This window comes from Copidosoma floridanum, unplaced genomic scaffold (genome assembly GCF_036245765.1).
Source record: "Copidosoma floridanum isolate Cflo_tuat_1 unplaced genomic scaffold, Cflo_Japanese_pri ptg000027l, whole genome shotgun sequence".
Lineage (NCBI taxonomy): Eukaryota > Metazoa > Arthropoda > Insecta > Hymenoptera > Encyrtidae > Copidosoma > Copidosoma floridanum.
The window spans coordinates 13,612,616-13,900,973 of NW_028321904.1; the positions used below are offsets into that span (position 1 = coordinate 13,612,616).

General features: G+C 35.1%; 3 protein-coding genes, 1 long non-coding RNA gene and 1 pseudogene across 4 annotated transcripts; 4 read left to right on the plus strand and 1 right to left on the minus strand.

Moving 5' to 3' along the window:
* Nucleotides 1-8,111: 8,111 nt before the first annotated feature.
* Nucleotides 8,112-9,347, minus strand: LOC149373790 (uncharacterized). Its single transcript, XM_089595714.1, has one exon. It carries the CDS (start codon nucleotides 9,345-9,347, stop codon nucleotides 8,112-8,114), a length of 1,236 nt encoding a protein of 411 aa, XP_089451840.1.
* A 16,010-nt stretch (nucleotides 9,348-25,357) lies between these two features.
* On the plus strand, nucleotides 25,358-26,663 carry LOC111643564 (uncharacterized). Its single transcript, XM_089595715.1, has 2 exons — nucleotides 25,358-25,813; nucleotides 25,866-26,663. Exons 1-2 carry the CDS (start codon nucleotides 25,358-25,360, stop codon nucleotides 26,661-26,663), a joined length of 1,254 nt encoding a protein of 417 aa, XP_089451841.1.
* A 926-nt stretch (nucleotides 26,664-27,589) lies between these two features.
* LOC149373791 (uncharacterized) lies at nucleotides 27,590-27,961 on the plus strand. The gene has a single exon (XM_089595716.1). It carries the CDS (start codon nucleotides 27,590-27,592, stop codon nucleotides 27,959-27,961), a length of 372 nt encoding a protein of 123 aa, XP_089451842.1.
* Nucleotides 27,962-107,827: 79,866 nt separating this feature from the next.
* Nucleotides 107,828-227,157, plus strand: LOC149373792 (uncharacterized). The gene is made up of 3 exons (XR_016293304.1): nucleotides 107,828-108,147; nucleotides 155,997-156,176; nucleotides 226,974-227,157. It is a non-coding gene; the product is annotated as an uncharacterized LOC149373792 (long non-coding RNA).
* Nucleotides 227,158-282,805: 55,648 nt separating this feature from the next.
* The window catches only part of LOC106644259 (inhibitor of growth protein 4-like), a 15,603-nt pseudogene continuing 10,050 nt past the window's right edge, over nucleotides 282,806-288,358 (plus strand).

The following is a 288,358-nucleotide window of genomic DNA, read 5'->3' on the forward strand; positions in this document are numbered from 1 at the left end:
ATTTTTGCAAAAATGAGTTTCTAAGCGCTTTTCAGGTCTCTGATCAAGATTTATTTGTTTGTACATTCAATTTGAAAATGGCGTATACAAAATTTAAAAATTTTTTTTTTGGTTTGCTCCATATAAATGAGTATACAATTTCTTTAATTCAAAAAATACTACATATTAATCAAAGATGCCTTATGATGTTGTGTGTACAATAATTTTGAGAAAAATTATTCTAAGCTTGAAAAAAATTACTTTATAAATTTGTCATTCTTCGTTTACCTTCTGTCACTATCCAACGAACTACACAAAATGGACAAAAATATCTCTCTTTAAAATAAAAAATTATTTTTTTTTTTTTTAAATAATAGAATTTCACTTTTTTTTAAACTGTCTAATTTATTTGTACCTGTCTATTTTAAAGATAAACTGAATGTGACTTAAGTTCCCCCAGTTTCAAAATTAAATATTTTGTGTATAAAATACTTATGAAGACAGTAAACAGTAAAAAAATTTTTTTATGTTTTACTTGACTTGAAATACCTTATACGACCTAGGTTTTTCTGCTGTACATGATTATTTACCAAACATACTATATTCTAGTTGGTACTTTTTATGCGCTTTTTTAGAATGAACCTCACTGTTTTAAAAAATATAACGAAATTAATGAAAAAAATCTTACTTTTTTTTAACATGTGTTAGTTAATTTTAACGGTATCACAGAAATTCTATTTCAGACATTTCTGGAATTGAGCAGTTTAGTGCTATACTGCTATTTTTGCTAAAAAAAAAAGAACAATACGATAAGACAGGACCACAAACCCCACGAAAAAAATGACGCTCATACTGTGACGTATTCCTTGTATATTTTGGGCTACTGGATTCAAATCCGTCGAGCATTTTGCTCCATCGCGTCAGAATTTTTCGGGAATCGGGAAAATATGTGAAAAATCGATTTTTCCAGCTCACCAGAACGTTACTCTAATTTGAAACAAAACAAATATGTACTAAATCATTGAAGTATAAACCATAAGTTAGTCAAAACAAAAACCACTTAATTCTTACTCTAAGCAACCCTTACTGACCCACTCTGCCCACCCCTAAGCAAGCTAAACTATCCAACCCTGGAAAAAGCTGGATTTTTTACTTCTGTTCTTGAAAGAAATGGAGTTTTGAGCCATGAGCAGGCTAATTCTCCTCATTCTAACTGGATCTAGCCTCTAACCTCCTAATCTTTACTCCAAGCAACCCTTACTGACTAACCATACCCACCCCTAAGCAGGCTAAACCCAACCCTGGGAAAAAATGGATATTTTTCTCCTTCATTTTTATGTTAAGCAAAGCTAGAAATGGTCAACTTATCTAAGTTTATAGGCATTTATTTAATAATCTTAATCTGTTTGTACTATTTCATCGTTTATAGTTCAGTTATTCTAAGCAAATTTTATAACAATTCAGTAAACTCGCTCTTAGTTTAATTCAGGAATAACCAACTTGAAGGATGCTAGTCCCTTACTTTTTTTTTTTGTTTTCTTTTTGTATTTTTATTTTTTTTTTTCATTTTTTATTTTTTTTATTTTTTTTTTTTATGTATTTATGTCTAGAAATTTTAAATAATAAATGTTATAAATTAAAGGAAATGATTGATGATTAAGGAAGGTTATCTGTAAATGGAAGCTATTCTTTTTTATTGGAATAACGTGTTTTTTTTGTTTCGAATGATCTTCGAATAGCTTTTCTTTTATGAGCTCTATTGGTATCTGGCTGTAAACACCATTAGTAGTCTGCAAGCTTGTTTTTATTCCACACTTCCTGGTATCGTCTTTCAACGTCTTTGAGATCTTGATGAAATCTCTCACCCTGTTCTTCACTGAAATCACCTAAATTTTCTGGAATGTATTTCACGTGAGAGTCAAGAAAATGCAATTTTAAAATCCGTTAAGTACCACATGTCTTGAAATGCGGTGACCATATTTCTTACTTTCTCTGAGTATTTTGGATTTTTTCTGTTACCTTAAAAAGATGTGCATACCTCTTTGTAGCTTTGTCAAGGAACTGTTTACTTGTCTGTCATAATATCTTCGAAATTCTCGTCATTCAAAAGGGTTCTGATTTGTAGACCGTCAAATACGCCTTCTTTTATTTTTGCACCAGAAAGACCAGGGAATTTTTGGAAAAGATACAAAAATGCATTAGTATTTTCTTTTTTTATGACTTTTACCAATTGCTTTATTAAACCTAATTTTATGTGAAGAGGTGGAAGTAGTACTTTTGCAACAGGTAATAAATTTTCTTTTATGATATTTTTAGATCCAACTTTCAAACTGTTTCTTACAGGCCAATTTTTTTTTTTACGTAATGATCCTCTCGAGCACGACTATCCCATTCACATGAAAGCAAAAAAATTTTGTAAATCCACTTTGATATCCTTGTATGATCGTCAATATTTTTAAAGCTCTACATAACAACCATTTGTGTTTATTGTATTGGAATTTAGTCAAATAATTCTTTAAACTTTCATATTCTTTAAATATAGTTGAATGTGCGACTGGTAAAGGAGCATACTTATTTCCATTAAGCAGTAAAACTGCGTTAATACTCCTGGTAGATGAATCGAGAAAGAACTGCCATTCATCTGCTTCATATTCAACACACTTATATTCATTTACTAAATTTGTGACATCGTTGCAATAAACTAAATCGTTTTCTCTAGAAAAATATTTTCAAAAAGAAATATCCCTGTCACGATAAAACGAAACTTTTGTTCTTTCAGTTAAGCAATTTTTTTCTATTAACCTTGAAGCTAAAAGTTCAGAGTTTTCTTGGTAAACTCCTAAATCTCGACATGGGTCACCTAATTCATCTTGATTTAATTTTCCACTGGCTGGATTCTCTTTGTCTATTGGTTTGAATTCAATTGTATGCGACTCTGCAGTTGTTGTATTAAACATTTTTAATTCTTCCTGATTTTAAGAAAAATTAGATGATTCTGATTCAACCCGTGGATTAAGGATTTCTGAACTATTAACTTCAGAAAAAAGTTTGAGCTCCTGTTATTTGCAGTTATTGGTATTGGAAAAAATACAGACGACACTTTTGGATACACAATATTGCAAATATTTTTTAAATTGTAACCGAAAATATTACAGGAACAGAAGTAACAATCTGTCAAATGATTACTCAGATTTCTCCAACGCATAGGGACTGAAAAAGGTTTAACATTTATATTCCCTTTTGCGACCTTAGAAATTTAATTATGACAACTACTGTATATAACATGAGGAGTCAAGTCGTTAGCCAAAGTTTCCTTTGAGATTCCAAAGCATTTTTCATAATTTTTTTTTCCATCTGCAGTGCATGTTTTCCTATTGCGTTGTAATGTGTAACACCCACATAAAACGCAAAAGCAATCTCTATTTTTACAGAGAGACATAGTAATCAAAGTATTTTACAAGTAAAACAAATAAAAAGAGTCAAATTTTTACACACAATACTAATGTAATTTGTAGGTACTATTTGATAAAACTAAAATAAAAAAGAAACACATAGTTGATTTTGAATTAACTATTCAGAAAACTTATGAATCAAAGAAATAGTTTCATGACATTATAACGTTAACAAAAAAATGTTCACAAATAACGGAAATACAATATAAGCTCACAAACCCAAATCCTTCTAATCCTAAAATGTTAACTCTAAAAGCTAAAATGTATAAATCACTCTGAGTAATAAACACTAACATTCGTTAAAACTAGATATAAAAACGCAATTTTCAAATTTACTTATATAAAATCGAAAAAAAGTGCATTAAGCTTATGGTAACATATTAAAGCTCACTTAAGCAGCTCAAAACATCACAGGATTCTGATGAAAAATAAACCAAAACCCCCAAATATATTTAAGTCATATTTACCAAGTTTTTGCATCTTTTACTTACCAATCCCCAGCGTACTTATAAAATGTGTTCGGTAAGGATCAGCTACTTATATTAAAAAGTTGTATTTTTTGAACAGAAAAACAAACTAACTCACTTTGCCTAGGATCAGATGGATTAACCGCTTAGAGTTTTAAAGCAAACAGTTTTAGCTTTCAACATAACATATTTGAGTGAAAAAAATAACTTTTTTCAGGGTTTAACATAAGTTTGAGGTTAATACAGATACTTTTAGAGGATAACTAAAGTTAAAGTTAGAATAAAGTCGTCGGAAGATAGAAATGGTACCCAAGAATAGCCTGCTTGTAGCTTAATATTCGTATTGTTCAAAAACGGAAACAAATAAAATTGGTAAGAAAAAAAGTTAAAAACAAGCTTTGACCAGGGTTCTGTAAGTTACCATGTTTAGCGTAGCATAGAGTGGGTTAACAAGGGTTGCCAGGAGTAAGGATCAGGTGTTTAGAGCATCGATATAGTTGGAAGAAAAAAGGTAGGCATGCTCAGGGTCCAAACATAATTTCATTAAGAAATACTATATGATACACGAGTGGGATAAAAGGGAATGTCAGTTCAGACCTCGCAAAAATGCAGTTCATAGCAATCGCGAGATATGGGCTGACTTCCTTTTACCTCTTGTGCAATATACTAATTTTTTTCATCAGTAGGTTTAAAATGACAACGGTCCCGTTCTACTCCGGGAGTAATTTTGGCCCTTTGACGTGACCATGATAAAATAAGAAATAAAAAATTCAGCTTTTCCCAGGGTTTGATGGTTCAGCCTGCTTAGGGGTGGGTATGGTTGGTCAGTAAGGGTTGCTTGGAGTAAAGATTAGGTGGTTAGAGGCTAAATACGGTTAGAATGAGGAGAATTAGCCTGCTCATGGCTCAAAACTCCATTTCTTTCAAGAACAGAAGTAAAAAATCCAGCTTTTTCCAGGGTTGGATAGTTTAGCCTGCTTAGGGGTAGGCAGAGTGGGTTAGTAAGGGTTGCTTGGAGTAAGAATTATGTGGTTTTTGTTTTGACTAACTTATGGTTTGTACTTCAATGATTTAGTACATATTTATTTTGTTTCAAATTAGAGTAACGTTCTGGTGAGCTGGAAAAATCGATTTTTCACATATTTTTCCGATTCCCGAAAAATTCTGACGCGATGGAGCAAAATGCACGACGGATTTGAATCCAGTAGCCCAAAATATACAAGGAATACGTCACAGTATGTGCGTCATTTTTGGAGGGGGGGGGTTGTGGTCCTGTGTAATCCGAAAAAATGGGACAATCAAGATGAAATAAATTTTTTTAATTAGTTGTTAACAAAAATAAATTTTCTGAATTTTTTTAACGTTTTTTGTTAATGTTTGTTTTGGAATGAAGAGGAAAAGTATACATAAAGTTGCAACCGACATTCAAAATCTCGTTTTTTTCCTTGAGTATTGAAACATCAACTTTTTTAGCTGCTGTGCAATACAAAATTTACACGTCATCACAAATCATAATTTAAAGATGTACAGTTACAAAAAAGCGATAATTTAGATAAATCTCTTTATTAATTTTTTCACAATAATACATCTAAGACAAACTTGTTTTAATTAATACCTGGAATTTTCAAGAGACAATAAAAGATATTAAATTATTTGTTCTTTAAAATAATTATATTTGATAAGAACATTGTGAAGAGAAGCCAGAAAGTTTATCTCAAACATCTTCTATCAAATAGTCCAATGGACTTAATTCTAACACGCAGGGGATATTAAAAATGAAAATGAAAATTATTTATTGCTAAAACAAGAATTTTAAAAATGAATTTAGAACGACGAGCAAAACCGTTTGTCCGAAGCTACTTAAACTGAATAACCCAAAAGACTGAAATCTTATAACAACAAATAATTAAATTGAAAACTGTTTATCGTCAAAAATAGTATACAATCAAAAAAGTTTAAGGACAAGGAAAAAATTCTCGGTATCGCAAAACAATTAACCTTTAGCTATACTACTGTTAGGAATAATAAAAATAATTACCCCAATATACACATAATTGGGTTACTGTGTGATATTTATTTGGGTGATTACAAATGTTTTTTCTACTAATAATGAGGCTGATAGTAAAAAGTTTGAAGCTGAAATTTTTTTTCTATTGCTTATGATTGATTTTGACAGTATATGTTTTTTCATTGAAAGAGGACTGCATATAGCTTGGCTTGCATCTAAAAGTTATAAAGTATGACTATACATAGTTTCGGTGTGACACTATATGTACTGCCAGTATGCATACTCATACTTTATAACTCTCACGTGCAAGCCGAGCTACAAGGTGCCCTTTGCTGGCCAATTTTTTGATACTCCCTTATTGTAATTATTATCTGTTACCAGAAAAGTATTATATTAGGATATTGAGCTAAGGCACTTGTTTTAATTTTAAATTATCTATGAGAGTGTAATGAAACGTATACAAAGCTTCCAGTACAATTTTTAAATTATCGTAAAGTATTTTCATGTAGCACATTGTAAGTATTATTAACTAATAAAAATATATTAAAACATTTAGATATATATATACGCACATACATATATATAAATGTTTATATAGACACATGTAGGGGTTTGAGTATTTGTATCTACCAGTTTAAGTTCTGAAATACATCAAGAGATACCTTTCTCATTTAAACCAAAGAGAATCCGCCTGCGTATCACTTTGTATTGCATCTGACATTTTAATTCTTAGGAAGCAACATAAAATTTGCATTACAAAACTCAAAGTAGAAATTGTCCATACAGTGGTTATTGAATAAAAAATTTAGATTCTAATCGCCATTTTGTATCGATCATTTTTAAATTTCATAATATAAAAAATATACTCGTAATCAGAGACGAAAAAGATCGTTTGTAGTAATTTATACGAAAAAACGCAAATTAAATCAGAATTTTTAGTTTTCGGCCGTCATTTTGTATCCGCCATTCTAAAACTGTATAAACAAAAAATAAATTCATGATCAGAGACCTTAAAAACCCCTGAAAACTAATTTTCGCAGAAATATTTTTTTTTTAATCAGTTTTTTCTGTATTTCCCGATTTTTTGAGGTTGGGGTTTGGACTCTTGAGAAAAAGTGGCAGTGACACTCCAAAGCTTGATACATAAGGAGCTTTTAAAAAAAATGGCAGAATTACATTAAAAATTGTGGTGTCAGTAGATTTTTGAACAAAAAAAGTGCTTTTTTACCCACTGTGCGGCTCGGCGTCCAGTGACTGCCAAGGAGAGTCGTCAGTTATATCAAACTGCGGCAAAATGGGTTAAGAAATCTTCGGATCCGGGAAACGCCAGGATAAAGGAGGATTTGTTGGATGAGCAGTGCCTTGATGAAGCATATGCGCAAGCGACAGCCGAGTTATGGGGGCTCAATTGGCGTTGTGGAGAATCGGGTACCGAGACTGAGGCCAACAGACTTCAATGGAAGAAGCTGCCATCAAGGAAGCACTTGGAGCAGCCGAGGGTACCTGGGAGGAAGGTTAAAGTTAGAGTTAGAGTTATTTATTTAGTACTAAGGACTCAGGGGTCCTATATAGTACGGTAACGTAATTACAATTATATCTGGTAAAGAGACAAATGTATATTAATAGTATAATATGGAATGCAGAACATAATACTTAATAATAAGATTAAAATAAATAAACGTAAGTAGGGCAGCATTTACGCCTTAACGTGATACCTGGTTACGTAATAAAACATTGAATACTAAAAAGTGAGTTGTGCAGCGGATAAAATGTGTAAAGCAGGACATCGAAGAAAAAAAGAAAATTATAAAAGCATTAATAAAAAAAATAATAAAATAATAATGAATAAAAAAATAATAAAAAAAGTGTAAATAAACAAACAAATAAATGTATAAAAACAATGAATAACCTATGGATACGAAAGGGACTAAGTAAAAGGAAGCAAAATCACTCTAATAATTACCGAAAAATCGCTGTAAACGAATAAAAATAACACTAAACAGCAATCAAACAAACAGAACAAAATTTTAGAAACGCAGTACATGATGTCAAATAGAGTACACTAAAATACTTCATCACAAACAAATCTCCAAGCGCCCTGCAGAGTGAGGGTACATCTGATCACGATGCAGATAGATGCTTCTGAAGTAGAACCTTGAAGCAAGGTTGATTAGTGTGTCTTCTAATAGTTGTAGGCAGATCATTTCAGAGTTTAGCAATATGCATTGTAAAAGAATGTTTGTAACACTCAGTGCAAGCATGTGATATAATTAAGTCCCATTCGGAGCGCCTCTTGCATCCCAGACCACCAGGAGGCTGGAGAAATAGTCCATCACGCAGATACCCTGGTACTCCCTGGCGAAGTACTCTGCCCAGTAGACAAAGGTGCAAATGAATACGGCGGTCTTCGTAGCTGGGCAAATTTAGCATCCTGTTCGGCTGGGGTGATATGTTTTTATATCTTGATGCCCGTGAAAAAAAAAGCAGTGCAGCGTTTTTACAACGTCGCAGCTTGATTCTGAGCTCAAGAGACAAATCCAGGAATAAACCAGGGCAGTAGTCCAGGTATATCAGTAGTAATGCCGTAACAAGCAGGAGTCTTACCAAATGAGGCAGGAAATCACTACAATTTCTCAGGCGCATTAAGGCTGCATAGAACTTTCTGATAGTAGCGCAAGTCTGCTGAGCTCTCGAAAGTGCGCTATCAATAGATACGCCTAATATCTTCAAGCAGTCTTGGTATGCGACAGCGCACTCCTCAATGTGGACTCGTGGAAAAAAATCCTTCCACATCTGACCAATAAAATTTCTGGTGGCTATCCAGAAGGTCTGGATCTTGCCAGGTTTCACTCGCAGATAGTTGGACTGGGCCCATCCCGCCAATGCTTCAAGATCAAAATTGGCCTCGCTGACAATGCAGGCAGTCTCCTTAAATGGACTGCTTCTCCAAATTGTAAAATCATCAGCATATAAATGGTGGGCACAATGGCGCAAAACTAAAGGCGCATCATTGATAAAGAGTGTAAATAGCAGTGGGCTGAGTAAACACCCCTGCGGAACCCCCGCCATCCTGGTCAGAGGTCGGGAGCTGGTGCCACCAGAAGAAACAACGACCTGAGTTTCGTTCTCCAAGAAAGAGTGAATCCATACCGATGCAGAGTGAGAGAAACCAAGCGTCAAGAGCTTACACACGAAAATATTAACGTTCACTAGGTCATCATCAATCTGCCGCAATGCCACAAACTCGAGGAGCTTAGAGAGTGCACACGTAACACTGATCGATCTACAATCAGCAAAATCACGCAGAGGAAAGCGTTTAGGTATGAATCTTACTGTGGCGGATTTGCAGCATGATGGAAAAACCATCGATTGCAAAGAGAAGTCAAATACGTGAAGCAAAACGGGTAGTATTGTCGGCATGCATCCTCTTATCAAAGACATAGTCAAGTCGTCCGGGCCCCTTGCATTAGACTTCACAGCAAAAGTAGAAATCGTTGGCCCCGGACCCCAGGCCAGGAGCTAACTCAAGGCACGGCGAGGTGGCGGCTCCGTCGTTAACCGCAAAATACTTGTACAAAGCATCGACATCAATGGAGAGACCTCTGGCGTAACCGGCCTTCGTACGCGTGCCAAGCTCATCAATGCAGCGCCAGAGTTTCCCAGAGTCCCTGCAGTTTACCAGCTTATTACGGTAGTATGAACATTTGGCGTTACGTACCTTAGTTTTTACCTGGTTACGCAGTTGTTCAAAATCGGATAAAAATATATCTCTGCCTGTTCTTCTGTAAGCGGCCCATGCTCTGTTGCGCCTAGCAATGATAGCTCTGATTTCCGGGCTAAATCAAGGCGTGGGTCGATTTCTGGGCGAATAAGTCCAATAAGGGGCATGTTGGTCATAGAGCCCAGTCAGAGTGATGGTGAGGAAGTCAACCTTATCATTAACCGATCGCAGTTCATGCAAAATGTCCCACTGGATGGCAGAGAGATCGTGTCGAAAGTCCTCTTCATTAAATGAGGTGAAATCTCGGTGATAGATGCCCCTCACCAATGGTTCAGACACCGGAAAATCGAACTTCGACATCAATATATCGTGTCCGGTGATATATGGAACTCAGAATTGGACACTTGAGATGACTCTGGAGCAGTCGCTGACACATATATAGTCAATAGTTGTATGTAAAGATTTAGTGTAATGTGTAGGGCTAAATAACAGTGGCTCAAGGCCAAACGCATCAAAGAAGCTGGTGAGTATTCTTCTTGACGCGGAGTCTGTAGCCCAGTCAATGTTGAGATCGCCAATCAGTAGAGAGAAGTCACACGCGTGGCCGAAGTTCAGAAAAACTTCTTCTACGTCAGACCAGTGGCCGCTTTTGGGGCGGGGGGGGGGGGCTGTAAACTACTCCTAACAGTATTAAAGTGTTGCTGAATCGTAATTTTATTAGCATGTACTCCGGTCTCACCAGGCTATGTTGCTGAGGCAGAGAGCGTTCAAAAATTTCGCCACGACATGAGTCACTCACGTACGTGGCTACACCCCCGCTGATCTTCCCCTATCTATCCACGCGTAGTAAGTAGTAGCCCGGCACATCAAGAATATTGGAGTGTCTCTCGGGCTTCAATCAAGATTCACTGATGGCTAGAACGTGAGAAGCATAATAAATGATAATTTGCCTCACATCTAAGTAATGAGATTCCAGCGATTGCGCATTCACGTGACCGATTTTAAAAGTAGAGGCACTATAGGGTGCCATCATCAATCGATGATATGATTCGCTCTATTCGCTTGCGTAGTAGTGGGCATTTACCTTCATCCGTGGCTGCATGTGAAGTGACTAACAACTTATTCGCAAAACAGTCGGCGCAGCACACCGCACTATTACGGGTGCACTGTTTAGACTCTCCTGCACAGAATCCGCAGCGAGAGGCAGCATTACAGTTCCTCGCAATGTGACCAAACTGAAGGCACTTGTAGCATTGTACCAGAGAGACATGATCATCAAAGCGACATGCCAGCCAGTCGATGCTGATTCTTGCACGTTGACGAAGTGCCGCTCTGACGGACGGCTTAACTTCAATAACACACGACCGCGATCTCTTACCGTCACGTACAGGATACAAGTAAACAACTTGAATGTGTTGAGTGGTAAAGTTAGTAAGGTTTTGATCAAGAATAGAATCAACAATGTCTTCCTTGTCAAGTTCTATCGGAATGTCGTGCACAATTAATCATGGGTTTAATTTAAGGTCCGGCTTAATTTAGATGCCAGCCTCCGTGAGTGCCGTGGAGCCAGTGAGTGCTGAGGCGTCCAATGACTCACTCTCGATGATAACAGAGCTCTCAGGCCCATAAAGCACATGCTTGTCCATGTACGTCCATTTTCAGACTTCGGGGATTTATAGTACGAAGGACAGCTTCCTTGGTGGCTCTTGATGACGGAAAATTCGGACGGCAATTTTCGATCGGGCCAATCGTCAGCCGTTTGGTTTGTTTCACCTTAAAAGGCTTGCCAACAACCAGCGAAATTCTCGACACCGCAGCAGCACCGCACGTGTGTGACAGAACATCCACGAAAGAGAGGCTCCCAAAGCTGGGCTGGGAAGCAGTGGACATAAACTTGGCCGCCCTCTCAATACGCTGGCACGTATCCCAAATTACAGTGTCACGTGCATGAACTGATTGCTCTGTGTGTAGTTTACACAAATAGGCGTTAAAGATTTTAGTCAGCGCATCAATAAAGGAGCTTACATCCGTTCGAATGGTCTTTCTTATAGCTGTTTCCTTCTCGCTCGCGCTCTTAATCAGTTTGTTTACCTCAGCAGCTGATAGGAGAGGGAAGCGCGTATTTTTATCGTCGCCATCAGTTCCATTGGCAGCCTATCAGAGCGCAAGCGCTCCAACTGCCGTGGCTATGAGGACGCCTAATGTTTTAATGAGAATAGCCCGGAGCAAAAATATCACACCAAACAAAAACAGAAGCCGGAATGGGCGTAATGAGTTAACAACCATACAGTGATCAAAGCGCCATTGACACGAAGCCAGCAAAAAAGCACTCACTCAAGAAACCACCAACACTCATTGGTACACAAATAATAGTCAATTATAGAAAAAATCAAGAGCTGTCGTAGACGTGCGCGCTCATCACGACCTCCCGCCGTACTCGGTATCAGCCGAGGGTACCCGGGGAGGAAGGTTGAGGATGAGGTGGATCGTGCGTATGAAAGAGACGAATTGTCTGACCGGTCACGACTCCTTGCACCATCAGATGGTGAAGGCTAGACACTTGTCTCTCCTCGCTGGTTGCGGATGAGAGTTTTTGCTGCGGAGTCGACGGGAACCCGAGTCCCCAGCCCTCAGAGCCGACAGTTCGCAGCGAGCTTCCGCGGAGCCAGCCCATCTCTGATCATCTATAACCCTGTTGACAACCTGCGTAGGAGACCTCTAAACCCCCACCCACAAGGGGAAGGCTTCCAATTGCCGAGCGCTAGGAACACGCAAAATAGCGCCCGAGATCAGTGTAAGCAACAGCCTGGGACTGATAGACCAGAGAAGAGGCGCGACAATCGGTGGGAAGAATAACAACCCCGAGCCAGTGGGCAAGCGTTGAGCAACCAGTCGAGCTCGAATAGCTAGAGTGAAGCGGAGTTCGCAGATCGGTGGGTTAATGATCGGAATAGGCAACGCACCAATAAATTAGAGCGTAGTCAAGCTGAGAGATTGGCTGAACCATGTGAGAACCGAGCCTCGAAAGCTCTCCAGAATTGGAAACTCCATTTCTCGGGTGAGGATAAGGGTAAAGACACGGAGGATTTTCTCGAGAGCTTAGAAGACTGTTGCTTAAGTGTGGGCGCCAGCGAAAGCGAGTTTTATCGCGCCGTGCCAGTGATCTTGTTTAAAAGACCGAGTTGTTGGTTTAGAGCCGTGAGAAGCGAGGCTGTAACATGGTGGCAGTTTAAGCGGGCGCTTTAACGACGATTTGTGAGCGAGTATGACGGAGAAGATTTGTTGGACGGTTTGCGACGCCAGACTCAAGGAAAAGGTGAAAAGGTAAGCGACCACGTGACCAACATTCGGTATATCGTGTCACGTTTCTCAAGGCTGCCGTCCTAGAAAACGGTCACCGAAACGTTGTATCGTAACTTACTTCCGGAGTATCGTAAGGCGATGAGCGGGCAGCTCATAATGTCGCTTGAGGACATCCACGAGTATGAGCGCCTGTGGGAAAGACAAAGAGAGCTGGAGCTACGTCAAGGGCCAAGCTAGCGGGAATTGCCGAGGAGAACCCTAAGCAGGTCGCCGCTGCTGCGGTTGAGACACTGGGCAACAATAAGGGTGCTAAAAGGAAGGGACCTGGGAAGCTGCCTGGAAATTAAGATCTTGCCTCTGCCGTGCCTCCCGTGCCACAGTGGTTGGTGCCAAACCCTCCGTTGCCAAGCCCGACGATTGTAGAGCCAGGCCCGTATGTGTCGTACGCAGCCGTGCAAGTGACACAACCTAACGCTGCGAGAAATAACGGAGCGCCGGCGTGGACCAGAGACCAATGGGTATGGCTATCCGTGCCCCAGCCCAGTGTGAGGGGGGACTTAGGGTCACAACCCACGATCCCGTCTCCACCTGCTACCACCGCACAGGCAAACCCGTTCCAAGTGCTTGGAGAAAGTCAATCTAGCGATCGTCAGCGCCCTGGGCCGTTTATAGGTGCCTGTTTTACGTGTAGTGGCGTAGGCCATCGGTCGGCCCAGTACCCTGAGAGTCTATTCTACGCTTGTCAGTAAAAGAGCCACATGTCACGCAGTTGCCCTAACCGACCCCCTCGTGTCGAAGGCGCGGTCGGGGGCGTGATGCCGCGGAATGTGTATTGCCAAATCTGCAGCCTTCGAGGTGTGACCTTTAATTCGTGCAGCGTATGCGACAAATTACGTAAGAGTCTGGGAAACTGGCCACTAGGGGGCCAGTAAGGAGCTTGTTTCCTGGACCCCCAGGGTGGGACGTGAGACGACAGCGAAAAAAGCGTGTGAAGCGATAAAGCAAGACGAAGTGAGTGCGAAAAATCGGTCAAGTGACAAAAAGCGTAGTAATCTGACGGGTAATAGTGGTAGTATTAATATATTCGGAAAAATGCGGAGCACACGGATAGTGAGCGATGAGATAAGCGTTAAATCTAATTCCAATTCAGAAGACGTATGTCTGAAGGATGTTTGCGGATTGTTTAAAGAGTATAACGAGGCTGTAGGCGTGATGTTAGGTGGTGACGTACTGAGCGAGCTCAAGGGTACACAAGTCACGAGTTGGAATTGGGACTGAAAAAATATTTGGCTGATGCCTCGTGGGGGGAGAAGGTGTCGCCCGGAAGTGATAAGGAAATTAAAGCGAGCAGAAGGACGACAGTCTGTGGGAATGGCCCAAGCCAGTATCGTGGGACGTGTTGAAAAGCGAGCCGTCGAAGGTATATAAAACCGTGGACGAGATGCTGCGGGATAGCGTCGGGCAAAGAGCGGCCAGGATCAAAAACGAAGGCCCACTAGGACGACGTCGACGTCGCACAGTGGGGCAAATTGCCAAAAAGCTGGAAAAATTTTAATTTGTCAAGTTTCGAATTTGCCATTTTTTATGATGTTTACTTCTTCTTAATACTCATGAGCATATAAATCAGTTAAAATCATGACCCAAAATAATTTGGTCTCAAACGTATGCAGCTTCCAAGTGAGTGAATTTTGCTATTTCTGTATTTTTTCGATTTTTTGTGTATTTTTGTTTCTTTAATTGATTGGAAAATTTTTTGGTTAGATTAAGCCATTAAATATTTTTTTTTTTTATATTATTATGTATGCCATAAAGAGTCAATTTTCTTATTAACTTATAAAAATAAGTAAATCTTAAGGTATTTTATTTTATTTTAAAAAAATGGATATTTAGGCAAATATTTAAAGAAAACGTAGAGAGTCAAACAGGTTTTTCTCAAGCTTTTACAGACTCTCTAGCAATTTCTTATACCTGAACATACTTAGACAGTAAATCCATCAAAAAATCTTGTCCATATTTGCCCCTCTTTCAATCCGATGAAAAATCATTTCTTAAGTAAGTGCAACAGTCCAAGGGCTAGATCTTTTCTGGTGTACAACCAGTCTGCACCGGGTCAATAAAGGTTTTTTTAAAGTTTTTCTTAGTGTATATTTTAAAGCATAATTCGATTGACTGTTTACAATTTATTTAGAATGGTACATGTTTTTTTAAACGCAATTGCTTCAACAATTATAAAAATAGTCGAAAAAAACAAAATTTTTGTTTCATACATTTTTTTCTAAAAATCTGGCATATTTTAAGAAATAACAGTTTCTTATAATGTTTCCTAAAAAAGCTGCTAAAGAAAGTTATAAATTTTTTAAAGTCCCCAAATAGGGCATTTTTTATCAACTGTGATTATTAATATCTTTTATAAGAAGCATTTTACAGGAAAGTATCAAGAGAACATTTCTTTTTTAAATGGAGTAATAAATCAGAAACATAAGTTTTTTCAGACGTAAGTAACACTTTTTAATATTAAGTAAAATAATTGCCTTTTTTAAACAACCACGTACCTTAACCGACACCACACTACTAGATACAACCGTGTAACTTCGAATTTCGCGCTGTTCGATTAGATTAGTACTAGAAAGGTGAGATACAGTTGATCAGTGCAAAGAAATAAATCCATCAATAATCTACTATAATATTATTGTTATAAGTAAAGTGATACTGTTTTGTCCATTGTTTATTTTCCGTACATATATATACAATTTAACAGTGAATAAAATAAAACAGTCTGAACTCCATTATGCTTCCTTAAAGACCACTGGAAAATCAACTGTCGAAAAGATAGTCGAAAATATACAAAATTTAATAAATAAATTTAATGTTTCTAACGATTGTTTTACAAGAAAAACTCTTGAAAGACAAACTAAACTTAAGATTTTACAACAGATACAGTGAAAAATGAATTGCATCAAAACGTAATAATAATCGATTTTTTGTGAAAGAGCAAGACTGGTTAAATACCAAGATAGATTTTATATTTAATAGCCACCCACTTAAGTTTAATTTAGTCTTTTAACATAATAAGCATTTATTATTATCATGATTGAATCATAAAAAAAGAAGAAAACGCAAAAAGAGAAAGAAAATCAAAGTCATTTGGCGAAAGTTCTGATCGTAGTAAAAGACAGAAAACAGAATCTCTTCGTAGTTCAAATAGTAAAAATGCGTTAACGATCGCAGCATCAATGGCCCTACGTTCTGATGGAAATAACGCTACTGCAAAACTGTTAAAGGAAACTACAAAAGGTTCTCCCAATCGCGCAAAAAAAATTTTAGATTCATGGGAAAACTCACATAATAATATTACTCAGTGTATGCCTGAAGAGGCTGTTATTTTTTATTGTTAAAAACCGCTTTACTAAGCAATAATATATAGATTTTATCATATACTTATAACACTAACTTGTGGATATCGCTTGATAAAGTCGTTTTTTAAAAGCATTGCTTGGAAAACGCATAGCGATATGTAATGTTGTACTCTTGGTATGACATGCCTCCAACGGTTCATAAGGTAACTATTTTTTTTAACCTCATTAGCAGACTACAGGGTATAGAGCTTATGAACCATGACTCAAGTTCGGAACAACTGGAAAAGCTCTACATTTTTCAATCTACCGAATAGAACTGAATTAATTTATCACTAATCTTAACTTTGACCTTTGTACGTGTCGGGAAAAAATCATATTATCTACTAACCTGTACTGCGTTCCAGATTTTGATTCATAGCGCATCAGTGATACGACATTGCTTATTACCTCTTGATCGATTTTTAGAAGAAGTTCAAAAAACTTTACACAAGGTTACAAAACTATTAAAAAGAGAGAACAGAATGAAAATGTCGCGTACTAATACTAACGAATATATTATTCATGTTATTCTTTTACACTTGGATCCTCACATTTCATTTTTAGAAATTAACCATATCTATGAAAAGGTCAAAGGCCAGTAAAGCTCCTGGTCTTAGGTTGATTTTTTGCCGGGACTGGGAGCACACCAGATTGGGGAAAAGACGTTGGACAATGAAGGGGCGCTGTAGTAGGTGTTAAAATAAAATGACACACAACACTGCACTTATTTAAAAAAACATTAAACACAACTAAATTACTTTATTCAAGCAAATAATAAAAGGTATTAAATGACCTAGAAATCACTTTTGAGCGTATTGGATCGAATTACTTTAAAATAGAATTAGAAAACAATCGCAGTAGATGAGAACTATTAAACTAGTTGTGAACAGAGAGGCAAGTAATAAAACTGAATTAACAGTGGTGTTCAAATAACAGAAAAGAAAAAGATGGCAGAGTTATGCCGGTATACGCGTGGGCAGCGCAACACGTGAAAAGGAGCTGCAGGAGCAAAGACGGTGAAACACGTCTGTCCGCTAGCCATGTACGAAGGAGACTGTTCCGCACATCGCATGTATCAGTGCACACGTTGCGCAGAGCTACACTCTCACCCATGTATACACGCACGCATACATCTAGTCCTATAGTCACACGCTAGAGTCTCCTAAATAAAATGCAGTTAGCTAAGGCGGTTTACATTTCGTTTAATGCGCCCAACAAAACCCGATAAAGACCTTGAATTTCAAACAACCTAAGAAAACAAAGAAACCATTTTCAACAGGTGTTTTAAGATTATTAACAGATATGGGTTGTATTTTAATTTTGATTTCTTTATTATATGTCTAGAAAAATATCATTTAGGGGTAAAGAGGGTAGATTTTCGTATGTTTGATACAAAATTCGTAATCAGCGACCCCAGAAACCTTGAAAATGGTACACAACTTGATAACTGTATAAATTATGTCATATTTTGTTTAAGGGGTTGGTTTCTAAGGGGTGAAGGGGTAAATTTTCTTATGTTTGATATGAAATTCGTAATCAGTGACCCTAAAAACCCCTGAGTACTGAATTTTATGTCAATTACTTAATTTTTCGATTTTTGGCCAGCTTTTTAACGATTTGCCCCACTGTGCGTCGTATCACCTTCGTCAATCGGGTTGTTTAAGTTTTCTAACGATGAGGAGTGTGCTAAGTTTGCTGGGGGCTTGCATGTAGGGCTTTTCGAAGAAAATATTGCCGTCATTAGTGAACTTAATTGTAACTATATTCGCTTGTCGTTGAGAGATTACGTTTACAAGGCTTCATTAGATCCAGGGGCTACCTCCTCATTAATCGGGCCTAAAATGGCAGAGAAAGTTGAAAATCGCCCTTGCTGAGTATCTCTGCGATGCGTATTATGAATGCGAGGGTAACTAGCGTACTGAGGGTGCTAAAGGCACAAATCGACATCGGATCGGAGGGGGTACCTTATATTTCAAAGTGGTGCCCATCATCGACCAGGACATCCTATTGAGGATAGAATTCTACCAAAAATTTGACGTTGAGGCTTATTTTGGGAAAAGACTATGGTGAGCGAGCAAATGACCATGGGCCTTGTTTGTAGGAGGGAGCGACGAGCCCGAAAGAGTGATTTTCATGGAAAGCGCCAGTATCGTGGAACTGAATATTGAGCAACGAGGTCGAGTGAATAAATTAATCGTGCAAGTGTTATCGAAGGCTACGGAAGCATCAGAGATAACTAGGCTCACCAAGCATATTATTCGCGTCACCGATCGCAAGCCGATTCGACATCGGCTGCGACGCATGTCGACTCAGATGCAGGAAATAGTGACAGAGGAAGTCGAGTGGATGTATAGCGAGGAGATAATTAAGAAATCGTCAAGCGATTACAGTAGCGCCCCAGTGATGATAAAGAAACTGGATGGGACTTAGCGATTTTGCATCGACTTTCGTGACTTAAATAAAGTTACGACTCGTGATGCCTACCCTCTGCTGACCATGGACTCCATTCTAGATTGACTTCGTAATGCACGGTACTTATCTAAGATTGATTTACAGTAGGCGTATTTCCAGATACCAATGGAAGCCTCGAGTAGAAAGTTTTCCATGCCAGGTTCGGGGCTGTGGCATTTCCGACGAATGCCGTTTGGCTTGACCAACGCGCCGATGACGTTACAGCGGCTCATCGACGTGCTTTTTGGGTCAGACTTACAGCCAAACGTTTTCTTGTATTTAGACGCTATAATCATAGCAACCGACGATTTCAACAAATACCTGCGTTTTTTAGAGATAGTCTTGCGTTGGGTAACTGAGTCTGGTTTAGCGATTAAAATTGAGAAGTTTAAGTTCTGTTTATCGCAAATTACCTACCTGGGGCTTATTTTCGATAAAGACGGATTGCGGCCCGACCCTAATACGGTTGCGCTGGTACTCGAAAATTTCGCTCCTGGGGATGTTAAACAATTGCGCCGATTTTTGGGGATAATTGGGTGGTACAACCAGTTTCTCGATCGCAACCTAGAAATAGAATTTCCGTTTGTCAAATTATTGCGTAAAAAGCAAGCGTAGGAGTGGGGAGGCGAGCAGCAGAAAGCGTTGGATAAATGAAAGGGGGCTTTTACAGATGCACTGGTATTAGTGAGACCGGACTTTGCCGAAGGAACGGATTTGTTGATAAATCCGATCACGCATCGAGAAAAAAAGTGGTGATTAGTAGTGACGGATAATTGTAAGGAGCGCGTTATGACCGACGCATAGTGGAACGAAACGAGTTTTTTTTCCGGAAATGAAATATCTCCAAGACGAATTAAACAATCTTAATGGTTCTTTTCTTATCTAACAGCTTATTTAAAACAAAATATAGAAAAAGTGGTTCGCATTCCAAACATCCCCTTCAAGAGGGTGAAACCAACCCTCAAAGTTGACAAAATACCAAAAAAATTATGTAAAATTGATATTTTTTACTGTAATTGTTACATATCGACAGAAATTGATTAAAGAGACAGTAAATGTTATACAGGATACACAATGGGTAGTGTAAGTATGATATAGTGTGCCAAAACAACCCTCAAAATTAATAAAATGAAATAAAAATTATTCAAAATTGACATTTTTTACTATAATTGTTATAAATCTCCAGAAATTTATTTAAGCGGAAAAAAGTGTGATACGAGATCTACAATGGATAGTGTAAACACTTTGAGTCAGAATTTGGACTTTAGATTTTACTAATTCTAAAACCGTCAACCCTGAGATGCACCGATCATACATATAAAATTGTTAAATGACAAATGCTATTGTAAACCCTTTCTTTCGGTGATACAGAATTTTTGATGTGTACATATTTACACTTCAGGATAAGTAGTTTAATAAGATGTCTTTAGTGCTATTTTATTTAAAAAATGCACGTCTTAGCTAAAAAATTGATTAAATTATGTCCCATTAATTTTAATTTATTTAGATCTTTTTTTGTGTGTGAAGCTCTGCTAACTATTCACGTACTTCAGAGTTTATTTTATGTATATTCTTCGAAGACACAGTATTAACTATATGTTAAATATAAAGTTGTTAGTTTAATAAGAGTATTATAGATCATACGTCAATGTTAATGTGAATTGTCCATACAGCTTATGTTTTTTAGAGGTCACGCATCAGTTAGTTACAACGGTTTCTGTTAAAAAGTGCACTATAATGTTATCGATTGCGGATAAGGCTACATCTAACATACTTGAAAATCGTGTGTATGTATGTGTGTATGTACATATTGCAACGGTCCATTTTTGTTAAGGGTGGTTTGAGGCTAAATAATGGCAGACAGAGAAGTTTAGGGTGGAGGCAACTGAATAATGTCAAAACTCAATGGAAGTTTTGATTAGCTTTGCAATACTTATTTAAACTTAAATGATGAACGAAAAACAAAATATAAATCGTATTCTCAGCTCCAATACTCGATTATGTATTTCAATAATCAAAACTCATTTCCGATGGTTTACAGAACAATAATTAATGCCACATAAATTAAACTTTGTGTGTTTCAAGAATTGAAGAATAAGTTATACAAATAAAAAACGTCTTGTATTCACCAATAAATTTGTAAAAGGTCATCGCATGATCAGATAAAGTAATCAAAATTTAGACTTAAAAAGTTAAAACAAAGAATCGCACCACCTTGGATTACAAGAAAAAATGTATGATTGATTCATGAACACTTTTGTGGAATCTTCCCGATATATCGCCTCTCGCAACTACGTAACCCTTCTCGGTCAAACTTAGTTTTATTAGAGATAGGCTTTCAAACTATTCACTAACAAGAACTCAAAACACAACTCTATTAACACAAAAACAAAAAATAATAAAGGGGAAGGTAATTTACCTACGTCTAAAATTATTATAGATTAAAATAATAAAAGTAATATCATCGGAATGCACCGCGGCTCATACTCTACAGTTTTGATATATCGAAACTGTATATTCAAATCAAAAGAAAAGAAAAATCCAGAGGCAGCGTACACATACGGCCCGTGCCACTGTATAAACCACATAACGAGAGTGTCGTTTACCCGATCAAAAACTCATCAAATAAAAATAATTCCCAACAAACGGAAACTCCCCAAGAATGATAAAAAAGCGGTCGGAAAGTGACCTCTCGGTTGACTAAACAGCCGGGGATTTGAATCTACCAACTTAATGGTCTCAGTAAGTGAGATCAACGCTTATCATATACTATCCAAAAAATAGAAAAAATACTCTGCTCCTACCAACGACTCGAATAATTATTTTCAGAGAAACGCGACGTCCGATAAAAAAAATACAAGAATACACCGAGGATCCTCCTCCAAGTCAAACCAATGCGCACTGAGAAACTTAACACACAAAGAAAATAGCTTTCCTTCGTTACTGGTTGCCGACTCAGGACCACCACTTGGTTAAATCAATTAAGCAACCAGGGAGACTTTCTGTCCTGAGTCTAAACTCATAAACAAAAGTTGATGAGAAGACAATGCCAGAATACGAAGGAAGCACTAACTATCTTTCAACCGTGCAGCAGTGTGTAGTTATGCCTTTCGCTTCTCTTGGAGAGTTCCGGTGGCAGACAAGAAGTGCTAGCTGTCCCACACGGATCCCTCGTTGATCCCTGTGTCGTCCCCTTGGGCTCGAACTGCCTACCCGAGCTCTCTTTAGCGAGCTCCTCTTCAGCGAGGCCCGGACCACTACCAAACGCCGCCGTCATGATGCGCGTTCCTTACCAACTCAATTCTCGCGCACTCCCCATGCTAAATTGTCCCCCAACGCTCTCGTGGACACACCCACATAAGGCACCCTTATATGCGTACTCTCAATATATATATATAAATATTCTTAATCAGGGTTTCTATGATGTGTAATCACAGATCTAGCAAGTACACGTTGTTTAAAAGCGTTTGTACCTAGGTAAGTACACCATCAGGTATAAGTGTTGTTTTAGTACACTTTTCTAAAGTGCATTGCCATCCCTGTGTACAGGCCGTAGTAGTATGAAGACTAAAAAGGCGTATAATGGCCTTCATGCTTACAAGGCCATAACTGAGAGTGGGATTGTCGGTTCTTACCTCCAAATCACCTTCATCCTTACGTTGATTTCAAGATTCGTATATCCGATCTAATTGGACGTACAAGAAGTCAATTTCAAGTTAAATTTAATTATAAGTAAGTAAATTTTTTACTTTGTGCATGTAAGTCTGTGAGACAAAAGGCAAAACAAGGAGAGCTAGCTTTTTAGTTAAATACTAACATATACACGTTAGAATCATTCGGATTGTGCTGATTCCTCGACAAGGTTAAAGAAAAGTTCTCAAATTAGTCGGCTACCAAGTGCACCCCTTGACACTTTTACGGTGTGTATATATACGGTATATATATATATATATATATGTGTGTGTGTATAAAATACACTTGTTGTTCGAGGTGTATGCGTTAGCACACACTAGGCTCGGATAGGGTGATTGGGAAGACACAATAAAACACAATAAAATTAATCAGCATAAAAATAACAACTTTTAATGTCACTCAAAGGCCAAGAAAAATCACAGTTAATATTCACAAAAATAGTAAAGGTCAAATAATACAGGAGAAAAGAAATAATGTCTATAGTCTTAAGGCAATGAACTATTAAAATATATAAAAGCGAAGAATGTAGAAAGAAAAGAGTCAAGTTAAATAATACAATATGTAAACACGCACTGGCCTTGAGCTCGCAAGAGAGTTTGAAAGTTACACGAAATAAATGTGAAAATAAAAGCAGTGATAGAGTATAAGTGATTGAAATATTGATTAACTATAAACCACTGTCTGTGAAAACAGAGCTCGCGGTCCAGTCAATTGGCCCAACCACGGCGGCAAGCAGGCTGTGTCGCTCACGGCCAAAGTTAACGAGTGGTATAGACGTGGCCCGGCTTTATCAAGCCGCCATTGTTGCAATGATCCGCCGACAGCCTCCTTGTCGGCCATCTTGTCCGCTCAAGCGCGTTGCCTGCCGATTCGACTCGAATTGTCGACCCCCCTAACACCGCCAGCTGTGGCTCGGTGGCATATTCCGCTCAAGCGTCGAATACTAATGTTTTGGAATGGACGAAGGCTGGACCGCGCTGTTCGGTGCTCAGTCGGCTCTCGCCGAGATTGTTGGCCACCTGGCCCGCACCATTCATGAGATGGAGCCAGCCCGCTGGAGCTCGGGTATGGTAGAAGTAAGGTTGGAATTGCTCGGCAGATATTGGGGCGATTTTCGAGCCAACCATCTCAAGCTCATCGAAGCTCCGCCACCGGAAAAGGCGTCTCGGTTGGTCCAGCTGTACACTGACGTGGAAGCGCACTACCTCGACGCGCGGTCTTGCCTCCACGACGCGAGAGACTCCCTGGCGCCGGCACCTGTCCCTCCCGGGCCATTTCCGGGCCCAGGGAACCCGGCTTCGAGCCGTGGGCCTCGCTTGCCGAGAATCAGCATTCTGAACTTCTCCGGGAGACGAGAAGACTGGGAGAGCTTCCGTGATCTCTTCCGAGCGCTGATCCACGAGGACTGCCAACTCACCAACGTCGAGCGCCTGTTCTATTTGAAGTCGCTTGCTCAGGGAGACGCTAAGACGGCCCTCGATACGGTCCAGGTAGCCGAGGCCAATTACTCTACGGCATGGGCTCTGCTTGAAGCGCGCTACGAGCACAGCCGCCTTCTCGTCCACGACCATGTCACAGCCCTGCGGAACATCAAGCCACTCAGTGACGAGTCCCGCGGGTTGCAGAGCCTCTTGGACACCCTGGAAAAACATCGCGACCAGCTTCGCGCCTTAGGTCGTCCCGTAGCCGGCTGGGACGATTGGTTTGTCTCGTGTGGAATGACTGGCATGGATCCAGCGACGAGGCGTGCATGGGAGGAGGAGCTCCAACGGTTGGAGAGTACTGTTTCCGGCTCCGAGGTTGACGTCGCCACATTCGCCACCTTGACCGACTTTCTTCGGCGCCGTTGCCGCGCCGCCAGCTCTGTCGAAGCCTCGCAGCCCGTACGTCCCTTCAGCGAGACAGCCGCACGCTCGAACTCCTCGACATCAGGACGCAATTACCACGCCCTCGCCACGAGCAACGATACGCCGTCGTGCCCGGCATGCCATGAGGGCCATTATCCCGGGCGTTGTGCGCAGTTCCAGGGGCTTGATGTACGCGCACGGAGGGAGCTCGTCTACCAGGCACGGCTGTGCTTCAATTGCCTCCGACCCGGGCACGCTGTGAAGTACTGCCCCTCCCGGTCGGCTTGCCAATATTGCCGAGAGCAGCATCACAGCTCACTGCACGATGGTGCCCGTCGCCGCCGCTTGGGACGGCCCGACGGCTCTACATCATCAAAGCAGCCCCGCACGGACCCGCTCACCTCTTCATCGGGAGAGCACTCGACTGACGCGTCACCTCAAGCGTGACTAGCCGTGCTTCCGACCGCCCTCGTTCATCTGAGCGGTCCTTCTGGTCGTCGAGTTCCGGCCCGAGCGCTGATCGACGCGTGCTCCGAGGTCACCGTCATCTCTGTGACTCTCGCGCGCCTGGTCGGCGCACGACTAGAAACCATCGAAGCCAGCATCTCCGGCGTCGGCGCCGAATCCGCCGTCCGGTCCAGAGTCCGGGCCCATCTCCGCCTCGAGCTTCAAGAGCCCGCACCACCGGTCGCGCTGATGGCGCTGTGTTTGCCCAGGCTCGGCCTGGTATCCCCCTCCACCCCGCTGCACCTGGAGGCGATCCGGCAGTGGGCTGACTGCGAGGGCCTCGCCGATCCTTCGTTTGGCAAGCCACAACGCGTCGACCTCCTCATCGGTGCCGACTACTACCATTTGCTGCTATGACCTGGCTACACTCAACGAAGAGAAATCGTCGGGCAGCGCACAGTCTTCGGCTGGGTATTGGCAGGCCGTGCCGTCGGGCTCGCTCCAGGTACGTCGGCTATCTGTGCAGCCGCCCAATCCGACGTGGCTCCGCCTTGGCACAACGAGCTGACCACTCTGCTACAGCGGTTCTGGGAGATGGAGAATCTTCCTCAGGCTCACCGCCGCTCAGATAAGGACATCGAGTGCGAGCGTGCGTTCGCAGACCACCGACGCGCCGCGGACGGACGGTACATCGTACACCTCCCGCTGAAGGGTAGCGGTTCGCTTCTTCTTGGCGACAGTCTTCAGAGCGCCAAGGCCTCCTTGGCAGCCCTGCAACGCCGGCTTCGGCGAAGCCCCGACATGGCTGTGGAGTATAGTCGATTCATGGCTGACTATCTCGCGATGGGCCACATGCGCCCGCTCACCAGCGCTGAGCTTGCAGCTACAGCTGGGCCCGTCAATTACATCCATCATCATGGCATCTGGCAGCATGTTGACCGCGGGCGCAAGCTCCGAGTAGTCTTCAACGCGTCCAACCCGACTTCCAGTGGCCACAGCTTGAACGACGTCCTCCACGCTGGACCCAGACTCCAAGCCGCGCTCCCATCGGCACCGCATCGCGTTCTGCAGCGACATCCGCATGATTTTCCGGCAGATTTAGATCGACTACCGTGACGTCGACCTGCAGCGGATCGTCTGGGCTGCCGATCCCAGCCAGCCTCCAACCCACTACCAGCTGCTCACTGTGACTTACGGCGAATCGTGCTCGCCTTACCTGTCGCTGCGTACCCTCCAACAGCTATGCCAGGACGAAGGCCACAACTGGCCCGAAGCTGTGTCAGCCGCCCTGTGTGACCACTACGCCGACGACTTTCTCTCTGGGGCCGACGACGTCACCGCGGCTCGGCGCCTCCACGACCAGCTGAGTGGGCTCATGAAGGCCGGCGGCTTTCCCCTGCGAAAGTGGGTGGCCAATGTCCGTGAGCTGCTCGACGATCTGCCTGAGGACGTCCGCTTACGTCCGACCTGGGAGCAGCTCAGCGCTGAAGGCCTCGTCAGCGAGCTCGGGGTCAAGTGGGATCTACCGTCAGACTGCTTTCAGTTGACGCCTCCACCACTCCAGCCGCAGAGCACAAAGCGGACGATGCTCGTGGTGCTCGCGGGTTTGTTTGACCCATTCGGCTGGCTCGCGCCGATCGTGTTGAATGCCAAGCTCTTGCTCCAGGATCTCTGGCGCGCCAGACTGGGCTGGGACGAGCCTGCGCCGATTTCAATGACTAGCCAATGGGCGGCATTTACCGCCGAGCTCCAGGCCATCTCCACCTTCACCTTGCCGCGCTGGATCGGAGTCGGGCCTTCTTCCGAGCTTCACCTGCACGGCTTTTCGGACGCCAGTCGCCGTGCGATGGCAGCCGTCATCTACTCTCGCCTCGCGCCCGGGGCTGGGCCGGCGCTCTGACACATTTTTCTGGCTCAGACGAAGCTCTCGCCGGTTCGCTCGCTCAAGCCGGCGCCAGAGACATTCGCGCGCATGACGATTTCGCTCCTCGAGCTCCGCGCCGCACTGATTGCCGCCAAGCTCCTGCGGGCCGGTGCCGACGAGCTACGCGTACCTGTCGACCACTGTCACGCATAGAAATCCTGCCTTCGAGCGTCTGGCGATACGTGCCGACCCAGTCAAATCCAGCCGACCTCGCGATTAGAGGTGCCGACATGACCGGCCTTCGCTCGCAGCGCACTTGGTGGGAGGGCCCCGCTTGGCTCGCCGAGGACGTCGACTCGTGGCCCCTAGACCCACTCACCGCACTGAACCAGCATTCATCCATCTGCTGCGTAGTGCAGCAGCTCGACGCCAGCTACCTCGAGCAATTCTCCAACTTACGCATGCTACTAAGCTTCCTCGTACGCATTCGTCGATTCGTCCGGAGCCGCTTGGGCAGGGGCCCCATGCTTTCGGTCGCTATACCTCTTACGCCGACCGAACTCCACGACGCTTTTCTCGCGTGTGTACGCCTCAGCCAGGAGAGATCATTATCGGCCGACCTCCAGTGTCTTCGACGGGGCGAACGTCTGCGGACGACGAACCCCTTGGTACCGTTAGCAGCCTTCCTCGATGACGACGGGATTCTGCGCGTCGGCGGGCGGCTCAAGCATTCGCCGCTGACCTTCGAGGAGCGGTACCCGCCGATCCTCAGCGGCGCCTCTTCCCTTGCTTCCATGGTCATCGCCTGGACGCACTCTCGGGCGCTGCACGTTGGATAACGTGTCACCAGTGCCTACGTCTGTAAGCGCGCTTGGCTCCTCGGTGGACCCCGGCAGATCAAGGCTCACCTCCGCAGGTGCGTCGTCTGCATCCGGCTGCGAGCACGACCGGCGACTCAACTCATGGCCCCACTGCCGTCGTCCCGAATCTCCCCTTCTCGTGCTTTTGCCTGCACCGGAGTGGACTACGCCGGCCCTTTCCATGTACTCTCCGCCAGAGGACGAGGAGTCCGGACCACGAAAGGCTACATCGCCGTTTTTGTGTGCCTCACCACCAAGGCCCTGCACCTGGAGCTGGTCGGCGATCTCTCAGCTGCGTCCTTCTTGGGCGCCCTCCACCGATTCGCTGGACGCCGTGGTTGGCCCGGCGAGATATGGAGCGACAACGCGAATTGCTTCCACCGCGCTGATGTTGAGCTGCGCGATGCCTTGCTGACAGCCGAGCTGGACTGGGGATTGGTCGCGGGCTCTCTCGCCGATCAAGGAATTGCTTAGAAGTTCATTCCACTGGGTGCTCCTTACTTTTGTAGCTTGTGGGAAGCCGCCGTCAAGTCACCCAAAAGTCACCTCCGGCGCGTCATGGGGTCACGCCATCTCACCTACGAGGAATTTTCTACGGTGCTCGTTGGCATCGAGATGGTCTTAAATAGCCGACCACTGACACCGCTATCTAGAGACACTGGAGACCTCGATATTCTCACCCCAGGGCACTTCCTCGTCGGTGGCCCTCTTAACTCCATCGTTCTGCCCGGCCCCCCTGCGGAGAGCTTGGATGCGCTCGCCCACTGGGAGCTCGTTCGGGGGGTCCGCGCCCAGTTTTGGTCCCGCTAGAGCCGAGAATACCTCAACACACTCCAACAGCGGTCAAAATGGACTACTCCTTGCCATAACTTCATCGTCGGCGATGTGGTCGTCCTCCTCGACGCTACACTTCTGCAGTCCAGCGGCCAATGGCCGATCGGCCGTGTCATCAGCGTCCACCCGGGAGCCGACAGCTTTGTCCACGCTGCTACCCTCAAGACGACGACTGGCGTGTACGAGCGATCCATCACCAAGATGGTCTTGCTGCCTGTGTCGGCGCCTCCCGCTGCTCCGCCGCCTCCAGAAGACTCCCCGACCGACCCCGGTTTGGCGGGCGGCACGTAGTTCTTCGATCCAGGATCGAGGCGGGCGGATTGTTTGGTTTCGCGCCCGAGCGCGACAGCCGAGCGAGGCGCTGCGTGCACTTCCGCCATGCTCACGGGCTTCTGCCTTGCCGGGAGCCGCCTCTGCGTTCGGGCACTTGAGCACTGCTCTCCGAGACGACCGGACGCTTGTCCCGCTCACACTGACGACGCCTCTCACGCTGTAATTAAGCCTCTTGTACAATATCTAATAAAGTGTTTTATCGAACAGCACTGATATAAAATAATTGATTGAAATATTGATTAACGAAAAACAACTGTCTGTAGAAATACACAAGAGTTTCACTGAGTCTTGCTGTTGATAATCACTGGTAGTTCGATGAAATGAACTATTTGGGCTGGTCTGCAGATTATGCAGTGAGTACCTTAAACAAAGCACTAAGTGCACTGCACTGCACAACTGAGTTTTGTCCACTGTATTGAGAGAGTTGATCAGAAAATTTACACTAGAATTTAAGGTGATGTATGCACCTTTGAATGCTAGAGTTTGGCAACGTAAATTTAGAGAGTCTATCTTCGACGAGAGCTGAGTATAATCTGGCGCTTACAGTATACAAAGCTCGCCGCGTGAATACGCACTCACACCTGCAGCGCGCCAAGTCGACCAATTATGATTGCCTACTAATCACCACTAGCTTTAACGTAGTCCCCAGAAACTTTCTCTTGGATCCTTAAAATGTTTTTTTTTTTTTTACATAGATACCCTTTTTACCTTTATGTCTGCGCCCACATCGGGTAACATCAGAATAACCGACTCACATAAAAATGAGATAAAATATACATTGATACTCGTTGGCTTTGACAAGGACAACATTTGAGGCTGGACTATTGCGTACAGGGAGGCATCATTGCTGAAGTTATATATAGTTTCGAACCGATCGTTTTTTAATTGACTAATGAGAACACTGATAATAATTTGATTCTTGGGTCAGCAGTTAATAAATATGAGTTTTGTTAAAAAAAGACATATTATATTAAAAAATAGTTGAATTTATAATGTTACGAACAACTTTTCCCGTCAAGACTGTTGTATTTTTTACAACTGTATTTTTAATGTGTTTTGATTTATAGAATGCCCAGGACTTCAAGAAAAAAGAAAGGGGGTTTCAGAGGTACAAAGTGTTCGACCTAAAAAATTAAAAAGGCTGCTCAGCACCAAAGGTGGCAAAAAACGTATTGTAGTATCTGATGCCTCTAAAACAGTTTTACATGACCGAGCCCACGATATTATTGAACTGGCAGGAAGTGATATAAATTTATTGAAACTGTATTTACAATTATGTAAAAAGCGGAGTAACTTGCAAGAAACAGTTAGTCTAAGTAAAAGTGTTTCACAAAATTTTCTTGTCAAACATTCAAATGAATCTTCCTTAGCATTTTACCTTAAGAACGATTACAGTAAAAAAAAAATATCAAAATTTACGTAAAAATACAACATCACTAAACGTTCTCATTTATCTGCCATACGTTGAAATCCGTAAAAAGATGCTTAAATGATTGTCTAAAGATATAGACCGGTCATTCTATTTTTAACGTAACGTTAATTTTTCGTAACCGATGTACAGTAAACCAAAATATTTAAAAAATTGGAAATTTTCCGTAGAATTCAATGATGTATTTTTAAAATCACTGACAGTCATGGGTCTTACCCAAAATTGCGGCCAAAGTTGGTCAAGACCACGTTTTTGCGTTTAAAAAATAAAATATGCTATGGAGTAAAAAAGTTTTCTACAAAAATTGTAGAATTAATTATTACCGATCGACCTAGCCCGGTCCGGTGTTAAAAAATTGTGAAATGAAGTGGTAATTTAAAAAATACCGTTACAAATCGCGTTTTTTAAAATGCTTTTATCTCTCATAAAAAAAATTTATAATGAAAGTGTATTCCTTGGCAAGCCTAACAAAAGTGTTTTTGAAAATTTGACAAACAATAAAAAGTTTTTGCAAAACCAATTTTATCGAAATAAAAGAATTTTTTTTAATGCCAATAAATTGTTACGTACGATATGCTAGGCATATCATACTAACTCCCCCTGGTGACCACGAAGCTACCTTATCAAGAGGGTACTGACGGGAGGGGAACGAGGTAATATAAGGCCCAGCAAGCTTCAAAATCGAGAGAACGAAGGGAATACTCGGGCAGACAGAGAGAACGAAGAGAAGACTTGCACAGACCGAGGAAACGAAGAGAAGACTCGCACAGACGGAGAGAACGAAGAGAACACTTGGAGAGATCGGGCAATTAATTGGGAACACACACGCGTCTTTGCCTTACAAATAAGTATCTTAAATAAAAGTCTTTAAGGTTTCAAGGTTTTGATCGTTCTCGCGAAGCACCTCCTTATTTTTTGGTTAACCCACGTGACAGTTTTGGTGCTAGGTGTGGGGTTTGGTAAGAGTCAAAATTTTTTTTTGCACGCCGAGAAGCACACATAGTGCAGTGCCGCGAGAATACAACGATTAAAAATCGAGGAGCCGAGAAGCCGATCAAAAAGGACAGGAGCAGTCATATTCTGCAAGCGACGGTGACATCAACCCGCAGGAAAACAGGACTAGGACACCAACTGCTGATAATCACAGGATCAAGGATCAAGGAGACAAGCGGTGAGCGCTGAAAAGAGATGATTTTCAAAATCTTATTTCTACTGGTGTGCATATCAACGAGAACGTAAGTTCATTTATAACAAAATTAACTTTATACCTTTCTCCCCGGGAAAAAGAGCGAAGGCACTTATTAGGCGAAAATAAGGTCGTAGAAAATTGTTGTTTCTGGATTTATACTTATTATCACGTCCGCTCCCCGTGTTTGGCGTTTTTTTTTCTCACTCTTAGAACCCGAAGAGAAATCGAGCGAGACAACAGACCTAAACAAACAGCAGATTAGGAAAATTTGGGCATATCAAACATAAAACAGAGGGAATTTACAAGTAGGCTTCTACAGATATAGGAAACATTCAAAAATAATAATATAATAATAATAACCGGCACCTATATACACCACTAATTTTATTATTATAATTCTTATTAACAAAACAGACTGCAGATATTCCCAAAATAATATTTCTTCCTAGTTATCACTAAACAAAGAAAGGGCCAAAATTAAAGAGAGCTAGTAAAAGACGAACGCTGCCGTTTTATTTTCTTATCTCGCCTGTCACTACTCTTTCCACCCGATTATTGTTAAGCTGTGACACAGGTAATTAAATGCAGCCCCGTTGCTAGGAGAATAAATACACCTTATCAGAACCAAAAAGGAGGATACGACACATAGAAATACATATATAAAATAGGAAAAAAAAAGAAAAAGAAAATAGAAGGAAAAAAAAATGATTCATCTACGCGACACTATCCATGAGTCAGAGAGTGATAGCGAAGGCCCAAGTAATAATATGACGGCAGACTTGTACAGGCCAGAGCCCAATAGTAAACAAAAAAAGGAAAATATGACGGAACGAATGTTGGAATTCGAGCTGGAACCCGAGGGGTGCGAGAAACTAGATGCCCTGGACGAAGAAACAAAAACGATTGTCATGAGTTTATTTTCAAAGATAAAAGCAAAACTAAAAAGAGCAGAGGAAGTGAACGTGCCACATGAGCCAAACACTGAGACCTGCCGAAATCCGTCACCGACGATAAGGGATCAAAGGGATATATTGTGTAACACAAACGCAAACACAGGACGTATAAATAAAGAAATGGACCCTATTTCTGGCGAACGAGTCATCGAGCGAAGCTTAAGAGAAACTGAAGAAATACGTGGAACTCGAAAAAATAAAACAAATATGTTATCAACACAATGGAGCATGCCAGAGAAACAAGAGTGGCTGATTCACGTTACACCCCGTTACGAATATCAAGGCACAAGAAACTCCGGGACGAGAGACTTACATGCTCAACAGCTGTGGGACGGATTAAGAGATATGAAAAAAGAACCTGGAAAAATAAAGGGATTCGTGTCTATGGCAGCAGAACCACCGTTGACTAATAATTACACATACTGGACCGATTTTAATGAACATAGGGATAGGGACAATATAGCACCAACCATGGGCCTACATACAGAAAATATGCAAGCTACAGGTAATCATAACCATCCACGCAGACCGCAGAATTTACAACAAAACATTCTGCCCACGCTCAGCCACATGGCAAATAGCATTCCGTTCTTCGACGGCGACCCAATCAATCTGCCGCTATTCGAAAGAATGGTAAGAATGACTGCTCAAATGATCGGTCCAGAATATGAATTATTTTTCCTTGGAACCATTGCAAGCAGACTAAAGGGAAAAGCAGCTGAGCATTTCGCGCCTAGGTTGGCTTTATTCGGCACGGTCCAGGAATTTCTTCGGGAACTTTCGAACAGATATGGGAGTATACATAATTCGGACACTTTAATGGCACAATTGAAGATAATCAGACAGCAAAATCGGAAATCGATAGAAGATTACGGTGGAAGGGTACAACGATTGTATAACAGGCTCACGATGCAGCACGATTCGAATCCAAGCTTACTGCCGATTCAAAAGCAGGTCCTAAAGGAAGGCGTGGAGGCAGAAGCAGTCAAACAATTCACATATGGAGTGCACCCAACATACAGGTGCAAAATCACAAGCTTAAATCCGAGGACTCTCTGTGAAGCAATCATAGAGGCATTAAAAATAGAGAGTGACCTCAGTCTACGGCACGCATTACCAGTAAGTGCACTGCCTGCATACAATAAGGCAACAACCAAGCGAGGGCCACTAGTAAACCTAGCAAGTAAAGAGGATAACACAACAGAAATCACTAACGGGGCACAAGGGACCGCAGCAAACGTAAAACGCTGTATATATTGCGACGGCTGAACCGGGCATTCAGTCGAGGAATGCCGAAAATTACTAGCAGTAATCAATGACAGAAAAACTTCGCGAGACAACGGAAGAGAGTTAAAAGGAAATTGCAGTTATTGTCAGAGACCAGGACACTACGCGAGAGACTGTCGTTTACGTATGCAAGACATAGAGGAAGAAAAAAGACGGCGAAACGAGGAAAATAACCAACCCGTGAATAATACCCATACCAACAGAAATGCCTATGATTATAGGGGTAAAAATGATAACTATAATAACAATCATTACAACAATTACAACAGGGGCTATAATAATGGCCCAGCGGAACAATATAACAGGAATAATAATTACAATTATAGGAATAATAACTACAATAATAGAAATAACAACTACTATGACAGGAATGATTACAATAACAGGTATAATAACTACAGCCCTACAGGGAGAAATTATTACACCAACCGCGGCTACAGTGACCAGTATAATAACAACAACAGGGAATCATTCAACCGTTATGGGAACAACTATAAAAATCAAGACAGTAGGGACGGCTATAATAGGGACCCAATTAGGCAAGAGCCGCCACGGGATAGGGGCCCACAGCATCGAGAAAACAACGCATACGGCCATGACAATAGGAGGGACGTACTGGCAGCTTTAAACTCGCAAGATGTTCGGCGTGCTTTCCAAACGTCGGGCATCAACTAGAGAAAGAGATAGAGGAAAGTGTGTCTAGTGAGGAAGAATGTGTGAGAGAGAGGCCGCAAAAGACGGAGAAAGAGATAGTAGAGAAGAAGACGCACAACGACAGTCCGAGTACTTACACAGTGCAAGAAGAAATAGAAAGTAATACGGCACAGCAGGATACCACTCCGATAAAACGGAGCGGAAAACACACAAGAAGAGGCAGGAGAGCCCGCAAGAAAAGTAATCGGACAAAGGCACCGGACACACATGTAGATAATGATGAACCCAAGCTTTCAGAGCGTGACGAAGAAACAGAGCAGCTACCGAAGATAACTATAAAACTCGCGAGAACAGGGCATATGCCACCATCGGTCCAGTTACAGGGACCACAGTTAAAGAATGGAAAGGCGACTTTTTATGCGGATACAGGCGCAGAGATTTCAATTGTAAAGGTTAATTTTCTAAGCACAGACATGCTAATAGACAGTAGGTATAGAGTAGCTATTATCGGCGTGACTCACGGAGCACGCAAAACGTTGGGCACAGTACAGGCCGAGTTGCACGAATCAGAGTGCACATTACATGTAGTCCCTCATGACTTCCCAATTGACGCGGAAGGAATCATAGGATGGGATATTTTTAAGCGATACTGGGGCCAGATAAGCGCCGCCGAGAATACGATTAAATTGGATAGCGTAGAGATACCACTGGTAAGGCCGGAGTGTTTTAAAATACCTGCAAGATCGAGGCAAATAATTTATGCGCGAATAAGAAAAAGCAAAAATAATTCAGAAAATGGCTGGATACCCCTCCAAAAAATGGAGGAAGGAATACTGTTCGGGAACTTTATGGCCAGGAATATTAATGGTAAAATAGTCGCAGAGTCCATTAATACAAGTAACGAAATAAAATACGTGCCTGTTCCGGAAGTAGAGCTGCTAAAATATGGGGAAATTTACCGGAAGCGGGCAGAAGATGTCGAAGGGGACGATGTCGAAAGCTTGGAGGAAGCAATGATAAGATTGTTCGATAAAGAAAAAAGAGATGACAAGAAAAAAATTGAAATTTTTACAAAAAACGAAGGGGAGCTAGAGAAAAAAAAACGGGTAGACAAAATAATGCAACTCGGAGTCTAACGAAAAGCGCATAAGGCCCCCACCTAAACCACCACCCCCGCCGGATCCTTAAAGCAACGGTAAGCCATTGACTGAAGAGAATACAACGACGATAGTTATAACAATATTAATAATAATGATAGTAACATTAATAACAACATTGACAGAAGAAATACTGGATATAAGAAAAATAAAGCTAGTATACCGACATAGTATATTGTATAGGAAGACAGAATAAACAGAAACATACGTGTATAATACATATATATAGCGACAAGCGTTAGTTTTCATGAATTCGCGGCCCTCGGACGAGCCGCGAGTGAGCAACAAATCATACGAAAAGAAAATATGAAATAAGTGATTACTGCGCAACCAACAGATATTCTGACAATTAACCCACCCCTTTGTGGAGATAGACTATTGTGAAAATACGTACAAAAATTCAGATTTCTAAAATTTTTGCGGCCCCCGTACGCAGCGCGAAAATATGACAAAAAGAGTGGGATTAATTAGGTTTACGATAAAATTTTTTTCGTGGCCCCGGATGCGCCGCAAACTAGATATTTACATACGTTACACTTAGATTTGTAAAAAAAAAAACTACAACTATAATGGATAGGTACGCATGAACAAAGCATTAATAATATTAATCAATTGTAATTTGATGTAACATGAATGAAAAAAAAGCAAAGCGAAGTAGGAGCGCGTGTGGCACTCTCTAGTGAGTAGACGTACTCAATAGGAGTAGAATTAACTCACAGGCCAAATGTACAAATTACGCATGGTAAAGACAAATAAAAAGGAAAAACAGACGTATAAGCTGACATATACTTGTAAATTAAAATAATTTTATTCTTGATTACCCGATTGACTTCATTATTGTAAAAAAAAAAAAATATATATAAAAAAAAAATTTTAGCAATCATTGTTAGGTAAAGAGAAGCATGGAGGAATGATAAAAAAAATAAATAAAACAATTTTAGAAAAAATAAAACTATTTTTTAAAAAGGCCCACGAGCCCACGTCAAGAATGAGAGATTAAACCTCTTCTTTTTACTTCCTGCTATCGTTCTCCATTAGAAACAATCCCACTCCTACCATCATGATATACTGATAACCACAACACCTGAAACGCCACACATAATCGTAACGGGATATAGAATTGACTACCATGTCTAAATTAACGAATAGCCCGTTCGTCAAACTGTCCACCTCAAAGTTAGCATACTTTTGCAAAAAACTACATGGACCAGTACTTAATCGTTCATGTAAGGGAGACTCAAAATGATGCACCCAGATCACCGCTCGACGATCGAGAGGAATAATCGACCACACCCAATGTGCGGCAGTGTTTCTGAGAACTTGGCCATCGAAGGACAACGTTACTAGGCCATCCTCATTTAAACAGGGTCGTCGATATTGGAGAGAAGGCATACGAATCTACAACCCGCATACTTAACTGAAAAAAAATAAAAGACGCTTGCAATCACATAAGCTGTCACTTACACAACGACATTGCGCGGTAGTGTACGCAAGCTGCTCTTGCTTTTGCAAGAAAGAAAAAAATTAAATTGCATCCATAAGGACCACACACGGAGATTCTACTGGCGCAAAAAGAAAAAAATCACGCTGTGACGCAAGTAGAGTTGAAGCTCAGCTTTGAGAACTCAGTCGCCACGCAAACATCTTAAAAAGCACACTTTCTCTAGACATTAGAGAGGAAAAATGAAAGCTTTGTTGTTGTAAAAAGAAAAAAAAAAAAAAAAAAAAAAAAAAAAAAAAAAAAAAAAAAAAGAATATCGAAAAAGCAGCGAACTAACTCAGCAAATACGTCTACGGCGTCAAGAGTGGTTGTTGACAAAAAAAAATACCCTTATAAATCCTTTCCTAAATCTGACCACATAAGAAAAGAGATTAGAGGAGTATGAGGGAAACATTATATAAAAAAATGTATGGGTGAAAAGTATTAGAAATATGTACGATACGGGTCAAAACTTCACTGCCAGAAAATGATTTTTTTTTAATTCATACCTCCAAGCTTGTCTCGACCAAAAAAATATACTAGTAAAATGTAAGGCAACCAATCGTCAAACTATTTGACTCTACAGTGTTCTTGAATATGTTATATGACCCCTCAGGTAAAATGGAGTGCATTATATTATATCCGACTATTCACAAACCTAATAAGCGACTTATATGCGCACGTAGAGCCGATGCGAAATAAAAGATAACGTAATGAAACATATTTACGATGGAGAATTTTTTTAACTAGGATTAAAATACCCACATTGACAAAGACACTTAAATAAATTACAACAATTGTACAAAAAAAATAAAGAAAGAGAATTAGAAGATGTACGTTTATTATTATATACTTTATATGTGAGAAGAGAGCCACACTCGCAGCTCAACGCTAACCAAATAAAGGGGAAACATAAGAGAAAGGGTAAGGTACATACGGTAATACATTTAAATAAATACCTATCGATGAAGTATAAGTAGTGTTAGGACAAGTATTTACCACAGAAATTAGGGTTGGTAACTAATAGCCAACAGCTTTATATATTACAGGATTAATCAATTTGGCATGGGGCTTCTTTTTCTTATGTATAAGTGCCTTCTCCATCGGGGGGGCCCTACTACTGATATGTTATAGAATGTTCACAGGAAAACAAAAGGTTCAAGAAGAAGCACGAGAATTGGCAGTAATTCAAACCACACCGACAGTAGAACTCAGAGCAGAAAGGTGACTGCGATCCTCTAGACGGATACTAGAATTGTCGGTGACCAAAATTAGAATTCGTGAGCCTCGGGGATGAGCACCGGGAGTCGCTCGACTATATTGGAGGGCGCAGTCCGAAGGATGAAACTATCAAACTAGGAAAGAACTTTTTTTTTAAGTATGTAGTGTCGAAAAAATCACTGTAAGTCAAAAAAAAAAAAAAAAAAAAAACTGGTATTTGTAGCGATAATAATAATAATAATAATAAAAGTAATGTTATAAGTATAATAACAACAAATACCATTTTAACAATAAAAAAATAAGAATGAGCGCCGGGAGTCGCTCGGCTATACCGAGGGGCACAGTCCGTAGGACAATAAAATTTTTTCTTCTTTTGATGATAAGGTTGTACGTAATTTTTTTTCTCTCTTTTTTGATAAATAAGCGCAAGTGAAAGTCTAAAAAAAGAAAAAAAAAAAAAAAACCACATTGTAAAACCACACTCAATGTCAAGTACTCGTAAACAGAAGCCCGCTTCGCGGCAATTCCATATATAATTGTAATGTAAGGCAAAGCGCATACAAAAACAATATTGTTATACACTTAGTACACGATGAAAGGAGACTGAATGATTATGAGCGAAAAAATATTAATGTAAAGGGAACAGTGGTTCTCTAAAAGAATGGAAGAATGAGTGTAGGGTACTAAACTACATTAACAACACAAACAACAGAATACAATACAGCACACACACGCACACTCGCAACAAATCCACAGGCTCAGTACCGTCAACATTGGAAAACCAGCGTCGTCGAGGGCGACGACGTTGCGGCCTCGGACGTGTTACGTACGATATGCTAGGCATATCATACTAACTCTCCCTGGTGACCACGAAGCTACCTTATCAAGAGGGTACCGACGGGAGGGGAACGAGGTAACATAAGGCCCAGCAAGCCTTAAAATCGAGAGAACGAAGGGAATACTCGGGCAGACAGAGAGAACGAAGAGAAGACTCGCACAGACCGAGGGAACGAAGAGAAGACTTGCACAGACGGAGAGAACGAAGAGAACACTTGGAGAGATCGGGCAATTAATCGGGAACACACACGCGTCTTTGCCTTACGAATAAGTATCTTAAATAAAAGTCTTTAAGGTTCCAAGGTTTTGATCGTTCTCGCGAAGCACCTCCTTACCTTCCGGTTTACCCACGTAACAAAATCGTAAACCCGTGAGTTTTCATAAACCTTTCGGGGCTTAAAATTTTGTTTAATAGTTGCCGTAGTATGTTAAATTACTGCGCGCTTTTTCAATTGATCAGTAATGTACAAAAAATCGGTCTAAAAATCGTCATTTTTTTCCATAAAAAAAAAAATTAAATATCTCAAAAAATAAAATACCATGCAATTATCGTTATTATTATGTAATGGCTAGTATTTTCTGTAAATTTACACAAAAAAAAATTAACTCTTCGACCTTCTAAAGCCAAAAAATTTTTTTTTTTTTTCATTTCTGTCGTGTCATTTTTCAATATTAAGGGCTTAAATTTACATGAGTTAAAGGTTACTACTTACAGATTAAATAAAAAATTTCCAAATTCAAATCAGCCATTACTGAGCGCTGGAACTTAAGTGACATGAGCTGATCAGGACCGTGGCAGGAGTACAATAGCACTATCGGTGGAGTTGGTGAGATCAAACTTCCTCTGAGTTTCTCTTAGTTATAATGCTTCTGGTTCTATTCGTGTTAATTTATTAGTAATTTGTGATTATTTAAGTGGCAAAGTAAATGACTATAGTGCTTGGGTTACTTGTAATTGCAAAGGAAATAAGAAATAGTTTTTTTTTTTTCAATTCGTGTATTTATCTAAAAAAACGTTAAAAAATGCGTTATACAATACCAATATTTTTGTTTTTTTACAGGTAATTTAAATTCACTTTTGCTGCTACTACTATTTTCACTATAATATACAGTAAGTTCTGATGTGTCACTATCACTGTCAACAATGTCGTCATTTACATTTTTATTAACATATTCTTTGTTGTCTATAGCTGCTTCTGCTATATTTAGCTCGTATAATTCCTCGTCAAAAATATCTTTAATAATAGGAGTTTCAATATTTGTGCAAGCTTCGTTGTCACACTTTGAACATATACTTGAACATTTAAGTCCATGCTTTCTACAGCTGCAAGTTTTTTTCTAAATCCAGGCCCACATCGGCAGGCTAGTGTTTTTGAAATGTCTTCTGGGATTATTTTATCAGAACTACATATGGGGAGCAGATTTGTGCCATCTATTTGTCAACCCCATCGTTCTGGATTAAGTGAATTTCCAAGCCATGCTTGCAGTTGTAAAAAAGTGCGATAGGAATGTTGAGCTGCAGCACCCTTAGTAGGTGGGAGATTTGCCAAGTTAAATGATAATTTAGATGCAGACTTTTTAAACTGAGCAAACCTTAAGTCACTCAGAGTACCCGTGAATTTTTTTGTACAGTATAACGTAAAAATTATTTTGCATTCAACTTGAGCAATAACCGTGTGCGGAGTACTTTTATTGTAAAAAACTTTGAAATTTTGGAGCAGCTCGGGTCGCTTGTCAAAAACTTTACAAAATTTATTTTTGCCTTGTTTAAAAAAAATAGGAGGTTGTGTCGCAGCCTGATATTATATGTAAAAGTCCAATGAAGTTTTTTTTAATGTGGGTATTTAAAACTATGTGTACGCTACTGTATACCCATAAAAAATAAGCAGACGCCTCAGGTTAAGCCACAGAGGACGCCGAGTTGCAGGTTTCCCCTCTAACGGTACTCTGCTGCGCAAGGTATCTGTGTTTACGACAAGCGCCAAGCTGTTACTGACTTCCCAGCGACGAGGAATGATACGAGCTAAATATTACAGAAGCAGCTATAGACAGCGAAGAATATGTTAATGGAAATGTAAATGACGACATTGTTGACAGTGATAGTGACACATCAGAACTTACTGTATATAATAGTGAAAATAGTAGTAGCAGTGAAAGTGAATATAAATGACCTGTTTACAAACAAAAGTATTGATATTGTATCACGCATTTTCTAACGTTTTTTCAGATAAATACACGAGTTAAAAAAAAAAAAAAAAAAACTTTTCCTTATTTCCTTTGCAATTATAAGTAACCCAAGCACTATAGTCATTTACTTTGCCACTTAAATTATCACAAATTACTAATAAATTAACATGAATAAAACCACAAGCATTATAACTAAGAGAAAGTCAGAGGGAGTTTGATCTCACCCACTCCACCGATAGTGCTAATGTACTACTGCCATGGTCCTGATCAGCTCTTGTTACTAACGTTCCAGCGCTTAGTAATGACTGATTTATATTTAAAATTTTTCTCATTTGATCTGTAAGTATTAACCCTTAACTCATGTTAATTTGAGCCCTTAATTTTAAAAAATGACGCCACAGGAATAAAAAAAAAAAATTTCTCGGCTTCAGAAAGTCGGAGAGTTAATTTTTTTTTTGTAAATTTACAGGAAAATACTAGCTATTACATAATAATAATGATAATTGTATGAAATTTCATTTTTCAAGATTTTTAATTTTTATTTTTATGGAAAAAAATACCGATTTTTTGCACATTACCGATCAATAAAAAAAGCATGCAGTAATTTAACATATTACGGCAACTATCAAACAAAATTTTTAACCTCATAAGGTTTATGAAAACTTCCGGGCTCATGATTTATTGGCATTTAAAAAAAATTCTTTTATTTCGAAAAAATAGGTTTTTGCAAAAACTTTTCATTGTTTTTCAAATTTTCAAAAACGCTTCTGTTTGGCTTGCTAAGGGCTACACTTTTACTAAGTATATCTTCTAAAGTTTTTTTTTTTCAAAGAAATACAAGCGTTTTAAAAAAGCGATTTTTAACGGTTTTTTTAAATTACCACTTTATTACAGAATTTTTGAACATCAGACCGGGCTAGATCAATCGGTAATAATTAATTCTACAATTTTTGTATAAAACTTTTTTACTTTAAAGCATATTTTATTTTTCAAACGCAAAAACGCGTTTTCGACCAACTTTGGCTGCAATTTTCGGTAAGACCCGTGACTGTCAGTTGTTTTAAAAATAGAGCATTGAATTCTACGGAAAATTTCCGATATATATTTAGGTTTACTGTATATCGATAAACAGCCGAAAAAATGTTGAATGACCGGTCTAACAGCGCCGTATCTAGGAATAAAGCTGTAGTTTCTTTGCAAAGTTTGCTCAATAAGACTGTTGAGCATCTGTGTAAGGTTGTTGGACTTGATTGTGAGGAAAAGGATCTGGACAAATTAGTGTTATTTGTAACCGTAGGATTTAACAGCTCTGCTTACCATACTAATGCACATCAGAAGTGCGATAACCCTGAAAATGAAATATACAACAGCTCGAAATTGTCATTATTTGTAACAAGTATACTACTTTTAAAGCTAGACTGTGGTTCCAGTGGTAAGATTTATTTTCATTTTATAATATTTTTTATTGACTGTATCTTAATATTATAAGATTAAAAAATTGTTCGTCAATCGGTTAATACTGATGACTTTATGAAGTATATTTCATGCAGATTAATAAATTACCTAAACTATTTGTACTTTATTTTGGATTTTTATATAAATAACTAATGGTATATAAGATTCAAAAATCTTTTAAAAAAGAAAAAAAAAATTTAAATACAAATATAAATAAAAATTAAGCCCTTACGCATTTTAAAGTAACAGTGAGCTAATAACTCAAGAAAATGATAAGATGAAATGTCACGTAGCTACAAAAAAATATTTTTTAAAGCAAAACAAATATACAGTGAACTGCTAATGCTAATTAAACTCTGAACACTGGCTTTTGAGTATTAAAAAGTTATCGTTTAATTTTACACTTAAAAGACTGTGTTGATCAATACTTTCGCAGATATAAATTTTTAGCTGAATCCCACCCTAGAAAGTATTAGATTTTGTTGGCTGCTTTGAATCGCCAAAGAAAAAGAAAATGAAGAGACAATTACCAAAGAATTTTAAAAATTAAAATACAAAATTTGAAAATCTGCAAACACACTTCTTTACTCTATTGAACATAGCAAAGGTATCAGTAAAATTTGAAGCATTTTGAACAATGTTTGATAGAAATGCCTTAATGCGATCGTTCGAAATCCAGCAATAAGAAAATGTCCCATTAGTTTGTGCTCAAACCATCAGTTTGGAGATAGAACAAATAAATTTCTACCAAAGACCGTAGCATCGGAGTACGGAATTGGTTTGCTGCATTGTAAGATCAAGTGTTCTGATTATTTAGTACATATAGCCTATAGAAGTACGATTACACCACCTACGTGGAATCATAGATCCTCTAATGAAGGTTTGTATCAGTGTATGGTATATATTGTTAGAATAAGCATTATGTGTGCGTAGTACGGTTGTTAAAAAAGCAAACTATTCGGTGAGAGATTAAAAAAATATTATATTAAAATCTAATTTAGTACAACTACCCAAGGTATTTTTTGATAGCACACATTTTATAAAAAGTTCTTTTCAGTAAAAAACAGAATGGTTTCCAAGGTACTTCTGTAGGTACGAATGTATTATCAGATATATGAAAGTAACCATTTTAAACCGTTTTTTGTTGTTATCACGGCCATTGTTTGCTACACTAAAAGTTGCTCTTTGAATTAAAATGAGAATTAAAAAATTTTTTCATATTACTAAGGCTTATAACAAATTCACATGGATTTAATATAAGTGAAAACACCATTTTCAAGTCGAGTCATAGTTTTTTGTCTGAAATGGAAGAGCGAGATATCCTGCCATTGTTTATTATATTTAATAAATCCATTTTTTTTTCTGTGCTGTAGGAAATTAAAAAATAAAGCCTTAATTATTAAAGTGTACTATGAAAATTTGTATATAGTATTCATTTTCATTCTCGTAACTTGACTAGAAAATACATAAAACTAATTACATTCCGTACAACTTGTATAAAATGTAAGCATCTCTTTGTTAAACACGTTTTATCTTATAATTATAAAACTGGAGTAGCTGATTTACCACAAGTATCACTTCTTGGCTGATCTATTTATAAAAAGAAATTTATATTAAAAAAGTTTGTATCATGAAAACTTTCTGATAGAATAATTTATTTTTCTGACTTTCATCAGAGTTATAACTTTAACAACTCTTAAACTGTTGAGAAAAATGAGACCTTATTTACTTTTTGTTTAATTATAAAAAAAAAATACTTGAATCTTTAATTTCCAGACCATCTTCCAGTGTATACAAAAATCGACAATTGATGAATTACTAACTTTTAAGTTTTTCATATGTTTAATGGCTGTTCGATATCAATAAATTTTAGAAAATTTTTTCTTATGCATGCAGTTAAAGCATTGGTTAAACAGATGGTTATTTACGAATGTTTTTTCAAAAATTTTTTTACTTAGATTTTTTCTGCATTGGTTAAATCTGCTTGGATGTACTGAATAAGTAATCTATGCACAAATATTTAATATTCACTTTTTTCGTAGAAAACAGTAATTCCTCGTAACTAAAACAATACACTCAAATATAAATTTGAAATTTGGTCCTTTTAGAACCTTCAATGGTTATTATCTTCCCTCATGTTTTCGTTTTATAATAAATTGTGCAAATTATGTGATAATACAGATATATGGGTAACTTAGACCAATAAATAAATTTTTGCTACCGATTCTTAAAAATCATAGAAATAATATTTTAATAAGAAAAAAGTGTTCTCACTTTTATCAATGTAAGGGATTGTTTGAATGCCGTTATCATATTTTTAATACTCTTAACGCAATTTTAAAATAACTACGTTGACTTCACATTGATAACCAAACGAAACTTTTCGAATTATATTTTTCATATTTGTCAATGAAAGCTATACTTACAAATTGCAAATTAATATTTTCATTTTATATTTACATATTTTTAAATAATTGTTTCTACCCTTTTACGTCATTTTTTCTCTAAACGAGTGTACATAATTCAAACAAACATACGCTTAGTTCACTTAGTTAAATAATTAATTTTCCATACAATTCCCTTTACTTTAGACTAGTCAAGGGTTGTTATAACCCCTAATACCATACTTACATTATGCATTGTGTGTACTGTGACGTACTTCCAGTCTTCTTATAAAATTTCATTAGATTTTTAACGATTACAGTAAAAAACATCAATTTTAAATAAAATATTCTAAATGTTATTAACTTTTCTTTAAGGGTTGTTTTACCCCCCTAAAAAATATTTACACTATCCATTGTGTGTCCCGTACCACTCTTTTTTTCGCTTAAATAAATTTCTTAAGATTTATAACAATTACATTGAAAAATGTCAATTTTAAATAATTTATTTTATTTTATTAATTTTAAGGGTTGTTCTAACACACTACATCATACTTACTTTACCCATTGTGTATCCCGTATAAGATTTATTGTCTTTTAATAAATTTCTGGCAATATATAACAATTATAGTGAGAAATGTACATTTTAAATAATTTTTTTGGTATTTTGTCAACTTTGAGGGTTGTTCTTACCCTCTTGAAAAGGATGTTTGCAATCCAGACCACTCTGGTTAGTATTACTGGCAGGAAATGTATTATGACGTCAAAGGGTTTGTAATAGCGTGCAAATTGTGCTAGCAGTTTAAATTGTTACAAACAACTCCTGAAGGGTTACTGAGTAAGCGAATCGTTGTAAGGCTGTGGGCCGTTGTTGCGTCCGATCTGATAGAATTTTTGCTGAGTAAAAATGGTCATAAATACTGGATCGTTCTTCAGGATTCATACACGCGTTGTATCGAGTCCAAGCCGTTTTTTGAAGCCGATGGTAAAAGTGTAGCGCGAGCGTTGGAGGAGCTATTTTTGTTTTGATGGGAGACGCCGGAATATTTCCTTACAGACAACGGACGTGAATTAAGTAATAAGTTGATTGCCGAGACTTTAAACAAGTATGGTGTTCAGCATGTTTTCACACCTCCTTACCATGCTGAAACCGATCTCGTGGAGCGAACTAATTGGACTTTAAAGCAAATGATAGCTGTATTTGTTGGCGCTGATCATTGCAACTGGGATCTGCATGTGCATGAGTTTCGCCACGCAGTTAACACTACAACTTGGGTGACGTTGAAAGTTTCGTCGTTGTTTTTGAATTACGACAGAATTCTAAAACCAGTAAAAAGTCTGCGCCGAGAGGTCAAATCTAAAGGGAAAGTCGGGCGGATTTTGCCGCATGCGTGGGGGGGGTGGAGTTGAGCGTTTGGATGCGTTGCGCGACTTGGTGGCTAAACACATCAAAGACGCAAGATCAAAACACGAGAGGCATTATAACCGTGGGCGTCGCGATGTGCGTTTTAACGTATGCTTTTTAAATAAGGAGCGCGTTCCATGCGTATCAGACATCAATCGATATATACTCCCGCGAAGGTAGCACAGCGCTTAGGAGAGGTTTTAAATTTTTTTGCGTCTATTGTCTTCTCTTTTACTTATTTTTCTCTAGGCATAAGTTCGATGTTTAAGTATCCAACAAGCAAGAGTCACCAACCTAGGGATCAGCGGGCTGCCAGTTAGCATACCTGGATAAGTAATCGTCGTTTTTTTTTACATTCTTTTATGTACCCTTCAGATGTCTTTCAAAGTAGACCGAACACTCGGGGAACTATTCGTTCTATAAGAAGGGAATATGACGAAGTCATTTTTCTTTTTGTCCCCTGTGCCGAGATGCGTTCTAAAGAGAAAAATTCATAAATACCTACTACAAAACTAATCGAGACCTGGGAAGGAAAGCAAAAGAATGTATAGTCCTAGTTTATAAGTGTCTACCTGTGTAATTGCATGTTATAAAATATTTGTAATTACCGTGCCCTTGTACTATTCTAGTGTTTCTTTATCGACAAGGAGTGTATGTATACATATATATCTGTATGAAGCGTATGGACTGTAAATTGCGTCGGGTTCGAGTGTGTGTGAATAATGTTCTGTCGGTAAAATTCGGAAGTATGTATGCAGATATAGTGCGATAATAGGCGAGGCTGCACTAATTGGTTAGCTTAACGCGTCACTTATGAAGTAGCATTCGCGTGAACTAGAGCTCTCGAGTTATTTGCGATTTCGATAGCTGAGTGAGAGAAAGAGAAGAAGAAGCAGACTACGACCTTTTTCCAAGCTGCCCGATCTCGCGCCTGCCGTCACGCTCCACTCCACCACTTCCGCCAGCCAGTATCGGAACCCTGACATGCTGGCCCACAAACCAAAGGACGTCGACGACGCCGAGGACAAAGGCTGACTTCGACAATATTCCTGTCACTGAGGCAGTATCGAGGGCACGCAGCGATGGTGACCCGGAGGTAAAGTAGCCTCGTTGTGTCCTAGTGAAAACCGTGCGGGAGCGTGTGTGTGTATGTCCGTCGAGGGTGTAGTGCCCGAATGAGCTGGACGAGCTGGCCCCCGAAATCGCAAGGTGAGGAGAGCGAGAAAGAAAGAACTGTGATTGTCGTTCCACGTGCGTTGCGCTTGTTCGCACCGAGATCTCCGGGCCTGGATGCCCGTGTATGTGATCCTGGTGTTAAATATAGTGATTCTTATTATTGAGAATAAACCGTCTCTGCCTTTTTCTTTGCGTATCAAGTGCATGCCCTTTTCTGACAACATCGTTTTTAGGTCACGCCGATCGTTTCTCCCTAGAAAAGTAGCTTGATTCCCGACGGGCTACTCCTGACGGGACCACCTCTAGGTGAGAGTCTCCAGGAGCCGAGCTGGTTTTGGCCAAGCCGTGAGCATCGTTAAGCGGTGGTATTTTTGCGTTTTAGGTGCAGTGCCATTTGCGTTGTTTCCAGTGTGACCATCGGTGAGTTATTCAAGTATTTTTGTGCGTTGCTTTGCGACCGCACAGGCCGTGACACCATACGTGTTGCAGGGCGAGAAAATGCAACGTTACAGACTGTCACTTATTTGAATTTACTTGTTTGTCTTATCGCTTTCTAGAATCTTCAAACAGTGAAAAAACATGATTTTTGTCGATATGCTTTATATATTTATGGTAGAATTAGCCTCCTTTATTATAACAATAATAGCTGTATCGAGAAGTTTTAATACTAAAATTAATAATAAAATCACTGTAAATAAAAAATGTCAATTTTACTATACTCGTATCAAGATTTTTCTAGCGTCAAATTTAATAAGACATTGAAAGTTGTTTTACCCTTTAATTAGTTGCCAGAAAAATCATTCCTTTTCACTATACAAATAGACATACTTTTTAAGACGTGGGATACTACCCAAAATACTAGTGTAATTTTGTCTGCAGTTATATTTTCTGAGTTCTAGTGTTTTACACACCAATCAGGGATGTCGTGGATACGAAAGCCCTTTTATGCAGAAGCTGCTCTTTCGTGCAGCAGACGAATGCCAGTTTTTAAATGCATGCACATACACCTAAGTACATACAGTTGCATATATGTATTGCGAAAGCTAGTAGAGAAATACATTTTTTGTTAATACAAGCATAAAATCAGCATTAATAAGCTATCGTCTATATCAGACATCACTTAATAAATGAAAATAACAATGTTCCTCCCACTTTAAATGGAAAAATTATGTAAGGAATAAAATAAAATTGTTTCGAGTTCTTAGGTTAAAAGTTATACTGTATTTTTAAATTTCGTTAAGGAAGCTTTAAAACAATCAGTTACTTACTGTTTGTGATGAATTGTCAGTAGTGAACTTGAATTAATCTTGTACGTAGTTTTTTTAAGGTTTGGCTATAGTATTTATTTTTTATGATAGGCATAACAATCACGTTACAACAAACTTGAAAGGCTTAGAAAATTCATAACTCAAACTTATGAGTTCATTATAATATTATTGTATGCTCTCTGGACATTTTAAATACCATTGCAGAAGATTTAAAGAAACGTATGTCAAAGATTTGTTTAACTTCTAACGATTCTTTATTAACAGTAAATTTATCGAATATTAACTGATCATTTCAAAGCATTTTATACAAAAACAGAATGGTGTTTTTGTATAAAATGCTTTGAAATGATCAGTTAATATTCGATAAATTTACTGTTAATAATGAATGGTTGAATAATCACAATGATACTTAAATAAATTACAAATTGCGTACAGCTCAAGTAAGAAATTAACTGAGTGAACTTAAACTTTTATCAGTCGAACAATAATGCGATCAATGTTGGTTTTTTTTAAAGACTTAAAATTCGAGTGAATAAAATACTTCACTTAACTTATTTACTTGAACACTTAAAATTAATCTCTGTGTATCGTTGAGTTAAAAAAAATTTTACAACCCCGTATTAAGCTTTGTCCAAGAATTTGCTGATTTAAAATGATCGAATAATTTTTATATTTTTCATCACAAAATAATTACTTAACTTCAAACATTATTTATAATAGTTCTTTAAGTATATAAATTCAACTTAGCAGTTGGCCACTGAGTAAAGTGTGTGTTGTATTCAAAAATAATTATAACCCATAATTTAGATACTCATGACATATTTATCTCACTTGTGAGCTTCGGTGGCTTAGTAGTTAACTTGCTAGCCTTCTAGTCGGAGAAACTCGAAGGGACGTGGGTTCAAATCCTATTGAAAATTATCGAGATTTTTTTTTCGGGCTTTTTCATGAAATGAGTATCCAGGATGTTGAAAAATCACTTATTCGGTTTTTAAAAAACAAATACTAAATATTTCAAATGATATCTGAATCTTTAGGGGCCTCTTTTTTCAAAGAAAGCCAATGCCTGGCCAGCTCATCGGGTAAAATTACTATTAATTTCCAAGAGGATCGGTACAGCGAGTTAGATGGTCTATTGGAAATGATCTATCTATTAAACTTAATAATAGCTGGGGTATGCTTGAGAATTGCTGCATCCTATAAATAGTGCCTAGTAGGATAGATGACCGAGTCAGGGATTTTTGCAAGGAGCCCGCATGAAAGACTCGCATACTTAAGGAAAATGAGGGTAATTAAAAAAAAGGAAGGTAGGGATAAGGGACATAGGATATGTAAAACCCTCCAGTAAGGATACGTGGAATCTAAATATACTTGACTATTTATTTTACTTATCACGTAATTTTTCTTCTCTAACTAGAAGAACTATTGTTATTTCCTTTTATGAAATGATGTTTAGCACTATCGATAGTTTATTTATGCAGATTTTATACTTTTATTGCATAAGAAACTTACTCTTGGTATTCCGATCCTTATTTACTCTTACTCACAGTATGCTTTACTTTGTAATCATTGACTTGGCGTTGTGGTGTTTGGTTTCAGCGAGTGATATATATGGAGTCGTATTAGTATGTTATATGATCTATTGTATAAATTTTTGTCTAATAAAATGCAGTAGTAACGTATGAAGTTTTAAGTGCGCATTCACAATGCTTTAACAAGTTTCGGTTGGGCATCTAAAAGACCAATCAAAGCTTTACCTAATTATTCTTGATTAGCACAAGTACAATGTAGTACAATAATCATACAGCAATTAAGAGAAATGTCCCTATTATGACTATAAATTTCATCATACTCGCTTCTTTGATTTTTTTTTCTTAACTGTGAGCTTTCACAGTAGAAATTTTAGTATTAGCTAGTGCGCTGTAAATTTATCATTATTATTCTAATTTTTAAATATGGTTCTTAATTGTTGAAATACTTAATTTTACAAAAAGATTATAAGATCAAAGTTAACATAATTATGATTGTACTTATTGTTTCATACTATGTCCCTATTTATGAAACTTTTTAAAAAACGTAAATTTAGTATAAAATTTTAAGAAAATTAAAGTTTTTTCACTTGCACAACACTTTTTTATTTAACAATAATAATTATATCGTTTATTTGTTTACTAGAAGTACATAAGTTCCTCGTTAAAGTTTGGTGTAATACGTACGGTTTGCTATAATACGTACAGTTCAAAAGATAGGTTATGTACGACTTTGTCCCTATTCATAGAATTATCTTTAAAATTGGTCAATTATTGTGTAAAATGGAATTTTTCTTGTGAATTCAGAAAGATACATAAAACATACAACTAAAACAATTTTTTCATCGAGTAAGTTATACAACAAATACATGAATTTCCATATTCCATAAATAGGGATATGTTCCACGAATAGGGATATTTATTTATAATAAATATTGTAATTACTGATTGTTTAAATTTTAATGTACATTAGTGTGAGTTTATGTTATGATATAAGCAGATTATAAAATTTTTTGTAGATTGCACGCGTAGTTCTAGTTTTGCAACGGTAGCTTTTTTTAAAAGAAGGAAGTTAGGTCATGCGATTGCAGAAGCAGATGAACAGCTCGATGTTTAAAAATTCTTGAGCACTTGCATCGATAGTTCTCGAACGGGGCTGGGTATTTAAAAGTGATAAATGTTAGGATATAATACGTGAGATATTACAGTTCTATACATGCATGATTGTACGGCATCGTCTACATCCACATGCTCTTAAACACTGGCATACATATAAAATGTGCGCAGAGCTGGCATATCGGAGCTTTCTTACTATACGAAGGCTTAAAAACCTTTAAGTATCAAGTAGTGGAGCTAGGGCCTAATTCACCATTTTTATCAGCAGTAGTATTTAGGGAAAATAAGTTATGTGATACATTTCTAACTAATCACAGGACTCCTTCAGCCCTATGCTGATCCTGTGATTAGTCAAAATCTCATGATTCAGTAACATTGCACCTGAGAAAGCATCTTCTCCCTCAGTAAGAAACTGAAAAGGCAGACAAAGTCAGTGAGTTAGGCCTTTCATAAGTAAAGCAAATTGGTGAACTCAGTTAAGACAGCGCTAGATAGAAGGGTCTCCTAGTAAGTCATTAGCTTCAAAGCAGTCAGAAGACGATCTTGAGACCGCCTTTGACTGGTCGATCACTGTTTAAGGTTCCTGGGATGTTTTATCATATACTTGTATATATATATATATATATATATATATATATATATATATATATATATATATATATATATATATATATTGTTAAAAGCGGCCTTTGGAGGTGGGCGACTTTGAACAGGGGGGTGTAGTTGGGAGGGATCGGAGTCACTCTCAAGTGTCTCAAGCCTTTCCTGTAGGTTGAACAACGATAGTGGAACTATGTCCGATGTTGTTGGTGTAGTGGCTCCGTTTAATTCCTCGGTATCCGACTCATAGGAGAGATGTGGCGATTGAGCCGTGATGCGTAGAGGCCTTAATGGGTTGGTCGCCAGGTTGACCAATGGTTTTTTTTTTTTTTTTTTTTTTTTTTTATATTACAAATTTTCCATAGAACCTACCACCATCTCTCCTACCCTCGCCGTGGTCTCTTGGACTCGCCTCGATGATCGTCTCTCGATCGAGAGGTCTCGGGGTTTTGGAGTGGGGGTAATACCTGGACGACACTCCGGATCAGTGGTTTGGGATCCTCCACCACCTCTGGGCTTGTAGCTGGTGAGGGTGTACTGGGTGGAGGTGGTCGTCGAGAGACAAATGTACTTGGTTTCAGTGGGGTGGTCCGAATCCTCTGGGTGGGGTCGCTTCTATGCTGGCCGGTGGAAGGAAGGGTTGTACCTTCGAAGAAATCCTCTGGGAACTGGATTGCCACGTCTTGAGTTGCCTTCCTGGGTTGGAACTCAATGGAGGTGACTACTGCATATCCCTGGGAGATACAATCGTCTATTTGTTTGCCCGGGGTCAACTGTCTCCACTCCTGAGTTACAGGGGGGGAGGTCATGAGCACCCAAAAACGAAGATGGGACTTAGGAAGAGGTTTTGGTGGAAAAGAAGTTGTAAAAAAAAAATTGTCTTGTATTGGTACCGTGATATTTATTGAATATGTACTTAAAGCAATTTTGAGTGGCTTAGGAGATATGCAATACACGTATTTGCATATCTCGGATCGATACAATCAGTCGTCGCACAGTCCTTCTTATATACTTTACTCCGCTTTCTTACTTGTGATTTTGGTCGCCACCTGGCGAGCGATAGGTGGTACTGTGAAGTACTAGTTGGAAGTCGGTGCTGCGCGCGAAAGTTCAAAATTCAAATTTATGTTAAACGATCGAATTCGAAGAAAATAGTTATTAAATATATAATAATTATTACAATAATACCCCTGACGGTAACAAACCCCCCCGTTTTAAAGAGTTTATAATAAATTTGTGAAAGCAGTGGCAGAGCTACAGGAGTCGGAGAAGTTATCACTCTCGATATAAATGTTCACGGTCATTCATTCATCCATTCTCGATTGACAAAGGTCCGCGGTTTCCTGCACACTCACACTTATACTACTTTATTCAATGTCTGTACACATGTTTCACTTCACTTCACTTATTATTTCGTGGTCGCAAATTATAACGTTGGCTTGGCCCATCAGGACCTCCGGGTGGTGGTACTGAGACGTCACCTAATTCTTCTGAATTGTTTCGGAATGGTCTAGTGGACTTATCCGCTCTGCTTATTTTACTAGCATTGGTTGTCACAATCTTCGGATCAGATCTTGTAGAGGGCTTTGGGCCTGCGGGGTGCTGTGAAGTTGTCGATGCTGGCTGGTCGAAGGGTGTATTCGGACGTCGGCGGTGGTCGGTAGCCTCTGTGTGGGCGAGTTTGAGTTGAGAAACGTGAAGTTTCGTAGTAGCTCGACCCGTAGAGATTAGGTAGACATCCCCTGCCATATGGGTTATGATAGGATAGGGACCTTCCCATTTTTGTGCGAAGCCGGCACAAAACTGCTCTGGAGCCCTTGAGAGTGGGTGGTTACGTATGTAAACCAAGGTACCTGGTGGGTAGATAGGACTCGGTTGACCAGTCGGGTAGTGTTGCTTCTGGTACTGCTCTTGATGTTCTATGGCATCAATATGCTTCTTTTGTGGACACTGTTCTGCCAGTATTCGGGTTCTTCATTCCCCTGGTCGAGAGGTATCATGACCCAACAGCAGTTGAGCCGGAGATGCCCCGGTGGCAGCGTTGCGGCAATTTCTTAATTGGTATAATATTCTTGGTAAATATACGTCCCATTTGCTGTGGGATTGCCCGTGCAGATGTAGACGAAGGCACTACTTTATCTCCTGGTTTCGGCGCTCCGTAGGGTTTGCTCGAGGATGATAAATGGGAGTAGTCCAATGTTGAATTTCCCAACGCATACAAGCATCTTGCCAAAATTTACCGATGAATTGTCGACCATTGTCTGTTAGGATGATTCGAGGATATCCCCACCGACTGAAAACTTCATCTTCCAAGAGTTGGGTGAGACGAGGGGCCTCCGATGAACCCATAGGAAAGGCCTCGACCCATTGACTGAAGAGATCCGTGACAACCAGTATGAAATGCCGTCCCCTAGAGCTCTTTGGATATGGACCCATTAGATCGATGGCTACGATCTTCCATGGGTGTTTGGGTTGATGTGGTCGCATGGTACCTGGAGCAGTGATTGCCTTTATATAGTATGCGCACAACCTACAGTCCTGCACATATTTCTTGATTTCGGCGCTCATCCCAGGCCAATGGTGGTAACCTTTGATACTACGAGCCGTTTCCTCCATTCCTGGATGTCCTGCATGGTGAGTATCGTGGAACTCATAGAGCACTCGGGGTACCATGCTTTGGGGCACATAGACCTTCCAACTTGAGTCCTTTGTTGGTCGCTGCCATATCAAGTCGTCGACGAGTCCGTGACAGGATAAGAACTGGGTATCTGTTGGTGAGAGAGTCGGGTTCTCTGCTGCCTGGATGATCTTGTGACCGAGTTCGAGACAATATGGGTCCTGAAGCTGTGCAATTTTAATTATGTTTAGTAACGAAGGTGTTTCGATCGCGCAGCAGACAGATATGGTTGGCGTTTCTCGAGAATTTGTTGGAGGCAGTATTCGGTCCACATCATCTAGGTTATCCGGCCCCTCTTCCACTGGATTACGTGAGAGGAAGTCCGCCAGCTGGTTTTCTTGACCTGGACAATGTTCGATGATGGGATCGTATTCCTGGAGTAGGATAGACCATCCCATCAATTTATCTCGAGTTTCCTTAGCCGTACGTAGCCAAGTGAGACCCTTGTTATCCGTTCGCAAGGTGAATGGCTGATCCTCCAGAAAGGGTCGATATTTCTCAATAGCCCAAACCATTGCTAAGCACTCTTGCTCATTGCTATGATATTTTGCTTCACATGGAGTGAACTTGGCGCTAGCATAACTGATGATACTACGCTGTCCATCGGGTCTGATCTGGTAGAAGACGGCTCCCATTCCACGAGCGCTATCGTCCGTCTGCAAGACATATGGCTAACCCTCATGTGGTCGAGCCAGATGTAGAGGTTTGACAGTTCTTTTTTGAGCCACTCCATGGCTTCTTGAGCTTCTGGTGTCCATTTGTATGGCCTTTTTTTGCTAATGAGGTCCGAGAGAGGCGCTGTTATTTCGGAATAACGAGGTACGTATTCCCAGTGCCATCCACTTGTGCCAAGGAAGGATTGCAGCTGTTTTTGAGTTTTTGGTACTGGTAACCTGCATAGCTTCTCGACATGCTCGGGTAAGGCTTTGTTCCCCTCGGCGGTGATTTGATCTCCTAGGTATGTTAACTCTGACACCCTGAAGACACATTTCCCGATGGCTACTGTGAGTCCATGGATTTGCAATCTCTCCAAGACAAGAGCGATATGTCTGAGGTGTTCTTCCTGTGTGTTTGAACAGACGATGATATCGTCCGGGTATACAAGACAGAACTTCCCCAGGTATCCGGTAAGGACTTCTTGACTCATTAGCCTTTGGAAGGTTTCAGGTGCTCCTTTCAGTCCGAATGGCATAATTCGGAATTGGTAGCAGCCACCGGTGTGTGTAGAGAAAGCTGTGTGTTGCATAGACTCGGGTGCCATCGCTATTTGCCAGTAGCCACTTTTGAGATCCAACTTTGAGAACCAGACCGCTCCACCTATATCCTTTATGGCGTGATGTATGTGGGGTACCTGTTGAGAGGTGTCTTCGGTAATCGAATTCAGCTGACTATAATCCACACAGAATCGCATGGTACCATCTTTTTTGGGTGTCAAGACGACAGGGGAGCTATATGATGAGAAGGATGGCTCGATGTTGCCACCAGCTAACATCTCTTGAACTTGCTCCTCGATGAGTTCCCTGCGCTTGTCTAAGCAAAGATATGGTGCTAACCGGAAAGGTTGGTGTGGTCTGACCCGGATCTCATGTTGTATCGTGCGGGTTTGACGTAACCCCCCCGTCAAAGGTCCAAAGACTTCAGCATGTCCCTGCAACAATTTTAAGAGACCAGCCCGCTCTTCCCCAGTGAATCCATGCTAAACCTGATCCAAGTTTAGAGCCGCCTGCTGACTCTCTCGAGACGGGCGTGACACGAATGGAACAGTTATTCGCTGGCCACTTCCGAAGTATAGTACTCCCCTCGTCAAGTCCAAGATAGATTTTTCTGCGCACAGCGTTGTTAGGCCTAGGACCATTTAATGTCGTAGGTCTGGTGCTACGAGGAAGCTGAATTTGAATGACCTTTCCTGAATCCGTAGGTCAAGACAAACACTGCCGGAGGTCATAAAGGTTGGGCTACCACAGGCCAAGTCACACTGTTGAGTATAGGGTGTGATCTTCTCTCGTCCCGAAAGTAGTGAGGGATGTACAAAATTGTCGGTAGACGCTTGATCAACCAGGGCAGCTACTTCTCGCTGACCCAGTCCAACCATAATTTTTTGTAGTGGTTAGCGGGGCATGCTGATGACATTTATTGCTGGCGTCCCCCCGGAGCGCCTGTTGCCAGTTCTCCTGACACTCCAGTTTCGTTTCCCGGGATAGTTGAAGCTCGAGCAATACGAATGGGACAGTCCTTGTGGAGGTGGTAATCGGGACAGAAGTGGCACTTGGGTGGCCAAGGGTTTGGGTTGTTTCCTTTTGTCACTGGGGCTTGCTTGGCGTCTGTACCAGACTTTTTGCCCCGTATCTTCGTGAGGTCTTCTTCGTCTTTTTCCAATTGAACTGCCATAGTGAGAAGATCCGCGTAGGTCTTGAATGTGTGGCTTCGGAGAAACTGACGAATAGATGGGCGAATGAGCTCGACTACCGTAGTGATTACTACATCTTCCTCGACTGTAGGGTTGATTCTTTTAAACAGAAGGTATTTCTCCTTCAGAAATGCTGCTACTGGTTCCTCCTCAGTTTGATGTTTGGAATATAGCTCGGAATGTAGTTTTCCCTGGATCGCCGGACTGTCGAAGCGTGCCCGAAGAAGCTCCTTAAATTGTTTGAAGGTAAAAGACAGATATTTATAAACCTGCCACCATTTTCCGGCGTCACCTCGAAGCCCCTTTGTTGCTACCAAAGTCTGTTGGGTATCCAGAGTTCGATAAGCCTTAAAATAGAGTTCACATTGGGAGAGAAAGACCCCCGGGTCTTCATGGTTGCACGCTCCATATGTAGGTAGCTCGGGTAACTGCTCCTGAGTCCTTTGCAGGAGTTTAGCTAGTAGTTCCTCGAGGCCAGTAGTCTCTGTGGCAGGCATTGTATAGTGGGTTTTTTTCTTCTTTGTTTTTTTATTTTCGAGTGCCACTAGGTGTTCCTTCCCACCTAGAAGGAGTATCGCTTGATGGCGAGTTCGGCGTTTATCAGTCGGTGGTGCTGTTGGACTCGGTGTCTCGTGGGCACACTGCTCGCGGGTTCCCCCCAGCAGCAGCTGAGAGTTCTTGGGAGATGGCCCCACGTCGAGCGCCAAATTGTTAAAAGCGGCCTTTGGAGGTGGGCGACTTTGAACAGGAGGGTGTAGTTGGGAGAGATCGGAGTCACTCTCAAGTGCCTCAAGCCTTTCCTGTAGGTTAAACAACGATAGTAGAACTATGTCCGATGTTGTTGGTGTAGTGGCTCCGTTTGATTTCTCGGAATCCGACTCATAGGAGAGATGTGGCGTTTGAGCCGTGATGCGTAGAGGCCTTGATGGGTTGGTCGCCAGGTTGACCAATGGTTTTTTTTTTTTTTTTTTTTTTTTTTTTTTTTTTTTTTTTTTTTTTCTTTATATTACAAATTTTCCATAGAACCTACCACCATCTCTCCTACTCTCGCCGTGGTCTCTTGGACTCTCCTCGATGATCGTCTCTTGATCGAGAGGTCTCGGGGTTTTGGAGTGGGGGTAATACCAGGATGACACTCCGGATCAGTGGTTTGGGATCCTCCACCACCTCTTGGCTTGTAGCTGGTGAGGGTGTACTGGGTGGAGGTGGTCGTCGAGAGACAAATGTACTTGGTTTCAGTGGGGTGGTCCGAATCCTCTGGGTGGGGTCGCTTCTATGCTGGCCGGTGGAAGGAAGGGTTGTACCTTCGAAGAAATCCTCCGGGAACTGGATTGCCACGTCTCGAGTTGCCTTCCTGGGTTGGAACTCAATGGAGGTGACTACTGCATATCCCTGGAAGATACAATCGTCTATTTGTTGGCCCGGGGTCAACTGTCTCCACTCCTGAGTTACAGGGGGGGAGGTCATGAGCACCCAGAAACGAAGATGGGACTTAGGAAGAGGTTTTGATGGAAAAGAAGTTGTAAAAAAAGATTGTCTTGTATTGGTACAGTGATATTTATTGAGTATGTACTTTAAGCAATTTTGAGTGGCTCAGGAGATATGCAATACACGTATTTGCATATCTCGGATCGATACAATCAGTCGTCGCACAGTATTTCTTATATACTTTACTTCGCTTTCTTTTTTGTGATTTCGGTCGCCACCTGGCGAGTGATAGGTGATACTTTCAAGTACTAGTTGGAAGTCGGTGCTGCGTGCGAAAGTTCAAAATTCAAATTTATGTTAAACGATCGAATTTAAAGAAAATAGTTATTAAATATATTATAATTATCAGAATAATACCCCTGACGGTAACAGTATATATATATATATATATATATATATATATATATATATCTTCATGAGCCCCAAATTAGGGGGCACTGCGGAATTTGATGATTGCGCTGTCTTTCAGACGTTTACAGATGATTCCAGGAGTTCCTGAGTGTTACAGTTAAAGATTACAGGGGTCGCTGTGGGAAGGTATTAGTACGGAAAATCATGTGTGTAAATTTAAGGAATTGAAGTAATTATTTTAAGTATTACAAGTTAAGGAAATTTTAATAAACGTACATGAGATACTAAAGATTTTTAACATGAAAATTTGACAATCAAAAACCATTAAAACGTAGTCTTAGAACGCTTTTCTTTCAGTAAAATAATGCTTGGCTACAAATCTTGCCTGAAGTGAAAAATTCTTAGTGAAAACTGGATTTTCAGGGGCAGTGAAATTTCCACTTGAATAAAAGCAACAAAATCAAAATACTTTATTAAATTCTTTTAATCTGCAGAGGAAATAAAAATAGGCCAAAAATAACTTTTTTACTGATTTTCTGTATAAAAATAGGATTATCAAGGCGCACTAATAAAGAGGTATCTGACAAGATAAAAGTATAACTTTAAATTTATTGTATTTGAAAAAAATTGAGAAAGTTTGTGTAAATATCTGTTACTCTGCACTTACACTTTAATTTTTGTTGTTAAAAATGCTCAGATTAGGTAATACAAAAGTAAAAAATTTGGAAAGTCCATGCCATACCTGATTTAAAAATTACGGTAAATGGTATAAATACACATTTTCGAGTATAATATTTTCTTACAAAAGCATTTTGGGAGGACACTATACTAATATGTTAAGCCAGAAGAATACCACACCTGGTTTTACATTTATGTGGGAGACAAAAATGCATTAAGTACACTGTCTGCCGTCAGCTCAAATTTTTACGTGACACGATGGCTTTTCACAAAATTACTTCTAGAATCCGTTTTACTCAAAATTATGATCAAAAACTTGGTATAGCCCTTTATGATACTTTTTACATAAATGCTATATTATTAATATCTCTTATTTCAAAAATTCATAGCACAATTTTAATACAAGAAGATCAGATTGACTATGACGTGTATTCTTTATTTTTCTTACCATGGACCCAAAGTGCAACTGCTGCTTTGCGCCCTCGGGTCACACTTTGCGCCATTGGAATCACTTTGGGCCCATCGGCAAAGAAGTTGTTTGTGCCCTCCGGGCTGGAAGTACTTTTCTGCCCTAGGGCCCAAAGTAATTTATTGGGCGCAAAGTGTGCCCATGGGCACAAAATTGCATTTTGCTCGGTAAGAAATTTTACTATACGCGACACGGGCACCAACCTACAACAAGCGCACCCTTCGGGTGCTCATGTTTGTACTTTGTGCCCTAGTGATCTAAAGTAACATTTTATCTCCTACATAAAAAGTATTTATGCTATTTGATTTATGCTATGAGAAACTAGGTACCTTGAAGAATACGGCGAACACAAATGTATTTTCTGTCATTAAAAGGGTGTATGTTTTTGGGCTAGGTTAGAACAGCAAGTCTACTCTATTACGGCGCCTTATGCACACACACGTGCTTTTCTTCACCTCCCCGTGGGAGTGACCTACTTCCTTAAACTATTAGCTTATTATTATTATCATCAATATAATCATTATTCTTAATATTTGCATTATTATTATTATTATTATTATTATTATTATTGTTCTATTGATGTTAATTATTTTAATAGAAGTAAACATTGACATTTGTATAATTATAATCATTAATTTTTTTTTTCTTGGTCCAAAGGTGCCTTGTTTTTAGTCTCCTTTAGGGCTTTGCTAAACATTGGGTAGCTGCTACCATCTGCTCTGTGTTTAGCTTTTTCTGTTCTGCACGGGACCTCCTTCTTGCAATCTTTTTTGCTGTAATTGCAGCTAAAACATCAAAAGCATAGCTTTGACCACTGCAATTCCAGAATGCGTGTCTATACCCCAGGGATCTGAAGAATCTCAGAGCTTCAGCTTGTCTTCTTACTAGGCAGTTCTTCAAGCATATCAGTAAGCTCGTATTTTTTTTTATTTTCTGAGCACCAGCGTCTTAAGTATTGATCAGAGCTCCGTTGCGCCCTCTCTTTTTCGCTCTTAGCAGCATGAATATTCTCTTCTACGATGTGCACCCAGATAGCTTGCGTGGATTCAACATCCTCCTTTTCCGCAATCAGATCTAGATTCCGTACTTCAAACGTGACCTTTTTTAGTCATTTTATACTAATCCTAGCCATTCCACGGTCTTGGCTGACCTCGTCTTTTTGAGGACCTCAGCAAAGCTCTGCCCTTCCGTGATCTTGGAAAGAATTTTTTTTTTTCTGCTGGCATTATCTTGAGATGGATTAGGAGCCTCTTGCAAAGTTTTGAGGCTCCTGTTCTACTTATCGGCCAGCACGCTTTTCACAAATCTGACTTCAATGGAGCATACGATTCTCTCGCTTCTTTCCCATCTGTACGTCTTTCTTGTCAGATTATCATCAGCTTGTTTCAGGAGATTTTCCATCTTCTTTTTTGTCGCTCCACGGCTGTCTTTAAACTTGTACAGTAGGTTCTAAACTTTCTTCCTCCTTTTTTTTATCGCCATTGCTGTTTTGGACACATTATGGTTGAAGTTTAACTTCAGATTAGTTCAAGTTCTGTGAAAATTAAGTTCTTTCTTTTTTACTTAGCATTTAGCTCCGCTCTGTTTCCACTGGTTTATTCAAGATCCATCTTGGTGTTGTGATAAAGAAGCTGACAGTAATGACGTTGCTCGCTCTATATTCAATGCTTAACAGCCTGTCACATCCATGGCAGAATTGTCAAGCCCTTACGTAAGTGTTTTAAGTTTGAGGTTGTCTTCGCTAGCCTACCGGATGTAGTGCAACAAGGGGTACTCCGGTCCACTACTATCTCTGTGCGATCACATGATCACAACGCCTGTCCTCCCGCTGGCACAGCCGTAGGTCTAAGGGTCTCGATGCCCCTTCCACAAAGAATTCCACGAATTGGTCTTTCCCATACTTGGTCTTTACGATCTTGTGTGTTTTGCGCTGCTCGGTGAAAAACAGCGCTACCACTATTTTATTTTATTCCAACCACCCAGAAACACAAGCTCTAAGCGCCACAGCGCTTCAAAATCCTATGTCTGCGGAAAGCTCACCTCCGTCCGTCACCCGTAACATGCGCACTGTACACTGATTGACTTAGCCCAATGTTTATTATTATTATAGTTGTTATTATTCTTATTGTGATGGTTATTGTTATTGTTACTATTATAATTTAATCGTCATGATTATTATTATTATTATTTTTATTATTATTATTAATATTTTTATTATTATTATTATTGTTATGGTTATTATTATTATTTTTATTTTTATTATTATTATTATTATTATTATTATTATTATTATTATTATTATTATTACTATTATTACTATTATTAGTGTCATCATTTGTTATACTTATTAGTTTCAAGCAGAAAAGCTATAAGTTTTGTACAGTATTAGCAGGCAAATCGAACGATCATAACAATCAAATGGCGTAGTTGTGCTACACAGGTGAGTTTTAAAAGTCCACCGTGGCTTCCGCATATAGTGTTTACTTTTAAGTTAGGGCTTTAAATTTTAAATCAATGAAAAAAAAATTTAATAGTGTATTTTATTAGAGTTATTTCGATGTAATGGTAGTTAGTACGCTTAATAATGTTTTTTAGCAGAAAAGTTTGCGACAAAATACTTAAAATATAATAGACAAGGCATATATCATGTATTAAGGTATATTTAGTTATATTTTTTATAAGATATATTTACTTTGTATTTTAAGATACATTTAGTAAATGATTCCAAATTCTCTACTCGGGAGTTTTTGGGGTCGCTGAAAACGAACCTGTTGTCAGAATTTCAATTTTTGAAATGGTAGACCCTAAATGGTGAACATAATCTTACTAATGAGTCAAAAAATTTATTTAAAAATACCTAAACGTATTCCTTCATTATTATTGGGGTTACCGCTTACGAATTTGTTATTTAAATTAGAATTTTTAAAATAGCAGACGCAATATATGGACGATTCTGCTAAAATTTTTAATTTTTTAATGTTTTGAAATGAAAAATATTTTATAACATTTTTGGCTTTAAATTAGTAAGAAATCTCTAGAGCAATGTTTTAGTCACCAAAAATTTCTTGAGTACAAAATTTGTAAAATTTGGCAGCCATTCATTTTCATGTTATTTGAAGTATGATAGTAAAACTCAAAATTTTTTAATCATTTTAATAATGATTATTTATTTTTTCATAAATTGATAACAAAAGAAAATTGTGTTTAGCATAAATGTAGGATATATCTGTATCTTCTAATGACGAATACTCAGAGCTTCAAATATCATCTGGTGGAAACTTTCCGGTGGTGTCTACATTCGTAGCAAAGTAAAAACTTCTTTTGACATAGCCTTAGAGGATTTTGCGGATACTTCTTAACAAATGGATATGTATGGGTCAGAGTTTACTAAGAATCTTGAAAGTACATCGTGTATTGTTTTAGTTCGAGACGATTTTCGTGCGAAGCTTTCACAAAATCGTTTCATTTGTTTGTTACAAGATTCTTGGGCATCTTCGGAAATCAGACCGACTGGTAATAAAAAGTGTACTATTATCGTAGGACCATGAATCAACAACTTATGAACTGTTCTTGGCATATAATACCAGCCGTAATGCTGCACAAACTGTTTTGCTGCATCCAATGAATATTGATAGAATTTTTCAACATTTATATTAAAACCAGAAGATAGGGCTTGTAATACAACGTAGAAGCGATTAATTAGATTTTGGTCAACTCCATTTATGGTGGCAGAACTTGCAGTATTTTCGAAACACCGTTGAGCGGTGTTTCCATCATTCGTACTTTTATATTGAGGTTTTGGCTTATCAACTATTAAACCCAACTTTATTTTCATACCTTCCTGAACAGTCTCTTTTCGTAACTTAACCGCTTCTTTTTCTTTGTCACCGCGAGCCTACCATTTATTGATGGCTAGTTTATAATCAAGGTGCACGCAATATTTAAAACACGTTATGCTAGCATGTTAAAAAGACAAATCGAAATTAAAATTTTTTTATTAATCTGCTTACTGAAAACTAAATCAATATTATTTAACTCTTTCAACGTTGCTTGCTCAGAATAACAATGTTGTTCAGAAGCCGTGCCTGTTATCGCGTTGAACACTTTTTCATCTACCATACATAGAAAGTTTCATATTTAACAATTACTATCTTGCCATCAAGTACTATGATAAAAAGAACTTGTTTACACATTGACTTTGATTTATCATCTTCTAAGTCATCAATAACTTCAGAATTTTCGTGAACAAACTCGATTTTTATCAGTCATCTGCAATATCGTGGAGAAGGTGGTCGAGGATTTTTCCACACAACAATCGTATGCCCAGTTTTTTCATCTACGTACTGCAGTTGCAAGAGAACGATTAAAGTAAAAAAAATGTTTTTGTCAGACGTATTTTAATCGGAAAATTTTTGTTTATACATTCTGTGCCTCGAACTACCATAACACTCCCACTTACAAATTAAAGTTAAATTCTTACATTCATCCTGTTTCAACTTTTAAATAACAGAAAAATGAGAGAGTAAAATTTTGTCAGATGTATAATCAAGCAGAGGTTAGACTGACACTTCAACTTTGGATTTACTTATTTCCATAAAACATGAAGGATAACATTTTTCTTTCACTACTGATATTTCCTTTTACAATGAAAAAATTTTAACATTTTTTCAAATCAAGCATTACGCACTGATTGATTTTAATTTTTGGACAGTTTTAATTCAATAAGTAAAGACAGTGCTTCATTAGCTGTGAATACTTCCATACTTTCTGAGACCTTTATAGATTTGCCAGAAATTTTTCTTTTGTGCGACTTCCTGTTGTTACCTCTTGTATAACTTTTGCAGCATCAAGTTTCCCCTCAGCAATCAATTTCATCTGAGTTGTATATGCAATTCCTAACGTGGATGATCGTGTACGCATCAGTATTCCAGTCTTTTAGTGCTTACTCTTGTCAGATAAAGACTTAAAGCTTAGAAAAGGTCTGGCGGCACCGAAGTTCTCGATAACTTTTTCTTATGTTTAAAGTGCAATAAAATAATTGACCGCTCAAACGGGTCGCGTCAGGCAACTATTATAACAATAATAACATCTAGCGCATTGCCTGACGCGACCCGTTTGAGCGGTCAATTATTTTATTCGAACCTGATAAGGGCCTTGAAACTTGATTCTGTACGGGCCGAAACGTCGTTCAATAATAAGCAGAAGTTAGCAGTATAACCATTTGAGTTCACTGATTAAATATTACTTTTTGTTCAAAACCTATTGCATTTTCGCAATTTTTTTTTAATTAAAATGATCTGGAGTTCTAGTTTGTTGATATTTTATACTTTTTTATTTAATACATTAAAAAATATTTTCACACTCTTCATACCTTCTGAAGTTGATTCCATTTTTTTTTACTGCAATCACTTACAAATTGATTTTTTTATGTAACCAAATTTTTCACAACAAACTAGTAAAAGTAAAACTTCGACTTGGATTTCATAAGCTATAAAAGAAAATCTTGCCTTTTGTGACTGATTTTTTACGAGCACAGGTGTTCTTAAAAAAATCTAAAAAAAAATTTTTTTTATTTTGGCCAGCTGCTTAGGATTCTGCTCCAATGTGTGTTCGCTTTTGAATTTTGCTACGTGTATATAGTTAGTATTGTTAGTTACATGGATTAAAAAAAGTCGTGGAACGTACGAGTTGCCGTGCGATAAAAACTGATGCTATCCATTACTAGGTATTGTTGATTCAAAAATAGTAGTTTAGTCGAGATTGTAACCTCGAGCTTATTACTTCTGTTAGCTTCTATTAATAAAGCTTCATTTCATTCTGTACAGTAACGTGTTTGAATTTTTACTGGCAAGCGTAACATTTTTAGGTGCTCGTCTGGGATACGAATGTGAAGAGTTTCGAGTTTAAAGAAACCCTGTATCAGATACACACCAACGAAAGAGACTGAAGAAATGAAGTGACAGCTAGAAGAATCTAAACAGTGGTGTCTGGAATTAGAAAACCAGCTAAAAAACACAAGGAAAGTAGTGAAAACTCGGGACGAAACAATAGTGAAATTTAAAAGTGAAGTGGTTGAGCTGCAGAAAAATCGTGACGATTTGCAAGTTTAGTTTGACGACGCATGGCAGAAAATAGAGGACACACTACGCAAATAACAGGAGATTCATGAGGGGATAATCCAGCGGTCGAGATCAACTCTTTCTGATGCTCGCGAGATGAGTGTGGGTCCACAGACTGAGCGGAATAAACTCTTAGCCGAATGGGTCTCCCTCTTCAACGAAAGACAGTTACGTCAGAAGGGAAACATGACTGCTCAGGGTTAATAAATCCGTGGCATTAAACCTCTACTATCTCAACATGTATTTTTTGGGCAATCTCTTTCGAATGGTTTAGTGACAGGCTCATTCCCACATTTTAATGTTCAGGTGGACAATCATCATGGGAGTTATCTGTTTAGAAATTTCTACAATCAGTTTAGTCTGATTGCCAAGTTGAATGGTTGGGATACTAACAGGAAAATGAATGCTTTGATTTCTTGTTTACGTGAAAAGGCAAAATCGTTGCTTGATAATTTTTCAGAGTTAAAAGGACTGTTAGGTTTGACTGTCAAACTTTGGGTTTGTTTTGGGGAAAAATATTTGGCAGCAACGTGTTATTCTCAATTACAAAATAGAAAACAGAATTTCAATGAAGATTTCTTAAGTTAATCTGCTGATTTTTGAAAGATGCTTTTAGTAGTTTGCCTTAAGTGTCCGTTTACTTTTCAAGATAAGATTGCTTCTTCATAGTTCATTATTGGGATTGCTATGTTAGGAAACTGCTTTAATTAGAGACAATTGAATTTTTTTAAAGTTACTTTTCAACAGGCAGTTGAGGTAAAGGCAATTTTTGAAGAAAATAGAAGACTTTGAGGAATTAATGTTGTTGCAGGAACATTCAAAGCAGTGCAATCGAACTTTAATCCAGTAATAAGTTAGAAAAGAAAACTCTCAAATGTCACAAACATTCAATGCTGAAATTGCGAAAAAAGGGCCATGTGAAGTACAATTTTCCTCAACTGCATGCACTCAATTGGCAGGAAAACTAAGTTTTGTTGAACTTCCAGGAGCGAGTTTAACAGTAAGCAAACTAGCTCCTTTACGTTTAGTCTTGAATAACAAAAGGATTAATGGGAATTCCAGTAAATTTATAATTAATGGTACGCCAAATAAAACAATTTGAAATTTTGTATTAGATTCTGGTTCTGATGAACTATTTTGAATTCAAAATTTATAAATTCAGTGGATATTAGAATTACCATTAATTCTGCAACACTGGAATATTCAACAGGTGAGGATGTTTCTGTAAAATTTAGGGTTAAAGCATTTGTGGTTCTTAAAAAACACGAGGTCAAAATGTTCATGGCGGATATGGTTGATGATTGTATTCTTGGAAGTGATTTCTTTGATAAGATAGGTTCAACAGAAAAAATGCGTAGTTTGATATTTGAGAAAATAAATTTGCAAGATAAAGATAATGTCCCTTTTCAATGGATTATAAACCTATTGGGCATTATTTTAGTTAATTTACAGGGCATTTTTCAGCATAACCCTAGAGTATTTGATTATTGCCAGAAATTAAAGTTTGTGGATTTACTAATTAAATATACAGATATTTTCGAAGATGACAACATTGTAGTTAGTTTATTTAGATGACATCATAGTATCAGCAGATTAGTTAAAAGAAATGTTAGTGAATCTAGAGAAGGTATTTCTTCGATTTTCAATAGCTAATCTTTAAATGAATTTAAAAAAATGCAGTTTACTCAAAAGAGAAATTCAATTTCTAGGTAACATCGTATCAAAAGAGGGAAAAAAGACAGATCCAGAAAAGATTAGAACTTTTTTGGAATGGCCGATTCCAAGAACGGAAAAAAACGTATGTCAATTTTTAGAATTTTTTTCGTACTATAGACGATTTATGAAAGGCTTTCCAGATATTGCTGGACCTCTCCCTAGTTTGACATTAAAAAATGAGCGGTTTAACTGGTCTTCAAAAAGTCAGGAAGCATTTCAAAAATTGACGCGCGTTCTTACATCTCCTCTTATTTGGGCTTTTCCTAGGTAAGATTGTACATTTTTTTTTTACATTTACTTTAGATTATATACCGACGCATCAAATCATGGCATTGGTTTAATTTTATCTCAGAATCAACAAGGTAAGGAAAGGGTTACAGCTTATTATAGTAGAGTGCACAGTCCGTCAGAAAAAAATTATTGTGTAACTCGTAGGGATTTATTGGTGATTGTTGAGTCAGTAAATGTTACTTATGTAGAGGGAAATTTGTAATTAGAATGGATCATTCCGCCAGAACTTTGCTGTTATCATTTAAAGAGCTAGATGGCCAACTAGCTAGATAGGTAGGATTATTAGGTCAGTACAAGTTTAAGATTTTTCATAGAAGAGGAAATGCTGATGGATTGTCCAGAAGACTGTGAAAATATAAATCTTGCAAGTACTGCTACCAGGTTAAAAAAAAATTTTAAAGCAGAGAATAAAACAATTAGTCGAATCGCTTTTGTTAGAGACAGGATAACACGGGCAAAAATATCAGATGGAAGACGAGGCAACAAAAATAAATATTGACAGTAAGAGAACTAAATTTTACGAGATTGGCAGCAAATTGCATCGAAAGATGAATTCACAAATGTATTCTGTAATCAATGGGACTCAGTCGTTATTAAGCATAGAATTTTACATGAGGAATGGATTTCACCAAACTTGAAGACTAAGACTTAACAGTTAGTTGTTTCAAGAATAAAGATAGATGAAGTTCTGCGAAATGCGCATGATCATTTATAAGATGACATTTTAGAATTACCAAGACACTAGACAAGATTAGAAAGAGGTTATACTAGGCCACTTTCAAGAAGGATGTTGAGAATTGATGACGTACGTGTATGACTTGTGTTGTAAGGAGGGGTCTATCAGATAAAAGAATTAGTGAAATTAAAGTTTATAACTCGGGAGTACCTTTTGAGAGACTTCAGATGGATATTTTAGGTCCATTTTTAATTTTCTCGTTAAGCAAAAAATATCTCCTTGTTGTGATACATAATTTTATTATTAGCAGAACTTTCAAGAATCAAGAAAACACGAACTACACCTTTACACCCCAATCCAATGCTCAACTGGAACGTGGCTTATTTTTCTGAGGACGTTAGGCATATGCCAGCGTATAAACGTGAAATGGGATCTACGGGACGTCATTCCTCATTTTATGTCTAAGGATTAAACCGTGTACCTGACTCTAACATAACCCTGAAAAATGAGGCGTAGTAGAATAAAACAGATACAATAGGACTGAAGACGCTTGGTAACTTGGCGGTAAAGTCAAGGTAGATATTTCAAGTCCTACAGCTGTAAAAAGAGAATTTGGATGAAGTTATATTTACAGTTAGATACAATATACTTCGAAATTTGGAAAAGGGGTCAAGTAGAGTTATTTTAAATCCTGAAGCTATATTGATATCCTGTAGCTACAACGGAAGAAGATAAAAGATATATTTTGGAGTACTGTATGGTATTTAGTTTTGTGATTGTAGGGACGAAAATCTGAAAGACAAGGGGATAATGTTGGGTACACGGTTTAAAAAAAGTTGTGGAACGTATGAGTTGCCGCGTGATCAAAGATGTTGCTATGCGTTGCTAGGTGTTTTTGCTGATTAAAAAAAAGTAGTTTAGTCGAGATTGTAACCTCGAGCTGATTACTTTTGTTCTCTTCGACTGATAAAGCTTTGTTTCGCTTTGTACAGTAATGTGTTTTAATTGTTACTCGTAAGCGTAACAGTATATAGTATTATGTATGCGTGTTGCCGTGTGCGTAGTATGCTCACATTTGCATACACGTATGTATACGTATGTAACTTGTGTTCTTGTGAATATAATTGTGCACGCGCTCGCGCGTGTGTGTGTATACTGTCTTCTGTGAGCATGTGCACACATGTGTTAATGTAATACACACATAGATTACTTTATATTATTATTTTATTAAAACATTACAAATTATATATTGTATGCATAGCAGACCGATAAAAATAGCCAGTATTGATTTAATGGATTTTATAATATGGCGTAACCTTTAAATATTAAAAAAACTAGTGGACAACCCGTCTTGACTTCCCTTGGGGCTCACTCAATGGAACAATGCAGTGTGTTTACACGTTATGTCCAACGTTTTCAGTTAAAAATTTTACATCTATTTCTGACACTTCTCAGAACCAAAAACTTCTCATCGAAAACATTTTTGTTTAGACTCCATAAAGCTTATTTGGTCAAAAAATGAAGGCCGTTAATTAGCAACTTCTCACGTTATAATAAATGAAAAGGGCTTTTTGTTAAATCTATAAATACTGAAAACTGACAAAAAAAAATATAATTAAAACCAGAGCAACAAAGTCCTGGAACTCAATCTTTCTATTTTTTATTGCTACAGTTTCCTAGTGCCTAAAAGTGCTTACATTTGAAGTTTTCTATCCAACTCGCCCTTTTGCGATTAAAGGCACGGTTAAAACTTTTGTGAGCCCCAAAGGCTGTTTTTTTTTCAACTTTTTTGAGTTATTGTATATTTGTTGGCAAGGTTCTTCGACGTCCGATAGACCTAAAAGAGATCGATGAGCTAACTTCTTGATTGAAGTTTTCAGCAAACGTGACTGCCGCATAACTCATTTGTTATCACCTGGAAAATCATGCAGTTGTTACGTCTAAGCTTTTATAAATGAAGGGCAGAACTCGTATATTCGTTCTACAAACAAATAAATCTCATTTTTGTTTGTCAGGGACCAACCGTTGGCCCAAAACCCTTATTTTATCGTACTTACGGTATACTTTTTCTTTAAATCGTTTACTTGGTTTTGTGGTGTTAGGTTTCACCAAGCAATATGTATCGAGTGGTGTAAATTTGTCGTACACTGAGCTTGCGTTGGCCTACTGTTTGAATTTATTTCTTATGTAATGCAGTAATAGACTATCTTATTGCTCTCTTTGTCTCACGTCCTTGTGAAAGTCTTTGTTATACGTTATGTATTCAAATTTTACTTGGTATTCAATTTGTTCATCAAAGTAAGAATTATGTTTCTACCAGTTAGAATTTGGAATCTTGGAATATTTTATATATTTGTAATACTATGAATCTGATGACAGCAGGATATTGAAATATTAAAGTATGACTCCAACGGCAACGCTGTCCAATGGTCTTTATTTATTTATTAAAGCAACGTTTCTGCCACTTTAGAATGAGGCCCTTTTCAAGCACTATAAATTTCATACAAATCATGACAAAATTAATAAAAAGGTAAACAAACATACAATCGCTCGTAGTTTAAGACACTAAAACTTACAATTATATCACAGTATACAGGCTTTACGTGATCGCTTACATTTGTCGAGATCTTAGTTAATTGACTGTAGCCTGTAAGCGACTCGAACATACTAACGAAAATTAATTTCTATACCAAGGACAGGTATCTATGAGGCAGGACCAATACCAATACATACATGTGCAAGAGTTGAAATGGTTAATGTATGTAATCATGAAAATCTTGAGTTACGTATGTATTATATAATTGTGCTAGTGAACTGAACACCATCATAATACTAACGAAGACATGCGTTGATAACATCGTCTTTGTTTTGATGAGTAGGTCCCGTCTCCTATCCATTAGGTCTGCTGATCTCTTGGATTTTATATTTAGTACAAATTGCTGTTGAAATTGTGTATGATATTTCTTGCGGATATACGCGGTAAAGAATGTTGAAATTGTTGATTATTCACATTCTTGGATGCACTAATTTGTTTTGATGTTGTAAGATAAGTGCTTTATAAGATTTTTTGGAAGCTTTGCACGCGTGGTTCGGGTTTTATAACGGGAGCTTGTTTCGAAACAAGTAACTTATACGTCACGTGATTGCAGAAGCAGGTGTACGGATCGATGTTTATTGATCGTTGAGCTTTTGCTTTTTATGATTTTAAAACTAAACTCTGTGTTTTGAGGTGATAGATATTAAGTATATGACAGAAGATATCACAAAGCTACAAATATTGATTATAATAATATCGGCCCACTAGTAAAACTCTTGACACAGTAAAAAATTTGAGCTTTTCTGAAAGCCCATGGAGACTTTTTAGTTAATTACTTATTTTTAGAGTCATTTTCATTCAACATTTTAAAGAAATTTTATACTATTTTTATTTAATGGTAAGACAACAATGATACTATAGTGTTATTTATACTATTTAGTTGTTGTAAGAGCTTACTCCCTCAGCTTATAAAATCAGCCTGTGCGTGGTGCTGATAGTTGAGTTAAAGTTCTAATAGCAGTGAATGTATTATTAACACCATAAATGAGTATTCGGCATAGAAACCGTTCTGCCACAAATGGTTTATGGCCACTACCTAAACTTAAGCTAGTCCTATACTTCTCATTGCATGTAAGCTTGCATGTTTTGGCAAAGTTTCTAAGGAAATAAATTTTTCTATTACTTTTATAGTTTTATTAACTCAAGTATGCAAAGGATCGCGCAAATACATGGAAGGCCACACTACTCCACCGTTCACGGAGTTTTCAGTAGTCTATGATGAATTGTTTCACTTGATAATGGCTTATTATTACATGTTGGTTTACTGCAGTTAAAGATTCGCTTGATTTTTTCTGACATTTCGAACAAAACGTAATAATTAGATGCCTTGGTTACAGTGAATGAAACCATAATAAAAAATCTATTTATCTTGTAAATCTTTCTTTGCCAAAAAATTCTTTAAGTTGCACACTTCAAGAAAATATAGATAGCAAAGTTGAAAATTGGCAACAAATGAAAAGTTATTGTGATAATAAACATCAGTCAATAAAAGTTTAAGAAAGGAGATTTATCAATCAATAATACTGCAGTGGTTATACAATTAATAGCACATTGATAAAGGTATTATTGAAATGATCAACTCTAAAATGCAATACTGACATGTAAATAAAACATAAGTGATAATAAGTATCAGGTCGTAAGTTTTGTTTTTCGCCACAATAGTATATTAAAACGTCATTACACAAATATGTTACGTCAACAAAACCAGTGGTTTTATAATAATGATAAAAATATCGTCAAAAAACAATAGCGAAAAGGTGCTTAAGATCTCAATATTTCATTTTTAGAGCAGATTTACAAAATTTCAAGGATCTCAACAAAAAAAGGAAAGTTTAAAAATAAAATATCATCAACTTAACCAGTTCTTTTCAAATAAAACAACGAATTATGAATTTTATAACCGTTTGTGTTGAATTTTTATCAACTATAACAGGTTGGTTTTAGAAGTTGAGAAAAAAGAAATAAAATCTTTATAAAAAATTTTATTTTATTTTCAAGTGAAAGATTAGGTGAGTTTAGTGTCTTTGTTATCTATTAAAAAAATACTAAGACTACGAAAATAATAACGTAATACAGTGTTATGCGATACAGTAGTTATTTTAATAGCAGAAACTATGATAAAATTACGTGCTTTTTGAAAGATGTATAATATTTCTTATGTTACTTATTCAAAAGTATTTAACGAAAAGATTTCAGAGGATATGAAATCAGCAACGGATACGCAAGTTTGTTGCTACATCGAAGAGTTTTTACTCACTGAAAATAATTGAGTATTAAAACAGATATTTTTATAAAAATATCTCAGTAAATTAAAAATTTTGTATTAACGGAATTCAATACTGACAAGGTAATAAGATTAATAGAAAATACTTGAGTCTTAAAAAACTATTCTTAATTTATAAACATCCCGTTTACTTTATGAAAAAGTTTATGAATTATTTTACTACACAAGTTAGAATATTTGAATTATTCACTTCGCACTAATATAACAATAGTTACATCAGCTAAAATGCATGTCACAATTTTAATAACTGTAAATCGATTATTAGCATTAAAGTTTCAAATCAATTGTTTGTAATCTGTATTGATAATTTTATGTATTTATGACTTTGTTTAGTTAAAAAACAAAAATTATGCACCGTACATTGTCTAAAGCATAAACACTTAGTACAGACATAAAAAAAAATACTTGAAGGCTTTAGAATCTATTTGTTATAAAAAAGCTAAGTAAAAAAAAAACAATAAGAAAATCAGTTTCTAATTTATTCCACGTAAAAAATTATAACACACACTCTTTTTCTAAATTTACTTATAATTGATTACCAAAAAAAAACAATATGAAGCTGGCTCGGCAAGTAAAATAGATTTCATAATTTTGCAAAATATTGCCATGTTTTTCTCTGTAATAAAATATTTACCTCATTAAATGCAATAATTTTGATAAAAATTTAGAAAAGCTTAAAAAGTATATTTTTTCTCATTACTTTGAAATATTTAATTTTGTTTTGTACAATTTTTTATTTACTGAGATATCTTGATAAAGATATTTATTTTAGTATTAAACCATTATTGGTGAGTATAAACTCTTTTATGTTGCATAAAACTTGCGTATTCGTTGTTGATCTCATATCCTCGGAAATCTTTCATTTTGTTAAATACTTTTCAATACACTGAGAAAAGTGGTGTTAGAAAAAGTGTTACAACTATGATTAAAATTACTATATTTTATAGGGAAGCTGAGATATATTTGCCATATTATAAAAATTACTGTGTTACATAGTAAAACCAAAGTATAATAAAACTTGCTATTTGACATAGTAATTTTTACTTTGCGTAGAAAGACTTCTTATATTAGTAAGTAGAAGAACAAAAAATATGTATATGTATACTTACATATTGGCCAGAGAATATATATATTAAACAGAAGATTATTAAAATGACTATAGATTTTTTGATTACAGTATATAGATACTGATAAATTTTATGTATATTTTTATTTTAAAAAAGATCTGCAGTGACCGGGATTTGAACCATCATCCTATTGAGCTTCCAAGCCAGGCTTTTTAACCACTAAACCACGGGACATGATGTCCACGCGAGTATTAATAAAGTTCATGTGGAAATGTGTACTGTTTGTCATACACAAAATAAAGTTGAAAATCAAAGGGTTTTCTGTATACAAAGGTGTTAACAACAGATAATTAGTCGATTGAAAATTATTTGTCAGCACGAATCAATTTTTAATCCTGATAAATAAAATAACATTTTTCTCTTAAAATTTACATTTGTATAGCCTCATATTTCAAACTCAATAGGTGTATATACCTGTAGACATCGTACGAAATTACTTTTAAACATAGTAATTTTTACTACACTGAATAGCGATGCAGTGAAATGAGAAATTTTACTGTCACATAGCAAATTCTACTTTAGAATAGGGTACGTTTTAAAACGATTGCAATAACATTAACTACGTTGCGTAGTAAAAATTGTACTATCACAATTCTTACTACGTTAGACAGAGTCATTTTTATTATACCATGAAATAATTTTTGTAGGCCTACTGCATGATAAAAATTATTAAAAATATAAAAAAAAAATAAAAATTTTGCGTCATCAGGTGAGTGTAGCTCAGCTTTCCAAAAAATATCGTAATTTTTAGTACAGTCAAAATACTTTTTTTAACACTACTTTCCTCAGTGTATGTAATATTAGAAATATTATACCACTGGAGGTTATATCACATCCCACTGTAGGTTATTGTTTTCGTAGTTTTGGTTCTTTTTCAAAGGATAACAAACATATTGAACTCACCTAATATTTCCCCTTAAAATAAAGTTAGTGTCTAGCCCTAGTATATTGAATAATATCTTAGCTGAATTGTGGCCTCACGAGAAAAATATTGTTTATACAAATTTAACAAAATCGTTGTTGGTTTTGGTTCAAGTTTTACCATACTTTTTATAAATTTAAACCATCCAATATGTCTGATCAATGCTGTACATTCATTATCAATTATATATTGAATAATGCAGAGGATTCTTAATTGTAAATAAAATATTAGGTTACTATCAAGGTGAAGTTCCGAAAACTTGAAGTACAAGAAAAAAACTTATAAAACTAATTTAAGAATCATTTCAAAGACGAAATAATTGTTTGTACATTAAAAAAATGGTAATATAGTATGCTTTCGCCATACTTGGGATATCACGCTACAACAAAGGTTTGAAATTTTTATATACATTAATTTTATTGCACAAAAATCAGGAAATAGAAACAGAGACATAACTTAAACGAGTATCGACAGTGACTTACGTATGTTTTAATTACTAACATGCGCCTTCAAACATTCTTATCACTAAACCCACTAGGACACAAGGATTATCTTTGATGATTCATAAAAAGCACGGTTTTAAAGAAGTGTGAGAGTATCATTCAAAAAGGTGAGAAATGGGGCGTCTCCCCAGCCTACGAAGATGTACTTCCTTTATCGTACACTTTTTTTTGCACTCTACAAATCTGAAATTGTACAACCATAAGTGATTATATTTTTGATAAATACCCGGCAAGGCTTGATTTTTTTTGTCACCTTCTTTTTGTATGAAGGTAGCCATCAAAACTTTTTTTAAAAATTCTAATAAATTTATAAAATACCCTTATACCAATTAAAAGGCAACCTAACCTTGTTCTCTTATAAGAGACCTCGTTCAACTATCAAAATGAAATAATTTTTTTCTCAAAAACTTGAAAAATCTGAAACAATTTATGTGTACTCCAGATATGCTTAAATATAACACACATTCCTTTGGCACGATTCTATATTTTGAATTATTCTCCCAAATCTCCTTAAGAACTATATTAATGTTCTAGTTCACTTGGATCCTGTTGCGTCTAAAAATAAAACGCTATTTTTTGAATCTTCCATTTTAAAATGATCCGGAAAAACTTGCCATATGTTATTATTATGACTATCGAACAGATTCTAATATGATCTATATCTACTGACCTTGTCCACGACAAAGGCATTCCTGACAGCGTTTTGTCGAAGTGAACATTGTCTAGTACTGTTTTATCCGAAGTATGTACTACTACAGAAGACTTTTGCAACGGGATATATATAACTTCTGAGATGTATAAAGAAAGTAGCAATGGGAGAGTCAATCACGATTTGGTGGATCTACGCTAACTAGAGATTTTTGTTTCAGACTCATGATCCGTTTCTCATTACAGCTCTCTTTTCATTAATTCACTCAGAAATAATTAGTAACGATTCAATTGATTCTTACGACCCCATCACAGTTGAAACAAATCCGCTAGACAACTGCATTGACAAATTATTTGCTTCACCAAAAGCAGTAAAAAAAATGAACTACAAACGCTTCTATCGGTTCACTCGTCCATTACGGTGTATAATACAAAAGGAAATATAAATTCTCTCCTCATTTTTCAAAGAATCTCCTTCAACGTCAAATCATAAGCAGTACTCAATGTACGAACTTGCTTCTGTACCTCTCTTCCTTTTGGATAAATGAAGAATAAGAAAAACTCAGAAATCGGTATTTTGCGAAAACCTCAAAAATATGCAAATGCCTTAACAATCAAAATCTTTTACATATTGTCGATAGAAAATTTTTCTTTACAAAGAGGTGTGGGCATCACATAAGACTAGTAGAAATTATAAATCTGTGCATAAGCTTCGCGTTATATCATTTTACTCAAAAGTTTCTTTGTATACTTGACAGACACCCAAAGAATGTGCATTGGTACGAAATCAGTCGAACGCATATGTAGATGAGATTGAAGATTTTCATAAAAGATAGTATAATAAAAAGTTATACTTCTATGAAATAATATGGTGAACAAACAATAAAGAGTATAAAAATACCTTCTATGAAAAAATTTTGTATACGAGAGTGGTGCAATTATTATTAGAATGAGTATAGCTACGTTAATTGAGTGGGGTTTTAAGTTATATTTTGATTGGAAAATTTTTCTACTATTTGTTGATAAGTTAGAAGTTTTAATATAACTTTTATGTAAGCACTTTTAAGACCATCTCAGCCCCTTTTAAAAATAAATATACTAAAGATTCATAATTAAAATTTATACATTTTCTATTTCAAGAAAATTTCTTAAAAAATAAGTGAAAATAAGAAAAATATCTTGCTCGAGTGCGAATCTAACATACAACCTCCTGTTTACTAGAGCGTTGCTTTACTACCTGAGCTACCGAGGAGCCGTATATTCACTCGCACCGTAGGTTTATATAAGTAAACAGGAAGTTGTACATTCGATCTACACCTAGAGAGAATATTTTTCTTATTTTAACTTTTTCCTTAACAAATTTTCTTGAAATGGAAAATAAGTGAATTTCGAATATGAATCTTAGGTATGTTTACTATCAAAAAAGGTATGTATGGTTTTAAGAGTGCTTACATTAAAATGCCGTTATTTACATATGCGACAATTGATACGATGGTAAATGTATAAGTGTTGCTTGTATACCTCTTAAAGTCGTACTACAATTACTATTACTTTAAAATTTTATAAATTAAAGATTATAAACAATATATTATGTCACAATACAATATAAACAATACATAGAGTGGCCAGTAAAAAACTGTGCGCTTTCATCGAATCTTCCGATTAATTCGAAACAACTTCCTACCACTTACACTGATAACATACCTAACGTCACGCTCACGTCTGTCACGTATGCTCTCACACTTAGTCCTAGTTCATATTAAATACCCAAAATATACTTGTATCTGAAAAATTAAGAAAAACCATCTTGCAGTACCGCTTTTTTCAATAGGTAGTATTACATGCCAGGAAATGTCACTTTAGGATGTTTATCACACAGATTTTTTCCAGATATTACTCGAATATCCAACGTATATTCAAAATAACATTAAAAATATCAAAAAAATTGCAGATTGTTTAACTGTGCCTTTTTATATAGATGATTTTTAAAAATCGCAATTTAACATGTAACTTTACAAAAGAGTCACATAAAATTCCATCTATATGATCTGAAGAAATCTTCCGAATTTAGTTTGTACGAAAAATTACTTTTATATTGATCTGTTAAATTTTGATAGATTTATAAATTGTTTTTTTAACTACACAAGAGAGAAAGGATCAAGTATGCGTAAAAGCCTGTATGTAATTACATCCATGTATGAAAAATAATTGCCAGCGTTGCTACATATATTTGTGCTCCTCTCGTCTCTCTGAATTTTTTTTCCGGTAAATATGTTAAGAACGTTTTTAAATCAAAAAACCAACTAATGGAAAAATCGTGAAAGAATAAAACGAAAAGGAAGTCAATAGTTGGTCAAAGATTGTATTTAGACGGTACAAAAAAAATTTTTTTTTTAATTTTTGAGAATTTTGAGTAGTTAGGAAATCATTGTGTCAGCAATTATTCATTTATTATAAAAGTATCGAAAGAATGATAGGTAAATAAATGTTTATTAATATATAAAAAAGCTACTCTACTAAAATGTAGTAATTTCTAAGTCTTCGAAAATGACATTCAACTAAAAAAATTAATTTGTTCAATAAATCACTCAATTATTAATTGAATTTTTAATGTAACCCAATGATAAATAAAACCAAATTACAAATTTACATTAAATATAAGTTATGAACCGCACGGTAATTAAGCATTCAAATCTCTTATGTCGGGACCGCTCATGGTAAAGTGGGTAATGGCCTTGGCTAGTGTGCAAGAGATCGCAGGTTCAAGACCCGTGGAAAGTGTTCTTTTTTTATTTATTTTTTCGTTTCCGCGAATTGTTTAAAGAATAAGTAATGAAATACAATAAAATCCAAATTGTGTGCTGTAGTGTGCTGTGCTGTGGCGTTGTGTGATCTGGTGTGGTGGATTGGTATGGCTCGGGGGGCATGGTGAAGGGGGGAGTAACATGCAAAATTCACTTCCATCACACTTTTTCTCAAGGTTAGAAATCTGAAATCGTTGATATACTTTCACTCATAACGTGCCTATCGAAGTATTACTTCAAAAATTTTAAATGTTTTTCATGCGAAGAATTGAAAAACAAAAAGTTTTCTATTAAAATTGCTTTGAAATATGCAGATACAATTGTATTGTAACAAGATCTATTAAGTAACAAAAGGAAAATAGTATCGTCAAAATCTACGGAACAGACACAAATTGTTAGTGTTACTGGCACAGCTTGCACTGCTTTACAATAAAACATTGTTTATTAAACCAGGGAAAAGGAAAGAAATAAAAAAGTATATGATTACAATAGTTTCAAGTTTCTCCACTGAAACCAGTACTTTAGGTTACTGTATGTTATATCTAGTTGTGATACAACCTCCTGATGATTTAAACAAAGCAAAAATAAAATCTGCAAAGTATTTGATAAGCGACAGTTGCAGTTATCAAATTTTAAGATTTTTTAAGTTATACTTCTGTAGGCGCGTTATGCGCGAGGGTAAATCAACGATTTCAGAGTTTGACTTTGAGAAAAGGTAAGACGGAAGGGGATTTTGCTTGATTTTTCCCTTTCACCCTGCCCCTCGTAACGTACTTCCGGTTTTCTCTATACCATATAATGCCACATCATATCACCATGCTACAAATTTTATTTCTTTTTCTTTTTACCAATTCTAAACAAAAAAAAAAAATTCTAAAGAGATTTGAGCCCCTGACCTCATACATTCTGGCTACGGCCCGTACCTACTCTGCTATGAGCAGGCCCAATATGGGAAAATCAATTACTTCATATTGTTTTACAGTTTGTAACTTATGTTTCATAGAAATTTTTATTTAATGTACGTCAATTTAATTGCTTAAGTTATAAATTGAATAAATAAACAATCTACTTAATGAAATAATTTTTTTTTAAAACGTTTTTTGAAAAACTTGGCAATTAGTATATTTCGCCAAAGCACCCTTCTAATTCATTAAATATTTTTTTCTTCGTATTCAATTTGTTACTTTTACAATAAATAAATAATTTTTCATACAATTCTTTTAGATTTTTTTAAAATTAAAAAAAAAAAAATTTTTTTTATACTGCACACATACAATAATTAATTTTTATTGTATTTTATTCTTTTAAAACCTTTTCATTAAAGATTAAAGTAATTTTTTGACTTAAGGACGTTCTTCACGTAGTTTTTAGGGAAAAATTCAGAAAAATGACCGGAAAGCTAATGTGTACAGTAAAGCTAGCAATTATTTTTCTTACGTGGATGTACTCATATACATGCTTTCTCGCACACCTCATCCCCTCTTTCTAAATTTATTTAAAATTTAACTTGTGGGTCTGTTTGAAAATTCAATAGATTTTTCTAAAAGAAATCTTTTGTGCCCAAAAAATTAGGAGGTTCCTACAAATCATGTAAATGCCATTTGATGTAATATTTTGCATGTGGTTACACCTTAAATATCCATTGTTATCAATGTACTATGTATAAAATAATGGTCAAACGAGCTGCAATGTTTGTGGATATTTTTTATGCTATTTCAATATATGTTTGACGTTTAAATAATATCTGTCAAAAAAGGGGGGCATTCACAGGCGTATAATACTACCCTACTGAAGAAAACTATACTACAGGATGGTTTTCTTAATTTTCTATGTAAAATTATATTTTAGGTATTAAATATGGACGAGGAATAAGTGTGGGATCATACGTGATAGATGTGAGCGTGAAGTTACAGATGTCATCAGCGTAGGTAGTAGTATGTTCTAAAATCACCGGAAAAGTCGATGAAAGTGCACAGTCTTGGATTGGCCAGCCTATATATTATTTCTATTGTATTATAAAGTTTAATAATTATCGAAATTACACGTAATCAACGCAGGTATACTCATTTTCACGATAACCGCATCACCTTTGTACACAATATTGTTTCATAGAAGGTATTTTTATACTCAAAGTTATACTGTTTGCCACGTAATTTTATAAAAGTATAACTTCATACTTGGATACCCAATCACCCACTGTCCACTGTTTTCAAGACAAAAATGTTTTACACACAGATGCTGATCGAATCGGATACACAATTTTAATGTGTTTTTACTCTACCGTAAAATATACAGGTACTCTTAATGCCTTAAGATACCTTTAGCCTTAAAAATCAACATCAAAGTTATCACTAATTAAGTAAGTCTTTCACCGACCAAGGGTGCAGTGGTAGAACCTGTATGCCGCACTTTTTTGCAACTGCAATCATGGCTTGGCAATTACTAGACCCTGAGCTATGGGGTCGGACTATTAATGGTAATAATCTGCTTCTAACATATAGCTCAAAAAAAATGATGCCGATAGCTTGCAGATGAGACAGTGGTTGTAAAAGCAAGATTTGTAGCTGCAAAAATCACTGCTTAAAATTTAAAATGATTAAACACGTGCTTAACACGCGATAATGAAAGTCCCTTTTATATGGAATGAATTGCGATTGTCACACATGTTCTCAATGATGACATTGATTAACTGATTGTCAATGAGACTGCTGTCGGGGAATCGTAATTAGGTACTGTTTGTATTAATGATGTTGTCAGTGATGCTGACTCCTCAATATTTGCTGATTATAGCAACGATAGTAAGAAAGAGGATGAGCAATCCAATAAATAAATAAGAACTTAACGATTTTTGTTACAGTTTGTACAATATTGTGTATGCGTGAGACGGTAGTGTAACTTAAAGTTTTTATTTGTATACAATGAATATCGTTCACTAATTATTTACCTGTGCAATTTTATTGTGTGTATATATATGTATATGAAACCCGTGGATTTTAAGTAAAGATTCCTGAAGTTTAAGAAAATGCGTATTTTACGGTTTTAAATTTTACATTCCTTGGCTACTGTTGCATTATTTTTAATTTATCAGGACTTACATTTTACCTGAAAATATGTACATTTACCTTAAAAAAAAAGACTCATAAGCGTTAGTTACCTGATAACTATAGCTGCTCTACACAACGTTATTTTTCTTCATGTATGTAGGGAGTTAGTGTTTAGGGACAGCAAGTAGCTCTCGCACAGTTAATGTTGACAATTGTTATTTTCAACTTTTTTATCCAATACAGATGCAATAAAAATTTTTTTAATAAAAGTACTATTTTTAAACTTAAATGTGTTAAAATCTAATCGCTGTACAACGAATAATACGTTTTCATGAATAAAAAAAAAATTATCTTGGCTACAGAAGGTCATTTTCGAATTTTTTTTGTACGTTCGTTAAAAAATATCAGTCATCAAATAGTATTAGTGACAACTAATGGAAAAAAAAACTTTAATTGAGAAAATGATGGTTTTTATTGACAAAAAAAATCTAAAAGCAATCCTTAGAGAAAATTTTAAGTCCTAGATCGCTTGGAAAAACTTAAGAGTGTAATAAGCTACTCAGGTTTCAAAAAATTGGCATTTCTTACAAAAAATAGTTTTTGCAAAAACTTTTCAATATCAAAATTTTAAAAAACTTTGTTTTTTAAACAAAGAGCTACATATATTATCAAGTTTTGTTAATAAGTATAAATTTTTACAGAGATTCAAGCATTTCAAAAAAAAAATTTTTAATGGTTTTTTTGAAATAATCAATTTTTTAGAATAGTTTGAACTGTATAACCCTGCCTGAAATATAAAAACAAGTAGAATAATCTTTCAAATCTTATTTGAATAATTACTTCTTCTGCCTCATAGTACATCTTATCTTATAGTTGACTGTGTACCACTATTCTGCATAGCAGAGGCATTATTCGTAATTCCGAAAGTTTGTACTGCTGATGTGACTATAGTGATAGCCTTTAGATCACATCGTCCTTTATAAAAACTGAAAACCCCACGTAAACTCTCAAGAGTGTATCACTTCTCGGGACAGCAGTGGCGGCCTCTAGAACGCTTTGCAACGATTAAAAACCCTTTTTTTCTGTTCAAAGTAGCTCTGTACTCTAACTCAGGAAAGCAAAAGTAGCAATGAAACACGCTCAAGTACGAGGTGATACTTTGCCTCAAGCCGTAATTAAAATAAATAAATTAAAATTATTAGTTGACGTAAAATTTTTACACGTCCAACTTGCCCAACCTCTTACTTTTGTTAAAGGTATTAAAGGTAGTTTTTATAGGGATATATTTTACGATAAAATAACACCTGATGAGTTAAAATTTAAATTATTTCCTCACACTTATATTTTGCGATCATTTTTGTTTACTTGAGCTACAGTTAATTAATACTACACAGTAGTAAAAATTATTATTTTTAACAATGAAATATGTCCTGTAAATTGCCACTAAAAATAGTTATTGATTAAGGCTTTTTCAAGTTTATCAATGAAGACTAGTCTAAAGATAATTGAAGTTTTCTACCTTATCCATATGATTAATTTTCTATACTTCGAAATAATATTTATTCATTAAGTAACTATTTGATCTGAAAAAAAAGCATATTCTGTACATCAAAAAAATTAACTAACCCTTTATTTGGTAAGGTTCATAAAGAATTAGGTGAAAAGGAAAAAAAATCAAATGTTGGGCTTATGAGGTGTAATTTGGTTTTTTACTTTACTTCCTTATGGCACAATGAATCTGACTTAAGTCAAGCTCCATTTATAATGTATAGATTGTAGAATTTGCGACAACCATTCTTATTTTCAAAAAGTTATATTGAAAAAAGTTACTGACACTATCAACATCATCTAACGTAAGTACTTAACATGATTAAATTAGTTTCTTACCATACTGATTAACAGCTACTTTATTTTGTCTACCATTACGAATTAATTCATAATGTTGACATACGAAAAAAAGATTTAATGTACAATCTTGACTTTCCGAAGGATATAGAGTCTAATTTTGGTGATATTCATTGTAATGGAAAGAAAAAAAAAAACAAAAATCAAATAATACTTTATTGGTTTAATACTCAATTTTTTACTTTTTGTTTTGTGTTTTAGATCAATTTTGTGTAATTCACATACTATTTAATCTCTAATGTGACATAAATGTGTGTCTACTTTTTTTCCGATAAAATAGCTAGTTAAAACTAAGGTAAACATTTTTCTTGTGCTATAAAATTAGATTGACCTTATTAATAAAGATGGAAAGTTAATTATCTTTGTACTACCCTTAAGCAGTACTAATAATCGCTTTATATTCTAAATTATTAAAAGCACTTAAGAAAGTATTGCTTTTAATGATTATTGAAAATTAAGAGGAAAAATTTTTAAAATTTCCGTAGTATTAAAAATCAAAAATAAAATCAAAGATAATTCGAGAAAAGTACACTGTATTCATATATATGGAGCTTTCACTACAAATTTAACATAAAAAATTTAAGTAACACTTTTTCAGAGATTTTTCATTAACATTCCTATGTAACATAATTATTTGTACGGAGGAGTCTATATAAAACTCCCATAAAATCCTTAAGTACTCCGCAAAAGTCCCCGCCGTCCCTGCAAGAAATAGCATGAAATTGGGATGCGTAAAATTAGTTGCATCTAGATAATGCTACATTCCACGTTTTTTAAACTTTGACTAATTGTAAGAGATTCTCCATAACCATAAAAAATGCTTTACCCAGCCGACACTGCTTTATATATGAAATAAAATGCAACGAAAATATACATATGTACATATATTGCAACGGTCTGATGCATATATATATACATATATATATATATATATATATATATATATATATATATATATATATAACTTTGCTTTTATGGGTAGCGAGAGGGAGAGAATAAAAGAACAAAGACGTCATACGGGCAGTTTCGTGTTAAATTTTTGACACAAAGAAGCCGCGCAGTTTTCACATCGTTAGGGGTAATGAAATGGGAAGGGAGAAATGATGAGGAGAATCGGAAAATCGCGACAAAGGAGTAGTCTTTCGATACGTATAGAGGAGAACAGAGGAAAAACCCAAAAAGAAAAAGTCAGGCGGCAGTTAATCACAACTGTATAGATCCAGGTATAATTTCCTCGGGTGGCTTAATTGATCCCCCCCCGAAGGTGACTTGGATCTCGCGAGACTCAAACGTGGGGTTTTCGTCTGTTGTATATACATAAAAATATACAAAAAATTTAAGAAAAAGAAATTTGAAATTGTGTGTCTCGCTGCGTGTGCGGTGAAGCAGTATCCTGTCTCCGTGGACGTCAGTCTCTCTCGCTCTCCAGTGGTGTTTGGTGAATACCATCGTCTATTTTGATTCATTATTTAAGTACAACTATAAGTTGCTTGATTTTTATTCGCTTAAAAGTTTTTCTTTGTAATTCGCTTTTACTGTTCACATTAGTGATTAATCACGTACATATTGACTAGATCTATGTAAAAATCTTGCTGTTAATTTGATAATGTTTTGCGATAAATAAGGGTTACTGAGGTCATGATTAAGATGGGAATGTCTGATCGTTTCGTTTACGAGACGTTGATTGATTAAGTGAGTTTGGGAGAGATATTACGTGGGTTTATCTGTCTGTAGTTACGCATGTAATTTTCGGTATTATTGTTGATGAAAAGAAATCAAACGTGAAGTAAGCGATCGATTAATAAACTTAGATTTGTTCAAATAATTAAAAAATAAGGTTATTAAGTTTCTTAAAGGTATATATACTTTACGACATGAGATTTGATATTTAGTTAATTATCTAATTTAATTATTTGCCTAGACCTCTCATGCTACTGTATTTACTTATTCAATTATCATTAAGAGTTTAATAGAAGTTTTGATCTTATATATGCTATTGTTTTTGTCATTCGTAGTTCTATCTATATATACGTATCAATTTAGTTATAATTTTTATGAATTGTGTAATTTCCTCAAATTGTTAAGCCTATTGTTTTATTATCCCTCAAACAAAAAATCGATCACATAACAAAATAACGTTTTAATATATACCTCAAAATGAGATACAAGAAAAAATATACAAATGATAGTTGACATAAGTTGAAGTAATAAATCCAGCTATTTGTTGGTCCACAAAAATTAAAAGACAAACATAAGTAATGGAAGAGGAATGAAATAAAAATGTTAAAATATAAATAAAAGTATATTCTTATAGAGACTGAAGGCTAACATACTAAAATACTTTGGCTTAAGCAATTAATACTGAGAAAGAACCGAAAGTACTGAAACTGATACTCCAATAGGATCTGACTTAAAGGTAGAGTGGGCATAATGTTAATTTACTAGTTACAAATATGTAGAAGCAAGAATGTAGAAGTATACAAAAATAAAGACAAATTTAAATTTCAAATTAATATCATAAAATCAAAAGATGTCAAATAAAAACTACAAAATATCAGTGACTTTCATTGACAAAATGACCAGTAGTGCAAAACTGATAGTAAGAAATTATGTAAAAGCAGGAATATATCAATCTACTAAATAATACAGAGATACAGCTAGTGACTATTTTATTGAAATATTAACTGTAAATGTTTGTTTTAGAAATTTCAACAAAAGAAAAAGAAGTGAAAGAAATGCTCCAATGAAAAAAAAAAAAAAAAAAAACTACAACATAGATGTTGATTTTCGTGTTTAAGAAGTAAATATGTATAATAGTTGTCTTTGTCAGCTTGGCGTGCGTCTGAACAGGTACCCAGGTATAGGTTCGGCCTATTGTAATTTTATGAGCGAATATTAATCTTTAGGTCTCATGGAGAGCGTTAACGAGAGTTCCGAAACATCATCTGACTCATTTTATTCGCCTAATCATCCAGTTATTAAACGAGATGGGAGCGGCAAGGTGAGAGTAGCTTTTAACGCTTCCTAAACTGATGCAAAAGGTTGATCTTTAAACTCTATGTTACACATAGGTCTGAAGTTAAAGGAAGATGTAATTATCATTTTAATTCATTGCAAACAGTTCATTGTGCACAAAAAGGACACGGATTGGCAGCGCATATTATGGTATGAGGGAGACACAAGTCATATTAAAGCATATCGATTGTGTACCGTGACCTATGGCACAGCGTACTCCCCATATCCAGAAAACGCGTGTTCGTTGCAGTTAGCTAAGGATGAGAAAACTTCTTGGCCGTTAGGGGCTGAAGTACTTTGGCTTTCTCGGTATGTGGAAGATTTTTTCGTAGGTGGAGATGACGTGAAACAAATTTTGGAAAATCGTTTTCAACTAGTCGGGACATTAGCTTCTGCTAGGATGAGTTTAAGCAAGTGGGCAACAAATAGCGCTGAATTTCTTCAACCGGTAGTTAGAGATGGTTGCGAGAGCTCTTGCAGTATTCGGTTGGATGAAGAAATGACGGCTTTAAGAATTCATTGGCAGCCAGTTGAGGATGCTTTTTACTTCAGGCTTGATTTGCCACGATTGGAAGTCGTGTTTTAAGGCGTATTTTATCTGTCATAACTAAGATGTTAGATCCCATGGGTTAGTGATGCCCTATCTTAGTAGTTGCCAAACTTATTTTGCAGCGGTTTTGGTTGTGCGGGGTTGGCTGGGACGATTACATTCCAAGTGAACTTGAAAAGGAGTGGCACGCGTTTTACAGCAGTTTGGCGGTTGTTGAAGAGTTTGGGGTGCCTAGGTGGTATGGCGTTGGTGAATCTTCCTGCTGGAATTTGCACTGCTTTTGCGATGCATCCAAGCGTGCTTACGCTGCTTCCTTGTACCTAGTAAGTTTCGAGCACTTAGAATCGTACTTAATAGTAGCTAAATCAAAAGTGGCGCTGGTAAAGGTAGTTAGCTTGCCAAGATTAGAACTGTGTGGGGTGCTTTTAATATTTAGATTGGTTAAGTACGTACTGGATGGAATTGTAAGGAAACCTAATCGCATCATTTTCTGTAGCGGCTCTCAGGTTGTTTTGGCGTGGTTGCAGTCGCATCTTTCAAGGTGGAAGTTGTTTGTTGCCAACAGAGTCAGTGAGATTGTGACGACTGTACTAGGCGTGATTTGGTATCATATGGGAACTGCTGACAATTACTCAGATTTGGCTACTCATGGTGTGTCTCCGTCTGATTCGTAGAGTCAAGTGTCATGTGGCCATAGCCGGAGACTTTGTAGATAGATTAGAGGGATTAGAGATTTTTGAGCTGGGACCTGTGTGTAGGAGCATTTGCTCGCGTATTTCGGTAGCTCAGGGGAGGCCGAGAAGGACAGCGATTCAGTTGGGCGTCATATCTAACCGCAGGTGATCAAACCAAGGTACAGATGGTGATAGTTAAGTTGGTCCAGCGATCTTCTTTTGCTGGAGAGTTGTCAGAGCTCAGCTCGAAAGTGGTAGTTTCTAGGTCAAGTTCTGTTCGTAATCTTCTCTCATATGTGGATTGTCATAGGTTACTTAGAGTGGGAGGTCAGCTTCAGAATTAACCGCTTTTATATGACGAGCGTCATCCCATTATCTTACCTACTGTAAGTACGATTACTCGCTTGTTGATTCTGAACGCTCATGTGGCCACTATGCACGAAGGCTTTACTTTGGTTAGAGGTTACCTGTTGCAGCGTTATTGGATTGTAAAAGGCAGGAATCTGATAAGGCATATAGTTCAAAGTTGTGTCAAGTGTACTAGGTTTAATGGTAGCACGGTCGAGCAGCAGATGGGACCTCTTCAGGTGATTTAAACTCGTCCTGCGCGTCCATTTGTGATCACAGGCGTTGATTTTGCGGGGCCAATTTGGGTGCGAGTGGCTCCTGGGCGGGGTCGCAAGGAGTACAAGGGGTACATTTGTTTGTTCGTGTGCATAGTAATAAAGGCTATCCACATTGAGGTGGTCTCTGATCTCACAACGACTGCTTTTCTGGCTGTTCTCAGACAGTTGTGTCAAGGTGGGGCTTGTGCAGGGTCGCCTACTCTGATCATAGTAGTAATTTCTGTGGAGCTGATAGTGAGCTAAGAAAGTTGTTTGCTCGAACTTTTGCATTTGAGTCAGGAGGTAACTGCTGTTATTGCAGCACAAGGGATAGAATAGTCATAGATCCCTCGGGCTCCTCATTTTGAAGGCATCCGGGAGGCTAATGTCAAATCAGTTAAGCGACATTTAATGAGATACGTGTGTGATCATAAGCTTACGTTCGAGGAGCTGAATACGGTCCTGACGCAGGTGGAGGAATGTCTTAATTCACGACATTTGGCGTACATTAAGTTGATTTCGAAGAGTATTTCCTTATTTACTCCAGGGTATTTCTTGATTGGTGAGACATCATTGTCTATTTTAGAGCCTTTCGATGAGCAAGATGTTTTTCTGTCTGTTTCTAATTTGTGACAGCTCATTTAGCAGATGCGTAATTATTTTTAGAAAAAATGAAGACATGAAGTTTTAACTCAAATGCAGCATAGAGACAGGATCGACACTCGTGGGTGGGTGATGTCGTTGTTATTAGAGACTTTTTTTTCTCACATACAAGGTGGCCACTTGCGAGAGTCTTATATTAAAGCTTTACGCTGACTCTGATGGTTTACATAGAGTGGCGGATTTGAAAGTAAGTCAGTTGATATTGACCAGAGCCATGAATAAGTTGATATGTCTGCCATCTAACCAAGAGTTTGATGATTTTGATGATACCCTTAATAGTTAGATTTTTTTGATTAGGGATTGGATAGTTAAATTAGATGGTTTGTTCATGGTGGGCGTGGATACGATCGGTCAACCTTATTAGGCGTTGTATATTTATTATTTTATTGCGTGATTCTAACGTCAGTGCCAAGTTATTGTTACGCGTTTGTTTCTAATTGAAATTATGTATTGATTGATAATGCACTGTTCTGTCGTGACTCAGCCACTTGTAATATGCGTGATTAGATTAATACTAAGGTATATCAAGGCAGGTGGTACAGTGATGCCAATTTCTATTTCACAGACATAAACGTAAAAACTCTATCGTTAGACATCAGTATATGCCTCTTTGCGTGGTGATTCTTGGTTGTGTGCAGATGTGGCCAGTTGAGAAATAATACTCCGGCTTAATCGTGTAAGTACGTGAGATGTGAGGAGAGAGAGGTGTGGGAAAAGGATGATTGATAGGTGTGTTGTGTGTGAGAGTGCAGCTGGTGGGTAACGTTTATGGAGAGAATGGGTCAAGCCTCTCTTGCGTCTAGGATCTCGAGACGTTGAGACGATCTCAGAGAAAAATAAAGCAAAATTCAAGTATTAGCCAGCAAGTCCTAATTTTGCAGTGAGTCGAGCGATAGTATTACTAGTTAGAATAATATATTAAACGTTGATTTAAAATTATACGTGAGCCGATTCAATGTAAGCAGAGAAGTGCAAAATAACGAGAAAGTTTTTACTAAAACTACTTGCATTAAATTCAGTGACGGGATCTAAATTCACGAAGTATCCTGTCTTCCAATTTGCGATCCTTCTAAATCATTGGCTTTCCTATAAATATTGATATGCATACAAACATCTGAAGCAATCAATACTGAAAAAAAGCCAGAACTACTGAAACTGATACTCCAATAAGCACTGACTTGAAGGCAGAGTGGGCAGAATGTTAGTTCACTAGTTACAAAGGTGTAGAAGCAAGAATGTAGAAGTAAACAAAAAAAAATGAAGAGAAATTTTAATTTTAAATTACTATTATAAAATGAAACGATGTCAAATAAAAACTACAAAATATCAGTGACTTTCATTGACAAAATGACCAGTAGTGCAAAACTGATATTAAGAAATTATGTAAAATCAGGAATATATCAATCTAATAAATAATACAGAGATACAGCTAGTGAATATTTTACTGAAATATTAATTGTAAATATTTGTTTTCAAAATTTCAACAAAAAAAGCAAGAAAATAAAAAATGCGCTAATGAAAAAAAAAAAAAAAAAAAAAACATGTATGTTGATTTTTGTGTTTAAGAAGAAGATATGTATAAAAGACGGGTTATGGGCATAGAATCTAAATTACTGCTCTTTCGTTTTTATAATTTCTGAGTACTTTACGTGAGTATGAAACAGATTGTTACCATCTGTGTTGTTATTTTATTAATTAATAATTATTAAAATATTTACTATTTTCTAATTTCAATCGTTTCACATAAATTATATTTTAAAAATAATGTGCGCAGTTTCTATTTAACACTCTGCGCTTGATAGCACTGCCTACAGCTTGCTAGGTGGTGACTACTAGGAAACATCGCAAGTAATAAGTAGCTTCTAGTATATAAAAAGAGCTGCGTGATTTCTCAAAAGCATCAACGCGGATTACCCGATCTAAGCTACGCTACGGCAGTGGCAAGCGCAGTTAATGTATATATAATAAACTTCATAATTTATTACAACTTAATTTCTCAGTGTATTGACTCTCTTTTTTACCTACCCTCACCTAAATATCAATTCTACTTACACAACTATACGACAAACGAGGGAACTGAGTGTTCAATTCACTGGTGACTGACTCATCTCACATGCTACACGCCACTGGTCAGTCACCTACCAGTACCAGTAACGACTTGGATCTCAGCAGCAGCAGTTGTTTCGCCTCACCTAGTGCCTTCAATATGGCGAGCTTGCCATTGATCGATCTCTACAACCGATCCCACATCTTCGAGGATGACTCTTGCCACCCCCAACTCTCCCTCTCTGACCTAAGCTGCTCACCCTAAGAGGCCAGTTTTAATAAGCTTCTGGTGTGAGCTTGTTGCAGCTCATATATACGTACTAAAACAGAAAAATAATACACAATTTAGTTGTTCAAAACAATTTTTAAGTTTAAGTTTTACGTCTGCTTCAAGGTTGCTGATATTATCAACGGAAATATAATTTTTTTGACCGCCATATTCTGGAAAAATGTTTTCGTTCCTATCAGTTTAGAATATTTGAAGGATAAATAAATATCTCGCAAATAGCGGTATTGGCTCAGTACTTAGCATGCTTCGTATTAATACAACACCGTTCTAGGGGTGGTGGGTTTAATTACCGGTAAATTCAGATTTTTTTTTTTAAACTGTGTCGATCAGAAAAATAAAACTTCAGCTGTTTCGAGGTGGATTTTTTTGAGAAAGTTTCCTTCAGAGTGATTCCAGGATTTTTTCCTGTGTTATGGCAATAGGTAGGGTTTAGCTGATCTGATACCAGGCATTGGGCGGGAATTGCTGGCCTTACTGGCGAAGAGTGGTCCTAAAACATGAAGCTTCTTTAAGGATGCTAATTAGCCTGGATGCGATGCTTTGATAGAGAGCGCTGGCTCAACTAGTGGGGAGTGGACAGACTAAGGTATAGAATCTTCTTCTTACACAGTGTAAGTAGATCCGAGACACCAAAGGTCAGAGTGCCAGCTTAACTGGAAAGGTGTTTTACTGGAGACATTCTCAGTGTGCCGATAGTATGATAGATAGGTACGCCAGTTAGGTAATTGGTAAATGGCTGCAGAAATACACCGCTTCACATAGATGGTGAGTGAGTGATCCCGTTGACTCGGCCAGTAGGCTATCATGGTAACCTAATAAAAAATAAAAATAAATTAATAAATCTCATAGATGAAAAGTATATTTTAGAAATTTAGTGGGAATATGTAATTCATTTTTTCACAATTTTTCGATTAGTTTTGGTAGGTAACTATTATCGAAACAATTTCAAAATTCATTACGGCGTGACTTAAATTTTTTTCAGTTGTTATGTACAATCGTATATCATGCTTTGTTTTCTTCATAATAAACTGTTATACATGTAGAATATAGTTTAAAAAAACACTTTTTCTTACTTATCTTTCTCTATTTCTTTCTCACATAGTGTTGTGTTACCTAGGGAAGATGTTGGTAAGCATGTGCATCGCGAGAATGACCAAAACTTGTTATTTCAAAGACCTTTATTCAAGATACCGTAATCATAGGCACAGTAGTGCGTGTGCTTCCCTCGAAGGCTAGTCATGTACTCCCCCGAAAAACTTTTTTTTTGCTTGCCCTTTTCCTCTCTTAGCCCTAGGGCTCCTTTTTACGAGATTTAAGGAGAGGTAGCGTAGAGTCTCACCTATATTATCATACGTTACACGTCTAAGGGCGCGACGTCGTTGTCCTCGATGACGCTGACTTTTTACTTGATATAGAGTCTGTGTACTTGTTTTTCATTCTATCTGTGTGTGTGTGCTGTTCTGTGTTTTGTTGTTTATGTGTTTATGTTGTTTATAAAGTTTAGTATCTTACACTCATTCTTCCGTTCAATTATAGGGAACTTTATATTTTGTAAACTTTACAACGTTGTTTTCTTTACATTAATATTTTTGCTCTTTCAATTATTCTGTTTCCTCTTATCATGTGTCGAGTGCATAACAATATTGTTTGTGTATGCGCTTTGCCTTATATTACAATTGTATACAAAATTGCCGCAAGTTGGGCATTTGCTTAAGAAGACGACTTTGTATTAAGTGTTGTTTTACAATGTAGCTTCCATTTTAACTTTCGCATGTGCTTATTTACCAAAAAAAACTCCGTACAAATTCCATATCATTAGTATTCAAGTGAGAAAAAAATTCTTTCTGAGTCTCGTCTTACGGACTGTGCCCCCCGATACAGTCGATCGACTTTCGGCGCTCACCTTCATTGGCTCATTCTTATAATTATTATTATTGTAGCTACAGTTACCTTTTTCAATTTTTTTTTTTTTTTTTTTTACAGTAGACTCTAACATAACTTTCTGGCTACAACATATTTTGGGAAAAAATAATTCTTTCTGAGTCTCGTCCTGGCACTCATTCTTATTTCCTTATTGCTATTGTTATTTTTATTATTATCTTTATGATTATTATTATTGTTATAGCTACAATCATCATGTATGTGGTTTTTTTTTTTTTTCTTAAACTTAAAAAAAATTTCCCGATATAACATATTTTGAAAAAAAAAATTCTTTCTTAGTGTCGTCCTACGGACTGCGCCCTCCGATACCATAGAGCAACTCTCAACGCTTATACTCGTTGTCTTACAAATATCAATCCTGTGTTATGGCCAACAGCAATTCTAGTATTTGTCTAGAGGGTTGCAGTTGCCTTTCTGCTCCGAGTTCTACTGTCAGCGTGGTTTGAACTACTGCCAATTCTCGTACTTCTTCTTGAGCTCTTTGTTAACTTGTGAACATTCTATAACATAATAGTAGTAGGGCCCCCAATAGAGACGGCACTTATACATAAAAAAAAAAATACTATTTCCATGGTTATCAGTCCTGCCATTAGGTAAACGAGCCATTTAAAACTTGTAACTTCTTTTCGTGTCTGTTGACTTCCTGCGAACGTGATAACACCATGAAACTCCCTTATCTTTCAATGTTCCGTCTAGTTCTTCTAATATTCCGTTGATGTTCATGATTGCCACCCCAAAGTAAGTGGTATTTAGCCTTTCCTCTATATTTGACGGAACTGCTATGGACATATTCATGTTGTGAGCAGCACAGCCTGTATTAAGCCGTAGAATGCCCGTGCCTTTAAGTAAAATTGTTCTATGGTTTGAGCCATAGCACTCTATAAACAGTGGCTCCTCTTTTACTGCTGTAAAAGCCCAAAGGTTTTGTGCATGGAATTGGGCCCAGTACGTATTTTGCAGTTCGATGATTGTAACCGAACGTTCTTTCCAATCGCTTTTACTGTGCTGTACTATAAGCTGTGCTTCGCACGAATGATGTTGCCTTATCTCTCTTATCGGTTTCGTATGGTTGCAGATAAATAACTTGCGGAATTTCTTACAGCTGAAGACTTTGAGAGCCGTTATTAACATGTATGAATGGATTTTCTTATTTATGGCCATGTATTCGTGCTCTGGCCGTATGTAGGAATAAGGATTACAGCTGCTTAGGCCTTTCTGCTTTATCGGTAGGGGTAAAACTCTGTATAAATTGGCGTAGTCTTTATCTAACAGTGGAATGCTTATGTGGTATATTAACTAATTGTTCTGCATTAAAATTGATACTCTAGATATGTCTATTATCTCAAGCAAACTTATCTGAGATCCCGCTCCCGGAAAAATTAGCTCAAGGCTGGATAGTTTTGCCTGTATTTTGGAGTTATCAAAAATTGCAAGTGATATGAACCTTAGATGCATGAGTCCTCTTGCCGCAAAGAGAACTGCATTTATTCTGGATTCACAGTCTGCCATGTACTGCTTCACGCTTCCATCCAGTGTATTTATAGCTGCAATTGCTGAACTATCTATTTTCGGTAAGTCATTCATGTTTTACATTTTCTTTTTACCTACTTTTATTTTTTTTTCCCTGTCCTCTACATCGCTTACTCTGTTAGACATCAGTTCAGTCTGTGTGGCCAGGAGTTTTGCTATATCATGTGTAATGTTTTTATTTAAGTCAAGCGCATCTATTGCTTCATGATTGTCACTGTCCAACGTTCCGAATATGAATTTTAGAATATTCCCCCTCCCCGGGCATCATCGCACTTTTACGGTGGTTATTTATTCCCTGTAGCAGGATTGTCAATTGCTCGTAGGACTCCATTGCTAGCGTTATTTCGTCTCCTATTGTTGGTAGTCTGAACCTCTGAACGACTTTAGGTGCTAGTTGTTCATTTTTTTTCACAACTGTCTGCAAATAAAACTCAGTTTGGGTCCCAGCGAAAGGTGAAATCATAAGTCTATTTTTCATATGATTTTCCAGTTCGTGCTGGTTGTAGCCAACTGTGAAATCTTTTCCGCGATTAATTCTGAACAACTTTTTATTTATGTTATCAATCACTGTAGCTGTTCTGGTACCTCCAATTGTGCCCTTCAATTTATAAAGCTGTTAGCTATACATTGCGCACCCTGGTTTCTGCCTACGGGCCCGCGCTTTAGTCTCTGTGGTGAATACTTGTCGTCATACTATTTATACCCCATCGATAGCTATTTATTTTTAGTATATTACCATATGTCCCTTACCCTTTCTCTCATATGTCCCCTTTATTCGGTCAGTGTTAAGCTGTGAGTGTGGCTCTCTCCTTATATATAAAGTATACAATACTGAACGTATCTTTTAATTATCTTGCTTTCCTTCTTGTACAAATATTATTGTCTATTTATTATTTTTATTTATGTAAGTACTTTTTGTATGTTTCAAAATTTTCTATCGCAATTTTTTTTGTCGTTATTTATTTAACATTGGCTCTAAGTGCGCGTATGAGTCGGTTTCTGAGTATGCGAATGGTCGGTTATAATATTGTACGCCCCATCTTGCCTTCGGAGTCATATAACACTGGTGCCTTCACCATACACGTTTTTTTGATCTTATCTACGTGGGATACTCTTGTTTCGTCGCCTCTCTGTAATTTGACGTTTCTGTTGATATAGTCTATACCTGTTATTTCATACGAACCCTAGTATTGCGAATCATATTTACCTTTCGATGGCTCTTTCAGCACATAAAACATTTCTCCCTCCAAGAAATACCTTATATTTAGTTTGCGATTATAGTAGTATTTTGATTGGTACTCCGCCTGAACTTGGTTCATTGCTGCTATAGTTGTCATTTCCATCAGAGTCTCAACTAGCTCTTTAAATATTCGTTTTAAGTTTGGCCCTTAGGTGGCAGTTTGATACTGGATGGTGTTCTTGCTCTTTGCCCAAAAACGAGTTCGTGCAGTGAGTATTCCGTACTCTGATGGTCCGTTGTGTTGTATGTGTGCATGCACATCGGTAAATGTTCGTCCCAGTGATCATTTTGTTCTACGTAGGCCTTGATGTACTCCATGAGAGTATGATGCATACGTTCGATGGCGCCGTTCGTTGGTGGGTGGAATGCTGTGCTGTCCATTTTGTTTGTTTTAAATAATCTTGCGAGTTCGCCCATGCTTTTGTTCGTAAAATGAGTGCCTCGGTCCGATAAAAAATATTCCGGTCGCCCAAAATATGCTATGAACTTATCTGTTATCGCTCTTACCGTTTTTTCGGCTGTCGCTCTCTTCACGGGTGCGAGGACGATAAATTTTGTCAGCCAGTCTTGCATAGATTGTATGTATGTGTACTAATTTGCTAAAGGTTTACTGATGGGCCCGTAAAAGTCTATGGAAATGTTTTCAAACAGTCTAATCGGTATTTAAGTGATGAGCATGGCTTGTTTTGTTTTAATTCGAACGAGTTTTTTTGTTTGGCATGAGGCGAATCCCAGAATGACTTGTCTAACATCTGGGCTTATGTTCCTCCAGTAGTAGTCTTTGGCGATCCTATTATGTGTCTTATTCATTTTCCTATGTCTGCCTATTGCCGCCTCGTGATATTCTCTAATAATTTTAAACCTTTGAACTGTTGGTGGGATTACAACAGTGTTCGTGTAGAGAATAACCTAATAACCCCCAATAACCCCTAACAGTCCCATTTGTTTTTATTTCATTTGCTACTATTACCTATTTAAGTGCTTTAATACACTTGTTAATGTTCGATTTAAGTGCGGTTTCTTCAAAATGCTACTTTACATACATGTGCATGATTCTTATTTTTCTTGCTTTTATCATTTTAGTTTTTCCTACACTTCTTGATCCATTGTTCATGCGTACCGGATTCATGTATCCTCTTTCATGCAGTGCATCTATGACCTCTGTGTTAGATACCGCTTATGCTACTGTCATAAACGCTAGGTTGTCTAAATACTTAAATTGGTGGCCCACAATCCTGTTCAGTTTTCATAGTAGGGATGGATCTTTTCCCTCTTTTGGTGCCCATGGTGGCCTTTCCGTTTGTAGGCGTGTTCTGCACACTATATTTTTCTATTGATGGTGAGTATATGATCGTGTTAGCTTCGTTTTCGCTCTTTGTTTTGCATAGCACATATTCAACTCATTGGCTTTCTCTCTCTACTGCATTTTCATTGCTGTCGTCATTGCTGCTCGTTTGCTCTCCAATCTCTCCCCGTTTTTCCGTATGTTTACTTGTATCCGCTGCTCTTTCGCGAAAGTCTTGCTCCTTTTCTGAATGACTCTCGTCCTCCTTTCTCCATTTGCCTCTGTCTGCTCTTTTGTCAAGTCTGGGCCCATGCTCACTCTCCTCACTTCTCTCACTACTGTTGTGATCTTTCGGTGGCTCTGCCCCTGACTCATGTTCCGTATTTATGGTGCTAGAGAGCTGTATGAGAGGCGTATAATGTGTATTTTCACCTACACCTTCTACATGTAAATGGCTAAATTCACCGTCTTTCGTAGCAATACAATGAGTGTAAATATAATTTTCATTGGTTAATGCAAGTTTCTCTTGAATTCTTGAGAGAACAGATAATAACATTCGCTGTTCCCGTACATTGTTTGTGACTCCAAAATTTTTTTTGTTTCTTCCAGTTCTCTGCATTTTTGCAACAAATTAGAGTTGCGCGAAACTGTTCGTAACTCAGCAATTGAGATGTCGAGATCGTACAACCATATGAAGCTGTGAAATAAACAGTTTCCGGGTGGGTTGGATGGTATTTCCGATATTTTTGCCAGGATGCTACCGGGTTATACGCATTCACAAGTTTCCCTTCGCGTTTCGTCCTTTAATTAATCCAGCCATTTATCTGGAAGTGCAACTTCTGAGTGCTCATTGCGTTTGTTTCGTACTGTGTTCTCACTTTTCTCGGATTGGACCATATTTTTCCCGTCGTAAGTGTTTTTGCTTACTTCTTTTGACATGTGTAATTCTGTTTCGCCCGTCGTTTTTGTCTCGCTAGATTCCCACATATCTATTCTTATTTCTGGTCTGTCTTCTACATCTCGCTTTTTGATGTTAATCATTACTAGAACCCGTCATATATCAGACCTTCCCTTTTATAAATCATGTATGTTCGACTCTTCTTGTTTATAAGTTGAAAATTTCTTCACTTGTTTTATGCTTCCATCCTTTCCCTCTGTATCAGTTTCCTGTTCTTCTGTAATTAGTTTTTGATTTTTACTTGTAGTGTTACGTAATGGTGCGACATAATTAGCTATTATTATTTCCTTTGACAGATTCGTTGACAGTTGCGTAGCTGAAAAACGTGGTTTCTATCTATGCAAAGTGTCAAGTTATCGTTTGCGTGCCTTTCGTAATTACTCTTTTTGTTCTACTATTGCTGGTGTTCTTGTGGTAGTTATCCCCTTTTTAAATCCTGGTACTTTCTTAGTATAGCGTAATTTTTTGTCTGCTGTTCCCTGGGAAATTAATTCTCCCTTCTCTGTAACTTCTCGTACTTTCCACTCGTTTTGACCCTTTAGTATTTGTAATGGTGGCAAATTCTTTTCGTAAGGCTCCTCTGATTCAGAGTCCACATCACCGTTTTCTTGACCTTCTGTACTTATATCTGTACCTTTTTCAATATTTTCACCGCAATATCGTTTTTTTTTTGTATCATACCGTTTAAGTTTCCTAAGTCGGTGCCATGGATATTTATTTTTTTTGGATTACCTGGGATTCTTTTCTTATGAGTTGCCCGTACTTTGGATATGCGCGACGATGGTTTGTCGCTGTCGGTCGGTTCTTCATTCTCTTGTTCGTCTGCAAGCTGATATAGCTCTTGGCGTGGCCGTTCGGGATTCACCCCCCCTCTTTTGTAGTACTGGATTTCGTGATAATGCGTCGGGTGGTCTGTTGTTTACGCCTAGGTGGTATATAACTTCGAACTCATACCCTTTTAGTTCTGCTTTGAGTTTGTTAAAACGAATGTCTGGTTTTTTAGATAAGTGAAAGTGCTTGAGTGGCTCATGGTCTGCAACTACCGTAAGCTTGCGTCCGTATAAATATGGTCTAAATTACTCTTTAGCAAATACAATTGCCAATAGTTCCTTGTAGTATGTCGGGTAGTGGAGCTTGCTTCCTTCAAGATAGCGAGACGCTTACTCACACGGTGTATTTTTTCCGATCTTTCCCTCACTAAGAATCGCTCCAATCGCGTAGTCTGATGTGTCTGTCATGATAACAAAAAGTTTTTCCATGTCTGGGGTGATGAGTACAGGCCCACTGCACAGTGTGTCCACGAGAGTTTTAAACGCCTGGTTCTCTTAGTTGCTCCATTTAAATACAGTGTCCACTTTTAGGAGAATCGATATAGGCTGGAAAATTCGTGCATAATTTTTGATAAGCCGCCTATAGTAGCCAACGAATCCTAAAAACTGTTATACTTTTTTTGCGTTCGTTGGTCTAGGGTAACTTCTGGCCGCTTCGAGTTTTCTTGGGTCAGTCATTTTTTGTCCGTTGCCTATAATGGCATTTCTTAGATTCAATCGTCAGATTTGCCGTTGCGAGTCGTTTTAACAGTTTTGTGAATTGTCTCCCATGCTCCTTAAGGTCAGGGGCAAAAAACATTAAGTCGTTGAGATATACTTTTATTTCATGGCCTTGTAATCCCGCGAGTGCTAGTGCGATAACCCTTAGAAATGTGTTGGGTGAGCCTTTGCACCCCGTTGGCATCCTTTTATATTGATAGTGTCTGTGTGGGCCCGAAAATGCCGTTTTGTGAGCATCACCTTTGTGTATTTCTACCTGAAAGAATCCCGATTTGAGATCCACTACTGTGATGTACCGTGCTGACACTAGATTTTCTGAAATGGTAGCGGGTAACATGATTCCACTGCAACTTCGATTAGTAGTCGAAAATCTGTGACTATTCTCACCCTTTTTTCATTATTTGTGTTGTTTTGCCACTATCCAAGTATTTGAGCTATATGGGGAGATGGAGGGTTCAATTATTCCTTGTTCGAGCATTTTCTTTATTTCGATTGTCAGTTGATATCTTTTTGCTGGAGGATATCTGAATCTTTTCGCCACGATGGGCTTATTCGATGTTGTTATAATTCGGTGCTTTATCAAGTGTATTGCCTGGAGAGGCTCACCGCACAGTGGGGCAAATCGCCAAAGAGCTGGCCAAAAATTGAAAAATGAAGTAATTGATATTGAATTCTGTACTTCAGGGTTTTTAGGGTCGCTGGTTGGGAATTTTATATCAAACAAACAAAAATTTACCCCCTTCACCCCTTAAAATCCACCCCCTTGCATGAAATATCTTATAATTTATAAAGTTATCAAGTTGTATACCATTTTCCAGGTTTTTGGAGTCGCTGGTTACGAATTTTGTATCAAACGTACAATAACATTACCCCTTCATCCCTCAATGATACTTTTCTAGATATGTAGTAAAGAAATTAAAATTGAAAGTAGGGAATCATTACTTGTTCATGAGTTTTTAACTATCGTATTTATTTTTCTTGTAGTGAAATTTTAAAAACTCAAAACTGAACATTAGTATTCAATTAAACTCTAATCCTCATTCGGAATCACTAGATGCGTTTTCCTTGTTGTCATCGGGAATTGTAGTACAACTAGTATCTGTTAACAATTTTAAAACATCAGTTGAAAATAGTTTCTTTGTTTTCTTAGGTTTAATTCCTAATAACGAAATGTAAGGATCCGAGTGTAAAAGAAGTCTATGAATAGTATCTTCGTTAGTCTTAGTTCGCGACATTTTCCTGCTGTTCTCTCTTCTTAATAGTTTTGTAACCTTGTGTTAAGTTTCTTGAAGTTCTTCTGAAAATCGATCAAGAGGTAATAATCAATGTCGTATCGCTGACGTGCCATGAATCAAAATCTGGAACGCAGCACAGGTAAGTAGATAATATGATTTTTTCCCGGCACGTACAAAGGTCAAAGTTAAGATTCGTGATAAATTAATTCAGTTCTGTTCGGTAGATTGCAAAATGTAGAGCTTTTTTAGTTGTTCCAAACTTGAGTCGTGATTTGTAAATTTTATACTCTATAGTCTGCTAATAAGTTTAAAAAAAATAGTTACCTTGTGAACCGTTGGTGGCATGTAATACCAAGAGTACAACATTACATGTCGCTCTGTGGTTTCCAAGCAATACATTTAAAAAACGATTTCATCAATTGTATATCTACAAGTTATTGTTCTAAGTATTTGATAAAATCTCTGCAATACCTCTTGGTCGATAACAACAAGTCAGTTGAAATAAATCTTTTCACAAAAATAATTACAATGTCAAAAATATTTATTTGTACCAGTTATTTCTGCAAATATTAAAGAGTTCTCAAAAAATCTTTGAGCGGTGTTTTCATCGTTGAAATTCCGAAACCCTTGTTTAGGAAAGTCAACTCTTAATGGCAACTGATATAAAAATTTATTTTAAACTTCTTTTTTTTTAAATTTTCCATTATTCCTTTAAACCCATTTTTTACTGTAGCTTAAAAATATTCGGGTAAAAATTATATGTACAGTCGTTTTTATTTTTAACAGTGTACATAGTGCTATTAATTGAAATACTTCTAATTGTTAATTTTTCGATAGCAAACAATTTATACACAAACCTTCCATCGCCTAAAATCTAGTCGGTAAGATATATGCAGGCAGCAATCGTATAAGTGCAGGCAAGAGTGTAATATGGGTAAGCTTTAAGACAATGCTTGATCATTTTCTTTTTTTTTGACTAACTTTATTTAAATCTTTTATTTGTGAAATCAAAAAGTTGCACATAGAGCAGAGCAGGCCATGCTTGATGTTTCAGTTAACTCATTTTTTATATAAAATAAAAAATTTATTAAGTTTTATTTCTTAAGTTGTAAATAAGAACTTTTAAGTTTCTTGTGACAAAAATTGATCAAAAAAATGTTCTTCACTATTTAATAACTTTTTATTAAAAGTGGGATATAAATAAAACCTATGAACGTTATTATCAGTCATGGTCAAATGGAGTGAAAATATTATTTTAATGTTTTTTTTGGAAAGCAGTTTAAGCTAAGAAATTTCATTTTTTAAACGCTCATTTTCTTAATGGATTAAATCCTTGGTTTCGCGTTGCCATTGCAATCTTACAGGTTGACAAAATTTTGTAGAGGATGGCCTTTGATTATCCTACACTATCACACCAGTGTCTTTATTTTTTAATTGCAATATAATTCAAAGACTGCATTTAAATTTCAGAAGTTTTTCCCGTTATTTGAATATCAGCTGGATAAGCAGCTTTTTTAGCTTTTACGTTGTTTTTGTAAGTTGGATAGATATCACAATTTTTTGCTCTTGCATGTATGGTTTCGTATTATCGCTTAGTAAAGCTGTTTTTAATTTTAAAAGTTACAGCCTGTTAAGGCGTGGGCTTAGTTATATTATTGCGTGAGTTTTTCCATGAATCTGAAATTTTTTTTGCGCGATTGGGAGAACCTTTTGTAGTTTTCTTTAACAGTTTTGCAGTAGCGTTATTTCCATCAGAACGTAAGGCCATTGATGCTGCAGCCGTTAACGCATTTTTACTATTTGAACTACGAAGAGATTCTGTTTTCCGTATTTTACTACGATCAGAACTTTCGCCAAATGACTTTGATTTTCTTTCTTTTTTTGCGTTTTCTTCTTTTTCTATAATTCAATCATGACAATAATAAATGCTTATTATGTTAAAAGACTTAATTAAACTTAAGTGGGTGGCTGTTAAATGTAAAATCTATCTTGGTATTTAACCAGTCTTTCTCTTTCACAAAAAATCGATTATCATCACGTTTTGATGCAATTCATTTTTCACTGTATCTGTTGTAAAATCTTGAGTTTAGTTAGTCTTTCAAGAGTTTTTTTTGTAAAATAATTGTAAGAAACATTAAATTTATTTATTAAATTCTGTATATTTTCGACTTTCTTTTCGGCAATTGATTTTCCGGTGGTCTTTAAGTAAGCATAATGGAGTTCAGACTGTTTTATTTTATTCACTGTTAAATTGTATATACATGTACGGAAAATTAACAATGGACAAAACTGTCTTGCTTACGTGAGCGGCAGTCTCTCGCATAGTGTTCCGGTCTCTGACAATAATTGTAGTTGTCCTTTGGTTTCTTCTTGATCTCTCTTGGCGTTCTCCTGTCGTTTATCACCGCTAGCAGTTTTCGGCATTCCTCGACTAAATACCTAGTTCGTCCGTCGCAGTATCTACAGCTTTTTACGTACGCTGCTGCCGCTCCTTGTGCCCAATGAATGATTTTTGTTCTCTCTCCTATATTTGCCAGGGTTACTAGTCGCCTACACTCGGTTGTTGCTTTGTTGTGTGCGAGCAGTGTACTTACTGGTATTGCATGCCATAGGCTAAGATCGCTATCTATTTTCAGCGCTTCTATAATTGCTTTGCAGAGTGTCCTCGGGCTTAAGCATGTAATTTTACATCTGTATGTTGGGTACAAGCCATATGTAAATTGCTTCACTGCCTCTGCGTTTGCGCTTTTTTTTATTACCTAATACTGAATAGGGAGTGGGCTTGGATTCAAATCATGTAGCATCGTCAGCCGTTTTTATTATACAATCCTTGTACTCTTTCGCCGTGGTTCTCTATCAATTCCTGGTTTTGCTGTCTAATTATCTTTAACTGTGCCATCAGCGTGTCCGAGTTGTTTGTGCTTCCATACATCCTCACAAGTTCCCAAAGAAATTACTGAACTGTCCCAAATTCAGCCAGTCTGAGCGCAAAATGTTCAGCTGCTTTTCCCTTTAGTGTGCTCGCAAGTGTGCCGAGAAAAAATAATTCATTCTCCGTTTGTACGACTTCTGATCCTTCGAGTGTCACAAAATTTGGCGCTGGGTTCTGTGCTTATCGCCAGCAAATCTCGAATGATTCCTGTAGCAACGTTCCGAGACGTGTCCACTCTCTCTGCATATTTTAGCCTAGCTTTCGTCGTCGAGAACAGGCTCATTACTTTCGCTTTAGTACTTCCGTCTAGGGCGTCAAGTATCTCACACCCTTCCGCTTCTATTTCTAGTTCCAGCTATTTTGTCTTGTATTTGTTCGTTCTCTTCTGTTAACTATATTTCCTATTTCAATTCTGTTGTCGTTTATTTCTCCCCCGATATTCACAACGTTGTAGTTCGTACTCCGAGAGAGTGGCATGTTTACTGTATGTGTAGCTTAGATTTTTCTAAATGTCTCTCTTTACTCACACGACACATTCGGGCCCTATTTGAAAAATTTAGACCGCCCTGAGTCAGTATAAATATGTCTAGTATAGTGTGAACACGTGGGTTTGTTGTATCGGAAAAGATAATGCTGAGGATCCCTCTTACCAGCTCTGACTACGTTATATGTTGTTCCTGGATCCTAATTTTTGGTCCCTTTTACTTTTACCTAGCTGCGAAGTTTGAAAGAGAACAAACAGGCGAGAGAGTTTCCCTGCTTTTAGTGCTTGATCCGATTTATGACACTTATCCTGTCTCTTAAGACGCTGTTCTCTCTCCCCTCTGGTCTCTGCTGATTCCTGTCTTCGACCGACTCGTTGAATCTTTGTGTTATGACTCACCTATGTTTCTCCAGGTTCTAGAATTCTTAACCACATGAATCGTTTTTCCAGCAGAAAATTGTACTAGTCCAATGCGTCTATGTGTTATTTCGCGCGATTTATTTGCGTTTTAAGAAAAAAAACACACTACAAGAGGGAGCAAACGGAATAACAGATCTATATAAATATGTATGTACATGTGTATATGTATATTAGATTTAAATAAATTTTAAAAAATTACCATTACCTTATATTCATCTGATAAGTGCCTCTCCTATCTTGCCTCAGGGGTTAAAGATAAAATTAATTTTATTACAAATGTACTTACATGCTTGTCGATATGCACACCAATAATAATACAATTTTGAAGACTGTTTCCCTTCAGCGCTCGGCGCTTGTCTCCTTGATTATCCTAACCCTGTGATTATCTGCAATTGTAGATGAATACCACTGCTTGTAGAATATGCCCGGAACTGTCGTTTTTGGTCGGATCCTCGGCCTCTCAATTTTTGGTTGTTGTGTTTTCGTGGCACTGCACTATGTGTGCTTCTCGGCGAAATTTTTTAAAATGCGTCAAATAAGATTTTAAAAAATTCTGACTCTTACCGTACCCCACACTTAGTATTAAAACTGTTACGTAGAGAAGATATTGGTAAGGAGACGCGTCTCGAGAATGACCAACACTTGTTATTTGAAAGACCTTTCTTCAAGCTACCAAAATCATAGGCAAAGTAGCGCGTGTGTTTCCCTCGAAGGCTAGTCGTGTACTACCTCGAAAGACTCTTTCCTTGCTTGCTCTTTCCCTCTCTCGGCCCTAGCGCCCCTTGTTACGAGATTTAAAAAGAGGGAGCGTTGAGTCTTACCTATACTATTGTACGTTACACTTGAGAATTAACATTTAAATTGAGTTTGGATTCAATCTTATTGTAAACTCGCATGTGTGTGTGGTTCATTGAGCTTATGTTTTTGGAAAATACAAAATGTTTGTTTGTGTATCTTGAAAAAAATTGCCAATCATTTTATTAACATTAAAGAATCCTACCGTGTATTATGGCTCTCATTTGTACATCAATTGTAATCTTACAAGAGTGTAAGCAGTGGACCAATAGGATCCGAGTAGCGAGAAAGAAGGGGAGCAGTGTCTGTGCAGTCAGTCTGCCTTGGGGTTCGCTTACAGAAGCACCTTGGTTGTGCTGTTACTGGACCATTTAACTTTTTTTTAATAAAGCTCACAGTTTGGATTCCAAGAATATTTTTGGTTTTGTAACTTTTGTTGATTTAATACTGACACATTAATAGAGTTTTTTTTTAATACACGTAAATCGAATCTATTTAAAATTTTTCAAGTACAGTGAGTTTTGTTAAGTGAAAAAAAATTATTTTTATTTTATATTCCTAGCTTCCACTAAAGTCTTCCTGTTCCTCATTAGTTAATTTTAAGTCCAAGTCTGCTTACAAACATAAGCTCAAAACATAGACTTGATTTTTTTGCGTGAGATGAAATTCATTTTAAGCTAGATCCAGCAAGACCTAACATTCAAAAATGTTTAAATATCATTACTGCATTTCCGTTAATTTAGGTAAATAATGGTTATTAATTAGGTAAATAATGGTTAATTTATATACATTCGAAACTAATATACACATTTATGCTTGATGTAATAATTATTTAAATAACATAATCTGACTCGAAAAAAAAAGTTATAAATGTGGCTTAAATTATGAGTAACCTAATATTCTTCATTTATATTGATTTTTTAGATATATAATAGAAACCTTGGACTCTGATTCCATTTGTTCTTCATATGTAGGAGTAGCATTATTAAAAGAATATTCTCTTTCATGGATTTCACAAGTAAAAAAAATTTTGTATTGTTGCTTACATGAACTATCTGATTTCGATCCTAATCAGCCTTATGATTACAAAAGCATTCTATTGAGATTGCATATGCTAGTAGGATTCACATCTACAAAAACTTGGGCTATAACAAAGAATGTGGAACTAGATAACCTTCGACCTGGACTTATCCGCCTGTGCGAGAATGTGATAGGGTTTCTCGTGAAAAATGGACTCTATTCTGCGATGGAGGTACTTATATCATGTTACATTACAATTCATAATATTTTTAAATCATTCATGGTCAATCTAAATATTTTTAGTGCATACGTGTAAGATATTTGTAACTTCAAATGCATAACTAAGGAATTCTGTAGTAATATATAATGTAAGAAATTTTGAATTTAATCCACACTATAAAATTGTATGAAAAATCAAACGATACATTTTATAATCAATCACCATGTTCTATACTTAATGTTAAATTTTGACTGCAGACTAATGTGGGATCTTGGAATTTGTTGTCTTTGTTTTTACTATTTTTTTCTTATTAAAGTGTAAAGATTCATTATTAAATATAATTTCTTAATGCGAAACTCACCATGGTTGCAACAAACATAATGGCCTTATTCAATGCAGTGTTGCAAGACGTATGCCTTGCTAATATACAGGTGTACTAATCATTTTAATAAATCGTTAGTATCTTACTACACCATACTAATAAAAATGCAATCGGTAAGATGTTTTTACGAGTATCTAAATAATTTTTGTTATCATTTTCCTCTCCTTCAGATTTTATTTTCAAACATTTAATTTTGTTCATTACACTTAGAGTGGTCTTTTTGGAAACACAAATAATAATAATACTAAAAAAATCAAATTGAGTACAACAAATATAATAATAAACATTCTAATACTATAAAAGACGATGGTAATAAAAATATTGTAAATAATGAAGATAACTAATATAACAGTATTAATACTAATTCTAATAATAATGCTTTGCCTAGAAGCGTAAGTATTCCTCCTCTTTTCCTCTTGAAGTAAAAATGGACTTCAAAATTCTTTATTATTTTCCATCATTTCCTAACTACTCTTTATTCCTTTTGATTTGAAGGTAAAATTTATAAGCCATCTTGACTGTAAAAAAGTAATAATAATGATCGTAAGACTAATAATGATAATGATGTATATGATGACAAGTTAATAATGATGATAACTTTAACAATAACCGTGAAAGTATTAATAATAACAATAATAATTATAATAATAATAAAAATAATAATAATAATAATACTAATAATAATCTTATCAATAGCATTTATAATACGAATGGTTAAAATAAAAATGAAAGTGATATCAGTGACAATAATAATGAAAATATTAGAGTGCTAAGATGATAGTGACAGTCAGGATACTCAAGAAGATACTTATTACTCAAATAATATTTCTCAATGAGAAAATTAAACTGAAAAGAATGGTCATTATAAAAGTAATAATAATAATGATTATAATAATGATAATGACAATAGTAATAATATTGATAATTGTCCCCGGGGCTGAGGTAGTCAGCCTATGGGGTGCTCTTCGGGTGGCAGATGGTGGCAAGCTTTCCGTGGGTGTATAGCTCCAAGGCGCTGCGGCGATCGAAGCTTGTATCCGTAGATGGTTCTAACTAAGTAAAATAGTTCCCGTAAACCAAAATGCCGAGGAGAAAACCTAGTAAAAAAATCTAGGGTTGGTTCCCGAATGGAACCAAACATGGGTGACGCTAATAAAAACATCTGAGGAGTACCCCAGGTAACCCCTCAGAGGAAATTTGCTGCCAGTTTCGACCTGGTGAAAGCTCGAATGACTGGTGTTGGCCTCACGGATCCTGGGGAAGCCCACAAAGGCGTCCAGCACGAAAGTGCTATGCTTTCTAACATCCAAAAGCAAACGACAACTAGAGGTTAGTTAAACGATCGGACCACAGGATAAAGACCAGAATAGCCAGAATGAACATCAGCTGGCACTGGCTAAATCAACGGTAGTCGCTTACTTACAGAAAACCTTGAGTGACACAGAAAAGGAAGAGAAATAAGTACTAGGTAGGATGGCAGACGTCCTACAAAGTATTAAAAAAGCAATTGACAGGCAGCCAAATGTCAGCAGCACAGTCGAGGAAGCCAGAGTTGACCTGGAAGAAATCTGTGGGCTCTTAAAGGATCTTAAAGACTGCTGCCAGAAGACTGTGGGGGAGATGTTAGTTTTAAGGACATCTCTGCCAGCTCGTGTGATAAGACAGCCTTCAAAAAAGAGAGGTACAGACGATGGCGCTACTGAGGATCGGAGCGTATCGAAAAAAAGTAAGAACAACGATGACGACGACGAACTGTGGAGGGAAGTCGTAAACAGAAGAAAACAGGCACTTGCGAACCACAAGGAGCAAGTGGCTGCTAGAAAGAAGCTGCTGGGTAGTACACCGACTCCAAACAAAAATAAGCTAGAAAAGAAAATAAAGCGGAGAAAGACATAGGAAAGGAACGAGGCCATCCTCGTGAAACCAGCAGAAAAAAAGTCATACGCGGAAGTACTGAGAGCATTTCGCAACGCTGTCGACCCGAAAGTCTGCAGTGCGGAAGTTACCAGAATACGCAGGACAAAGGCTGGTTGTATTCTGGTGGAGCTCGCCAAAAGCACTAAACACAAGGAGAAGTTAAGGCAGGCTATCTCACTGGCTATTGGAACCGCAGGAAAGGTACAATCAAGGAAACCTAGAGTTACCTTGGAGGTACTGGACTTACAGGCAGTCGCCGATAAAGACGAAGTTATAGCAGCTATCCAAGAGGCTGCTAAAACCACAGACGACCCAGGCGAAATTAAAGTGGCTATACTACTGCCAAATTGATGGCAGGAGAGAATGGCACTGGCCGTAATGAATGGGGCTGGCGCTTTGTCCCTTTTGAGAAAAAATAGCAGTAGGATGAATCAGGTGCCGTCTCAGGTGCAGGATCATCGTTCAGCGATGCTACAGATGCCTGGGATATGGGCACACAAGATACGACAGTAGAGGCCCCGTCCGATCAGGTCTCTGCTGGAGACGCGGGAAGGACAAGCACAGAGCTAAGGACTGCAAAGCCAAACCACGATGTGTCCTATGCAGTGTATCCGCGCATGGAGAAGAGAGCACCAATCATGTGCCTGGATCTAAAGCATGCAGGGCCTTTAGACAGGTCCTGGACAGAAGAAAAAGAAACCCAAAATAATGCCCAGATTTCTCCAAGGAAACATGAACGGGGTAATTGACGTAGACGCCCTTCTGCCACAAATACTATGAAAAAGAAGGGTAGACGTATCGCTTATGAGCGAGTAGTACCGGAACTATAAGCCGCCTAAGTGACTTAGCAATGCAACAAATATGTCGGCCATTTCAGTTCCTAGACCAGACAAAATCAGCCAAGACGCACGTGGATCGGAAAGACATTTTGTCTGGTTGCAGGCTGGAGGCATTGCGTATGTCAACTGCTACTTTTCACCAAAGACTAGTATCAAGGAATACAGGAGAAGAATGAATTACCTCGAAGATCCCATCAGGGATGGCATGGAAGGCGACCTTATAGTCGCTGAAGACTTCTATCCAAGAGCAGTAGAATAAAAAATGCCTACAATAAAGTTCGAGGGCCAGGCAGTCATACATATGGTGGCAAGGCTAGAACTGGTCGTTGTAAACGAAGGAAGGACCATGACGCTTCGAAAGCCAGGTTTTGGCGAATCAACACCAGACATTACACTAGTTTTGGAGAGCCTTGCGCCGAAAGTGAAGGAGTCGCAGATAATTGAGGACGAAAATGGTAGCAATCACCAATAAATTGTCTTTAAAATCACCGATACAATAGACAGAAGAGCCATAGCATACAAAACAAGATGGAATGTTAAGAAGCTGGACATAGATTGACTAGCAGAAAAAGTTGAGAATGGCATTATTTCTATTTAAAGCGATAAACGAAACCTGAACACAGTAGAAGGAGTACAGAAGCTCACTGAGGCAACCATGCGACTCCTAAGACCCGCTTGCGAGGCTTCCATGCCAAAAAGATGGAACGTCAAACGCTCAACTGACTGGTGGAATAAGGAAATTGCGGAATTGAAGTGCCAATGTCTCAAACACAGACGCCTCTATAAAAGGGCCAAAAACAGACCAGAGGCCAGACAAAGATACTTCGAGTAACATATACGTTAAATAGTAAAATATACGTTATAATCAAGTTAAGTTGCGAGCTACAGATTATCTCCATTTAAGAGACGCAATTAATCAAGATGCTAATCTTCGGGCTGCAGATATTGACTGAAGCGTTATACTTTCATCATCATTTACTGGTTCACCCAGATACATGCATGAAAAAACTCAGGATGCTATGACTTACTTATGTAAATATGGACGCTCTGATTTATTTATCACTTTTGATGTACTCCTGGATGGCCAGAAATAAAGAATCAATTATTTTCTGGGTAGAAGTCATTTGATAGACATGACATTATTTCTCGAGTCTTTCATTTGAAACTAAAAAAATTCATGGACCTGATACCCAAAAGAAAAATATTTAAAAAAGGTAATTGTTATAAACACAGTGTTGTATGATAAAATATAGGTCTCCCTTATGCTCATTTACTTCTGTGGTTAGACGATAAAATTTAGTTAAATAAAGTTGATTTTATAGTTTCGGCTGAACTTCCAAAACGTAGATACCTTACTATTTAAAACAGTCTGTAAAAATATGATTCATAAATCCTACGGCGACACTAACACATCATCGCCTTACATGAAAGTTTAATAGTGTATAAAAATATGTTCCTTGCTCATTCATATTGGAAACACAAACTGAAGATGATGGATATCCAATCTACCGCATAAAAAGTTGTAAGGACGGGGGTCATAGTACTGTATTAAATATTCGAAAAAATTCTATTGATGTTGATAACAGATGGGTCGTGTCTTATTGTCCATATTTATCAAGAATTTTTAATGCTCATATTAATGTTGAATTTTGTGATACGGTTTAAGCTATGAAATACATTTGCAAGCACGTCAACAAAGAGCCTGACTCGCAACATTTGCAGTTGAAAATCAAGAAGACGATTTAAGTAAATACGTTAATGGACGTTACATATGTACTCCAGAGACAACTTGGCGATTCTTTGATTTTTCGATATATAAACGTTTTTTTACCTTTGAACGTTGAACCGTTGTTTTAGTTTTGCCGATACTGATCCGTGATAAAATAAATTTTCGTTTGATATTACGTTGAAATTGATCCGTTCGATATTACGTTCTGGATCGCACATTATATTAATGATTTTTTAGAAAATATCAATAATGAACTCTCTAAATTAGTACTAGATCAATGTCAAGCCTTTGATTATAGTACTCAAAACCTTAATAGTGATGAAAATCATGTTTTTTCTTAGATTTTCCTGGAGGTACTGAAAAAACTTTTCTAACTTACCTACTTCTCGCCTACGTTCGATCATCAGGTTATTTGGCTCTCGGTGTAGCACCGTATCAGATTGCTGATCATCTTCTTGCAAATGGTAAGACTGCTTTTTCAACTTTTTAACGTGACACGTGAGCAAGAATCATTTTTTTTTATTCGTAAGAATAGTTCTCTGGCGATCATTTTACGTCATACAAAACTCATTATATGCGATGAGTGCACAATGATTTACCGAGCTTATATTGAAGCAATCGATCGTACGCAAAGTGATCTGAAATCGTGTGATAAGATAATGGGTGGAATTACTTTCGTTTTTGTTAGAGATTTTTGACAAATTTTACCAGTTGTACACAAAGGTACAAGAGCTGATGTAATCAGAGTATGTCTTAAATCATCCATGATTTGGAAATCAGTTATTCCTCTGAATTTAAGGACTAACAAAAGAGTACAACTTGACGGTTAAGATGCACGATTTTCTGAACAATTACGTAATGTTGGAAATGGAACGATATCAAACGATCATTGTAATGGAAGAAAAGAAATTAAGATTGTAAGGCGAAAGTACGTTTAAAACATTTTTTTAATTTGTTTTTTCCCCAAAAATGTTTTATGCCTGCCTTTGAAAGGATGAGCTTTCAAAGGGCTTTTGAGCCTCACGGGTCAATGGACCTTTATGTTTGTCATGTAGGCTCGAATACGTGCACGAAGATCTTTTTAGACTTTGGGGTCGTTTGGCAAGTATTTTAGGGTGATGAGTTGTATTTTTATTAAAATTGCAATAGTGCATGTTCGAAATGTACTTTCGCTCGTATTTTGTTTTTGTTAAAAAAAAAAAAAAATGCGACCGCGTTATAAAACATTATAGTTCTTGGCATGGTTACCAAGTTTTGTTTTTATAAAAAAACAATAAAGACCCTTGTTAGTTCGTTTTACAACTGTTGATCGAAAAGGTATACTTTAATTTAATTTTAAGTTTTTGTTCTTAAAATAAAAAAAGTTAGTTTTATCCATATTTCATTTGTCTTTCCGAATCTTTTTTATGTCCTGGCTTTTACAATTTGGTGCCGAAACCCGGGACTTTTCTTCGGGAAATCGAAAAGACAATAAAGAAGGTTAGAAGCAGTTCCTACTGATCAGCTTCCACAAAGCATCGCTCCTCTGAAGGTTTACAAGGGAGCAAAGAAAAAGGTTGGAGTCATGAGTAACGAGGCCGAGTCAAGCGATCCAAAGCGGCAAAGAATTGATATATTCGCGTCATCAACGCCGAGAGAGAAGTCAAACAGTAGGCGACGCGCATCATCAGTCCCTCCGTCCTCGGAGTGCGCAAATTGGCGGAATGGTAATTTTCGTAATAACCTGCAGGGAGGTGAAAGGCAGTTTTTTCTGCAAGGCGGAAATATGTCAAGGGGTGTGACTGGGCGCGTGCAAAGTAATGAAAGTGATCGCGACAGTGCATTTTCTCGACTAGCTAGCGTATTAGAAGCAACTTTGTTAGCGGCGCGGAACACTTCAAATCGAAGAAATGATACGAATCTGTCAAACAGATTAGCTTCGATGAAAGATTTGCCAACATTTTCAGGTGATGCTTTAGAATGGTTGCATTTTAAGAAAATTTACGACGTATCAACAGATCTAGGGAGTTACACCGATCGGGAAAATGTTTCGCGGCTTTTTGGTGCTTTGAGAGGAAAAGCTCGCGAAACGGTCGGACCTTTGCTAGCGAGTGGATGTAATGCAGCAGCGGTAATTAAAACGTTAGAATTACATTACGGTAATAAACAAGATCTAGCTAGAAGCCTCGTAAAAGAACTGAATGATCTTCCAAGTTTAGCCTTAAATCAAATTAGAATCACCGAGTTCGCTTCTAAGGTTAGGAATGCTGTCTCTGCTTTTCGCTCCTTGAATTTAGTGTGTTATTTGCGTAGTATTGAACTAGTGCAGAATATTGGTCGAAAAATGCCATCAGCTTTAAAGATTTTGTTCAATAAATACGCTTTTGAATGCAAAGAGAAAAAAACAGAGCTAGAAAAACTGGCGGATTTCTTATATCGGGAAGCGGAACATGTGATTGCGGGCGGGCTGCTTGGTTTGGATTGTGAATCGAAAATTTTTGAAGTGGAGCCAGGAAAAAAGCAATGTAAACCTATAAAGTCACAAAAAGCTTTTGTAAACTCGTGTAGCGATGATGTAGGATCGGATTTTTGTGGTGCTGTGTTAAAAAACGAATGTGCCGTATGTCTTCGTGGAAATCATAGGCCAGCCGACTGTGTGTCTTTTACGCGTGAAACATTATCGCGTCGTTGGTTTTTGGCAAAAAAGTTGCGTTTATGCTACAGATGTTTGAATACGGGACATGCACAATCAGAGTGTAAAGCGAATAATTGCTCAGAATGTCAGAAACCTCATCATAGCTTGCTACACAGTTTCTCTGAAAAAAGAAATTTTCATAAGCATTTAAAAGGAAAAGCACAAGCTTCGCAAATAAAACCTGAAAATTTAAAAAATAAAGCCTTAAAGTCACCAATCGTAGATTCAGAGCAGCACGATGAGGTTTTGTGACTGGAAGGGGTGTAATACTTTATTAAAGATTGCGCCAGTCAAAGTGCTAGGTCCACGCGGCTATATTTAAACTTACTCTTTATTGGACGACGGATCTACGCTCACTCTCATTAATGCAGAGCTTGCGAGTAAATTAAATTAACAAGGCACCGATATTGATATACGTATACAGGGGGTTGTAAACATGGCTTCTGCTAACATGCATTGTAAAAAGGTAAATTTTCAAATCAACGCTAATGATAATAAGTTCGAGATTAAAAATGCAATCTCCGCATCTGGCTTATCACTCCCTTGTCAGTCAATTTCAAAAGAAATTGTCCGATATATAGCAAAAACGCAAAGTGTTTTTATTCAACCATACAAAAACGCGCAAGCTAAGATTTTGATTGGGCAGGATAATTGGCAGCTATTAGTAAACAAAGAATTTCGTGCAATTTTTGAGCGTAATTGTGCTTTTTCTTTGACACCTTTGGGGTGGGTCGTGCATGGATATGCTAGTGTTGGAAAAAACGAAGAGAAAATTATTAAAGAAGAAAATTTTTCGAACATTTGTGCATGTTTTGAAATTTGTAAATGCAAAAGGAAAAAATTCGATGAATTAATTGAACAATATTTTAAGATTGAAAGTATGGGTGTGAGTGAGATAAAAAAGATAAGTGCGAACAATAAAAGAGCTCATCAAACATTAGAAAAAACAAGTAGATGTTTGGGGTCTATCTGGGAAACTGGTTTATTGTGGAAAACTGATCTGCCCCCAAACTCTGATAGTCGGGTTACAGCTTTAAAGCGTTTATGCCCACTTAAAAAAAAGATGGATAAAAATAAAAATTTCTCTGATTTATACTGTAAAGAAATGCAACGATTTCTTGATGCTGGATATGCGCGAAAAATCGACGAAGATTTACCGCGATCGCGAATTTGGTATTTACCACACTTCGGGGTAACAAATATAAACAAGCCGGGAAGGGTGAGACTTGTTTTTGACGCGGCTGCCAAATCAGCAGGATAAAGCTTAAATGATTAACTTCTCACGGGGCCAGACTTGCTTCAAAATTTATTTGGAGTTTTGATTCGATTCAGACAGTACGAAGTTGCGTTTTCGGCTGATATTAAAGATATGTATCTGCGCGTTAAAATAAGGGAGGAAGATCGTGGTGCTTTACGATTTCTTTGGAGGGGGGTCGATTGTAAGTCATATCCTGTAGTTTACGAAATGTCAAGTTTAATTTTTGGGGCTAACTCTTCTCAATGTATTGCTCTTTACGTGAAAGATACTAATGCGGCTTGCTTTTCAGGGGAAATGCTAGAGGCCTCTATAAGTGTGGTCAGAAATTCGTATGTAGATGATTACTTATCAAGTCAGTGACCGGTAGAGTTAGCACGAAATTTAATTCAAAATGTGATCAAAATAAATTCACGTGCGAATTTTGAAATGCACAGCTGGACAAGTAATCATGCACATGCCATCAGAGAAGTCTCTAAAATTTCACTACCTAAAAATAATAGAAAACAATTGTGTGATCGAGGAGGAGAACGCGTTTTGGATCTTGTATGGGATAATAAAGCTGATACGCTCGGTTTCAATGTAGGTTTGCATCGTATCGCAGTCGATTTATTGTCAGGGGAGAGAAAGCCAACTAAACGCGAATTTTTAAAAGCCACACTGGCGATCCACTTGGTCTGATTTGCCCTTTCTTGTTGAAGTCCAAAAGAATAATGCAAAACGTATGGCGTACTGGGGTTGGTTGGGATGATATAATTTGTGATAAGGAGTATAAGGATTGGTTTATATGGTTGCAAAGTTTGCAAGAGTTGAGTAATTGTCGTGTTCCTCGTTGCCTAACACCAAAAGGTAAAGCTTTTAAAAACCCTCAACTATATGTTTTTTGCGACGCAAGCTTGCAGGCTTATGCAGCATGCGTTTATATTCGTTTTGAGATGGAAGGAGAATTGTTTCATACAGCTTTGATAATGGCCAAATCAAGGGTGGCTCCAGTAAAACCGATGTCGGTTCCGCGACTTGAATCATAGGCAAGCTTAACTGCGGCGCGATTATTAAATGCGGTAGAAAAAGAGTTAGATATAAAGTGTACAAAACGTGTTATTTGGTCAGATTCTCAAACTGTCTTACATTGGATAAAAGGTGATCCACGATCGCATCAAATTTTTGTTGCTCATCGTTTAGGAGAAATAGAAGAACTTACTTCAATTAACGAATGGTGGTGGGTCCCGACGAATTTGAACCCGGCAGATTGTGCAACGCGAAGTAATAACGATAAAGAAAATGTAAAAAATTTGTGGTTTAATGGTCCTGAATTTTTAAAATCCGCAGAAATACATTGGCCACAGCAAAAAACTTTAGTAACCAAAGAAAAAAGCCCTTTAGACGAGGTTAAGATACATAAATGTTTTGCAACTAATTTTGTCGTTAAAAAAGAAAGCTTACCAAAATTAATAAGATTTTTTGGGTGGCAAGGGTTTTTACTTTTAGATGTGCAGATGAAAAGATTTTTTGTTTGCTGGTATTTGAAAACTAAAACTAAAACAAGGGGATCGAATTTTAATCAAAAAGGGTTAGATTTGAATGTGAAAGAGAAGCAAATGAGCAAGATTGAGGTAGATGATTTAAAAATGGCAAAAACTTTGCGTTACGAATCATGCAAAACGAAAGTTTTGATCATGAAATAAACAAGAAAAACAAAGAAGTGAATGAAAACAGTAGGATAGCCAATATTGTGCCTTATTTGGATAAAATGAATTTACTTAGAGCAAGAGGGCGAATATCGAATTTAAAAGGGGCTATTTTCAATCACAATCCAATCGTTCTTGATGGAAGGCACACAGTAGTAAGGCTTTTAATTTTTGAGTTTCACCGGCGATATCGGCATGCGAGCAATAAAACAGTGTTAAATGAGATTCGACAAAAATTTTATATCATCGGTTTAAGGAATGCTTTAAAAAGTTTAATCAAAAGCTGTACAATTTGTAAATTGAGACGCGCTAAACCACAAAATCCGATAATGGCTCCTAATCTGAAGGACGATTAGCTTTTAAGCAAAGGCCATTCACGCATTGTGGAATAGATTATTTTGGGCCAATTTTTGTAAAAGTTAAGCGCAGTAGGGTAAAGCGTTGGGGTGTGCTTTTTACTTGCTTAACCACAAGAGCTATACATTTAGAAATTGCACACAGTTTAAGGGCTAGTTCGGCTATAATGGCTCTACAGCGATTGTCTAGTAGACGTGGCTCTCCCAAAGTAATGTACAGCGATAATGGAACAAATTTTAAGGGTGCGTGTGCCGAATTGAAAGACGAATGTACAAAGCTAGATAAACGAAGTTTACACAATTACGCGTTACAAAATGGTATGCGATGGATATTTAATCCACCTGACGCGCCACATATGGGCGAAGCGTGGGAAAGGTTGATAAGGTCGGTTAAAATCGCTATGAATGATACGTTTACAAGAGAAATAATGTGCGATGAGGTTTTATATTCAGTGTTAGTTGAAATCGAACACTCAATTAATTCACGACCGTTGACGCATGTTTCCGTAGATCCACGCGATGAGGAGGCATTGACGCGAAATCATTTTTTGATCGGGGCTTCATCGGGTGAATTAAAAATCAACAATTGTGAAATAAGGAAAATAGGATTAAGGAATGAATGGCTTTTAGCGCAAGAGTTGGCAAATGTTTTTTAGAAACGTTGGTTACTGGAGTACTTGCCGACGCTTATTGCTCGTAAGAAATGGCTTAAAAATGTAGAAAATATTTGTGTAAATGATTATGTTTTAATCGTTGATATGCAGGCTCCACGAAATAATTGGAGAAGCGGGCAAGTAATAAAGGTATTTCCTGGAAAAGACGGAGTTGTAAGAGCGGCGAATGTAAGAACGAAGAGTGGCGAATTATTCCGACCGGCGCATAAACTAATAAAGATTGTTAGCGAAAGTAAGGTACAAATTAAATGAATTTGTACGAGGGGGAAAATTGTTACGGAAGAAAAGAAATTAAGATTGTAAGGCGAAAGTACGTTTAAAATAATTTTTAAATTTATTTTTTCCCCAAAAATGTTTTATGCCTGCCTTTGAAAGGATGAGCTTTCAAAGGGCTTTTGAGCCTCACGGGTCAATGGACCTTTGTGTTTGTCATGTAGGCTCGAATACGTGCACGAAGATCTTTTTAGACTTCGGGGTCGTTTGGCAAGTATTTTAGGGTGATGAATTGTATTTTTATTAAAATTGCAATAGTGCATGTTCGAAATGTACTTTCGCTCGTATTTTGTTTTTGTTAAAAAAAAAAAATGCGACCACGTTATGAAACATTATAGTTGTTGGCATGGTTACCAAGTTTTGTTTTTGTAAAAAAATAATAAGGACCCTTGTTAGTTCGTTTTACAACTGTTGATCGAAAAGGCACACTTTAATTTGATTTCAAGTTTTTGTTCCTAAAATAAATAAAGTTAGTTTTATCCATATTTCATTTGTCTTTCCGAATCTTTTTTATGTCCTGGCTTTTACAATCATGGTTACATATCTATTGATTCTTAACTAGGTAAAATTGTTGAAACTATCGAGACTCTGGTTTCAGAAGTTCATCTAAATATTAGTAATCTTCTACAGAAATCCTACCACTAGTTATAGTGAAAGCTGTTATTACGCCTAGAAACATTTTGGCATTTGAAATAAATAATACTGTATTGTATTATTTAGCAGGACACATCAAAGAATATAAATCAATCAGTACTGTAATTGATACTAAAGATTTAGTACACTACCCTCTAGAATTTTTAAATTTACTTAATCTAGCCGATTCCCTACCACATAATCTACAAGTTAAAGTTGATATACCTATAATCCTACTGTGTTACTTAAATCCTCTAAAATTATGTAATAGTATCCAACAACAAATCAAAAATATAAGAAACAATGTCATTGAGGCTACTATTTTCACAGGCCGTGCTGGAGGAGAAATAATTCTTATACAACATATACCTATGATTTGCACAGATTTACCATTTTATTTTGAATGAATCTAGTTCTTCATTAAAGTTTTATTCGCTATTTCAATCAACAGAACTTGGGGTCAGACGTTCAGATATGTTGGAATGGACTTACACTCTAATTATCTCTCACATAGACAATTGTATGTTAAACTTTCGAGATCAGGTTCATCTGAAAACTAATTGATACTAATGCCATATGGTAAAGAAAAAAGTAGAAATGTGGTGTGTTCTAAAATTTTTTTAAATGTATGAAAATTACTTCAATTTCGTATGTAAATTGACACGAACAAAATCGAATATTTTAGATATCCATGGATAAGAAGTGGAAAAAACCTGCTATAAACTGTGCTATACTGTACATTCTATAAAAATTTGGGATGTACAGAAGTGTTGTAGGAAGATATATTTTAAAAATATCATTCTAATCATTTTATACAATGCGGGCTAAGCGTTGGGGTACACTACTAAATGTAAATAGCAGACTTTGATAGGATATTTTGAGTCTGTTACAAACTTACTTTTGCATTGTACGTAGATAACGGGTAAGATTTCTAGCATACAGGCAGTATGTTTCGAGTTTAAATTCATCAGGCAGGGTATTAAGGGAACGTGCTTATCTACCAAATACAAATTTGAAGAGACTAAAATCAGTTGCTGAATGTTCTGAAGTATGATATTCATGTATGACAAATATAACTGCTTTGTCTCAATCAGTTTTATTTTCAGCTTGTTTTTGTAAAAAGTTGTTTAACACAGCATTACTCCTTTCTGATGAGCTATTTGATTGTAGATGGTATGATGCTGTGGGAGCTAATGTAAATCTAAAAATCGTTGATGCTTCTGTTAATACTTAATTTATACAACTTATTGATTTATTACTGAGATTTATCTTTGGGATATCAAATGTTGCTATAAAATATTGCGATGTAACATGGTTGATAATTTCTGCTCGTATATTTGGGATCAAAAACTGTGTAAGTAAGCATCCCAGGCATAAAATTGTTTTTAATTTCCTGATATGTTTATAGAAAAAGAACCTTCAGAGTTAATATAAAACGTATAAAATATCTTAGAAAGAGTGTCTGTAAAAATTATAGGTTCTTAAATTTTAGTTATAACAAGCTTTAGCTCTTGATGAGCGCTGAATTTGTGTATTCATTCAGCAATATTAGAGCTTACTTTTCCCAATAATATTTTTTTTCTTATTCTGCAATAAGTTTGAGCTACCCCTTAATATCCTCAAAATAATCTGGTGTACCATTCAATTAATTTTGTCACACTATCTTTGAATGCTGAGCAAAGGTCAAACCGTCACCGTAAGAGTAAGATGACCTTTTCCTCTGCAAAATATAAAGTAAATCACTACTCTTAGACGGTTGTGAGTAGGTCGCCTTTTTTGGATATTTGTACGGTTTTGATACCATTTTAAAAAAAGGCTTTTGCAAGATTTTTAAAGCACATTTGTTGATTACTGAGTTTTATCTTAGGGCTTACAGTTTTTTTTATTGTTACATCTAAGAGTAAAATGAAAAATGAAAAAATTTTGAAGTAAAGGAAGATAAGAAAAAAAGGAAAAAAGACATGACGCCAGGGAACCCATAAAAAAAAGGGGGACGTTCCTAGAAAGAGAGAGAGAGAGAAATAGCGCGCGCGGAGGCTCCCCTTGCTGAAGAAAGGTCGAAAGAAAGAGAGAAAAAAAAAAAATTTGAAATTGTGGTTTGGTCAAATAGAGAACAAAAAGGGCTAAACTCCAATCCAGCTCTTTGAGCTCTGTGAGAAACGTTGTGAAAGCTATTGGACTGTATTATTCTACCATTTTGTAACAATTTATCTGTCTGGGTTTTGATTTCATGATGTAATGCTGGAAGATAAGAATATTGTTTGACAAAAATAGATCATTCTTTTGTACAAGGTATTTTACGTTGCGTAAGAGAAGTACAAGGACCTTTGTAGCCTTAATCATGAAGTTGATTTGTAGATTTTTGATAATTTTTCTCAATCAAATATAGCTGGGAATAATAAAATCTTTTTAATTTAGCAAATATACATTTAATGCGAATCAAATATGAATTTCATCTACGTAATTCAATGAAAATAAATAATTTGCTTGAAAGTTTTATTTTTTTTTTATTTTGTTAAGAGGTTCCTTCAGGTATGAAAAAATCAGAAAAATAGCCAAGATCCTTGTTTTTTGCGTTTATTTTTCATCACGGCTTCTGACAAGTAAAAAAATCTGAAAAAATCCAAGGCTACGAAGAATATTATGACTCTCACGTAAAATTTTTTTTAACGTCATCTAAGGTCATCATGACCTTTGAAAAATTATATTCACTTCGAAACGCCATTTTAAGCATATTGCTTTTTTAGAGCAGTCAACATAATTTTATTATCATATACAGCAAAAAAAAAAACATTTTGATGTGGTTTTTCACATTTTTTTCAACGGTGCGCTATGTCGAAAAATGCGACAAATCATTAAAACGGCCATTTTTGGCATGAAAAAAATGTTTGAAAATCTTCTTAAACTTTTTTTGGTTGTTAAAATAGTTCTTTCCATCTGACAGTTAATATATAATTGGCGTGTTAGTTATTTTTACTTTGAATCTTCACCAACAGCCTTACAAACAGTGTTCAAACTTAAATCTTCTTTGTCATTAATTTGGTTTACATTTGGAGCATCAAGATGCTTAAGTTTCTTTATTTTAAAAAGAAATATTTGCAAAGCATTGTAGAAAGCCAGGATATTTCCTATTTAGACAGAATTTTACTATAGATGCTTTCTACTTAAGCTGCTTTTGTTAGAGCTAAAATAAATGCACGTTTTCAATTACGTAATTTGTAACAAAATTATATATAAGTAATTTCTGTGTAAATTATATACGTACTTGTGTTTGAATTAGTATGACCTGGACAGAGGCGCGCAACACATGCAGCTCAGCGAGTGGGTACTACAGGTCAGAGGGGCCTGGAGGGGGCTCACACAGGCGCACAATACCGCATCTCCAAATCTCATAATGTTGAGAACGTTTGAGATCCAGTTTGGTGTGTGTTTGTGTTAGCCCTACTCTTGGTTCTCTTACTATCTCTCTCTTTAACCGAGACGGCTTGAGCTCCTTCCGAGCGAGCCCCTTGGCCGATTCCCTGATTAGAAGCCAACCAGTACGCAACTTCTCGCTTTGCCTGAGTTCGCCAAAGGAAGCATGGCAATGTTATTCCTTTTTGCCCTTGTCGGCTCAAGTGCTTAACGCAGCCACTCTCTCGCTCAGTCCTAGTTCGCCAGCCTTAGTCCAGGCATCAGTATTACAGCATAAGTAGTTTTTTTGGATTACAATTAAATTGGTGAGGTCGTGTTTTGTATCGACTCTTCGTCTTGAAGTCGTGTTTCATCAAATCTTCATCTTGAATCAAACGAACGAAGTCGTGGCTCCTATCGACACGTCGTCTTGATTCAAGCGAAGCTCCAATATTTCTAGTTTAATTATTTTAGATTGAGTTGTTAAGCTTTGTTTACTTTGAACGAGAATTGTGCTCGCGTCGTGGTCCTTTCCTCGCGCTCAGCGAAATATTTCTTATGCGATTGTATATATATATTGATGAATTAATCACGATTTCCTTATGGATTATAAGTGTGATGGAAGTCATTTTAATTTTAATTTTGCCTTTTTTGCTACAAATAGTCGATTCCCGACACGACTAACAAATAATATAAAAGATTTGCACAAGTAATTCGAGGCTCGCTAAAGGCATCATTCTTTAGACGAGCGAATTACAGCAAAATTTACAACTTGTTTTATTTTTCCATATCTTTAACTTTCTTCTCGGTCTTGATCGATTGCGGGACACACATGTCAAAAATATTTATGAGCCCATCTGCAGGTCTAATTACGTCAGATAAATATCTACCGACAGATAAATGATATAATAGCGCTACAACATGAAAATAACTGCCCATTGTCCGTAGACCATTAGCACAGATACAATAATACTCTTCAATAGCATTTACCGTTTTACCGTTAGGAATGTAGTGAGTGTAACATTCATATGTTTTGCTATTGATGTGCATTGGTCTTACTTCAAATCCCATAATTTCTGGGTTATTTTTTTATCTTTATTTTTATTTTTTTTTAAACATTTTTATCTTTAAACATTATTTTTATCTTCAAGCATTTCCCCTAAATATCAGATAAACTTTTGCAGTTGGTAAGAACCACTAAAAAAAGTAGTACTTGTAATGTTAATTCTGGAAAATCTACTAAATCAGTCCATAATAATTTTTGAAATGGTACTGATGTCTGGTTAAAATTTTTATCCAAGACTCTTTTAGCCAAATAGTTCTCTACACTGTCACAAGATCATATTCTTTCAACTTTTTTTTCCAAATTACCATCATCAGAATTAAGTCGTTTTCCCGTCAAATTATAAATGTAACATGCAGCTTTACAATATATGTACCTCAGTAGCTTCGAAATTGGTGGTGTGAGAGTTTGTATTTTTGACCAATAATTCAATGAACACTTTTTACAACCCAACGAAGTTGGTAACATATCTGGGCATAACAGATTGTTGCATAGAAATCTGTTTAGTTTTTCCTTTCAATGCAGGAATTAATACCGTAAGGTTATTTCTTTCTAAAAAATTTGTAACGTCTCCGAAACCACGATCTAAAACAAATACGTCACTTTCCTTTCAAATACTTTGAATTCCATTTCCATCTTGAAGTAGTAGCTCAAGAATTTTCGCATCGCTAATAATTTCTTCAAATAGTCTAGCAAGATTAATAACGTAATCATTTGTGATACAGATGGTAATGGGCTTACCATGGGGCTTTTTTTGTCCAGAGTAAGCTTTCCGTTGGTAGGTATTATTTGCACTTCTCTCATGTCTTAAGTAGGTTTCATCACAAATAATATACAATTTATCATTACAGTTAAACATCAGTTTAACAGTATTGGCGTCTTGCTGTAAATGAAAGTCTCTTGAATGGGAAGCACTTTAAAAATTTTCTAGAAGCACACATTCTCAAAAGCATTTCAGAATAGATTGTATAAAATTTTCTACGATTTCCTCGGTCACTTCTAGAATTGCAGATATTAAGGCATTCGAAATTCCTGATCTTAATTTCAATGAAAATATTACTAAGGCTTGAGTTTTATTTCTATTTGCAGATGTTCTGCACATTAGTGTTAACTTACTTCAAGTTAGAGTGATGTCATCCCATGAATGGCCAGTGAAAGCCTTTATACGTTCTTCTCATATAATATGGGAGTTAATTTCATTGTAGATAACAGTATAAACTCGATCTTACAGTTTCTCAATTAACTGTTTTACTTTCCCAGATTCAATTTGAGATTTATTCGCATATTAGGATCGACAACCTAGTGGTCGTGCCATCTGTTGATGAGTTTGCAAGCAGCGAGAGGAGGCTTTTTGGCTGGCTTAAAACTTAAACAGTGCTTCTAAATGTAATGAATTTATTCTTTATTAATATTAACTAATTGTTGTGATAGTGTCTGTAATAGGTAGGTTAATTAAAAGTGTATCTTTAATAGCCCTGTAACATTGTTGACAAAGTAACTGACTTGCCAATTTTTATTCCTCATAAATTTTGTGACGCTTAGACTGGTATATACACTCAATAGGAATTGTTTTGTTAATTTTTAAAAAACATACATATATACGTATTTACATATATCAAGGCCCATATGCGAGGTGTGATCAAAAAGTAAGGTGACTTTTTGAATTGCGTGCGCTCTTTACACTGTAAGTTAAAAATTTTTTTTTCAATATGTTGGTACACTAGTCACGATCATATGTTCATAGTTCTGACTATATAGCATGTGTTGTTTTTATGTGAGAGACTTAAAGGTTAGACTCGTGTTTGCGTACTCGGCGATTTTTTTTTGTTGAAAATAATAGAGCAAATAGTTTGTATTAATTTTTGTGTAAAAAATGGTATTAAGTGCTCAAAAACTCTTGAAATGTTGACAGTGGCCTATGGTGAGTCAACTATGAGCAAAAAAAATGTTTATAAGTGGTATAAGTTATTCCAAGAGGGCCAACAAAATTTTAATGATAAACCTCGCTCTGGTCGACCCAGCACGTCAAACACCGACGAAAATGTTCAGAAAGTGAAAGAAATAGTGTTAAAAGATCGTCGAACCACGATTAGAGAAACAGCTGATGATCTTGACATATCGTTTGGCTCGTGCCAATCAATTTTGACGGATGTTTTGGGTATGAGACCTGTATCCGCGAAATTTGTTCCAAAATTGCTTAATTTTGACCAGAAGCAGCATCGCATGAACATTGCCCAAGACATGTTGAACGACGTTAATAATGATCCTAATCTACTTAAAAGAGTTACAACTGGTGACGAATTATGGGTATATGGTTATGACATAGAAACCAAAGCCCAATTATCCCAATGGAAGAGTCCAGGAGAGCCAAGACCGAAAAAAGCACGCCAAGTTCGTTCGAATGTGAAGGTTTTACATCAAGTTTTCTATGATTACCATGGCGTTGTGCATCAAGAATTTCTACCACAAGGTCGTACGGTAAACAAGGAGTATTATCTTGAGGTTATGCGGCGTTTGCATGAATCCATAAGAAAGAAACGACCGGAAGTGTGGAAAGAAAATTCATGGATTCTGCACCATGATAATGCACCTGCGCACAACTCGTTATGAGTTAGTAATTTTTTGGCCAAAAACAGTACTTCCATCATGCCTCAGCCACCATATTCACCAGGCTTGGCCCCCAGCGACTCTTTCCTCTTCTCAAAATTGAGAAAGCCCATGAAAGGACGAAGATTTTCCACAATTGAGGAGATTAAGGCTACATCGCTGGAGGAGCTCAAAGCAATACCCAAAATAGCATTTCAGAAGTGTTTTGACTACTGGAAAAAGCGTTGGCACAAGTGCATTGTATTTGAGGGGGGATTGTTTTGAAGAGGATAACATAATTTTAGATGAATAAATAAATATTTTTTTATAAAAATAAAAAGTCACTTTACTTTTTGATCACACCTCGTATTGTATATGTCAGCATATTATAACATAGAAGTAGTGTTTTTATACTTCCAGTATGTTATATACATACCCTGTGACATAAAAAACCCATTTATATTGAAGTATAAATTATAAGCTCTGTTTGCTAAATGCGTATCATGTTCATATGTATGAACGCATGTATTTCTCTACATAGAGCGAACAAATTTCTTCAACCGCTTGCTTGAAGATTCGTTGCAACCACTCAATTTGTAACACTAGTAGCCTTTTTGCTTAAGATTCACTGAGTGAAGCAATTTCTTGCGTTATTACTTAATGTAAAATATTTTCAGCGTATTATTCTAAAATTTTTTATTTATTCTTGAAACTTTTTGAAGTGAAAAAAAAATCCAAATTAACAAAATTTTATTTAGCATCCATGCAGTTCTGATCTTACAATAAGCCATAAAAAAAAAAAATGCTGAACAGTACCGTAAATTTCTTACTTTACTAAAAAGTTGTAAGTCCTAAATAGAGTCATTTATTTGAATTTTAGACTGTTTTTATGTTTAAAAAAGCTGTTTATTAAATCTGTAAGGATTGAAAACGAGTAAAGAGTACATAATTAAAATTTTTTTTGAAAACTGTAACACCAGAGTGACAAAATCTTGGAGCCTCATTTCTTCATTTTTTAACGCCAAAACAAATACAAACACCTTCGTGTTATTGCACCTATTTGAATAGCTCAAAGATTATAGTAATTCATGTTGGAGTTATAATCAAAAAATCATCCGACACTTAATGGATTATGCATTCATCGATTTTAACGCTACTGTTCCAATCTCGGTGAATGTACTAAATCAGTTTCTCGACACCTCAAATTGTATAAATTAAAAACATATCAAGTTTTTCATCCCATTTACCTTTGTATCTCTGGGCATTGCTTCAAACTTTTGTGAGCCCTAAAAAAGACTGTTTTATGCCAATTCTGTAAAGTTGTAATATATCTATTACAAAGGTTCTTTTACGTTAGCTAGCCCTAAAAAGGACCAGCTAACTAAACTTTTTCTTGACTAAAGTTTGTAGGAAACGTGACAACCTGGATAATTTAGAATGGTATTTTTTGATTTGCTGTTGTAGTACCAGACTGGCTGGGAACATAACTTATATGCTCTGAAGCGTTGGAGCTAGTTGTTTGTCTCTTTCCTAACGTCTCCTGATGTTACGCTGGAGATGTTGGCGTTAAAAGCACATTTTTTCTTGGATTTCAGTCAATTTGTGATCCAAGGTGAAGATTGGTTCGTGTCTCTTGATTATTGACGACTTTCCTGTTCGCATAAGTTTTTTGTTTCTTAATAGCTTTGGTATTCGGTGCGCTGAGCACATACCTTGCAGAGGATTGGTAATTTCTGGTTGATTGGAGGGTTTTTGATGGCCTGGGTATCTAACTTCGTGACGAACAGCTCCGCTCATGATGTCTACCAGTAAATGACTGACGTGTAAAAGGGACCAGCTTCATATAGTCTACTGGTAGACGAATCATTATCAGAATATACTTAAAAATATATGTTTTGCTTTAAAGTCTTATGATGGCCCTAAATGGCTAGCTGTGATACTTTTCATCAGACGTTAGTATGCTCAACAATTATGGACAGCTGGCTACGGTTCGATGTGGTATCAAAATGAGGCTGGAGTTATGGTAACTGCGCAGATATGCTGCTTGGCTTGGCTTAGTTGACTGGGATCGTGGAGCTTGGATATTTAGATCTGAGCTAGCTTGATTATTATTATCGGAATCCCTGCGTACGAAGAGATTGTCAAAGAAAAAGAAACCACTAGTTAAAAGATGCATCGTCGTTAGGTGGTTCCTCGAATGCCCAATCGCTCACCGTTTGTCGGGCAAGAGGGCTTGATAAATACTTTTTCCGTAGGTCTGCCGTTAAGACAAATTGCTGAGTATGAGGCTGATGGTATTTACAGCATATTACAGCTGCCCAAACTTCTTAAGGTTATTATTTCTGGCTTACTGTTCTAGCAAGAAATGCTGTGGCATCACCAGTTTGGTCAAAATGATGCCATGACGCCCTGAATTGTTGGAGCTCGTTGTACTCTAGCCAGACGTTTCTGGTATTTTGCTGGTGACGTTGGTATCTAAAAGGCTTTTTTTTGTGGCACTTAATTATCTTGGTAGTCCAGGGTTGAAACTGGCATAAGTCGCTTGCTCATTAGAGATATTTAGAGTATCGTCGGTAGCTGGAATATCCAGCTGCACGATGAATAGCTCTGTCCTTGACGTACTGCCAAAAAACGACTATGGTTATCGACACTTGGCTTGAGAATATTATCACTAAGCTCTCTGACTTAGATTGCAGGTTGCTTCTGTAGGGACGTGATATCTTGAAAATAGTGGATTCAACCTGAGGCAAAAGAAATAACTATCAGTTATTAGTGGACTTGCTTTTATTGCCTATAGTTGGACTGTTCAAGTCAGGAGCTACAGTAGTACTGACTCTAATGTAAAGCAAGAGCTCGGCGTCTACTCTCTCCCCGCTGACGGTTAAAATGCTTGGAGGAGAAAGCCTCTACACTTTAATTAAGTTCGATGCCACCCAGCGGATCTTACTGAACTAACTCTCAAAGCTATGGTTTTTCTTCAAAACTTTAAGCTTATTCATCGCTATTGTTTTCAATTTTCTGAAGAAGACAACTATGCGAAAACTACGTAAGAAATGTCAAAAATCAGAATAAAAATTTTTTAGCATAATCGGTGAAGTATTTTTCGTGATTAAGGATTACACAATTTTCTGGGGCTTAGTTTTGTATATTAGTAAGCTTATAATTGGAAAGTGTAACTCCTTTAGAACTTCCACTTGCTGTTTTTTTGATAACTTCAATATTATTTAGAGCTTACGTCCACAATAAAACACTACTTGGTTTTCTTGAGCTCAAATTTGTTATTGATTTACTAGTCAATATTTCGTCTGGTCATGGAGACCTTTTTAAGACTGTAAACAAATTGACTTATAGATGTGCTTATTATAACTAAAATATAAAATAAAATAAATGTAAAGATACAATACGTGTAGTATCTCTCATTTTTTTAGAAAAAAAACTCACGCACTATAAACCAACAGTTTTATTTTATACAGAAACGGATAAACAGGCAATGAAATTACAAGATACGTGGTATTTCTGCATATGTATACATTAGCGGTCAAGTTTGATTATCTAACTAATAGTGGAACTGTGTATAAATATGTGAGCGTAGATATAGTTGCAAGGAGTACCGGTTAATACATTTGTGTTAAATTTGACTTAAAGTACGATTATTTGGTTCCGTCTTTTTAAACTGAGATATGGTATAATTGTAGGTATTAGATGATTCATCTAAGTCATTTTTTCTATTGATATTATTGTCAAAGTAATAAATGTTTAACATTTCTGACTTCCCTTTGTAATTGATTTGTTTCAGTACCTATTATTTTGATATCTTTGTTATTTATATTAATGTTGAAGGCGAAACTGTGGTTATATTCTCTCGCATGTAGAAAAAAGACAGATTCTTCAGATTTATTTTTATATAGTCTCTTATGTTCTACTGATCTGGTTGTAAGTTTCCGTGAACTTTGGTCTATACAGATTTTGTTATATTTTTGACGTTCAATTGAGTATACGACGTGTGTTTTTTGTCCTGTGTCTCAGGTATCTTTTCCCAATCTTATGATTGAAGATAATTTGTTATTAATACTGTTTTTTACACTAAAATTTTTGGATTTCAAAAAAATCATTGAATTTATAAGCAATAATTGGATGCTAAGGTATAATTATAAGTAGTTTTTTGGGTTCCTGAATAAAAGTTTGTTGATTCTTATGTCTATAATAGTATTTTTTTCATCTATTTTTTATTAATTTAGTTACATAGTCTTCTGGGTAACACTTTTCAGACAACACACGTCGCATGGACAGAATGTTCTTGGTTCTAAATTTACTAATATTGTTACGTTTGTATAGCAAAATGTCATCTTGTAGTTTAAACAATGCATTATCTTCAACCTGTTTTAAAACTATGTCAGCCAACACCAGGCTCACACATCCATCCGTAGGACACCCTATGGTTTGCTGAAAGAAATTCTTATTGAATCGAAAACCGGTCGAGGCAAGTAACAACCTCACACCTTCTATATCCATAGACATGTTAACGTGATTACGTCAATACTTCCACTTATTTTTTAAACGTCTTATGATGCGATCATGGGGTAAGTTGGTACACAGAGACACAATACTAAAAGAGACCAGACGGAACTTTTCAAGTATTTCAATATTCAAAAGACCGTATTTTATATCGTAAGAATTTTTGACAGTAAGTTTAGGTTTTGGAATGTGTTTTGTTATTAAAAATAGAAGTAAATTTATCTAGAAAATAAGTAGGTGAACCTATTGATGAGACTATAAGTCTGGCCAGTGTGTTATGTTTGTGTAGTTTTAGAGTTCCATATGCCCTTGACAAAGAAGTGTTGTCAACCATAAAGACAAAGTTCTTTGATCTATGTACATCATCAAAAATATAACACTGATCCTACTTTTTTGAAAATGTTTCAATTCATTTTTTTATGTCAGCCACGATGTTAACTTAGAAATAACCTTAAGAATTCTTTTTCTTCTTACAGCACTTATATACCTACAATTACTGTTTGAAAAATAAATTGAAGCCTTTACGACTCTTATGGTATTCAAGATGGACATAGAGAATGTGTAATATTTTTTTTGTATGGAGAAGAAAATTTTTTCTTAATAAAACTCCTCATATCATGAGAAATACAGAACGTTTATTTTGAAAGATGTGATAAATTAAATGAAATTTAAATAACTGCTTTAAGCTTACTTTCTGAACAAAAGAGTTATAAGACTTCCTCCCAGAGTACAAAACTCTCACCAATCAGAGGCTGGCTAAGCCGGTAGTAAAAAAAACTCTCAGTAATGTAATAGTCAGGGCGTCAGGGGTTCGAGTAAGCCTATTCAATCTGCTCGGAAAAACGAGGTTAAAAAACTGGTTTGTTATTGCCTCGAATAGGTGGTTTTTCCTCAGTTTTCTCGCAATATCTTGGAAATGAAGTGTGGTAGCGAAAAAAGTTAAATAAACAAGTTTTTCAGCTGATGATTTTACGCAGGAATACATGTTTACAATAACTTCAAAAATTGTTTATTTAACTGTAAATTCATGGAAAAGTTTAAAAAAAGCACAAAAACAATTGAATCGAATAAAACATGTAAAAATCGGTTTTATTATATGAAATTCAGATATATTATAGGTAGAACTAATGTTAACAAAGTGCGTCTAATCTGATTCCCCAAAAACAAAATGGCGACCTATTGCAAAATTATAAAGTTGACACTTCAGAACGCTGTAACTCGTACCACAGAAAACGGATCTTGGCCCAAAAAAATGAGATTGGTAAATATTAACATCTTCGTACGTGCAAAATACATTTGTTGGACAGTACGGCATTGAACCGACTTTAACTTTTCTTAATTTGCCTGTTTTTTTCCGTACTACACAATGCAGCTATTTATTTTTCACTGCGATGAAAACATTAACGTGAAGTAAGCATAAATGCGCTGTACATCGCTATTTCACTTTTAGCACTTGATTTTTTGCTTACTCAATAATCTTTGCACAAAATTTTAAAGAAGGGATAGTTTTTTAAGACTAAAATAATAATTTTATACTCATATAAGGCGTTTTTGACTACGTTCTATATTATAATACTGCAGGTTTACATGAAGTAATAAATACAATTTATTACACTCTAGGTCACTTTGGTGTTAGTTTAAGTGCAACATTTTCGTCGTTTTTTTTTTCTTTCGTCTTCCAATGTGTCGATCAATAACGTATAGAGTTCATCATTTTCTTCTTTACGCTTAGCAATGTCAAGGGGATAGATGTCATTGAGAAGATCGGGTAAGATTTGTTCAAAAGTTTCTGCCTGTAATTAAAACACTATCTTTTTAATATTAGAACAATTTCAACTTTCCCATCACAGTTCTTACAAAAACAAGAGTAAGTGAGTCCCATTTTTCAACAAGAGCAAAGTTTCATTTGGCATCTTTTCGTACGATTGCAGATCATATTTTAGTACTTGTCTGGAATACTACCTATGGTTATCATGTCAGGGAGTGGACTGTTTTTGGTAAATTACCAGCCATACTCTGTTGTCACTTTCGTCGTATCCATGTGCCCTGCTCTTAATTGGTAATAAGTACTTGAACAATGCGAGTGTCATAATTGAGCATTATTTTTGTGTTCAGTTCGGCTGTAACTAAGGGTAGCAAAAGATAGTCTTTGTAAGGATTGCATTAAAAATGCTTATGAGTTATACATCAAAACACTCACAGCCTTTACACAATTTCCTAATTTTTTGTTATTGTTCTTCTAGAATTAGTGTTTGGCTAGCTTACGCGAGTGGTTTAATAGTATCTGTAAATTATCACTTTCTTGTGCTTTTTGAGTAAACCTGTCGGGACTGATACTTACACGCGTGATAACATCTACATTACTGTCCCAACGTACATGGAAGCACATTTGGTACGTTTATGTTAGATATGTCGTAACTTATCTTCGTTTTTTTTTTACCAAGCGTAAATACTTTTATTAATTTAACTAACAATTATAAACAATAGGAAAAGAGTAATAATAAACAGCGTTCACAGTTAATAAAGACCATATTTTGGACTATAATAATATTAACTTTTAATTATAAATAGTTACGAAAATCTTGTAACGTATGGAATATTACTACAATTTTATGAGATCTTTTTTCTCTACTTTTAGGTATACTGTTTGGGAAGTGTACGGACGTTGTTTAAAAGTAACTGAAATATTACTTTTTTTTTTGCTAGAATATGTCCGTTGGGACTTATAATTACAAGTCTGATAATATCTACATCACAGTCCCAACGTACATTGAAGCTCATTAGGTACGTTTATGTTAGATACTTTGTTATTTATCTTTATTTTTTTCCGAAGCTTACATAATTTTATTAATTTAACTAACAATAATTATAAGCAATAGAAAAGGAGTAAAAATAAACAACAATTATATGTAATCAAGATCTTAATCGAGGCTATAATAATATTTAAAATATTTGAAGTTAAAAAGTTTTTGGAAACTTACATAATGTTGTATTAATATTTTACTTTCATGACCTATAAACAATTATTACGGTTGTTTTTAAGACTTAGAATAATATATGTCTTAATTGTACGACCAACTTTAAAAGATATATTTTTGTTTTGGTTCACAGCTCTGTACAATAAAGGCTGGACGTGTTGACGTTATATCTTACCTCTTCTGTGACGACCCCGTCAATGCCAACAATCAACTTATTATTTCCGAGAAAAGACGTAAATTGCTGAAAAAGGCTTGCCGTGATCGATGCGATGATTTTGGCTGGAAATTTAAGATTAACACAGTGGCGCATAAGACTTGTTGTTATATATATATTGATAATATCAAGGCAGCAAGTAAACTTGAAAAACGAAGGCCATTCACTCGCTCACGTATGTCAACAAAGGAACAGATCTCGGAATGTATTTCTTGCAACGAAGACGCATCTGAGGCATTTCTTTAAAATTAAAGCAATAAACTAAAAGGGAAAAGAAATGCAGTTATAAAAGTCACTGATAAGGCTAGGACACCTTAAAACAACAAGTTGCGTCACGCCTCAATGCTTAAAATTTTAAAAATCGGTTGGGTACGGTCTCTTTTCCCGCGGACAATGCGGTGTATCATAGAAAATATCACCAGACGTTTTTATAATTCTGAAGCCGCGTACTACTCCAACGTCCAATCCTATTGTAAGCTTCGTTATCAAACATTTGAAAAAACATGAAGAGGAATGCTAATTTTCTCTTAACCCCATATTACGTCAGTACATTGGACCGTTAGTAGAAATATGGTATATCATCAGTAATCCCAAGTCTTCGTATGGAGACGAAATTGGTATTATGAAACAGTGGAGTAAGGACACTATAATTTCTTCAAAATCCACAAGCGGTTGTATTCTTAGAGATCACTGGTAAGCTAAGCGTGTGGAGAATCCCGCCAATGAGTAAGAGTGGATCGTCCAAGTGGCAATTGTGATTCTCAACAAAGACATTTAACTAGTGGTGTTCGATATCAGTAACTACCCAGATAGAAAAGCAATATTTCCAAGTGGCAAATAAAATCTACAAGCATATTGCATTGCATTTTAGCAGCTGCACGACCTCAGTCTTTTCCGTCTGATATCAACCCTTGGCTTCCGTGCTTTGTACGAGGACTGTTTGGCATTACAGTTGTCAACTGTGTCACACAAAAGTGACCCTGATCTTTCGGGATGCTACTCGCAGTTTGTATTTGATAACACTGACCACAACATTAACACCATTGATAAATTTAACATGTTTAATGTTATGGGCGAAATACACGTGATAACTCACAATACAAGAGTAACAACAGATGAAAATTATCCAGGTAAACTAAGTCAGTCATTCACTAGCAGACGTCACAAGCTTTGTCACAAGGCTGGGAACCCAAGCGATCGCCGACTCTATATTACCCCCTTGACTCTGAGAATTCAACCAGGAATCACCGATTCTCTCTGAGGTCTGCGCTGGGCGAACCTAACAGCTATAAAGAAAAAGAAAATTAGAACAAACGGGACAATCTCTAACGGGCAAGCATCACGAACCAATCTCTCCACCCAAGATCACCAAAACAACTAAGTCTGCAAAAAAGAAGGTGTTTTATACACCAGCGTCTTTGGCGCGATACCAGGAGACGTTGGTGAGGTATAGAGGCAGTCACGTTTTCTGGAAACTTTAGTCAAGAAAGAGTTTACTTAAGAAGCTTACCAGGCTTAAGGTCGTTAGATGTTGAACTACCTTGCCAACAAATATATAAGAACTTAACAAAGTTGATAAAAACAGCCTTTAGGGCTTACAAAAGTCTTAACCATGCCATGAGTTGCAAGAAGGCGAATTAGACGGAAAACATTAAATGAATCTAATGTATACAATTTTAGGCGTCAAGAAACTGATGCAGAACATGTATCAAGATTAAAACAGCAGCATAAAAATCGTCAAATAAAGACTTGAGTAAGTGAGAGATCAGTTAACCATTATTACCCTCAAAGTTATCTTTTAAATTTTACAGATTTTAAAATAGGTAAAATGTGTATTTCTATTATTGTGACGATAAAAAATATAAAGATTAAGCTCCAGAACTTGGTTGCTCTTACAATAAAGTTTTAAGATAAGAGAAAAAAGTATTTTTATTATATATTTTTCGTGAGTTTTAAATCTTTACAGCTTTAAAAAGTTGCTCTTTTCGTAGATTGTACGGAAAAAACTACAAATCAACGTCTTTTCAAGGTCAACGATTATTTTATGTCATAAGAAACGTACGATACTTCTGACGGTACTTTTCAGCATAATTATATTTTTTCCATTTCTTACAGTTTATTATTTGATCGAATAAACTGCATGGATTTTGAACCAACATGTTTTTAATGAGGAGATTTTTGTTCTGAAAAGTGTCAGGAATAGATATAAAATTTTGAAAGTTTTACATTACATGTCAACACGCCACGGTAGTCAATTTAGTGATTCTCGGACGAAGCCGAGATGGAGGGGCCGCTAGTATATCATATGTGTCCGGCATTACAGCGAAAATTTTATTATCGTTTTCGATGACTATCCTATAAATGCCACCAACGAAAGCACAAAAACGGCTGAGCGTATGCGACGTTTAAGAAAACCTCGTTATCAGAAATAGATGTAGAACGCAAGTTACCATCAATAAAACAAACTACTTTCTTAAGCAACGAGAAAAACACAACTTAAACTCTGCATAAACAGGCCCAGGGGCATGCCAACGTTCTAACAGTGCCGACAACTATAAACTACAGTGAAGCATACAGTAATGTTGTCATCGTCGGTTAAAACACAAATTTTCTGGTACTCCTAAGCCAATGTGCACCTGACAAGCATAGTATATACTTCCAAAAACGTGGCAAAGAACAAAAGGAAATATTTTATTCTAGCAACAGTTTCAAGTACCCTGTTATACAAGACCTTGTTGATTTTTTGCACTGCATTTCAAGATGTCACAACACCTCAGCATTCTTTATGGTTAGTAAAGTTAAATATGTTGAAACTTTATTGAAAAATAGTACAGAAGTAAAATTAAAAATTGTAGAATTCGTTTTTGCTGTGTATGGATCTGTAAGAAAGATTGAACGAGCTGCGTTTTGCCCAGTTCATAAGATTGACACTGAAAAATGTTAGTAATTTAGCAATGTTACCCCTGACAGAAGCAGCAGTTGAGCAGCATTGTTCAAGTACTTATTACCAATTAAGAGCAGGGCACATGGATACGACGAAAGTGACAACAGAGTATGGCTGGTAATTTACCAAAAACAGTCCACTCCCTGACATGATAACCATAGGTAGTATTCCAGACAAGTACTAAAATATGATCTGCAATCGTACGAAAAGATGCCAAATGAAACTTTGCTCTTGTTGAAAAATGGGACTCACTTACTCTTGTTTTTGTAAGAACTGTGATGGGAAAGTTGAAATTGTTCTAATATTAAAAAGATAGTGTTTTAATTACAGGCAGAAACTTTTGAACAAATCTTACCCGATCTTCTCAATGACATCTATCCCCTTGACATTGCTAAGCGTAAAGAAGAAAATGATGAACTCTATACGTTATTGATCGACACATTGGAAGACGAAAGAAAAAAAAAACGACGAAAATGTTGCACTTAAACTAACACCAAAGTGACCTAGAGTGTAATAAATTGTATTTATTACTTCATGTAAACCTGCAGTATTATAATATAGAACGTAGTCAAAAACGCCTTATATGAGTATAAAATTATTATTTTAGTCTTAAAAAACTATCCCTTCTTTAAAATTTTGTGCAAAGATTATTGAGTAAGCAAAAAATCAAGTGCTAAAAGTGAAATAGCGATGTACAGCGCATTTATGCTTACTTCACGTTAATGTTTTCATCGCAGTGAAAAATAAATAGCTGCATTGTGTAGTACGGAAAAAAACAGGCAAATTAAGAAAAGTTAAAGTCGGTTCAATGCCGTACTGTCCAACAAATGTATTTTGCACGTACGAAGATGTTGTTAATATTTACCAATCTCATTTTTTTGGGCCAAGATCCGTTTTCTGTGGTACGAGTTACAGCGTTCTGAAGTGTCAACTTTATAATTTTGCAATAGGTCGCCATTTTGTTTTTGGGGAATCAGATTAGACGCACTTTGTTAACATTAGTTCTACCTATAATATATCTGAATTTCATATAATAAAACCGATTTTTACATGTTTTATTCGATTCAATTGTTTTTGTGCTTTTTTTAAACTTTTCCATGAATTTACAGTTAAATAAACAATTTTTGAAGTTATTGTAAACATGTATTCCTGCGTAAAATCATCAGCTGAAAAACTTGTTTATTTAACTTTTTTCGCTACCACACTTCATTTCCAAGATATTGCGAGAAAACTGAGGAAAAACCACCTATTCGAGGCAATAACAAACCAGTTTTTTAACCTCGTTTTTCCGAGCAGATTGAATAGGCTTACTCGAACCCCTGACGCCCTGACTATTACATTACTGAGAGTTTTTTTTACTACCGGCTTAGCCAGCCTCTGATTGGTGAGAGTTTTGTACTCTGGGAGGAAGTCTTATAACTCTTTTGTTCAGAAAGTAAGCTTAAAGCAGTTATTTAAATTTCATTTAATTTATCACATCTTTCAAAATAAACGTTCTGTATTTCTCATGATATGAGGAGTTTTATTAAGAAAAAATTTTCTTCTCCATACAAAAAAAATATTACACATTCTCTATGTCCATCTTGAATACCATAAGAGTCGTAAAGGCTTCAATTTATTTTTCAAACAGTAATTGTAGGTATATAAGTGCTGTAAGAAGAAAAAGAATTCTTAAGGTTATTACTTAGTTGTGATTGTAACAAACCTTATTTTTTAATCAATATTCTTAAGGTAAGTTTTCAGATCGATGAACTTTTTTATCTTTTCTTTTTTCTTTGCATTAAGATTACACATTTGTGAACTTGTTTAAGGACAAAAAATGTGGTTATGTAGAAGCTTACGGTATACTACTGTACTATCTTATCAAAAAAAGTTGTTTAGCCAACGCTGTAAATCACTTAATGGTATCTAAATTTAACTGAAATTTCTGATAAAATTTGTTTTAATGTCATTATTTTTTACATTTATTGTCCTGTTGTACTGCAAAATGTTATCGTTAAATCAGTTTATAATATAATTAAATACAATTGACACGAAAAAAACGTTATTTAGTCTACTGCTTGACTTACGTAAGGTTATGTGCAATCTTTAAAAATGTTCAACTAATATGTATGTATAGGTGATTGATTTCGCCGTAACTTGCTCAGATCGTGTCCAGAGCTCAAACGACGTTTTAAAACTAAAATTAACTATGCTTGCAGTGCTAAGACATGTTAAATGTCATGAATTTTCGATTAATTTGAGATGTAACTGATTTCTTGTCGCTTTCACGAAGATAATTACAAAAATAACCTCGAAATGTCAGTTCTGACCCCTGTCCAAAACTCAACTTTTGAAAGAAAGGACTCTCTCATACCAAAATTAAGCTTTTTTCCGGAATTTGTGCACCTTTATTACAATTTTAAGTAAAGAAAGATCATATTTATACTAAAATTACATATACTTTTAGCAAATAAGTAAGAACGTAAAATCCATTATTTTTGTCTCTTGATTTATATAAATATTGTGATGATCATAGAAATAGCTTTGAAAAACGCTCAGTTTAGTTACGCAACGCCCCCTCACGGTAATCTTCCGAATAACATGGTGGCACTTAAAAACGTGCACTATCTAATTCCGCTAAAAATTAAAATCGCTGGGACTGGCAAGTTAATCATTTCTCGCTTTTCATGTGTACAAATACTTTGGTCAGTTCTAACCCTACCCTAGAGCAACTGTGTCTTGTTCGCAGACAATCTGAGAGCTTTAAAGCTTAAAATGTCAGTTCCGACCCCATGAAATTGATCATCAATTTTAGTTAAGTTTTTTTTAAATTTTTAGGTGTTCAATCGTTGAAAATTCAACTTGTCATCATTGAATATTCACTCTTTACATAGTTTTAAGACTTTTAATGTATAAAGCTCGGTAAGAGTGTTCAAAGAAACACCAAAAAATTAGGATGATACTACATTGGAAAATTTAAATAGAATCGTCAGTGACTTAAATGCATTGAATTTGAGGTGGAATAGCAGAGAACCCAAAGCCACTAAAATCGAAGCTGACTATATTTATTGAATAAATAAGTATTTTATACCAAAAATCTTAGCACACTCTACTTTTAAGTTCGTTATGTTCATGTGTGCAGGATAAACTGCTGCGCAACATGTTAGAGCTCGTAGTAGCAAGAGAGAAGCAAGTACCACGTATATCTTGCTCGTACTCATAGGCTCGAATTAGTTGCACATTGATTTTTTCTGCATATGTGGCCATAGCGAATTAAAGTTGTCCACAATATAAGGTCCAGGATTATGTTTTGTTAATTGTTTTTCATCTATAAATGTGTTTTTTCTTATGATGTGATGCTAGTATAGTAAGTTGTGTTTTGCATAAAGTTTCGAAAGTATTTTGTTTTGTTTACTTTAATTTACCATAGCAGTGACTAAAACGGACCTACACTAGTAGCAAAATATCATACGAAATATGTAAGAGTCCGCAAAAGCTGCGATTGGCTCTTATCGTTGCGGACAATCTATTGCGGAGCTCTATTGCGTAACGTAAAATAGTGCCCTAAAGAAAGTTACTATACTGCGTTTACTAATATTTAAAGCAATGGCACGTTAATGTATCGTCACGATGTTACCGAATGAACCTTGATATTTATACAAATGGCTTGAGACAACTCACCGTTTGCCGAGTATTGACTTTAAATACTGTGATTCTAAATCAATTGATCTCAATCGGAAAAAACTGCAAAAAAAATTTAATATAAGCTCTAGTATATAAAACATTCTGAAAAAACATTGTTACATCTGGCTCGAAGGACCAAAAATGTACGAGGCGTATGCGTTAGCACATACTAGGCTCGGATAGGGTGATTGGGAAGACACAATAAAACAAATAAAATTAAACAGCATAAAAATAACAACTTTTAATGTCACTCACAGGCCAAGAAAACACAGTTAATATTCACAAAAATTGTAAAGGTCAAAATTATACCGGAGAAAATAAATACTGTCTATAGTCTTAAAGCGACGAACTATTGAAATATATAAAGGTGAAGAATGTAGAAAGAAAAGAGTCAAGTTGAATAACACAATATGTAAACACGCACTGGCCTTGAGCTCGCAAGAGAGTTTGAAAGTTACACGAAATAAATGTGAAAATAAAAGCACTGATAGAGTATAACTGATTGAAGTATTGATTAACTATAAACCACTGTCTGTTAAAAAATGCACAATTACTGTCTGTGGAAATACACAAGAGTTTCACTGAGTCTTGCTGTTGATAATCACTGGTAGTTCGATGAGATTAAGTGTTTGAGCTGGTCTGCAAATTATGCAATGAGCAACTTAAACAAAGCACTAAGTGCACTGCACTGCACAACTGAGTTTTGTCCACTGTATAGCGAGAGTTAATCAGAAGATTTACACTAGCATTTAAGGTGATGTATGCACCTTTGAATGCTAGAGTTTGGCAACGTAAATTAAGAGAGTCTTTCTTCGACGAGAGCTGAGTATAATCTGGCGCTTACAGTATACAAAGCTTGCCGCGTGAATACGCACACACACACCTGCAGCGCGCCAAGTCGACCAAGCGCACACGCACAGAGCGTTGAGCCGACAGAGACTACAAATGTACACAATGTACACAAAAGTCGGGCCTACTGTCGGTCGCTCTCATTTCCAACAATTCCTTTAAAAAACGGAAAGATCAGAGCTAAGACATATTCACTATCTTCTACTTATAAAGATTTTCAAATTTTGTAACATAAGTATGAGTTTTTCATCATTTTTGATATAAATAAATTTAGTAAATAAACAACATGATTTTATCTAAACCTACACAAAAAAAACTATTTGAAAAAAATTACGATTGTGACAGTTGAGAAAAATTCACTTCTGTAAAAATTATCAAATATTATAACTGTTGACTGCCACTTCTAATCCACCGTATTGAATTTACTCTATCTGTACCGTGACTGGCCACCGTAGTAACTTTGAAATACCTCAGAGTTATACGATAGCAAAATTTCATCAATATTATTCCAGTTAATCTGGCAAAAAAAATTTTCGAATGTTTATTAATTTTTTTCTCCAAATCAACGCCATTTTCAAAAAGTTTGCAGGAGACATCTTCAACTTAAAATTTTACGTAGAATATGGCAGTATTTTTAGAACGAAGTTCTTTATGTCGCGTTACTCGGGGGGCTGGAATTTTAAAACCGACAGATTTTTTTTTTTTGAAACGAAAGTGGTTTACTTTTCCTCTCAAGTTTCCCCCCTTACCCCCTCCCCCTCAACGACTATTCTCTATACACTTTCCCTCTCCCCACTATATATGTGTATCGGCCAACCGTGCCGTGTTACTCTACTGCACACTTTTGCGCACCATTCTCCCTCACACTCCCAATTTTATTTTCTCACAATAATTTTTATTTTACTTTGAATTTTTTTCTTTGACAATTTAAGAAAAAAAAAAAAAAAAAAAAAAAAAAAAAAAAAAAAAAAAACATTTTCCAATAAAGAGTTTTGAACCCTTGACCTCCTGCATGTGAGACCAGTACCTTACCCACTCTGCTACGAGCGCTGCCGTATGTAGAAATTCGATTTCTTGTACTTATGGTGTGGTTCGTTACTATAACATTCTATTTTTACATGCATTCACTAATAATACATTCGATTCATAATAAATTATATTTGCATTTGTTTTCTAAAACAAAAAAAAAAAAAAAAAAAAAAAAAAAAAAAAAAAAAAAAAAAAAAAAAAAAAAAAAAAAAAACATGTGGAATAGAGTTGAAGAATGTATCAATGGTTTTTAAAGGCGCTTATTTCGAATTCGACAAACAAATTATGTTACATTATCACATAATTATATAAATAAAGCAATTCAAAGTAAATCAATTATATATGAATTATGTAAAATCATTATATAAATATAATTCGAGTTTTATATCATTTTAATGGTTTTTAAGAGTACTTATTCTGAATTTGATAAACAAATAATGGCACAATGTCATTGAGTAATTATACGAAAATAAAATAAAAATTGCATTAATAAGCTATGAAATCGCAAAAAAATAAGTGAAAAAAAAAATTTCAAAAAAAAATTAATGAAATGAAATATGAAAATAAAATGGAATAAAATTACAAAAGACATGAATAAATAAAATGGAATGAAAAAAGATGAAAGAAAAAAGATTAAATATGAAAATTAAAAAAGAAATTAAATAAAGGAAATACAAAAAAATGAAAAAAAATGTAATAAAATGAAATATGAAAAAAAACAAAGCAAGAAATGAAAAAAAATAAATAAAACAAGAAACAAAGAAAAAAATAAAACAAGAAATTAAAAAAAATAAAAAAGGAAAAAATTTTAAAGGAAATTAAATCAACCAACCAGGGGGTATTAATGGGTCATGGGACCCATGGTAAGAACGAAGTTCTTTAAACATGAGATGAGTACAGACACAATTTCTCAGGTAACAAGGGGGTCGCCAGACCCATAGGAAGAACGAAGCTCTGTAAACTTTAGTACTGTATTCATGTTGTTTACTAAAACAAAAACTTGAAAAACGAATAAAAAATACACCTACACAATTTTCGGAGCCCATCACGACCTCCCTTGCAGCACCACGTAGCCCCTCTACAAAATAAAAAAAATTTCGTTACTTTCACCGTTATTTTGACCCACTAAAACTCTCCCTTATTTTTTGTGAGTGCCCCCCGCCCCTCCCTCACGCCCTGCAGGTCCCCGCACACTTTTAAGTGCCCTCCGACGCTCCTCGACCCCCCAGGCCACCCACTATATGTTACTGATCCAGCACCCATTGCAATATGAGAGATAGTTCTACAGATCTGTAGCAGCTGAGTCTATAGTACATTGATAGGCTATTATATACACAAACTGTACATTAGCTGAAACTAGCTGTAGCCAGAAAATACAAGTGGCTGCTCTGACAGCTTACGGTAAACGATCTGTGAGCTATATAAAGTTATACATTTTTTCTGCTCTGGCCAGGAGGCAAATAGATCGATTTTATACTTATTAATAACGAGTACAAAAACATCAAAAATAGTTATTACGTTATATAAATACTGATAACTATAAAATCTGAAGTGCGTTGACCTTTTGATTTGTTGGTAGTATTTCTCTCTTACAATTAGTTTTGAATTAACACGTGTAATTGTATGACATAATATAATCACAAATATTGATTAAAACTCAAGTAGTAAAAAAATATTAGAAACTGTGGTAGTCATCGCCATGAAGAGAGAGAACTCCCCAGTGTTTGATTTAAAAAAAAAAAAAAGATCAAAAGATATGGTAATTAAATGAGAGTTTATTTATACTGCCATACAATCGCTTATAATTTTTATTTTCTTCAAAAACCCGTCTATCTAAAGCCTGCAATTTTTTATGTAAATAAATTAAAAAACAGCTATATAATACGTAAAATTTATTATTTCACTCATAACTCTAATTTTCATAAGATAAGATTTTTACTACAGAATCCCAAAATTTTATTCTTTTAAATAATTGTTTTTCAATACGTATACGGAGTAATTACAAAAATAAGTCAATTTTGCTGAAGATCATTATAAGACGGACCTTATTTAGGAAAATGTCATAAATAGTTACCCTGAATCATGCTACTACTAAACAATGTTGTTTTAATGTACGTGATAACTTCTAATTCGTTAATTTTTTTTTCTGTTTAAAGTGTGTTTTACTTTCTTAATCGTAAATTTCTTGCCAAACAACGTTTTCTAATTTCAAATTATTTTTACGTTCAATTTGGATAAATATCCCTTCTTTAGTCTTGCATATTGATAACGATACGTACAGTCGTCTATGAGAAAGTACAGGTTTTTTTAAGTATATACCAAGTTCATCGAAACTGTTTTCTTCAGATTTGTTAATTGTTACAGCGAATGCCAAGACTAAAGGAAATTGCTTTCTGTAAAATATGGAAAGTAACGACCAGGTATTTCCTGTATTTAAAATGATTTTCGGTATAAATACTGTACTTCCAAGTTTTTCATCTGTGATGATCTCAGCTATAGTATCATACTTAAATAATTTTCTAATCTTAATTTGTGTGCCATTGCACAAATCGTCTGTTATACACAAATTTCTTATTAACATAACTATTGCTCCAACTTTCAAATTTAGTTCATGTGGCAAACCTTCACAAATGTTGTTTGATATTTTAATTGGAAAATTTATGTAAATATTATTATCTAATTTATTGATACCATTATACGTGGCATGATCCATGCTTTAACAAGCTGTCGTATTCCCTTTCATTAGATTTAAAATTTTGTTATTTAAAAAAATAGTACATTTATTATAAGTGTTGTTTAATTTTAAAATATTAAAAGACCTTAAAAGAAATAATGACCTTATTGTTTCTGATATAACTATAATTCTATTACTATTTTTATGACAGGAAGTGTTTGACGGAAATCTTTTCCTAAAATTATTATTTTATTTCTATAATGTATGTGTATATTGCAAATATTACGCAAAGTTCTTCCTACTATCTCTAAAGCTTTTTTTTAAATCATAGAAGCCTTACACCAAATCATCAAATCGATTTCACGTAATTTCTTTCTTTGAGATTTGATTTAAAAAAATTCATACCTAATATTATTTAAATCCAAAGGTAAGCAAAAAGGTCTATGATTTTTTTTCTTTGTGTTATGTAGTAATAAATTTATAGTTTATATAAAAAGATTTTTCTTGATCCTTCAGGACCATGTATAAAATAAATCTTCTTAATGTTTTTATATTTAATGTTAAAAACATTTTTTTGTTCATTGTTTAGCTAAGCATACATCGAATCGAACGTATTTTAACAGAAAGCAACTTCCCCTGCGGCATCATTATTTTGTAGGTCAATTTTAAACAATACAGTTAAACTTAATAATATACATGATTTATCTTTAAGTTTAAAAATTTTGTTGATGTGCAGAAGAGCATAATTTTCTTTATTATGAATGAAATCTTAACAAAAAAAGTTTTTATCCTTTTTCTAAATCTCATTACCTTGTACATTCTCTAATATTTTCAACCATGCCAAAAACTTTCTTAATTGATAAGGAAGCATGCGAGTACTAGCTTCTTGAAAAATATTGTTAATCTGTGAATCGTGCTCGATTAAACCGATGGCAATCGCAGTATCTATAAATGTTTTGCATTTTATATCTCTATATATTTTTAAATCTTCAAATGAAGTTGCTCCATTTTTTTATTCAATATTAATTTCAAAAAGAATCTTTCAGGATCTCTTTATGGTACTGTATTTAATTCACCTATTGCAGTATTTCTTATTTTTCTTTTTCTTTTCACCCAAATTTCTAGTTGATTATTAAAAATATACTTTTCTGGGGTATTAAAATACTTTAAAGATTTTGTAAAATTATTAATTTTATTTAACTTAAGTCAAGCTGTTAGCTGCGTTTGCCATTACTTTACTATCTTGCCAATTTTATTTTCTTTTCAAATTAATTTTTGTTTATCCTTGAGGTGCACAGCAATACTTACAATCTTGTGACTCCTACCACAAATTGTATATTCTTGTAATCTCTATGCTACTTCCATGGGACTGAAATATCTACCATCAACATAATTTTTTTTTCCATCTAGAATTTCATCATCCGAATTATTTAATCTTAAATTTTAATAAAAGCTCTATCACTACCTTTATGAATGTAGTCGTACATGTATTTTATGCTTTGAATAGATGCGCAACATTCAACGTTCATGTGGCATCTATATTTCACTAACAAAATTTTATTATACGTTACAACCATTATCAACTGTAATTTTATGTTGATTTGTGGCTAATGTACGTGATTATCTGAAATATTATTTTTATAAATTTGTTTCGGATAACTATTTTTTTAACGATGTTATGTCAGCAAATATTTTAGGAAAATTTTTGATACATTTGTTATTGGATGTATTTAAACATGGGCTTTTTTTAGTGTGAGGACCGTGAAGCATGCGTTAAATAAGCAATTCGGGAAGTTTCTCATTATTTAAAGGTATTTTAGCTGATACAATTTTATTAGTATGTACAGGTAAAATTATTTTATTGTTAGGTTCTAGTGTTACGATATTATGTGCATGTGGTGAGCTACGTTTTTTAAAATTGTACAGTATAAACATAGGTTATTACTTTCCTAAAAAAAAAAATTATTTTTAATCTCAAATACTTATTTTAATGAACAAGTAAATATATTCAGCTCTTAACATTTACGTATCGCTCTGAAATTTTCGCGTATGAAAGGTGAGCGTATCAAATACAATGTTTTTTAACTTAACTATGATCTGGTAAGGTAGAGTCAGCGAACTAAGCAAACAAAAGGGTAAAAGAAGTATAGCTGAATGATTTTAAATCAAGTAACTTCACTCTAAGTAAGTTTTTCTATTTTTACCAGTTTACTTTTACCAAATAAAAATATGTTGATTAACCTCTAAATAAATAAGTGGCAACACAAGCACCTTTAACGAAGCAACTTACTGATGATATTATATTATTACTCTGTTAATGGGGGTTGGCGCGAAGTGCGCGCAGGGGGACAAGGCCCCACTAGTATATATGTAAGAGTTTATATGTGTCCTGAGTAATTCATTACTACATTCTACAATGTCAATTTATCCTACTTTAACAGTACATTATCTTTTTTTTTTTTTTTTTTTAATTATCGAATACAATAAAAAGTTTTTAAAAATAAGATGAGTATTAAACACTTAGCTGAAACAGTATATTACACCAGAAAGGACTAAATTACGGAATTATCTTCTGGATGCGTAATTGCATAGTTATTCGCAAGCAAAACCTCTAAATGTTAAAAAATATATCGTATCGAGTAAAGGAAGTAAGATTGACCAGAAATACCAATTTTTTGGATCATCTTAAAGAAAAAAAAAAATCGTTGCACACAAATGAAGAGGTAATTGTTAATATTGGGCATTACCCTAATTTAGAGCGTTTTCGATTTATAGAATTAGTCTATTATATGAGATCTTACTTTTGCAGTGTTTTACATATATTATAATGCAACCTATTTTAATTATTCTATTACTTTTTTTATTTTAACAAATAATGTTTACTAAAATATAAGCCAACACATTGTTAGTCATGGGTCCGATAAAAATATATGGGCATACATGTGTTTGTGTGTATACTGACATTATTAGTAACATTTATTATGGATAATATATCGTTGTTATTATGGTAATGTAAGCAGCCTCGCTTTCCTTGAGGGATCCGACGAAAAAGTCGAAGTTTTTCACTATATGCATCGTATAGATCAATAATTACTCGAATTTAAAGTGATCTTACCATTAAGGGCATTCAGTACATCATCTTAAATTTCTATCTTACTGACTTACCTGTAATAAGAAATTATTGTTGATAACTAATAATATAACTATTTATACCCAAAATGATGAGAAGAGCCCCCAAGCTGGTACTTTGAAGAATCAATCAAGCCTAAATTCAATATAATTTGTTGCAAACTAAGAGAGAAAAGTTACATTTCGTGATCAGAAAAGAGTGTGCCAGTGTACACAATTTGAAATGTAACTCTTCTTTCTCAATTTGCAACAAATAATATTAAATTAAGGCTTGATTCTTTCTTCAAAGTACCAGCTTAGGGGCTCTCCTCATCATTTTAAGTTTAAATAGTTACGTAATTAGTTGTCAACAATAATCTCTTATTATGAAAAGTCGGTAAGAAGAAATATTAGATGATATACGGAATACCCTTATTCTACATTCGATTTTAGTGTAAATCTGTATTTCCTTTTAATAATTTAGTAATAACTTGCCATTACTCTAGAATTTTTAGAAATAAATATTTAACTAGTTATTAACTTTTTTTATACCTCAAATGGTCTTACGCAGAGTTTCTCAGCTTGTTAATTATTCTTTAATCTCTTTAACATTTTTTCGACGTTTTCCTTTATTTTTTTAACCCTTGATAACTGCACCTATATATACATACTAAAATGTTGTAGACGAGCTTGAAGTTAAACACGTACTGCTTTCAGAGTCAGATTTTTTTGAGATAAGTGTATACTAATAAAAAGACAGGTAGTCCAAAAAACCTGACTTTCTGTGAAAATTTTGTGTCGTTTTGTCTGATTACCGCCAGATAGCGTATGTGTCTGGAGAATCATGTATGCATGAAGTTGCTACGTATCTAAAAAAGCTTGTAACATATTAAGTGTCTACATATATCAACTACCACCAACTACCTAATCCTAACACTTCATGATCAATATGTACTTAAATTTTTTGGAACCTGAACTAATAAACAATCGCCATCGCCTAAAGAAAAAAAAATTAATGAAATTATGAAAAATAATTTGTCATTCAACATTTTTTAAAAATAACATCATTCAAACAACTACTTAATTTTTGCAAAACAATTAGAAATTTGTATTTAAAATTTGTTATAGCAGTTTTTCTTAGAGAAACTAGAACTCTGTATTTCTTTGTGTATGTTTTTATGATAATTTATTAAAACTACGATCAAAAAAAATTTTTTTTTGAAATGTTGTTTGATACATGGATTTTTATTTCTTTTGATTAAGTGTTGTAAAGAAGTAGCTACTCAACGTTAACTTAATAAATGTCTCGTGACTGTCGATAATTGTCCGCTGATTATATAAGATGATTGTAAATGGTCTGTAATAAATTATTTACTGCATTAAAATGAGTTACATAATTTAACGTTATGCAAAGTTAGGCTATTTTTATTAGGCTTAAAATTCAACTCATGTCATAAAAGTAGTATTTACATTTGTATACATATTTGGGTTAAGTTTACTCATTAAATAATAAATAATGTTCAAGTTATCATCATACAGGTATAAGAATAGAGTAGCAGAGAAGAATAGCCAAGTACCGCTTGGTAAGAGAGATAATGCTGCACAGTATCCATCGACACTGCATACTTATAGGGTACCTATCATACCTTTTTTTAACATAAAAAAAATGGGGTGAATGGTATTTGGTAGCATTTGTTCTTGCATACGATGACACGGTATAGTACTGGATTGGGCTCTGCTACTCTATTTTTGTTTCACTATGGTCATAATTTTACACATTATAAAGGTTATTTTTGCGATACTTTTTTGTCTTGCATAAAAACAGAATTATCTTTAATAATATTTCAAATACTAAACAGATATCTTGCTTACATCTTGCGTCATATAATTCTAACATTGCTTTAAAAATGTAATAATAAGAATGGTGATGGCTTAAGACTAAAGTAGAAATATCTAGTACACCGGTCATTCTATTTTTAACGTAATGTTAATTTTTCGTAACCGATATACAGTGAACCAAAATATTTAAAAAATCAAAAATTTTCCGTAGAATTCAATGCTACTTTTAAAACAACTGACAGTCATGGGTCTTACCAAAAATTGTGGCCAAAGTTGGTCGAAAACACGTTTTTGCGTTTAAAAAATAAAATATGCTTTAGAGTGAAAAAAGTTTGACACAAAAGTTGTAGAATTAATTATTACCGATCAATCTAGCCCGGTCCAATGTTGAAAAATTCTGAAATAAAGTGGTATTATAAAAAAAACCGTTAAAAATCGCTTTTTTTTAAAACGCTTGTATCTCTTTAAAAAAAAAAAATTTATAATCCATACTTAGTCAAAGTGAAGCCCTTAACAAGCCAAACAGAAGCGTTTTTGAAAATTTGAAAAACAATGAAAAAATTTTGCAAAAACCAATTTTTTCGAAATAAAAGCATTTTTTTTAAATGCCAAAAATCATAAGCCCGGAAGTTTTCATAAACCTTTTGAGGCTAAAAATTTTGTTTGATAGCTGCCGTAATATGTTAAATTACTGCGTGCTTTTTTAATTGATCGGTAACGTGCAAAAAATCGGTCGAAAAATCGGTATTTTTTTCCATAAAAAAAATTCACATACCTTAAAAAATTAAAATTCCATACAATCATCGTTATTCTTACATAATAGCTAGTATTTTTCTGTAAATTTACAAAAAAAAATTAACTCTCCGACCTTCTGAAGCTGAAAATTTTTTTTTTTTTTTTTATTCCTATGGCGTCATTTTTTAAAATTAAGGGCTCAAATTGACAAGAGTTGAAGTTTAATACTTACAGATTAAATGATAAATTTCCAAATTCAAATCAGTCATTACTGAGCGCTGAAACGTTAGTGACATAAGCTGATCAGGACCGTGGCAGGAGTACATTAGCACTATGGGTGGATTGGGTGAGATCAAACTCCCACTGACTTTTTCTTAATTATAATGCTTGTGTTTTTATTCATAATTTGTGATTATTTAAGCGTCAAAGTGAATGATTATAGTACTTGGGTTATTTCTAATTGCAAAGGAAATAACGTTTACTGCTACTACTATTCTCATTATTATAAATAGCAGTTCTGATGTGTCACTGTTACTGTCAATAATGTTGTCATTTACATTTTCATTAACATATTCTTCGCTGTATATAGCTGCTTCTTTAATATTTAGCTCGTATAATTCCTCGTCAAAAATATCCTATTATAGAAGTTTCAATATTTGTGCAAGTTTCGTTGTCACACTTTAAATATATACTTGAACATTTTAATCCATGCTTTCTACAGCTGCAAGTTTTTTTCTGCATCCAGTCCCACATTGGCAGGCAATTGTTTTTAAAATGTCTTCTGGGTTCATTTGATCAGAGCTATATGTGGGGAGCAGATTCGTTCCATCGATTTTCCAACCCCATCGTTCTGGATCAAGTGAATTTACAAGCCATGCTTGCAGTTGTAAAAAAGTGCGATAGGAATGTTGAGCTGCAGCACCCTCAGTAGGTAGGACATTTGCCAAGTTGAATGATGATTTAGATGCAGACTTTTTAAACTGAGCAGACTTTAAGTCATTTAGAGTACCCGTGAATTTTTTTGTACAATATAAAGTAGAAATTATTCTGCATCTGACTTGAGCAATAACCGTGTGTCGAGTACTTTTATCGTAAAAAACTTTGAAATTTTGGAGCAGCTCGTGTCGCTTGTCAAAAACTTTACAAAATTTACTTTTGCCTTGTTTAAAAAAACAGGAGGTTGTGTCGTAGCCTGATGTTATATATAAAAGTCCAATGTAGTTTTTTAAATGTGGGTATTTAAAACTATGCGTATGATACCCATGAAATATATATATACTGTATTCCCACGAAAAGTAAGCAGACGCCTCAGGTAAAGCCACAGAGAATGCCGAGCTGCAGGTTCCCCCTCTAACGGTATTCTGTTGCGTAAGGTATCTGTGTTTACGACGAGCGCCAAGCTGTTACAGACTTCCCAGTGACGAGGAATTATACGAGCTAAATATTACAGAAGCATCTATAGACAGCGAAGAATATGTTAATGATTTTTAGACCGATTTCTTATACATTACCGATCAATTAACAAAATGCGCAGTAATTGAACACATTACGGCAACTATTAAACAATATTTTAAGTTCCGAAAGGTTTATGAAAACTCACAGGCTTATAATTTATTGGCATAAAAAAAAAATTCTTTTATTTCGAAAAAATCGGTTTTTGCAAAAACTTTTTGTTGTTTTTCAAATTTTCCAACGCTTTTGTTCGGTTTGCCAAGGGCTACACTTTCATTAAGGTAGGACCTCCGAGTACCGTACTAGTCAAGTTACTGCGCGAGTTTGAGTTTGACTTCGGCAGCAGTGTCGATAATGCAGACAACGTGTGTACCCGCATCAGTGCGTAAATACGTACGTCTGCTAATGTGACAGAGTAGTTATTTTTTAGTAGTAATTTTGCTGTTCGTTATTTTTGTCAGTAAAGTATTTTTGAAATAATGAATGAACATCAAAAAGATTCTGCAAACAAACTATCCAGGCACTTGGTACGTCAAATTCTCATCGATGCCTATAATAAGGATATACAATGTGGAATCAAAATTTTACTATTAACGAGCATTAATCGTAAAGTACGAGTAATGTCTTTCCTTGATGTTGTTAATATTATAAATAATACAATAAAAAATGTAATTACTAGTTTGTAACATTTACTCATTTATTATAATTTAACAAACATTAATGTGATTGAAAGCTGTGTTAATGAGATTGTACAAAAATAATTTTATTAAATAAAATTTAATTATAGTATTAATTTATAACTGATATTCATTATTAATTATCAATTTTGTACTAGTATTTATTCATATTTATTATTCATTAACCCATATTTTATGTTTCGCGCACAAAAAACAAAAAAAAAATTGACACCACAAGCATTTTTGTTACTATTCGTTTTTAAAAAACCGCGTGCTAACATATACCAATATGGCAGCTTTGCCGACTTCCTTTGGTAATCACAAAACCAGTATTTACGTTAGTTTTTGTTAAATATCTCGAGAAATTGGCCGTCAACCCATATTGTGCTCAACTCGATCCGAAAGAAGAGGATTTTCTCTACAAGTTCCATATATCCACTTAACTAAGATTTTTGTTTTTTATTCGTAATACGTGATTATGTCACTTTTTTCTCGTTTTTTTGTATGCGCCTGTTGTATAAAACGTTTTTCTCGTTTTTGCATAAAACATTCGAACTTTGAGCTTTAATATCTCGAGATTTTGTCCGTCATCGGGCATAACTGAGGGTATCATTGGATTCAGCGGGTCTTTATCTATATAATTACATAAGACTTGTACCCCAGATTTAGGCGGAGGTCCTACCTTAAGCATGGCTTCTAAATTTTTTTTTTGAAAGAGATACAAGCGTTTTAAAAAAAAGTGATTTTAACGGTTTTTTTTAAATTACCACTTTATTTCAGAAATTTTTAACGTCAGACCGGGCTAGATCGATCACTAATAATTGATTCTACAATTTTTGTGTCAAAATTTTCTTACTCCAAAGCATAATTTATTTTTTAAACGCAAAACGGTGTCTTCGACCAACTTTGGCCGCCATTTTCGGTAAGACCCATGACTCTCAGTTGTTTTAAAAGTACAGCATTAAATTCTACGGAAAATTTACGATTTTTAACATATTTTGGTTTATTGTACATCAGTAAACAGCCAAAAACATGTAGAATGACCGATCTATAGAAAGATATTGCAATTGTGCTATTGCACATTTAATTGTTTTAACTTCTACTGAGAATAAAGTTTGTTTCTGCTCAAGTTGTAAGACAACATGAAATACAAGCTTTTATAGAAGATTAAGATTTTGGTACTGATTGAATAGTAATAATATTTTTATAATTATTTAAGGACCTATGAGTTCCCTTGTGTTGAAGTACACAACATATTATCACAACGTCTCACTAATGTTATTTTTTAATTAACGGAAGAGTTGTTTGTAGACACAATATTTTAGTTTCGATGTATGGAAGTATTAAAATCTGGAATTTTGTATTTACATGTGACTTTAGATGTCAATGAAACTGTTTCGAATGATTTTCTTAAATTCTGATTTATTTAAGTAAATTTTTCCGTCATATACTACGATTTTTCCTCTATAATATCTACACAAATGATCGTATAATTAAGGTAAAATGCTCCAAACTAAATGTAAGAATTAACGTTTAGTCATTTGCTATAATTATTTGTAAGAATTCATCGTAGTGAATTTGTTTATATATTTATGTGTGTATGTGTGTGTATGTATATACATACCATGAAGTTTGATCCTAGAACCAAATAATCTAAACATTATATTCTCACAATTAATTTCTTGCAGACGAGAAGCTACTAAAAAAATTTTTTTTTAGGCACTATTGATGAAAAATATTTGTAGAGGTCATAATATTCTGCAACCAACGATGTTGACTGCTATAACTACGCTTACCATAAGACCACTTGTTTTTTCCAAAATGTCTGCTAAAGTTATGCACGAATATCTAGTCCATTTTCTAAGTATTCCTACAATAATGCATTACTTAAATGATCAGGTAAGCACGAACATTTTGATTACCACAATAGTTGTAACTTAATAGATTTAAAAAACTTCCAAAAACATAGAAAATTATGTTTGACTGTTATATTTTTATACTGGGCTGCTTGTAGTTATCCTCCATTATATTGGTCCATGTTAATGGTTCTTTTAATTTTAAGTTTTTCATTTTTTTTTTTTTTTTTTTCTTGTTATAACACTATACATCTGGTCTCGTCTTACAATCACTCCTCAGGGCTTTCAGCACTTAAGATAGGGAAGAAGTGGAATGAAATAGAGTAGCAGGTGATTGACTCTTACAACTAACTGGTGTATTCTCTGAATCCTGACTAAATGTTTGCGTATAAATACCAAGACTAAATCTTGTACATCTCCCACTCGCGTTGTCTCCATTGACAGAGAAATATTTGATTGATTTTAAAAATTGTTTTTTAATTTTATTTATACTTCTACTACAAAGCTCAAACGTGTGTGTGCGTGTGTGTTAGTAGTGTGTCTATTCAAATAGTTATTTTCTTTGAACCCTATGACTTAGGGTTACTTATCATTTGAAAACCTTTTGCAAAATTTAATGCTTGAGATTCTCTTATGTACTAACATATTTTAATCTAAGAATATACGTATGTGTGTGTATACATAAGCCTTTGCGCGCTCTGTAATTTAACTCTCACGTTCAACACTTTTTAACAAACCTATAAAATTAAAAATAGTTAGTTTCTAATAACTAAGTGTATAAAAACATTTTTCAAGTTTTTGTAGAATGATATTAAAAGAAATTCTTTTTATTTAGCACTTTGAAGTTTTATAAGTATCCTATACACCAAAAAAAAAACATAAAAATAAGTTCATCTTATTGATTCATAACAGTAATTTATTAATAACGAGGACTTATGAAAATAGTTCGAAAAAATACGCAACTACTGACATTATATGGATTTTTTAAAATGAAGAAAATATATCTGATATTGACAAAAAATTTTATAATAGCCTATTATCTTTAAAAAATTCAACAAAAGGAAAAAGTTGTAATTGTATGAACAGATTATATTCTTAAAAGTAAGAATTTAAGGCTATTTTAGGTAAAAATTTCCATACAAAAGATAGAAATGGCTTATTTAAAATTTTTTTTTTTCTTTGAAAACTGAGAATTATTTTTGTGTGAAATTCAGATTAACAAAAGTCATAACAAATAAAATAATTACAAAGAATTTGTTATTAAAAGTTATAATGTTGTGGTCTAAGAAAAAATATTTTTGTAATTCAAATAACAGTTAATTTTGGCAATTTTTAACTATCTTGGTGACATCGATATTATTCTAAGGTTATATTCAGTTAGTCAATTTGACAAGTTGACTTATACATATCAAGGCACAAAAACAAGTAATTAATGTTTATTTAAAAAACAAAAACGTCTTATTATAAATTACTTTACTGTTAAGAAAAATGGCAACAATAAAATGTATTCTTTTGTTTATAAGAAAAATAGTAATGATTTATTTGTAAAACCTATTTGTTGTATTAAAATATCTTACAAATCTTCATAATATTCAGCAGTGCTTAAAAAAAAAAGGAAAGAAAAAATCCACCCCTTGTTATAATGTAACTCATAAGTTCAACGACAGCAAGGTACCAAAACATGATCGATTACATATTTAAGACAATTGAGAAGCAACTCAATAATGAGTCAATTTAAGTATAAATTGCAATTTAATCCAACAAATTACATTTGTGACCAAAGCTATAAAGTAAATTCAAATGGTGCAAAACAGGAAACATTTGTATTAAATTGCCATTATTCTAGAACATGTATATTTTACCATTGATAAAAAAAGCCCCCAATAAAAATGCACATTTACACAGTGTACAGTTTGCGTATATTATAAAAATTGACAAGATAATCACCCAAAGAAATTTATTTAAATAAATGAGGTTTTCGCATAAAAAATTCTATTTGGTCCGTCTTGTATAATTTTGAAAAATAATCGACATGTATTTTTTCTTTTTCCTTGAAAATTAAAATTAAAAAAGATATAGTACCTTAAAATTATGGTGTTTTAAAAGTTACTAAAAAATACTTTATATATGTGACGTTGTAAAGTATGTATTATACGTGAATTTCACAATTAAGAACAAAAAAAAAGAGCCCAGAAACATAAAAAATGATTTAAAACTTCTAAAGATACAGCGGTTTGAGAAAAGTGTTGAACGTACATACAACTTTAAATGACGTACAAACGGATACATTAAATTTTTTAAAAATTTAACCTTTTCTACGTGATACCAAAACCAAGTATTCCGGGAAGTTTCAAAATAAAAATTTATTAACACTTGAGTTATAGTAAAAAATCAAAGTGACTGTTTTTTGCATGTTCTATAACGACATCACATATACAAGGAGTATATCTATAGCTATGAAAAATAGAGAATCTTCAAGGAGGTAAATCTTGTAAAGTTTTTAATTTAAAAAATAGAAAAGGACATGTCGATTACTTTTCAAAATTATACAAGACGGAGTAAATGAAATTTTTCATGCGAAATCCTAATTGTATGATAATGTCGATCTAGTAACTTCGATTGATTTTTTTTTTATTCGTTAACATTATTTTACAATTTGTTTCAGTAATAATAACAACAGTTTAACTATCTTTAAGTATTATACATGTAGATCCTCTTATCTACCATATAAACAAAATGTTGGTCTACTGTAATAAGGGCAGTTTAATCTGACATCCAACAGCTTTACATACATTCATTTAGTATGACAAGATTTCGCTTGGAAAAAGTACATCAGCGTGGAAGTATCTTTTAAAATCCATCAACGAGGTACTTTTTTTTGTATATAGCTACGGTTTAAAAAAAGTCTACATCAGATCGTGCAAAAATTATGTATGTAAATAGAAGGTTATAAAAAAATTATGAAATCTGTTCAAAATTGTGGTTTTTTGCGATTTGCAAGGAAACTACTAGGTCAATTTTGCACATATATTTACTAAAACAGAATCTTCTGAAAACTTTAGGCTTACGGTTTCGACGCAAAAAACCTTGTTTTGTTGTATTTATAATTTTATTTGATGCTGAATTCCATTTTACGTGAAGTGATGAAAACTATATTTTTTTAAATAAGCAGCTTGTTTTTAAAAGTAGTATCTGTGTTCTTGAGGATTCCTTGGCGACAACATATTATTGTAGAATCTTTGTTGTATGATGAAAAACAAAGTACTCTTGGCTATAAGCACCATGTGAAAATTGTCTGATGTTAATACGTTTGATAGGTTTTTTGATGGGCAATAACGATAAAAATAAAAAAAGTCCTTCATGAATACTTTGGCAAACAACTATATTTATACACTTTTTTAAAAATAATTTTATACATATGCGGTCGGCTACTTTACTTTCAGTTCTTTATAGGATTTGGTTATTTTTTTTAATGTGAGTGTTCGAGTCAAGCTTGTGAGAGAACCATTAATGTAAAAGTCCCAATAGTTGGCCATCCCAAAAGGTAGTCCCAATACTTGTCCACTGATAAAAATGTTAGATTTACGTTATTACTAGTATATTTCCAAGATAAAATAATAAACATTAATGTTCTTACTAGATTCATAATTAATTTAAAAAAAAAATATATGTATACATTGTATAATAGTTCTAACAAAATAAATTAATAGTATAGCTTATTCAAATTGATCAATTCAATGCATTTGCTTAGTGAGATGGCTTGTAAAACCGTCGTATGTTTTAAATTATAATTACTGCTTTGATTTTTTAACCTAATTATTTCTTAAATATATAAATAGTACAAGAGTTACTAAACAAAAAAAATTTTTTTTTCAAATTTACACAATTCTTTTTTACAAATTTCGGTGGTTAAGTGTTGGTACACCGATTTATTAGTCGTCCAATAGATGGCCAGGCTGGCCATGTACTGGATCGTCTGCAAAGAGCAATGTCCCATTACACGGACACTGGGTAAGTAACAGTTGTTCTTCCAAGCGTCGTGTCAAGTAAATCTGAAGGAAATTTAATTGAAAGTCTATTAAGTATAGAATTGTGATCTTTAAGTACTTAAGTACTTGAGTAAAGTCAACTATAACTGTACATATTTTATTTGGTTTTCATTTGAATTATGCATGTATCCACGCAGAGAATTTTGTACTAAACGTCGAATAAACATTGTTGACGTGATACAATAATAAGACTAAAGTACCTTTTTTATTGAAAAACATGAAATAAAATTTAATTACTGCAAACATAAAATAAAGACTGTGTTTTTACAGAAAATGGGTAAAGTGAATCGAAAACTTAAAAAAAAAGGAAAAAAATTATACTCAGAATACTGTTTTTAAGGCCCTTGATGCAATGAACAACGGTATGTCAAGTCGACACGCAGCAGCTACTTTTCAAGTTCCAAAAAGTACTATACAATCAAAGTTCCATTGCTCTGTTCCTGTCAAATGTACGAAAGGATGAAGTACTTATATAATTGCTAATGAGGAAAAGCAGATTAAAGAGTGGATTTTATATTGTTGTGAGAGATAATCGATATTTTACTCCAGTGTGTTCAGAATTTAGTCAAACAAGTTGGTTGAAAAACTCCTTTCAAAAATGATAAACCTGGCAGGCACTGGTATGAGTTCTTTCGCAAACGACACCCACAAATCACTTCAAGAATCGCTCAAAATTTAGGCCCGCATAGGTTAGCTGCTAATAAGAAAGTGCTAATTAACTAGTTTTGGGAGGTGGAAACTTTTTTAGATGAATTACATATAAAAATCATTGATTCATCACGAGTGTTTAGTTTCGATGGGAGCGCTTTTTTTCTTTTACCCAAAGAAGGAACAGCTCTTGCTCGCAGAGGAGCAAAAGTGGTGTACAAAGTTGTCCACGGAGATGACAAAGAAAAAATGACAGTTTACTTACTGTAAATGCTGCGTGTATGCTTCCACCTCTAATATTGTATTGGTTCAAACGAATTCCAGCAACTGTAACAAATAGTCTTCCACCTGGGTGGATCATCAGAAATATAAAGAGAGGCTGGATGACTGCAGAAAGCTTCTACAATTATACAACAACAAAATTCTATCCTTGGCTTGTAGAACACCAAATTGAAATGCCTGTTGTTTTGTATGTGGATGGACACAGTTCCCATTTGACTTTGCCTCTTGCGCAATCTTGCTCAAAAAATGGAATTGAGCTAATAGCATTGTTCCCTAACGCAACACATGTGATTCAGCCTCTCAAGCTCAAAGCAATTTTTCACCCTTTGAAATTCAAGTGCAAAAAAGTAGTCGAAAAATGAAGGCTGGACAATGGATTTTAAAAAATTAGAAGTGAAAACTTTGCTCCTCTTTTAAAAATTACTCTCAATGAACTGGAGAACTTATCGAACATTATTAAGCATGGCTTCCAAACTTGTGAACTTCATCCGTTCTCCCCAAGTGCAGTAAATATGGATATTTTGAAAAAACACAATAATAAAAAGCAACACAACACAGAGAACTTTCTAAAAGTAGTAAACGCTCAAGATAATCAAGCCACGCATAAAAAATTCACTGCTTTGGATAATTTGAATAATTTTCTTACGCCAGCTGTCATTGAAGATTTTAACAACTGCTTATCAAATGACAGTTTTTAACCAAGTGATAGCAATAATGAAGGGCTGTTTAACTTCTAGTTACACTTACAGGGTTGATTTTTTTTAGTGCATCTCATACTTCCATCAATTACATTTCATTTTGTTACGCCTCGTTCTATAAATTCCATTTTTATAATATTATACATCACACACTACTTACAAATATTGTTTTCATATACTTATATATTTCTTATTTTCATACCTCTAGAAATTACAATCACTGATAATTGCGAGGATGGGCTGAACCTGAATGATGATGTGGAGCTAGAGATGTTGCAAAGCAGTGCAGAAATAAGATTTGTTGATGCCACACAGTTAGAGGTTGCTTCTGAACAACATAAGGTAGTTGAGTTGAAGTGCGAGCTTACACGGTGTCGATTTGCTGATCAGGTTGAAATCTTGACACTAGAGGTCATAGAGTCAACGTCACAGATATCGCAAACTGTGATTTCGGCTCCTCTCTCACTGATGAAATTGCCTGCCCAAGAAATACCATTTGCCAATCCTATTTCATCAGGTACAACTCAAGAGATATGCCAAAAGGCTGCATAAGCGTTGGCGCAGGAACTAGTGCCTACTTATCTCGCTCTTTCTGATCTCGCCGAACCGATACTTGCGTCGGAGGTCTTAAAAGTACCGTGCCACAAGCCCGAAGAAGCGCCGACTCAGGAATCCGTTTCTCTTTCTGGTCTCGGTGAACCACCGCTTGAGTTGCAGATCTCAAAAACACCACGCCAGGAGTCCGCGCAAGTGGCGTGCCACAAACCTAAGGAATTGTCGTCGCAGGAACGCGTGCCTCTTTCTGTTGCTCTTTCTGATCTTAGCGGATCTCCATTTGAGTTGGTGATTTCAAGAGCACCACACCAAGAGTCTATGCAAGCATCTTATCCAAAGCCCGAGCAAGCTCCGATGCAAGAGTCATTATCTCCTCATAGTCTTGTCAAACCAGCAGAGCAAGCATCAACTCATCAAAAGTTACGTTTACCAAAAGAAAATGTGAAAAACACAAAGCCCTTGTGTCAAACACCTTTCTCCAGTAAGTCTTACTTGTTGTGAAGATATTATTAAAATTCAGTTAAATTAAAATATTCAATTACTTATTTACTTATTTACAGCCATAACAAACAACGTAATTGATAAATTTAATCTACGATTTCTCCTTTACTTTAAAAAGCTTTAATATGGCCACCAAGTGACAAACAAAAAAAGACCAAGAAGAAAAATCCCTCTAGCAGTCTTTTTTGTTCTGACAAGTGGCAAAAGTATCACTCTGAAATTCTTAGAACAAAAGAAAAGAAACGGAAAGCACTTAAGATGAGAAAAAGAGAGAGGGAGACAAAAAAGAAAATAGAACTTAAAGAAGACGAAATGAGAAAAAAGGAGAAAAAAATTGCAGCTAAAAAAAATGAAACTCGATCTTTAAATAAAGGGTTTGATGGAACAGAAAAAAAAGTTTGAAAACTATTGAAAAAGAAAAACAAAAACTACTTACTTAATTGATGTATAAAACTGTTCTTGTCCAAAGAATTTTATAGGTTAATCTAGTATCAATCTAAAGAATGTCAGATTATATTATTATTCATTGCTTAATACTAAAATAACAAGTATAAAATTATGTTTGTTTTTTTTTTCCTCACCTTATTTTAGCATTATTTATATTAACATCCCTATTTTCGCTGTAAGTCTTCAAAAAAAAAGAACAAGTCTTCTTATATTGGTCAAGTATTGGGACTAGAAATTCTAGCCACTAGGGCTATGTCTGTTTTGCTTGGACAATTATTTAGACATATAATAATGAAACATGATCTTTAGTATTCGTTGGTAATGTTATTTTAAACAAATTTTTCTTTTCCTTACTTTTTTGATAAGTCTATGGCTTTCGTATAAGATCTTCGGAATAATGAGAAACTAATTTTTTTTGGTTTTTATAGCACATTTTTAAAATTGTCTTGCTATGGTGGCCAAATATTGGGACTTTTACCTTACTAACTATGTTTGTGAACTTTTTTTATTGATCCAAATATATATGGTCAGCTACTCTACTGTCAGTACTGCATAGGATTTAATTACTTTTTACAACGCAAACGAGCGAGTGAAGCTCACAAGTGATCCGTTATGACTATATTGTGGACTTGTTTTTTATTTATTCCGCACACACACTCTTAGCTATCGTTTTATTAGTATTCCATAGGATTTAATTTTTTTTCACAACATGAGCAAGTGAGCAAAACTTGTGGGAAGCCATTACTGACTATAATTAGGAACTTTTTTTTAAATAGAAGCTCTAGAACAGATGTTGTCAGGTCTCAAGGAAAAGTACTTGAAGTTACCTATAAATGACCTACTACGTGTTACAACTTTCACTGTAGCTCCAAATTTTTAGAGTAATCGTCAGGTACCTGAAGAGTTCACTGCCTCTCGAATAGAGCTAAAAAGCTGCGAAAGTCTTAGTATTTTTCAGCAACTTCCTGTATGGAAGTAGGAAAAACTATATCTGATGTAGTTATAAAAAATACTGTTTCTATGAGTGCGATCGATCGGAACAGTCAAATAATGCCTAATACTAAAGGTGTTGTTACAATATACACAGACGATTCAAAAATTGAAATCTTGTGACAAATAAGATACGTATTAAAAAATTAAAAAATTATAAAGTTGCTCAGCTTTTCTTTGTAAGGTAGTTTAAGGATATTATTGCAGTATCTTTTTTTCATAATACCTAATAGTTGTTACTCATGCTGTAACGTTGTGAATATAATTATTAGTAATTGGATTTTGCGGTTCTAGAAATAAAATCCGAGGACTGACTGTACCTAGGACTTTTTTTCAGATAGTAACGTTAACTATATGGTAACTAAACAATAATAACTATAGAAGAATCAAAAATAAATTTATGGACTGACGAAGAAAAATAATTTGAGTAGGAATTTAGGATACTATTTCATGGTTTTTTTTTTTTTTTTTTTTTTTAATTTTTATGCGATAAATAAAATAAATAGTATAATAATAAATGAAAAAAATGGGAATAAAGGTTTTTTTCCTGAAGATTTTTTTCTAATGTACCACAACATACTAAAGGTGAGGGGGGTTAATAAAAATATATCTTTTTCAACAGAGCTTTGATGGCAGATAAATAAGTGTTCTAGCCTCCTAATCTAAGAAATTTGATGAGTTGATGGTTCGGATCCCGTTTAAAATTTTCAAGATTTTTTTCTCGGGCTTTTTCCATGGGATGAGTACCCAGGATGCTGGAAATCGCTTATCCAATTTTTAAAATAAAAAGTAGATTTTTATGGTAAAGCTTGGATCTCCAGGGACTTCCTTTTCGAAGGGAAACCAACACCTGCCAGCTCATCGGAAAAAAGTCAATATCGGTTGTAAAAATGTTGGTATTGTAAGTTAGATGGCTTATTGGAAAATACCCTTCTATTAAACTTTATAATAGCTGAAGTTGTCCGAGGACAACTTTGCAAGGGGCCCGCATGAGAGACTCGCACACTTAGGAAAAAGGAGAGTGATTATGGAGAAAAAAAAAAAAAAAAAAAAAAAAGAAGGTAGAGATTAGGGACATAAGATACACAATGGGTATACGTTAAATATGAATACTATAGTATTAACATTAATAACTTGAGTAAAGAGAAACGTTTAAAGGCTTCAAAATATTTATCAAGACCATTTTCTAAAGCTTCTTTTGTGACTAAAATCAGCACAGTACATGCAAATTGAACAATAATTTCCAACGTATTGTGTTCGAAGTTTTTGAAGAATTAAAAAGCATTCTTACGGTTGCGTTTGTTAAAGTAATAGTGTTTTGAGGATAACGGAATAATCAATCTTTCGTTTTTTATACATAGTTATACATTTTGTTCTTTAGCCCCTGTTATAAGAATAGCGTCATTTAAAATGGAAGTATTAACACCCCAATAAAAACGCATTCCTATTTTTCATTTATAAGTATAAATTATTTTGAAAATAAAAACTCATTTTTATGTAGTTTAAAAAAAGAACTGTTTAGTCATTTGTTTATTTTTAAAAACAATAATATTTAAAAAGTATTTTTGTTTAAAAAATTATTTGTGCATGATAATAATAAAGTAAAGATCGCGAAAACAGAAGATACATTAATGTTTAGAAGTACAAAAGAGAATTAAAGCATATTAATTTAACAGAGTTGTGTCTTAAATGCTCGTAGGAATGAAGTAGACATAAGATAGTAAACATAGACTTTTAAACTGCATACAGATAAAAAGATTTCGTAAATTCAACCCCTTTTTCATAATTGATACGCTATATTTATTTTGGAAAGTAATATTCTCAAATTTGACGTCAATATTTTGCTAAGCGATCCCAGCAATATATTAAACTTGAAAATATTAACTTTAAAATATCTTTTTTGCCTGAGAAGCAATTAGTTATTTACATAATTTGTCAAGGCTCAGTAAACTGAAAATGTATAACTTGGTCAGAAAAGATTATAGTTATAGCGTAATCTGTGAGTAGGGGTCAAAGCGTGGTATCTACAGGGGGTAAACCTCCTCTAATACATGTAGCAAGGGGGAGCGAGTAAGAAATTTGTGAGGTTGCGAGGGTGGATAAGGGTCGTCCAGGGGGGGAGGGGGGGTTAACAAAAATTTATTGGACTATTTTTACAGAAAAATTAAGTGAATTTCGCCGTCCCTTAAGGGAGGGCTACGTGGTTATAAAGGTGACAGAGAAGGGAGATGTTGACAGGCCCTCCTAAATAACTATAATATAGGGAGACAGGTGCATGTATATGGATGCATCCATAAACGAAAACAAAAGAGAAATATCATAGTTCGTTAAACCTGCTAAATGTAATTGCAAACCCGCAAATGAAATTTAAAAAACTAACTTCAAATTTTCTGTGTGATTTTTTTTATTGTGTTTGTCATCTGATAATCACGCTTAAAGTTTATTCGCAAACAAAGCTCTTATAAAAAAAATAGATTTTGAAAGTAAACTGGATGGAAGATTGTTACCCCTTTTAACAATGTACGTACCAATACGATTTATTATTTTTACGCAGTTAGTTTTAATTTATATACTGTTCAGTGATACAATAGATTTATGGTAACGCATCTGTCCCAATTGCCTGACGTAACTATTGATCTTAAGTCTCGGAACTCCATGCAAGTTAAATTGCAATAAGTTTTTCTTAATTGAACCACGAAATTAGTCCCATGTACAGTGGAGTTATATTCGATTTTTACTTCTGGAAACACTTCTATTCACAAGTCCTTGAGTAATGTGTAAGTATTGAAATTTTAAGAAAAAACCGTATAATATGTGATTTTTTTGTATAAAATTGGAGTGAGTGTAATCTTATTACTTAGGTTACAAAGTTACAGGCTTCGATTGCCTTCTCACGTCGAATTAGGCAGGTGGGTATGCGCTCACTTTATGCATATCACTATAATTACTAATTTGGTCAATAAATTAAACGATTTTGAGTTATTTTAAAAATTGAGGACCGTATGGAAAAATTTTTTTTTTAAATCTTAAGTTACACTCACAAGACATATGTTCTAGTATATGTATATGTATTATAGAATGACTTCGTTTACACAAGGAAACTCTTGCAATCGCCATGCTGCTTCCATAGAGCTTCAATAGCGACCATCCACATACTCTGATATTTCATTGAAAAGTTCTGTGTCGTCTTTTTTATTACTCGTATATGCTTATGGTACTTTACATAATGCTTAATCTCCTACTTTATAAATATGATCAAAAATACACTTTATACTTTGATTGTTTGAAATTAAAAAAAAAAAGAATGGTTCGCGGGACCCATGGAAGAAGCGAAGCTTATATAAGGTTTCTATAAAAAACCTTTTTTTTTAAATTATATAATTCTTGTAATTTAACATTATATTATTTAAGAAATATAAAATTTACTAATGCTTATTCACTTCTTCATATTTATAAAAATTTATCGCGCGAGCTTCTGCCATCTTGTTTTATATACTTTTAGATTTTTGCGCCGTTTGGTACGTCAAGCCTACACATATTCTTGATCGCAAATTTCAACTCGGCTACCCTTCCAAAAAATGGATGGCAGAATTTCATGTGTAATTACTTCTGGAAAGCCATAAGGCTTTCCGTGTGGTTTGACATATAGCTTTACAAAAGGGGTTTAAAAAAAAAAATTTTCAATAGTATTGGTAGATACTTAATGAAGATTCATGTTTATACCAATCACAACACGCTACGTTTATGATCTTCACTCTTTATTGAAACTTAAATATTGCCATAACTCATGTTTCAGTACACAATACCTTCTCCAGATGGCTATTCAAGTCCAACTAAACTAAATTATGTTGCTTTGCTATATAATATACTTACTAAATGCAGAGTTAATACATAATAATTTAAGTTTGCAACTAAATTTTAAAACTAAATAAATATAAAATAAGATTTGTTATGTATAATTATTCAATTAAATTACAGTGTGAGGCCAGAATGTTTCCATTAAAATAATCTTATTAATATAGAAAGCAAAGTCGCTAAAACCGTTGTAATCGCTAACCGCGAAAACTACTAAACCCGTTATGATAAAATTTTGCATACCGATTCTTAGCACTTCTTAGATGGCTTTAGTATAGTTTTTAACTTCAAAAAGTTAATAACAACAGCGATAAATAGGCTCAAAGTTTTTTTTAAATAAGCTAGCTTTGCGCTTTAGTTCGGTAGGATCCACTAGGTGGCGTCGACATAAAATCGAAGCTACCTGCAACATAATTAAATAAGTGTGGTTATAATAGGCTGGAGAGTCTCAAAAATTTCTTCAGACGTCCATCGGCATTCCATCGAGCTGCATCAAGAATGTAGAGCTGCATTGAAAATGCAGACGATAGTCGTGCAGCTGGGTACACTAGTTACCGATGTTGCTCTTCTTCAATGGGCACGTGATCTAGGTTGACTTTCACCCAGAACCTCCAGGATTGACGAGTGCCACCAATAAAAAATATATTCTAACCGATGACGTCTCCAGCGGAATACCAGGAGACGTCTCTAGCCAGAGCTCAACCTACTCCAACACTTCAGAGTTTTGTGGCCGTTTCACCATCTGGCCTGGTGCCGTCAGAGAATTTTTTACCACAAATGTAAGCCAAGGAAGATAGCCCTGAAGAGCATGGGCAGCTAAGACTGCATGATAGACAATCAGTTCATTTCTTAATACATATTTTTGTAGATGGGTCATTCTTTTACAAACCGAACGAATTTTGCTAAAAATTAATCGTCACCTCTCCGATTTGGCCGAAAATTTTTTTCCAGTGTCTATATTAAAAAATAAGAGATATGTGTCAGAGAAATTTTTTTTATCGCCCATTTTCGATTTTATAAGTCATAACAAATTTCTTAATAGTGGTTGGAGACTCATTTTAAACAATGTATAGCTCCGAATCCACAAGAGCTACAAAATTTTTACCAATGGCACTTTTGTAGCTAAAAAGTTGAACTTTGAAAAAAAAAATTGAAAAAGAAATATCAACAAATTAATACTGTTATTAACAACTTAATTGTTTTAATCGGTTTTTTACAATTGCCACCAAAATCAATCGAGTTTTTATTATTACCATCGTATTCTGCATCAAATTTTACGTAAAAATCATATTTTTAAAATATGGAGACTTTTAAATTGTTATTGTTAAAATATTAATTTATGTAGCACAGTCTGGTAAAAAAAAAACTGTTTTCTTACTAATATATAAAGCAAAGTCGCCAAAACCGTTGTAATCGCTAACCGTGAAAACTACTGAACCGATTTTACTGAAATTTTTCATACCGATTCTTGATACTTCCTAGATGGTTTTAGTATAATTTTTATCTTAAAAAATTAAATAAAAATAGCAATAAATAAGCTTAAAGTTTTGCAAAAATACGCCAGCTTCTCACATTAGTTCAGTAGGATCTGCTAGGTGGCGTTAATATAAAATCAAAGCTACCTGCAACAGAATTAAATAAGAGTAGTTATAATAGACCACAGCGTCGCAGAAATCATTGCATTCGTCTACTCGCAGATCATCGAGCTGCATCGAAAATGCAGACGATAGTCGTGCAGCTGGGTACACTAGTTACCGATGTTGCTCTTCTTCAATGGGCACGTGATCTAGGTCGACTTTCACCCAGAACCTCCAGGATTGACGAGTGCCACCAATAAAAAATATATTCTAATCGATGACGTCTCCAGCGGAATACCAGGAGACGTCTCTAGCCAGAGCTCAACCTACTCCAACACTTCAGAGTTTTGTGGCCGTTTCACCATCTGGCCTAGTGCCGTCAGATAATTTTTTACTACAAATGTAAGCCAGGGAAGATAGCCCTGAAGAGCATGGGCAGCTAAAACGGCTTCCTTCTCAGTGGTCGTCCCAACGGCATACCCACAGAGAAGGAATTCTCTACGCCCACTTTTCCAACAAACGATGAGCGGTTGGTTATCCGGGGAATGACCAAAAGACGAGATATTCTTTGGTCAGCGGCGTACCTCCCTCCATCACGGTCTCCGTACATAGAAACTTCAAGAGTAAGAGTCAAACTACCCGCATCTAGCTCCTCATCATCAGGAATAATAATAAGGAATAGCTAAAAGTTTCACTCTGGACCTTTTCAGGGCTATAATAAGTATTTACGTTCCCTACTTAACCATTAATTTCATTAAATTTAAACTACCTTGCCAACAATTACATTTTTACTACCATTTTCGATGTGCGATTCGTCGATTAAAAGACTATGTTACCTGAAGACGGCCACTATTGAACTAAGTCAGTTATTCACTGGCAGTCGTCGCGAGTGGAGTTGTTCGTCGCAAGGGTGGGAACCTCAGTGATCGACTACCCTATAGTACTCTTTCGACTCTAAGCATGTTACCAGGAACTACTGATCCTCTCCAAGGTCTGTGCTGGTTGAACCTAACGGCTATGAAGGGAAAAAAAACTTAAGTCAACGGGACAGTCTCCAATGGGCAAGCATCATGAATCAATCTCCCTATCTTAGGTCACTAAAACAACTGAGTCTGCAAAAAAGGTGCTTTAAACATCAACGTTTTAGACTTCACACCAGAAGACGTTGGGAAAGATCTCTTCTACTAGCTCCGAAGCTTCGGACTTTATAATTTTTCTCCCGATCAGTCTAGGGCTTGGACAGCATGCCAGAGAAAATTACCCTGAGGTATCCAGGCAGTCACAATTGCTGTAAACTTCAGTCAAGACAGAGTTCACTTAAGAAGTTCACCGGTCTTTTTTAGGGCCATCGGACGTCGAACTACCTTGCCAACAAATATATTAGAACTTAACAAAGTTGACAGAAAACAGCCTTTAGGGGTTACAAAAGTCTTGAGCATGCTAAAAGTCGTAAAAGGGTAAATTGCAAAAAACTTCAAATGTATCTAATGAATACAATTTTAGATGTCAAGAAACTGAAACAAAAAATATATCGAAATTGGAACAGCAGCGTTAAAATCAAGAAATAAAGAATTCATTACGTGAGATATCAACTTTTCATAACACCCTCACTGCAACCTCTTAAATCTTTCGGATTTTTAATTAAGTAGGAATTGTATTTGTATTTTTGTGGCGATGAAAAATGTAAAGATTAAGCTCTAGGACTTTGTTGCTCTGGTAATAAAGTTGTGAGGTAAGGTAAAAAAAAAAATTTTTTTAAATATAAATTTTTTGGGAGTCCTTAATCTTAACAGCTTTAAGAAATAATTGTTTTGGTAAATTATCCTGAATAAACTGTAAATCAATGGCCCCTTATAGCCAACGATTATTTTGTGGCATATGGAACGTACGGTACTTTTCAGCATAATGATATTTTTTTCTATTTTTACAGCTTATTATTTGACCAAATAAACAGTATGAATTCCGAACAAGTATGTTTTTAATAAGAAGATTTTTTTATGAGAAGTGTCAGGAATAGATGGAAAATTTCTAACTGAAAACGTTTTACATTACATGTCAACACACTTAATAAGTCTCGGGCGAAGCCGAGATGAGGGGCCGTTAGTTATTTTATAGTTTTCTCAACTATAATACTTTTCGAAGGAAAACCAACACCTGACTAGCTCATCCAATAATTTTACTGTCGGATTTAAAAAGGCCAGTACAGCGAGTTAGAAGATTTTTTTAGAAAATACCTTTTCATTTAACTTGATAATAGCTTGGGCGTACCTAAGACAATTGCTTTCCCTGTACATAGTACCCAGTAAATTGGACTATGTCGTTGTATCAATAATTTTCGAACCTAGATTTTTTTATTACTACTTTTTTTTGTACATGTAATTATCACATATATTGTTACTTATTAAATCTAAATAAATATAACCAAACAAACATTAAATTTTTTGAACATAGCTAAACCATAGAAGGTAATCTGAGGGGTTACCAGTGAGAAGCTGGGAGGGTGGCTCATAGTTATGAGGGGAGCTGAAAGGGTGAGGGGGTCTAGAAAAAATAGGACATTTTTTATTGGGTAAAATAAGGAAGAAATAATAAGAATTTTTCCTTATTTCGAGGGGGGCTCGACAGATATTCCAAAATTTTCTAAAGTGTGTAAGGGGAGGTAAGGGGGGCCGAGGGTGAGGGGTTGGAGACTGAATTTGTTCTTACAACTATATGTATGGGTGATTCTGCCATACGTGGCTCAAAATGCCTTGAAGAATTGTTAAAAAAAAAGTTGGCTGAAAAACTTAATTGTCATCGCAGTTGTAATTTAAGTATCTTAAGCGATTCTACTACGAAGTTCTTCAATCAAAAGATATACGGTATTTTGTTTAAGTGAATTTTAGTCCATTTTCGAAAAAATTATGTCTGCTTCTGATGCACGTAGCTATGCTGTGTACATACATGTAACAAAAAACGAATTTATATTAAAAAATGAATTTCATTTGCTCAGCTTTACAAGTTTTCGAACGCCAGCACTTACCTACGCTGATCGCTTTCAAAAGCCTACTGCCCCTCTAGCACATTCAACGGTTAGCCTCGACTTGGCTGCTCTTCCCCCACCTTGCTACTCTGCCCTATGCATTAAAGTGATTCATACCGACGGCCTGCGCACGCCGATGGCTGACGCTCGGCTTGATTTACATTACTTATATCTACATCATATACATAATACGCACACAGATATTAATTTTAGGTACATAGACTCACAAGTAATTACACGTCTCGCTGATAATACAATACGTTTCATGACGGTCAGCGACCGACTGTGACCGTTATATTCTTTGCATGTTTCGCCCACCTACCCATGTCCTCTGGGGCAGAGCACCTTTCGCCTGAAGGTCAAAGGCAGACCACGCTAACTACCTCCCCGGCAAGCTCGATCCACATTTTAACAACCACTAAGGAGTGGGATCTCATGATTACAATTTGGGCGTGAAGGCAAGTGGAACGCAGTTCCGCTCCTACACGGCAACCCACCACCGTGGTCTTCTTACCGACCTCATAGGGTCATACTCGCACAGTCTTGGCCAATCGCTCCCGTACAACTTGTTCTTACACCAGACGGACATTAATCGATGGGTGGAAAGTTCAAACACATGTAATCATTTGCCCTTACAAACCTTTCCCGCTCACCGAATCAGAGCCCGTCTAGCTTACTTAAAGTTAATAAGAAAACATAATAAATAAAATCGTATGCTGGTCACCGGCCAAGCTAGACACATCAGACCCAACCTCCCCTCGAATCCTCACTCCTCACACAAGGACACGGCTCTGTCCACAACAGAGACAAAGAGTAATTCGTGCAAGTGGGAGAGAGAACACGCAACGGAAAGGTGACAACGTCACACTTAGCCAGCAGAAGCAATTGCTAAGTTAACTTCCAAGCTGGGTCAGCTGATTGACGCATGCTTGCTGCGCTTGAGAGTTAAGACATTGCTACATTTACCGAACGTGAACGCAGAACATAACTGTGTGCTAATAAGAGTCGTTTTACGCAACAACCATTCGGTAAGTAATCAATTTTTTTTTCCTCTGTATTCGTTGTAACTTTTTCTACACGCAAGTCTCGTGTAAATAATGAATCACGTTTAAAAGTTATTTAGCGATAAAGATTAAATTTTTTGGTGTTTACAGAAGAGTCTATGTTATCATCTTTAACTTTCAACTATTATATTTAAAAAACCAGATGGTCGAAAAATTTGAAAAAATTCAGTTTTACTCGCGGCATCATGTAGAATCAGTCATTTAATTTTAATACAAGCATGAATCATTTTTTGAACCATAGGAACTACCTTAAAGTGTTCTAGCTCAGATTAAATCAAAGGTAGGACCAAACTCTATCGATTGAAAAAAAATTTTGTTACATTTAGGACGTCCGTTCAACGGTAATAGCTGTTTAAAGAACAACAAAAATTACTAAAAATGAGATTTTTTATAGTTTTTCCAGAAATTTGAAATCTGAAAAAAATACCATATAACTTTTTTTAGTGGCACCAAATTTAGCATTTTTTTTTTTTTTTAATTCACAGAGCTTCATTTCAGCAGTAATTATAGCCTATTTTAGAGCACCTAAAATAGTGTACTCCTTCGCTACTAGTGTTGGAAGTGGAATCGATGTTCATCTATGTATCTTACCAAAAAAATACAATTAGACTAAACGTCGAGGTACATGTTTTATGTTTTATCTCAACACTACGGTTTGGAAGTTCTGATGTAAGAAAGCTAGAAAAAGAGACATTTTTACCATTGGGGGTACGGAAGTGACAGGTATGGAAGTGAAATTTTAGTACTACTTCGGCTCGTAGACCCAACATAAACGGGTTTTTGCTTACAAAACATCTCTCCATCAATAAACAGTACAAAAAAAATATTTTCAATAACAGGATGGTGGAGTCTGGAGGGAGGGGGGTGGAAGTGACCAAAATTTTGGTACACACAAAAATTAAAAATTAAACTATGTGTCAATTAAAGAGATTTCAATTTTTGACAGCTTTGTCTAATGCGCTTGTCTTATCATGATGTGAGATGAGGAAAGTGACCACTACAAGGTGTTACAAAATGAAACAGTGTGATTTTTAAAGTGAATTCCGCTAAAACCGACATTTATATTCGGATCGTGAGATGCTTGATATATGATGAAATTTCTTGCTTATAGATTAATTATAAATGTGATGATGATATAAGTATAACAAACGACATTTATACTTGATGATATGTGTGCGAGGACATAGCAGAAAAGCTTATTTTCTTCATAGTAGGAGCTTTTAGGTATGAAATCGAGATTGGGGCATAATGTAGAAATGACATTTTGACTATATTTTCTTATTTATTCCTTCAAGGAGTCAATGTATCAGCTTTAAAGTTTTTCTAAGAAAGTTTTTCTTTTTTAACATAACTTTACGCAACTTGAATATTTTATTTTATTTTTTCATAGTAGCATGATCTCTGGACACGAAGTTGGCTACTTACGGTAGAATCACCCATATTCTTCTTGTACTATATAAGTTATATCGATTCAAAAACTTGTCCAGTTTCGTGATGGTTGGCAAAGGGTAAGCATTTACTCCATAATTGTAATGTTTTCGTTGTACTTACACTGGATAAATATATACTATAATTTACATTAAATTGATTCTATGGTAACCTATTATATTCATACTCACGATACATTATAACCTCACTGATAAAGAAGGAAACTTAAAGTATCGCAGAACTGCCGTTAAATTATAGATAAAAATCAATCCTTTTTTAATTTATATACGTTTCAATAGTTTTCTTCATTTTAACAGGATTTACTTTTTTAGTAAGAAAACTTTTTAAATAATTATATTAATACGTGTGTATATAAGTGTTCATAAAAACACAAACTCAGCAATAAGTTGGGAAATGTCTCGCATTTTTATTTGAAAAGTTGAATATGAGTTATTGAAAAATGACTTGAGTGACTCTTGGAAATAAGTGAAATCGGTTAGATTGTCGATATCAGTTCTTGTGCCGATCAACTGAGTGGATTATTTATTGTAAGAACTATGACGGTCACCTTTAAATAGTGTAACATCAGTGTATCCACATTAATTTTTTTCCCCTTTCTTCAAAACTTTCCGTGCCGATTTTATAACACTAAACGAAGGGGCCAATGTGCATCTGCAAAGAGGTGAATCACCTACAAGATTGCTCGTAGCTAAGGTACTACGACCATGCATGACTCACATACATGCACGCTGGCCCATGCTGACCGGAAAAGAAATCAAATGAAATACTTTTCAAAGCGTAAAATAGTAAAATAACTCTAAAGAACTAACAGATGCAAAAAGTTAACGGAGAACAGCTACGCTGAGGTTTACTATTAGATATTAGTATATATAGATCGAGTTTAATGTTCAAAACTAAAATAACTTAGAGTTAAGACCCATAGACTAAGCGGGAATATTAGCAAATGCTAGAATTATTACACATGGCTAATGCATCCTGTACACGCAACACCATTATACCTGTACACCATTAGCCACCAACAATATTACATAAACCTACGAAAGCAATCTTATTGACTTTCAAAGAATTATCCGATTTTTACCATTCATGTTCGCAGGCTCATGGTTTACTGTACAACCCTTTTGTATCGCGTTAACAATTTCATAAACATACTGCAATAGCCCAAATTGTGATCTTATTAAGCTGTCACTGTTTCAAATGTGAGGGAAAACGGGAAAGTAAAGGCACTTTCCCCTTTTCCTGACACAGAGATGTCGAGAGAGTCCGCACTCTTGCCCCCAACACGGGTAACGGAATTTCCGATTCCCCAGGGCACCCTGAGCCGACTTCCTCTCCTACGACAAGCAGAGAAAACCATAGTTGACCAAATGCTACTAACATTTTGAAATACATTTACAACTAACGATGAATGGAAACGGTAAATCTGAACAAGTTAACAATATAATAGTTCGCGACGAGCACCCCACTACTGTTTTTATAGATGTACGTGTTTTAACCAAAGAAACCGCTGTTGTTAATTAATCATTCATGATTATTTATTAGTCCGATCAATGCTCACGTGTATAGCGGAAAATCTAGCAATTGTTATGGTTATTAATATATAAAATTAACTTCTACTAAGACTATTATTAATACCATGAAGTACTGAACATTTATTCAATCAAACCTGAATATTAAGCGATTTTCACCGCTCTTTTTGCATCGGGTTCGATTGAATGGGTGAACAATGGTTACTTTTTGTTAATACTTATTAATACCACATCTTAACAGTAATATTAAGTTATGATAAAATCTTGTAACTTTTGAAGTAAAAGGGAAAGGAAGGGCATCAGTAAGTGAATCTCCTTCCCTTTTCTTGACGCATAGAGGAGAACAAGCCGGATGTGGGATGTGCCAATTTCTGAGTGGCTAAACTAGAGCAGTTCTAGCCAATTAGATTTTCGGCTATTGTCTTTTCTTAAAAATTTTACCCCGGCAAGTTTTCCTGCGTTTTTCGAGCCAGCGCGTGACTGAGGTCCGCTTCTCGCAATAAAAAGGCCCGGAGGCCCAGAGGAAAATCAGTTCGCAGTTCGTAGTTCGGAGTTTGACTCGACTCGACTCGGCTCGACGATAGCCCTTCAAAGTTGACTGAGTAGTAAGAGTCCGCCTCTGCTGCAACCCAGTCTACTACGAAGCGAGGACACAGTCGAATTTTGTTGTCACCCTCGAATGATCAACTGGTAACCAGAGTCTGCATCTACTGCCACTTGATCTTCTTCGAGCGCGACTTCTGTCTACGCTGGTTCAACGCCTGTACCAATTTTTACCTTTTAAATAAAAGTAAAGGGCAAGTTACTAAATTTCTAAAGTTTCTTTCTTCCTATCAAGTGTTTCTTTTAAGCGCGAACGCCATTACTCGTCTAGTATTGGTACCCGTGGATCACCGGAAAATATAAAGTGTCTTTCGCGAACGCCATTACTTGTCTAGTATTGGTACCCGTGAATCACCGGGAAATATAAAGTGTTTTTCGCGAACGCCATCACTCGCCATAGTATTGGTACCCGTCGGTCACCGAGAATATTAAATTAGCCGCACGTATACCATTGCTCTCCGTGGTAGTAATACCATCAGAATAACAAGGACCGATCGGATTAAAGCAAATACTCACCATGATATTAGGGTCTCAAAGTCAGATCGCGAGTTAACGCGCCTCTTTCACGTACGAAACCCTTACTCGTGACGGTGCTAACAGTTTTTAGATTGCGAACGAGATATACACCGCTCTTGGTAAAAGCGAACCACGAGCAAGTGCATCGGAATACTGCACAGCAGTAGGTCTTAGTCGCGTGAAAGCAGTCGTAGCCCCTTTCGAGTATCGCGTCGTTAAGTTGAACTACCCCTTTAACCCCACGTCCCACCTACGCGCCCAGTGCGAGTCCCAAGCTATTAAGTGAAAGCTTAGGCTCGAATAGTACGTTGCGCCGACGTAACAATAGTAAGAGATCCGCAATAGACAGCTTTAATAAACAAGTTTTTCTAGAAAAAGTAGAATCATCTATTTCACTTTGATTTGCTAACACTAAATTTTCTTCTAATATTCTGATTCCTAATTTTATGACAGTTTCTTTCACTATAATATAGTGATCTCGATTGTATCCGAACGCTTGATAACAATAGAAAAATGAAGGATGTATGTTTAGAACTCCTTATTAGAGATTTAAGATCTGTGTTGAATATTGTTATACTTACTTCCCATAATAAATACAATTTTCTTTTAAATATTAAAATTTTTAATAAATATAAGGACATGCGACAACTTATTATAGCATAAATCGTACAACATACTATGGCTGGAATAAATAAGACGATAACATGTACAGAAATTTTCCGATTAAAATATAAAATAACCTTCGCAATAGCTTGTCATCTCATGTGCGGTGTAGTCATCTCAAGTGGGAATAGTTTCGAGGGTATGCCCCGTTGTTGTGCGACGATGCATGTTTAAAAGATTGGATAAATAAGTGCTCATCGCCGCTGGTCAATTAAGGGGATCGAGTGCCAAAAGGCAAGGAAGCAGAGAAAGCAAAGAGGGCTCGAAGAAACGAATAGTATGAGTACCTTTCTTATAGTTCTTCGTGGTGGCCATCTTAATCGGGGGTGAAGAGCGATCGAGGACATAAGACCTTCTCTTATCACACGATTAAATCGGCAGACCTTGGCTAGATTCCAGGAACGTTTTGGGAGTATTTTACTCGGTTGAAAATTATTTCTTTCTTACGTGTTTCCAAAATTAGTGATTATTATTCTTAGCTTGGTTTAGTGAAGTCTGTCTGTTTTTAAATATTCGACGCTATCGGTTTGTACGCAGATGAAATTTAATGTTGCCTTATGAAGTACACACCGAGCAGAAGCTAGTCTTTCAAGGGTGTAAGGCTTCCTTTTATTTAATTACCAAAAGGATTGACATCTTCAAGAATATTTTACGCATTGGCGAGTTATTAAGTTTATTTTAAGTTATAACAAAAGAAGCTTTTTGCGTACTAGTAAAAAAATGCTGTGAGCTTGGATTTAGTAATGGAGGAATTGTTTTTCTGTTTGAAAAAAAAAAAAAAAAAAGGAAAAAACATTTTTTAATAAGCATAACCATTATTCTAAGGCGATCGTGAAATTTTCTCTTTGTTCTGATTAATACACGATTGTGATTGTATAATCAAGAAGATCATTTTTCGTTACGTATCCTCATTTTGAGAAACACAAAAATTGGTTATAATTATATAATGATGTTCTGATACTCTAATTTGTCTGTAAATGTTAAATGTTTTTTTTAATAGAAGTAAAAATAATGAAGTAAAATAAGAATGAAACGTACACGTTACACTATAATAAGTAGTAATACATGAATTAATCATTGTTTGGACCACGAAGTAAATAAGTTTATATTAATTTCCCGTTTTTTTCTCATATTGTTTTTATGAGCGATTCATTTTATATTTTTGTTTTTATTATCTCATTTGTGCATTTTTTTGTTGACTGCACCAGAGCATAACTCTTGAATCCGTAGTAATAAATGTATGTTTTGATAAAGAGAGCATTTTTGTCATTGCGCCCCGTGTCTCAGATCCTCCGTGGCACTACGCTAGCGTCATCCTTAATAAATTTGTGTACATACCAAAAAAAAGTCACCTGGCACACTTAGGTGAAAAATAATTGGAGTTAAAATTTTGATGCTACATAATGAACTGAACTATTTTTCAAAATAAAATCATTTTTTCCATTCTTTTTTTTTTAAATGGTTTTTATATATTATGATTTTGTACATGTATTAAAAACTAATAATTTTAAAATAGCAGATTTTGAACATTTGTATTAAACATTTTAAATTGTACAAATTTTAGAAATGATTACAAGTCCACACGTGCTGGCTGTTTTTTCAGTACACATTAAAAAAAAAAAAATACATCATAGAAAGAAAAACTTTCTAAAAAAATAAAATGAATTATTAAATGTTTACAATTCGAACAAACTATTGTAACTGAAAAAAAAATTATATAATAATTAAACGAATAACTTGTATTGATAGATTGTTTTTGTTTTGTTTCTTGAAATAGGAAATCAAGGTGTGCTGACATTTTAAGGTTCTGTTGGTTACGTAGAAAAAATAACTGTTAACCTTAGTGGGTTAAAATAATGGATGGAACCTTCAAATTTTTCCTTATCTTATGGTGGTTTTCAGAGCTTTTTGAGGTTCCTCCTATAGTATGAGAGAGTTGTGGGTGTTTTTAATGACAATGGCAGGAAGGGAGCGACAAGGTGTGGGATCACGAAAAAAAAGTAAATTTTCATTGTGTGACAATAACTATTGAACCTATAGAATTTCCTCTTTTTTCGTATTGAAGCAACGAAGGATCTTTGAGAATTTTCTGGGGAGTTCTAAGAATTGTGTTGGGGCTCTAAATCATTGGAAGAGAAACATCATTTACTTACTTGCACATGAAATTACAATAAAATATCTCAAAGATCAACGTATAACCCAATACGATAATCATCATAAACGGTCCATTCATCAGAGTTAATTAAAAAATGACAATGAAAATTGCCTGATTTCTTAATACCAATCGTATAAAAAAAACCAGGCGTGAGGGGTCCATAGACCCCTGGTTAAAAATAAGTTCCATTAGCTTTTTTGTAAACGTTGGCTACATACAGTCATACTGTGTAGGATAAAATGTCAAGTTTATGAAATGAAAAAATTAATGATAAAATCTATTTATCATATATTTAAAAAATAACGATAACTTACAAAAATACTGAAAAAAAACAATACATGATTAAGAATGAATCAATTTAGTGAATTAGTTATTTAAGTATGTATTAGATTCAAGTACAATAGTAAATTATTTTTGGTGCTTACACATCTCCTACGAACTTAGAAAAAAAAGAAAAAATGAATTGTGACTGTATCAACACAACAGCACAATTATTCTTGTAAACCAACAATAAATTTTTTAACAACACTTCAAAGCATCACTCTAAAAAATTAATTAAGAGAAGTTAATAATTATTATCTGATTCTAAAAATAGCTTCTTATCGTGTAACGTCATTTCTATGTTTTCTCATGGTTATTTTTAAATTGATATCGTAGTTTCCTTTTTCTACACCGATCAAAAGTTTTTTGGTTTAAAAAAATTTTTTTTATCTTTTGTTACCATTAGTGTGTTGTGTGTTATATATTATAGTAATAAATAATGAAATAACAGAGAACCCTCCTTAGTAGAATACTTTGTCACAAAAAGATTGGTGGTCATAAAATTACTCTACGAACGATAGAAGCAATAATAAAAAGAAAGATCCAAAAAAAAAATTGGGGACTTATCATAAATGTTTGAATAAATAAATGACGTAAATACTTTATTTGGACAAAACTATTTTTCTTGTATTTCTGGAAAAATTCTGTAGGGAAATATTAAATTTTTTCTTTACTGAAAAACATGAGATTGAATCGTATTTTTTTTGGTTAAAAATATAAACAGCCACTTTTGCAGCCAGTGAAATTGGTGCAATAGCGTGGGGTGTGGGAAACAGGCAGACTAATACGTAACGTGTCGATTTGAAGCTATACGTTTATACTAACAGCGGCCGCTGTAAATGTGTAGGTAGTTCTGACGGTACGTGGCGCGGGGAGGAGGGGCTACCGGCCGAGTACAACCGGAGAGGCCGAACCAAAAATAGCCGTTGGGTCCTTTGGTGCACGTGTATAAAGAGAGAGAGAGAGAGAGAGAGAGAGAGAGAGAGAGAAAGCTGTATTACTATAGTGGGGTCAGAAAAAGTCTTTTTACACTTTTTTCGGTCTAGCCCACATGCGCCCAAAACTCATAACGCAAAAAAAGGAAATTTGTTCTAATAGACATATGAGCTTAATGCGTGTGCAAAAATAGTGGACACAATGACTTACCAAGCATGTCACACAGATTGATAAGCTAGTATAGAAGATCATCGTACATGTCTAAGATTTAAGTACAACTGACCTACTAGGAAATGAATTTAGAACTAAAATCTCACGTTGCTGTGTCTTGTCGAAACAGCAGACCAAGATTTTTGGGTGTCTCGCCGTACTTGCTGCTGGTGTGGAAGACTAACGACTTGTTCTTAGTCTTAATTGGTTGGTTCTTGCTGATCTGATGCTGAACTCTTGTAGACTATATTTGTCAAGGAACTATACTAACTACAGTTACTATTCTAGTTTACTTTTCAGCGCACCATTGAGTGTGTAGAATTATAAAAAAAAGCGTAGGGAAAGACGAGCACACTTTATAAATACATACACATATCAGCTAAATTCTAAAGGGATGTCTCATGTTAAAAATACGTTTTTTCTCACTACAAAAAACTTAACGTAATCTCTTTTTCGCAATAGTGTGCAGAAAATAGGTGTTTCCCGCACTGATATTAGTGTGGAAAATCGATTTTCCCACATAGTGTGCGGAAAAAGTATGTGGCAAACGTTTTTCCGCACACTATGTGGGTAAATCGATTCTCCACACTAATATCAGTGCGGAAAACACCTATTTTCCGCACACTTATTGCGAAATAGTAGTTTTCCTACAGGTTTGAAAAGTCTCTGTTTGCGAACCGAGAGGCTTGCAGCCCGAGCCAAAGGTGAGGGACGTAATGAGGTTCGTAAAGGAGACTTTTCGAACGAGTTCCGGAAAACTGCTTTTTCGCCCGAGGAAGTACCAGCCTCCCAAAACCACCCGAGGGCGGAAAAAACTTGTACGCAACTCGTGTGGGACAATTTCCCGTACTGGTGTAATAGACTCGCACTCGTGGCTGGTGACGGTAACTCGTGCCGTGCGATCACACTCGTGCTAGGCACTCGTGTGCTCAACTGGCACTCGTTCCCGTCAACTCTGGCCACTCGTGCGAGTCAATCACGACTCGTGCGAGAAATCGTCTTTGTCGCACTCGTTACGTAAATAACTATTTACTTAACGTGCAAGGCACTTTGACTATTCTCTGAAAGCACAAGATTTTACCAGAATGACTACTACAAGGATGGCCTACAGCTTCCGTCTCTACCCTTACGTGGTCCGCTTTTTGTATTGAGAGTGTCAGAAAGTATAAATTTAGTTGTATAAATGTTTTTCTTACCTACTGGCATCATTTTATACACCTGCCCGATCTGGTATACGTGCATAATTTTGAGAAAGAAAAATATCACACTCAAATGTATAGCTAAAAAATCAGAGAAAATTGAAACACGGTTTATAAATGTCAAGGATCAAACATCTAAATGGCAAAGTAGAGAAAAAAAAGGAAGAGAAAGACAAAGAGAAGTTTTAGATGAGTTTTATCAATAATAAATCCTTCTACGACACCATCAGGCTCAGTATATTTTACATATTGAGTTTATAAAAGGTATAAAAATATAAATTACATGTAATACAAAATTTGCTCTTTTACATGGCTATATTTACGTAGCAAACGTAAATTAGATGAATAGTGAGTGAAGATGATGTATTTAATGGTCTTTTATGTGTTAATTAAACGTGAAACCACAAATTTAGATCTAATGTTATTTCTGTTCGTAATGTAACTGCAGGTGGGAAATATGTAATCAATCTCTTAAAAGATGCTTACTTATGAACGGCATACAATTGTACAACGGCATACAGATTGTCTGATAATATCTTTGATTCCCTTACTTACTAGTCTTATTTGCTAGTTCTGCTTATATTTAGGTAATAGGTGGTTTAGTAGTGTGCTCTTATATGTGTCTAAGTCACACATCCTATGATCATGGAACACTAAATTTAATAGATTTGCTGCTCTGATTCTAAAAGAGTCTTGAAATGCTTACGTCCTCAATTGGTTATACACAGAAATACAGTTTATCTGCATTAAGGCTGGCCCCTACCAATTCATACAAAATTTTGACGCTAAGTATGGAAGGTTGTTGTAATTTATGACCTTTGCCGCAAGCTAGCCACCCGAAGATAAAGATAAAGTCTTTTCTGTATTAGCAGCCATCACAGTTGGTAGAACGTGATCTGCACTAACTTAGATATATTTCTGAAGACAAATCGTATGCAAGTGTTCAATGCGCTTTGAAGTTTTTATGATTTTCTCTGTGTTGACAGTAAGTATCACGAGTGCAATCAAAATATGAGAAAATTGAACTTTTTACTTAGTATTTTCTTAGGGGCTGGACCAATGACTGTCTGCAGAATCTAATAATTAAGAGAACCCTGCAAATTTTTTGTACAGTGCTGTTTACTTAGATATATCAATTTGGGAGAAGATAAAGCACGATACCCAAGTTTGTGGTTTCTGCAGTAAATCTGAGAGACACCTTAGTGCATCTTTTATTGTACCTAGTACGGTGGTGTTAAAGTCAATTTAAGAAATAGATTTTCGACATCTAAGTTCACGTACTATGGTCTTTATACTTTATATCATTGAGTATCAGTTTGTTTGCATCAGAAGATTGACAATATTTGTGGCATTTTCAAAAACTTATTATAGCTGCTTTGCTTAGTGCTGCAAGCAGGATTATGGCTAGCAATAATAACTTATTAGTTCCTATTATCATTGAGGAGGAGCAAGTAAGAGCATTATCAACTTATGCACCGGTCACATACAAGGACTTAAATCGTCTTTGGCCTAAATCATAGTAACTGTAAGAAAGTATCCATTTTTACAATTTCATTTTTCAAGCATGTATGTCTTTCCTTAAAATACTTATTTGATCAATCCTTCAGCTGTAAGTATCTCTAAGGGTGACAAGTTCAAACAGCTCGTTACTCTCAATTTACATAATGCCACTCAGTTTTTAGGGTCATGTCTTGCTGAGGGTAGTAGTAATATTTTTGATCCAGACAGTACTGAACTTGTTTAAAATCTTAGCTCTAAGGGCCCCGAATGCCTTAAAGTCTGTTGATCCGACTGTAGTATCGCTAACCGCAAAAACTACGAAACCGATTTTGTTGAAATTTTTCATACTTATTATTAACATTTTCTAGATGCTTTTTGCATAGTTTTTTTCTGGAAAAATTGTATAGCAAAGTAAATGAATTAGATTAAAGTTTTGAAAAAAACGCTGCTTTGCGCTTTAGTTCAGTTGAATCCGCTAGGTTACATCAAAGTAAAATCAAAGCAGCCTAAAATCAAATTCAATGAGTGTGGTTGTAAGACGTTATGATAGAAGTGATTATAAATTAAAAATTTTGCTGATTGATGTAAACTCTTTTATAATTTTTAAGGTGGACATCTAAATGTAAGGCTGTAGAATACCGTGCGTGAGTCTTGAAATAAAAAAAATGCCAAAATCCTTCATTAAAACAAATATAGCTTCCATTGTTATAATTTGCAATTTTGTTGATATTTTCAAATAGAAATGTATCATGATCTGTTTGTTTGTTAATGTTTTTGTAAATATATTTAATTTCTAGTACTAAAAAACAAAACTCGACATTAATGTACGCATGGTAACATCGAAATAAGATGGGTAAGTACGATACAATAAAAAGGTAAGGAATTCGTATTTTTTTACCACGAATTGTAATCGAAAAACTATGACATCCATCTGCAAAAGATCTTCTACGATAAGTAGGGTATCCATCATCTGCAGTTCAAGTTTCTTTTAAAAAATTACGAGGATACTATTTTGTACATCTTCCGTTATCTATACGTCGTGAAGCCACGTTGTATCACCACTAGGCCTATAAATCATACTTTTTGAAATAATATGAAACAGCAAGGAATCTTGCTGAGAATTTAGTAATTCAACTTAAATAATATTGGCTATTCATCTGCTTAAATTTTGGTTTTTAGCCACACAAGAATGTGCATGTGAGGTAGGCCTCGTTTTTGCGATTTAATACTGTAGATCCACACATCAACTTAACCGTAGATTGCTTTTTCAGTAAGGACATCTATAAGCTTTCTTTGTTCCAAGTAAAAAGCTCTTAAAACAATGTCATACCTGCCTAAAGATTTTTGATTTTTAAGTAAATCATTTTTTTTCGACCACTTCAAGTTACATGTGAAGGTGATAAATAAACATGGACAACTAAGCACATACGTACGTCATTGCATCTTGAGTTTTTTCATGTACATATTATTGTAATTATATTAAACCAGTTAATGAGGAAGGTAAAATTACTGGCTGTCCGATACTGGTGGGTTCAATCTGACTATCATTATTTACTGCATCTTGTAGACGAATACAATTTTCGGCACGCAGATGTTCTTGATGTGTTCGCAAATAAAGCAAACGTTCTGTGATTACATTCGCCATCATATTAACAGCAAATTAATTTAGCAAGTTCGTTTAATATAGCAGGTAATTTATACCATCCATTCTCAACATAAATCTATTTGAGTAGAATTTTATGCAAAAAAAAGTTTTGTTTGAAAGACTTGTTAAAAGAGGCCTTTGGAGGTGGGCGACTTTGAACAAGGGGGTGTAGTTGAAGGAGATCGGAGTCACTCTCAAGTGTCTCAAGCCTTTCCTGTAGGTTAAACAACGATAGTGGAGCTATGTCCGATGTTGTTGGTGTAGTGGCTCCGTTTGATTCCTCGGAATCCGACTCATAGGAGAGATGTGGCGTTTAAGCAGTGATGCGTAGAGGCCTTGATGGGTTGGTCGCCAGGTTGACCAATGGGTTTTTTTTTTTTTTTTTTTTTTCTTTTTTTTTTAATATTACAAATTTTCCATATAACCTGTCACCATCTCTCCTACCCTCGCCGAGGTCTCTTGGACTCACCTCGATGATCGTCTCTCGATCGAGAGGTCTCGAGGTTTTGGAGTGGGGGTAAAACCTGGACGACACTCCGGATAAGTGGCTTGGGATCCTCTACCACCTCTAGGCTTGTAGCTGGTGAGGGTGTACTGGATGGAGGTGGTCGTCGAGAGACAAATGTACTTGGTTTCAGTGGGGTGGTCCGAATCCTCTGGGTGGAGTCACTTCTATGCTGACCGGTGGAAGGAAGGGTTGTACCTTCAAAGAAATCCTCTGGGAACTGGATCGCCACGTCTCGAGTTGCCTTCCTGGGTTGGAACTCAATGGAGGTGACTACTGCATATCCCTGGGTGATACAATCGTCGATTTGTTGGCCCGGGGTCAACTGTCTCCACTCCTGAGTTACAGGGGGGGAGGTCATGAGCACCCCGAAACAAAGATAGGACTTAGGAAGAGGTTTTGGTGGAAAAACAAGTTGTAAAAAAATTGTCTTGTATTGGTACAGTGATATTTATTGAATATGTACTTCAAGTCATTTTGAGTGGCTTAGGAGATATGCAATACACGTATTTGCATATCTCGGATCGATACAATCAGTCGTCGCACAGTCCTCCTTATATACTTTACTTCGCTTTCTTACGTGCGATTTTGGTCGCCACCTGGCGAGCGATAGGTGGTACTATCAAGTACTAGTTGGAAGTCGGTGCTGCGCGCGAAAGTTCAAAATTCAAATTTATGTGAAACGATCGAATTTAAAGAAAATAGTTATTTTAATATATAATATATATTAAAATAATACCCCTGACGATAACAAACCCCCCCGTTTTAAAGAGTTTATAATAAATTTGAGAAAGCAGTGGCAGAGCTACAGGAGTCGGAGAAGTTATCACTCTCGATATAAATGTTCACGGTCATTCATTCATCCATTCTCGATTGACAAAGGTCCGCGGTTTCCTGCACACTCACACTCATACTACTTTATTTAATGTCTGTACACATGTTTCACTTCACTTTACTTATTATTTCGTGGTCGCAAATTATAACGTTGGCTTGGCCCATCAGGACCTCCGGGTGGTGGTACTTAGACGTCACCTAATTCTTCTGAATTGTTTCGGAATGGTCTAGTGGACTTATCCGCTCTGCTTATTTTACTAGCATTGGTTGTCACAATCTTCGGATCAGATCTTGTAGAGGGCTTTGGGCCTGCGGGGTGCTGTGAAGTTGTCGATGCTGGCTGGTCGAAGGGTGTATTCGGACGTCGGCGGTGGTCGATAGCCTCTGTGTGGGCGAGTTTGAGTTGAGAAACGTGAAGTTTCGTAGTAGCTCGACCCGTAGAGATTAGGTAGACATCCCCTGCCATATGGGCCGTGATAGGATAGGGACCTTCCCATTTTTGTGCGAAGCCGGCACAAAACTGCTATGGAGCCCTTGAGAGTGGGTGGTTACGTATGTAGACCAAGGTACCTGGTGGATAGATAGGACTGGGTTGACCAGTCGGGTAGTGTTGCTTCTGGTACTGCTCTTGATGTTCTATAGCATCAATATGCTTCTTTTGTGGACACTGTTCTGCCAGTATTCAGGTTCTTCATTTCCCTGGTCGAGAGGTATCATGACCCAACAGCAGTTGAGCCGGAGATGCCCCGGTGGCAGCGTTGCGGCGATTTCTTAATTGGTATAATATTCTTGGTAAATATACGTCCCATTTGCTGTGGGATTGCCCGTGCAAATGTAGACGAAGGCCCTTCTTTATCTCCTGGTTTCGGCGCTCCGTAGGGTTTGCTCGAGGATGATAAATAGGAGTAGTCCAATGTTGAATTTCCCAACGCATACAAGCATCTTGCCAAAATTTACCGATGAATTGTTGACCATTGTCTGTTAGGATGATTCGAGGATATCGGGGTACCATGCTTTGGGGCACATAGACCTTCCAACTTGAGTCCTTTGTTGGTCGCTGCCATATCAAGTCGTCGACGAGTCCATGACAGGATAAGAACTGGGTATCTGTTGGTGAGAGAGTCGGGTTCTCTGCTGCCTGGATGATCTTGTGACCGAGTTCGAGACAATATGGGTCCTGAAGCTGTGCAATTTTATTTATGTTTAGTAACGAAGGTGTTTCGATCGCGCAGCAGACAGGTATAGTTGGCGTTTCTCGAGAATTTGTTGGAGGCAGTATTCGGTCCACATCATCTAGGTTATCTGGCCCCTCTTCCACTGGATTCCGTGAGAGGAAGTCCGCCAGCTGGTTCTCTCGACCTGGACAATGTTCGATGATGGGATCGTATTCCTGGAGTAGGATAGACCATCGCTTTAATTTATCTCGAGTTTCCTGAGCCGTACGTAGCTAAGTGAGACCCTTGTTATCCGTTCGCAAGGTGAATGGCTGATCCTCCAGAAAGGGTCGATATTTCTTAATAGCCCAAACCATTGCTAAGCACTCTTGCTTATTGCAATGATATTTTGCTTCACATGGAGTGAACTTGGCACTAGCATAACTGATGATACTACGCTGTCCATCGGGTCTGATCTGGTAGAAGACGGCTCCCATTCCACGAGCGCTAGCGTCCGTCTGCAAGACATATGGCCAACCCTCATGTGGTCGAGCCAGATGTAGAGGTTTGACAGTTCTTTTTTGAGCCACTCCATGGCTTCTTGAGCTTCTAGTGTCCGTTTGTATGGCCTTTTTTTGCTAATGAGGTCCGAGAGAGGCGCTGTTATTTCGGAATAACGAGGTACGTATTTCCAGAGCCATCCACGTGTGCCAAGGAAGGATTGCAGCTGTTTTTAAATTTCTGGTACTGGTAACCTGCATAGCTTCTCGACATGCTCGGGTAAGGCTTTGTTCCCCTCGGCGGTGATTTGATCTCCTAGGTATGTTAACTCTGACACCCTGAAGACACATTTCCCGATGGCTAATGTGAGTCCATGGATTTGCAATCTCTCCAAGACAAGAGCGATATGTCTGAGGTGTTCTTCCTGTGTGTTTGAACAGACGATGACATCGTCCAGGTATACAAGACAGAACTTCCCCAGGTATCCGGTAAGGACTTCCTGACTCTCAGCCTTTGGAAGGTTCCAGGTGCTCCTTTCAGTCCGAATGGCATAACTCGAAATTGGTAGCAGCCACCGGTGTGTGTAGAGAAAGCTGTGTATTGCATAGACTCGGGTGCCATCGCTATTTGCCAGTAGCCGCTTTTGAGATCCAACTTTGAGAACCAGACCGCTCCACCTATATTCTTTATGGCGTGATGTATGTGGGGTACCCGTTGAGAGGTGTCTTCGGTAATCGAATTCAGCCGACTATAATCCACACAGAATCGCATGGTACCATCTTTTTTGGGTGTCAAGACGACAGGGGAGCTATATGATGAGAAGGATGGCTCGATGATGCCACCAGCTAACATCTCTTGAACTTGCTCCTCGATGAGTTCCCTGCGCTTGTCTAAGCAAGGATATAGTGCTAACCGGAAAGGTTGGTGTGGTCTGACCCGGATCTCATGTTGTATGGTGCGGGTTTGACGTAACCCCCCCGTCAAAGGTCTAAAGACTTCAGCATGTCCCTGCAACAATTTTAAGAGACCAGCCCGCTCTTCCCCAGTGAATCCATGCTGAACCTGATCCAAGTTTAGAGCCGCCTGCTGACTCTCTCGAGACGGGCGTGACACGAATGGAACAGTTATTCGCTGGCCACTTCCGAAGTATAGTACTCCCCTCGTCAAGTCCAAGATAGATTTTTCTGCGCACAGCGTTGTTAGGCCTAGGACCATTTAATGTCGTAGGTCTGGTGCTACGAGGAAGCTGAATTTGAATGACCTTTCCTGAATCCGTAGGTCAAGACAAACACTGCCGGAGGTCATAAAGGTTGGGCTACCACAGGCCAAGTCACACTGTTGAGTATAGGGTGTGATCTTCTCTCGTCCCGAAAGTAGTGAGGGATGTACAAAATTGTCGGTAGACGCTTGATCAACCAGGGCAGCTACTTCTCGCTGACCCAGTCCAACCATAATTTTTTGTAGTGGTTGGCGGGGCATGCTGATGACATTTATTGCTGGCGTCCCCCCGGAGCGCCTGTTGCCAGTTCTCCTGACACTCCAGTTTCGTTTCCCGGGATAGTTGAAGCTCGAGCAATACGAATGGGACAGTCCTTGTGGAGGTGGTAATCGGGACAGAAGTGGCACTTGGGTGGCCAAGGGTTTGGGTTGGCTCCTTTTGTCACTGGGGCTTGCTTGGCGTCTGTACCAGACTTTTTGCCCCGTATCTTCGTGAGGTCTTCTTCGTCTTTTTCCAATTGAACTGCCATAGTGAGAAGATCCGCGTAGGTCTTGAATGTGTGGCTTCGGAGAAACTGACGAATAGATGGGCGAATGAGCTCGACTACCGTAGTGATTACTACATCTTCCTCGACTGTAGGGTTGATTCTTTTAAACAGAAGGTACTTCTTCTGCAGAAATGCTGCTACTGGTTTCTTCTCGGTTTGATGTTTGGAATATAGCTCGGAATGTAGTTTTCCCTGGATCGCCGGACTATTGAAGCGTGCCCAAAGAAGCTCCCCAAATTGTCTGAAGGTAAAAGACAGATATTTATAAACCTGCCACCATTTTTCGGCGTCATCTCGAAGCCCCTTTGTTGCTACCAAAGTCTGTTGGGTATCCAGGGTTCGATGAGCCTTAAAATAGAGTTCACATTGGGAGAGAAAGACCCCTGGGTCTTCATGGTTGCACGCTCCATATGTAGGTAGCTCGGGTAACTGCTCCTGAGTCCTTTGCAGGAGTTTAGCTAGTAGTTCCTCGAGGCCGGTAGTCTCTGTAGCAGGCATTGTATGGTGTGATTTTTCTTCTTTGTTTTTTTATTTTTGAGCGCCACTAGGTGTTTCCTCCCACCTAGAAGGAATTTCGCTTGATGGCGAGTTAGGCGGTTATCATTTGACGGTGCTGTTGGACTCGGTGTCTCGTGGGCACACTGCTTGCGGGTTTCCCCCAGCAGCAGCTGAGAGTTCTTGGGAGATGGCCCCACGTCGAGCGCCAAATTGTTAAAAGCGGCCTTTGGAGGTGGGCGACTTTGAACAGGGGTGTGTAGTTGGGAGAGATCGGAGTCACTCTCAAGTGCCTCAAGCCTTTCCTGTAGGTTAAACAACGATAGTGGAACTATGTCCGATGTTTTTGGTGTAGTGGCTCCGTTTGATTTCTCGGAATCCGACTCATAGGAGAGATGTGGCGTTTGAGCAGTGATGCGTAAAGGCCTTGATGGGTTTGTCGCCAGGTTGACCAATGGGTTTTTTTTTTTTTTTTTTTTTTTTTTTTTCTACATTACAAATTTTCCATATAACCTGTCACTATTTCTCCTACCCTCGCCGAGGTCTCTTGGACTCGCTTCGATGATCGTCTCTCGATCGAGAGGTCTAGGGGTTTTGGAGTGGGGGTAAAACCTGGACGACACTCCGGATAAGGGGCTTGGGATCCTTCACCACCTCTGGGCTTGTAGCTGGTGAGGGTGTACTGGATGGAGGTGGTCGTCGAGAGACAAATGTACTTGGTTTCAGTGGGGTGGTCCGAATCCTCTGGGTGGAGTCGCTTCTATGCTGACCGGTGGAAGGAAGGGTTGTACCTTTAAAGAAATCCTCTGGGAACTGGATCGCTACGTCTCGAGTTGCCTTCCTGGGTTGGAACTCAATGGAGGTGACTACTGCATATTCCTGGGTGATACAATCGTCGATTTGTTGGCCCGGGGTCAACTGTCTCCACTCCTGAGTTACAGGGGGGGAGGTCATGAGCACCCAGAAACGAAGATAGGACTTAGGAAGAGGTTTTGGTGGAAAAAGAAGTTGTAAAAAAATTGTCTTGTATTGGTACAGTGATATTTATTGAATATGTACTTTAAGTAATTTTGAGTGGCTTAGGAGATATGCAATACACGTATTTGCATATTTCGGATCGATACAATCAGTCATCGCACAGTCCTCCTTATAAACTTTACTTCGCTTTCTCACTTGCGATTTTAGTCGCCACCTGGCGAGCGATAGGTGGTACTATCAAGTACTAGTTGAAAGTCGGTGCTGCACGCGAAAGTTCAAAATTTAAATTTATGTTAAACGATCGAATTTAAAGAAAATAGTTATTTTAATATATATTATATATTAAAATAGTGCCCCTGACGGTAACAGACTATAAGTAGTATATCAACAGAATTTTTATTTTCTCTGAAAACAAACAGAAGAGGATATTGTAAGGAGTCATGTACTTGGTAGAGCTTAAAAACTAGCCCCGACTGCCCATGCTGACCATGTAGAACAAGGTTGTGGGGACCTTTTCCTTCGTCAACTATGAGTGCAGGAACTTCATTCACCTTGGATGCATTGTATCGTATCCGATGCTCACTAACAGGTATACGATAAAGTTTTCATGTTCTACATTTACTGTTTGAGATACATGATTCTCCAAATCATGTATAACTTTTTGTAATGATTCTATCAAAGTTTTAATGAGAACATTGTCTGATTAATTAAAAACTTGTGCTGCTTAGACAAGAAATAAATTTTAAGCACTGCGAACTTTTCTTCGAACTTTGTCCTTTTCTTGAAGTGAGCTACCTATAAAGTGGTACACTTGATCTTGAATTTTAAAAGTTGACATAAAGTTTCTTTTTTTGATATCTTAGGTGTCATTTTATAACGTCCAATATTGCCAAGAAAACATTTTGACAGATAATTTTTTATCTATCAACAAACATCCTAGTAATTTATGAGAATTTTATAATAAATCAAGAGAAACTTTACCATCACAGCGATAAAAATTTCAGGCCTCATCTTTTTATTTTGTAGTGCCACAATAAGTATCAACACATATTATTCCACCTATTGGAATCACTGATAGACTTAAGTAATTAATGTTATGGTTATAATGGAATAGATTTTGACGTTGCTATTACAATGTCGATAAATGTTATGCGCTAGTTTCTCGATGCCTAAAATTGTAAACACTTCAAACATTTAAAGATTTCCTAATGATTCATTCTCTTGCAATTCTAGGCATTGCTTAAAAATTTTTTAAGCCCTACGAAAGGGCTATTTTTTTGCAAATTTTCTTAAGTTGGCATACATTTGTTAGTAAGGTAGTTCAACGTTAAATGACACTAAAAGGACTGGTGAGCTAAACTCAGTAGACCAAGTACAAACCTTGGAGAGTCAGTTATTTCTGATTGAATGCTTAGAGTCAAGAAAATGATGCACGTTCGGTGGCCGGGGCTCCCAGTCTCACAACAAACAGCTGTACTTTTGACGTCTGCCACTGCATGACTGACTAAGTTTAATGTTAGCTGGCTTTTATAGTTCTAAAAGTAAACGAATCGTTGTTAGAAGTTGCTTCAAGATTCTTATCTGAAATAGTAGTTCTAAAAAAATCATTTATCAATGAGGTAGTTCAACGTTGGATGGTCCTAAAAAGGACCTATGAGAACTATGATAGTGTAGTGGACGTTAAGACTAATGAAGGACTTAAAAAGGATCGCTGGCGATACTTCCAGTTGTTCTATGCTCAATGATTAATAACTGGGCTATGGGTGGATAAGTAATTAAACAAATCAGATCTGGAGTTTTGTGTACGTCACATGTTGACAGGGATCGCGACTGGTTTAGTTGACAGGGATCGCGTAGCTTAGGTTTCTGGGCCCAAGGTAGCTTTACTTTTGCCCTTAGAGTCTCTGTGTAAGGAGAGGATGCTGGAGGAAAATACGTCATTGGCCAATGAATATTTCGGCGTTACCTAGATTACCAATAGCTCACTGTTGGTCGAACTAGGTCAAACTAGATGCTGGTAAAACTTGGTCACAAGTACTTTGATAATTTTTATACTCAAGAGAAAATCAACTATCAAAAATATAAATTTTAATTGTGAAAGGACGAATTTCTAACGGCCAAAGTGTTAAGAGCTCTGTTTTGAAGTAAAATGATTATTAAAATGTAAGATCACAATTACCTTGAATAGAGCAGTTTTAATGTATAAAAATGGCTATGTAATTAAAAAAATTAATAAATGAATTCCATTTACAACCGCACGTTGAATTCTTCTTGTGAGTTTCAGCTAGTGATCGTGGAAACAACAATTTTCTTTCTTTTTCCTACTATTTCTTGTGTTCCCTTTTTTGAGTTCTCTACGCTGTTCAATACAGGTACCCAGTATGAATTTTAACAGTAGACTTATCTTACTTGCCATGAAGAAGAGTGCGTATGCATAAACGGATGCAATATAATTTTCACACATACAAACGCAATTATTCTGTTTAAAATATCTAGTATAGTCTTAATGGATGTTATTTAAGTTTGCGTACTGCCAACAGCTTACAAATACTGGATTTTTTAGGGTATCTAATCATACGTTCCATTTTGAGCATCGTATTGCCACTGGTGGTCGTTAAAACGCTGCTGCAATTACTGGTGGTATGCAGAATTGTTTGATAGAGGTTGCTTGGACTGTGAGTTCTACTGATACAATTGTCGATTATTAGTATAATGTGGCTGTGACCAACGCTGTTGTTTAATGGTTGGTTGCAGTGTTACTTGATGAAGGTGGCTGTGGCTGAGAATTAAGATCACCTGGCTGTAAGTTTGACTTTTGCAGTCGTTGGTTAGTTGGCTGTGGCTGAGAACAACCCTGCTGGCACTGTTGATTTGATTTTAGCTGCTGCTTGGGGCCAAGTGGTCTCTTAAGGTGGTGCGCTTTTGATACGGTAGCGGTGTTGTTGCCATTTCTGCTTCATAACAGCACTGGACTCTAAAATCATAATTATTACTTTTGTAAACTGTATGCCCTATCTTCTTGTCATATTTCTACTAACGTTTCGTTTTGTAGTCGATTTCAGGTTTAAGACTAGTTTGAATTCCTTACAAAAATGTTCATCTGTAGCTGACTACAAGCAAATTATTTTGGCATGCTATGCGTATCACGTTTCTCCCGAGCCATGACTGGGGATGTTATGGTCGAGCGGAAAATACTAAAATACTTTCTTCAAGCACTAGATAGGAATTTTGTCTAAAAGATTATGTTGGCCTCTTCTTTTGTCCTCTTCTAGTGCCTTCCTAAATGCTGGCTAGCTGCCGCTATCTGCTCCATGTTTGGCACCTTCTGTTTCGCAAGTGAAACATCGGGCTTTCTTCTTGAAATCTTCCTTACGGTAATTGCAGCTGCCACATCGAAAGCATAACTTCGACCGGTTCTCTTTGTTGGAGTTCCGGACTATGTGTTCATACCCCAGACACCAGTAGCATCTGAGGACTGCTACCCGTCTTTCACTTTGCAGCTTGTGAAGCCTATTAGTAGTTCTTCCTTTTTTTCTATACATCTAGCATCAGTCTCTCCAGTATTCACTAGAGCTTCGTCCTGCCCTCTTTCATTTGTTGCTAGTAGCGTCACTGATCTTATCTGTGGTGAGCAACCAGCGATTCTACTCAATGCACGTTTGACGTTAGCCTTCTCGGTAGTCGGATCTAGATGCCGGATTTCGAGCATTACCCTTTTCTCGTCTGATTTTACGGATCTTAGCCCTTTACTGGTCTTAGCTATACTGTTAACCTGAGACTCTTGGCCTTTTACTCCATTAACTTTAACAAGAAGGTATTTTTCTTTATTTGTAGTGATTCCTTCGACTGTGATCTCGTCCTCTTCAGGCTTAAAGTCAGTCCTCTTTTTTTTTAGGACCTCGACAATGCTCTGCCCTTCCGCAACCTTAACGAGAATTTCCCCTTCTTTTTTTAGCATTACCACGTTTGCCGCTGCCACTACTATTAATTCTTATCTTGGGGATAAGCTCATGATTTTCCCAGGTCCTGTTCCCTTAATTAGATCGGGGGTAAGGGGTCTTTTTCGGGACTTTCAGGCTCCTGTTCTGCTTGCCTGCCAGCACGCTTTATATAAATCTGGGTTAAATAAAGCGTGTGCTTTTTTTCCTTTTTTCTGATCTGTTTGTTTTTCGTATCAGATTATTATCAACTTATTCTAGAAAGTCTTTTTATTTTCTTCCTACACGGAAAGATCTCTGGTACTACGGTAGTATGTATAGCCACGTGCAACAGTAGTATAGTGCGTCGTATACGACTGTAGCGCCCGCGCGCCACAACGAAAGTATATGGCTTCTGCTACCGTAGTATACAGGCCTCCGTGCAACTGTAGTGCGTGAACTATACTACCGTTGCTTCTGCCTTATACTACAGTTGCAACGCTGATATACTGAATTGGTATATTACCCCGCTTACCAACTTTGCTCGGGAGCCATACCAAATCGGTATTGACCCCAAGCAAATGTGCACACACACACACATAAATGTATATATATGTAAATGTACGTCATTTGATGCGGTGGCGGCGGCGATAGCGGCGCTGCACTATACATATATATCTATAACCTCGTGTTTGCCGCTCGTTGAGATGTATATATATATATATATTCAATAAACAATACAATACTTTCTCGAGCTTCATACAGTATAGCATACTACTATACACCGAATGGTATCTAATAAACGCATATATATGCGCTGCTAAAAATAATGTATACAATAGGTAATTTTATCCGAAATGAAATAGTAATTAACTACACATACATCGTTTTCAACAGCTCTACGCGTTCTAAAATAGCCCTCAACAGTATATTGCAAAAAAAAGGTTCATGCTGATAGCCTCTGTTTCGCAAAAAAGGACTCGTATTGTATTAGGCAAATGAATAAAAGATAATTATAATGAAAAACATGTATTTTAACAATAAATCATTTGAAAATTATTTTTATTTACAAATAGCAACGTATATATTTTAACTATTTATTTTTGTCAATTACAATGAAAATAATCTCGTACAAATAGCAGTACGTATTTTGCAATCATTTGTAACAAAAATATATATATACATATACATTCCAACGAGTGGCAAACACGAGGTTATAGATATATATGTATAGTGCAGCGCCGCCATCGCCGCCGCCACCGCATCAAACGACGTACATTTACATATATATGCATTTATGTGTGTGTGTGTGTGTGTGTGTGTGTGTGTGTGCGCATTTGCTTGGGGTCAATACCGATTTGGTATGGCTCCCGAGCAAAGTTGGTAAGCGGCGTAATATACCAATTCATTATATCAGCGTTGCAACTGTAGTAAAAGGCAGAAGCAACGGTAGTATAGTTCACGCACTACAGTTGCACGGAGGCCTGTATACTACGGTAGCAGAAGCCATATACTTTCGTTGCGGCGCGCGGGCGCTACAGTCGTATACGACGCACTATACGACTGTTGCACGTGGCTATGCATACTACCGTAGTACCAGAGGTCTCTCCGTGTAGTCCCTTCACCACTATCCTTAGTTGCATGCAGAAGGTTTAACGTTACTTTTAGGCCTTCCATTATTGGTATTGCTGTTTTTGTGTACGTCGATGTTGCTGCTGCACCATTTTTTCGATTGTTTCCTCAAGTTCTGTAAGTTCTGTATCAGAGATTGTCTCCTCACTTTCGTTCTGGACGCCTTTAGTGCCCTGCCACAAATCTATGAGGCCAACACTAGTCACTTAGGTTTTCACCTGGTCAGAACTGGTGATGGATTTCCCTGAAGAGGTTACCACCCAGGGTACTAAGTTCTCATTAGTGTCACTCATTGTGGGTTTTATTCAGGAACCTGTTCTATACTTGTGTTTATTTTCTTAATAATGAAATTTAACTTCTGAATATAATAACTATCATTATTATTATTATCATCATCATCATCATTATTATAATAATAAGAATTATTATTATTGTTATTATTATTATTATCATGACTATTACTATTGTTGTTGTTGTTATTATCATTCTTGTTATTAAAATTATTATCATCCGAGCTGGGCATCCTAAAAGATAGATCTTGCCAGTATAGTGGGTACAGTTATAACCAGTCCCACACAGAAATGGTTCATACGACTATTTTTCGTGCATTTAGCATTCTGGACGTTTTTGGATAAAGAGAGAAAAAAAAACTGATGATAATAATAATGATACTAATAATGCTAATGATAACAACAACAATTATGATAGTAATAATCATAATGGTAACAATAGTAATGATAATGATAAAATAATTAATAAATATAATACTTATGAAAAAAATAAAAATAATAATAAGAATAATTATAACAATAATAATAACAATCATAATAATAATATTACTAATATAAAAGATAGTAATACTGTTAAGAATAATAATACTTGCGATGATAATAATAATGATGATATTAATAATAATAATAACATTAATAATAATAATAATAATAATAATTAAGATAATAATAATAATTATAAAAACAACAAAAATAATGATGATAATACCCAGGGCTGAAGCAGTCAGCCTATAGGGTGCGTGCTTTCCGAGTGGCGGAAAGAGGCAGGCTTTCCATTGGCTTACGATTCCGAGGCACTGTGGCGGTCGAAGCTTGAAGCATCGAACGGCTAAAACAAAGTAAAATAGTTCTCATAGACTAAAACGCCGAAAAAAAAAAACTCAGAAAAAAAATCTGTGGTAGATTTGCAAACGGAACTTTAAATGATTGACACGAATAAAAACATAGTTCCCTAGTAGTGTGAGCAAACTATATTTTTGACTGTTAAATTCAGACTGGGCCCAAAAAAATGTTTTTGTATAGATCTCGAGCCCAATAACAAACGTAACTACTTTTGGACAGAACAAAGTATTAAAAAACAGTCCAAAAAAATGGTAAAAATGGCCAAAACAGGTTTTTCGCTTTTACCATAGAAGCTGTTATTCGGACAAAAAAACGTCCCACATGGAAAGGATGCGCAATTTCAAGACGTACAAAATCGAGCCCCGGTAGATCTAAATTGCACGTGCTATTTTTCCACAAATTGGCAAAAAGTGCTAATTTTACCCTGTTTTTCGGTAGCTTGTAACTGGCGTTCTAATTAATATTTTTACTTTAAATTTTAATTGAACATAGGTTTTGTGAGTATAAACAACCCTACAAAATTTAATTCCAATAACACTTATATAGCTATGAATATTTTGTTTTTCATACATGCACGTGTATAAACGTCTGATAACGTACAGCCACTAACGCTCACGTAATGAAAATTTCCGCTACAATACACCGCGTCGTAGCCAAGGTAGCGTACGCCCGTGTACACAGATTTATCTCGTCTGTTGTTATCCGCTGTTATAAGACGAACAACATAGAAATCATTCATAGTGGTATCTTGTGCCTTGCTGGTGGTCTCCACTTCTTACATCATTTTCAAACGGTGTATTTTTATCTGTGTAAGTATTGTTTTATTTTAATTTTTATGGAATAATTGTATGCGGGAAAGTAGATAGTATTTCTGCCCTTGATCTGCGATGTCTAGCAATGAATAAATACATATTCACGTCATCGCCCTTCGATATTTAAATGTTGCTAAATATTGCATGATCGTAACTGTGTGTTCTGTGATAATGCATTAGTCGGTACATTTAAGCAAAAGCTAGTTTTTATAATGCACCACTTACCACGTTTTTCTAGAGATTACGTTACTTATTACTAACGGTGAGTACCTTCACTACTTTCAAATTCAAGCATATATGATTCGTTCCGTACAAAAATACATAGTTTGTTCCATAAAGAAAAGACGAAGAAAATTTTACGCGTTAACAATGACGATTAAGAATAAATAGTTTAGTTAAATAGTTAACAGCAAGTAAAATCAAAGTTATCTACGGTAGGTATGATAACAGTGAAACATTTAATATTGATACTGTAAAAGTGTTGTGCGAGAACAGTGATGAGAGTGCACTGTCTGTGTACCTCATGTTCATTAGTAATGGTGTGGTTAACATTCCTAACCGAAGATAACTTTGATTTTACTTGCTGTTGCTGTGCTCTTTGGTACATTTTTGACGCATCTTCATTGCAGATCAGACATTGCGTTTCATAATCAAAGTCTGGAAACTCAGACGAAGAACTTGTCGACGTTTGTGCTACTTTCAACGTTAGTTTAATGGCAGTATTAATACTACATTCTCGAATGTATAGTAAGATCTTCTGCAAGTATCATGGACGTATAATTCTGCATTGTTCAAAAATTTCAAATACTTTTTATCCTAAAGTTTGTGACTAACATTGATTAGGCTTTTTATTGTACGTTCTTTTAAAACTGAACGAGATCATGCTGAAACTTCCTTCGAAAAACGTCCAGAATGCTAAATGCACGAAAAATAGTCGTATGAACTATTTCTGTGTGGGACTGGTTATAACTGTACCCACTATACTGGCAAGATCTATCTTTTAGGTTGCCCAGCTTGGAATCTGTTTTCGCATTTAAACTTTAAGTCGGGGGTACAAAGGCTAAGCCCTTGCTACAGGCTTCCTTTAGTTTTTTGGTACCAACACGTATTGTTACTTTTCGCGATGCCTAGGGTATTTTCCAGTTTCCGTCATACATTTAAACATCTTTTTTCTTTTTTCTTAAAGCTTAGGAGTAGACGACTCTACCGTACTAAATACCACGAGCACCACAGCAGAGACACCACCCCTTGCCCCTGGCGAAAGCACCTGACCCACGCGTGCACCACAGAGTATTTACCAGTTCTGCTCAGTAGTCCAGAAAACTATCCTCCTTTTTGTCCTAGAGAACTCTATGTATGTTTGGAGCTATTGCTGTTTATCTTTCCTCGTTGAGTAGCATTTCAGATATAACGGCAGAGTTAACCGTTTCGATCAATTCTTACAGAATATTTCGTTTGGCTCGCCACTTGGTGCAAAGAACGAATGTTTCGCGTCATCCTTGTTATGTCTGCAGGTCTTGCACGCAGCTGTCAGTGTTTTCCGCATCTTGTTTAGGTAAGAGTGAGAATACCCGTGATTTAAGAGAAATTAGGTAAGATATAAATTTACCTCCCCGTGTTTTCGGTCCATCCTTTCCTTGATATTTTTTATCAGGCATGCCGTCCATCTACCTCTTTAATTTTTTTGCCATCAAAAATGCCAGCGTTCCACGGTCCTTTTTCAGGTGTTTTCCCTGTCCTCCATTCTTCTTAGATCCTGCTTCATAAAGTGCCACAATCGCCGTTCCCTTGCAAAGGAATTCATAGCGATTACGCCTGATATCACCATTATCGCAGGCTCCGAGACTGTGCGATAGGCACAGGCTATTCTTAGGGCTTCTATTATTTGAACTTGGGTGATTTTTACTTCCTCCCTTTTAACGTTCAGTTCATTTTTCTTTATCTCAGCCCCAATTAATATGATAGACTGGGCAGTCAACACAAGGAGCCTGCAATTTGCAGGTTTTGGGCCTTTAACGACTTGGCTAAGGGACGCTTGTATTTTTTTTTTTTAAATACATAGCGCCTAAACAAAGAAAGGGAGAGCAATGATTTTTTTTTAAATAAAAGCTGATTGTCTGCAGAACATAGGAAAACTATAGAGAAAATTTGAACATGCCGGGAAATTTATGGAAATACGAAAAATTCGTGGAACTTTATATTTCTCAACAAATTCAGTGAGTAAAATGTGCGTTATGAATTAAATATGAAAGGTACTTACAACATTCTATACCGTAAATATATTTCTCGAACATATACTACAGTTATAAGTCAAAAATTACTGAAATAACCTCAAAATAACCTCTAATTCTTCATAAATCACATGTATATATGTTTTTTCTTTTAATTTCCGTTTGGTTTTGGCTAAATAATTTGTGAAGAATTAGTGTCTTCTGCATTCAATATTATTTGAAAACTGATGCAAACATAATCCAAACATAACCTACAATTACTGTACAAATAATTTTTAATTATGTTTGATCTCCAAATTTTTACTTATTATTGGTTTATAAAAAATGCGAAATCGCATTATCCAATGTTTTAGACGTAAACGAAGTACTTGTAGATTAATAAAGTATAGCAGTCTGAACATAACCTTAAAACATTATATTCATTACTTAAAATTACGTTTTTTTTAACAGTTTTTGCTTGTTTTTTGTATTTACAGAAGTAAAAAGATTATTCTCAACTGTATTTAATATAACTAAAAAATAATTGCACCTGAAAAACAGTTATGATTTTAACATACACTCTAAATATTGTGATATTCACCTTCAATTATGGTTTTTCTTTGAGGTACCCCTTGTGCTTTGTTAACACAGTTGTAAAAACTCTTTTTACGGTATCGTCGAAATAGATTTATTTAGAGCATAACCTAAAAATACTACGTAAACATTTACCAATTAAGGTCTTATGTACGCTTTTATTTATTATTTGTTTTTACAATTGTAACTACTTATAGCTCTCTGTAAAACACATATGATAAGTACTGTGACAGTGAAAAAAAGTTAAACAGTCCACACGTAATCTTAAAAGTTTATGCAATTAACCTTGATTTACATTTTTTTAAATACTTTTCGCGTATCTTATACACAAAAGTTTGTCAAAATTTACTTAACGTATTGCTAGTGAAATATTAGTGCGGACAGATTGGTGTTGCAGTTCGAACTCAACCTTAAACTGCTTGACTACAAATTTTGCGTTAAAGTTTTTCTAACAATTTCCGCTGATTTTTTGTACATAAAATTAAACGAAATCAATTATTTACTGTTTTAAGAACACGCAAAGTACTGATTTACATTATAAATTGTACAGTCAAAAAAATAGTCTCGAAATATTTTGGAAATAGCATTTACTAAAACTTTTTGTACATTTATTCGCCTTTTTTGTATGTACAATAATACAATTTTTCAGACACATAAGATTAAGTTAATTGTATGCCTCAGATATAGAATAACCAGCTGAACCCATTATTCTGTAGGATTAAAATCTTAGAATGTTCATTTTTTAACCGCTTAACAGTGACTGAGTCCCATTCCTCCTAAGTTTATTACGCAGGGAGTTCTATGCTGGAGATGATTAATACGCAGAGAGTTCCATGATTCAGACATTTTAAACTCCTTATTCTGCACAATGCATGTGGACGTTTACCACTCAGTTATTTCTATGATTTAGACGTTTGAATCACAGAAAGTCCCGTGCAGTAGAAGTTCAATATGCAGGGAAATCCATGAATCAGAGTTTCACTTTCTCGGGCTTCATCCCATTGTTCTCACAGAGAGTGGACTGCTTGCTAAACACGCAAAGACTAATTATTCTTATTAATTTTTTTTAACACTTATATAAAAAGAGAAGCCTACTATGAAAGTAGTCATTAGCAGTCCCTCGAAAACACTGTCACTCACTTGGAAATCTAGTAAATGGTGGAGCCAATCAGTACAGTGCTTACTCATCTTAATACAAAAGAACGTAAGTTTACTTGGTGAAGCACAAGTGCTCACGATTTTTTTTGCTCTTTTACGTAGCTTTCTGTACATACACATACATAATTCATTGCTGTTTTTCTGCTGCATGTATGTTCTCTCTGTATTCGTTAAAATTGATTCAGTACTGCAAAGGTCAATGAAAAACAGAGAATAGCCACGAATACATCATTGTTATGCAATACAATGAATGCATTAACTTTGTTGATTTTCAGTGTACAAAACAAAAGAGTTATGAATAAAAATAATGTCAGCAAGGGTGGGTGCCCTCGCAAAAAAAAAAAAAAACGTTTAGGAGTAAACCTCGGGAGAAAGCGAATGCCTATAGATAATGCGAGTCCCTCAACAGTAGGTAATCGAGCTATGGTATTATTAAAAAAGGATATTATTAATAAAGAAGTTTTAAAAACAGCCCTACAAATAGCTGAAAAATAAAGAAGAGTAGAAAATCAAAACCACCCTGAAAGCGCTTCTGATATTAAAAATGGCAAAAACCTGAAACAAGTTGGAAGTGAGGAGCTAATAGGTACTAAATTTCATTAGGGATTGAATTTTTCTAACTTACACAAAAAAATCATTCATTGCATTCATGTTATTTTGCCAATTTATGAACAGTCTGATGAATACATTAGTTGCTTATTTCAAAGAAAGAAATTATGGCAACTATTGGAAGTAATAGTTCTTCCGGTCATTTAAACGCTCACTAAAAATGTGAAGATTCAAACAACGATTCTTTCAAAGCCCAGAGATCATTGTTTGTTTTAAGTTTGCTAGTAATTCAATTGAAGTCGACATCGGGAGATTTAAAATGGATTAGTAGTAAGCCCCAAAGTCATCGGTATTGCAGAACTCTGCGTATTGCTGTGGAGAAAGAAACTGATCAAACAACCTGACAGGAATTTAACAGACTAAAACATGAAATGAATAATCTTGTCAATTACAAACTCGTGTCATCTGCTGGGAAAGACGCAAAAGTTGAATTTAGAATGTATACAATGCTTTTTGACGGCAAGTGTGTAAATGTAATTGTAGGAAATAGAGCGACCCAAAAATGCCTAATGTGCGATTACCTCATGAAAGACTTTTATGATCGTGACAAAAAATTTTCTCTTAAATAGAAGGTTGACCATCATTCAGGATTGGGGCTTGGTTTATTACACTGCTTGATAAAGTTTTTTAAAAACCTCTAACATTTAGCATATCGTCTCAATATAAAATGTTGGACAAAAAATAGTTCTGGTGAGATACATTCTTATGTAACTAAGTATATATACATGCTATCACGGGCTGCAAAAACGAAAAAGAAAACCTTTCTTGGGAGTATATCGATATTGCATAATTATATTGAAATTTTTGGGCTTTTTAAACTTGTAAATAAATTAGTGTTGTGCCGAATTTTTTTTTCTTATATTTTGTAAGAAATTTCTAATTACTTTCTGTTTGAATGAGGTTTTTTGCAGAATTCACAGCAGATCAGTTGAGCGCTAAAGCATACATGCGTATGAGAGACCATACCAAGGAAGTGCAACGTATCTGGTGAAATTCGTACTTGGCAGCGGTAAAATGGGAGAAGGAAGGAATCGAAAGAAAAAGAGTTTATTTGTTTCGTCCTCATTCGCTAGCTAGACTCGAGGATAAAATAAATCCACTCCTTTCCTTTCGATTCCTTCCTTTTCCCATTGTACCGATGCCAAGTACGAATTTTAACGGATACGTTAAACTTGCTTGGTATGGTCTCGCAAACTCATGAATGCTTCAGTGCTCAACTGATCTTCTATGAATTTAGCAAAAAAACCTCATTCAGTAAGACAACTTGAGAACGCGAACAACAATTCGTTATATATCTTGATTTATTGAAAACGCTTTCTGTTTTTTATCTTCTGGTTTTGTATTTCGTACTTATTGGTTGCTTCAATTTTGAAGCATTAGTGATCGTAAGGTGATATATGCACTAATACATAGGCATATTCATTGTTTCAGATGAGTATACGAACCAAAAAATTAAGGTTCAAAAAAGGATATTCGATACATTTGGGGTTAAGGTGGATAAGGTTTTGCCAAGAAAAGGAACTTCGAATTCCGGAAATAATGCTAGGACGTGCATGAATAAACCATTGATGTTCGCAAAAGCATTAGGAGTTAACGAGCAATTGGTTAGAAATTTTTTAACTGTTTTGATTCTATTTAGATGTGGTAAGAAAGTCGATTTAAAAAAACTAGCCGGCTTGTGTAAGACAACATACTGGATGTATTTTGATACGTATAACTGGGCAAACATGAAACAAAGTGTACACAAACTGCTTATTCATGGTACCGAAATTGCAAAGAAATTTTCACTACCAATAATTCATTTCTCAGAGAATGCCAGTGAAGCGAGGCACAAACTACGTAGATCGAATGCAATCAACCATGCTAGACAAAGTAGCCAAAAAGCCCGACTAACAGATGTTTTCAATCAAAGTATTTACTTTTCGGATCCTTTGCTATCAGTATTAAATGAACCAAAGGTTTAAGAGAATACAAATAACAGTACTCACTATACTAAAGAAATAAAAAACTACTTTATATAAAAATATGAAGCTTGTTTCGAAACATTATTCATCATTGTGAAAAAAATATGTATTCTATTTTTCTTTTTTTAAAACTAATTGAATTAATAAAGTTTTTTTTTCATTATAAATAACATCTTTTTTCATTTATTAAATTTATTTATTCCAAGCACCAGTATTATATCCGATATCGTAAAAAGAGTTCTTACAACTGTGTAAACAAATTACAAGGGGAACCTGAGAAAAAAACCATAACTGAACGTTAATATCACAATATTCAAAGTGTATGTTAAAATTATAACTTTTTTTCAGGTGCACTTATTTTTTGGTTATATTAAATACAGTTGAAAATAATCTATTAACTTCTGTAAATACAAAAAACAAGCCAAAACTGTTAGAAAAAACGTAATCTTAGGTAATGAATACAATGTTTTAAGGTTATGTTCAGACTACTATACTTTTTTAACCTACAAGTACTTCGTTTACGTCTAAAACATTGGATAATGCGATTTCGCATTTTTTATAAACCAATTATAAATAAAAATTTGGAGATCAAACATGACTAAAGATTTTTTGTACAGTATTTGTAGGTTATGTTTGAATTATGACACTTCGTTATGTGCATCAGTTTTTAAATTGTATGAAATGCAAAAAACAATAATTCTTTACAAATTAATTCGCCAAAAACTAAATGGAAATTCAAAGAAAAAACATATATACAGGTGATTTATGAAGAATAAGAGGTTAGTTTAAGGTTATTTCAGTGATTTTTGAGTTATAACTGTAGTGTATGTTCGAAAAACATACTTACGGTGTATAATGTTTAAAGTATCCTTCATATTTAATCCGTAAAGCACATTTTACACAATGAATTTGTTGACAAATATAAAGTTTCACGAATTTTTCGTATTTCCATAAATTTCGCGGTATGTAAAAACTTTTTTAAATTTTCCCTATAGTTTTCCTATATTTTACAGACAATCAGCTTTCATTAAAAGAGAAAAAATTGCTCAACTTTCCTTCGCTTAAGTTCTATGTATTTTTGAAAAAAAAAAACAAAGTCCCCTACTGTGCGTGGACGCCACCCTTGCAACCGCCTTTTCCACCGCTCACCTAAGGTAATTATAGAACGTGAGCTGTCTGTTCAGCGTCACCCCTAGATACTTGACGATATTCTTTGTCATTATTCCTTTTTCTTGTACATTAAGGGAGATAATAGTCTTTATCTTTTTCCTCGTAAATAAAACCATCTCCGTCTTTCTTGTTGTTACTTCAAGCCTGTTGCTCTCCATCCATGGACCTAATTTCCTTATAATCTTGTTAAATAGTCTATGGAGAAGTTCCGTCGTGCGTTCAATGATTACCACAGCAGCATCGTCTGCATACCCAACCAGGAACGTCTATTCTGGCATTTTATGGTTGAGCAGTTCTCGTATGACACATTCAAGAGATCAGGTCTAAGTATGAATCCCTTAATACCCCTGCAGTGATTTTCTTCTTTGTTTCGCCTTCTATTGTGGTACAGGTCAAGGAGCAGTCCTCAAGATAATCTCTCAATACTCTTAAGAGATAGTCTGGTTTTCTAACTGTGTGTTTTAGAGCTTGAAGCATGTCCTTTTATCTTGCTCAGTTGATAGCCTTCTTCACGTCCAGTAAATCCTTACTACTTGTAGAATATGTTTCCCGCGTTTTGTATGGCCTGTAAAAGACAGGCCTTGTGCAGCTTTTGGTATAACTTTTCAGACGTGTCCAGCATGCATAACGGCCTAAATAATGTCGCGGAGTTCTGCTCATTCTTGTCTTTATTAACTAGTACCAGCCGTGCGTTTTTCCAGGAAGTTGGGAACAACCCCTTCCGCAAACATGCGTTGTATGAGCTTAAAAGCAGTTGTGGGTGTTTTTCCATGACTGTTTTAATGACTTCTGCTAGTATGACATCTGGTCCAGGGGCTTTCCCGTTTTTAAGTTATCCTGCTGCAAGCTCCAGTTTCTTCTATGTAAATAGAAGTACATCTTCTATGAGCTCTAAGTCTGCTCGATCCTCGAGTTCTGGATGTGTTGAGAATAGCGCATTCACGATATATCTCATGGTATCCACGTCTTTGTTTGCAATTGACGCCAGTTATCCCAGTTATCCTATCACTATCTGGTATGCTTTCCCCAAGGGTCGTTTTTTACTTTCTGGCACAGAGTCTGCAGCACTGTTTTTTGCTGTTCTGAATAGCAGCTCGCATCGTCTTTCTTGTAAGCTGGCACTCGGCGTACCCTTGTTCGGCCTCTGGTCTGTTTCTGGCCCTTTGATAGAGGCGTCTGTGTTTAAGAGATTGGCACTTTAATTCAGCAATTTTCTCGTTCCACCAGTTAGTTGAGCGTTTTCCGTTCCACCTCTTTTACCTAGGCATTAAAACATCGCATGCGGTTCTTAAAAGTTGCATGGTCACCTCAGTAACCTTCTGTACTCCTTTTGTGTTCAGGTTTATTGTCTTTTTTTTATTATTTCCCAGATTTATATTGAGTCGTTCTGTTCTCAGCTTCTTATTATTCCATCTTGTTTCGCGTGCAATACCTCTTTTGTTTATTGTATCGGTCATTTCGAAGACGATATATTAGTGATTCCTACCATTTTTGTTCTCAACCACCTGCCATTTCTTTACCCTTGGCGGAAGGCTCTCCGAAGCCAGTGTGATGTCTGGTATTGAGTGACAAAATCGCAGATTTTGGAAAGGCGAGGTCCTTCCTTTGTTTACAATGACTAGTCCTAGCCTCGCTGCCATAACTCGGACTACCCAGCCCTTAGAATTTGTTATAGGTATTTTCCATTCTTCTGACTTCGCATTGAAATCTCAAGCTACTATAAGATTACCTTTCATGCTATCTCTGATGGTATCTTTAAGATTATCTATTTTTTTTCTGTATTCCTTGATACTGGTGTTTGGTGAGAAGTTGCAACTAACATAAGTTATGCATCCGCCTTTTAACCAGGCAAGGTGTATCTTTAATCTGTTTGCATCTTGTCAGATTTTGTCTAATCTGGGAATTGATATAGATTTCTGGGTACTGATATATTTGCCACGTCGTTTTCTACTTAAGTGGTCTATAGTTCCTTTACTGCTCGCTCATAAGCGCTATGTCTACCCTTCTTCCGCATAATATTTGTGGCAGAAGAGCATCTGCGTCAACTGCCTTGTTCATGTGACCTTGGAGAACTCTGGGTATTATGTCTGGTTTCTTTTGCTTTTATCTAGGACTTGTCGAAAGGCCCTGTACACTCTAGATCCAGGCACATGGTTTGTGCCTTCTCGTCCATGTGTAGATTTATTGCATAGAACACATTTTGGTTCAGCCTTGCAGTCTTTAGCTCTGTGCTTGTCTTTTCCACATCTTCTGAAGAGGCCTAATCGTTCCGAACCTTGATACTCGTATCTCGTGTGCACATATCCTAGGAATCTGTAGCATCGTTAGATGATTATCCTGTGCCTCAGTCAGCACTTGATCCATCCCACTGCTTTCGTTCTTTTCCTCAAAAGTGATAGGGGACCAGAGTCGTCCATTTCAGCCAGCGCCATTCTTCCAATGTGGAATGCTTTCAGTACCTCGGCATACGATTTTTCTTTTGCTGGTTTTACGACAATGACCTCGTTCCTTTGCTTTACGTTACTTCGCTTATTTTCGTCGTTTCCTAGTTTATTCTTTATTAAAGTGGGTGTGCTACTAACTGGCTCTTTTCTAGTAATTGCTTGCTTCTTGTGGTTTGCAAGTACTTGATTTCTTTTATTTTCGACTTGTTTTCATAGTTCGTCGTTGCTGTTGTCATTGTGGTCGTTCTTGCTTTTCTCAAATGCGCTCTAATCATCGGTAGCACAATCATCTCTACTTCTCTTTTTTGGAGGCTGCTTGATGACACAGGTTGACCCAGCTGTCTTTATAGCTAACATGTCCTCCATATTTTTCTGACGTCAACCTTTAGAGTCTTTTAGAAGTCCGCAGATTTCTTCGAGGTAGACTCTGCCATCCTTGACGTCCTTATTGACGTTAGGCTGTCTGTTTACTGCTTTTTTAAAACTTTGTAGAATCTCTGCCAACTGATCTGGCGCTTTTTTCTGCTTTGCTAAGGGTTTTTATGTAGGTTAGCACTACCGTTGATTCTCCTTGACGTTTTAGTCCACAAGTACTGATTCATCTCGTTCCAATCACTCGTGGGCACAAGCTCTGATCGCCGCAGCACCTCGGAACCATACACCCGTAACAAGCCTGCCTCTATTCGCCACCCAGAGAGCGTGGGCCCCATTTGAACCGTATTACAGTTTAAAAGGGCGCCACCACTCGTGACAGTCGGAGTTACTGCACCAGAGACAATGCATAGAAGTAAGTGACAATTTCTCAATAAAAATTAAATCTTACAAATTTATTAAGTTAAGAGACGTTTATTTAAGTAATTATAAATTTACGATTGTCAATGATAATTTTATCCTAGTTTCTGGAAACAAACTTCACAAAAATTATATAACCTAAAAGTATATTAAAAATAACAGAATAAAAAAACAACAAAACTGAGAAGATTTGTAGTATCAAATGAATAAAGAGTCGTTGTCACTTCCGTGCACTATTTTCGGTTCAGTGATCTTGACTATTGCCAGTGATGGCGCTCTTAAAAATTGTTGTAAAAGGTCCAAATAGGCTAACCGCTCACGCCCGGGTATTATTATTATTATTATTTTTAGTATTACTACAATTATTATTATTATTATTATTATTATTAGTATTATTATTATTATTATTATTATTATTATTATTATTATTATTATTATTAGTATTATTATTATTATTATTATTATTATTATTATTATTATTATTATTATTATGTTTTTACTAGTTTTAATCATTTGAGGTTCCGTTTGGAAACCTACCCTAGATTTTTTTTTGAGTTTCTTTTTTTTTCGGCGTTTCGGTCCACGGGAACTATTTGATTTTGTTTCAGTCACTCGTGGGTACAAGCTTTGACCGCTGCAGTGCCTCGGAATCGTAAACCAATGGAAAGCTTGCCTCCGTTTGTCACTCAGAGAGCACGCACACCATAGGCTGACTGCTTCAGCGCTGGGTTTTATTATCATTATTTTTTTTGTTGTTACTATGATAATAATAATAATTATTATTATTATTATTATTATTATTATTATTATTATTATAACTATTATTACTGTTTTCATTATCATCATTATTAATATCATTGTAAGTATCATTGTTATGATTATTATTATTAGTTTTAATGTTATCATTATAATGATAATAATCATAATTATTATTGATATTATTATCATTATTATCATTATTGTCAATATTATAATAATTGTTATTGTTATTATTATTAATTTATTATAACTGTTTTTTTAATTATTATTATTATGATCATAATTAGCATTGTTCTTATTATCATCATTATTATTATAATTATCATTTTTATTGTTATTATTATTATTCTTTTTTTTCCGAGGTCGTCCGGAATGCCTTGATGCACGATACAAGGGTGTACGAACCCTTTCCTGTGTGGAACTCGTAACCATACCCACCAAAATGACAAGACCTTTCTTCTGGGACACCTGGCTTGGAATCTGCTCTCGCATTTACACTTCAAACTGGGGCCACGGAGGCTTAGCCCCTAATTCAGGCTTTCTTCAGTGATTTTGTTACCAACGCGTTTTGTAACTTTTGCGTCCTCAAGGGTATTTTCTAGTTTCCGTCATGCATCCGAGCTGCTCTTCTCTGTTTACTTGGAGGAAAGGAGCAAAATAATAAGCCAATGTTACATAGCACGAGCCTAAACCCGGCCACCCTCAACAAAGCCATAAGAAGCGCACCCACCGCAGAGTCAGTGGGACGGAAACCTAGGCCACTGAGGTACAGCTGCTCATTGGTAAGAAGAAGATATAGCGAAGCGGCCCTCAGGAACAAATTTCCTGCGTCATCTTTGTCGTAACCGCAGTACTTGCAAGCAGCCGTCTGTGTTGTTCGCATCTTATTAAGGTACGAGTGGAAATGCCTGTGATTTAAGAGGAATTGGGTGAGGTAGTAATCTACTTCCCCGTGTTTTCGCTCAGTCTACTCCTTGACATCTTTTATCAGTCCATCTACCTCTAGTTTTCTCTTGCCATCTATCTTGCCAGCGTTCTCAGGCGTTTTCCTTGACCTCCATTCTCCCTAAGTCCTGCTCCGTAAGGTGCTTTAACTGTCTTTCCCTTGCAAGGAGGTTGATGAGGATGCCCGCGATCACCATGATCGCAGCCTCTGAGACTGTGCAACAGGTGCCGGCTAACCTCAAGGCTCCTATTCTTTGAACTTGGCTGATTTTTAATCTCTTTTTTTTATATCTCAGCCCCGTACAAAATGATAGACTGGGCTGCAGACATAAGGAGCCTGCGTTTAGCAGGCTTTGGACCTCTAACGTTTGGCATGATTCGGCTGAATGCCGCTACTCTTGCCGCCGCCTGGTCTGCTACTTGCCTAAGATGGCTCCAAAACGTAAGGTTGCCATCCAGCGTCCCCCCTAGGTATTTTATGGCATCCTTCGTCATTACTTCTTCTTCTCGTAGCTTGAGGGGGATAATGGTATCTATCTCTTTTCTCATCAATAGTAACATCTTCGTCTTTCCTGCTGCAACTTTGAGTCCGTGGTTCTCCATCTATGGAGTCACTCTATCACATAACCTGGTTAAGTCGTATTTAACCAGTTCCATCGTGCGTTCGACGAACACTACACCAGCATCGTCCGGCTATCCTACCAAAAACGTCCCCTCTGGCGTTTTCTGGCAGAGTAGTCCGTCGTATAACACGTTTCAGAGATCGGGTCCAAGTATGGGATTCTGGAATGCCCCTGCAGTTATTTTTTTTCTTTGTTTCGCCTTCTGTTGTCGTATTAGTCAAGGAGCGGTCCTTAAGATAATCTCTCAATACTCTCAAGAGATACTCTGGTGTTATGAATGTGTATTTTAGAGTGTAAAGCATGTCCTTATATCTTGCTGAAATGAAAGCGTTCTTTACATCCAAGGTTACCAGATAAGCGAGGGGTCTCGCTCCATGGCATATGTCTCGAGTTCTCTAAACTGCTTTTACTACTTCTCCTACTGCTCCTATAAAAGAACTTCCTTTCCTGAATCCGTACTGCCCGTCGAATAAATCTCCTGCGTTTTGTATGGCCTGTAAAAGACGGGCCTTAAGCAGCTTTTCATATAACTTTTCAGGCGTGTCCAGCATACATGACGGCCTGAAAGATAACGGGGAGCTAGGCTCCCCCTTGCCTTTATCAACCAGTACCAGCCGTGCGTTTTTTTAGGGGGTTGGGAACAACTTCTAAACAAACATGCATTGTTTAGGTTTTAGAGCAGCTATGGATGTTTCGCCACCACTGTCTTGATGACTTCTGCCGGTATATCGTCTGGTCCAGGAGCTTTTCCGTTTTTAAGCGATCCAGCTGCTAGCTCCAGTTCTTTCTGGGTAAATAAAGGTACATTCTTTATGAGCTCCAAGTCTGCTTGATGCTTGAGTCCTGGATGCGTCGGAAAAAGCGTATCCATGATATGCCTCATGGTATTTGCGTCTTTGTTTGCAGTTGGTGCCAGTCTTCCCAGTTTTCCCATCACTATCTGGTATGCTCTGCCCCAGGGGTCGTTATTTACTTCCTGGCACAGAGTCTGCCAGCACTGCTTTTTGCTGTTCTTACTAGCAGCTTGCATCGTCTTTCTTGTAAGCTGGTACTCAGAGTATTTTTGTCGGTCCTTTGGTCTGTTTCTGGCCCTTTGATTAAGGTGTCTGTGTTTGAGACATTAGCGCCTTAATTTTGCAATTTTCTTGTTTCACCAGTAAGTTGAGCGTTTGCCGTTCCATCTTTTTTTTCTGGACATGGAAGCTTCGATTGCGATTTTTAGGAATTTCATGGTAGCCTCCGTGTGCTTTTGTACTCCTTCTACGGTGTTTAGGTTTCGTTCATCGCTTTAAATAGCAGCGATGCCATTTTAATTTTTTTCCGCTGGTCGTTCTGTGTCCAGCTTCTTAACAGTCTATCATGTTTTTCGTGCCATGCCTCTTCTGCCTATTGTATCGGTTATTTCAAAAACGAAATATTGGTGATTGCTACCATTTTTGTTCTTGATTACCTGCCATTTTCTTACTCTCGGCACGAGGCTCCGTAAAGCCAGTGTTATGTCTGGTATTAATTCGCCAGATCCTGGCCTTCGGAAAGTCGTGGTCCTTCCTTTGTTTACAACAACCAGTTCTAGCCTTGCCGTTTACTGTGCGTTTCTTTACCTAGGCCTTGGCTGCTTCTGATCTTTTGATAGAGGCGTCTGTGTTTAAGAGATTGGCTCTTCAATTCAGAAATTTTTTCGTTCCACCAGTAAGTTGAGCGTTTGCCGTCCCACCTCTTTTACCCAGGCATGAAAACATCGCATGCAGTTTTTAAAAGTTGCATGGTCGCCTCAGTGAGCTTCTGTACTCCTTCTGTGTTGAGGTTTATTGTCTTTTCTTTTCATTATTTCTTAAATTTATATTCAGTCGTTCTGTATCCAGCTTCTCATTATTCCTTTTTTTTTGCGTGCAATACCTCTTTTGTTTATTGTATCGGTCATTTTGAAGAAGATAAATTGGTGGTTGCTAACTTTTTTGCCTTAATCATCTGCTATTCCTTTACTCTTGGCGTAGGGCTCTCCAAAGCCAGTGTGATGTCTGGTATTGACTTACAAAATCGTGGTCTTTGAAAATTCGAGGTCTTTCCTTCGTTTACAACGACTAGTCCTATCCTCGCTGCCATAACTAGGACTGCCTGGCCCTTAGAATTTGTTGTAGGCATTTCCTATTCTACTGCTCTTGCAGTGAAGTCTCCAGTGACTATAAGGTTGCCGTCCATGCCATCCCTGATGGTATCCTCGAGGTAATTTATTCTTTTTCCGTGTTCCTTGATACTCGTGTTCGGTGAAAGTAGCAGCTGACATACGTAATGTTTCCACTTTTCAACCAGACAAAATGTCTTTTCGATCCGCTTGCGTCTTAGTGTATTTTATCTGGTCTAGGAACTGAAATGCCCGACATATTTGTTGCTTTGCTGAGCCACCTAGGTTGCTTATAGTTCCTGTACTGCTTGCTCATGAGCGCCACGTCTACTCTTCTTTCGCATAATATTTGTGGCAGAAGGGCATCTGCGTTAAGTGCCCCACTTATGTTTTCTTGCAGAACTCTATTATCTCTAATTATTATTATCATAACTAATACTATTATTTTTTTTATTATTATTATTATTTTCACGATTATTATTATTATTATTATTATTATTATTGTTATTATTATTATTATTACTATTATTATTATTATTTTTATTATTGCTATTATTATTATCATTATTAATATTATTATTACCATTATTATTATTATCTTTATTATCAGTGTTAATGCTTCAGTAACTGGTTTGTGTCTTTTGGAACCCACAAAGACTATTGGTGGTCCCCTCAGGAATATTTTAAGTGGACCAGAGTTTCTTTCGATGACATTATAAACAGAAGACTAAACCTTGCCATACCTCAGAAACAAAGTCAGGAATCAGAAACTCTTTGAGTACAGGAATCGGCTACCTTTTTTTTACTAATCACTACGGAGTCAGGAGACACCTTATCCTCTGTCGATGCAAGGTCCATATTTTTTACTAGATACGAAGGAGGGCATCACCTTGGAATTGGCTTTTAGATCAAAAGAGCCGCCCTAACTTGATGCCTCTATAACATATTAGATTACTGATTTTGTGGAGGAATTGAAAGATTGGGGCTCAACCTCTCTAGAGTTGTTGAACCAAGATATCCCTTGAGGATCCAAAGAATATGTTTCCATATACAAAGATCCCTTCGTAAAAAATTGTCCCCTTCTAAGAGAGGTCGAGGTATTTCATCGAGGTTGTGTGGGGATAGGCGCTTGCGTTATTATTCACAGGAGAAATAAGTCTTCCGTTACACCTCTACTTTAGCTCTGCTCTGATTGGCTTCGGAACTTTTACAATGGAAAGTTCTGATAGCGGTGGGGGTACGCGAAAATCCTGTTTGCCAACACTGAATACAAACTAAAGCTGTGTTAAAGAAAATAAAAACGGGAGAATAAAGACCGGAAGAAAAAAAAGACTCCGGCAAGGGAAAACGTTATGATCTAGTAAAAAGTTGCAACGATGCTTGTTAGACCTTTCCTTTTCGACTCCTCAACCTTGAAACTTGTGTGTTGACTCACCTGTTTCCTTGGATAACCTTAAATATTTTGGTTTTAATATCTCTTGAAACGTTTTAATCGCCAACCTAGCCTCCATGTACAGTCTGGATAGGTAGGGCATTTTACGGCCCCTCTTTCGATGTATAATTTCGAAATTTTATCACTGCATTTTAATAACTAATCTGGGCTTTCTGTTGGTTCCCTTAGTTTCCTAAGCCTTGAGCGCTGCATGACCTGTAATAACGATGAATTTATGCTCCTTTTAATATGGGCATAAATTCATAATATACTCGATCACTACTAAGCACTCTTTCTCTCTAGTACTTTAGTTTTCCTCCGCGAGAGATAATACGTGACTTAAGTGTATAGTGGGATATTTCTCATTCTCACCATTTGGGTATGGCAACTAGAACGTGGCCACTCACTTCTGTTAGTAGTACAAACGGCTTTGAAAAATTGGGTCTACCAATACAGGAGCGATAGTGAGTGCTCTTCGCAAGCCGTCAAGAGAATTCTGTTTGTATTGTTCCCAGGCTTTTGGTTGTTTCTTCTGAAAAAGATGAATTAATGATATCTTGAGCACTAAGTCTTTCTCTATAATCTTCTACTACCTTCCCATTATTTTTTGAACTCGCTGCAATTATTTGTCATTCTTTAGCTCCAGATAATTAAGAACTGGCTCAGCTTTTTCTGATTTAGTCACAACCCCTCGTTATCCAAAATAAATCCTATTATAAAATCCTACAAATGTATCAACTATGGCATGCAGAACTTAAGCCTCTGTGTGTTCATTTGTAACCTTGTGTCTACTAATCTCTTTAAAACTAATTTGAAATGATATTTGTATTTTTTGTTGGTATTCGTAACTGTAACAATGTCATCCCAATACCTAAGCACATAGGATCGTGACTCTTCTCCAAATAATATGTCTATCTGATTCTGAAATATCATCGGTGCATTGCTTTGTCCAAAAGGCATCCTCTTGTATTACTAAAGTCCTGATCCTTGCTTGGTGAAAACTGTAAGTCTTCGACTTTCCTTGGCCATTGATGCTTGACGGTATGCCTGCTTTAGGTCCACTTTAGAGTTATGTCTGGCCCCCTGCAATCTGTATTTTATGGTATTTATGCTCGGCATGGGGTACGCGTCGCGCTTGGTAACCTTACTCAGATCTCTAAAGTCGATGCTAAACTGATACGTTCTATCCAATTTCTTGTGTAAAACCAGATCCTGACAATAATTGCAAGTGGATTTCTCTATAATTCCCTCTTTAAATTACCATTGTACCTCCTCGGCAGTGACCTCGTGCTTTCAGGGAAATTCGTTGATACGCGTGGCGTATGGACTTCTCAACCGTTACTTTAATCACATATTCTGAAACGGGGTCTTTCCCAAAGGTTTCTTGGCTTATCCTAAAATTTCATTGACCAGCTGTTGGATTACATCCTGCTCCTTCGTAGAAATCTTACTGATCTCTGCACCTGCAGTGTGAAGGTTGACCTTGAGCACATCCCCCATACTTTTAAATGAGTGACATTTAATCTAACAGTGGGTACATTAATGTATTGCAATGAGCTTCGATATCGTTCTGCTATTTTTGGTTCCATTGGCGATAATTGTGCTCTTGAACCGTACAAGATGCTATACTCCTGGCTCTCTAACACTATTGATAGATAAGGTTTATTTTTGCTACAAACATCTGTCATTTTCCGTTGCAGTTTCTTTTCGTAGTTATCCTTTATACCCTGGTTCGATTAAGATCCCATGTCCGATAGCAGCCTAATGCTCAATCCTTCTTTCGAAGAATTGCGTCTTGGCTAGATTTTCAAAAGCTTGGGTTCTCGGACTTATCTCCAAGATCCTTATTAAAGAATTTCTGAAGGTCCTCTAAATTAATCTATTAAAATTTATCTTTTTTCTTGGAAGTCCAAACTCAGTTTTCCATTTCTTGTCATTTTATCTACTTATCTGTCATTGTTCTGACGTTTTAGGAAATCAAATCAAACACTTCCTCATTATTACGAGTTCTATCTGTTTTAAAGTTTTATTGCAACTTAAAGTTGTCCACTTGGACATCGATATCTCTTTCTAGACCTGACACTTCCTTGTTGTACCAAACCGACTCGTCTTTTTCCTTAACATCATGGTTCCATTTTTTTTTTCATGACTATTATACGGAGTCGTCGTATTACCTCGTGACGAATGTTCCTCGTTTTTTCCGATGTGACTATCTCTACCTGAAGACCACACCTCTTGCCTCTCAAGTACCTTGAGCGCTTGCTCGATGCTATTTTCTCTCAGCTTGCATCGGATTTTCTGAGAGAATTCAGCCACCCCTTAAGCTTTGTTAGTAATTTGCACTCGCTTATCATCCAATAGTATATCTAACCGTTTATCCTTACTGTTACGCTATGGCTCTTGGAGATTCTTCCTAAGGACCAAAACCAACAAGCCATCTGCTCCAAAAACCCAAGTTATCTCGCTATTCAGACCTTGCCCTTTACCTCTTTCTGATATTTCTGAACTCCCAGCTACTCCTCTATGTCTTGTCTAAATCCTTTTTTCCTTCAATTCACGAAAGTGCATGCTTGAATCATGACAAAAAAGTCACTTCTTATATACCGCAAACGTGGCACTCGACCGCAAGCTTAAATTTGGAATCTGCAGAAGTTTTTCTAAGCTGGCAGTTTTGTGCTGGACGTCGAAATTTAACATATTTATTTAAAATTACACACACACGCACACACGTGTATACTCACGTGCGCGCACGCGCGCACACATATTTATACCTATATAAATGTATTAATTTTACGCTTCAAGGAGCTCCTCTGAAACACGGATTGTTCAATCAGGCAGCATCAAGAAGTATTCAGGAGCTGGTAAGGGCAGTTAAGGCAAATAAATCCAATTAGCATAAATAATAATTGGGCAAAGTTAAAGAAAGTAGGAGGATTCCGAAAAAATTAATGATTATTTATACGACAAAAATCGCTATGACAAGCATTAGAGCATGGTTCCTACTTTAAATAAATTTATTGTGTGTTGAAATTTGAACAGAGTACACGGTTAAAGAATATAGACTTGAGTGGTTTAAAATGCTAAAATGTAAAAAAATGAGTTTGAGAATATGTTGTTTAAATAGTTTAATAACGATGTTTATAGGAAAACGATAGAAAATAAGCAAAAACACGTTTATGTAAGACTGGTTAACAAGTCGGATGAGTGATTTGGTACTAAAGCACTTATTGTCAATCCATACTTTCACAGTTGTGATATATATGACAACCATTTTATAGCAACATAGCTGCTACGCACTGTAATCTGCATTGAAAATCAATCTTAGCTATCCTATACTGATACAGATAGTTTTTTAAATGAAGTAACTAACATAACTACGTATAAAGTCATGATTGATAGTCTTAAAAAAGTCAGTACATGGGATTATGCTGAAAACAGTCAATACAGTATAATATGAGACCATTATAAGATTTTTGACCTTATATAAGATAAAAGTAATAGAAATATAATATTAGCAATTGTAGGGTTAAGGTAAAAAAATACAAAATCAAAAGTCATTTAAACAAGCAAAAGGTGTAAGAAGTAATGTTATTAAGGCTTCACGCACTTTTGATGATATCAAATGTCTGTGTGAAAGTACAAACATGTTTTGAGAGCAGAAAAGTATCTAATCAGGTCATCATAAACTCTTTTCAGGAAAATAAAATAAAATAGAGTTTTGGTTAGACACCTTGCCCTGGGGCTACTGTAGCATTATGCTAGAAGAAAGACTAATCAGTGAAGAAAAAGAAACCATTTATTAGAGAAGCGAGACTGAAGGTGAATCTACCAATTGACCAGTCAAGTTTCTGTCAAAAAAAGGATTAAGTCACACATGAGGAGCTGTAATAACCAACTGAGCTTAATATTTAAAAAAATCCAAACGGGATTTCCGTTGAAAATTTTATACTGTGCGTTCTGGTATGATTGCGCAGTCATCTAAGTTTCATGGTTGTCATAATTTCTTGAATAAGAGACTTATATCAACTAAAGGTTCGTAAATATTCAACATATTGTTTTTGTCAGATCAATGCACGCACTCGTGATTTCTTAAATGCTCTAAGCTGCAAGTGTTAATACACTATCGATAAATTTTTTATTTTACACAAGCTTTTTAATACATTACTTTGTGTTACCCATGACAAATTTGATCGCATCTCTAAAATTCAATATCTTTACACAAAAATGTGAGAGAAGATGAAAATAATCGCATTTTTATGTTCAGAAATCCGAAGAAAGTCAATACGCAATGTGGGACAAAGATTGTTGTTGAGATGGGTGATGAATTCCAAATGTTTCTTTCAAATTAAGTTGTAAATCTGTTATCAGAAAATGCAAATAAATTAACAAAATTGCAAAGAAATGCAAACAAAGTGCAATTATTTATGTTTGTTAAGGTAATAAATTTTAAATTTTCATATGCATAATTTTTCTAATAATTTTAGTGTAAATTAGAAGTCAACTTTATAGTAGTTTTGTGTATTTTTCTTTTGATTCTTTGTATTTCACAGCATTTTCCTAAATCGCAAGAAATCATTATTATGATAATTATTAATTTAAACATGTTTAAAATAAATCGAAAACATTTTATTCATACAATTAATAATAATAATTTTAGGAATCTGCAAATTTTTTTACATTAGCATCAAGTTTTTGAAAAATATGTAATAAACTTGTTTCATCAATTTAACTATTTTGAATATTATTAAAATCCAACTATTTAACAACGAAGAAATTTTATTAACTACTTACAATTTTTCTACAGAGTAAGTGTCTGGATACTTGCTTTTCTAGCCTTCCTACTTATAAAAACCTTTAAAGATTAGTTGCTCTTAATAATTTTTAAATGGTAAGTTGGTGGACTAGTAGGAGCTACTCGTGCTATAGTGGAAATTTCACTAGACCAGTTTAGCGTGTATTTTTTTCAAATACTTGCTCAATATTACTGACTCATACTTCATCACCTAGCTTAAATTTAGATTTTTTTCTTGCTGTTTTTTTTAAATGAAGAATTTATTATTATATTATTTGTATAAGTAACTGATAAATCTTTAGGTTTAATAGCTATCGTTTAATGTTTTTTGACATTATAAGCCATCAGTGACTTGGATAAAATAGCAATCTACTTATTAAATTCATCTACCTCTTCAGCTAAATCTTTTTTACGTATTAGGCTTGATGTACGATTAAATTGCTTACATATCGATGCTCTGAGATTTCTACAAGTAGAGTAAAAATGAATTTGTAAAACTTGCTTTGTAGAACTTACTTTGTAGAACTCTCTACCATAGTCTGTTAGTAAATTAGTTGGATTTTTTTCCTCTGTTATTATCGACTTCATAGATGCAGTCACATCTTTATCAGTCTCATTTTTTCCCATGCAAACTTTAAAAATATACTGATAATTGTAAGTATATCTCTATAACCTTTGTTTTAATTAGGTATCATCTCCACAAGATCAGCGTATCATTTTTTATCCAAGCTACGGACATTAAACCTCTGATGGACATTGTTTCGTCTGGTTGATTTCTGAAGCTCTTCAACTACTTCTTTTGTTTTTCGTAACAGTCTTCTAGAGTTATTTAAAAAATTGCGCCACAGTCTTCTTAACTTTATGTATTACACATGACGAATTTAGTACTGTTTCTGAGAATACATCATTTGAATCGCTTGATAGTAGACTTACATTTCTTATTCATGACACAGCTTGAGTGAATTGTACACTCATAAATTAGAGGCACAGATACTTGGCGGGCACTTGGTAGATACTTGATCGGTACTTGACGGGTACTTGAAAGGCACTTGGTGACTGATTGATAGGTACTTGGCGGATACTTGACAAGTTATTGTCATGCACTTGGCCAGTACATGATTGGTACTTAAGTCCTACGTAGTACTCGTTACGTACCTGTCAGATTCATGTCAAGTAACTATCAAATTCCTACCAAGTACCCGTCAAGGACTTGCCAAGAGCCTGTAAAGTCCCGCTAAGATCCCGTGAGGTCCGCAAAGTGTTTGCCAAGTACTCGTCACGGGCCTGCCAAGTATCTGCCAAGTGCTCGTTAAGTATGCACCACGTGACTGTCAACAATCGTCAGAACCTGTTCTTTTACGACCCTTTTCAAATGAAATTTTGCACATTTAACAGCAGCTTTCTATATACCTTTAAATGGGATGCTGAGGGAGAATCAAAATACCACTGAGTTCCAAGACCGTTTATACCCTGAAAAAATGGATTTTAAAAGTTAATACGACACCAAATTCGAATAAGTTCAGCATTGGCTCCAGCAAAATAAGTACTTTGGTAAGTGTACAAATCAGTGCAGTGACCGCGTCTTAAAACAAACTAATGATAGGTAGCCAGAAAGGCTTTGGATAAGTAATTCTATATAATTTTAAAATGGACTACTCGAGTGACAAGACGTATTAAAACTACAACATAACCTTCCATTGTATCCCTTCCACAACGCTTGGTCATACGTGCTGAAAAAAGTCATGCCAGATCAACACTAAATTCTTGAAAGGGTAGACATGAAATAACACGTAATGTAGGCAAATTACTAATGAACGGGGTTTCAGTACGTGACAAATACCTTGAAAGGAAAGGGGTTAAATAAGAGATTTCTGATCTAATCGTCTACCTACCGCGTAAAATCCAATAAGTCTGATGTATTGTTGATAGAGTCAGCTGTACTTCTCCATGAAGTGTAAGTCTATGAAGATATTTAATGAAAAGAAAAATCAAATGATTTTTATCAGACAAATTTATAGGATGACATAGAATTACAAACTTCACGGTAAATTTATAAACATTCTGTTTTAAAGCATTGTTTTGATGTTTATAACAATAAAAAAAAAAATTAATTTTTGTAAATTTTGTCGCTTTCTCATGAAAAATTTTATTTTGCAACTAAAAGTATTGCAAATTTCTCAGTCAGTAATACATATTTTTCTATATTAAATGGCTTTGATTTTGTCATAAAAAAACATAAATTATAAAAAAATGTTCTAGCTTACTCTAAAGCCGAGATATAACAAACCGACACTTTTGCAACTTAATATCTACATTTTCTTATAATTACATTTAAATTGACATCATAGGTTTTTTTCTTCGTTGAGAAAAATTTTCTTGGTATAAAAATTTTTTTTCGCACTTTCTCGTCATTAACGTGTTATTAGCAACAAGTTATGAGTTTAAAAAAGTGTCTGTTTTATAGGAAACTTAATGAAACAAAGATTGACGATTGTAAAATACCTTTAAGATGATTAGAAACGAATATATAAGCAATAAACTGAGTCGAAAATTTGCATTTGTTCATAAATTGTTAAAAAAATAAATGATACCAACTTTTGATTGGAAAAAACTCTTTTTCTCATATTCCTTGGAAAATTTGGTAGGGAAATGATAGATTTTTATTCTACTGAAAAACATAAGATTGAAAATTTCCTTGGGGCTATGGACTAAGATGGCAGCATGTCATAGCGAAGATGAAGAATGCTACAGTGAGGCACGCAGCACAAGCAGCAGCGATCGTTCTCAATACTTAAGTGCTGACAGATGGTGCAGTAACTTCAATAGTGCCCAACATTGTTTCATGATGGCCAAGAAGCGTGCTCAATATGATAGTCGTATTTGCTAGAGAGCTGTCGTATGCATGCGTACACAACTTTTAAAATTATACACTAAGTCTTCAAATGCACTCTCAAAATGGCGAGTCGCTTTGTGCTTGTGCACACAGGGTACGCTGATGCGCACAGTGCCACCTATCTATATGTAATAGACATAGTGTATAACAACAACAAAAAAGTTAGACGGGACTATGACAAAAAATTAACGAGTTAAAACAATTAGTCATTCACCAAAGTTGACGATGCTATAAGAATGAACCGAAATGGATAAGACGGATTAGCCGTCGACGAATGCCTAAAGCATCAACTCGTCAACACATGGAGTTTTTGAAAAACTTAGGCCTAAGAGTAAGAGCTCCTGGTTGCTTGAGCTTTTTTTGCTGCTTTTAATCAAGAAAAATGTTGAGTTGAAATAGATTCTTAGTATTGAGTCAGGCGTGGTATTTGATAAGATTCGAATCCTAGTTAAGCATTTAAGTTTCGTACTTTCAAACAAGATTAGTTCTTACCTTCTTAAAATTACCTACATATTGCTTGATATATAACAACTAAAGTTTATGGTTCTCTGTTGAGAACAACACAAGTCAGCAACGCCATCTGCCATCTGTTTTAAGATATATGATATGAACTAAATGGTATACAAATTTTTAAGTGTGAGAGTGTTAGATTGACAGCTATAATAAAAGGATGGATATTTTTCTGTTCTTGCTAGAGTTTAATACTAAAAAATGCTGGTTGAATTAATACTTAAGTAAAAAATCTATTATTAATGATCACTTTTATTTTGAAGTATCAATATCTTTGAGTGTGACATTCGGTATTGCTGAAGACTATCGCAAAATTGTAGTAAACGCAAAACATAAATCAATTCTTATAAGATCGAGAGATGATGCTTGCGCTGTGATACAAGTACCTCATAACCAAAATTATGAAAAATATAAGCTCTCCTTGACTCAGATTAAAGAAATTGTGTCTCACGTAACTACATCAAACGGATGAAAACTCATTTTCTCAATATTTATGCGAAAGACAAGCCTTCTTCTATGAGTTTCCACAACTCGAAGTTGCATTAGTATCCTCTATTACCAAAAACTTCTAGGCATGTTTGGATTGTCAAAACGTTTAATTAGTTAGGGGAGCCTCATTTTGTTATTTTTGGCTTGCTGAAGAAATGAGCTTACTTCTAACGCCCGTCTCTTTGATCGTTATAGTGTCAGCAATGTGAAACTATTCTTAGTCCTCACACTACTATTCTTATGGGAATCTTAAGAATCTTAATCTTGAAAATAATAAAAATCAGATTTGAATATAAGATCATACGTATAAATATTTTCAAGCAGTTTGTAACAGAAAAGAGCCATAGTCTATAATGTACACAAAAGATTTTATAACACACACGACATTGTAATTGACTGTTTTAAGCAAAATAAGGCTTTGGAACCTTGGAAATTGAAAGATCTTTCACCCTGAGGATATGATGATCCATAAATACAGCTTCCTGGAGCTTAAGTAATAGAGCGCTTGCCTGGAGGGCTTAGGTTCAAGATCCTGCTTTGTCACTTTTTTGCAGGTACCTTTGTAATTTTTTCCATATGTCTCAAACACTGTGGCGCTCCTTGCCAGTATAGTGTAATGCTTCTGTACCATCTGAAAACCAGTGAAATGGTGCCTAGTTCTGTGGTATGATGCATACACCGTGACATCAGAGTAGTAAAATTAAACGTTGCAGAAAAATAAAAACCCCGTAAAAAAAAATAGCAATAGTAGTTTGCGTCAAAACAGAATGTTATTTTTGTTTTAATAACATAAATCAGGTGTTTAAGTAGGCTATCTGCCAATAAGAATATAATATTTTCTTATAATGTAAATAGAGATAAATTTTTCGAACGTGCTTGAGTTTACTATGCGTAGTATTAAAAAAAAATGTATAGAAATTTTTTTTTATTTAAATCATAAAAAATTGAGCTATCTGTTGTTACTCAAAAACTGTTTAATTTACACATATAATTCTCAAGTTTTCTTAAAAATTCTGACTATCTTAATAATTTTGTAAGCTAAGGGAGCTTTTTATTTGCATTAAAATAAATTGATACATATATTATGAGACAACTACTACAATGAGTGTAAGCAGATAAAAATACAAAATAAATTAATATTAAAAATGTAATCATATTTTAAGAAAATGTGTTAGATAATGATTTTTTTCTAGGCTCAACAGTCATGTTTTTGCTTACTTCAGCAATGTAATTTACTATCAGAAGTTATAAAGCACCTACTTGTAGGAGAAAACTTAAACTTATTGCGTCAAAACCTACAGGGCAATCAAATACTATGCTTATTAGCTAATCTCATTGAGTTTGCCGATACAGAAATTGATGAATTCCAAGAAAAAATCGAATCTTTTCATTTGTCGGTAAGAAAAAAAATTCTGTATAGCATGTGTAGTATCTAAAAAATTATTTTGAAGTTTTATTTCTTATAAGTAATTATTCTTCTTTAGACATTTAATTTTTTTAGATCTCAGTTGAAATTGTAACCTTATCAAAGAATCACATAAAATTCTATTTTTAAGAAAAAATCAGTAGAATTATCCCATATTTTTTTTTATAATAGTATACTATTGGATTAAGATTGTATCAAATTGTTGAATTAATTTACCAATTGCCCTTTTTAACCAATTGACAATCCTTACAATTATTTGTTATCTTATGCTCTTTAAAGTAGTAAAAAATACACAAGAAAACAGTGTATATAATGCTATTATCGAGCCTGTCTCAATTATCGAGGGCCTGTGTTATAATTACAACAATATTGACTAAAGGTTAAAATACACGCATCAACTGTTTTTCTTTGTTTTTATTAATTTATTGAATAATGTAGTCTACAAACCTCTCGAATTACTGACACTTTGATAAAATTAACACGTAAAAAATAAGATTGGATCATTAAAATACAGTAATCATGTGTCCAAAAATCTTGAGAAAATGCATATTTCACTCTCTTATAAGAAATTCACTGTCTTGATTACATACATCACATAAATGTAACGTTAATATCGTAATACTTTTTACAAAGTAATACGATTTTTTTTTTTCAACTATTGTTTTCTTTCTTTTTTATTAATAACAAAATTGATGATAGATGCAATACCTGTATCTTGACCCTAAAACCGATGCGCTCAATAAGCAATACTTATAATCGTATCTAATCTCAATCTCTTTTCAAAAGTTGATATTCAAGTCGATATAAAGTCAGTTTTTTTTTTTTGTGGAGGGAGGGGAAATGCATTGAGGCACACCGCAGGGACAGCGGCAGTGTAGGACTCGGTGGATTTTTTTTATTAGACCACCCATACTTACTAAAAACCCCCCCATGCCACGTGGCTTTTGATCCATCCGGGAACCGCGTTAGCATTACTTCAGGGTGGAGCCACCAGGGAGACCATCGCGTCTCACAGCATTAACGAGCTAACTCGCCACCATTTGCTAGAGGTGCTAATGCTCTCGAGTCCTGAAAAGGACTCGGAGTCCCTGAGGACCAGCACCTTGTCTAGCGCTTCAGAGTAGGCCGCCTACTCAGCCAGCACCACTATAAGCTTAATGCTTTCCCTTGCTGATAAGTAAAAAACACCCAGCGCAGCGTGGGTCCACATAAGCCTGTCTTTCAACTCAAGGCCTTTTTGCCTTATTTTAATCCTGCTTGGGCCTTATCCCTGGCCTCTTTCAGGGCTCTTCTGAATAAAGGGCAGCTCCCGCTGCCTGCTTCGTGCTTGTTGTCCGTTGTTGGGCAAAGAAAGCACCGTGCTGGGCCTGGACACTCTTTCTTCCGGTGGTTTGAGCTTCCACACCGAAAGCAAAGCTTAGATCTGTTACGTTCTCACAGTAGCCCGAGACGTGTCCATATCCCAGGCATTTATAACATCTTGTTACTTCAATTCTTCTTCGAATTCGGCAGCTTACAAAGCTAACTCGTAACCTGCCTTCCTTTTCTACTTGTCTGGCAGATGCTTCGTCCACCTTTATTAAAGCCAGCCTCTGTCCTCTGGCATTTGGCTTTAAGAAAGCAACTTCTGGCTCCTGGCTCTGATGTTCAAAAGTCCTAGCGAAAGCTTTAATAAGTATGTCTCCTTTTTCTGTAGTGACAACACTTTGGACTGCCACTTTAGCCTTATCGGGGTCAAAGTTCGCCTTCATAGTCTTCAGCACCGTTGCAAAGGTCTGTCCTTCAGCCATCTTCACTACTACCGTTGTTGTGGCGTCCACTCTTTTCTTCCGGCTTGTTTTGTCATTCAGTGGAATTTCTTCTTGTTTGCCACTGCCTGTTTTCTTTTTCTTTGAAGACATAGCCTGCTGGCGTTTCTCAAGGCTGTCAGTTGGGCTCCTGTTTCTCTTACTTTGTTCTATTTTCTTTAACGCAGTGTTCAGAGTTTGTTTCTGTACATGCCGTCGGAAATTATCTCGCCTTTTTTCCCTCCACTACAGGGATTTAAATGACGACTTCCAAGCGTTGGTAAACAAATCTTCTTTAGTAAGGCATCCTTTTCTTAGCACCTCTGCCTCTTGAAGATGCTTAAGCGCCGCTTTGAGCCCATTTTTAACAGCGTTTGCTGTGTTGCCGTACTTATCATTAATCAGTTGTAGCGTCTCTGCAATGTCATTCGTTGCTGATTGGACTTTATCAGCAACTTGCTGTCGCTTTACTCCAAGCCTAGTGACACTTTCTTCTAAAGAGGCAAGCTCTTCCTGGGTCTGGTGGCTAAATACCGACACGTTGCTAACCTCGGTGTCGTTAGTGCCTATACTCGACAGGCTTCCTCTTCGTCCTTAGTCTGTAAGAAAAGGCCATGGAACATTTAGCAGTCCCTGTTGGCCATGAGACACGTCTTTGTGCCCCCCCCCCCCAGAATCCGTGATGCCTGCGTCAGTCACCCGGGCTTTCACCGGATCGGAACTGCCGGCGGATACCCTCAGAGAGGTTACCGCCTGGGGTACTTGTTTTACATCGACGTTTTTCATTTTACAATCTTTTTAGTGTCGTACTGACCCGCGAAGGCCATCACTACCCTTTTTTTCTAGAAATAAGTATTTGGAAAGGGTTAAAACCAGGGCAGCAGCCCTCTCTGTTACCAGAGAAAACCGCTACTTGCTCGGGCCGGCCAGGAGTCGGCACTCTCCCTCATTCCCACCCACGGAGACTGCCCTAGCGTTGAGTAACAAGTGTAAGAATGGTGTTTTTGTGTAATGTATGTATTTGTTGGTACACAACGGTCATCCCAGCGAGACGAGCGGCAGGTGTACAGTCCCGAGACCGCGCAGACAACCCAACAAAACGGGCTGGCGTAAGGCACTAAGGTGCCGCCATATAGCCTCCTCAGTGGTAGTAAGCCTAGATTAGTCGGCCCACCAAGTCTTTTTTGTTTATGAGGCGTACAGCTATATCAGATGTGGTAACCCAGACTTACCCGGGCCTCATCATCCGGCTTCACCCGTCGCCAGGCCTCCAACGCAAGCCCGGAAAAGGACCCGCCATACGCAACCCAGGACAATCCGTAAGTGTCCCTGTGTTAGTTTAGGGAGAGTGTGTGATGCATGTATCTGAGAAGAATGTTTTGACCGCCGCTTACTTTTATACACGACGGGTGCTTGTTCTTGTTGGCCCGCATCAAGCAATGGAGTGCCACCTACGGAAGCAGCAAAAAGTGAAGAACAAGGAGCACAAGCAGAGCCGGCCCATGCATCCACACCGATGGAGGCATGGGGCACTAGTCCCCTGTCCACATCGTCGCAGATACACACGCCAACGCCACACACGCCCCCCGATCCACGCCCACAACCACTACCAGAGAGAGCCACCCCAGCTGCCCATCGTCACCTCATATTTTAAGAGGATGCCCTTATCCGCCACCCGGGGAAGCGCCCGGTATGGAGAAACTAGTGAAAACCCCACCCGGGGATATAAAGTCAGTGGAAGGTGGTAGGGTGTCTTAATTAAAAATAATGTAAGTCGTAATAACAGAAATATGCTTATATAATGAGTTTTTAAATTAAATAATTTTAGCAGTCCCCGGCATTGCCTGAGACTCACTGAATAAAACACTGTAGTGTGTTGACACGTAACGTAAAAAGTTTTCAGTTGAAAATTTTACACTTATTCTGAAGCTTCTTAGAACAAAACACTTTTTTTTATAACATTTTAGTTTTTAATTCATGCAGTTTATTAGGTCAAATAATAAGCTGTAAAAAGTAAAAAAAATATAATAATGCTAAAAAGTACTACGCGTTCCTAACGCAATCAGAAATTCGAAGGCCCTAAAGGGTCGTTGATTTGCACTTTCTCATATTTCAATATATTAAAAGGGCTATTATTAAAATTTTAATACTCAAAACTGACAAAAAATGTATAGTTACATAATTTTTTCTAACCTTAAAACTTTATTACCAGAGTAACAACGCCTTATAGCTTCATCTTCATTTTTCAGTGCCACAGTAAATACAAATAGATAGATCTCATACTTGATGGATTCTTTATTCGTCAATGTTAACGCTGCTGTTTCAATCTCAATGAATGTTTTGCATCAGTTTCTTAACACCTTAAATTATATACTTATAAGCATTTAAAGTTTTCCTTTCAATGTTCCCCCTTGCTATAAGCATTGTTGGAACTCTTGTGAGCCCGAAGGGCTTTTTTTGTTCGCTCAGTTAAGTTTTAATATATTTTTTAGCAAGGTAGTTCGATGTTCAATGACCCTAAACAGGACTGGTGAGATTGATTGTGATTTAATAAACGTAAAGACTTATGATGGCCTTGAAAAAGGCTAGTGGTAATACTTCTTGTTATTCTTTATCATCATTCCCAATGATGGAGAGATGGCTGAATGGCTGTGGATAGCTGAACTCTTATCCTCAGATTCTCTGCGTACGGAGATCCTTAGGAAAGAAGGTACGTCACTGACCAAAGAATATCTCGTTTTTGGTCCGTTCCGGGAAACCAACCACTCACCATTGTTTGGGAAAGTAAGCATGGGCAATACTTCCTCCATAAGTATGCCGTTAGGATAAACCACCATGGAGGAGACTGAAGAAATTTTTAGCCGATGTGGTTGCCTGAACTTCTCAGAGTCGTTTTTCCTGATTTGCTGTTGTAGCTGTTGTAGCTCTGATAGTACTAGGTTAGTTGGAAGAATGGTTACGAAACCCTGAAGTGTTAGAGCAGATTGTGATTTGACTAGACGTCTCCTGGTATGATGTCGGAGACATTGGTATTTAAAACGCCTATGTTTTTGTAACACTTTGTAATCTTGGTGATTTAGGGTGTTATCCGACTTAAATAAATCGTCCATTGGAAATGAGTTTTTTTGTTCTCCGGGACACCTAGCTGCACGACTAACATTTCTGTTCTCGATGTACTGCCTGTGAACGACTATAGGGATCGACATTTCGCTCGGGAATATTATATTCAGACACACTTACTTTGGTTGCAGGTTGCTTCGATTTTACTTTGATGCTACCTAGTAAATCCTCCTAAACCAAAGTAAAAAGCTAGCGTATTTTTACCAAACTTCAAGCTTATTGCTCGCTATTGTTATTAATTTTTTAAAAATAAGATCAAACAAAAATAATCTAAAAAATGTCAAGAATCTGTATGTAAAATTTCAACAAAATCAGTAGAGTAGCTTTCGTGGTTATCAATCAAAATAGTTTTTCTGTCTTTGCTTCAAATATCAGTAGTATGCAAACAAATATAGGTGAACATTGGTATCAAGTTGCGTAATGGTTAGTAAGATTTGAAGTTTTACAAAAACAGAGGTGGAAGCTGTGTCGTGGATTTGAGTGTGTGTGACGATAGTGGGGGACTGTGAGGGCCAGTCGAGGTATAGACAGAAGCTAATCTAAGCTAAAATACAGGTAAAGATGATACAATTATACCTTATGTTATGTCGCAAAGGCTCTAGGGTGATAATAATGATATATGGAAAGTTGTAAATGGCTGTGAGGGTTAGTGTGAAATGTTTTACATAAACAACTACGTAAAATATAAAGAGGAATATATATATATATATATATATATATATATATATATACAAGAGTGTGTAGGTGTCTGTAGGTATAGTATATCTGTAGGTCTGTGGGTGTGTGTGTGGGTAGGTGTGTGTGTGTGTGGTTGCATGAGTTGCTGAGAGAGTGTAAACAAAAAAATTTTATTGTGTATATTTCACACTAAAATAAAAACAATTTTGCCTTGTTTTGAGGAAGGTTAAGGGAGTTGAGAGAAAAAAAAAATAAAGAGATGGTTAAGCAGGCGTAAGAACAAATTAATTCGTAACAATGAGGGCTGAGGGGGATAATCTGAAATCTTATTGTGTTAGTTAAGTATATATATATATATACACATATGTATGTATATATGTATATATCTTCCTATATTATATAGTCGTAAGAGTTGGAGCAAGGTTTTGCTCCCCCCTAAGCCCCTCGCTCCCCTTTCGACCCACCCCTCTGCTTCCCCATATATAATGTAAATATATTTGTAAAGTCTTATATATTTACTGTTACAAGTGGTCTAATTTTCACATATAATTTTATTTGACCATAACAAAAAATTTTGTTACAATTATCTTACTTACAATGTTTATTTTGATCACATACTTTAGAATGTCTTTTAAGGTGCTCTGCTCTTACATAACCTTTGCCACAGTTTGAAAAAATATTTTTTTAAACATTTTTTTCATGACTTTTCAAATGTCTCTGTAAGTGATAATTTTTTTTGAAACTTTTTTCGCATTTAATACACTTCAAATTTTTTCAATGTTTTGGCATTCCTTTGTGTGGCGCAAATAGTTTTTCTTGTCTTATATTATAATGCTACATAGATCACATACAAAAAATTTTTTTTTGTGAATTTTTTCGTGCGGTGATAAACACTCTTGATTTGAAAATTTTGAGTTACATTTGTCACACTGATAAAATTTTGCATCCATGATAGTGTATGTGAAAACAAATTACAAAAAAACGGATTGCTTATGATAACACAAAACTGAGTACTAGACGGTACTAAAATTTGCTTTTTTGATTAAAGATAAAATTTGCAAGAAAGTATCAATATAGTAATGAACCATAGAATAGTTTTTTTGTTACTCTAAAATTTCTTTCTAAACAATATTTTTAATTTTAAATTTGTTTTCTGATTCAATTTGAATAAAAATTTTTTTTGGGTTTCTACATCTAGACAATGCAACATATAATTGCCCATGAGAAAATAATGGTTTTCTTAGGTATAATCCTAAGGCATCCAAACTTTGACCTTGAGATTTATTGATAGTCATAGAAAAAGCTAAGGTAATTGGAAATTGTTTTCTGTACAATATCAATGGTAGCGAAGAAGAATTGTTTATTTGTAGTGTTATTCTTGGAATAAAGACTTTATTTCCTATTTTTTCACCTGTGATTATTTCAGCTTTGATGTTGTATTTGAATAATTTTGTAATTCGTAATCTTGTACCATTGCAAAGTCCTTCAGATATGTTAAGGTTTTGTATCAACATAACAATAGCGTTAATCTTCAAATTCAATTTATTCAATTCATGTGGAGAAAGATTTTCTCTAATACTATTTAAATATTCTGTAGGGAAATTAATATAAATATCATCGTCTGATTGATCTACTCCTTTGTGAGTTGCTTAATCAATACTATAGTATGTTACTAATGTTCCTACCATATTATTTAAAATTTTTTTGTTCAAAAAATGAGTTTATTCATTGTGAGATGTTCATATAGCTTTACTTATAAAAGAATCATTATTATTATTGAAAATTTTAGAACATACATCATTTGTCTTCCATATCTGAGGAATTTTTAAAGTTTTAATTTTGCCTTCTCCTATATCCAGTAGCAATGAAGAAAATTTGTTATGAATTGAACGTATATTATTTTTCAAATAAAAAATATTAAATAAAGGCCAAAAATTGGAAAATTGTATGGTTTCTTGAACAATAGCAATTTTGCTTCCGTTTTTTACTACTGGGAGAATTTGACGACAGTCTCCACCTAAAATTATTATTTTATTTCCAAAAGGTTTATTACTACTAGATAAATCTTTTAAAGTCCTATCAACGATTTCTAACGCTTTTTTCGGTATCATAGAAGCTTCATCCCAAATTTATTACGTAATTTTTGTTTATCTGTCTCAAACTAGGAGAATGAACTTTCTATAGTGCTTAAGTCTAAAGGAAGTCTGAAAGTTTTGTAAGTGGTCATTCCCTTTGGGAGCAGAATAGAAGCAATACCTGTCCAATCTACTATAATAATTTTTCTTCAATTGATATGAAATAATAAATTAATGTTTTGTATAGAAAAGTTTTTCCAGATCCACCAGGACCATCGATGAAAAAAATTTTTTTTTCAAGTTTTATTATTTCTTGAAAAATTCGACGTTGATCATGAATGGAGTTGTGAAAACATTTCATGAAATTTATGTTTACAAAATATTCTTTCATCATTGTCAGTATCGATATTTTTTTTATCGTCTGTTGGTTCTAGTAAACTGAAATCTTTACAAGACATATTTTCAAAATTAAAAATTTCGTTTGATTGTAAGAGAGCTTGATTTTGATTACTCTTACAATCTTCAGTGAAAAATTTTTTGTATTTGTTCCAAATAATATTACCAAAACAATTTTTAGACATTATAAACCATGCGAAAAATTTTCTTAGTTGAAAAGGCAGCATAAAGTTACATGCTTCTTTAAAAATTAAATCGTTTTGAAAATCGCTTTCTACTAATCCCATAGAAATAGCTGTTATTAGTCAGGAAAAATAAAAAGTGATTGTTAAAAATTCATGTAATCAATCATGATCAATATACATTTTCTACACATATGAATTTTAAGTAACAATTAATAAAATTCGGGTTTTTTTCCATACTTCGTAAATCTCATTTGCAATTACGGGGGTTGGTGCGCAGAGCGCGCAGGGGGCATATATGGTTATGATAGCTTAGAAATATTTATTTACACATACAGGATAGACAGCTTATTTGAAAAAGAGGGCCACTAGAAGAAATTATAAAGCTCACCAACAAAAAGTCAAGGGCACATCTCTTTATCTATATAAACTTCACCACTTTCATTTAAAATAAGCAGCTTGTTCTTCATATTTCCTTAAAAGCAGACCAGTAATCATTCCTCAGCGTAAAAAATTTATTTTCGAGTATTTTTGAAAAATGCTATAGTCTTCCGAATTCTGTAAAATATACTTTAACATATTATTTTCATACTAACAATTAATTTTGTTATTTTTTAAGGCTTAAAAAAATAGTAACAGAAACCTTATTTTGAAAAAATTACCCTTATAACACAATAAAAGGGGGGGTTAGCGCGCAGAGCACGCAGGGGTGGAGTCCTACTAGTATATATATGTATGCGTGTGTGTCTCCTTATATGTTATATAATTATATTGGTGGGGCTGTCCAAACAATCCCCACATTACCATCGTCGCCCTACAGCCTCCTCCCTTAACCTCCGTACCGTGCAAAGGACAATTTTTTCTATTTCTGTGTGAATTGAACCTATTAAACCTTGTGCAACCTTCCATGCTACTTCTTTTGCCCCCCAGAACCTTACACTGCCCCCACAGAAACTTTTATTATTTTAGGATACTGTGACAGTCATTCTGTTTCAATAAAAATATGTTTAAGAACTGTACAAATGGAGTAATTTGCCTACCCTACAGCCTTTTTCTACACGTTCTCACAAAAACTTAGAACGTATAGTACTGACACTTTATTGTAGAGACATTCTGAAATACTTACCCTCACAGCCCCTACAGGTCCCCTCAATAAGCTTATAATTTTTCGTGAGATTACTTTATAAAATGAAATAAAGAACTTATCCCTCATCCCCTTTATAAAAATGAAAATTTTTCTTAGATACCTGTTATTCTGATATTTGTCAACACCTTATCTCCACTGTACAATAACTACAATTTGTATTTTTCCTGTTTAATAAGTTTCTGTCTTAATAACAATAAATTTAATCATAAATCAAACCTTTCAAATCAAAGAAGTCAACGAAGTAAAAAGTCCTAATGGTATATCAAAAGACATTACATTTGAATCCTTCTGTATAGTACATATAGTATTTGTTATTTACTTGCCACAATTCTTTGTGGATGAGAATTGCACGCAATGCATGCAAAGACCGGGTGATAATGAATAATCAATTTGTCTTACAAGAATTTCTTTAAATGATAAAGATTATCATGTTTTACTATTTTATTTCAAAATTCAACGTGTAAACATTTTTAATAAGATGACTATTCAATAAAATAAGATGTAAAATGAAAAAAATTGGAAACTTTTCAATTCTACTAATCAATTTAAAACGAAAAATAGAGTATTAGTAGGTAAAGCGCGCAGTAGGGCATAGCCCCACAAGTATATATTTATCTTCTTATTTAATATTGGGTTATTTAATATTAGGTTATTTTCGGTAACCCCCTCTAAAATTTTAAATTTTTATGTATATCCTCTGCTTCCTTACATTTTTATAACCGAATAATAGTATAACCCAACACAATTTTCTTGAGCCGTACCTCTGCCTCTTCTCCACCCTCTCCTTATTTTATAACCCAATAACAGTATATCCTATCACAATTTTAAAGGTCTTGCCCTCCTTTAGCTGCATCTCTATGATAAAATTGTAAAGGTTTTCATATCATTTTAAGTTATATTACTTTTTGCAGTCTCTACTTGTGAACTCCTTACAGTTTTTAGACAACTCTTAAGCCTTCTCACAATTTCTAATTACATTGTCTTAGGAACGCTCTAATCTTTATTCTAGTCCTCTTCAGCCACTTTCTACAACTCCCTTGATAATTTTTTATCTATATATGTTTTTTAGCACTTTACCACACCACCTTTAAAGTAGTGCTATGGCTCGCTTGTTTTTTTCTTTTTTAGTTTTGAAAAAGTTTATTAGTTGCTTTACATAGTTTATATGCAGTGTATGTTTACAAAATAATTTTATTGGATAATTTTTATTTGAAGTAATTCAAGCACATATTTTATTATTTATATCCTTAGGAGTGATTATTATATTGTCAGAATGTTATATTATGAGTAAATGTACATGCAGTAGTCCACGTTTTTGGAAATCTACTGTGTAAACATTAGCTAATACATTACCAAAAATGTTATTACGCATTATATCGTTTAAAAGTAATTGTTATTGTATGTGGCATAGCCGATGAGTTATACTTAGTATATAGTTTGGCACTGTCTTTTTTTTTTTAAAGTAAGACAGAAAAATTTTCAATATTTTTTTTCATTTAAGATAGCACGTTATTGTAATAAATATATTTGATCTACTGCATTTTTTTTATTTTTGCCATACCATCGTAATAATGTTGTTGCATGTAATGAAGTCCTCCAACATACGTTGATGGCAATATATATGGGCGTGTCCACTGACATTAGGCCACTTTGCGCTCGACGGACTTTTCTTGCTCGAACACGCTGTGCTCGACTCGCTCATAATGGGTGGGAAATAGCTAAAAAAATTAATAAGAAATACGAATCAACAAATTTTGATTTCGTCTTTCCAATAGTGCTATTTGTTTTTTCTCAGAACCTTTTTTTCGTGGAGAAAAATGATTCAGAAGTTTAGGACATTTATCTAAAATTCGCCATGGTTAACAAAAATAAAATTTGCACGAATCGAAACAGCAGTGCTAAGACATTAACTTCACAAATTGTTAGAGTAGAAGAGCAAAAAATGCTTGAATCACAAGCTAATGGAAACGTTGGCATGAGCAAGTCGCACGGCAGCGAGGCGTGCAGTTGACGCCACATTGCCACGTGGAGACACACTGTTACTAACGAGTTTGTTGTATATTGTCGCCTCACCACTGGGAAACTTGCTCATGCAATCGTCTTCATTTGCTTGTAATTCACACATTTTTTGCTCTTCCACTCTAAAAATTTGTACAGTTATTAATTCAGAATCGCTCTTTCGATTATTGCAAATTTTATTAATTTAAACCATGGCGAATGTTACAGAAACGTTCAGAAATTCTGACTGATTTTTCTCCACGGAAAATAGATTCTGAGAAAAAATAAATAACACTATCGGATAGAACAGATCAAAATCGTCGATTTACATTTTTTAATAATTTTTTTAGCTATCTTTCAGTCATTATGAGCGAGTTAAACAGAGCAGGTTTGGGCAAAAAAAGTCCCTCGCGCGCAAAATGTCCCACTTCCAGTGGACAAGCCCATATACGTCTCTAATTTGCTCTTTATTTTGAAAATTTTGTAATATGTTTGACGCCTTTTTTTTACTGCATTGAATAAACCTTCATAATATTTAGTCTTCAATTTTTTAAAAATATTTCTTAAATAGCTAACTCTTTTTTTTTAATTATAAGGTATGCATATAAGAAAACTGTTGAGTTAATCTTCCAACGTATAATAGTGGAATAAAATTTTTTATATTTATACTGTACGATAATCTAGATAAATAACACTGTAACATAGTGAGATTATTGTTTATTATTATTTTTGTTATTATTATTACTGTTACTACAATTTATTGTTATCATTATTATTATCATGATTATTATTATTATTATTATTATTATTAGTATTATTATCATCATAATTAGTATCAAAACAAATTTTAGCGTAATTAGTACTCCATCTTAAATTGCCTGATAGAAACATCAATAGAGATACCATCAGATCAACAAAATGGAAGAGTTTATTTAGATTATTCTTTTGAGATGATTTTTTGTTAACTCCTTAAGATAGACACACAGATGAAAATTTTCTGGATATCCTGAGTTTAAAACAAGGATTCTCTACAATCGACAGTTAATAACTTTTTGTAGAAATGGTTTTTTGATCACTTTTTCTTAAAAAAACCGGTTTATAATTGGCAATTGTTTCTTACGTAAGCAATTTAATTTAAACATCGATAGTTTTTAGCAAAAACTTTTTTTTTATAATAAAAGTCAGTGTGTTAATGTGATTTTTCAACGGATTATTGTTTTTGCCTAAATTCAATTCCTGTTCAATCGCTACTTTATCGTCATATGCATAATTAGTTATTTTTCTCTTATCTAGTTTAAGAATATTAGATACAAGGTGACAAAATTGTCCCGAAATTGTTATGTTACAAATAGAATAACCTTTTTGATTGATCTCATTACTTATGGAATATGCAAAACAAAAAATATTCCTATAATATTGGATAAGTATTCTAAAAGTTTTATCACAAAAAAAAGGTATTTAGTTATTTGTTGCACTGATACGATTACAGTTCTTATGACGATAATTTTGTTTTATTCTTGTGACTTTTTTTTTGATAAATAAAATGGATAAATTCTTAGATTTTTTTTATATTTTGATTTTGAAAAATCATTACAGTAAATATACCAAAATCAAGGACACCAGAAAATAATATACTCAATTTTAAATGACTAAAATAATGACCAAAAAATATAACGTTACTTAAATCGTCTAATGTAATTTTTTTGTATAAACATAAAATATTTCTAGATACCATTGAATTTTAGTTGCAGTGGCAAAAATTATACATTTGTGGCATAAGATAAAAATAATTATTACTAAATATTACATTTTTAAAGTAATCTTTTGCAAGAATGTGGTTTTTAGAATATTGCCACTCATGGACAACATGTTTTATCATCATCATTGGCTTATTATTCTATTCAAATTATTGTTAGTATTAGAATTTTGATACTCTTATACATCATGATGACCTAAATCAAAGTTTATTGTGAAAAAAAGAGTCAATTTCATATTATTTTCAAAATGTCTAGAATGTTATTTATTCATTATTAAAAAATACTTGTACATTAACTTCGTGAATTTCAAAAAAACTTTTCATTTTAACATTTGTACTTTTGTAACTTCAAAAGGCAAAGTGAAGAAATAAATTTACTGATATCAAAAAGTTGGGGTATTGGCGCGTGGAGTGCGCAGGGGCGAAGCATGTGTGTGTGTGTGTGTGCGTGTGTGTGTGTTTTCAGTGAAGGGCACTTAAAAAAAATTTTATGTGCTTTTAAGACACATATTAATAATGTGGTACTCTCATACATAAAATTTTTTACATAAGTCACCTTTCACTAACTTACGTACATAAATACTACTGGGATTTCACTTTTTTGTGCGCTTTTAACATAAACCTTCCTGTTGATGTATTGTAACTTTAAATTTAAAATTTTTTCAAAAAATATTGTTGTTTGATTCTTGATTATCTAACAAATTCTCATATTATTATTTTAATCATGATTATTACAAATTAGACGTAAAAAATTTTTATAAGAGCAGTTATTATTCATTATTAATGGTTTACCTTTAGATTAACTTTTCTGTTTGATGATGTTTTTTAATTTAAAGAAATCATAAGAACTAAGAACTTTTGTAAAAAATATTCTTAAAAAATGTTTCCAGAATAAAATTTCTTCAACATGCTTACTTTAACATACTTACTTTAACTTCGTTAAAAAAGTGATTACCTACAGTTTATTAGCAAAAGAAATGTTTTGGATAATCATTATTAAAGAACTCAAAATAACGACAAAATTCTCGATAATTCAATGCTTATATAATATAACATATTTTTATTATTGTAATTTAAGTGTTACATAAAGAGTGCATTAAATACAAATATGACTATATTCATAAAGGTGGTAATAAAGTGTTTGTAATAATTTAAAGAAAAAATATTCTGAAAATAATCTTATGTTTGCTCAATGAACTTAAAATTCATGTTGATGGTCACTATTTGAGTCTTATAGATGTAGCATAGAAATTTTAAGAGTTTTTTATTCCTGGTAGACGTCACAGAATAGCAAATATACCCGTACGTCATAAAATTAAGCAAAACTCAATGTTCCTAGGTATCAAAATTAGAAACACAATAAAATATGTCAGACACCCTTAACAGTTTAGCTTACGTCAAATGAAATGAATAATTTTGCAAAATCTCTAAAGTACGTAAGCATTCTAAAAATTTATTCTTTGAATAATAATCATAAGATTTGATTTTAAAAAAAAATCCACAGCACAAGTAAAATTCAATATTGTATCTCCCAAATATCGTGAGCGATTTTAAGTCGTTTTAAGTCGAGGCAGCGTGGGGAAGAGTAGGAAAGGATTGGGAAGTTTCTATCACAGTACGAAAAATAGTGGGGCAGTATGGCGAAAGGTAAAAAACAAAATTTGCTGACGTAGTCAAAACAACTTAATGATATAGGATTATTTTTTGTATATACTACTGGGGCAAGCTCTCTACAAGGTGAATGTGTGTATTAAATATAGCATATATATTGACGTGTGCGTTAAAACTAATCACAGTGTGACGTCACCCTGTTTGAAATAACACAGTGTGACATCATGCTGTGATAGTCTTTAACACACGTGTTGATATGTTTAAAAGGTTATTTATTAATGCAGAAAAATTATTTATATCAAGAGGTGACTTATACGGACAATCACATGTATGTTATGATAAATACGTAAAGTCCACATAAGTCACTATTTATAAACATATATATATATATATATATATATATCATTATTATTTATACATCATTAAGCAAACTAAATGATGATTTATTATTCTTCTAACAAGTTCATCGTTTCGTAGGTACAAAATTTAAATCATATGTTATTACTAAATTTTCAAGTTTTAAATATTCTTGGGGGGTTGGCACGCGAGGGGTGTAGGAGGCAAAGCCCCGCTAGTGTACATATATATATATGTGTGTGTTTATCCAGAGGATACTTATGCAGACCATCACATGTATTTTAGGAGATTTATGAGGACAAAAGTCGAATTATGCGGACACCCGCATAATTCTACCTTGTTATTGACATACATTCTAGAAGCATAAAAAGTCCGCACAAGTCACTTTCTAGTAACATGTATACATTAATATATTGACTAAATAACTTGTTAATTTCTATAACTTATAATCCAACCAATTAAATAATTAAATTGTCAACAAATATTTGAAATAAAAATAAGCTACGAGTTATGAGACCACGGATCACTGATTGAAGTCACTCGTAGCAAATGGCTAAAGTATATGGTTCATGTGTAGGAGTTTGGGGGCTTAAGTCTCAAAAAAATTTTTTTTATCCAGAAAATTCGTTAAAGAATTATACATAAAATTTAATAAAATTAAAAATGTATACAGTGCTCCTTGGCGTGTATATCTATACTAGTGGGGCTTTGCCTTCTGCGCGCTCTGCACGTGAACCCTTCATAAGCAGTCACTTAATTAGTGAGAAGTGCTTGTGTTGCCACTTATTTTCTCAGACCTTAATTAACCTACTTTTATTTGGTTAAATTGAACTCCACTATGATTTGGTAACAAAGCGTCATTACACTAAACGCAGCAAGGTAAAAAAAGTATAGTTGTTTGATTTTATATCTGCTCAACTCACCCTAAGTAAGTTTTTTTTAAAGTTAAGTTGGAAAACATTGTATTTAATGCGTTAACCTTGTATTGGCTAAAATTTTAGAGTGATACGCGAATGTTGAAAGCTAAATATATTTACTTGTTTATTAAAATAATTATCGTACAATATAAAAGGTAAGTATTGTTAATTAGCACATAAATTCAATGATAAATTGTAACATAATCGTTTAAAAATTAACTGAACAAGTAATAACTTTCAAAATTTGATTTTGACAGTGGCACTTGATCCTATCTTGATAGTAGCCCTTTTATGTAAGCTACAGTGTTGTTTTTGGTCAATCCATTAAGAGAATTAACATTTATTATAAATCACACGAAAAAAATTTTTTTTTATTTTGAAATATGTTGTTATATATTTACGTTTTTCAAAGTGAAACTTCTTATGGCACGTTGTGAATTTTTTCGAGTGACACGAAATTTCTGAGCCCCCCACCACTCCAGCCGCTCTCCTTTCTCTCCGCGTCCCCCTTGCCACCACATGCAATACTAGCAGTGCATCCCTACCACTCCAGCCGCTCTCTCTTTCTCTCTCTGCCTCGTTCCCCTTGCCACCAGAGCACTGCATGTACGCGTAGAGTGGGACGTGGGACGGCCTTTCTCTCTGCCTTGCTCCCCTTGCTACTACATGCTCAAATTTTTACGTATATATTTGTATATATATATATATATGTGTGTGTGTGTGTGTGTAATGAGGTATTATTTGTTATTAAATAACCTCAAATTCGTATTTTAGTTGCACTTTTCTGACATATGAGTTATAAATTGCGAAAAAATTATAGTATACCTCGAAAATTAATAGAGATGTCCACAAATTAATTTAAAGTGTTGTTATAACAATGTAACCTCATAAAATAAGAAAAATCGTCATATTTCGATGGAGAAGCAAAATAGGCCAAAAATACCGATTTTTTACGGGTATCTTGTAAAGGGGAGATAAAATATCAAGACGCACAAATAGAAGTGTTATTTGTTGTGATAACATAACCTCAAATTCGTATTTTCGCTCTATCTTTATGAAATTAGAGTTATAAATTGCGAATGAATTACAGTATACTTTAAACATTCATAAGACAGATGTGCGCGAAGAAATTTAAAGTGTTTTCATGACACCATAACCTCATAAAATAAGAAAAATCGTCATATCTCGATGGAGAATCAAAATAGGCCAAAAATATCGATTTCTTACGGGTATCCTAAAGGGGAAATAAAATATTGAGACGCACAAATTGAGGTGTCATTTGTTATGATTACATAACCTCAAATTTGTATTTGCGGTCTATCTTTATGAAATTGGAGTTATAAATTACGAAAAAATTGCAGTATACCTTAAACATTAATGCAGATGTGCGCGAAGAAATTTAAAGTGTTTTTATGACAACATAAAGCGGAAAAAACAATCGAAGCGTACAACTCGGTTTGATGAAAACATGATTTTCAGCCATTCCAAATACGAAATTTTTTTTACTTGTTTAATGTTATTGAAAGAAATTGACTTATTTAACTCGTAGCAATAACACATGTGATTGCTTCTCATATAATTTTCTGTATAAAATGAGTTCAATATTTGATACTTGAAGTTTCACTTCTATCGTGGGTCCCACGACTTATTTTTTTTATGTATATTTTCAATATGTCTCTTTAATACATCATTTCTAGAAAAAGCTTTCCCAAATTTGAAGGAAATTTTTTTTTCATGAAATTATGAATCGTAATATGTCTATTTAAAACTCAATGTAAAAAAAAAAATGATACTAAAAAAAAAAGTCAACGCACCCAGATTGTATACTTATCAATATACACATAGAGTAATAACTATGCTCTATATTTTTTGAACTTGTTGATAAGTACAAAGTCGAGATATTTGCCTCCTGGGCCGTGTAGAAAAAATAGATAACTATATATAGCTACGAGATAGTTTACCGTAAGTTGTAAGAGCTGTGGCTTGCGAAATCGTGCGGGGGAGAATAGTAGGGCTTAGAGAAAACTAAGGGAGATTTTTAATGGTTCAAAATAACGGCGGAATGAACAGAATTTTCCCTCATTTTGCGAGGGGGTCATGGGAGTACTTTAAAAATTGTGCAGGGGGCTCAGTGGGTATATATATACATATATATATGTATACACACACGTGTGTGTGTGCGTATGCAGAGGTGACTTATGTGGACAATCACATATATGTTAGGGTACTTATGAGTACAAAAGTATTTATGCAGACGTCTGCATAATTCTACCATGTTATTGATACATATACATATATATATATATATATATATATATATATATATATATATATATACGTGTGTGTGTGTGCGTATGCAGAGGTGACTTATGTGGACAATTACATGTATGTTAGGGTACTTATAAGTACGAAAGTATTTATGCAGACGTCTGCATAATTCTACCATGTAATTGATATATATATATATATTCAATACACGTAAAGTTCGCATTAGTCACTATCTATCAACATTCATGTATGTATCTATGTTTATGAAGAGGTGACTTACGCGGACAATCACATGTATGTAAGGGTAGTTATGAGGACAAAAGTGGAATCATGCGGATGTCCGCATAATTTTACCATGTATTTGATATATATGTTAGAAGAACGTGAAGTCCTCACAAGTCACCATCTATAAATATACGTATATATATATATAAATTTAGCTTTATCCCCCTTTGCACTCCGTGCGCCAATACCCTTATTTTTAAATCAGTTGAATACTTCATTTTTTCAGTTGCACTTTGAAGTTAAAAAAATACAAAAAATCTTTGTAAAGTAGTTTAAGAGTCATGATGGAGGTAGTTTAATTTAATGAATACGTTTTTATAAATATACAAGACAATTTTTTGCCTCATTTTTAATCGCAGAAAATATCAAAGAAGATAAAATTTGAAAAACGTTTTTAATCATTTTATTGATTATATAGAGTTTCCGAAAAAAATGGGTCTTATAGTTTCTTTTTACTTCACTTTAACATCCCAATGTTTGATTCTAATCAGGCGTAGTATTGACTACAGATAAGAATATTTAAAGAAGTAATAAAACGAAAAGTTTGTGGTTATATTTTCTGGCCGTAATGAGTCTCTCTGTTCATAAATCATAATTTTTAAAAGCATAAGTAAACAAACAGATAAAATCTATGTTTTAATGGTCCAGGAGGTTCTGGAAAGAACTTTTTATATAAAACATTGAATTATTATCTAATTTTTGTGGAAAAAAATTTTATCTATGGCATAGACTGGTATATTATGAATATTACTTTCAAAAAAAATGACCAGTCATAAAACATTTCGTTTACCATTAGACTTAAAGGCAGTCTAGAGATAGTTAAAATTTCCTACCTTATCGGTAAAATTACTCGAATTGCATAGCTTTATAACAGTATTTATTAAGCAGCTAGCTATGTTATAGAAAAAATAAGAGTTGACGCACATTATTGACACATCAAAGAACAAATCAAGCCCACACTTGGCAAAATTAATTGAAAATTCAAGGCAAAAAGTGAAAAATCAGGTTACATCTTATCAATCCAACATCTGATCGGTCCCCTCAAGCAATATAGAAAGTTTGTTTTTAGAATTTAAATCTAAAAAAAGAAATGGGAAGAAGTAGTAAATTATACAAGACGAGGCTACTATAATCCCGAAAAAGCCTTAGAAATAGTTGAAATATAATAAGTTTGGTGATAAATTAATTGTTTGAGTAGTCGATTTCAGACCGAATCTTCCAGTCTTAAGAAATAGTAATAGAAGCATGATTATACAAGAAGGTATTAAATCACTCTATCTTTTGACGTGGTTTCGTATTCTTAAACTTAATATTAATATTTGTTTAACTGACAAAACGTTTTCAAAATTATCGTTAGATATTGGAAAAGGAAAAATTGAATCATTTTGAGTACCAAATAAATTGAAAACACCTGTTGTTTGTTCCGATATTTTTGGTAAAGATGTTGACTTTTTAATAAATAGTGTTATCCTTACTTCTCATAACGAATATACTTACTTTTTGAATAATAAAATTCTAAATTATGTAAATAGAGAGATAAAAACATATCACAGCAAAGATCATGCTACTTACAAGGGTGTTATTAAATCTGATAATAATAGTTGTAAAAATTTTTCAATTAAAGTTCTGAACAACATTATACTCCTTACCATTAAATTTTTACAGAAAGCAATTTCCTTCAGTTTTAAAATTCTCTCCGACTATAAATAAATCTTAAAGTTAAAGTTTCGATAATGTTGGTATATGCTTAAAGAAGCTTTTGTTTTCTTATGGTCAATTATATGTAGTTTTATCACGATGCAAAAATAAAAATGTTATTTCTATACAACTAGACTGTGACAGTGATTCAGAAATAAAAAATGTAGTATGGAAGATACTTTTTTAATACAAACTTTATAAAATTTAGAAATAGTAATAATTTAAAGAAATTGAATATTTTGGATACCAAATATTTGAAGAATAAGTTTTTATACAAACAAATGTTTCCTTTTTTAATTCCAATACATGACATTATGTATTTTAATTTAAAAATAGAACAGTTTTATTAATCGAATTAATTTAGTTTATTGTATTCGAAAATAATAATTTATCTTTATTTTTGACAAAAGTTAGATTTCATATGACTTTTTCTTATACGTATTAAAATTAAATGTTTACGAATAAATTTTTAACTAAATTATTTGTTAGTATTATATTATTTGAAAAAATTTTAAAGTCCTATGATTATAGTGTTGTAAGAGGCTTATGCATGTTTTTTAAAATTAAGTTTTCTTTTTAATTGTTTCTACTACGTATAAATTCAGAAAATTAGTAATGAACAAACGGGTTCTTTTTTAAAAAAAATTAAAAACATTTTAATTTATGTTCATTACTGTTGATGTCTGAAAAATTTGGGAGAGGGAAGTTCTGTCTTTTCGTGGTTACGTAGGGCTAATGCAAAAAGCTGATTATCATGTCATAATAATACATGCTTCGATCTTTGAAAATTACATAGTACTAAATAATACCAACGAAAAAAAAGTATAACTGGGCCTACACTTAACACTTATTAAGTATAAACTGTTAAGTTTTACAGTTCATAAATGTGAATATATACACACACAAATATATATAGTTTACGTATGTGAATTAAATTTAATAAGTTAAGTGCCTCTATAACTGAACAGTGCCTATTACTGGATACTCATAAAATACTAGCCAATTAAATTTTAAATAACAATTGATCACTTAACTTGTAATAATAGGTGCGTTCATGAGAATTCTTTCTAAGAGGGAAAAAATTTATGGACTGATAAAATCATGTTTGAAGCAATTAATTGTACTTTAAATATCGTTGCCTAATCCTTGAATGTTTGTATGGGCTTCCGATCAGAAATTTAATTAGGCTGTTTCGGTAGTTAGAGGAGGCCTAGGTAGGCCTAAGGTAGGTTTTGTTACGGTGGAATTCGTAGGGATTATTGGGTTGTTGGGTTATTGGGTTATTGGGTTATTAAGTCAAAATAAAAATGCTAAGGACTAAAACATTTAAAACATTCTTACAGTTTTATTAAATCGACGCTATTTTTTCTCTACTGTATTTTTTTACATCGTGAAAATAATTTATTTTTTAAATAAAAAAGTTACTATTATTGTTAGACATTATACTATTTTTTAATCTCCTAGTCTAAGAATTTATTTCTTGAAGTACAGTATACTACGCACACCTAGTGAGCGATGTTAAAGAGCAGAGTAGAACATATACTTAAAGAATTTTCGGTGGGGGTATGCAGAAAATATTTTAGAGAGGTTCCCTACGTAGGGCCAGGCTAAGCCGCGTTAAATCATGCCATCTGCCTCTATACTTTTGCCTCGCTAGGACCTAGCTAGGCTAGTTAGGTTGCCGAGGTAGGCACAATCTAGACCCTCGCTAAGCTTTCCGATCGGGCTTGCTTAAGCCGTCTGCTAAAAAAGATTTATAAGTACTTAAGGCTCTTATGAACTTTTATTATACCTTCATACGAAAAAAAAAGTACTAGCAATAGCCTGGTTTATTATAAAATCATTGAAAAAAAGTAATGTCTTAATATTATTAACTTTTTTATTAATGTTGTAGGTGTTTATTTATAGGTACACAGTTGATAAAGAGTGCACCCATAGTTGAACGGCTGCATTCACTTATAAGGCCATTGTGCTTAGTTTTGAACTACAATGCAATCTTTACCTAAAACTCCTAATCTTTCAGAGAAGATGTATTTTTATTTACAAATCTTAATCACGTTTTGTTATTTGTTTTCCTGCAATATTTCATGCACATTATCATTTAATGATGATTATTTAGTTATTTTCCTTACATGAATTCAATCAGTCAATAGTGTCCGTGCTGTGTGTATACTTTTATAAAGTTGTCTTAAAAAGTGAATGAAAAGTGTTATAAAGATGAGAAAGTCGGCAAAAAAAGCCATAAGTAAGTAATAAGTGTGAAAGTGGATAAAAAAAAGCCCAAATAAGGCTGCAACAAGTGTGGTGCATTTTGAGCTCAAATTAGTACAGCTGCACGTAAAAGGTATATAGTTGGAGAGAGGAATATTGCGCTAAAGATAGAGAAAAGAAAGGCGGCATCAGAACAGCTGAACCCGATAGAACTGTTAAATGTAGGCATTTCAGGACGAGAAAATGGTGCATAGCTGAAATCCGTTCTGAAGCCAACTCAGTAAGAATACAAGGCAAAAGTAAGAGAGGAAGAACTGAGAAAGGAAGAAGCAGTAAATATGAATAAAGTCGACATTGAGGAAAAGTCAGTGAGTAGGAAGCAGTCTAGTCAAGACGACTCTAGGTCGGTATCTTTTGAAAAATAAGATATCAGAGAGGGCGAAAAGGTTATGCAGGTGAAGCTAAAAGAAGAATTGAGGAAATACAGGTAAGAGAGGAAGGAAAACAAGAGAATGAGGCAAAGCTGCACAGAAGAGATACAAAGGTTAAAACAAAACATGTTAAGCTTGGCGGGGAAACATGCATGAAGAATATTTGGACGAAGAGACGTCAGATGGTGCTGATGAACAGAAGGTCATGCGAAAGAACGGGTAGCCGGCTGTTGGTAAGGGACGTTATGCGAGTCAAAAGGTTAACTGGCGTGGGAAATTTAGAAGAGTGGGTAGAGAATCTGTTTAAAAATATATTGAAAAGTAAAATAAAAAAGTAGAGTGTAAGACTGAGTGGATCGGTAATAATTATTAAGTTTTACTGTTTCGACGATAAAATGTGTATTACTAAGAACAAGTATAGGTTGAAAGGAATAAATATGTAAATAGAAAGTGATCTGTTATTCAAGGAACGAATAAAATTAAGAGCAGATCACAAGATGGGTTTAAAAGCAAAGACATGTGGAATGGGAGGTAAAAGCAGGGTTTGGTTTGATTAAACTTTAAGGAATTTGGTATAAATGGAAAAAAATTATGATTTCGCAAGGACGAGGGGTAGAGATTACAGAAGTAAACAACGATAAAAAGAGATGAAAGACGGTAGGGGAGGTAAAAAAAAAATAACAAGTGATGAGGCGAGGAGAAGGTGAAAAAAGGGGCAGAAGGGAGGAAAGGGGATAGGTAGGTAGGGAAAGAAACATTAAATGAATTTTGTGCATAAGCCAGAAATAAAAGGAAGTAACAAATAAGACAAAAATGTGAAAGAGCGTGATCAAATAAATAAGGTTATTTTTTTGAATGTAGCAGGGATTTGCAATAAGTATAGAGATACAGGAATATGTAAAAGGTGCAGACTTTGTGAGCCTGTCTTAAACCTGGATGTAGGAAAAAGGATGGAATACTTTTATAGAAAATTTGTCTTAGGAATTTGTATGAAAGGCAGTGCACAGGGTGAGACATAATAAAAAAGGTACGGTAAAATGGGATTTTACTATCGTCTTAAAAAAGCATTTTTACACTGCAAATTGTAAGCTAACTAAAGACATGGAGTAGGATATAATCCAACATCGAACCTTCGATTTTCTGTCTTCTTATTTTGTTTAGTGAATTTTGTTATCCTCTTCCGTTTTTACATTGGTTTGTCACCAACTTACTACTTTTATATTTTTAAGAAAATGTCAATGTACTGTGACAGTAAACTCTCTCTTTATGATATCCAGTCGTATTTAAGAATTTCATACTGCCAAATGACATCTATTTTAACGATTTTATAACCACACTCTTTAGAGTTTTTTATATAATCTGATACCCGTGTACTCACAAAAGCTCGTACATTTTTATCACCCTAAAGACGTTCATTATCGTTCACTTGTGCCATAAAATCCCTACATAACCCAAAAAGCGATTTACCATGCATTTTTGTAGGAAGCACAGGATGAAATAAATTTTTCGGGAGTTGAACTACGCACTTTACTAGACTTCCAACGTTGTTGACGAAATTTTCATATTTTCTCTCTGTTAAATTGAAACAATGATCCCCAGTATAAATTGTAGTGTGTCTTACAGGAAATATTCCTTTCTTGCATATAAGAAAGCACAAGGTGCATATGTCTAAAAAACTTACTTTTTTTCAAATCTTAAATGTCCTACTGCGTTACTATATTATACAATCTATGTGAATAGCTTCTCAAGAGTTCAAAATAATTTTTGAGCAATGGGGTGATTTCTTACGAACTCCTATTTTTTCGACACACGAGGGTGGGGTAAAAAGTTTCCAGCTTGACCAAGAAAAACAGTGTTCTAAAATTTCTTTTGCTTTGCTTTTAACATAATTACCATCAACACATACATTTTTCATAACGGTGTTCTCATTTAGTTATACCAGTTTCAAATGTAGATTCGTCAAGCTCCTCAAAATACTGATTTACAGCTTCGATAGCTGCTTTGTTGCTCTTAAATCTTTTTTCCCCAAGCTATTTTTCGAGGTAAGAAAACAGGTAATAGTTGCTAAGGGCTAAGTCTGAAGAGGAGAGGGGTTGCGACATCAATTCTTCGATTCATGGATTTTTGACATGACAAAAATCGACGAATGCGCTAGGATGTGATCGTGATAAAACAAAACTTTTTTTTCGCCAAATGAGGTCGTTTACGTTACACCTCGTGCTTCAAAGGTTGTTATAACTCTGCGTAGTATTGACCAATAATAGTGTTGTCCTTATCAAGGTTATCAATGTACATAATTCCTCTCGCATCTCAAAAAACAGTAGACACAACCTTGTGTGCTAATAAAATTGTTTTTGCGTTTTTTGAAGTTGGTTTCACTTTTCCAATCCACTATTTTGTTTATTATTTTCAGGAGTGTAGTGATGTACCCAAGTCTCATCAACAATTACGAATTGACGCGAAAATTCGTTCAGGCCTATACAGCGCCAAATTGTCAGTAGAAATGTTTTTTCAAAGTAGTTTTTGGTCGAGCGTGAGCAAACGCAGCACCCACCTTGCACACAGCTTTTTTATCTTCAAACGTCGTTAAGCTGACATCCTACAGGTCTCAGCTATCTCATGCACTTTTATTCTGTGGTCTTCTAACACTATTTTATGGATTTTTAAATGATTTCTGAAGTAAAGCAAGGATCGTCAGAGGTGCTCACATGACCCATTTTAAATTTAGAAACTCACTGCTAAATAGCTGAATATGATGGGGTGGAGTCTCGTAGTGTTAAAACCATGTTTTTTTATTTGTTTTAATGTAAAACTTTTCAAATAGAAATATACGATGAGAGCTTGTTTTTCCAATCTTTTTATTTTCATGAAAACAACATAAACGTCTTGCGCAATGTGCTCTTAAATTCAAACTGACGTAGAAATCGGGCTGAAACTGTAAATACAAGCTCAGTAAGAGTCGTACTGTAAGACGCCGCTGAAACACTACACCTAGTGGTGCCATCTCTTGGTCAGGCTGGAAACTTTTCACTCCATCCTTCTATCTTTAATTTATTTTTCCGAATCTTAAATACATTTTATTTTTAGTATGGTTTTAAACTTATATTTAAAGTATTTTTATAACATTTGGTAAATTATTATTTGATTTTTGCAATCGGTCGTTAGGAAAACAACATGAGCACTCATGGAAGTAAGAACTGTTAAATTAGAAAACGGCCCCTTCAACATTTACATTTTCTTCTTGCTATTTTAAATGACCGTCAGCAAGGAAACTTTTTCTTAGGCGATATTTCAATGATAGCCCAGATTGAATGATCTCTGTTTTTGTAACTCTCACAAAAGCTACCTAATACGTTTTTTAGAAAATTGATCCGTGCAAGTATATTCTGTTGTCGGTATCATACCAAACGTTTATCTTTTTTTAAAAATTGTCGTGTATAATACAGAACATACGATGACTATTGTGACGCTTTTCACAGAAGGATCGACTGCTCCAATTTGGATAAAGATTTTTCTAAAAGTCTTGCAAGCTTGACGTGGAACTTTTTGAACTTTTGGACTGTTTGGACACAGTAATGAATTAATTCTTTATTTAAGTTGAACTCTGAACTGTCTTTGCTCGTTGCTTCTAAGTACCATTCTTAAAACTCTTCTGTTTCCTGAACATGCATTGTATTTGGCGCCTAAACTTCTATGGAAAGATATGTACCCTTATAATTCAAATTTTCTCTTGTTATAAATAGATAAGAAAAATATTATTTTCCCATATTTTGAGCTGAATTTTGTTTTACCAACAGATATTCGTATTATATTTCGACCATCAAAAGTCACATTGGCGGTATTATACATTATTATCGACTAAATATTTTAGTACAAATCGTGCATCAAACGATTTTGTGTTATGCTCAATGTAAATAAATAAAGAAAAAGTCTTACGTTTAAATCTTACCACTAAATCAATAAATTTTCTTAAACACGGGTAGTGTTTAGAAAAATAAAGGAGGGTATCCTTTGAAAATAAGCTGTTTCACCCAACAAAACGGGCAAAATAAATACATGTATCGCACCATATTTAAATCAAGCAGAGAATCAGAATATATAAGTGTAAAGTAACAGTGCCGTGGAAGGTTGTATTAATTGTTTTTAGAAGTCATAACAAACAAAAATAAATTTTTATAAATATTATTTGTATTTTTTTTTTTCTGGAATCGGTTGCATATAGAGAGTATTATAATCATGTTCACTTTAACATTTTTTGCAGGATTTTTTTTGCATTCGTGATAATTTTTAGATAAGTTTATAAGTTTATTATAAAATATACAAATTTAAACTACATTGCGTATATTTTTTGTCACTCTTTTCTGATTGATTTTTCTGCAAATAATCCTTGAATCTAATGATTATATAATACTGATCTAAGTAAAATTTTATCCGAGAGTCGGTACAATATTTTTTTACCATATCTTGGGTGTTATTACAATTTAGCTACTCTTTACATTGTTATGCAAACTAATTTTTAAACATGCTTATTCACGCAATTGTAGTTTATATTGCGTGTTGCCCAAAAATACATAATAATAAAATACATAAATATTGTTGATTTACGGTTTAAAAAATTATTAATTAAACTATAACTTTCCATGCCATTATAACACATGATGTTTATAAATAATGTGCAATATATTGATCTATCATTATCACCGTCATACGTAAAAGCTGCATCATTGCCAAAAAACTCATATTCAAATATACGAATACAAATACCACGCCACTCGAAGTTTGTCGCCAGTTTGTCCATTTTGAAAATTTAATCGGATCATACCGATCAGCCTTATTTAAATCTATTTTACATGCCTGCTTTAATTCAACTGCCTAACTCTTTTGTCCTTTTTTAGTTTTTACTTCACACCATTTCTTATACCTATAAGTTGAAGAATCTTTTGCTGTTAAAGCTTCACTGCATACAGATGCTCTAGCTAAACATAGATTATCCTGATTATTAAAAAATAAGACCCTTTTTTTTATTGAGATTATTTAATACATCTTAATGCACAACCCACCCTTTAGAGAGTTTGCCATCTGTAGCCTCAACTTCGAAACTCTTTGCAATGCCGAGTATTCGTCTGTTCTTTTTAATTTTTTTACATAGATCCGAGTTATCTTGAAAATCTATTTGATTCATTAGTATGTAAAAGTTACCCACTGATCCTTCACTCAATGCGTCCAAGTGCAAATCTATCACCACAGAATAATTTCTAGTTGTGTAATTGTTTAGTTTTTTAATAACAATTATAAGTTCTTTCAAAGCGTTCCCAATCCACTCTAACGTATTTGCTGTATTTGTAGGGTTATTAATTTTGAGTTTTATTGTGTGACAAGTTAGTTTAAAAGATTTGATAAATTTTTTCCATCTCTTTTTATATTTTGTGCCTATTAATGTGTTGTTTGGTTTAATTTTGATATACTGTTCTGTGTTGCAGCTCATAATGATGCTCTTAATGACGAGTGGGTTGCTCTTGCTATTATTTTATACGAGCACTATCACTCTCTCTGGCTCTATTTGTTAAATAAAAAAATTTCGTTATAGTGATGATCCCGAAGTAATAGAAAAAATTTACAAAATACTAATAAAAAAATTATTAGTTACATGCAAGGGTGTTGGGCATCATAGCTACTCCCAACGAGCTGGGTGTTGGTTCAGCTAACCTCTCCCGTAGATACACTGGTTGATTCTCTACGTAATACACTATAAATAAATTTTGATGAATATGATTTCTAACTTTTAATACAGATAATAGAGAAAAAACACGGACGTAAAATTTTTTATTTACAAACAGATATTTTCTGTTTGCTATAATTGTCTAACTCTGACGGTCTAGGCATGGCATCTCCACAAGCTTCTTTTTTATTTTTAGTGTACCATCAATGTTCGGAAGATTTTTAGAATCTTTAAAACATATATAGACAACTAAAAAAGTACTTCATTTGTTTGTCTAAAGCCATACAAAACTTTGTAAAGTTGAAACATATTACTAACCAATCCTCGTTCATATCGTGTAGCAACACACTGTTCCTAGGATTAGGAGTCATGCCCTCTACCACTACTTGGTTGGCTATGAAAGTACGTGTTAAATAGAAATGGTACAGCTTCCACGTGCACCCTTGACAGGTAAACAATGAACGACTCCTGGAATACTCATATCAACTCATTATCAGAGTATTCAGGCAGCACATCACTAAACCACTAATTGGGTACACTTTTCGTGAATCATCCGACACGAGATTCCGGAGAAAACTAAGAAAAACTCGTGTGTCCGTTAAAAAAAGTTAATATTGCGCGAAAAACTCTTATAGAATTCCAGTAAGTTTAAGTGAATTGCAACAATGCAAAGAAAAACTGTTTTAAACTTCGAAGTCAATTAAAAACAAAACAAATAATTTTTAAATGGAACGTGTAAAGATATTACAACGTATCAGCAAGAAAATATATTTTGACTAAGAGTGTCGGATGACGACTGATTTTCTTATTAGGTTTTTTTTCTTACCTTCTTTCATGCTCCACTTTTTAGTGAAAAAATTTCGTCAACGTATAATTAAAGCAATAGGCATTTAGCATTTATAGTAACTTTTGTCACAGCATAGGAAATTCTTCAGCTACGGTATGACCGTAAAATATTGTGTTTGAGGGACAATCGCACACTTCTGCCTGTATTTACAAAAATTTGCATGGGAGAATGCATCAAACGTAAAAATTTTACAAGGAAGAGTGCAGCAGATATGTAAATTTTCATGTACAAGGGCATCACCTTTCACGGGCCAATTAGTCATCCTTACATCCTACATGACGACTGATGTAGATACTTTTTACATTGTCCGCAAAAATTTTGGTAAAGAGATTATTAATTTAAATTTACTGTGTCGTATGAATCTGTGTAATATGGCTTATGTTGAATCGAAACAAAACCATTTTTTAACGCTCGATAGTGATAAACCACCATCCAATTTTATTTATTTTACTGAAAATCAAAAAGATAATAAGTGCGTTATAATATTAACTACAAATATGTTACTCTACATTTATCCACTGAACAAGATGACTACAAAAAATCGTAGTGTGGCTTTCCTATAATATGCATCTCTAGTGCCTTGAGCCTTCGTTACAGTTTTCTAAATGTCATTTTCCAGGAATTGTAATTATACATGTTACCAACTGGACGTTGTAAATCTTTGTAGGTCAACTGAAAATTAAATGATCAAGAAAATATTATTACTACAGAGTATGCGCTGTTGTTATAGAATCGACAAAGTTATTCCTATTTCACCGTTGCATGAAAATATCAAACGGTGGTATTATCAAGAGTTTAAGTGTTAAGCTTTTAAACTATAAAAGTTAATCCATTAGAAAATAGCATGGATTTTACTCAATATTACTGAAGCAAATGCAACTATTTTGAATATAATTTTGAATATAAAGATTATTAGTTGAAATTTTGATGCTAAATGCCTTGTTAATGTCACACTGCAAGTGTAAGTATGCGTGAAAACACTGCCTATAGTCGGTTTTGCTGTGAAACTTTTTACTGCAGGTCGTCTACGTTGAGCAAAGTATATGAGCAAACTTGCTAATCAGAAGATTATTGTTCACGAGGGAAGTGGTTTTATGCTGCTCTCAATCCAGTTCAGTCGTGTAGAGGTGGAAGTGGTTTACGGCGGAAAATAAATGTAACGCAAATGTGCAATAAAAATTTATACAATATATTTACAGTGCTTAAATTATGAAAATGTGCTCAAGTGAAGTCAAGCGGAGAGAAGCTTTCTCTGCCGCCGCGGCGCGCTAACTAACTTACTATGCTCACAGAGCAATATTTATAGAGACAAAAGTTAAAGTAGAAACTTCTAGTACATTGATAAATAAAGGTACAAGAGTAAAGGTAAAACGGTCTCTTGCGCATTGCAAATGTACGCGATGATAAAGGCGTATGATCGGAAAATTACTTCAACTTTAATATAAGAATAACGAACGTGACGCAATTTAAATTTAGAAAAGGTTCGTCGGCAAATATTCAGGTACAAAACTGAACAATTATATTTTAATTATCACCTGGCATTACTATAGACAACTCTATTTTTTTCATTCATTTCAATTATTTTACGTAAAATTTTCTATGTAACAAAAGCAGAGTCTTTTTTTTGTCATTATACATTTGTTAAGTTCACAAAAATTTTATTAAGCGAATCACGCGTGTGAAAATTGAACTAACCTTTTGTTTATGCTTTAATAACTAAAAAAGTTCTGTTTCATTAAAATGACTAGTCAAACCATTGTCTGTGCCCAAAAATCTAATTTCTATTGTATGCAGTGAAGTAATATCAAGTATAACAAGTATAACTGTACTTCTGTATTCAACCTGCTAACTGATATGACCAAGAGAAAACTTCTTAAACTGATCACTCCCAGGTCTTGGTGAGCCACTGGACTCTCAAATATTTATTTCTATTTTATTTATATTTATTTTTTATTCATTCTCACATCAACATTCACAATACTTGCAGTTACTATAGCATTTTCGCAATAGTTTGCACAGTCAATATACAAGTTATACATAATAATACACATTTTTAAGATCTAAACGTAGGGTTATTATGTCTTTTTAGGAAAAATAAAACTAGACAAAGAAAACAAAATTTTATTCATTTATTTAATGACACTTATACATTAAATACACATCTTGGAATTGTTTTATAACTGATTTTACATCATTAAGTTGGTGTTTTCATTTATTCGAAAAGGTAACTAATCACTAGATATCATTGATAGTCGCATCACGGTAAGACATCATTGGGAAAATGTTTCTTTTCGTTTGATTTGTTTGAAATGGTGTTTCGACACAGAAAAAGAAAAAAAATAGAATACAACATTCCGAGATGGTAGCCAATCATTTTAATTACTTTTTTTTGTGAAGATTATAAGGCATTTTAAAAGGCTTGTGCATCAAGTATTGGTCGATTATTTTTCGGCACAAAATTTAATAATTCTTTCATTCCAGAAGGTAACTAATTAAAAATAAACAGTGATATATTTTACGAAATAAAAAACTTATTCAGTATTGTTACCCATGCATGCACATGTTAAAAACTATCTTAAAATATGGTTAATTATTATAAGTGACAGTTTCCACAAGCCCAAGATGGTAAATAAACATTTATTGGAAGTGTTGTGTTTCACTATGATTATATTATTAATAAGTGTTGACATCAGGCTTGGTTCTCCTCTTTATTTGCGGCCGCAATATTTTATTAATTTTATTATAATTATAACTATTATGAATACGGTTATGGCAATATGTAATTATAAGTTTTATTTGCTTGAATGATCTACTTTGTGTATTTGCAGTTTGAAAAAAAATTTTGTAGATATAAATCACGGTTCAGCAATAATCTTTTTTAATAAAAAGTAATTTATTTATTTTTTACGTAAGTTAGTTTATTAACAGTATAATCTATGAAGATGGATTTAGTTTTCAAGTCACAATGCATCAATTCTTAAAGTGTGAGCAAACACGCAAAAAGTTATTAAATTTCCATCAACTGAAAGAGCTGAATAATCAGCAATCCCAGAATTGCCAAGAATTTGTTCTGGTTGTAGATCTCAAATGCATAATCGTAAATTAATAGATGATGTCATCTCCCTGCTGATGGTAATGTCGATGAGATATGATCAAAGTTTTTGCGGATGATACCGTTTCTTTAATCTAAGATTCTTATAACAGTGAAGATGTAAGTCATATCATGCCTGGCATAAAAGTCTTTATCTCTGTAAAGCTGGAAGACAGCACCGGTAAACACATCCAGAAAAGATTGGTTCTTGTAAATTTAAGAGAAGTTTATGTGTTTTAAGAAAATAATCTGACGGCAGAAATAAGATTCTTAAGGCAGTAAAACGTATCATGTCCTTTGTTTTTCTTCTTTTATTGTTAATTCATGCTTCTTTTTTTTTTTTTTTTTTTTTTTTTTTCATGCTGTATCTTTGAAAAAACATCAAACATCTTATTTAATAATGTTTTAAAATAATTGATTTTCTCTTTTTAGAAGAGACAATAGCGTGATACGTAAGAGTACACAGGATTATTTAAGCACTGAAAATGTAGCCACTCCTGCTTTTGCTTACTTTTTTTACGTTTTTCTCGTTCTTCCTCAGTTTCAAATGATTCTAATTTACACAACATGAAAATCATTGCATTTTTTGGTATTATCAGAAAATCATTATAAAAGACTCGAGGACATTTAACGAGACCTTTGTTTATGGTTTGGTTGTCTTTTGCCGAAAAATTACAGAAGTTGACCATTTTGACACTCTGCAATGCATAAAAAAATAACATTATGAATGATAAATATGTAATATATATCTAAATTCTTAAGTTTGTTTTGACGCATACATAAATATATCAAACAGTAATGGTAACAGATGACATGAATTCAGCAAATTTTAGACGATGCCAAAAACACGTTTTCTATTTTTATTCACATTTTTCAAGGTTATGTAACAAAAGGTCGTGAAAATAATTAATGCCATTAAAGAGCTATGGTTAAGACCCTTCTGAATGCATTTCTTTATGATTTTTTTATGAATGAGGAGTTAAGTTAAACAGTTAAGTTGAATCTCATTAAATATTTTAAGTGTCAACAAAATCAGTAATTGCATAATATTGATAAAGTTCTTTTTATTAAAAGTCGACAAAGGGCTGCTATAAATCCAAATATTTCACGTTTAAAACAAAAAATGTATTCAGTAAGTTCACCAGAAAAAGTGAAGTCTTCAAAAAAACTAATTTTAATACAAAGTAAAAGTTCAGATGAATTGAGTATAATCATGACAAATAATGATTCTTTGTTGAAATGTTTTACATTAGAACGACAATAGCTTTCTCTATGCAACACAGAATCATGAATACAAAACAAATAACGTAATACAGTGGTGGTCATTTAAAATTTGCATTTACATATTTACGTACATAGTGAAAACAAAAATTATTCTACAAGTGCCTTTACCATCATATACAAAATGTTAGTCAACAAAACCTATTTTACTACAAAATAAGGGATTTTAAAAGTAATGAGATTAATTAAAATTAGTCGTGTTTGTTACTTAATTACAAAACAGTTATTATTTACAAAAAACTGTATAACAACAATAATTATGATGTTTTTGAGTACGTACTCATACATATTTCATTAACGAAAAAGTTCTGACACGTTATCATTTGTATATACCATAAAAATATATGTATTACATAACTTGCCAGGAATATTTTTAATCAGGGCTTAGTGTCACAAATAATTAATTTTAGATAAAGTGACATTATCGTGCCACTCAGCCCAGTTTGAAAAGCAAATGACGCCACGATAATCGTAACCAACATTTATTTTTATATTTGGTTACCTGATTTCTCATTTTATTAAGATGGCTCTAAGTTAATTATTTAATTAAATTAGTATTATTAGCATTAGTAACATTATTCAGTATACTGTGCATTAATGAATTAAAATTTTTAGAGTTTATAAGTGAATTTTATTAGATTCAATTAAAAATTTGAAACCGTGAGTATTGCAACGTTTGTAAGACAGCTTATTTAATGTTATAGTTTGTTACAATTAGATATTTGAAAAAAAAACAGAAAAGGACATAGCCTGAAAAGTTAAGTAATATAAATCTTTCTATTGTAAAAGAATATGGTACCACGTAAATTTTTTTCGTAAAAAAAATATTTAAATAATTAAAAATATCGTAATTATTGATATTGTATTATTTGTTACAGATAATATCTGTTTGGTAATGGTCAGAAACATGACTTAATTTGATTAATCTCATTACTTTTCAATCCCTCTATTTTGTAGTAGAATATTTTTGATTAACCAACATGTCATATTTGATGTGCAGCAAAGGCACTCATAAAACAGTTATAGTTTTTTCTATGCATATAATTATGTCAGTAAAAATTTGAAATGACTCTCTCTGTATTGCGTTATTTGTCTTCTAATAAGGATTCTGCATACAGGAAAATATTCTAATTCTAATACGAAACATCTCTCTAAAGAGTTTGTTAAAGTAGTAAGTGGGATAATTGTCATTATAATTGTTTGCGTACTTGTGCGTTATTGCATGTTGTTATGCGTATGTATGTTTTAGCATTTGATTCAATTATAAATGAAATAAAGTATTATAAAATAAAATAAAGTATTTAATTGAAAATAGTATATTTATGCAGAAAGGGCAGAAAATACAACTTGCGTGCCCGAAGGGCGTGGTTGTTGTATATTTGTGCCCGAGGTAAGAACGATATTTTTTGTATCGAGGGCGGGAAGTGTGCCCTAGAACGTAAAGCACTGCATCCCAAGGGACAAAATGGTAGTTTCACATCAGGTGCGAATCTTATTTTTCCTACCAGGGACACTCCCGACCTTCAAAAATGTCCAAGTTAGGAAATGGTAGTTTTTGTACCTGGTGGTGCATGTCGCCAGGGCAAGCACAAGGCCCGAGGGACTACTTGTGATTGCCCTGGTTGGATGTGCACAGAATGTGAATCCTATTTCTCTTACTAAGGTTGCACTAAATATTCAATTGTTAACAAAATCTCTCAAAGTAGGAAAAAACATTTTTTCATATTTTTAGGTAATTTTTCAAAAACATAGTAAAAAATATTTTTTTGTAGCTGTTTTTCTGTATATTAATGAAAATTTGTTAAATTTGTATCAATTTGTTAATTTTACAATAATTAAATAATTGTGAGTACAGTTATTTCATTTTTTTAATTCTCAAATATTTTCGAGCACTATTACGTTTTTTTTAACTTTTGTTGATTAATAATTTATTTATAATAGATTATATTAATACATAATTAATTAGTTTTGTTATTTTCTATCATAATTTTTTTATTCGTGTCTGAGGTGATTTTTCGGCTTCAAGACGTTCGTCAGAGTTAGCGGGGTAAAGGTTCAGAGAGATGAAAAAAGCGCAAATACGCAGAAACGCTGGCGATTACTTTACAAAAAACTTTTTGTTCCAATTAAAAATTTAATAGGTTTATTTTATAGTCAACTATTATACAAAAAAAATTCGGAAATTTCTGCAGATCATTTCTTTATAAATGCAATTTTATGCGAATCTTCCAAAAAAGTACATGTTAAATTAGGATTTTTTAAATCAAACGTAAATAAAACGGTACAGTTAACCGATCGACAAGAATTTCTGAGTCATTTTTTTGCTACAACAAATATACGTTGGATGTTTCAATAATATATACCAAAAAAATTAATGTGTGATGAACGGCCTGCAGCAACATTTACTGGCATCTTATGCTATACCCTATTGAAGATAAAGCAGGACTACAGATGTTATTTATTCTTTTATTAGATATTCATATACTGTGGGTATTAAAAACGTGACCCGGAGTGAGTGTGAGCGTATGCGACAGATGCGAGCATGAAGTTTGAGATGTAGTGAGCGTGCGTAGGTGGTAGAAAGTTGTTTTGAAATCATCAGAAGATTCGATGAAAGCGCAGAGTCTTGTGCCGACAAGACTAGCAGCATTTTACGTCATGGCTTTAATTTAAACTTTTTCCATCTACAATGCATATTTTTTATAATTGATCATTTATTAAATATTATGATATTCATTGGAACCACACTGAATTTCCGAATATTTTTATTCAAACGATAACCACACCACCTTCAACACATCGCAGTAAGTAATTAAAAATATCGTTTCGTAGAAGATACGTCCATTTATATATTGTTTGTCATAGAAATGCACGTGAAACTCACACACATACGACTGTAACGAGAATTATTTACACTTACTATATATACACTTACTTCTTTGACAAGTCATTATCTTTCATGATTATATGGGATACATGAAACTCGCCTAACCTTTCTTTGGATTAGAGTCAGTTTTTTTATGAAGTATATATTAGTTCAAATTTAAAAACTTATATAGCTTTAAATACCGTTCAAGCAATAAAAAAATCACTTACGAATAAAATATGAAAGTTAATTGTTGTAAACGTTTAATCAATAACTAAAAACGACTTTTGATTAAAAGGTTAAGCAGCGTAAGAATAGTAACGTACTAGAAGAAAGGGTAAACGAGAATAGTAGAGCATGTCTAGCTCATACCGTTAAAGAAGACAAGCTTATGGAGAGTACATGCTCTCTTTCTTCCACATACGTATACATTACATGTAGCACCGAAATACAAGTTATGATTTACAACATCGCAGAGAAAGTACGTAAGCATAAGTTTACTGCTAAAACAGTGAGTTTAATGCTTAACATACATTCTGTGTATACAATTTTGCTATGATAAAACAATTAGCTTGATAACACATGCTTACGAGTTCAAAACTTGGACTTTACTCACTAGGCTCGCATCTCTGGAAACTGACTTTTAAAGTGCGCATGTCTAACTATGTTACAATGATTCCCAAGGCATGTAAAACAAGATAACCCTATTACTGTATAGGAGGTAGATGTTACAATAAAATCTGAGGCGGTTTTTTTATGTGCTAAAGATAATAGCACGTAAATCTAGAGAAACATAGCGATGCAAACTCAATATACTCACTTACAACTTGTATTTGATGTTGTTTAATTTTTTAAACTAAATTTAAACTATTATTAAAATGTGATGAAGTGAAAGAGTGATGCAAGGCTCAAAGTTCTTTTTTAAAATAAAAACCAGAAAGAAGGTAAGAATCTTTACTAAAGAAATAATGTAGCTAAATAATAAAGATGGCTTGCTAATTTTTGGAAGTGTGTTACACATAAAAAATGTGGCATTTGATTATAATATGAAAACAGTTACATAATAAAATTTTAAATAGTGATGATTATTTATATCTTTGGGGCAGTATCGAGTATTTTGTCTAGAAAAAAATTCACATTTTTTGTTTTGCGTATGATTGAATTCCTCACTTTTTTAAGCAGAAACCACCTTGTCAATTTTTTACTTTTCCCAATAAGGCAATGTTACGGTTTATTTAGAAACATAACGATACACCAAAAAAGGGAACTTACTTTTAAATGATAATAACACTATAAGGTTATACTCAGCTAGCTTGGTACAGGCAACTACACCGTACGCAACACTACGAACAGCTGCGCAGCTTTGACCCCTTTGCGCGAACACTATATTCTACCGTTGCCGCCTTGATTGACACGTAAAAGCTGTTATTTTTTCTTATATGTTATACTTTCTAGGCTTACCACACTAAAAGTAACATTCACCACGCAATACAATTGATAGCATTTGTTTTCCTATTCATCATTTAATGGATATCTCTCTGTTCAGGTTACTTTGGCTATGATGTTGCCTCTGGCTCCAGTCTTTTTCTAACCTCCTTATCGTCAGCCGATTAAATTAAACTGATCCTAATAGTAAGCTCGATTTCCATGGATCAGATCACTTCAAAGAAAAGCCACACACAGTCGTGAACCAAAAACACTGAAAAAAGACGCTTTCTTTTACCACAATGCGTGCAGCACATTCTCTTATTTAGGTGGTGAAGACAGCCAACACAAAAAAAATCGTACAACTCCTTTGCAGTTTCTGGTTTCTTCTTGCAAATCTCTAGCATCCTCTTTTCTACACTCAATTGGCTTTCACCCATTTATACCACATTTGTTTAAACTGTTAGCTGCACTGGCACCTGTACCATCTTAGTCCCCATGTTTTAGACTATTTTATTCTCTTAGGAGGGAGATGATGATACAAAACAATCAGCTCCCCCCCCCCCCTAATGCCTAATGAAATGACACATATCGCCTTAAGTCACATTAACATGGCTTAATGGGCATGGGTATACGACTCAAGCTCTCCGTCAATACTTTTTAAATATGTACCTGTGCACTTGCTCAACGCCACCCATCTTACTATCATACTGCGCGCGCATGCACGCATGCTCACGCGCACACACACACACACACATACACAGATAATGCTTGTCGAGCATGGTATCTGTGTACCTGTCTGTAACTCTGTAACTTTGTCATAGCACCTACCGTAAATGAATACAACTTCACTTTGTTAACTAATAAAAGATGTGTTGGAAATTAAGATAAACATAACAATTAATTTTTTAAAGTGTTAAACAGTACAACTCTTGATGACCACCTCGTCTTTTCATTAACAATTCAATTTGGACACTAAAAGTTAATTGTCACTTGTAAAGAGTTTGAATTTTTAAAATTATATTATTCAACTTTATACTTTTTATTTCATACAACAGCTTCAAGCCTTACGTTTCTCTCTTTTTATCATGCATTATTAGCAATTTTATTTTAACTAAAATATTAAAATGATAAACATACCAAGTAATAACATTTTGGTCTCATTAAATGTTGTGCCATTGTTTATGAATGCTGTGTTTATAAATGTGATAGCAAGTTTAGAAAGAAGAATGACGGACATTCATTTCAAATCAAAAATTGTACTTAACCATGTAATTAGGTAACCTAAGTTTCTATCCGATGATACACTTTTTTATTTTAATAATGTATTTAATGAAGAAATACTTTCATCTTCTCTGCCTTCATCAATATCCCCTTGTTTTACACATGTTATAATTTAAATTATAAAATCAAATTGCTGGCAAAAGCAAAGACGTGATTTCGAGATCGTCTTTTTTTTTTACAGATATTCTAACGATAAATAGACGTGTTCCAAAAATAGACATGTGAACACTGCCCTTGATTTTTAATAGTCATAATAAACATTTAACTCGCACATGATTTTGAGCAAAAGAACTTTTCAATTTGTTGACGTTAAAGTTATGAAATAGTAGTTGGAACTTAACACAGTGTAGTTTAGAGAAAAGATTTTATAATTATCACTTCCCAATCGAATCATCCCTCCTTTTACAACAACAATACTTTCCTCGATTAGTAACTTAGGAAATTTTACTTTCAGACAGTAAGTTTCATTTAAAAAATTTAAACATTTAAATACCGTACAAGCTATTTGAACTTTAGCAAAACGCTTGACGAGACCTTGTGTTATAAGCTTATATTATAAGAAATTAAAAATTTTATTTTCGAAAATTTATTATACTTTTTTTCGAAAGAACTCCCCGTGGCCACCTTGTTTACTTTCAATTTTTTTCTCACAAATTAAGAAAATATTTATTCAATTTGACTTAGACTTTAAAGACTACATGCCTTGAAAGACATTCTATAACTTTCTCAAATCATATATTAAGTACATCAATAACTACTGAAAATAAAACACTGAAGGACTTTCCGTTATCGACATAGTAGACGTTTTTGTGCCAGGTTAAAACAGCTGACTCCTACAAAGCATATAGTATGCACTCGTACCTCTTTCTATTCATCTGCGCTAACGCCAAATATCCTTAACTACTTCAGGAGGCTTTTTACCTGCATGACATAGCACGGCTGCTTATGTAATTAGTAAACAGTAGACATTTTATCACAATAAAATTCTGACGTATAGCAAAAGTATGTTAGGTGTTAGGAAAAATCAATTAACACCTAAATAACTATGAAAAAAAAGTTATTGTTTTACATTTTTTATTTTCATATAGTTAAAAAAATTTCAAAGCTTCGATTTTTTCTAAAAACTATTTATAATACACTGAACAAAGGTATTTTTTTAAGTGTGTAATTTGTAAGATGTTACAATACTGTTTACGATAATCGTAAACTTTTTACTTTCTTCATTTCTCTTTTTTTGCATGACTCGCTAAATTTACTGGTAAGATTTTTAAGAGTCATGAAAACTGTAATTTTGCCTAATAATTTAAAATTTTTATATAAAACTTCTATAACTTCTACTTTAAATTTATATATACTCTGAATTCAGACTTTATACTTTCTTGTCTTATCTCTTTACTATACTATGACTCTTAATGATCAATCAAGTATAAGCAGTAGTCAATGGATGCAGTGTTAATACTTTTAATCCTCACAAAGATTGCTTGTATATACTTTCATAAAGTTAACTTTATTAACATTCTCTGCTGATAATATTATGAATCAGATATATCTTAACAAGCAAAGAGCCATATAAAAAGGTGACCCAAAGTTGGAAGATGGCCAAAAACATTGGCTATTTGTTTTGGATCTTAAAATAGAGCGACTTATGACAAAAGTATAACATTTTTTTAAATTTAATATAAACAAATTCTTTGAGCTATTAACTTAATGGATGGGCTATTTACATGATGAATGGGCGAAAAACTTGTCATCTTCTAGACTTTTGCACCTAACTCGCAATACACCAAGTCAAAATACTCACTCGGGGATTGTTGGGGTCACTGAGCACGTTGCAGTTAGTGATGGTATCTGAGGCAACTTGGGCCCAGGGTGGACGTCAAACTCGTCGACTTCTGGACTTTTGCATCGAATTCCTAAAACAACAAGCCATAATGCTACCTTGAGAGTTTAAAGGGTTACTAAATACGATTATGCTATAAATATTCATAAAAAATACGTGAGGCACCAAGTTTAAAAGCGAACCGTTATGGCCAATATGGCCAGCGTAGCTGGAAATGTTTTATCAAATTTTTATAAAGTTTTCATATGGTGTTTGCTGTATAGAAATTACATGGAACTTTTATAAGAATTCCATGAAAGTTTTGTAAAAAAGTAAGTCATCGTATAGAAATATAATGATTTTTTAACATCTTCATAAAGTTCTTCTAAAATTTATGTACGATTTTTATAGAATTTTTATACAAGTTCTGGTACGACATCCATCAGGGAAAAAAACTTTTATAACTATCATCATACAAATACTAAATTTTCTGGGCCCTAATCGTTAACATACCCGCTTTGGGCCACTTTCCCTATATATACCCTATGGAATGAACTCTGTATTTGGAAACGCTAAAATCGTCCAAAGTTTTATTTCCAACGCAATTTTCGAAGAATGAAATGAAAGATCCCCGCGTACGGTTAGTGCTCGGCTTGACCGTAACATATACTTTTATCACTATGTAAAAACTATGAAACCTATTGTCTTACACCTATTACGTTCTGAAAAATTCCTTTATTAACTTTATTTAAAATTTTTCAAGGAAGACTGTAAGGTTTAAAAAATAAGAATCAGAAAAAAATAGAATTGTCATTATGCTTTTTTCGAAACATGTACGAATTTTTGTTCGTGTAATAACGAAATTCGTGTTGTCAATTAACACGAATTAGTTTTTGTCATCCTATTTGACAAATAAGTTCACGTTAAAGTAGTAATACGTTGTAAATACTAAAAACAATATACATCTGGTTTTATTTTTTTTGATGAATTTTATTCTAATTCTTTTCAACATATCGTTGGTAACTGGTTGCATGCCGCATTGGTAGAGATTGTCTCTGGTCATTTCTGTATTTAAAAAAGGTTAAAAGGATTGTGTCAATAGTTATAGACCTATTAAAATTCTTAAAACTCTGACTCAGTTGTCCAATAAACTTGTTTCTCTAAGAGTAAGTGATATCATAAGTCATATATTAATTAATAAACAGCATGGGTTTAGGTATAGGCGTTTTACTGTTTTTTATCTTCTGATATATAATGATAGTATTAGAGGGGCTTTTGATTTGAATGTCCAGGTTGATTTAATTTGGATTAATTATGATAAAGCGTTTGACTCTATAAATTATAAGATACTAGTTTAAAATTAACATTGAATTTTTTTTGAGAAACTTCTGCTCAAGTGGTTTATCTTATACCTTCATTGTAAGCAGGTGGTTGTTTTGGGTGGGGCTGTATCTGATAGTGTAATTGGAGTCCCTTAAGGTTTAGCATGTTGTACATAAATTTTAAATTCTTTTGTTTGCTGATATCAAATACTATAAATGTATGTACAGTAATTTTGATTGTCAGATATTACAGCGTGGTCTTGCTGCGATTGTTACTGCATAATCGTGCTCATAAGATAAACCACTTAAGCAGAAATTTTTCAAAAACAATTCAATGTTAATTTTGGACTAATATTTTTTAATTTATAGAGTCAAATGCTTCATCATAATTAATCCAAATCAAATCAACCTGGACATTCAAATCCAAAGCCCCTCTCATACTATCATAATACATCAGAAGATAAAAAACAGTAAAACGCCTATACCTAAACTCATGCTGTTTATTAATTAATATATGACTTGTGATATCACTTACTATTAAAGAAACAAGTTTATCGGACAATTGAGTCAGGGTTTTAAGAATTTAAATAGGTCTATAACTATTGACACAATCCTTTTAACCTTTTTTAAATGCAGAAATGACCAGAGACAATCTCTAACAATGCGGCATGCAACCAGTTACCAACGATATGTTAAAAAAAATTAGAATAAAATTCATCAAAATAAATAAAACCAGATGTAAATTATTTTTAGTATTTACAACGTATTACTACTTTAACGTGAACTTATTTGTCAAATAGGATGACAAAAACTTATTTGTGTTAAGGGACAACACGAATTTCGTTATTACACGAACAAAATTTCATAAATATTTCGAAAAAAGCGTAATGACTATTCTTTTTTTTCTGATTTTTATTTTTTAAAGCTTACAGTCTTCTTTGAAAAATTTGAAATGAAGTTGATAAAGGAATTTTTCAGAACGTGATATGTGTAAGACAATAGGTTCCATTGTTTTTACATGGTCATACAAAGTATATCTTACGGTCAAGCCGAGCACTAACCGTACGTGAGGATCTTTTATTTCATTCTTCGAAAATTGCGGTGAAAACGAAACTTTGGAAGATTTTAGCGTTTTCAATTACAGAGTTCATTCTACAGGGTATATTTAGGGAAAGTGGCCTAAAGCGGGTATATTAACGTTTAGGGCCCAGAAAATTTAGTATTTGTATGATAATAGTAATAAAAGTTTTTTTCAAACATTTTCAGCTCCGCTGGCCATTTATACGTTGCTTCAAGCCTGGTCCGCTTTTAAACTTGGTGCCTTACGTATTTCTTATGAATATTTATAGCACAATCGTATTTAGTAACCCTTAAAACTCCCAAGTTAGGATTATGGCTTGTTGTTTTAGGAATAAGATGCAAAAGTCCAGAAGTCGACGAGTTTGACGTCCACCCTGGGCCCAAGTTGCCTCAGAAGCCATCGCTGACTGCATAATCGTGCTCAGTGACCCCTGCATCCCCCGAGTGAGTATTTTGACTTGGTGTATTACAAGCTTATTATATATTATACAGGGCTGATGCTCGTTGATTTTTTAAATAAATAAATAAATAAACATCAATCAGAAACTTAGAAAGTAGAGTTAAAAAGTTGAGTAATTATAGTTTGCTTTTTTTCCTTTATTTGAAGAAATTTAATTAAGATCTTATTTTATTCAATGACTACGGATTTTACAGAAACATCATTGAAGTTCGCAAATTTCCTTATGTTTCGAAAGCAATTCTACATGATTCTTTGCCAGGTTTTTCCTCTTCTCTTTGTTCTTTTATTTTTTGTATTGTTCTGGTATGAATGAAGTCAAACTACAAACATATACGGTATCGTCTGTTTGACTGTTGAATGAAAGTGGTTCCGAAAAGTAAATAGAAAGTAACCAATACATTATATGTCTCTCTCTTTTGCTCTTTCTTGTTCTTTCTTTTGAAATTTCGCGTCTGCGCACTCCAAGCAACCTTGTGCTTTCCTTTGATAACCACTATACGCATCGATAACAAACAAGGTGCAGATACTTATTCTAAATCCGAGTCAATTTTGGGCCACTACACATACGATCACGCATGCATTGTCATTGTAACGCTACCAAAGTGCGAGTCATGCAAATCTGTGATTACTTCAAGTCACAGAGTTTTTGGTACTATCGCGTGATTGCTCCATAGTAAACATTCTTTTTCGAGATACAATTCTTTTTTTTTAAAGTAACTTTTTCGTTTAATTTCATACAATTATTTGCTTTTTGGCCATCCTTTTTTAGATATGTATTAATTTTGTTGAACGTTTTATCTCTTATTGTTTCTGTAGCTATATTTTTAGTGGTAACTAATTTTAATTGATAGTCGATAAAATTTATTGCATGAAAATCAGTATTTAAAATCAGTGTATTATCTTTAATTAGTAGCTTTGATAAAGCGTCAGAGTTACTGTTATTTTTTGTACTAACATATTCGATATCATACGTAAAGTGTGAAAGAAAATAGGCTTATATTTGAAGTCGACTCACTATTGTTATTAATATCTCTTGGTTTGGACCAAATATATATACTAAACGTCTGTGATCCGTTTTTAAAATTATCTTTCTTCCATACACGTAATTATAAAATTATTCAAATCGAAACATTATTGCTCTCGGGCCCTTATCAATGATAGCTTTATGTTTCTCTTTATCTAATATGATTTTCGACGCAAAAACGATCGGTCTTTCTTTACCGTTAATGTATCATGTGATAGTATTGCCGAAAGGCCATCTTTTGTTGCGTTTCACAATAGCACCAGTTATTGCTTAGGATCGTAATTTACTAATATGTAAGCTGATGCAATCTTGATTTCCAACCATTTGTATGCTTTATAGCAATCTCGATTTTACAAGTATTCTATTCTTTGTCAGATCGTAAAGTAGTTTCAAGCTTTATATTTGACTCCGCAAAAATTTTTTATAATAAGTCACTAGCTCTAAAAAAAAGTAACTATTTTTTTGTACCAGCGCCTTTACTACTATACGGATACCTTTGGATATATCGGAGGTCACGCTATGTTGAAGTTTCAGTTGTTTGTATTGTTGTTGTGTCCTCTTCTAGTAATGTCGTGTAACTTAAAGTATTCCTCGTTGCTTCTGCTGCTAGAGATGTTGTCGTTCTCTGTTTTATTTTCCTAATTACTATGTAAATATAGTAGCCAATTTCCGTGGCATGCTGCTTTAATATAGCTAGGTAAGATTATCATGATGACAATCTTTTAATTAATAGTTATATAACTCTAATGCTTGTCGATAAATTAGAAATTAATACGATAAATAGTATACAAGTAAATGATGATACATTTAAATCATTGTATCAAGAGGTGCATATGCATAGATGGTGGCACTTTCAATATAAGCTCTCTATATCCTCCATACTTGCTCTTACCTCAATATCCAATATACTTAAGACTCATAATTCTAAACCACATAGTTTTTTTTTAAAGAAAATTTCTTAAGAAATAAATAAGAATAAGAAAAATATCCTCCCCGGGTGTAGATCGAACACACAACCTCCTGTTTACTAGATAGTTGCTCTACCACTTGAGCTACCGAGGAGCTATACATTCACTCGCACCGTAAGTGAATATAGAGTGCTTGTATTGAAAGTTCCGCCATCTATGCATGTGCACTTCTTGATACAATGATTTAGATGGATCATCATTCACTTGTATACTATTTGTCATATTAATTTCTAATTTATCGACAAGCATTAGAGTCACATAACTACTACATCGAGCTTAGGTGAAAAACAGCTCTAAGAACTAAGAATGAGAGACTTATCTAAACTTACGGTGTGAGTGAATGTTACAGCTCCTCGATAGCTCAAGTGGTAGAGCAACTGTCTTGTACACAGAAGGTTGTGTGTTCGATCCACATCTGGGGAGAATATTTTTCTCATTCTTATTCATTTCTTAAGAAATTTTTTTGAAAAAGAAACTGTGTGGTTTAGTATTATGTGTCTTAAATATATTGGATATTGAGATAAGGGTGTGCATGAAGGATATAGAGTGCTTGTAATGAAAGTACTGCCATCTATGCATATGCACGTCTTGATACAATGATTTACATGGATCATTATTCGTTTGTGCACTATTGGTCGTATTAATTTCTTTTAATTAATGTTTACAGTGTCTGATAATATGTCCTTTCTTTCTGCAGCAATATCATGTTACCAAATTTTCTGTTAGTCTCAGTTAGAGTTTTCGTATTTGTTAATGTGGCTTCCACTGGAACCTTACAATTTCAAGAATGGTTGCCTTTAAAATTACTCGTTTACTGGTTAAAGCAATTCAATCTATCTTTCATTGCGTATACACTACTTTTTTGTACGTATTCGTTACTCTTTTCGTCTATGGGTGTGGCATTTTTGTTCCGCCTTTTCTAGTGCTATAATATTGTACTTTTTATTGAACTATTTTGTACGTTTTATCAAATGTCTGAGTACTTTCCTTGAAAAACTTTGTCTTTGTGGCGTGATCATGAAGCCCACACACCAGTTGATCCCGCAGCGCCGTTTCTACTTCCATAAAGTTGCACTTCAATGATAGTTCTGTTAAAACTGGCCTGTTGGGGTGAGTAGCTTTAAATAGTGGACGAAAATTTGGGATGGCATAAGTGCCTTTGAATCGGATTTTAAGATCGAGCAGCGGTAATCATCCTGTGCTTAAGACTTTAGGTGTCGTGAGGCAGTGCTTCTGCTTGATTTCGATGCTACCACTGGAGTTGGTGCAATTGGTGGCTGGTTGGTTGGTGACGAAAAATGAGAGTCGACACTCTGAGTCTTACGTGGTACTATACATTGGTATTTATCATAATTGATTAGTGTTTTAGCCACTACCGTAACGTAGATCTCGTCGAGCGAACGAAAACCTAGCATAGGCTCTAGATCAGGTGATCTGTATTAATGATTTGAAATAATCGTGCAGATCTTCACAAAATTTTCTACTAATTCAGAAACGGCTTGCCTAGCTGCGTACAACTGACACCTCTCTATTAATTTTCACAGTTTAGGACACAAGTGATCATTTATAAGGTTCACAATTTTCTCAAACTCTTTGTCCTTTAATTTTGTTAGGTGGCATACGTTTCGGGCTAACTTATATTTATCAAAGCTTATTTTAGACAACAGTATAGCTACCTGCATCGTCTTGTCTGCGGCATTGTTTACCATGAAGAACGACTCCAATCTTTCGATGAAAGTCCACCAATCATCCTTGCCCAACACGAACTCTAGCCTTATTTTTGATTCTATAGTTACCGTTTGCTCTTAAATTTTTAGTATAATACTTGCGCCGCTTCTTTCTGCTTGTGTTACTTGCAGACTCTACTGTCGTAAACTACACCTTTTTTAATGAGTTGAGCACTCACTTTCTCTCTTGAGAGCGTTCAAATGTCTTTTTTCCAAATATTCAAAGAGTCACTGTTTTAGATTTTACACATCAGTTTAGCCGTCCGATTTCGCACGATTATATACTATTTTCATTTACTATTTGTTCATAATCTTGCCACATACTCACTTTCACACGTTTCCTTTTGTTCTTGTCACCAGTTATTTTATATTAAAGATAGTTACTCAATTAAGACATTAGTTAACAATAATAAGATATATATCTTTCTATATTACATAGCTAAATATGTGAGGTTTTCCACATAACCCTCCTACTGCTTGTTTACTTTCTTCCACCACCCCTAAAGGATCCCCCACCACCCATGTACAAACCCTCTATACTTTCAGTGGCATTTACGAGTATGAAGTGTCGCTCATGACGTACTTGTGCTTCGGCCCAAGGCCAGCACGTCACCAAGGTGCTTGGCTATCTGCGCATTACATATATTTTTAAGTGTTGCCACGCTAGTTTCGATATATTACAGTATGTATCAGTAATGGTAATGCTATATTTTTACGCAAATTGCAAGACAATGGAATTTGATTACGTTTTTTTTTAAATATACGTATATCATCTCTTAACATCATAGCAAAAGCTTACTTTTCTTACTATCATAAATTTGACTTTACTAGATTTTTTAGACAATAAATGAAATATCATGCAACAAATTTATTCTGAGCCATTAATTTTGCAGTGTAGGTACTTTTCTTACTTGATGGTTTGACATTCTTCAGGATAATGAAATAGTATCAAACATTAAGTTTTAGTGGATACACAGCAATCTGTCATTACTTATTTTGGAACTTTCTAAATTTTTAAGGATCATAGCTTCAAGTGGACTATTACTGTAAAAATAGAATTAGTAAGCTTATGCCTCTTAACATGAACAAATTAATCCTTAATACTCGATTTATATTTTATTGATAAGCAAGTCAATACCAGTATTCTATTGTTGTCAGTTTTAAAACTTATTGAGTTTTAAACGATGCTGCCTTGGCTTTAAGTGTTTTATTATAACAGTACTTTGATAGTGATGAGATAATACTATTGAGATTTTTTTTGGTATCTGTAGACCAAAAAGTTTTTGTTTTTACTTAAAAGTTAGTTACTACATCAATTTAGTTAATTTAATTTCCTTATGTTCAAATAATCTTTATCTGTATCTGTCACAAATGCACACCGTGATGTGTTTATAAATTTTAAAATTTCTGTATTAAATTTTATTTGTAATCTTACATACGGCTATTTTTAGGTTTCCAACAAACTCTGGTAATTCCTCCAATACTATTTTATTTCTCAATATTTATACTATATTCATCGTGATCTTTTATCAAAAGTACACCAAATTTTTATATAACTTAATCAAAAAACAAATGTTATGACATAAGTTATGACCTAAAAAAATGTTAACCTAAAACCAAACTACAATTACAGCCATAATTTAAATTACATCTACAATAGAATTTTCAACTAGAGCTGAATTTAATACTGCAATTGCCACAATCATCTCCGAAATCATTTCTCTAATTAAAACCAAAATCATCGTCGAAATTACTTCAATAACTAAACTCTATTATTTCTAATTTTTTTAAGCCTTTATTTTGCTAAAGTGATGATGAGAATCTGATACAACACATTTCTATCAATAATTTTATGCCTATTGATAATTCTCTGTTGTTGCTATCTTTATAAATTACTTTTGTTTTTTTTCCTTTTTGAATGTTATTTTTTTCTTAAGTTGCCAGTTTATAAAGAAATATGAAAAAAAATTAACTATGTCTTATTTTTCAACAATATGAAATAACAATAATTACAGGGTCTATTTTTAATTTATTCTATTTCTTCTAGATAAAAGTTTAGTCATTTACAATATTAAAATTAATGTAGCTGGTTTTTTTAAATAACACACAAGAACGTAAACAAATGTTTCTAAAGGAAAGGCAAGACCACCGTACAGAGAGTCAGCGTCACAAAAGATAAGCTTCTCGATAAACGGTTAAATTGTCTATGAACCTTTCAGCTAACCAGTTACTTTTTTATAATTCTTCATCACATATACAGGCATAATCAAAAGAAGGTAAATTATTGAAATACATAAAAGTTTTCATTTGTAATAAAGCACTAATATCATCCAGACATGCTTTAAAAGTAGTAGATCTAGACAATGCATGCATTCGAAAGATTACGGATACATAGATTTATGTTAATATTTATTAAATGCTTAAACTAATGGTGTTTTCCAATTTATGATGTTAAAAAAAGTTTGGCTTAATTTGGTTAACCAATAGTCTGTACACTGATATTATTTTTACTTAAAAAACTTATTTAATAAAATAATTTAAAGTAGTCGTACTAACTGAGGATAATCGTGTATTAACGTGCAGTGTTTTGTATTCTTAAAGTCTTTTCTTACGCTCATGAGATTTTGTTACAGTAACAATATTATATTAATTTTACGTCAAATTTTGTTTTAGACTTGCTACGACTAGCTTAGAAACTGTTTAAATAATGCAGAAGGCTTTTAGGGGTGACAACAAGAGTTATAAGCTGCAATTATTTGTAAAGTAAAAGCTTTCGTTTGAACCGTGGTTAAAAAAGTATGTCAAAATTGGAGCAATATCAAGTCAAAACTGATTGTTTTCTTGTGATCGTAAATGTGTTGTGCACTGTGAACGTGCACCTACAGGTCAGAAGTTTCATATAGAGTAATTTGTTGAAATTCTGCAATAGCCGTATTTTGGTCAAGCGATGACTGGCTATTCTATTGCGATAATGCACTAGCGCACTTATCGAATCTTATGCAGCACTTTCAAATGGAACACATTATCGCACTGTGTTACTACCCTTGGTAGTCTTTACATAGCAGTGCGTAGATGACAGTTGTTCCCGAGTTTTGAAAAATTATTTAAAGGACACTAGGTCTATGACAAAGAAGATTAAATAAAATGCAATGAAGGCACTTAAAGATAACTTAAACAAACGTTAATATATCTTATTAATTAACTTGACTAAGACACTGTTAAGTTGCTAATTGCCAATGCTTGCTTGCCCAAGAATATATTTTTCAACTAACTATTATAAAAAGCTGTTGAGTGGCTAGTTGATGATGCTTACTTCCTCGCAAGCACGATTTGTTATTTAGCTATGTTAAAAATCAGTTAGACTGCTTACAGTCATTGCTAGCTCGCCTTAATTTGCATTTTATTAACTAACTATTTAAGTTAACAGGTAGATACCAATTAATAATGCTTGTTTGCCTAAAATCTTATTCACGTAATTGTTTTAACTAAGAAACAGTTTGATCTCTTATCTCTCATGATCGCTCACCGTAAGGGAATATTTTATTAATCAATGATATAAAAAAACCGTTGAGATGCTTAGCACCAATGCTTGCTTGCATAACAACACATTATATTAATGACTTGTACTTAAAAGACAGCAAGGTCGCTAATTTTCGATACTTGCTTGCCTCAGCATACATTAAAAATTTACTTTATTCTGTAAAACATTTGGATAGTTGATCGCTAATTCTTGCTTACCTGAGGACATATTCGATTAACAAATAACACTAAAGAACGGTTATGTTGCTTCTTATCTGCACTTCTTACCTGATGACATATTTTCTTACCTAATTAACTAAAAAACAGTTGGGTTGTTTATTGTTGATACTTGCTTGCCTGAGGATATATTTCGTTAACAAACAATATAAAAACATATTCGGTTTACTCGTTGCTGAGCCTAGCAGCCCAAATTTTTTTTTAATTAATAAAACAATTTAACATACCGTTAAGCAAGTACGCATTCATAATTGGCAGCTTTATCAACTTAACTATTTTTCGGCATTGTTTATTAATAAAAAGTTGCTCATATAAGGGAGCATCTGTATTTAGTAATTTAACTATTTTTTTAGTAATTTAAGTTCATAAAATATATTTTTGGGCATGTCAGCATTAGCGATGTACAACACAACGGTTTTTTAGTAGAGTTAAAATAAAATATATCATTGGGCGATCAAGTATTGGTAACGAGTAATCTGACTATTTATTAGTGGTATTTATTTATGAAACAAGTTATTAATTTAGCAAGAATCAGCAATTAGTGACTTAACTGTTTTTTAGTATTAACAATTAACGAAATGTATTTTTGCGTAAGCAAGCGTTGGCGACTAGAAACTAAATAATCATCTGATTTTGTTTATTATTAAAATCTGCCCTCAGACAAGCAAGCCTTATCGATTTTTAGGATTGTTTACCTAATCTTTTTTAGAATTATTTATTAATTAAATGTGCCTTTCTGCGAGCAAGAACCAGCAAATAACAAAGTAACTATACTAAGTATTTTTATATAAATAAATAATACATAAAATGAGCCCTTAGGGCAAGAAAGCATTAGTGATCGGTGACCGAACAGTTCTTTGAAACTTACTATTATTCAAATAAACTTTCATGCAAGCAAGCATTATTTTTTCAGCAATTGAACTGTTTTTGAATATTTTTATTTAATTAAATGCACCCTAAGGCAAGCAAGCATTGGTAATTAGCAACCAGAAGGTTTTATTTTGATAAAATGTGCCCTTAGATAAATGAGCACCTGAAATAAAAAATCTAACTGTTTTTGAATAAAGGTAATTAACAACATGTCCCCTTAACTGATCAAGCATTGGTGATTTGAAACCTAACTTTTTTCAAGTACACTTTATTAATAAAATGTGCTCTTAGGCAGTTGAGCATCTGCGATCAGCAACCTAACTGTTGGCAATATATATACATATATTTTTTTTAACAATATGTTCTAAGGCAAGCACGCATCGGCAATAAGCAATTTTACAGATTTTTACTGTTAATAATTAATTAATTGGGTTTTTAGGCAAGCGAGCAACAGCAATTACGAACCTTACTGTTTTCTCAGAAAAGTAAATTTTAAGAATAGGTATATCTACAGGCAAGCGAGCATAAGCAATTAGCACCTAAATTGTTTATTAGTATAGTAAATGAAAAAAAATTTTCAGGCTTGCAAGCTTTGAAGATTAGGAATCTTTTTGTTGTCTAGTATTATTTTTTAATAAAATGTGCTCCAAGGCCAGCAAGCATTGTCAACTTACAAACTAACTATTTATTTAATGTCGTTAGCTGACAAAATTCATTTTTTGGTGAGCAAGCTATAGCAATTACAGTCCGAATCGTCTTTAAGTAAGACGTATTTACATGATGTGCCTTAAGGCAATTAAACATAAGCAATTAAAACCGAACTTAATCATTTTTTAATACATTTATAAATCAAAAAAACAGCCTCTTAGTATTAACCGGGTTTAAAGTTAACACAATAAATTTCAAACCGTGTTTTTTTTTTACTAAACTCTACATAGTTATTAAAACAAATTTCCTAGCGTCATTTATTATATAAATTTTAAAACGCTGCATATTTTCCAGAAATCATGCATTTGGACAATCTGGGTAAATACAGGGATTTTCCCGATACTTTTACCCGTACACGAAAATGTACGAAAGGAAATAATTTTCACTATTTAAGAATACATGTCACTTGTTAGAAATTTCAAGTCATTTAGTTTTTTTATTTATTTTTTTATTTACTGTAATTGTCGTTTGTATGAGCTAGCATTCAGTGGTTATAATCACTGAATTTTTTATAAGTACAATCACTTAATTCTTAGTAATTTTTTTTTGTATTTACTGGTTGATTTTGATATTCATTTAGTACTTATAAGTAGGCAATCGTTATTACTTTTTATATAAAAGTGTTCACAAATTGTTTTTTTTTGGAAATTCAAGGTGACCAGTGATCCGCTGGGGGCTAGATGTGAGAAATAAATAAATACAAGTAGAGTGTATTTAAATGTTTTTAAGCATAATGTAAAACTATGAAGCATAAGAACTTGGAAAATTGACTAAGAAATAGTGAAAAAATAATTTTAAGACGTTTTCTTTAATACCTTCAGCCAAAAGAAAATGTAACTCCGTTTTCTAAAGGACCATGGATAGGTCATGTAACAAAAGGTTAAATTGAAAATGATTTAAGTAGATTTGTAAAATTTGGTGTTTCAGTTATAATGAAGTTCATTAAATAGGCTACTTTGGTTGCACTCATATTAAAAAAAATTGACAGGTTAGATTAATGTGTTAATTTTAACGTTACTCTAAATGGATAAGTTTAATATACTTCGGTGCCAGGTACGTTTTGGCACAAAATGAAACAATTTTTTTAAGGTATCGATGGTGTTTATGTATATATAAGTGATATTTCAGTATGTAGATAAAATAAATTCGAGTACGGTGAACTTTCAAGATAAATCGTATTACCATACAACATAGCTGTAGTTTTGCACACCCCTAGACTATCCAATATAAAAGAGTTACAGTCTTTTTGGGAACAGCATATTTTTATGTTAAATTTATTAATAATAATGCAATGAGAGTCATTTCACTAAACAAATTACTAAGAAAAAATAAATGTTAGAATTAGTCCCTAGAATGTGCTTACACTTTTATTTAAATTACATTTATCATAAGAATTCTTGACGCATTTTATCTTAGAGTAACTGATTTAAAGGATTTGCAATGCATATCCGACAGAATTGAACACATTTTTGTCCCATACCAGACAAGAGTGCACCTTCTGTGGCGTGTATCTTGTGCACATTGAATCAGGCAGAACAACACTATGCTAAAATTGCCACTAAGTAGCTATAAATTCTTGTTGTAATATGAGAATCTTATTAGATTACTTTTGTTTTTTATTTTATTTTTGAAACCAATCGTATGTCGTTAATTAATATTTCAGGAGAAATATCAGCAAGTAGACTGCCACGTTTATAAGTCATGTTGTTAGATAATATGTTTGAAATTGAGCACATCAAAGGCAAAAATAATAACCACGCCGATTTTTATTATGTGATGCTAATAAAAATGAAGAGATAAGCATAAAAACTAAATTATAGTAATTAAAATTTTGTTACTAAGTCGTTAGGTTCTATTTCAGCTCAATATCTTCTTACAGACACTAATTTATACTGTTTTAAAAATAAAATATGCTACTGTAAGAGATCGTTAGCCTTCTGAAGTCACAGATGATTTATTAGTATACAAGCGTAAAGCTTCCAAATTTACGTTACAGAATGGTTGTTTGCTATTAATGGTGTTTGCTCATAAACAATCAATTTATGCAAAAAAAAAACGAGGTAATGTGTTTTCATCTGCATTTTTTGTTTATACAAATAATTGGAACTACAATTGCCTCATTTTTGCATAAACAATTAAAGAAGTTGGGCAATCTGCAGGCGGTAGTTGGATCACAATATATCTCTTATTAGAGCATATTTTTTCAGCTTCACAGGGGCTTAAAAAACTGCACATTGTCGAAACTTAATTGCATAATCAAAATTTTTATCTGCCCACTCTTGATTAATTAATCACTCTTTCAGGATATGTCAATTAGAGTTGTTGGTAATTTGGACTGCTGAGCTTTTGACTTTAAGTGGAATGTTTGGAGACGTTAGGAGAGAGACTCTGAGGGACTTGAAAAGAAGCCAAGAAAGTATATCGTCTCGAAGAAGATGCCGAAGTTGAGGCTGGACATGCAGCCTGCTCTAGTGATTATCTGCATGATGATTTTGTCGGTGCATTACCTGCAGGCTTTGATGCGCTATCCGGTATCCGGAAGACGGTGCTGGCAAGTTCACGTACTGGCTGATCGTCGTAGTCCTGCTCGCTTCGGAGAACTCGGAGCGCAAGGACGTGATACGGAAGACGTGGCACGAAGAATTTGTGGCCCGAGCAGTGTGAGATCATTGACTCTGGGAGCCAGCACAAAGACCTGCTCGATCACGAGCGATACAAGTTTGACTTACTGCTCAAGGCATAAGACGACACCTTCGCTCTGGTCGACATATATGTAAGGATGCCAACCGTCCTGGATTGGGCGGGACAGTCCTGGAAAATTGACCTTCATTCCGCATTGGAATCAGTCCTGCAAACTGTCCCGGAAAAGCAAAATTTGTCCCGCATTTTAATACAAAAATCAGATTGTTCAATCCTACGTTTTGGTCGGTTTGAAAACAAGTGAGCTTATGACAAGTAAGGTTATAGAGCGAGTAATATACACTTGAAACAGATGTACAGTCATCGTTAAATTTCTTTCAATTTTCGCATTCGGATGAATCAGTTAGAGCAAGCGTGTTATATACTAAGTAGACGTAAATCTGTCGTTAGATTTTTGTTCATTTTGGCATTTGGAGGAATCAGTCAAGTTCTTCAACTATCGCAAGACGAGTCAGCTCATTTCCTTGTTATGCACTTAGAAAAAATTTCTTTAAATATATTTTAAGTAAGTTATTTCAAATTATATGAATCGAAATGTTGTTGCCATCTACGAAAAAGCGCAAAAGATTGTGTAAGCTCACAGAAGAAATGAATAATCAGTATCTGTTTTGGAAGAGTAATTAGAGCATAAAGTTCGTTGGAGGACTTGCGATGGATAATTTTCAATCGGTCATGGTGACAATAACGATGTTAATCGCCATACATGTTCAAAAAAATATGTTGAAGCAGTCGCTGAGACAGGAAAACAGCTGATTACGAATTTTTTCCGTAAAACAAGTTTTGAAAAAAAAGAAGCCGAATTGGCAAAAATAGTAGGCCTATGGGCTTTTTATACTCTGAATCATAATCAAAGTTTCAACTCCATGGAATGAACATCACATCAAAACTAGTTAGAAAAAATTTTGAAGCTAAATTTTCGTGTAGAAAAATACAACGTGAAGCGATTTATTGCTGTCAAAGTATTAGATATTACAAATCTGCCAGGCGAAACTGCTCAAATAATTCATGTAAAATATATTACAAGTGTTGACAAAACATGGTGTAGAAGATAAGATTGTTTCGTTATGTGCTGATAATACTAATACTTATTTTGGAGGAGTAATCAGAAATGAAAGCGAAAATGTGCATCGTAAACTCAAGGAGAGTTTGAAGAAAACTATCGTTGGAGTAGCGTTTGCTGGTCATATTGTAAACAATGTAATCCAGTTGGCATGCAACTTATTTCCGATGTATGTTGAAACCATCATGGTAAAGATTTATTCGTATTTCTACATATATACAGTCCGTACAACAGAACTAATGAATTTTTGTGAAATTTCAGAAGTTCAGTATAAGAAACTATTAGGATACTGTAAAACACGATAGCTAGCCCTTTTACCAGCGATAGAAAGAGTTCTCGTAATGTATGATCCCCTTCAATCGTACTTTTTAGCACAAAGCAAATGTCCATTAATTTTACGTAATTTTTTTTCAAACGAATGCTCACGACTTTGGTTGAAATTTATTCATTATCAAGCTTCAATATTTGATGATACGATAAAAAAACTGGAATGCAATAAAGCTAATTTTTCTGAAGTTGCAAGTATTGTAAAAAATTTAAAAACAAAATACGAATATAGGTTATCAAATAATTACGTACGGCTAATCATAAAGCATGACTTAAAAACTGTAATCGAAAATAGATGCATAGAAGAATCATATTTTATGTTCCACTTGCGAAATTTTTCTTTAAATGTAATTGAGTACCTTGATAAGTATTCACAGAAGTACGTTAATTTTCAAAAGTCTTATTGGACATGTTCAAATAAATGTATAGAGTGGAATGAAGTACAGGAGAGCGTTGAATACTATCTTTTGAATGTAAAGAATGATATTGGCGAGAATCGTATATTTGATGAAATAGGTCTTTTGAAACGTTTTATAGATAAAAATTTATCTGACTGGACGTTTAGCCAAACAACTACAGAAAGTCGATGGCTGGATGTATTCAGCTACTCTAAACAGTTTGGGGCTTCTTATGAAAACATTTTATGCATAGTTCAGTACATTTTAGCAATTCCTGGAACAAATGCACCGATGAAACATGTTTTCTCGTGGATGAATTTGATCCGCACTTCGGATGAATCTGCTCTGAAAATTGATACCGTACGTGCAATTTTAGAATTAAAATTTAATAAGGGAAGTTGTATACAATCTGAAAAAGTATTACATGATAATAATGAATTATTACGAAAAATCCGAAGCGTTGAAAAATATGGTTTTAAAAATAAAAATTAATAAATTTGGCTGTCAAGTGCAATTTAGCTTAGAAAATAATATTTATGTTTTTAATTTAAAAAAATGACAACATTATTCTACAGTACTAAGTTAAAAAGGTAATATTTATGTATTTATACGCATTTACGCATTGTAAAAAGCTATAACTAGTAAGCTTAACTGTAAATGTGATAAAGGCTAATAAAAATCAACTTTACCATTATATTTTTTTATACATATTTTCTAGTTCCATTAAAAAAAAGGATCATTATTGTTATTAATGAAGACTAGCACAATTCAGATGGAGCGTCCCGCATCGAATAGTCTAAAAACTGGCAGCCTTGCATATATGGTACTCAAAAAGCTAAAGAGCTAAACACTTGGCATAACAAGGTCACCAAGAAGGAACCCTACTAGGGCTACTTTGACTGGAGAGCCCGGGCCAAAAAGACCACGTCCTAGAAAGACGTGGACTGGTGTTTGTGCAACTATTACTTTATTTGTTGTACGCCCTTTCCTACAATCTCATTGGATTCATCGCTCGGAACGTGGAAGCTCTCATGTGAATATTCATCAAAGTACATATGTATTTTTTTATATATATTATAGTGCTCTACGTCCGGCTCCTTTAATAAAGGCACTATTATGGGCACTTAGCATTCGGGAAAGGGACAAGGAAAGGGATGGGAGGCCTTCCTCTAAAGGAGGGGGGTAGGGGGGAATTAGGCAATGTTGCTGCGAGAAGATCACCTAAACCCTCCTCCAGGAGCATTGCGTGGTAAAAAAGCACATGTGAAAAATCACAGAGGGACTTGCCTGAAAAAGTCGCACTGGCCGGGAATCGAACCACGGTCTCCTGCGTACCAATCCACGACCTAGCTGACTGAGCCACCGCGCGCTCTATATATATATTTAACTGACTTGCTCTTGCTCTTGCTTCAATGTTATCTATCAATTTTATTTATTCAAATCGTGAAACCAAGTACTCATAATTATATTCACAGATTATTAATATTAATACATTATTTTTCAATTTTTCCGTACTTTTAACATTCTGAAATCCATTAATGTTATTAAAAATATACAGCTTAAATTATTTTTTAAGGTTTTCAGTACAGCTTTAACCACCAATTCATTAATTTTATACATCATAACTGCTGTGATATGTAGGACAAGCTCCGGAGGATGTACATGAACATGTGTGACTTCGAAACGATACTCCTCTATCCTTTGAATAGCTAAAATGGATAAGGCTTATGCCGATTTGCTTATCGTTTTGTAATCCAGGGTTCAAATGTACATCATGGCAGATTTTTTATTTTATTTAATTTATCAATTCGTTTTAATTTTTTAGATTTATGTTTCGTTTAAAAATACGTATGTGTCGTCAACATTTTTTTCGGATACATTAGAAAAAATATTGTTACAATAGTTTTTGTTAGCAAATTCATTTCATAATTTTATAATACTAAAATAGCGTTGAAGGATTTAAACATAATTTATGCTCTGGGAAACTCCTAAGAAATTATAAACATCTTATTTATGACAGAAAAAGGCTGGAGGTATAAGAGAACTCATACTTTTATCACGATTGTATCAAATATGATTATGATCAGTAAAGTACAACTTACATGCAATTATGTGTGAATATTTATCTATATACAAAAATTATATTTTTTGGCTTATATCTACATTCCCTATACCTTGTGGTTATTACATTTACAAAATTCGTACTTTATATACGTACAAACATTGAAGCCGATTCCTTAGTCTGTATAAATAGTGCGTATTTAAGATGAAAGAGTCTTACAGAGACTGAATAAAGCTGTTTTTATTGAATGCATACTAGTTTCAACCACTTGTAACTTGGAGTGGGGATTTAAAAAAAAAGTTGTATTATGTTTGAACAATTAATCTTTTTACTTACAATGAATTGTTATTATAGTTTTACAGCAATAGTTACCGAAATCTTTTCACAGCGCGTACATCATATTTAGTTAACAAAAATTTTTTTCCACTCTGTTTTGAAGGTGGCACTGTGTATGTTATTATAAATCAATTACTATAAAAATATTATTATGTAAAAAATTTTAATATATATTGGCCACGACGGGGAGCTTGAACCAGTGGAAAAAAGTGGGCACACTCCGTAGTATAGTAGTCAGCAATCTTTCTACTAATCTCTGGTACAGATTCCAGGGCTGTATTCAAACTAATACTACGTAACGCACCAGCAGAGCGTGCACGAGATGCGGAAGTTGCAGGAGTTGAGTGAATAACTTCCTCAGATATTATTATAACTGGACAGCTACACTGAGTCAGTGCTGTGAAAGGAAATTGGGCATCTCTTGAATGAGAAACAATTTACTTCTACAAGCTCTATGAATCTCAAGTTGTATTAATAGTTAAATTTTATAAGTATCAAAATTGTTTGCTCAAGTAGATTTGCGATTGTTGTTAGAATGGTATATAATTCAGCCTTTCGTAGCCTCATTAACTTTTGTCAGTGGCATTCCAAATCAGATCACATTATCTGGAATAAATTAAAAATGAGCGAACCAGACCCACTAAAGATGAAGTAGAACCTGATGGCAAACAATCACAGGTACCACTCTTTGATCCTGAAGTTTATTTATTCTTAATTTTGGAGAAGCTTGGAAATACTTTCAGAGACTTGAAGAATCGTACGTGAACAAGTGTATCCCCAAAAATGCTATTGTGTATGTATACTTATAAGTTTTTTGAACTCTCGAGGACAGTCAGAATCAGTTGTGATGAGAATCAATCGAATCTCTTAGAGTCTCTCTGAATACCTTCGATATATTATTAATGAACAAACCTCTGGTACCAGGGACTTCTCAACAAAGATCAACAAAGAGAAGCCGAGTATAAAAACTTTTAAAGACCATCGGTGAAAGTAAATTTTTGAGCATACTGATGTTTTTGATATAAAATTCATATTTAGACATAAAATCGTGCTGTTATGTACGTTACATTGTAAACACTTGGGCACGTTGTAATAATAAAATATT

Bases quoted from the DNA above. Each gene is read 5' to 3' on its own strand.
- LOC149373790 (XM_089595714.1), bottom strand. From the start codon at position 9,347: ATGTCTTTGATAAGAGGATGCATGCCGACAATACTACCCGTTTTGCTT.
- LOC111643564 (XM_089595715.1), top strand. From the start codon at position 25,358: ATGGAGAATCTTCCTCAGGCTCACCGCCGCTCAGATAAGGACATCGAG. The intron at 25,814-25,865 runs GCACCGCATCGC...CGGCAGATTTAG, and splicing joins TCCAAGCCGCGCTCCCATCG to ATCGACTACCGTGACGTCGA.
- LOC149373791 (XM_089595716.1), top strand. From the start codon at position 27,590: ATGGCCCCACTGCCGTCGTCCCGAATCTCCCCTTCTCGTGCTTTTGCC.